We start from the raw sequence: 231683 nt of genomic DNA, 5'->3' as shown, positions 1-231683 counted from the left end.
ACTCCCACTCCAACTCCCGATTCCGATTCCGTTGCTGTTTCTGCTGTTGCCGAACATAAATCAGTTGCCCATATTAACCTCCTCGCCGGCAACCAAGAGACTGAGGCGACGAGGAAGGAAGCCAGGACACTCCACTCCATTGGGGATGTGCTCGTGCTCACTAGTCGTTTTCCATAATTGGTGGTGATAAAAACTGGAACGGGAGTTGAACTAAAAATGTTACCAGGTCATACATTAATATTTTTGCTCTACTCTATACTTGCAAACTTTTGTTTATGGGGGCAATACAAATATAAATTAGTTCGGTCAAATTAAGAGTTTTAAATATATATATCAAACAATATATTGTTTGATACTTAATAATAGAAAGGCATCGATTAAAACTTGAGATGGATTCTACTGATATTGCTATCTATTGCTATCTACTTATAACTATAAGTTTACAAAACAATAGAATGTACAATTAATAAGTTGGTGTAAAAAGCACTAAAGCACTTAAAAGCATTTAAGACTTAAATATTCGATGCAGTATTTTATAACATTTTATTTATTTAGTTTTTCTGAATTCAATTATATAGCTTAATACTAGATAGATCATTTAATTTCTTTAACAGTCTTCCCTTTTAAAATAGTTAAAGGGCTGATAAAATCGGTTTAGATCGAAACACTTAGTTTTATGATAGCTTTTGGCTAAATCTTCAATTTTCTTTCATTTACGAGATTTCTATTGCCATCTCTAGAGCTGCGGCCACTATCTATTCGCAGTTTTAGCCGCGTTCGCGTTTGTTTTCCCATTCGCGTTCTCTTATGGACCGGCGTGACCAATTAAAGTCGATGTTGTGCGTTTTATTTATGTCTTCTTGTGGCCAGGATGTGCAGTAGTAGGGCGGGAAGGTCCTGCAGGAGCACCGCATTCGCTACGCCTTCCATTTCCTCATTATTCGCACATTCGTTTGGGAGCGGGCACATATTTCTCGCAGTCAGCTTATCTCGCAGGCGCTGACAGGCGGGAATGCGGGGCTAAAGGACCTCCCCTCACACACACACACACACACACACACACGCACACAGACGAGGCACGCAAGGACATCGCAGCCAAAATAAATTATGTGTCCGTCGCGTCCAGCTGAAAACGTAAACAAAATTGTAAGGAAGCAGGAGCGAAAGTTGCGAACTTCGCATGCTACGTCTGCTCCGCTGTTGACCATGGTCAGGATTTGCGGGCAGGTTAACCTTGAGGCACTGGGCAGCGCGTGGTATACTTGATTTGATTATCCCCACCCGTGTTTGCCTTGGGCAGCTGCAATTGACGCCATTAAATCCTAAATCCAAACACTCGAACAGAAGGCTAAGCAAATACGTGCTGACCATATAAATTTCAATAAATCTATTTATGCCCTTCCCGCAATCTGCGGCTGCAAAATGTCCAGACACTCGAAACTAATTTGCGGTTGACTGGGCGAGTGACTGTGAGCGCTGTGCACACATAAATCCACTATATATGTGCATAGATATCGTGTCAATGGGTCACTGAGCTCACCGGCTCTGACATTCACCAACGAAAAACGAAGGCCAGATCTCAACCAACTTCACTGAACTTTTGCAGCTTAAGTTTTTTGGCGCTGCCAGCGCAGCCATAATCATGAGGTGGTGATGATGGCCGCCATCGCACGTCTGCCGGCACATGCATGCCCCAATCCGTGCCCCAATCTGTGCTCCAATCCGAATGCGAACCTGTTACGCCTGCGATGTGTTTCTGCTTCGCTGGGTTTTTCAATCAAATTGCTGCCCAGCCAGAGATCACAGACTCTGGGATGCCATGCGGAAGCGGGAAAGTCGCTATTCGCTTAGATGATGGCTTGGCCATGCACTGAAACAAACCATTAATATATAAATTGAGACTAATTTTTACAAATTAAATGTTCATCTATATTTTCTTCGTTTGGAAATGCCTCAGTGCTAATACTCTTGATAATTGAAATAATTTTTTTTTTATTAAAATCGCATAAAATTGAAAAATTAACAATCTCAATTTCCATACATTTTTGTGGGCACTATTTGTAATAGATTTATTACCATTATCAATAAGGTAACTGTAACTTTTACTTTAATCTTAAAAAAATTTAGTTGAATAACACCAATCGATGAATTTTTTTTAACCCAAACATAGTAATCAAATTTTTTCGGATTTTAATAAAAAAAAATCCGTTTTCTCTTTTTTTTAAAACAAAATTGAAAGGTTATTGACTTAAAATTAAAAAAAAAAACGGAAGTTATTTTTGTCACCGCATTCAAAGCTTAAAATGTATTTTATTGATTTCTTTTAAAAATCTTTAGGTGCATCTTTGAATTTAGAGCCCAGATGATTTTTGCAGTGTACCCACTCCTCGAGCTCTTTGGCCAAGCAGTGCCAATGGCAGCATATTTGAAAAGTTTCTAAATCACGCCTGAAAAGCCAGATTCTGAAAGGCAGAAGGCGACTGCAAATATTTCTCCAATGAAAATGTGTGGCAGCCAGAGACAAGCACAAACATGGCTTAATAACTCATCCGTGAGTGAGTGTGTGCGAGTGTGTGCGTGTCCCCAATTCGCCAATAAAGCAGTCAATGGCAGTAGCAGCCCCAGCCAACTATTTACCATCGTTGACCCTCCCTCGAACCCTCCCTCGAACCCTCGATGGATGCCAGAGATTGCGGTGCAAAGTGTCAGTTTGAAGTTGAGCTGTTGACTCGTACTCATTAAATAAAAGATTGCATGTTTCCAGCCCTTTGTTCAGCAGCTCAACAGTTCGGCAGTTTGGCAGAAGGACACAAGCTAATCCTGGCCCCCATTTGCGCAACCCTTCTCCGTGCGTGATTTTAGGCAAATATATCACATGTCACTGGGCCAGCCAGCCTGTCTGTCTGTCTGTCCTCCTCTGCAGCTTGGCAGTTAAAGTCGAGTTAAGTTCCGGGGCCAATGTCGTTTCCAAATAACTTTTGGTATCGAATATTCAACTGAAAACTTCTCGGCATCGTCTGCGGTGCAGGCAGAGTGGGGGGATGGTCCACCCTCCTCCCTTTTTTGGCCTTCATTTCTGCTTCAATTAACACTGACTTGTCGGATGTGCAACTTTCAGCAGTAGCATCAAAATTAACTGAAAATAATTCATTGTTTGCACCGGTGGCTTACATATTTTTACCTCTATCTAAACCATAATGGCCAGCTACATAAACAAATGTGTGCAACATATTACGAGTAAGTTCTGAACTCTGGTCACTGCGGTTGCTGTAGGAGGAAACGTATCCTGTTTGATTTAGAAAATAAGAAGCTTATTCGGTTCGTTAGGGCTATAAAATAACACATTTTTAAACATTTGCTATATAATTATTGTTTAAGTCTATTTTTTTTGGGAATTATGCATTAAGCTTGTTCTTATGGGAATTATTGATTTAACTTATAGTTTTTGGAAAAAAAAACTTGTAAATTAAAAAAAAAATCTCTTTTAAAGGTGTCTTAAAATATTTAATAAAAAAGTTACCTTCGTCTTTTGTCTTTTAGATTTTAAGTACATTCTTGCATACTTTTACACATCCTTTTAACTACCGATTTCTGTGGAATCTCTTAAAGTAATTCATTTTCCCTATAATATTGGCATTTAACTTTTCAAATTTTAATACATTAACATTGATAAATTTCATATATGACTTAATGACTACTTCAAAATAGTTAAATAATAATAATAATTTATAAATATATATATATATATGTATTTAATAGCAGTGAATAAAAAAACTCAATGATTTGTGTTGAAAAATATTTTCCTTTTAATAGGCCAATATGCATTTGGAATACCCCAACGGTTAGAGTATTCTTTTGTAATTGTGGCTGCGCTGATTGAGTGTAAGTATGTTTGGTGGGTGTGTGTGGCAAAAACATATGTTGCAGTTGGCCAGCGTTGTCTAAGAACCGTAAAAACTTTATAATGTGCCACAAGATGCATGAAGCCAGAAAGGAAAACACACCTTAATATTCATTTCAATTCGCCAGCACATTAGGTTTGGCTTCCCTTTTTCGGCTGCAGCCTGTTAATTATGCATGCCAGCTGCTGCACATGCAAATGTCTTTCAGGGCACGTTAATTTCGAGTGCTTTAATTTGTACAACGCCGGAGAAATGCCCTCCGGCTGATGTCAGTGGGTTTCGGCACACGAGATGTGTGTACTCATTGTGTATATTTTCACTGGCCCAACACCTCTGTCGGGATGCAGGATAATATCTGTCGGCTGTGGGCCGCCGCCTACACTGGTGGGATTTTGATTTTTGGTAATCACATTGCGATACATACATGTGTGTATCGCTTAGACTGGTTTACCTTTCGCCCCGGCCGGCGATTGTTTGACTAGACAGCCGCACACTCTCTCTAATTTCCATGTGTTGTCTCATTAATATTCATGGAAATCGCTCACGCCAGACTGGGCCGGAGAAAAAGCATCGTCGGAAAATTTGCATAAATTCGGTTCAGTTCCCAGCCATTCTGCTACTTTACAGCCAAATGAGTCCGCTCTTGAAAAACTGCTCTTAAAAGTCAGCATAAAAAGTTGATAGACGCATTCAAATAACATTCGCAAAAAATTGATGGCCACCAATTGACAACCGCAGAGATGCAGCGCACGTAATGCGGAGCAGGCCAGACAGCCGGCGGAAACAATAATCAATTATTGGTTGAAATCAACTCAACGGGATTATTGAGTTATAAATGATTCATAAAATATTCTGCGGCACCTGTCCCCTTTCAGTGCGCTCGCCACTTTGGCTTTTGCGGTTGCCACTGACAAATGCCGCGAATAAACCAGGTCCATCTGCGTTCATTTGAGCCCGAAACCCTCGTCGGTGAAGGAATTCGAGTCGAGATATTGACGCTGGGGCACTTGTAATTAAATTTTGTGACACTGCCACAAAATTAACCATAAATAGGTGGAAATGCGGTCCGTTCGGACATTGTAATCAAATGTTGAAATGCCAGCATACAACTAAAAATAATGCACTAATAAAAATTGGCATAAATTCAGGCACTTTTCTTTTGGAACAGAGTGTTTTCTATTAGTCAAAAGTCATACACTAAGCTGAACAAATTTTAAATGAACTTTAGGTATAGGTTTGCTTTTTATTTTACAAAGTTAAGGGTTGATTTAATTGTGTGTACATTTTTGGGGGAAACACAATTTGGCAAAGGGTTGAATAAATGAATGCCCTACCATGGCAAAGATCAAATCGGAGGCAGCAATTAAAATGTCATGAGGCTGCTACTTTAACATTTCAGATATCACTCGTTACGCATACGCCCTGTGTGCGGTTGCCGGGCAAACGGAGGGAAATAATTGTCAGCTGTCGCTCTTTCGTCGTTCAACATTCGTCGTTCGTCGTTCGTCGTCCGTCGTCCGTCGTCCGTTGGCCCTTCGTCCGTCGACTCTTTCCCATTCGGTTTTCGGGTCACTGAACAGACGGAAAATAAATAAAAGACGCAATTAAAAAAGAAAGTAGCAACAGCAACAGCAACCGAAACGAACCGCCTCCCGCCCGACTCAACTCAATTTGTTCATTTAACTGCTTTTATTTTTATTATATTTACATTTGCTTCACGCTCGCTACACGCTCAAGAGATAATTACGACAATAATAAGGACACATTGTCCCTGTTGCCTGTCAGCGCTGTTGCCCGGGCATTCCTGCACACGAGCGGACACACAGCCAGCAGACAGGCAGACAGAAGACAGGACACATCCTTGGTGTCCTTGTATCTCCAGCGTCCCCACGTTTTTCTCTTTTTGCTGCCGGTCAGGCCAGCGTGCGATGCCAAATTCGCAGCAAATTGCACAACAAATTGCTGCTGGTCAATGCTGGCGAAAGCCGCCAATTGGTGGGTGGAGAAGGGAAGCAGTCAGGAGCAGCCGAGGTCACCCCTTAAAGCCGGTGGCAAAGGGTGAGCTGTGGAGGGGGAGGGGGGATAAAGTTATTCAAAAGGTTGCCGCTGCCTTAAGCGAGAGAGACAGAGGAAAAAAACGCGCCAAAGTTTGCCAACTACGTGGAGGCAGGCTGGTTGCAAAAGGGGGCAAAGGGCGCACTCAAATCTCCTGTGAGCACACATTACACACACTTTGTTTATACCGCTCGGGAAATGGAGCTCGACCTTGACATTACCCAGCTAAGGACTGACAGATAACTGATTCAGTAAATTCAATTCCCCCCAGCAGGGCCATCCATTTACCAACCTTACCAACCTTACCCACTTTCCACATTGACACCCGGCAAGTTTGCAAGCATTACGAATTTAAGGGGAAACGTATACGCCCCGTGTGTGTTCGGTTGGCACACGGGAGTGGTGTGAGCCAAAAACTTTACAACTTTTTCGCATGTGAAATAAAGCAAATTTGTAGCATATTCTTCATATTATTATTCCTCGCCTGCAACTGCAGGCAAGCGCTATGCATTCCGTTCCATAAATTTCATTGTCTGCCGAGGAAAGTTCTTTCTGCATTGTGCATAAGTAATGGGCACCAATATACGATATGCTATAAGGTAATATACAAATTGAAATTTGCGCAAACAAGACGTGCGACTCCATCGTGGCAAGCACATATGAGTAGATATATCGCAGGACTTCCCTGCTTCATTTTGATGACTTTCCGCGGGGATGGTGTCTGCGAGTTGAGAGTTGAAGCGATTTATTGATCATAAAATTGGTTTCGCAGGATATGCGTGTACACCTAAGGGTTATTAGCTGCTTGAATTGTTTTACTCGTTACTTTTATAGTGATTGCAAATCACAGCGGAAATCTTATTTGAATATCTTCCTGGCTATGTGTACGTAGTAAGGAGTTTTAAATAAACGTATCTTATATATTATCAGATACAAAAGTCTAGTCAACTACTGATTATAAATACTCAACGGGAATATTAATGATATATTTTTTAACTATTGCCTTCTATATCAATATTTACCTTTAATAGTATTTTTTGCATTTTTTGTGTTTTATAAAAGATATTTATTCCATCATTTTTTATAGTAGACCATTACACCATAATTTCATAGGAGGGTTATTGACAAAGAATGTAAAGGGGAATGACACAATAATAACCAGGATTTGAGAAACTTAAAAAAGTGTCTAAAAATATGCAATTAAAAACCAAGGTCGTTTGAAGGAATCAATAACACTCAATTTCGGACTCAAAATATATTGTTTAATACTCTAAAACACCTTTTTAAGTAATTTCAAAACCCCAGTGATATTTTGGAAAACACTTGACACCATCAGGAGCTAATTAAACTTGTTTTAAAACTTAAAAAAGTTTCTAAAAATATGCAATTAAAAGCCAAGGTCTTTTGAAGGAATCAATAACACTCAATTTCGGACTCAAAATATATTGTTTAATACTCTAAAACACCTTTTTAAGTAATGTCAAAACCCCAGTGATATTTTGGAAAACACTTGGCACCATCAGGAGCTAATTAAACTTGTTTTAAAAAAAGTAAAACTTATTTAAAGAATCTCTGAACATTTCAAATAGGCAGACACCCCTGCAGATTGTTTCGACTTATCAGAAACTTGAACTCTCAACTTTTGAATTCCCTTTGTAGTTCTCGTATCTTTTTCATCTCCGCACGCCCCACATGACACAATTAATATGTTGGATGCTGGGATACCTGGTGGCCCACCTTCGCCCACACCCCTGCCACTGTCATTACACCGTTTGCTATTTGTCGTCGCCGAGCGCTTTGTTGTTGTGTCAAAACGCGCTGTCAAAACAAATGCTCAACAATTTTTCAGCGCCTGGCGGACACAATTGTTTGCCTTCCGTCCCATAGTTGTTCTACCCAAAGTTGTTGCTACCGCTGACAGTTGACAGTTGTCAGGTTTGTTTCTTAAAGGCTGAGGCTTCTTTGCCAGGGGAGATGCCGATGTTAATGTTCATTTGGGCGCGGGCTGTCCATCAACATCGATGCACTCGCGGCGGCAGAAGGGCTCAAACCCACTTGATAAATGGCTAACGACAGGCGAATTGTTTTGTTCAAACAAATTAGTTGATTGCCGGGCGTTGTGAGTTATAAATGTGACTGATTTATGGCAGTCCTTTCAGATGATTTTCAAACTGTTCAGTTTATCTGAGAGTTAACTCTGTTTGCGCGTGCTTGGCCATGGCCTAAGTGAAGTGTGCAGCGTATAATGGCACAGGCATGCACTATCCAACTGCACATAAAATAATATTTTAGTCATATCCTTAATATATTCACTAATGAACACTTCTTTTCAGGTCAAAATTTATAATTTGGCCAGCATTCCAAAAGAAATTGAAACAATTCCGATTAAGATTTTTTATTTATTTTTTAAGGTATAGTGTATGAGTTTAAAGTGATATGAATGGAAATATACATTTAGAAAACAAAATTGCCTTAATATTAGGAATAATTGGCATAAATTTGAGGCTTCCACAAAAACTTACGAAAACATGAACTTAAACGACACATGAAGGCAATAATTGTCTTGGGTTTTGTTTCAGGTTCTGTCTTTCTAAATTTTTAAGAAAGGCTTAAAATTTAAGTCAATAATTTCTTTAATTAAGGCAATTTTTTTTTTTAAATAAAGGAATTTTGTTTTCTGAGTGTGTTACAACTTTTCTTAAGAGGAAAAATTAAATAGCCAATTTTAGACGACATTACATTGGTATGTTTAAATTAAAAAACAAAAATCTAGAAAAATAAAAAAATGACTTCTAGATTTTATTTGTTTTCTTTTACTTGCATATCTAGTGTCTGCGCTCAAGTTGTCTTTCTATTTATGAAAGTTTTCAATATGCTTTTGATATGTAAAAGAAAATTACTTTGACCTGTTAATGGCTTTACGTTTTTTGTTTCTGTGTGCCATCGCGACCGCTCCGGAGGGCATCCCTCTTAATGCCGAGGCATGCGCGGCTTATCCCCCCACGAAACCCACGAGGCAATTAGCAGAATCATGAAGCTGTCTTGGATATCAACACAAGGCTCACACACACTCGGCTGCTAGAAGCGCTTTTCAGCAACTGACACCCCTTAACCCTTGCCACCCCTTCCTCTTCCCCTTCCCTTTTCACATTTCCCATTCCACTTTCCACTCTCCACTTTCTCCATTCTGGGGCCCATTCACACGCACAGCTTAATCGTCTGGCAGCTGGTTAGCCGAGCCGAGCTCCTTTTTCCCTTTTCCCTTTAGCCCAGGCTGCCAGGCCGCATATTTATGAACTTATTTGCTTTAAAATAAATATTGTCGCCTTTCTTCTCGCACATTCTCCAACCCGGGGGTCGAGGTCGGACTTAAGGGATTTGGTCTTAAAAAGGGGTTTTTCTGCTTATAAATTGATATGGGAGGCGGAAAGATGCCGCTGCGACACTTGCCATTGCCAGCACTTTCTCCGCTTTCGCAGCTATCTTGTTTTTGCGTCCGTGCATTTCCTAAGCAGCTTACAGTTTATGAGCCGCTTTGCCAACACCCCCAACATCCAGGGCCAAAAGCAGCACTCGGTGGTCATGTCGAATGCCGCACATCTCTTGAAACAATGGCGATGGCAATGGCGATGACGATGGCGATGGCAATGGCGATGACAGGTGAAACTGGGAGTTGGCGATGGTAAATGCCTGAAATGTGTCATCACTTGTTGTTGGCTGCCGAACAACTTGCGCAATGTGCAACCTGCAGCTTGGAAAAGCATTGAAAAGTTTCTCCTCACAATGTGTGGAAGGCGGCACCTATAGGAAATAAGAGACTTACCACCCAAAAACCCTACATTCGTAGATACAAAATGCTCTTTTGTGGCAGCTTCAGCAACAGCAACAGCAAAATGGAAAAGTAAGCAAGTTGGCAACGAAAGTAAGTTGGAGCAAGAAACAAACTCATCGGCGCACGTTTCATGCATTTTCACTTTGTAAAACATTTTTGATGCGTACGTGCTGCACCCGAAATTCTATTTAAAGTTTGATTAGCCGCACAAACATTCCTCCGCCCACATGTATACACAAATAATTAAGCAGACACACAAGTTTGTGCTGCTCATGTCGGAAGATAATTTTCCCAAGCGGCCCAACTGGCGTATGAGCAATGCCGAACGGTAGGGCACCTGGGTGCGAGGGCGGGAGCCAGGAATGGGTCGTGGCAGGTGGCCCGGGGCTGAGCAGGTGTAATTAATTTTGGGTTGTTTGCAATTAATTGCCACAATGCAATTATGAGCAATGCTTTCAGCCACAAAAGCTGGGCTCCGTTGACCTTGTTGGCGAAATTATTCTCAGTGTTCTTTCAGTTGTACGAAAATTCGGTAGAATAATTTTCCAGAACGGCACCCAAAAACAAGGTTGATATTTTCACTTCCAAATATTCCGCAAAGTGCATAACGTTGTTTTTTTGTTTGTTAAAGTACAGAGAATTTATTCCAAAAATAAAAAGGACAACGATTTTTAGGGGTACATTGCAAAGCACGAGGATTTTAATGAAATACACTTACTAATATGAAAAACACCGTCGTTTCACTTATTTCTAACTTTGAGGTAAAGAACCTTTACGAAATACGAAATAAAATTCAACTTTAATTCAATAATAGCAATCTGTACTAGGATATATTTCATAACGGATATATTTTTTTGATATACAATTTTATATTTCTCATAACGGATATATTTTTTTGATGTACATCTTTGGATATAATATTAATTTAAATGGCAACATGCATAACTCCTAATAATATCAGTTTTTAATATCAATTGAAAAGGACTTCCCGTTTTTTAGTGCCCTGTTTACATCTACGAAGCCAAACATGTGTGTCAGTGGCCAACTGTGCCAAGAAATGTCTGCATAATGTCGGGCTGCCCTCCTGTGGCGAGGCGACATGGAGGCAAAACCAAAGATGTAAGCCACAAAAATACTTGACAATTTGTTTGCAATACATTTTCCGCTTCAAACCTCGCTCTCTTGAGCACTCTCCCCCCTCTCATCCCCTACCCTCCCCCGTACTAACTTGCAGCATCAGCATTTTCTCTGCTCGATAATTTTTTATTTCTGGAGTGAAACTATTATGGCTGCAAGACCTCATCGACAATCTGGCCAAGATAAAAGAGAGAGCGGCGAGAAGAGCAATAAGTTCATAAAACAATTGGCTCCATTTGCTCCGATTTTCATTGCCTGCCATTTTGTGTGACCTGCGATGACCAGCCAGAGTTCGAGGGTCATGTGGCTGGGAGGGGTTGTGTGTGGGGGGGGGGGGTCATGACCCTAAGTGACACATGGGAATCCGGCTGGCACTGCCATTGCCGGTCTGTGATTGAAACTCGCCTGCTGGCCGACACTTCAGTCCTAATTGGTTTGTTTATATTGGCGCCCCCGGATAGATGCAATTGCACACAATGACGCCAATTACTCCCCCAGCCGGCGGTGCCTGCCACGCCCCCTGTCTATGCCACCACCACCCCCCAAAACACTCACATATAATTAATAATTTTTGCCTTTTATGCTGGGTAATTGCTTTGGCATTCGTAGGCAATTTACTATTTACCAAATGATAACGAGACACAGCAACAACATCAAGAACTACACTCTGGAGTGCACTCCAACCATCACCACACCAATACGTATAGCGACCCACTACCCAACCACCCACCAGGACCCACAACCACCCACTTCGAGTCCACACCGCATCAGAATGTACCGACATTTTCTGGCTTCAGCCTCATTGCATATTCAGTTGGCTGTGTAGGTGCACAGAAAGAAATGACTCCAGTTTTTAAATATATTTTAAGGAAATACTTTACATTTTAATCGGAAATTTTAAATATTAGGGAAAGTGACCTGAATTGGTTGGCTTTATTTTTATTGATCAAACGAAAATATCAGCATTCGATAATACTTTTAAATATAACTTATTATTAAAAACTTAATAATGTAAATAAAATTATAGTAACAATGCAAAAATTAAGAAAAAGAAAACAATTTTAACTAACAAAGCTTACTTTACTTTACTTTTACATTTATTTATAGTTTATTTTTAACATTTAACAAAGCCAAAATTATTTTAAAATTCGTAAGTAAATGTTTTTTGAAAATCAACGTATTATTTTCTTTGGTTTTTTTATTTTAACAAAAATCCTAGACATTAAAATAAGGTCAAACAAATAATTTAAATTAAAGGTATATCAGGTAAAAATAAATTAAAATGAACTTCTAGCTTTAAAACGCATCCTTAAGTTTATATGCCTATTTGTTTTATATATGTTTCATCTCAAAATAAACCTTATTTTTGATCCTCGATGAGTATTTTCTCACAGTGTGGCCAGGGAAAGCTAGGCGAAATGCTGCAACTACTTGATTTCTCAATACCTACGTGTATGAGAAAGTGTCTGCATGTGTGGATGTGCCGATTGCAATCCGGCATTACAACTGCAGGTGCACCAGAGACAGGACAGGTGGTAATGACTGCTGGCGGGGATTGGGGGATTGGGGAGGATACTTAGATGCTCGCTGTAATTAGCAGGGAATTCCGCTGAAGCCAAGCTTCAACTCGGAGCTGAAAGCGATGCATTAAGCTCAAGTGGCCAGGCAATCACGGCAATAGAGCAGAAAGCGAGAGCACTAAATGCGAGTAATTAATAATTGCCAGCTGAACGGTGGCGAAAGCTTGATGTTTGTTCGCTCCCCAAGACAATTTGGCCGGGTGATTTGTCCACGCGCTTATATCCGCCAAATGAGCTGTTTATGCAAATGTGTATATCAAATTAAAGGCCATAAAGCCGAGGACACGAAAGACCGCAGTCCGTTCGAGTTTTTATGGCATGACTTCATTGCCCTCGACTTGAGGACATCAAAAAGTCCAGAACTGAATTTGACGGCCATGCATAAATCTTTTCTAATTGCAAGGACACGGAGTTGCTTCTCTCGTGACCACTCGTGCCCACTGTCCATCAGCCACTTCATATTTTTCGAGAGTTTGTCGAAGCCACTAATTGAGCAACAGATTAAGTTTGACTGGGCACTAGAAGGCACAGCCAGAACCGCCTCTCATTCGCTTGAATCAATGCCCGAATGAATCACTGATTCCCAGATTTTCGAGATTTTCGAGATTCCACATGGACATGGATGGCCGCGGGCTGAAACGTAACAGGTTTTTATGCACTACGTGACCATACAAAGTTGGCGAAACTGTTTCTGGGTCGGGGCTGGTCATATAAAATAACAATCCGCCCAGTCCGCCTGTCGGCCTATATCAAATAATTACCGGAACTTGAGCGTATAACCAACAGTTTCCGTCGCCGTGGGCTATGAAGGTGAGTCAGAGCCTGAAATATGGGACAACGACAGCGCACATACGCGGAAAAGCCTGGACATGCACATGTCCGTTTATAATAATTCACATGCAATGAATATGTCAATAATTGTTGCTCCAGCCACGAAGGCAGGGTGAAATTTATTGAATTACATTTAAAGCCTCGTTTCCGAGCCATTGCAAAAGTTTTGCTTTTTTCCCATAGATTTATTTATATGAAATATATATGTGTGGTGTGTGTTTGGGAATACTCGGGGCAAATTATGCAAATGTCTTGGCCATTAGCATAAAGTGATTTTGATGAGGCACCAAAAGTGGACTTTATGCTTGGCCAACTCTGGACACTGATTAGGGTTATGGTCTAGGACGGATTCGCAATCGCAATCGCATTCGCAATCCCCGCTGCCTGTTTGTTTTTCAGTTTTAGGCAAACAGTTTTCACGGTCAGCCAAGATTTCTCTTCGTCCTTTCGTCCTTTCGCCGCTCTTTTACTCTGCGGTGTATTCAGCAAAGGGCGTATAAGAGAGTGCTGGCCAAGATAACGCTCTCTTAGGGTTCTGGTTCAGTTTTTATGTGTTGTGGTCGGACGGCTGTCAACCGGGTAATCCTTCTGGAACCCCTGACGTCACACTGCTCCTTGGTCGAAGGGGATAACATGACAAACTAGTTACGTGCATAAATTATATTTGTGCCTGCCCACCTGCCCAGCTGCCCACCTGTCCTGTAGCTCTACGTGTGTGCGTGACCCACTCCTTTTGATGGATGAATATTTTCTGGTGGATGTGGCAGTCATCGGATGATGATGATGTTATGCATAAATATGACCAGAGAGGGAGGAGCTTTGGGGGCGGCAGGCGGAACGAGTGAACTGAAAATGCAATAAGTTAATGCTATCAACACGGAACACCGGGAATATCCCTGGTACTCTGGCACCCCCCATTACCGGAGAACCTAATCCCGGCTAAGTGTTCGTGGGCGGGGGGGACACAGACTAATGAACGCTGCTAAAGAAATTATGCAGCACTAAAAGCTCGCTGGACACTGTGGCTACACACAAGGACTCCAACTCGACACGAGTGTCCTGCACATCCTTGTTACAACTCGGTCTGTTTTTGACAATAATTGTTTGCACTCGTTCAATGCCATTTTTTATTTGCCCCATTTCTCTGCACATTTGTTTTTGTCCCGCTGGTCAAACAAGATTTAAATGCATCACAAGCAGTCGGGACAAAAAACAATTTCAATTTTCAATATGCTGCAAAAAATTGCCTTGGTTTTGTGTGCAAATTAAATGAAATGTCCTTGCCACTCAGCGATAAAAAAAAAGATACAAAAAAAAAGGGAATCGATCATTTCCCCTTCGTACAATTAGGCCCTGACTAATTTTCGCTTTACCCCTGTTGTGTAAATTTTGTCATTGCCGCCGAATGCAGCACGTGACATCCATACATCACGGGTGTGACATGGAAGTCGGTGGCAATAGGCGCACGACACACGCTAATTGCATTTCGATGGACTCCGCCACCTCTGCCAGCGGTTCGATCCGAAGTCCAGATAATGGACTAAAATTGGGGAATAATTAACTACGGAAAATGCGGAAACGAGCACGGCAGACGGACTGGGACTGGGACTGCGATTGCGATTGCGACACGGCAAATGGTAAATGGCAAATGGCAAATGGCAAGCCCAAATGTCACATCTGTTTTCGGAAATGGGGCGGTGCACAGGTGGAACCTGTCAAGGCCGCACGCAAAATTCTATTCCGCTACACTACGCGCAAAGTAAATGGTGTTTTTGTAAAAGACAGTCACTGGGCATTTGTTTCTTTTGATAAAACAAATTTATACGAAGTTTGGGAAAAGAGTAAATTTAATTTATGGCCTTACAATTAAGCTAAAAGCTAATTTTGCCATAAAAATCAGTTAAAACTACTCTCGTCTGTTAGATTTTTCTTTTAAGATCTGTTTTTTCTAATCTTACCGCACCTGCGAGGCTATAATTCCTAATTGGTTCTAACGGTGGTAAGCATTTAGTAACTTAAAAGCGACTATATTTACAAAAAAAATTGTAATTAAATTCGTATCGATTATCCCGCTTAAATATTCGAGTTTCCTACTCCGACTTCGCGGTGTATACGTCGCGCACAAGTTAGGAAAACGCAACTTGACAGGTGACATATGACGTAGATAGGTCGCTCCGCCCAATCACCTATCTAGCCGCAAGGTGAGACCAGAAGCTGAAGCCAGGATCCAGGCGCCATCAGCCGAAGGACGCGGCTCGGGGACATCAATTTGTATGCATCTCAACTCCGTCAATACGGCAAAAGCGACAAAGAAAGGGCTAAGACAAGCAGAAAGGGAAACGATAAATGTGCAAGACAGGTAAAAAAGAAAAATATAAAGAAAGGGCCCAGAACTTGAATGCAAATTGCCGGCACTTTCGTATGCAATTTGTAGTACTTACACTTGAACGCAAAACTGCAGACGGTCATGTACACAACTTCACGAAGAGGGTTAGAAAAAAAACATTACTTCTAAGCCAAACTGCAAAGGCAACTTTCATGTGAACAAAAACGAATTTAATCACTTCCAGTTTTTCTCTTTTTGGGTGCGACAAAGCCTTGAGTTGGACCCAGATAAGTCCAGGAGCAGAAATAGAATGCCAGGTCCGGACAATGCGGCGTATGTGCAATATTTATGGCCAAACAATGCTTGGCCAAGTGGCAGGTGGCCGGTGGCCGGTGGCATCGTGCCACCTGTGTGGGTTCTTCTAATTACCACACAGAATTTTAGCGAGCGAGTTGGTGAGCTGCAGAAAATAAATTACAGTTTATGGCAGCAGGGAGACCACAAAGAAAAAGCAGCAAGAGTCAACAAATTAAATCCGCAGAACGGAATCGAAATTGTCTGGGATATGAAGTCCGTACGCTCCACCCAATGGGATAGAAATAAATTTCACCGCAGAATAAACAAATAAATATTTACAGCATTCAATATGGTGGGCGTGGCAGGGAGAGCAAGTAAGCTGGAAAATCAGAAGCAGAAACTTGAATTTAAAAATAAACCGAGTGATTGGTTTTTCCTCACTATCGCATTGAATATCCTTCACTAAAATAGTAGGTGGCGTTTGCGTGTGTATTTGTGTGTGTGCGTGTGTGTTTGGAAAATGCTTGCAAATTATTCGTGTAGAAAAGTGGCAACATATTTGAAAAGTTTTCCAATCAATGCCAGGGCTATTAATAATTTATTGGCTTCTTTAAACTCTCACACATTTGCTTGGTCTGGCCAATGAGGTGAGCTGTGGGTGTTGGTGTTGGTGTGTGTGTGGGTGTGGGTGTGTGCCTGTTTTAGTGTTTGGCCATAACGTCGATCAGAACTTTGGTAATTTCAATATAAATTAGGTTTATGTATTTGGCTTAGGTGCGGAGGTCGGTAAAAAATTCAAATAAAAAGCGATTGAGTAAAATCAATGAATTTAAGATACTGCCAAGACAAGAAATATCAATAATGTATCTTTCTTAAGGCCAATTGAGTGTGCAAAATTATATTGACTCTTATTCCATTTAAGGGGCTTATTTTACATTTAAAATATTCCCAGGATACGTAAAAGAAAAAAGTTTGTGACTACAATTGGTCAATCTCGTTCAGTTTCATCGATTGGGTTAGGGTTTGCTTGATTATATTCGTTCTGATGTGCGAATAAAATAGTTTTGAACGAAAATGTTATTTTTCCGATGAATTGAGCCAAATCCAATGAATCTCCTCGAGGATAAAACAGCGCAGCGAATATTCTATATAATCTATTTGCGTGCTGTAGTGCTGAAAATACCATCAAGGACAGTAGGAGTGCCACAGGCAGCTGTATTGCAGTTATTCAATTAAAAAAACACGCCAACAACTTCGACGGAAAAAAAAGAGACGTAAACAAAAAATGCAAATTCTATTAGGACACAAGGCCCCAAGGCTGAAGGGGTTTTTTGCTGGCCGGGCTCTACATTGAGTGAGGCAGCCGGACGTTGTGTGTTTTAGATCAACGGACACACCAGCATAGTTAGTGTGCTTCCTCCCCCACTATTTTTGTTGTCAAATTTGTAGGCTTAACTTTGCTGGCAAATTAAAGTTTGGTTCATAAAAAAACAAGTATAATCGAAGGGTAACGGTGTGCCATGTTAAGGATATGTTTTTTCATCTCCTAAAAAGTATAGTCATTTCAAGGGCTTATTTTACGCATACTTTAATACTTGGGCTCACCCCATTTTTTATTTTTTTTTGAAAGGCTAACGAATTACTATTTTAATTTCCATATTACACTTTTTAACAGTGCGTTCTATAAGGGTACATTTTTTCGTGACATATAAATTAATTTAAAAAGCCTATTTCAAAAATAATGGGTTTGTTTTACTTGTTCCACTTACAACTTAGCAATTAATGTCATTTATTATTCTTAAGTATGATAAGTATTTTAAAATCTTACTAAATGTTATTTGAATTGTTTCCCTCTCCGCATCTTTGATTAAATAATAAAACATTGATTTGACTTGATTTAAATGCGAGTCCTAAAACTCACCTATTTCAATATTGAATTTATCTAAATTTCCATATTCTCCGAGCATCTTCGCACTTAATATTTTGTCTATAGTACCATGCAATTTCATCTCAGAAAGTGGTGCCTGAAACATTCTGTTTATATGATTAACCTCCTGTAATATATTCAGTTTGCAAAGTGCAGTTTATTATGCTGCAATCTGTTCTACAAATTTGCTCGATCTTGCGTAATAACTCGAAATTATTGCACCCAGTGCACTGGCTCACTCGGACCTTGTGTCCGCTTCAGTTCGTCCTGGAGTGGAGTGCATATACGGTGGAGCGGAGTGGCTTTAGTTGGCCAGGGGGGATCCGAGGACGGAGGACGGAGGACGGAGGACCAACAAAAGCCGGTTGTCAACGTCGGGCGGCTCTATCTGTTGTGCTCCCAATCTTTGCTTGTTGCTGGTTCTAGTCCAGCGATTATGCTGCTTAAGATTTTAATGCAGCGTCTTGGCAGAAGCGGCCACGCCCCCTCCGGCACATGTGCATCCATCCACTTGGAGTCCTGGTCCTGGCGATATCCTGCCCTGCAAATCCATGGCTCCGTCCTCATCATCAGCCCGCTGCACTGTTACTGTTGCCAATTGTTGCCATTTCCCGTATCCAATACATTGAAGCGTCCGTTTGCAACGTTTGCCGGAAGTTTGCTCCGCTTGGCTGGGATTACATTTTCCTGCTTCTTGCGCCGTCTTCTGCCTTCTGTTTTCTCCAGCAATATATACACACAGATAGGAGGGCATTGGGGGGCATTGGGGGGTGGGGATTTGCCCTCACTTCCTCCTGCCGGTGTTATGTAAATGCATTTTCATGTTCTTGCCTTGGCTTATCCTTAAAGTCTATAAATATCTCGTATTGAGCAGCAAAATGAGGAATATCTTTTATTTTATTTCGTTGCGAGGAAAACAATTCCGAAAATTCGTAGTCCCATTGTTGCCCGGCTGTGTGAGTTAGCATATTGAGCAAGTGCTAATAAAAATATACAAATTTGTACATAAAATTTGTTCAATTTTATGACCTAAAAATACAAGACAAGCAATTTCACATAGCAAGCCAGTGGGGGATGAACGAATCGCTTTTCAATGCCAGGAAATCGACCATTAAAGCTTGTTCATTAAAACGCTGAGCCCACATGCCTCGGAAGTGGCAAATGAAATTATTTTTAATGCGTTTGCGAATGCACTCAAACGCAGGGCAACCATTCAACTCTCCACACACACACACACACACACACGTACAGTCGCCCACCCACGGACACAATCATAAATTGTTAATTAATGCGTGAACAGTTTTCCCAGCTAAGCGGCCACGCCCCCTCGGCATCCATATTCATGCCATCCAACCGCCGCCCTTCCCGCTTTTCCCCACCGGTTACAACAGCCATAAGCTGCTGCAAAGTAAGCGTCAACTGCGGATTGAACCGCTCGCCGTGGGAGCCTGAAAATGGAGATGGAAATGGACATGGACATGGACATGGAAGGTCAAATTGACGCCATCCAGGGTTGTGAAATGAGGGAAGGGGGGAATCCCTTTTTGCGGACAGCATTAGGGGATTGAGCGCCTCAGACGCAAATGGAAGGCAAACACTTAAAGCCGCAAAAGGACAGGCGGGTTGGAAATGAAAACGAGGTTGGGTGCTAGTGCTACTTCTACTGCTACTGCTACTTCTACTGCTCGTGCTCGTGCTCTGATGTATGCCAAAGTTTTCCACGTTGAAAATCCTCATTTAGCAGTGGTGCAGCAACCGCAGCAGCAGCAGCAGAAAGGGGCAGAAAAAAAAGCTCCATTTTGCAAACACATTTTAACCTAATTTACAGTTAAACATTTAATATGTAAAGCACGTCAGTTTCTGTGTGAACGCGTTTTCTGCCCCTCGCTTTTCCCGTTGCCCGCTTTCCTTTTGCCTTTTTCACAATCTCCGTGTGTCTCTGTCGTCCTGGTAAAAAGGGTTTGCCGCTGGCACACTCCTGTGTGTGAAAAAGTTACCTTATTAAATTGCCAATCGAACCATGTAACTGTAAATTTGCATTGTGATGGTAACAGAAGAGCATATATAAGACCACCTACATATGTATATGTGGCATAGCAAAAGGCAAATGTTGCTTAGGCAGCACAGCCGCATATCCTGAAACCCATTACCCATACGCACTGTTGCACACACACACTGAATGGGGGGTGGGGGTCCTAATCGAAATTACATATGCAAAAAGTTAACAATCACGTTCGAGGCTAATCAATTATTGCCCTCGCAACTCGCTCTCAACTTTTCCACCCTTCAGGCTGGCTCAGCCACGCCCTAATGCATATGTGCCGTTTCGGGCCTCTTCGTACATGTATATACAATATTTATGATCTGTTTTGTCTCTCAGCTGGTCATGGGGCACACTTTGGCTCCCACTCTGCCGGCAATTAGCAGGAATCATCTGCCTAGGCTTCGAAATCGTGCCGAATTGAATTAACCCAAAGTCTGGTCAAAGGAGCCAGCATGGCTTGGGCTGTAATTGAAGGTGCTTTCATTCTACGTTCCCAGTTCTGGTCTTGCAGAAGCCGTGTACTGGGAAAAAACACAGGAAAAAAAAATTACGTTAACATGTAGCTATTTATGAACAAAAAATATTCTATTATTGAGAAAAGAAAATGACTTCACCTGCTTAGGCCTAAAGTGAAAGTGTTAATGCTGCATAAATGACTGATATTAAAACATAGTTTCACGGTTAAGTTAAAATTGCATATTTAACAAAGGCCAGGAATAACAGGAATAGCTTTATTTCAAGTTAACTTACCATAAAACGCCTTAATTTATCAATTGTTGCTCATCATATTTCAGTTGTATGCTTAAAATATCTAGTTACCTACTCCCAAGTAAAGTAAATACAATAGTTTGGGGCTTATACTGGTCAGCTTCTTTGTCAGATGTGTGAGCCTGACTTGTTTCTGCCTCAAATAATAAAAGTGCCAATGCGGAAAGCCAATGATGGGGAGCAAGTGAGGCAGTTTTATTGAATTTCATGGTTGGACTTGCTTCGCTGGCCTGTCCCGAAAGATGCACATAAATATGAAACACGACCGGAGCGCTGGGGACATCGAGTTGGTCACCTTGGCGTCCTGAACAAGATTTACGCGTATTTGCGTAGTGGGAGTACGCATTACGCCCGAATGATGAAGTGGCACCAGTGTGCCGCCCATCCACCTGGCCAACAACCACCCAACGCCCATCACGCACCACCCACCTGCCAACTGTCGTAAGTACGCCTTAACTTGCAGGCGACTCACCCCCTTCCGTAGTCAACTTAGGCACTCAAGTGCAACTTTAAAAGTTTCCAAAAAATAACACAAAGGAAATGTATCGCTCTTGAGTTTGGTATGCCATCTAGCAACCAACCAACCTTCGATCAACCACCCACCCACCCCTTATTGGGGGCGGAGTGGGCGTGTTCAAGGCTGAGGCGTCACCGTCGTGCGTAGCACATTTTCCGCATCAATGCGCGTTTATTTTACTGCTAAAGCCTTTACGAATGAATGAATGAGTGCTTCGAAAAAAGGCAGTAACTGCCAGCTCCTCGCCTGCTTTTCCCCCTGAACGCTCTAAACTTTCAAGTAGCTTACGCCTCCAGCTGCCCGCTTTTCTTTTTTTTTTTTTTTTTTTTGGTTATTTTGTGATGTTTTTGTTTTAGTTGAAAAGGAAATAGGGGACAGGGGACATGGACAGAAGACAGAGGACTGAGAGCTGAGGACAAGGAAAGAAAAGGCAAGATGCACATTTCCTCAATGGGAAAATCCCTTCCGAAAGAAAAAAAAAAAAAAACAATAAGGAGTGAGCGGGACGTCAAAGGTAATATTATGAAGCAAATGTTTTTTGCTGAGTCTCGCCTGAACATTTTCATTGATTTCCGCTACCAGTTCCGCTACCTTCTTTTTGCCATTTTCTGTCCAGCGAATTGAATGTGTAATTAAAAATAGAACTCAAGGCTTTATACTGCATAGCTAATGTGCTAACTGTCAGTCTACATTGCTATAATTAATTATTTGTTCTCCACTTGAAGCCTTGCCCATTGATTACTTTAAATCAGAGGTATCTCACTCAATGGGGGAGAAGCTTTACACTAAACAATAGACTTGTATTTGAATAGGAGGAAAATCAGACAATGAAGACTTCTCTCCTGTGAAACAGTAAAGTAATCGCCTTTTGAGGTATTGTTGCGTTCGAAGGGATGTGGCTAGTAAATTGTATATATTACATATTATTTACAAGAGTGTAATAGTATTATTAAATGGTAATCGATAGTCAAAATCATGATTTTAGCACAGGAAATATGAGCTTTAACGGTTAACCAAGCTCAAAGACCGTAAGTCAGAAATTTTCGTTCGCTCATTACAAAATCTTAACTACATTTTGAACATTTCCAGATAATATTTCAGGAATTAGCTTACAAATCGAATTAAATAAGCGACTGAGCAGCGGCAGAAACTCAAGATGCCAAGCAACTAAACAACCAAACAACCAACAACACGACCTACTTCTGCGTTTTTCCACTTGACTGCACCGCAGCAACAACAACAAGGGTAACGCACAACAACAACAACATCATTCGCAAGAACAATAAATTTATGGCTTTTAAAAATGTTTAACTCAAAGTTCCCACACCCCAACAAGTAAAATGTTAGCCATGTTTGCTGTGGTTGCTTTTGCTTTTGTGTCGCAGATTTATGGCCGCCAAAAGTGCTGGAATTTTGCTAGGGCCAAGGAAAAACTTCACAGGGGCAGTGGAAAGTAGCAAATAAACTTTACGATTTTCTAGGTAGTCAAATTGAATAAATGTTAAGACAATTGCCGACTGTACCCGCGGCATTTGCTTGACTCCGGTCCATCTTTATACCATTCCGGGGGATCCGTATGCAAAGGATTGCCTTTCACCTTTCACTTTGCACCACACCTTTCACCCTTCGGAGCCCGTTTGCGGGGCTAACAATCAAACATGAGACCCAACTCCAAACTTCCGGCTGACGCAATCCCCCTTACCTTTTTCGTGTGCCATCAAATGTCGGTGCGAATTTCATTAAAATAAACTTTTTCTACAAAACTCTTGCGCGCTCAGCGAGTACATTTTCATTTTATTTGCCGGGGCAAACGACACCGAGAAAAAAAACGAAATCACGGCCTGGCACTTTTGGCCCTACCATGCCACACCCTGCCCTACTCTGCCCTCCATCACCGCCCACCCATCCAATTGGCTGGGTTTTTATGGACGTCGGCACTTTTTACGGCCACCAGGAGCAGGACCAGTGGCATTTGCCTCATTTCACTCCTGAGCGAGATCTCTCTAATTTGAATACCTATACCTGGCTGAGGACGAGAATCTGTTCGGTAATTTCTGCTCTGCCGGCGCTACGCCGCGAGTTTCGCCGATAACATTTGCATCGCTCTTTATTGCTTTTAAATGTTTGCCGGCCGCCCCCGCGAAAGCCTTTCGCCATACAAACTAGACGAGGGGCAAGAAGGGGCATTGAAATTTTGATATACGAATTGTTTTTACTGCCGGTGGAAAACTTTTGGCCCACATTCCGCCCACTGAACGTCCCGCGGCAGAAACGCCCCCTCCCCAATTACTTATCGGTATCACCGAGTGTAGTCATCGTCATCCTCTGCAGTGGAGTGGAGTGCACCTGACCCGCCAGCGGATGATGAACTGGTGGTGGACAGGAGGGCGGGAGGCCAGAGTACAGAGTGCCAGTGCCAGTGCCGGTGCCAAGAGCTAAGTGCCGCTTCCGGTGGTCGCTGGTCCACAAAAAAGCTGCAGGTCCGAGCCATAAATTTGCAGGCAAAAAGCTGAAAGACTTACGGTGCGCCCGCCATTACCCAAGCTCCGGCTGAAATTTACTCCAAGTGCAGTGAAAAAAATGCTTGATTTTGGGAACAATGTTTCCAGAACGTAAACAGCGAGATTTTTGAGGTAATACTTAAATCACACAGTTTTCAAAATCTCTTTTAAAGTCGCCTACAAGTATGCAATATACATTACACAGTATATTTTTAATTCGAAAGTCCTATAGAATTATTACCAACGGCGCCGCTTCTATTTCTCATTGCATACTTATAGACACCTTTTTAAATCAATTTTAAAGGCCTAGTGATTTCTGTAGTAACCCTCTATGTACCTATGTATATTAATTAAAAAACTACAAGTTATAACTAAAAAATATATTTAAGGCCTAATAACGAAATTCCAAGTTATATATGGAGTTACCTAAAGTCGTTCACAAATTACTTTGGAAATATTCAAATATTAAATAAAATAAAAAACAAAAGAACAATATTAAGTCTAATAATATTAAACGATTTATAAATATTTAATATGTAGACTTTTAACTTTGATAAATTTTAGAGTTCTAACGATTTTAAATAAGTTTTATTGTAACTGTTTTAAGTTTATTCAAAATTAAATCATTTATGATTCCTTTGCCATGAAAAGTATTTATGTTGTTTGCTTTTAAAAATGGGTCTAACTTTAGAAGGTGCAATGAAGACAACAATTTTCGCTAAGTGCAGTGGTGTCCCTGCCCCCGTAAAAGCGGCGAGCCTTCGTCGCCTGGGCCTCAGTTATTGTTGCAATTAATAAGGACGTCGCCAGCGGCAAAAAGCGACCGGCGTCTGCCGTGCGTTGCCACTTGGATGCTGGATTGCGGATGGGTGGTGGCCACTCATCAGCGGATGCAGGAGGCTGACCCCTGGACACACCCGTAGCCACCTCCGCCCCCTGACCCCGCTGCTGAGAGGGAATATTTACGGGCGAATGGAAAGGGACATGGAGCGGGATGAGCAACTGCAGCAGCCGAGTAAAATGTCCTTTGCACATTACATTTGCATTGCAGTTACAAGCATTTCGCATTTATCGCGACGAACACGGAACGCAGAAGGATGGAAGATGGGGGAAGGAGCATCCTGCTCCGGATTCGGGGAAGGATGGAGGCGGAGCCTAACAATGGACAGGCAGAAATCTCGTCGCCAGTGTCGCTAACAACTCGTAGCATTGCAGCTGCCAGATGTGGTAAGAATAGAGATGTGATGCTGAGTGGGTTGATGGGTGGTTGGGTGCTTAGGTGGTTGGTTGGTTGGGTGGTTGGGTGGTTGGGTGGTGGCTATGCAGGGGCAGGTCGAGAGCAACATTTATTGTTTGCAAAGCCTTGTTTATTATTTTACGTGCATTTCTCTTGCCAGCTTCAGCTTCAGCTACGTATTCAGCCTCAGCTTTAGCTTCATTCCAGTTTCAGCCTGAGCAAGGACTCTTTATGATTCACTCGGTCGCTCCTTTTTGGTCGAGGACATTTTGTAAATAGCAATGCAGTGGCCCGGCCGCCTGACTTGGCCTACGATTTGCCCCATACCCCCCCCTGTCACGTTGAGGCTGCGATTTTATTCACTCGCCGCTGTTTATGTGACCCGGATCATCCAGGCTCCCGGGCGGGTGCACCTCGTCTTGGTCTTGGTTTTGGTCCTAGGTCCTTGCTCCTCGCTCCTTGGCTCTTGGTCCTTGGCCCTCGATGCGGTTTCTTTATGTTTTTAATGCCGTGCGCCAAAAGTCCTTTTGTTTGTACACTTGTACTTTATGTACCGAGCGAAATTTATGCGCCGCTAAGTGGATTCGTGGATTCTTGGATTCTTGGAATCGCGGATCCGTGGACTTCGCCCCGCTCCAACGGCTCTTGGTTCTCCCGCTTCCGGTTCCTGCTTTGTTGCCTGCCAAACAGGAAATGCAATCCTCGCCATCCATAAAACTTGTCCAAAATCTGGCGAGCTACCCTCCCCTTCTCCCCATCTCCCCATCTACCCTCTCCCCCCTGAAAACTCTCAGACTTAAGATGGGAGGGCATTACAATTATCCTGCGCGTGTCCGAGTCCTTGACTGCCTCCTTATCCGCCCATTTATTGCGCCATCGAAAGAAACGAAAAAGAATTTGCGTTTCAACCAAATTAAAGTCGGCCCTTTTATCCCACCTCAATGGACATAAAGTCGTAGCAAGTGCAAATCCTCAATTAACACAAGAACAAATCTGGGGGGGGAAAAAGGTGATTTCTGCTGCTAATTGGAAATCGAGGGGAGCGAACGACCGGATGAGATAGACACTGACCCGCCCAAGAAGACCCCGAGAAAACGTCACAAATGTTTGTTCTTTTGCAGGAAATTAAGGCGAAATGTAACAATCGCATTAGGCCGACTTGGGTGACAAAGTTCGGCCCTTTCGACCCGATTCGAAGCGATGGCAAACGCTGCCACGTTCCACGTTGGCATTTAAATGGCCCCAAAACAAGCGTTTGACCTTCAGTGTCGGGTGCCCAAACTTCAAATTGATTTTTCATATTCATTGGCATCGGGCTCAATGCGTGAGTGGGGGAGTGGGAGTGATATTGGAAGCACCGGAAGAGGACCAGCAATTCTCATAAATTAAACATGCTCCACATAAACTAAAGTGAAAAATGCGAGGGCAGTGCAAAAAATGGCAAATGCGAGAAGGGGGGAGGGGGCGGCAGTAGCATTTAACTGTGTATTTGAAATATTTTAAATATAAATTTCAATATTTAACTGCGCCCGCCGACAGGAAACGGTTGCCGGCCAGCTCGGCAACCCGGACTCGGTCCCGGTCCCGGAATATGGCAGCGGAAAAGGGAACCCGAGCCAAAGAGCCAAAGAGCCAAAGGGACAGCAGTCAGGAGAGCGGAAATGATCCATCGACCCTCGTGCCGTCTGTCGTCCCAAAACGGCTATGGCCGAAAAAACGAAATACGAAAAACGAGAGAAAAAAAAAGGTTTCCTCTCTGCCGCAGTTCGGTCCAGACCACAAAAACGGTGAAAATATTTGTGTTTCCACTTATTTGCATTAATGCCACGAACCGATTTACTGTCTGTCCATCTGTGGGTAGGCGGTTTTGTGGGCTCAGCACCCCCAAAACACACACAACACACACAGAACAACGAGGACCGAATGGCGAACATGGGGTCAGGCCAATGAATAAGTGTGACTTTTGCCCTGAATCTTGTCCCCTTTCATTTCAACTTCTATCTACACATTTCTGTGGAACTTTTTTTTTGATTTTATCAACAACAAAAATTAAGACCAGACCCATTTCGAACATCAAAACATAAACCAAATTGAGTGTTAGCAAACGCAAAATGGCATATTCGAGATCTTCGAAAGGATGCAACTGGCCGGGCATCCTGGACTCTAGTCATGCGCTGCGGAAGTACTTTCCTAGCCAGGCCACCAGCTCGCAAAACCACGACAGACTGCCGACCTTTGACCCGCCGAACTTTGTGGGAGCTGAGCCCAAGCCGCAACCCCGGGTAAATGCCGCCTGGCAACTGGCCAGTGATCCATCCGATTTCGCGAGCATCCGCGGGCCCAAAAGGCCGAAGGGTTTGAGGGATCGCGAGCGAAAGCGAGTGGAACGCAAGATTTGGGCCAGGCCGGCGAAAATCGATGTGGCGAAAAGAGCCGCAAGAAGTCCGGACAAGCCCGAAAGACTAGAGAAGGCTGAAGTAGCGACGAAGCCTCCAATTCGGCCTGGAATTCAGAGGAAGAAGGTAAGGGCTTCGAGTCCTACCGACCAAAAGCGGCCGAGCCTATCGTTCCGCTCGCCACGGCGAAGGAAAATCCTGGTGGTGGACGCCAAGAGGACTCCGCGGGTTAGCCATCAGGCCCAGCTGGCTGGCGGAGCGGAGGGTCAGCCTCCGACGAGCTCTGCATCTGGACGGAAATGGGAGGGCCAGCATCCAAAGCTCAGGATGCGCGGTCGCTCGAAGAAGACGTACGGCGTGCCCTTGTGTAGTCGACCCACCGAGATCATGGCCATGGCCATGGGCAGGGGCAGTGGCGTTCCCTACTCCCGGCAGATGCAGATGCGGCAGGAGCAGCTCTACCAGCAGCCGGAGTACCAAGACCAGTACATGAGAATGCTCCACGAGCAGCAGCGCCAGCAGCAGGAGCAGCAGCAGAAGGACTGCGCCCTGATGGCCCAGCATCCGTACTCCATCCTGCCGGGCGTCCTGTCCGAGGAGGAGCAGATCCAGTCCCAACACCAGCCACACGTATACTCCGTGCCTTCCAAGTCGCCGCTCAAGCGCCTGAGGAACGGCAAACGCATGTGCGGCAACTTTTACTACGACTAGAATAGCAGCATAATCAATAAAAAAGTGCCACAAGACTTTCTACAGTGGGGCATTCTATTGGGGATCGAACGGTTTTAGTTTAGTTTAGTAAAATAAGAGAAAAATACTCTTAGAATAGCGGACAAAGACTGCCGGTATGGCCGCTATATGCTAACTTTTAACTATTAAGTGTTAAGTACTAAAATACCGCTTCGTTTGGTAAATCGTATGCTTTTGGTTGAAAAAAAAGAAGAACTTCTCGAAAAAAAACGAAGCTGATAAAGGTTACATATTGGCCTTGCGATCGGATAATTTAAGCGCTAAAAATGGCTTTTTAAACTTTTTTGTTCTGAGTTTTTCAGATTTTTAAGAAGTATCAATAATTTTAATTTAAAATTTTTTCTAAAAAAAAACGTTGGAAACGAAAAAGGAGTGGTTTTGTTTACCAAACTAGCTAACTCATTTAATACAAGTTTTCTTGAAATTTACGAAACGAACATTTGTTTGCCAGTCCGGATTTCTATACATTAATTCAAAGACATTAAGCTTTGGCCACCGTAGAAAGCTGACGTGCAGTCGAAACTTACTACTATCATAGCCGGGTTCACTCCCCATTAAGTGCATGAGTGGTGAAAGTTAAGAACGTTGTGCTATAGAAACATCACAAGCAACGATTAATATCCTAACCAAGATAAATAAGTGTGTGCAAATATAATTAGGTGTTCCCCAAATTTATAATTTCATTTGAAGAGATACTTCTGCTGAACCCTTTTTTATAGCATAGTTCATTACCAATCTTCTATGGGAAACTCGATTGATATTAATTTTTCAGTTTTTTTAATGGTAAACAAGGTTAAACGTTTTTGTCCTTATGCAAATATAATATTAATTAAAGTATACTTTATAACAATATTTAAATATATTTATTAAATTTAAAATTAAAGTGATTTAACTAGTCGCACTAGCGGTAACATTTATTGATCTACTTTAAATTATGCTTCTGTAGTAAACGCGTTTATTGTTTCATCTCACTTAATCTTCGGAAGTTTTAATCTGGCTATCAAGTTGCATCGTTTGAGGCGAAATATTATCCTTGAATTTGTATCCTGCACGCACTTTCCGGACCACTTTCACCTGTTTATCCACGGCTTGCTTGCTGTTTCCCATGGCCGCTTGCCCTTCAGTGACCTGAGAACTTTCCGGTATTTAATATACTCGCAAGTACTTGGGGGCGATGGGGTGTGGTGATGGGGGTGTATGCTATGGATGTGGGTGAATGGCGTGTGGGTGAGTGGGTGGTGGTGGCCTCTGCACGCAGATACAATTAAAATCGAAACGAGCCAACAATGCAAACTGGCAAACAAGCAGGCAAACAGCGAAACACAGCAATGGAAACGAGCAAATAATGAAGTGGATAAAGTTTGCTGAAACACTGAGTTTTCGAACCGAGTCCCAAATACGAAATTGAACCAGACCGAGGGGCAGGAGCTGGAATGAGGATGCGATTCGGATTGGGAACGGGAATGGGAATGGGAATAGGAATGGGAATGGGAGGGAAACCTATTTTGTGTATAATTCAAGGTATCAAGGCATCGAAAGAGGGTCGAAGAGGGGTGAAAGCGTGGCAAAACAACATGGGAAAACTTTTGTAATTACAATAAAATTTTCACAAATAACTTGCAATTGTTTGTGTTGGGCGAAGTTGGGTGAAAATGCGAGAGGACGGAGTGGGGGGCATGGGAGTGGGAGTGGCAGTGGCAGTGGCAGTAGCTCCTTGGATCACAACGAATGTGTTAATTTTGTTGTGTATACCAGTTAGATGGTCGCGCACACAAACTAAGAGATGCAAAAGTGCCAAAAGAAAATGAAAAGAAAACACCGCAAAAATGTCTCCTTGAGTTTTATACACCCTCCACGCCCCACCCCGTTCCGCTCCGAAATAAATTAAAATATAATTAAAAAAAGAGAGAGCAAACATAAAGTGAACTGTGAAACGTGGACCGGAATCGAAATCCATCCGCCTGGCAGAGCTCCTCAGAACCGGAGATTGCGTGCCTGGCCAATCCCGAATTGTATATATGGAACATTGTTTGCAAATTAATCTTCGAAAATGTCTGAGCTATGTGGGTGGAATCGGGACTTGGGAGTTGCCCAAGTATTTGGCTCAGTTTCACTGTTCTATCTCAAAAATATTTATAAACAATAAGCGGATAGCTCATTTTTCAAACAAACATTTATGCTTCACTTGTACGGAATGCGAGCGAAAATATTTGCTTTTCATTTTTGTTAAAGTGCCCACTGCCAGAGCAGGAGTATTTAGGTGTTACGTGTGCGGCAGGGAATTAAAGAATAAATACGGAATGCATTCTGCAGTTAATCCAGTTACTGCTGACAGGGAAATTGAGGTGTGGAAATGCAAAGCTTACGAATAAGAACACCGGTACGGCAAAGAGAATCAACAGCAGTGGGCAAATATTGGCAGCAACAATGAGGAAAATCTAGTTAAACCAGCCGGCCTCAGCCTTGTGAGGAAAACCCAGACCGCGCCCCCAAACTGATGGAAAACAAGGTGGGCTGTGGGGCTTTCAAAGAAACTGGAGGGTCTCATCGAGGTGGGGCAGGCAAAAGAAACTGAAGATTACGAATGTCTGCTGTTTCGGGGCCCCATCTCCAAAAATAAGAATAACGCAGTACACAAGCAGGAAAAACAACTGAAGTACAGAGATGAAGCACACTCGGAGAAATCTTTACCCACATCAATGTTCATAAAAAACATGAGTATATGCGGAGTTGTATTAAAAAGATCTTTAATAGTTTGCATAGTTTTGTAAAATTTTTTTAGTTTTCTATTCTTTTCTTTTATACAAAAAATTGCATTACAATGTTCGTTTATTTTTAAAAATTGTATAATTTATTTAGACATATGCACAACTAAATTTTTTATAATATTTAATAGATAATATCTAATTTAATATTTGCAATTAACATTTAACAAATAACAATTTAAATTTTGGGAAGAAAATATAATTGTATTTTTTGAGCCTGCTCATGAAAAAGTTTATAATAATGATTTGAAATTCCCATATTATGAAGACAGTGTTAAACTAATATCTATGATTTTAAAATCAATCCATTTTTAATTTGGAGAGAATTATTAAAGAGGAAAAAAGTATCTAGGATTTTAAAAACAATCAATTTATTAATGTTAGAGCCCGAACTTTATTAGCTGAAAGAGAAGTTTGAGATGTATTAACATCTTTACTAAGTAAGAACTTGCTTTATTTTTCTCAGTGTGTAAAAAGGGAAATGCCCCGGGACAGGGGAAAGTGAGGTGTGTGTGCGGCTCTCGATTCACGATTGATGTGGCGGATCCTGGCAGCAAACGGAATGCGAGGAGCCGAGGGTATTCAAGTCTTGATGGATGGGATGGAGGCTTAGCTTAGGAGCGATGTAGCTTAAGCTCGACGCTCCCAATTGCAGCTTGTAGAGGAAGGGGCTGAGCTGGGGCTGGGGCTGGGGCAGGGGCAGGGGATTCAATGCCTTGGGTACATAACTCTCGTTGTTGTTATTGATTTGTTTTGGCCCCAGCCAGCAGCCCAAGGCGGGTGATACATAGCCCAAAAAGGGAGATTCGCCGAAGGTGCCGACTAGCAAGGACTCCCCCTCATCCGTTGCATCTGGCGAATGCGGAAAAACAAGGAGATTCGAGGACACCGAATGACGTGCAGAATGATGAGCAAAACGAATTCATCGCAACTTTGGTTGGCCCATTCTGGCTTATGTCTCTGTCTGTTGTTCTATTTCTCCTTTGCTCAAGGACACCCTCTGCTAAACACTTTCTTTGCTTTCGGCTTTAAAAGACCGCTGCAAAACTTATTAAAACTACAATTGAACAATTTAAGCCGCTTATACTGATAAAAAGGTTTTTTTTGTTGATAAATTTATTCATTTTTATACACCCAGAGAATCCTCATGGTGAATCCGAATATTTTGACTTTCAATTAAATATTTTCGCTACAAATTAAGACCCGAAGGGTGTTGTATTTAAATCAAAGAATGTTCCACTTTAAAATATAAAATTTTTCACTTTAAAATTAAAAAAAATTTAAACCCACAATTTGTTTGGTTAACCAATTAAATATTTTAATAATTACATTATCTCGATTTGAGTTAATTTTAAGATCGTTTGTATATTGAAAAACAAAGTTACATTTAAATATTTTAATGTTAAATTTTAATATGGGGTTTTTCTCTGGGTACCCTTATGATAATTAAAGTCCAGAGAAAATGGAATATTTCCGACTCTATGAAGTTTGTTTATACTTGTGTATTAATTTATTACTCATCTTGTTCATAAATTTTTAACTTCAAATAGCATTAATGTAACAATAGTTTAGTTTTATGACAATTTTTTTGGTGTGTCTAGTATTTCAGAAGACCTATATTTTTATTAAAACCGGAAGAATCGAATAATTCAGCGAAATATCAGCATATACACATAAGAATCCAAATAAAGTTGTTTTTAATAATGTTTACTTTTTGCAATAACTGTAATAGTTTGTAAACTTCGAAAGCTTGCTTTTTTTTATCATTATTTTGTGCATATTGTATAGCAAATAATTTGAAAAATTATTTAGTATTTCTTAAACATCGTAGAAAAAAAATGTATTTTAATATTCTTATTTGTTGATTTCCGAGTAACTCGATTGCGTTTCCGGGAAAAAAATCCTGTGCTTAAGATTGTTTTCGTTTAGACAACACTTTCGAGTGCTCAAGAGATAAGCGGGCACTTTGCAAATTAAAGAAACAGGAAAATTGGGCAGGATTATTGAGTTGTTCCCTTGCCCCCGCGAATTCTCACGAATATTGCGACGGAATATATTTAATTTGGGTTTTATTGTGGCTCCTTGTTTTTGCCCTCATTATTTCTATTATAACAGGCTGCCCCTCCTCAGTTTAGACCAAAAGCCGACATACAATTTCGTAATTTTGAACAAAAAATTCTTTGAAATTCTCATCTTTTGCTGCCAAATAGCATTCAGCGCGGAAAATTGCAAGGGAAGCGATCCCAGGGGACTTTGAGCGTTGCGTGTAACAAGTGTTTGGAGGCTCGCGTTCCACTCATATGGTTATGGTTAAGTGCGAGTATACTATGTATGTATATAAGGTGATTCCCGTGCAAATGATATGAAAATTGCTGTCGTAAAGGGCAGGGGCGTGGCATGGGGGCTGGTGCACGCGAAGGAAACACAGGTTAAAACTTCGAGTAGGTATGACGAAACACAATTGCCTAGAACCAGACATATTTTGCAATTAGGGAATATCCCCCGAAGCCCAAAAACAAAAAAACAACTCAAAAGGCAAACAAAACAAAAACAAAACAAAAACAAATCACTCGAGCCTCGAACATTTAACCAGAGTGCGAGAAGTTGCTTCAAACTTCTACAGCATACTCGCTTATACGGCCTGTGTATAACAGTTTATGCATTGTGGTTTTCTTATACAAGCTGACGGCGTAGTAGCTTTATACCAATTCCAGCTTAAGGCCTTTTGGGCTTATACTTATACTATTTCAGCTTGTATGCTAGTTTGCAATGTGTTATTTTCTTATATAAATTGACTGCTTAGTAGCCTGTATACCTTTAGGCTTATACTTATATTTCAGTTGGTATGCTTGGTTGCAATGTGTTCTTTTCTTATACAAATTGATGGCGTAGAAGTCTTTATACCAAATTCGGCTAAAGGCCTCATATAACTTATAATTGTACTATAGCTGGCCACTTATACAGGTCTCTATGTGATTTCGTTACTTATACTTTCTTTACCCCAGAAGGCATTTGAATTCAAGTATAAGTTGCTTATACTTTATGCGACTTTTACTTATAATTATACCAAAATAGCATTGAAATTAAGAACGATGGTTAACTTATACAACCCGCTTATAAGCTGTCGTAAACATTAAACACTAAACAAAGTTTGTATATATGTTCTACAAAAAAGTATTTTTTTTATATTAAATAATAAAATAAAATAAAATAAAATTATTATTATTTACTTTCTCATACTCATATTTTTTATATACCAATATTTTCTTATGTTTGGCGGTCTTGCAATCGTTTACAGATAAATGGCATATAGTAAGCAGCTTGAATTGACATAAATAAAAATAAGTTGATAAATTAAACATTTATGAAATATTATATTATATTATATTATACTTATGCCGCTCAACTAAAGCTATTTAGTAGTAGTAGAAATGGTCTCAAGAACAACTGAAAACAAAAATAGAAGACCGAAGCTGGAATCTTATACCCTCCAGAAGACTTCTATATTATTTGTGCTCTAAGACCAACTTATACTTGTGCGACTTCCACCCCCGGAAACGCAGTATAAGCGTATGGGCTGTGGGCATAACCGGCTTGGCTTCGCGCGGCGGCAACAGCAACAGCAACACACTTGCAACTCGCACACTCGGACAACAACAAACAACAACGTGCTCGAGTGGAGTGTTTACAGACGGCTCCGCGACTCTCTCTTATACTCACATATCTATATCTGGGTACATATCGCTCTCTGTGTACGACTCTCTCAGTGGACTCCTGCTGCACGCAGCCGATTCGGAGATAAATGTATTTCACAGATACTCGGATTCGAGCTCGTTCTTTGGCGGTCGTCGCGGCGCGAGCTTCGAGGTTTTAGTTCGGTTTTAGCTCTGATTCCGTGAGGACGCTCGCCAGGCGAACCGCTCCGCGTTCCGTTCCGTTATTCGACTGCCTCGCAAGGAGCCTACCGCTCACCCACACTCCTGCAAAAGCACACACACACAAACACACACACACTCGACTCGCACAGCACTCGTGCCGCGATAACAACGCCAAATTATCGAGTCTGCGCTGCGCCAACATCCAGCGGATGGCAAGTGCGAATCTTAAAGTGGCCCAGCGGCAGTTTCAGTGGCAGTGGCAGTGGCAGTCCTAGACCAGGCCAAGAACCCCAGCCGAAGCGCCCCCTTTTTCGCCCCCATTTCCGGCGGCTGCGGTCATGTGAATAGCCGCCACAATGCGGCCCTAATCCAATACCGGTTGAAAACGCGACAGCCTCGCGGGTGTTTCAAAAATCAGACAAAAAGTGATCCCAGCTCAAAAGCTACCAGTGCTCCCCAAACAAATGTGTCGCAGCAACAGCCGGAGAGGCAGCAACGGTAACTGCTGCGCTTTATAGTGCATCATCGGGTTTTTTTTTTGCCTTGGCTCAACAGAACAGTCCGCTAATAGCCAACAAAGCGAGCATAACGGCCAGAAAAATGGCTTTGCAGCAGCACCATCAGCAACACCAGCAGCAACATCAGCAACAGCAGCAGCAACACATCAAATGGCAGCAACATGCAACAAAGCGACGACGCTGCCGTCAACATTGGATTAAACATCTTCAGCTTCTTGGCCTGGGTAAGTTGACAACTTGACCAGGACGGATGATGGGTATTGGCAGTGCAACAGCTGTTGCTCATTAGCAGGCATTGCATGTTGCAGGTTGCCTTTGGCTTTGCCTTTATCCTTTTAATGGACCTGGCTGCGGTTCGCTTGAGAAGGAAGCCAAAGGGATTCACTCTGTTCGCAGCCATTAAAGTAGGGAGTAGCCATTGGGGGGCGTGGCCATGCCCCCGTGGGCTGGGACGAATGCTAGACTAATTAATAATTACACATTATGCAAGGCAAGAAGCAAGAAGCACCGGACACACGTACCACAACAGCGCTCCACTTCCGCTGCAATCAAACGCATTATCGACGAACAGGTTGAGGCGCTTGGAATAAATGGGAGTTGAGCTTGGATTGGAGCTGGAAACTGGTAGCTGGCAACCGGTACTTGTGTGTCATGCACTTGCGGTCTTATCGAGTTTCCGCCCCTCAATCCCAGAGCAGCTTTATCCCCCCCCGCTCCCTCGGCCCCCTGAAAAAAGAAACAAAGACAAGCAAACAATCGAATATAATTTACAAAATATTGTGTCGACGCCCACAGTTTGGTTTTGGGTTTTTTGGTTCGCTTTGGGAGCAGATTTGTTGTTGGTTTGTTTTGTTGTTTTTTTTCTCAGGCCATGGCTTTGCATGACATTTGTGGGCGTGTGTGGGGCTTGGAGTCGGTATGGAAGTGGATTTACAAAGTACGCCCATCATTAAAAGCCTAATAAACTAGGGATAGCAAGTGGCAGAGCCAGGCCAATTAGTAGCGAAGCACCTGACCACGCCCCCTTGGAAACGAGACAAAAAGGAGAGAGCAAAAATCAAAAACAATTTCAGGTATCAGAATCAGAAACAGAATCAAAAACAGAATCCGATTCAGAATCAAAATCAAAATCAGAGTGGAGTCAAGTCGGAGTCTATCTAAATGTAGGCCTGTCCATGGCTACCCTATAGCTACATATAAAAGGAAAAGCATGTATTTGTCAGCACAAAATAATCAAGGATCATAATATGTCAACAAACAGACAGGCCAGGCTAAGGCGACCAAAAAAACAAGCACAAGGACACACGAACGCAGAAAAGTTGCGTCTGTCTGTCTGTCTGTCTGTCAACTGCGTACATGTGTGCGTAGTGTGCATGTGTGCGTAGTGCCGCCTGTCCGTGTGTGGGTACAGAAATGTGTGCCACCAGGAGAGCTAGAAAAGTGTAGGGCAAACACGCCGTAATAGATATACAGTGGGCATGTGTTGGTGCAGCCAGAAAAGCCAGAAAAGCGGGAAAGTCGAGTGAAAAGGGGGGCTGCGAGTGCGGAAAAGTCGTCGCGACTTGCCGTTTTTGTCTCTGACAGTTGGCAAATGTAGTGGAGTGCATTGACAATACCACGAACCAAGTACAGCTTGACCGAAGCGCCATCAATGGTGGGCGGAGCTGGCGGAGGAGGCGGTGGACGCCACTTGGGGAGCTTCAGCTTCCTTCAGCTTCCTTCAGCATCCTTCAGCATCCTTCTGCTCAAAGGGGACAGAGTGTTAAGCACACAGAGTGGGGGTGCGGGTTCGGGTACGGGTTCGGGTGCGGGTTCGGGTGCGGGTTCAAGCATATAGATTATCTTCGTCCTGGCTCTTAGCTATCTGCTATCTGCTATCTCCAGGAAGCATCGCCACTGCAACTGACTTGTGTGCGGCTGTCATTTTCGAGCTGGTTCAAAGTTAATTGCGCTGCCCTCTCCAAAAAAAAAAAAAAAGAAAGAAGCGAATCTCTGCCCAGATTGCGGACGAAAGTGTGGGCAGCTGAGCAAAAATGGGGGGAAAAAAACTGGAAAACGCCCATGTTTGGCCCAGACTCAGCTACTTGGCTTAACGAGCAGCCAAAGTCCACCGGACAGTTGATATTTCTCGCCCCAGCAGCACCTTGAGTCCACTAACCAGTTCAATATTGACTCAGGTCGCCCACATGCCCCCGAAAACCACCGACTGAAGCCAGGGTCCGAGCTCAAAATGCGGCAGCGTGGGCTAAACCAACTTACGTAATTGTAAATCAAATGTGGTCTCCCCCGTTTCCCAAAACCCCCGATTATCCCAGCATGGAAAAGAAAAATGTCATCGGTATTAATCAGCAATCTCAAGCGAAATTAAAAGTGTTGCGAGACAAGAAATTGAAAATAGATATGTTTTTATAAATTTTAACTTGACAAAATCAGTTCAATATGCTTTGATTTGAGTCTTTACTCATTTGTTCATCAATTCTCTATATTACTATATGCCTTACTAATGTGCAATTTGCTTTATTTTTATGTTTGGTCCAGATAATTGATAATGGTTTTATTTATTGCCTGCTGTGCCTTAGATCAGTAGTAATTGTGTTGGCGAGTTTGATTCACAGTCCCAATGGCAATTTAAGTTAATGGGCAATCTTGAGATAAATTTAAAGCGTTGATAGACAAGGAGAAAATTACTCTAATTAAATTTACTTTGATTAGGAACTTGCAAACATTTTTTAATAATATACTTTTTTAAATAGGAATGGAATGCGTTTAAATATAACCAGCTAGGCAGCAATTTGATAACTGATAAAGCTATATTTATTGTCTGCTTTGATTTAGACCAGCAGTAAATTAGGCTATATTTATGTTAATGCTATCGCAATCGCAAATGCATCTGAAACTATTGGGCTGTTTTCAGGAATATTAATGTATAAACTAATGTGTAAAATGGTTTTAGACTGGAAGCCTGTCTCTTTGTGACTTACACTTTAATATTTGCCTAATCCCAGATATGTTTAGAAATGTTGTAGTAACAAAGTAATTGTTTTTTTATTTTTTTATTTAATGAGAAGCCGATTGTTGTTTTGTTTATGCACAGAGTGCTTGTCCCTCAGCCAGCTAAATTTAACCCAGACGGAAATAGACATTGCATTGGCCATATTCCGACTGCTCGTTGACAGAAAGATGAAACTAAATTAAAACCCACACATATGTGAGCGAGTACACAAATAAATCGACGGCATGTGGCAAGGTGGAAAGTTGGAGTGCGGGAGTTGGACATGTCAAATGAAAACGAAAACGAAAACAATCATAAAATGCCAGAGCTCTTGAAGTCGCCACTGAGAGTGAACTCCCGCTGCGCCGCTCGAACGTGGCATGTGGTAATTGCCCCGGGTCTCGGATATACATATGTGCATCCATATCTATAATAGTGCTACCTAGCCGGGATTTATGGGCCTCCACAGCACATGATGTGAAGATGTGACGAAGTGAGGAGGCGACCCCTTGCCATGGTTCAACGAATTTTGATGGAGTTTCTCGTCTAAGCGCAAATTGAAATTTCGTAGGTTTAAACAGGAACAGGGACGAGTAAGCCAGCGCGATTTTCTGGCTTTGGCAGATTGAGAATGAATTTCAATTAGTAGGATGCCCCATATATGTGACGCACAAAGGGACTGGCAAAAGTGGGGCTGCGGCAGGATATTAGCAATGTGCAGCCTGGCGTGCTTCCTACGCAGAATATTCCCACTGAAGGATGCGGCTGTTGGATGGATGGTTGAATGGATGGATGGATGGTTGAATGGATGGATGGATGGCATAGATGATTGCCACGCCCCCATCGCTCCGCTCCGCTCCAATCCGCCCCCCTAACCGATGACTGACTTTGATGGGTTTGCTCGATATTGATGCGAATTGATTTGGTTAGTCAGCTGTCGGACAGCCGGATGCCCAGCATCTCCTGCTGTTGCTTTTGCGCCGCAAACAGACAGTTGAATGAATAAATAAAAACGGCAAATCAAGCAAGATGCCAAATGAGGCTCGTCATAGACAGGAAAATGAGGTCTCGAGTCCTCGAGATGGAATACATTTAATGGCCCTCGGCGCACACAGTTTGCAGCTCTCAGTTCTCAGTTCGGCTCGATGGAGTAATTGAAAAACGATTTCAAGGTGAGGCCGGCAAACTAGACGAAGGCGATGGCTTCATCGGTATCATCCAGCCACTGGCTGCTAATTTAAATTTATGAATTTTTGGAAAACATCTCAATGCGGGCTTTTCAGGGGGCCTTTCAAGGAGGTTTCTTCCTTCCACGCACTTTCACTTTCCTTGAGTATTTAATCAAGTGTGAATAATTGCATCATTCTGCTCAAAGGGAGTCGATATCCTTTGTGTTTGTGCGCCGCCAGATACGAGCCCCCAGCCAGTCAGTGTGTGTGTGTGTGTGTGCGTGGAAGGACCTGCTATCGATATGTGGGCCAAGAAACCACACACATACTCACCCACCCACTCACTCACCCACCAAACCACTTTCCTCGAGACGGCAGTGAAATGAAATTCAAAAAGAGCCGTCAGAGTTTTCACTTTATTGTGGCGGCAACTTGTATATTTTTAACCTGCTGTTAAAATTGCTATATTGAAAAATGAATATTTTATAAGCTCGGGCAAATATTCAGGGACATACATCTTTCGCTTAATTGAAGTGGCAGCTGCTGCGGCGCAACTGGAAGTGCAACATCCACGATCTCGAGACGCGGCATCTGCCTAATTTCGCTCATTTTCGAGACGCGTGTTGAACCGGTTGGCCATTAGCTCGTGACAGCTTTAAGATTCCAGATCCAGCAGCTTGGATCGACAGCTGCAAGTGCCACTAGTCGCAGTGGCAGCAGAACTTCTGTCTTTTGAGCAACAGTCACATCGCCGCAGGTTGCATTTCCGAATGCACAGCAAAAAAGGGGTTTGGGTGATTGGAATATAATTTGATAAAACTCGGATGTTAACGCATACTTTAATAACCAATATGAGTCCTGAGCTTTAAGCATTTAAATCAGATTATATAAAATGTAACTTAACTTATAATTTACACTTATTAACACTTATTAACATTGTTATAAGACTTTGTTAAACTGACCTTTAAAAAATTCGTATTTGAATTTGAACTCAATAAATGTAGTTACCCTTATTAAAATTTAATTTACATCAAAATCCCTTTATTACAACAATTACTACAAATTTTTAAATTTAAATTAATTGTGCACTGAAAAAAACACAAACGTAATGTATGACTATTGATTGGAAATAAATAATAAACTCATTTTTTTATATTATGAGATTATAATTTTCTTATTTAAAGTCTAGATAGTCTAGAATATTAAATCGAATCAATCATAATTTTGTTAACTATACCTAGAAAGCTTAGCATAAACTTTTTTTTTAATTTAGATTATGTTTGCTCTCTTCTTAATGATAAATGCATATCCCACAATTAAAATTAATAAAGCCATATAGTCTTGATCCGATTTTCTGCGAGTGGCTTCCCCAGTTCTATATCTGCACCGTGTGAACCGCTGGCGGTCGGTCCACTTCCACGTCCGTGTCCATGTCCATGTCCACTGCACGCTTCAGCAATCCGCCATGTGGAGAGTCACCTTTGCACACACCTTCGGCTTGGTTTGGTTTGGTTTGGATGCGAGTTGGAGATGGAGTTGAAGATGGGCGTCCAGTTGGCCGGTTGACGTGTGGTTCCGCTCCGGCGATTTTCCCGCCCTCTCGCTTCTTGGCGCGCCGGGAAATCTGTGACGCGGCATTTGGCCGCTGCTGGGAAAAACTTTAACTTTAACGACTTCACTCGGTTTAATTGCGACAGGGAAAAAAATTCGTTTTCCTTTGCAACAATTTCGCTGGGAACCGAAGGGTTGTGCCTCCCCGCCTCCTTGCAAATATCGGGTTTCATGCGCAGACATGCTTCATTGGACCATCTATCCACCAAGCCCCTTATCAATTACCAGTTAGCAGTTAGCAGTTACCAGTCGCCAGTGCTTTGTCATTCGATTGCGCAAACATTATTTGTGGAGCGAGAAAGCATTTGCATTCCTCATCCCCGGTACTGGTAATTCGAGTGTTTTGCTTAACCCCAGCATACCAGCAGCAGGGTATTGGTATTGTTGTGCCAGCAGGGCGGTTGTGTAGCTGTCTTGGCCAAACAATGCGAGTGGTGCGAACGGAGGTGCATGTGCCAGTGCTGCAATCGCAGTGCGACACACGCGTCCGCAGTTCAAACGGCAATTAAGCCAAACAATAAGCCGGCAAACACTCGGCTGCCAAAGTGGATGAAGATCCAGCAGGCAGCTCCTGGTGGTCCCTGTCTCAGCTTCTAATTTGCCCGCTCATGTCTGCTGCTCAGCCGGAGCCCTCTGCCGCACCACCCTGCACCACTTAGCCACTCATCGCATCCAATAAAATCCAATCCCATCCCCGTCCGAAGCACAACAATGAAAGAATCTCCAACCGGAAATCGGGAAGTGCAAATACCCTTTCATTGCCTTAACGTCTAGTGACATCTAAATTGTGGACTGTTCTAAGAGACTCTTAAAATAGGAGTTATTTTAAAAACATTTTAGGCAAAAACTTATCACGTTTTTTACATACTCGAACTATGTATATGCATTATAGACGCATTTTTCTGTTGACTTCCTAAATGTAATCATTTATTTTTGAAGTATAAAAAACATATAAAAATAATTTTTGTTTGAAGGGATTGCAAACTAGGGTTACTTTTAACACAGTTTTTTGGGCTTAAACGCTTTTAGTTTTGTTTCAAACGTTTACACTGTCGGCACAATTTTAACATTTTTTTTAAAGGCAACATATCGCAACTAGCAAATTAACTCTATTTAAGCAAAATTGTATTTGCAGAAAAAAACAAAACGTACTTATTCGGATTTATTATTTGCGCTTATGGTGTTGTCGCTATCACATTAATTTGTACATTTTAAAATAATGCAATTTTTCACTGGCATTTTATAACAGCTCATACTTAGCAAGTTTTTGATTTATGCCTTCCTTTTGCAATAAAATTGTTGATGTATTAATTTAATATCCGGCTAGAAAAAAAATGCCATGCGGCACAGTTGGTAAACTTGGTAAAATGCTGGGAAATCCTTTTAATGAAATTTCCTTACCCTATTTTCCCATTTCTGAGGGAAAGGCAGCAATTTTTGCTGGGAAATCAAAAACAATTCCAAGGCTTGCTTAAAGTAAGGTCGATAAATCCGAGTCGAACTGCATTTAAAGTTGAAATGCGCCAACTTTGCATTTATTTCTGCCCATAACTTCTGGGTCTGGACTGAAATGGGGCTGCGTAGAGACTCTCCAGGAATAGTTTTGCCATCTGTAATGAAGCAACTGTCGCATACTCGACTTCAAAAATATCAAAAGGGGGAAAAAATGTGCAAAGTTGGGGGAAAGATGGGGAAGGAATGGCCGGGGGAGTGTGCAATAGTTGAAGAAAATGTATGAATATTCGAGAATGAAATTTGCTTCCGAGAATGCTGCCCAGATGGAGGGGATGTCGAAACATTCTTCTTGAGTGGCCAATGGCTCACAGAGATAGCATTCGAGTGGTGTGGGCGGTGGGAGCGGTACAGTACTGCCGCACCACGCACCACTTTCACTCCGGCCGGAAATTTGCTGCATCAGCGTATAGGAATTTTTGGTTTATGTCTGCACAGGCACACAGAGACAGACAAACAGGACACTCCTGAAGCAGGATGTTTCGTAGGTTTGACCCACCTCAAGGCTGGAAGTGTCCACCCACACACACACACACTTAAGGCCCAGCCCCCCTCTCAACTTGTATTAGCCATGTGAGTTTATTTGGGCAACGGATATTTCGGTCTGGCCGAAATGTGTGTCTGTGCGGGGCTTTCAAATATGAAATTTATTCAAGTCACTCTGGTTTAATGTTTGGAAATGGACAGCAAATAACTTTGCAAGCGTTTACAATGGCAACTGGGGAATTGTCTCACCCAGGTCCCTAATTCGCCTCAGTTTCATAACGATCCTGGTGGCCGGGCCATGATGATGATGGCCATTTCACTGTGAGAATATCCTCCCATTACCACCCTTACCTTCAGCCCCCCCCCCAGAATACCCCCAGCACACACACATTATCCGTAAAAGGGAATCCTTTTTTGGTTCGCCTGCTATTTTCACTTCAATTTCGATTCTTACCGAAATGATTTTTTAAAGATAATATTACGAAAAACCCATCAAAGTAAGGCAAAATCCTGAAAGCCTTCTGACAGTCTTCTCGTCTCTCCGCCACCGCTTCCAATTATCCGTTTTCCAATATCTAACCCACTTGGGTCCGCCGCCCAGGAGACATTGGCGCATAAATTGATTGGATGATGTCGCTTTTTATGTCGTTTGTGCCCTTCGCTCCCCTGATCCGGCCAAAAAATCCAAAAAAAAAAAAAAAACGTTGTTGCCATTGGCTTCTTGTGATTTTGCGAATTCCATAAGTTGATGCGATGCGTAGCATGTGTTATAAATAAATCAAGCATACTGGGTGGCAATCTCTTAGAGTCTGCCATTTTTCCACTTCGGTTTATGTTTTTTTTTCTCCAGTTGTCATTTAATTCGAATGGTGCTTTGAATTGATTGGACAACTTCGCGTTCCCTGGATACCAAACACTTTTGGGGTAGGGATGTGTGCTGCGTACTTAGTAAGTCGCAGCTATATTGCACTATGCATTCATGTCGCAACCAGTGGGGGGTCAATCCGCAAACAATGGGCTAAAAGTTCCCACCGCAAGTCAAGAGAGCGAAATAGTTGAAACCAAAGTCACACCCCCTTACCCCATCCACGGGTTAATTGGGGCTACTCACCTACGCAACAGCCATTGCGTGTGTTTTGGACCTGGGAATCGGTCCGGCCAACAACAATTAGGGCCCGGAGCAACGACCAACTGGCAACAGGTAATGCTGACCAAACACTTGGCCCTGCAACACAACCACCACCTACGTTCACGTTCACCACACTTCACTCGTCAACAACTTTTGCAGCTTCGCAGTTCTCACAGCATTTCAATTGCAGCAGTGCCCAAAAATCCAAGCAAAAGTTCGCACTTGTCACGGCACAAATTCCCCACCAACAACCAAACAACCCAACCACCCATAAACACCGCACCACCCAGCACAACCCAGCACCAAACACCACCTAGTCCCACTCAAAAAAAAAAAAAAAAAGTAATCAACGAATTCGCTGGAAAAGCCCCATTGTTGAATACTTGCTGTTTGTCGGTCGAATGTCAGGAGTGACATCAAAATAGAATAAATGGGTTGCAAATATGGGTTAGTTGCAGTGCACTTCATCAGTTCTCCTGTTTGAGTTCACTATTTGTGTTTGACTTTGCAAGTTTGGAATTATGAATTCATACAGCAAGCGTAAAATTGAACACAGGACATAAAGCTAAAATTTTTAAATTATATTGAAAATAATACCTTTATTTGAGTTATTGATCTAATATACTATCAAGTTTTAGAGGTAAATTAATGAAAGTAATTTATTAAAAAAACATTTTTTTTGTTTTCACATATAAGCCAAAACATATTTTTTTGTAATGATATTAAAAGGACAAGTGTATTATTTCTGTCTGTAATTTTGGTAAGCATCATTTAATTTAAATTGTTGTAACTGACTAAATTTATTGTTTCTATTAATGACACAATGTATATAGGGCGAAATTTAGTTAAGTGTACTTTTTGAAAGCATAAATCGCAAGAGTGCAGTAAAATTAGTCTAATAGATTATAAAGCTCTGTGTCACTTTTATCTATTAAAATTTAAATCCGAATTATAGCCTCAGCTGGTAAACGAATTCTGATTAATAAATGGCTCTGTATTTCAATTATACAATTTTAAACCATTGCCACCTTAATTTGCTGAACTTAACCAATTTCAACTTGCCACAAATACTTGCCGCAAAAGACGACTGAATAAATTTGCGACTTAATTACAGTTTTACACTCACCGCGGCCTCTCAAACTGCATGCATCTCCATAAATGCGAATTTGTTGCACTATTAACAAGAATTTATTCACTACGCAAGCTGCAAATTATCTAGTCCTTGGTGTTTTTTTTCTTCATTTTGGGTTTCACGAACTTGGTCCTGCGGCGGGGCAAACTGGTCGTCCTTCGGCCGGCAGGTGGCGCTAGTCGAGTTGCCATGCCGGCCAGCAGGTGGCGCAAGGGACTTTTACTCGGTTTTAATAACGCTCGCCTTGATGATGTTAATAATGCTGCGCTGGGTGATTACCATTTACGGCTGTTGTTGTTATTATTGCTGTTGGTCCTACCGCTGTCTCCATGGCTTCCATGCAGCTCCAGGTCCAGGTCCTGCCACATTGTTAATGGAGATACGATGAGCAGGAGTTGAGGCCGACGGGCGACTGCCTGCGGTGCCGCAAAGTGTTGCAAGTAATTGCAATTTGTAGCCCCTGCTGCAGCAATCTAAGTTGGATTCTCATTAGAGACCACGTTGCATGGCGTTGCCCAAACTGTTAGATTTTCGGTGAGTCCTTTCCAATCGAAGTCCTGTCAATCGGATTCAGGTCCGCACACAAAACCGCCATAAAGCGAAGCGCTTGCGACTTGCAAATTCAATTAGTTAATCCTCCGAACGGGACAAAGGCGCTGATAGGGAGGAGCACGTAGCCACTGCAGGATAACTTGGCATGTGGCATGCGTCATGCAGCATGCACTATGCACTATGCACTATGCACTATGCACTATGCACCATTAGAATGACAGCTTCGCTCCGACTATTGTTATATCGTATTTGAACAAGCCAACTGCCAACTGCAGCACCTCCCCGAAAATCGTTATAAAACATTTGCCTTCGACTTCGACAGCTAGTACTCCTTGCCATGCAAATGCCAGGCACGTTGCCGACAAGGGGGCGTGGCAGCAGGCTGCAGGCTGCAGGCTGCTGGAAGCAGACCAGGCCCGTAGCCAAAAAGGATGTGCCGGCGAAAGGTGCCACGGATGTTCGATTGATGGTGGCAGCTCCCAGTTTTCCGTTTTTCAGTGTTCAGTTTTCAGCTCCCAAAGATCCGAGATGGAGTCGCTGGAGCGGATGCGCTGCGACAATATGCTGAGGCAGCGCTAATTTTTTCTTATTTTTCTGGCAGCTTACGTGCCAGCCACGCCCATCGAAAAAGTAGGAGGCACCATAAGTAATACACGTAGAGAAAATGAAGGTGCAAAAAAGAAGTATCCCCAAGTCACTCAAAGTGTACTTTTTATGACCAATAAATGTGCCCAAAAACTTGACCTAAATTGCAAATTTTAAGCCTCATCTGTTAGTGGAACAGTTTTATAACCTTAAATGACAAATTAAAATAAACATTAAAATATTATAGTTATATTTTCTATTCTATTTTCTATTTCTTTTATTAACAAAAATGTATTAGAAAGTCTTATAGCTTCTAACTTTTTGCACATGCTAGTACTGCCTCTATAATTTATCTTTTCTATAAATTTTGACAACACAGCTACAAATTCTTGTGTTAATAATTTAAGAACATTTTTCATCCAATTTCCAACCCCATATGCTGAGACTTAGTTGGATTTTAGATTTTCTTCGGTGTACAATAACCATAAAGCAAAGCTAAAGCTGCTTGTGTGTGAGCGGAAATAATAATCGTCAAATTAATACGCGTCGGGAATTTTGCAAGGCTCCAAAACGCCGCTTGGCAACCCTGGAGGCCTTCGTCTGACCCACCAAATCCCGAATACGTGCCAGCATTTAAAGCAAAAACAAATAAAACTTAAGTGCTGCATGTGTGAAAAGGTTGGTGATGGGGAGAGGGGGGCTCTTGTTCTGTTTGGGTCTCTGGGAATTGGATGCGACCCACTCAGGTGTCTCGTTCGCCAGCCAGCCTCTGGTTAATCCGATACCCGGCTGCTTAATCAGCGCCGGCTGCCTGTTGGTAGCCAAAGATAGCCGGGCGGAGCGAATCTTGAAATGTGGGACAGCAGGAGCCGCACAGGACGCACATACATCACTTGGCCAGAAGAACGAACGGGGCCATCAAATTTCAGTCATAACAATAACACTGATAGTCCCCCGCTCGTAAAACAAGACCCGGCCAACCCTTTTTCGGAAAGCTGGCCGGGATTTGTTGCCCGTCTCATGTGTTGTTGTTTCAGCCCCGGCCTGGAAAACAATCAAGAGAACGCGACACTAAAAACCACGCACGTTTTGGTCCTCATCCTTGAATCCTCGAGCGGAGACACAGAAATTCGACAATGGCACTTGACGTTTCCGGGACTCCAAAGAGGGAGTCATATTCAGACAGAGGTTGGATGGCGATGGCGGGCGATGGAGGGCGGGTGCAGGTCAAAAGGCGACGCCTAAAGCATTTAAATCCTTTTCGCACTTTCAGCTGTCAGTCGCTGCTCGTCCTCTTGTCCTCTTGTCTCCCTGCTCCGCCATTAGCTTGTTGCGTGTGAATTTCCATTTTCATTTCGTCTATTTCCGGGGACCACACTGCGTATGACGTATGGAATGGAGAGGATTTCGGCGAAAGTGCCACCGGGAGTTGGGGCGTCACGCTTAATTTTTAGCCTCGTCGTTTTTAGTGGGGCCGTAAGGACGTAAAATAGGAATTTGCTTTATTAAAATTTTTCGCTTGAAAAATATGAGACAAGACGGTAGGGGAAGGGGGGCGGGGCACAGCGATGAAAACAGCGAAAATGCGTAGATAGACAGGCTGGGGAGATCAGGCTCCATCGCCTTCCGAACGAGGTAAAAATTTACTCAACTATGAACTCCCCAGGCCAACATGTGTGTGCTTTTGCTTGTGCGTGCGGTGAAATAGGCAAAAATTTGCGACAGGCCGAAGGTTATGTTGATCCTTGTCTGCTTCTATGGCTGTTCCTGGCAAGGGTTCTGGTTCTGGCTCTGGTTCTGGGTCTGGTTTTCATAGCTAGCTCTCGTCTGGGACTGACAGATGCCAACCCCTACACAGAACCCCCTCGTGTAACAGCGAAATTTATATAAATTGCCCGTAATGCTGCTGGCTGTTCGACAACAACAACAACAACAACAACAACAACAACAACATCAATCCAGAGAGCATGAAGGGATGGGCAAATTGTTGTTGATTCCCAGCTTGTTCCCTTCACATTCTTTTGCCAAACAAATTATGTACGAAAAAGGGCAAAATAATGAAATCGTAAAGAGTTTGGCATCGAATGAGTTCCTAACCCGGCTGCTCTGTGATATTTTTCTTATTTAAAATTCATTTCTTCTTACCGCCCTCTCCTACCCCCTCTAACCCATCACTTTTACACCCCACCCCAGCTCAGCCCAGCCCAGCCAACCCATTCCCATCCTAACCAATCCCACTCAGCCATGATGCGTATGCAAATTGCTGGCCATATTAATCATTGCCAGTTGGTAGAGCCAGAGCTAAGTTTTATTTTATTTCCATTTTTTTGTTCTTCTCCCCCTTGCCAGAGGGAAAGGGGGTGGGGGGAGGGAAAGTGGGTTGCACAGATTTAAAACTGCATTTCGTTGCTTATAAATAAACAGAGCCCGCCCGGGCACAAGAAATAGTCTCTGCTGGGAAATTTATGAAAGCGCGAATAAAATGCTCGTTTCACGGGGCGGCGGCAGTGGGTGGAAAATGCTTTTTTGGGTTGGATTTTAGGACACCAAAAACAAGTGCAGCTGCCTCGACTGACGACCGTCGCGTTAAATGCTTTTGTTGATTTTAGATGCGCCACTGCCGCGGGCAAAGCCACCACCACCACCACTACCATCATCACCACCACCACCATTGCCCACCAACTCGCACAATTTAATAGTTTCGGCGGCAAGAAATGAACTCCACAACTGCAGCAGTCTGCAATGTGTCTTGGCAAACAGACACGGACAGAGGACTACGGACAACGGACTGTGGACAACGGACTGCGGACACGGATACGGACCACACCCACAATTGGCTTTTGTGGCACGGCAAACGCGCTTTTTCGTTTCGGGTCCGGGAAATGTGTTTGTTTTTCATTAAAAAAGAACGGAACGGAGCGTTTCTGGCCAAGTTTTTGCGCAGTTCGTTTTTTATAAGGCAGCTGGAAACGGTCAAAGTTCGTCGACAGAGCCGGGGGCACCGACGGAAAGAGCTTTGCGGAATGTCCTGTTTTATTGCGGTCGGGATTCGCTTTGACTGGGCTGCGGGCCATGGGCACTGGGCACTGGGCACTGGGCACTGGGATCGCGGACTTTTGAGTAAACACATATTTCATAATTCATCATACGGCGCTGCGATAGAAAGTCACGTTTTTAATAGAGGACGAAAACCCAACGGACGCACAGACCGGAGACAACAAATGGCCGCGAGGACAATTAATTAAGTGCATCACTAATGAATCACTCTAACTCTCACTCTCTCTTTTTTTCTGTCCCTTTTTAGCTGTCATCGTGCTGGCCAGCGGCCCCGCCCCCAGCCACGCCCAGCAGCAGAAGTTCCGGACCACGCCGCACGACCTGCAGGTCCTGGAAGGAGCCGAGGCCATGATGCGCTGCGAGGTGGCCAACGTGGCCGGGGCGGTCCAGTGGACCAAGGACGGCTTCGCGCTGGGCTTCTCGGCGGTGATCCCCGGCTACCCGCGCTACTCGGTCCTCGGCGACCGCAAGCAGGGCATCTACAACCTGCGCATCTCGAACGCCTCGATCAACGACGACGCCGACTACCAGTGCCAGGTGGGACCGGCGCGGCTCAACAGCGCGATCCGAGCCAATGCCAAGCTGACCGTCATATGTGAGTACCACATGTCCCATTAAGTAATGCCCAGATTGGAGGAGAGGTTTTTCAAATGTTCTTTAAGTTTCCTAAAATAAAAAACACGAAAGGTTTGTAATCCGGCAGAGAAAGTTAAAACCAAGTTAAACTTGTGCACAATATCAAGGAAAGGTTTTCAGAAAAATATATAAGTTTTCTTAAATGTCAAACCAAACCGACGGATACGATTGATTTCTGAATGATGTAAAGGTTATTTTTTGTAATCTAACTTAATTTTTTTGAAAATTCAGATTTGCTTTCTCAAAGTGATGTTAATTTCTATAACGACAAGCCTAGGAAGCCAAGGAATTCTGACTGCCAACCCTTAAACAGAAAACAAGGCGAACTTTCCTTTGTCATTTACCGACCAACCAATTTTAACAAGAATATTGCCTTTCGCTAAGACTTTTAAGTTATTTAAGCTGTTAAATCGTTTTAAGAAAGAATAAGTTTTAAAAACAGCAATCGAACTCAATATCAAAACACAACATCAAATAGTGAAATCATCCCTTAACGAGATATGAAGTCGCACCTCCCACATCTAATTTTTCGGATATCAAATTTTTTTAAATTAATATACATAACTTCGTAAACACAAATGTTGAACCTATAACATAACAAAACATTCAGCAGGCTGCATCAAAGTGCTTTCGCTTCTTACCTATACACACATATCTAAATTTCATTGCTAAATAATTTTATAGATAATTTAACATTCATATGTTGAATAACTGTCTCAAATATTTAATTATTATACCTTTAGTTTCTACATTTTTGTGTTTGCCAAGCTAAAAGTTTTAGACATTACTTTAAATTGTCTGCTATGAACGTCTTTGCTTTTAGTCATGTTTCGTTTTTCAATAAACATACTTAATACTATATATATTACTAAAGAAACCGAATTTAGACTTAACCAAATTTTAATTTGAGTTAATGAACATTTTGACTTTTACAAACAATTTAGTTTCAAGGAAATATCCGACTATTTCAACAAGCTGACTCCAAGCAAGCTGACTTCCAGATAGCTATCTAGTATACCAAGTAGTTTTGTCGGAAACCCCTTTCGAGATCGCCCAAATGCCTTTGGCTTTAGGCCACCCACTCAATTGAATTTACCCTTTTGTTCGGGTTCGCCTTTTTCTGGGGGCTGCAATTAATTTAAGTAATAAATACAAATGAATTTGTCACCGGGGGCGCCCCACACACGAGCACACGTACAGTGGCACACATTCCTGCTGTTTCCAGCTCATTGCACCTATGGAATTCTACTAGTGAAATTTAAATGCGGGCTGCCTCACTCCCAACACCCGTCCCACTCCCACATCTGCCGTCCTTGTCGGTGCTGTCGTCCCTGTCGCTGCCAACATTTATTGTCAGCAATTTGCAAAACAACAGCAGCAACAGCAACGCCAACAGGAGCTACGGCATCACGGAGCTGAGCTGAGCTGAATTTAGCGCAGTTTATTGCTCCAAGGAGCCAAAGTGGGCGGCAAGCCAGGGGATGCTGGGCGTGGTGCAAAACGGGGCTGTATCTCCACTGCAGGCTAAAGCGATGCGAAATGAATTCCATTTTGTTTTGGCCCCTTTTTTTTGACTCGTTTTCGGCTGTTGCATTGTCGTCTAGCAATCACTTTGAATGTGCTGCTTCTGCTGCTGTTGCTGTAATTGTAATCACTCAAGGAATTGCGCAACATTTGATGACAGCGATACTCATTTGGCCCGCTTCGTTTGGTCCTTCCAAGAAATTTTGCGAGACATCAAGAGACTCCTTAGCTACCACTCACCAAACGTATAGCGTACATTCCGGGGCCCAAGGACCACGCACTCGCCCACACGCACACTCGCACACTCTCGCATACACTCGCCTAATGACGTTTGTTTAGTTAATTACGCGCCATGAGCTGTGACAAAGGCGATGTGTGTGTGTTCGAGGCCTTGGGCGGGGAGAAAAAATGAAAAAAACGAGAAAAAGCACCCAGACTGAGTGATACCCAGGACACATCATCAGACTTTTAGGCGGTTCCTTGGGTGAAATCACATACCAAATGCCATACGTCCGCAAATAGTTTCAATAGTAACAATAATACTATACCTACATATATATTGTATATATAAAAAACATTAGATTCTAATCATTTTGTGAAATTTAATGCAAGAAGACAACAGACAATTTTTCGAAATCCTATACCTGAAATTTAAAAATATACATAAGATATTTTGTTTTTTTTGGTAAATCGATTATTAAGCCGAACATAGTTTTTTTTTACTTTCTCAATTTGGTTAAAGACAAAATAACGGTCTGATGAATATAGTAAACAATTATATATTTTTTAAAATACCGGCAAACCTTATAAAAGTATTTGAAAAAAGTGGTTTTGCCCTTTTGAGCTGTGTAACTATTTCTATTACCTGCAAATGCAATACATATGTAGTTCGAATATACCCTTAATTTTTATGAACACCGTGTATAAAAATAAAATAACATGAAATAGGGAAAAAAGCCAGCATACATAGCTGGGGATGCTGAGGGGGGAGGAGGAGGAGTCTCGGATGCTAGACCGAGCTTGTTAGTGCCTGCGAGTTGTTGTTGGAGCGGCGAAAGGTCGACCGTCACATGGCATGTTTGTCATAATTGTAGATACTTGTGTGAGAGCTGTTCTCCACAACACCCACTCCAAGTGGGTGGCTCAACCACCCGACAGCCAACAGTCAACAGCCAACACCCAGCCATTGTTTTGTAATGGAATCTTCGTCTTGGCTTTCAGAGCAAATGACATGTGTCTATGGCCCCAGTCCCAGTCCGAGGTATTTGGTCATTTGGACATTTGGGGATGTGGGCATGCCAGGCGAAGGTGTGTGTGTGAGTGGGAGGCACGTGCGACATTATTGCTGCAATTAGCCAAAGGGAAATGTGGACAAATGCCCAATAATTCAATTAAGTTCGAATTATATTTATTTGATTTATTCCGAACACATATTTGTCGCCATTTATCTCCTGTTTGCATTCATGAAATATAAAGCTATTTGTTTAAGTATATTCGCTTGGCGAAAATGAGCTCAATAAACAAAGTACTGTTACTGTCCTTGGGCAAAACATTATAACTAACAACAAACACAAGGAGACACGATAAAATTTAATGTCAAATAAAAATCCATTTGATTGAAAAATAAATTGCATTTAAATTTTGCAAAAAAGCGCAAAGGGCGTATATATCAAAGATTTTTTTCATAAGTAATTCATTTGGTAAAAGGCACTAGTATTCTCTTAATGCAATCTCTACTTGAAAGATATGATTTAATTAAAACTTTGTGCAGATAGTCTATTAAATATTAATGGCACTCACCTTTTGTCCTGCTCAAATTAAATTTTCAGACTCCGTTGCAAAGTTTCTGCAGCAATTTGGGTGTTACACAGCCGTGCTTATGTTAAAGTTCCAAAAATTATTCCGCACTCCCACCGACATACAAAATATACATACGTAGTATATATGGGGAAAAATAAACGTGAGGGCGCAATTAGATTATAAGTTTGGCAAAGCAAAGAACTTTTGCACACAAAAGTCCACGTGGAAATTTATGGAAATTCCCAGAAAATTTTCGCATGCCATTAATTTGGAATACATACAAAAAAACCAAAAACAAAAAAAAAAAAAAATAGAGCAAAAAAACAATGAAGCCAAAAACACATATGCCGCAAGGCAACTGCAAGGTCCATGTCCATGTCGGGGTCCGAATCCAAGAGCCAAAACTTTTTGCCCGGGTGGCGGACAATGGCAACCGGCAAACGGCAAATGCTAAATGGAATGGTTATGTGGTGAAATGGCCAGGAGAATGGAGAGCACTTGCAGCAGCCACCTTGGAGCGTTTATAAATTTTTGACTACAATGCAGCCCGAATTTAAGTGGGATTTCCTTCCCGGCCAATAGACGCACTTCATTGATTTTCAAATGTCCGCACATTTTTCAAAAACACACCCACCCCAGCCACCACTTTCGGTTGTAATTGAAGTGCAAATGAGGAAAGTTTTCATCTGCGCCGGCATTCCCGGGAAATATCGCCTCGCATTTGTTATGTGAGGCTGACCTTAAAGTCAGCCCCAAACGCCTTGGGTCACACTCCGGGTGTGACTGGGCCTGATGGCTCAACTTACATCACAGCCAGGCAGCCAGGCAGCCAGTCAGCCAGTCAGCCAGCTCCCTTGGCCCAAAACGAAAAAAAAAAGTGGCCAATTCTTGCCATCGCCTTGGATTGAGATTGGGCTGCAGTGGGTGGTGTGTGGGCCGCATGGCAAAAGGGCTGAAAAAGTATTCGGGCGCATAAAACTTTTATGAGGCGTACTATTAGTGGGTTAGCCGGGGTGTCGTGGCCCAAAGGGGCGACTGCAAAAAGAGGGCAGGGGCAGGGGCGGGAACGGGTCCAGTGTTCATGGCAAATTGCACTTTGTGTACTCTCGCTTGCCAGGAATCCGGCAACTGGAGCTAGATGGAGCTCCAGCTCAAGCTCTGCCGCTGCCAGTGCCGTTATTGCAGCCATTGTTGCATAAATTATTTGATGCCAGCCAACGGTGCACTCAAAGAATAGCGCTGCACCACCCACCCACCATGAAAGTTCCACCCACTTCCCACCACTGTCATGTGGGGGCGCGGCTTGAGCATAAAACGTAATCAACATTTAACCTTAGCACAGCCAGCACAGTCGCCGGATTTTTACCTGGTATGGCCCGAAACTAAGCCAGGACATACAAAATAAGTTTGAATTATTAACTGCAGATTGCTATCTACAGTTTTCTATACACAATTTTTGTAATAGTCTGCCAAAGACAACATAATCACATTGATATTGTTAGACAGAACATCTTCTAAACACCACTTAAATATGCTTGCGCTTATACTTACACAAATTTATTTTTTATTTTTTTGTGACTTCAACAGAAGTTTAAGGATTTTACTTTTGCTTTACTAAGATTTGCTAAGAAAGTGCTGCAATCAAAATCCTATTGAGAGTCGGATCAATATTGAAAACTATTTTACTCATGTTACTCAACTGCACTATGATTTTATTAATATTTACATAAAAGCCCTTGCAGATAGTCTACCAAGACGGAAAATCAGTTTTTTTTCCTTTGACTACATTTAAATATTTTGTTGACTTTCTCTAGTAAACACGTGTATGTTTAATATGGTTGAGTAAAATTCGTTGCCTAGCTGTTTGAGACCACTGGGCCCCCTTGTTGTTGCCTTTAAAATGGTTCCTCTTGCTCCTTTGTCAATAATCAAATACAATATGCATAGCAATCAGGAATGCACATACCCACGTTCCAATCCACAGGCACATACCTACATATATATAGATATAGATATGTCGGCGCAGGATGGCAGGCCACGCTTTGGCATAAATTGAGTTGCATTTGCCAGGACTTGGCGCAAGAAAAATCATAAAATGTGCATATATTTCGGATTTTAACTATGCAGCACGCGCAGTGCCACGCCCTTCCACGGTGCGCCTCCCCCCTTAAAAGCCCTGCCACGGTGTGCCAAATATTATGAATGTTCAATGCACGTAACGCCCCCTCAAAGCCCCCGAAACGAAAGTCCACGGACAATCTGTATAGCCGGCGGGGCCATGGCGACACCAATTTCGACACACAAAGCCTTTAGTCAAGGTTGATGCTGGGTGCAGGATGATCTAGGGCTGCCATTCGCGTTTCCCCAGGCAGAGAGTTTTACTTTTTTCCCGGCACAACAAGCAGCGCATCTGTAGCCTTGTAAAATATAGATCAAATATTGCGAAAACCTATATAGTCAATGGTTATAGTTTGTCTGCTGCAAGCATTTTTACTTGTTTAATTACTGATAAATACAAGCAATTGTTCTTTCTCATTTACTCAAGTAATCGGGCGTTTAAAAAGGTTAACTAGTAATTAAGCTTATGTGCAGCTTAATTTGTTCAATATATAAATAGAAAACACCATTAATTGCATAACTCTAATAGCAAAGGTATGTCTTAAAAGAAAACTACTTCAAGAATTTACATGCCATAAATATTTTCTTCTTTAAAAACATTTTTTTATTCAATTTAAATGACCTAAATAACTACAATGGCATTTGTTGAAGAGCAAACCAGGTACTATTTACAAAAGTCATCTCACCCCAGGATACGTTTATTAATAAACCGGAAAATCAATGCCGTTGAGGAAAAGGCGAACATTGAGCGAACGAAAGTTAATATCGGAATTCCTGATTTGGAAATTACATTCATGTATTTGATTTGATGCATAATAATTTGCGCAGCTGGCGGCGATGTTAAACAAAACTTAATCAAAGGGAGAGGGGCATCGCCCGTGTGGTGTTGATTTCATTTGTGTCCCAACAAAAGCAATTACCTCAACGCAGAATAATATCGCAGTCGCGTCCTCTCCTCAGAGCCCCTCCACCATGAAAGCCATCCAAATGCCACCCGAAAGCCACCCAAAAGCCCTCCTTGGAAGCGAGGAGGGACTCCTTGTGCGACATTAAGCATTCATTTTGCATGCAACAACTTCTGGAGTAGTTCGCGGAGCAGACGGCAACATATGTTGCATGTCAAATGCAGGACTCCCTAAGCCAACTCCCTTGAAAGTGTAGGCTCCTGCTAGAGCTCCTGCTCTTATTCCTGCTCCCTTTTTCGCTTAGTGCATGGCAATGGCAGCCAAACTCCTTCAGGTGGCATTAAAATAATGCACACGTGCACTTAACTTTATCCACGTTTCTCGTTGTATGTTTCGCTGCACGCTCGTACTTTCGTTGCTTCGTTGCTTGTTTCTGCATCTGCTGCACTCATGCACCACCCAACATGCACTTGCACCACCCACTTGGCACCACTCGGCACCTCCCGGCGTCACTCAGCCATTGTTTCGCCGGTGGCTCGTGTATATTTCAACAGTTTGCCAAGGCATACCGGCCCAGGCATGCTCAACATGCCCCACCGCCCCAATCCGCTCGCACCCCTCCACCTCATATATGTCCTCTTGAGCGCAAATATTGAAACTCATATTTGAGCACATTAACGTGGAAACTGCCTACACGGAGCAAAAAAAATCAGCACTAGTAAAATTAAAAATTTTAACCTTACTAAGGAGCAATGTTTTTAAAATACAGAGGACCAATTTTAAGCAATTACTTTTTATTTCAGATTCATACGTTTGAAAGAATATACATAATCTTTTAGTTGGTTAAGCCCTAAATAAATATTTGATTAATTTACAGTAGACTATAGATAGTTTCTGGTGGGTACAATTAAACACAGAGCAAATACGTTCTGTAAAATAAATTATCAGGACTAAAAATTGTAAGATTGTAATGTTAAGTTTTGACATTGATTTAAAATGCTGTTGTGGAAAAATGTTCTTTCTTAATATCATTTATGAATTTATCTGAAAGTAATTTTTTATGTATTAATTTAACTAACAGCAAATTTTAAAAAACAGAATATGAAACTTTAATATTTAAAAGTATACAAATACGCAGAACAATTAATATCACGAATCAAAATGAAATATTTTAAAAATACATCAATTTAAATAGCAGAATTGATAATTTTCTTTTGAGTGCATTCGTAGATGGGGCCGGTGAAGTGGGTGGTTAACAAGGACGAAATGCTGCGTTCTTGGTGCATTCTTGCCTCGGTTCCAACTCCCCCTCTACCCTCCCCCTTCCTGTTCCCCATTACAATTCCAACTGCTGTTTCTGTTTCTGCATCGGCGGCCATTCAACCTGGGCCTTCAACAACAATGTCGTCTGTCGTCGCATACACACAATGCATTAGGCAGTGCCACGCCAACGACGCCCACAAAACGTTCTGTAATGCCATTGTGGCCCATAATGAGCAAAGCTTCCCTGGCAGCCATTAGCTTTTGTTTCGGCCTTAGCCCACCATCTACCACCTACCATTTTCCACCGACTACCTACAACCCACCGCCCCGCGAACTTTCTTTGTGGACCAGCCCCTAATCGTTGCAAAATGCTTCTCTTCCAGCTCCGCCAGCCTCGATCGAGATCAAAGGTTACAGCCACAATTCCAAGGTTGAGGTGCGCGAGAACCAGGACCTGCAGCTCAAGTGCATCGTGGCCAATGCTAAGCCGGCGGCTCAAATCGTCTGGTATCGCGGCAATGTGGAATACAAACCAGGTTAGTACCAGTTGCAGTTGATGCCTCCCACTTAGTCATTACATTTAATGTTCATCCATGTGCCATCAACCGCGGCCAAAATGGCTTTTATCACGCACCTGTCACTAAGGTGAAATTTTACTTCTCAGAGAAAGCTTTAACTTTAAGCTCTGACCTAGCAAAAAAACAAATAATAAATAGTTGTAAATAATTTTACAGCAATCACACAAAGGCTTGATTTTATTTCGATTTCAATTTAATTAAAACTAGAACACAAACATTCTTATAAATATAACTGAAACAATCAATCGATTTGTGGACTATACATATTACACATTTAATTAAAATTCTATTTATTCTTGACCAATTATCGATTTACATAAAGTCAGAAAAATTATGTACAATTTAAATAATATTTAGGTAATCAAAGATTTCGTTATCAAAGGTATCGAGATAAACAGCTTTTAACTACATAGTAGTAATTAAATTTTAAAATATACAAATATAGGCTCTAATAAAACTCAAACAATAAAACAATTTAAAGACCCAGATAAACTAAAGGAGGAGTAAACCAAACTTAGTAAATGTAATAAAAAATAGTAATAATATTTTATAACACATCCTCTCTATATTCCAAGACTGCGTTGCGATATCCAAGCTATATTAAACTGCCTAAAACAACATAGGTTATGCGAACATAACAATATACATTTTCTCTGGGAAGGCATTATGCAGAATACAAAAAGTGTAAATGGGTTTTGGCCAGGCCCTTTTTAGCCGGGATGAGCTGGGGCCCGCTGAAGATGGGGAACCACGAGGGCCGTGCAGATGGAGATGGGCAAAGTGACGCCTGTCAACCGTTTGGCCATCGCACATGTGATATGATGGAAGAGGGTGGGCGGCAGGATGCGGGGGCGACAGGGAAATGGACGTCGACTTTCGGCCTGATGACGGTGCTTAAATAATAATTTTATACTCCAACAAAGCGCCGACTGTCGATGTTCAGCCCTTATCTGCTGTGTGGTTCGCTGTCCTGTCCTGTCCTGTCCAGAGTCCAGTGTCCTGAGTCCTGGATCCAGGATCCTGTGTTTGTGCCTTGTCACTTAGCCGCTGCTGGGCAGTCAGCAAATTGGAAAACAGAGCTGCTGGAAAATATGGAAAAATGCAAATGTCAATGGGGAAATGGGCAAATGGGCTAAGCGGAAAGGGGGGAGGCGCTTCACGACTTTTAATTTTCATAATGATTATGGCCCCTACAACCGACCCACCGACCAACCGACCAACCGACCAACCGACCGACCGAACATGTGGGTGGACAAGGGTGTTCAGTTGTTGCCCCTTTTCGCGTAGCGGATTTTCCGCTCTTTTCCTGCCATTTGGCCAGTAACGAAATCATTTTAGCACAACTGGCGCGTTAAAAATGCTTAAAATGTGAAACGCACGGCGACGGCGACGGCGACGATGATGATGGAAATTTTTCGGGTAAACATATAAAATAACAAAAAAAAAAAAAAAAGGAAAACAACACAGGCCAGGAAGAGAGAAGAAAATACGCAAAGCGGCGTTAAAATGTAGGAAAATCCGCAAGGAAATGTGGACAGCGGAAGGAAGCTGCATGATGAATTATGTTTATGACGCAATATGTTGCGGCAGGGACTCTCTGGTCGCCTCCGGACCCCAAACCATAGATCCCTCGGTCCGGGGTTTACGAGAATGGCCAGTTTCGGTCTGGCGCTTGTATCATTTGCAAGCTGTCAGGGGAGTGTGTGTGTGTGTGGTGTGTGTGTGGTGTGAGTGTGATGGGAACGCGTAAATGGCGGTTAATGTGGGCAGACGGCCATCTTGGTGATTACCCCTCGGCAAAATGATGGTGCTGCTCCACCACGATAGTTGTGCGGGTGGGGCATATTTTTTAGGCCTCACTTTTTGGCGCAGATGAGGCTCGTTCAAAATTTATAACTGAAAATGATGTCACAATGTTCCACTGCTGGTGTGGAATTGATGGGAGTTGAGAAATACTCGTATCTCAAGGCATTAAACTTTAACGCTTGTCAAATGCAGTAAATATTAATTGGTTTGGGGGTATTTGAAAATAAAATATTTTTATTATTTGTTGTCCATACAGATGAATTTCTTATTCCATTTTCATAATGAATAGAGAATGACTAGCCTACAAGTTACAGAATTGTACTAAATAACAATTGGATGTCAAACATATATTTAAAAGGTGTCTAAAGGTATGCAATTATGTATTTTGAGTTTAAAAGTTTGTGTCATTCTTTCCTAAAGACGACTTTTTTGTTGCATACTTTTATACACCTCATTAAGTCATTTTAAAATCTTCATAAAAAAATACAGGATCCCACAAATTTAAACCGTAGCAAATAGTTAGTCAGTTCATAAAGCTTTTTAAAATCAAAGTCAACCGTCATATACACATCTATAAGTTTATGCAAACACTTGTTTTTTGACGAATATGATTGCTGTTCTTGCAGAAAAACGAGAGGACATCGTGGAGGAGTCGACGGCCAAGCGGTTCACAACCACCTCGAGCCTTAAACTGAAGCCGGGACCCGACGACGACTACACGGAGTACACGTGCCAGGCGAAGCACAAGGCCTTGTCCCCGGACATGCCCATGCGGGCCACCGTTCAACTGTCCGTGTTGTGTGAGTAGCTTCTCAGCCTCTAGACCTTTCCTCTTCCCCCGCCATCTGTTGGGGTGGACCAAAAAAGTTGTGGGTGACCTCATTAGCCGGCTCAATTTGCGATACAATTGAACGTGCGTGCTGGGGGTTTGTGTATGTGGGGTGTGTCCCCAAAGAGGCACAGGCTCCTACATTTCACTGAAAATAATCATCATTTATAGCCCATTGTGAATCAGTTGATTCTGTATTTTCTAAAATTAAAAATTTTTTTTTTCAAATTTTTAAAAATATTTGTATAAAATGACATATATTTTGTACTCGTTTTTTACTTCTCTCCTTAAACATAGTTGTTAAATTGGCAATGGGAATGATAATCCTAATAATATTCCAAAAGTATTCTCATTATCAGTTAAATACAAATTTTAATTTTAAACTCTCTAATTCTCTAAAAAACTAAAAGTCATGTCGGATATTTATTTATATATATTTTTCTTTGTCTTCCGTCATTTGTATGCGCATTTTAAATAAGCAACATGAAGTTTTGAATTTAAAGCTGACCAAATTGTCCATTTGTGGAGTTTGCTAAATGTTAAAACAAATAACAGAAAAATGAGCCATAATTTTTTGCCAGTGCAAGCAATGAATTTTTTGTGCCCTACTCCATCGCGGTGGATGCCCGATGCGGATGCCATTTGCCATCACGGCCGCTAATTGCGCGATTCGGGCGCGTATTAATTAGTTTTTAAATTCTAATGTGCTGTGCAGCTGCCACTGCCAATGTGGACGCGAATTGCGAACTGCGATGCTACACGGAAGCGCGAGCCAGAGCCATTACGAATGGCAAAAGTCCTCTTATTGATTGTTGCCGTCGGCAGTGGTGGCAGAATTGGCCCTGGTGGTGCCGATGGAGCCGGTGGTTGCCTCCAGGCACCTGCATTTGCTGGGAGCCATTGCTATGGCTACTGCTCCACCTGCACGCACATTCAAATTAATTATGTTTGTTATTTATGCATAGGCAGCTGGCAAATGGTGGCCCCAACTGCCACAGGTCGTTGGCCATTTCCAGTGCTTGTCGCGATGTAATTGGCAAAAAAAAAAAAAAAAAACGAAAATGGCGAAAAATCGAGTTACGCTATCTGCGCAGGGAACGCGACCGGAATATATCCCCTTTCATTTTCCCTTCCTGTGGGGGTTTAATTATGGCGCTATTATTGCATCCTCACTGCCTCATCTCGTAGCCGGTCGTACAATATTTCAAGTGATTTTAATTTAATTTTGCGTTGCATGCCTACGGGGAAAGTGTGTGGGCACATCACGTGTGTGTGTGTGTGTGTGTGTATATGCATATAAAGAGTGTGCGTGGGCTTGGCAGCTTTTATGGCTCACCTGATTGCTGCTGTTGATTCAATCCAGTTGACCGCCTGTCAAGTTGTGATAAAGAAAACATATTACTGGCACACAGCAGCCGGATAAGAGTTAATGTTTTTGCCCAATTTCCCCCCATGGAATATCGATAGCTGGCTGGTTTCGCCCTTTTTCTAGTTGCTACCAATTATATTTCACCGGCTGATAATTTTCAAATGTATTTAACACGCTCTGTCGATGCTTTTTCCACTGCTTTGCGGTGGTTTACACTATTATTAATCGTCCAGTGCGACGCCCACAACAACTGAAATTACCGACACCCCGGATCGGGGGTTAAAAAAAGGCGAAATCGGAAAATAATGCATATGACCGCATAAACGATTTGCATGCAAACACTTCAATTAAAAACTGTACGAATTTCAGTTGAATATATGTATGTATATGCACACATATGTGCTTCCCGCACTATACTTTAGTGTAAATTGAATTTATTTGCGGACAGCAGTTGCAATTAAATATGCGAACTGTAAACACAGCAAACTCCCGGCATTCAGAGGAGTTTTTATTCAAAACGGACTCCTTTCTAAACCCACAGATCCGCCGGGACCGCCATATATCGAGGGCTATTCGCCGGGTGAAACTCTACGGCGTGGACAGACCGTGGAGCTCATGTGCCGGAGTCGAGGTGGCAATCCCCCTGCCCAGCTCATCTGGTACAAGAACGGCTCCCAGATACGCATGGCATACAGGTAAGAAGGGCACTAAAGGGATCTTTCATAACACTTTATACTTAACAAACTGAATTTTGAACACCTTTTATGAAAAGCCCAATTACGGTTTATATTTTGCACTGTTTCAAAGTAATTCGATTTTAGAAGTCTGTTTAATTTGTTTAGCTTTTCAAAGTCCACTGACAAATATGCAAGAAACCAAATTTGATCCAAGCCCCTGAATAAATTTATGTGAAATTATTTTTTATTATTTAAATAATTGTATTGATCGGGATTAACGTTTCCAAAATTAGTCACACAATCAAAAACATTTGTTAATTATATGCATTTAAAATCAAATTATATGATGTAGGCAAATAATTTTTAGAAAACTATTAAATTTAGTGAACTAGTTACCAAACTAGGACAAAAAAGCATTTAATTTATGCCCATGAAAAATTTCTTTAAATTCATATTTCATAAATAAGTACAACATAGGAATATTGTTTTTAAAACTATTTTCAATTAAATTTGCTAATTTATTGGAATTTGATAGCAAATTATGACATGACTTTGGTATATAAGAACAGCTTTCAATAATTATTGTTTAATTGTGGGTATATGTTTCTGTTATATCAACAGGACCTCTGGCCGATTGTCCGAGAACATCTATACCTTTACCGCCGAGGCTGGGGACAACAGGGCGCGATTTCGCTGCGAGGCGAGCAACGTGATGTCGCAGAATCCGCTGAAGGCGGAAGTGGAGCTGGCTGTGCTGTGTAAGTGGAGTTCCAATGGAACCATCGATGCCCTGCCTCCAATTTGCGCCGCCTAATTGTGTGTTGTTCATATCTATATCTATGCAGCCCGGGCTGAGCAGCGTATCAGGTTCAATGGGTGTCTAGATGCGGGCTGCGGGCTGCGGGCTGCACGATGGCGGCCAAGGGGATCGTTAGTTAAGAGCAAGCACTCGCTGATGTGGGGACTGGATTGTGTCAACAGCCAGGCCTGGCTGCGACATCTTCCAAATTCCACAGAGCCGGCAGCACTTGGCAACCGACTCACACACACATAGAGAAGTTAGAGGATGGGAGGATGGGAGGACTGGAGGCCTGTAGGTTGGGGTACCCCTGAAATAAGCCTGGCAACTCGCTCGGCTGGCTGATGCTTTCTTTTGCAATTAAGCTTAAGTTTGCACTTTGAAAGCCTCTCCAGTCTGCGTCCCACTTGGCTTTGTCAAATCAAGCAATGCAAATTCTTTTCAAGTGCCAAATAGCGCAGATTCCCGCTCCCCGTCCGCTTAGCCCCTTGGCTCAGACGTTGCAGCTTGTTAGAGTTACAACAATTGCAATCAGGCACACAAAGCCGACGGGCGGAACGACGCGGTGCCAAAGTCGTTAGCGACACTTGGACGGACGAAGGAGACCAGCAAACATTTGCATGCCACGCCCCCAACCCACCGCCGCCTCTCACTTACTTACACTTACACTTACACTTATGTGCCTCACATGCAAATGGATGAGGCGGCCGTTAAACGCGGCGTATGCGCGATATTTAAATTTCAAGTACTCGGCAGTCCGCTGAAATTGGCATCTTTTACCTGAAGCGGGCTTTAAGTGCGTGGCGGGTTAGGGTTACTCCGCCCGCTAGTAAGGCAAAGACTCGTTTAGCTGGCAGCTTCCAGTTTATGCGCATACCAATCAAAGCGCCATACAGGTCAGGCCTTCTGCCCACTCGGCCCCATCTTGCCCCAATAAGTATGCCACATTGAGTGGCCAGCACAAACGAATACACGAACAGTCGCTCACAAACACTGCACTGAAGGAAAACATTTTTTTTAAATATTTTATTTTTATAATTTAGATAACATTTAGATAAATAATTATATACATTTTAAATATATATATTATTAATCTTAAAAATACATTTTTGGTCCTATACCCTTAGTTTTTATGTGTGTTATGATAAAAATATTTTAGGTAAGTTTAAATAGCTCAGGGGCGAATGTTCTATAGTTTCTCACTTTTAGGAGGGATTTATTCAAACCTACAAATCCCCCTTTTCGATCCCCTTCTGATTTAGCTACTGGGAGATAATATATTGATATGCCACAGATATTCTCACTTTTGGGTATATTAAGACAACCTTGATTCCCTTTATAGCGGACAGTTTCGTCCTGTGTAGCAGATAGATAGCAGATGTGGCCTCATCTGGCGGCCCGGGCTCTTAGCACACGCATTATTTATGTATAACGAATGTGGAACAACAAAACTGAAGACGTAGCAGGAATACATTCAGCATCAGCATTCTTTTGCCCCTTACGAGTGTGCCAGTGAGTGTGCCCGTGAGTGTGCCACTGGGTGTGCCAGTGAGTGTGCCTGGGCGTGTGCCCGGAATGAAGATGTATGGCTAAGACGGACCGACGAAAGATGCGAGAAGTTAAGAATTCATAATGTTTATTTATATGCGAAACATATCGAGTCGAAAGTTTTGTATTCCCTGCGCGCCAAACCCATACCCGTACCCATACTCACACTCACACCCACACTCGATGCCCTAGCGCAAGACAACGCTGCGTATGCGTAATGTATGCACTTATCCATCAAGGCAGCGGCAGCTGCAGCTGCTACTGCCACTCCGCTTCGATGGCATTAGGTAATAGCCCCGCAGACGGACGGGCTGTCAGTCACTCAGTCATCATTTGCATGGAGGCGGCACCAGGAGCCGACATTCCTCCCCAAGGCTATTAGATGGGAACATGGGAAACAAGGGGGTTCGGTTTCAGGCCGGAAGCTAGGATAGCAGATACTCTTGTGTGTGCCTGCCAGGAGCATGCCGCAAGTGAGCTCACCACAGACCTATTACATATTTATGCCTCCTTCATTATGCGACTCCCGGTAACTGGAATCAACTCAAACTCAAACCCGAACCCGAACTCAAACCCAAACCCACTCGCATTCTTCATCCCCAGTTGCACCCACCCACGTCACCGTAATGGGACCCACCGAGGCGCGCGTCGGTGATATTGTGCCGCTGACATGCACCACCGCGCCATCCAATCCGCCAGCCGAGATCAAGTGGATGGTGGGTGGGCGCCAGGTGCGCAACGCTACCTCAAAGACGATTGTCAGTCCCGAGGGTAAGTTGCCACTGCCGGAGTGTCATAGTCACAGTCCCACGCCTAATCCATTTCCATCTCTGTCTGTCATCGCAGGCGGTTGGACGACCACCTCGAACATCACTGCCACCGTGGAGCCCAACAAGCGCTCACTGGTCGTCATCTGTCACGGACTCAACATGCAGCTGACCGAGAACGTCGTCTCCACCCACACGATCAATGTCCTGTGTAAGTATTTCCAAAACCAGTGTACCCCTTTCCCTTTATACATTGATTTGCCAAGCTGGGGAAATGGATTTCATAGTTAACAAGTTAAAATAAAATAGACCTTTGTATTTATTATTCTTTGTATCAAAAGTGACTTAAAGCCTTTTAAATAATGGTTAAAGACATGTATCTCTGCTACAGTAAAAGCCTTTTACCTTTTGACTATTTTAAGTTTAAGTAAAATATGTATACATGTTTTTTAAAATAAGCTCGAACCTACTTTCTGCCTCAGGTGGAATATGAGTATTAAAAGACTACTGCATTCAAAAAATGGATGTCTTATTTTAAAATTAAAGAATTCCCCATCTGTTTTTCCGACTTTTCCAAGCAAGAGTTCATAATATAAGCTGCAGATTGAGTAAAATGAATTTAATATTTTTAAATTAAAAAGGGCTTTGTTAGTTCTATTTCTTAATATTAGTTTTTCCGACTTTTGCAAAGGAGTTTTTCAAAATTAGATCAAAGGAAATCTTAATTCAAGATATAGGTACCTGACTTTAAAAAATGTTTAGTTATCCTGGATATTACTTTTGTAAATACGGTCTGGCGTTCCTGGTTATTTCAGTTTTAGCCACGTAACATTTTGGTTGATAGCTTCCAGTGAAAATTTCTCGATTCAGGTGATATTAGTTTCTTGATATTAGTTTTTTCGACCTTCGCCATGACTGAGTTTCCGACCTGTGTGTCCCCGTCGGCCTGCGAGTTGGCGCGCCTCACGGAGGAGGAGCGCCTGACGGCCCAGCTGGAGGTGAAGGAGCGCAGGAAGATGGCCAAGGCCAAGGCCAAGCCCACGAAGATCTTGGGCGGTCTTTCGATGGTGAACCGCATGAAGATGTGGCGCCAGCACCGCGAACGTGTGAAGGAGGCGATCAGCAAGGTGGACGCGGAGGCGCCCAGTTTCCAGGCGGCTCGCACCACCGGCGTGAACAATCTGCGCGACGAGGCGCAGGTGTTTATGAAGCGGACCAAGGCCAACATCCAGCTGCTGGTTGAGATCTCGCGCACTATGCGCACCCACGGGGCCATCAATCCGTTCCGCTACGAGGTTGTCCACGCCGTGTCCACCATTCCCAACGCCCTGCTCAATCTGGAGCAGCTGGAGCGCGACAATCGGGACCTCGGCCGACGCATCCTGGAGGTGAACAGCGAGGTGGACTCGGGCCTCTCGGAAAAGCGGATGCCGGTGGGCAGGAGCACGGCCTCGGCGGCACCGCTGGAACTGCCGCCCCAGGCAATGGCCAAGTACGAGGCCTTCAACATTCCGCTCCCCCAATCGGATGACGAACTGCGGCGCCTCTTCCGTCCGCGTATCTACTTTGAAATATATCTGAAGGATGCTCGTCCGCTGGGGAGGATTGTGGTCCAGCTGTACACAGAGGCAGCACCCCTGGTGGTCCTACAGCTGATCAAGTCCTGCATGTGCGACCAGCACTCCAAGTTCCTGGTCAAACGGCTCTTTCCAAACCTCTGGCTGGAAACGGATTTGCTGCTGACGCCGGAATCACTGCTCCACCAGCCACTGGAGTACGACGCCAAGGTGATTGACCACGGAGCCTCCAGCTACGTACTTTCCTTCAGCAAGGCTCATGTCAAAGGATTCGGCGACCATTTGTCTTTCGCCATCTCGTTCAAGCCGCTCACCGTGGTCAATGGATCCCGGGTGGGATTCGGCCGCATTGTGAAGGGCAGCAAGATATGCGAGTGCATCCAGAGCTACGGCACCAAGAATGGAAAGCTCAGCCGGGGTCTGCAGTTCACCAGCTGCGGATTGCTATAGTTTCGAGGTCGTTCCGTATAAATTGTGTGTGAGAAATCCCTTCTTGATGATCCAAATCAATGTCAAACTTTGTATAAGAAATAATAATTAGAAATGGCTAGGTGTTAAAGCCTACTCTTAAGGAAATTCTTTTTCGTTTCAAAAAATCGCTTAACGAACTTAATAGACAATATAAGATAGTCACGATATACATATTAGTTTTTCTGCACTTAATGTATATTTACAAATATGAAATAATCTTAAATTATTAGTATACTTAATATTAACCAATTCCACCGTAAAACTAGAAAAATACCTATCAAACATTCTTGTTTTTTAAATATTTATTTATTTTCCTAATCGTAGTGCTAAAAATTATAAAGTTATTTTAACCCACTAGTCACAATATGGTCAATTAGAAAGTATTATAAAATAGTAAATATCAATTTCAGTTAAATCCGTATACATCCATATGTGGTGTGCAAAGATTAGTATACCAACTTTTCTTAACCCCCACTTTTTCGTGCTCAATAAAGGTCCGATTGGATGTAGGCATCCAGGACCTCCACACCACCGCCTCTTGTCGCCACAGAATGACACTTCTCCGCCAAGCGACAACTGCAAGTGTCTCAAACTCCATTATCCGATGTTCGGTGTCACTCTTCATTTGCCTCAATTATAAGCGGAGGCAGTGACAAAAACACGCAGGAAAAAATAGCAGGGATTGGGGCATAAGGTTACCAGGATTTCTAGGAAAGATGAAAGGACTGACAGGCAAAATGACTCGATAACAGGTTGAGTGGGGTTGCTTTGGCGGCGGGTCTTATTAATAATTGCGATTTCTAGTTTCGGTTTATCCAGCCAGGGCACTCATGGACACGCCCCCTCCCCCTCCGGTCCTGTGGAGGATGTCCTTTGTGAGCGCCCTCCTGCAGCGCTAATTAATTTTTCTGACCAACATCACAGAGCGAGCGGAGAGCAGAAAGCAGAAAGAAGAAAGCAGCGTGGGGAGGCGGCCAGAGATTTACATTTATTACCCATACCATGAGCACTGAAAATGACTAACAGACCCCCAAGGTAATGAGCCATCCCAGCCACCAGCCACCACCCACTGACCAATCAAGGACGAAGCGATGGTATGTGCATGGTCATGCCTTGAGGATGCGGACGCCCTGCGGATATTTTACTTTATGCGCGGCAAATTAAATAATTTTAATTTTTATTGTTCGGCCGCTCTTGGCAGCCGCGCTCACGGAGGACGAGGACTCAGCGGTGGGTCCTAGTCCTGGCTGGTCCTTTTTGTGTTATTGTTGTAGGCCATAATTTGCTGGCTCGTGGCTAAGTTTTTGGTGCCACAATTCGTTGGCCCATTTCCCCTTATGCTTGGCGCTCTTTTGTTTGTCTTTTAATTTTTTTTTGTTTTGGTTGCTTCCCCTGAACCGTTTTTCTTATCCCGACTGTTTTCCTCCACAGATCCGCCCGCGCCGCCATTAATTTCTGGCTATATGGAGGGACAAATTATCCCAGCTGGCTCGGTGCAAAAACTGCTTTGCGTTTCATCAGGCGGCAATCCGTTGGCAACGCTAACATGGTACAAAAACGACAAACGGGTGAGTGCAGAAATTTCCCTATTTTTTTTTTGGCCGCCCTTTGTTTGCATTTTCCGCAGAAAACTCACACACACACATCGCCCAGACACACACACACACACACACACACATATAGCAAACAGAGTGCGAGTGAGAGGCAGCATACTATCAACGGCAGGCAGCAAACATCCGCAAAACAATAATGGCGCTTTTGTTGACCATTTCCGCTTCCGCTTTATGGGCTTAAAGTGCTAATGAGCCACTGCAGCCGTTCGCTTTTGATGCCAGAACGATTTCGGTTTTCACACCTTCCACCTACCAATAATCGAGTGCAAAACTATCGTTAGAACTTTGAACAAAAGGTGGTAAATACGGTGCAAAAAGAACCCAAGTCACCCACAACCGCAGCTCATCAGCCCACACTTTTATATTGCGGAGGGATGAGGGATAAATGATGGGTGGCGGGTGGTGGGTGTTGGGTGGCAGGTGCACCAGCAGTTTCAGGTGCTGCTTCCTGTTTTACCGTTTCCCATTTGTTGCGGTGTCAGAGTTTTCATCTCTGGCCCACGGGGGACTCATCTGGGTGCCGTGTTTGCTTGCTTGCTTGCCTTCCACCTGGCTCGCTCGCTTAGATTAGGCGACGTTTTATCAGCGAAATTAAAATGCATCCGGCAGCTGTGTGCTGTTTGGAGATGTTCTCAAGCCAACAAAAAAATAAGTATTCATTCCCCTCTGCAGATAAACTCGGTCATACGGGCCGCGGACAAATCGGTGTCGGCCGAAATCACCGTTCTGGCCAACGTGTCCGACAACCAGGCCCAGTACCGATGTGAGGCCTCCAACAGCGCCACCGAAATCCCGCTCTTCCAGTCCACCACACTCAGTGTCCACTGTGAGTATACTTAGAAAATATACATAGTCAGTAAAGCTTTGCTTGCCTAACGCAAATTAAAAAAAAACCCTCAGATAAGTACCCTATGTTTTAGAATTGTTTTTAGTTTGACAAAGGTTTTAATACACTTTTTTAGAATTGCAAATATTCTTAAAGTTCTTAAATGATATCCCAATTTGGAACTTTAAATTTATTGTAAGCTGTTACAACATTTTTAATTCAGCGTAATACATTATAAAATATTATTTCAACATAGATTAAAGGAATAAGTGCATATCAGCTCAATAAGTACCATTTTATTAACCAAAAAGTCACAAAAAGGTTTTTCATAAATTCTTCATATATCTTAAAAGGAAAATCTTAAAAAAGCAATAAATTAAATAGTCCCAAAATTCAAAAGCAATATGTAAAGCATTTGCAAAGAATTAAATTATTAAATTAATATAACTTAACAATATTTATGGGTTTGTTTCCATAGTTGTATAAAACATATACAAAATTCAAAAATATATTTATTTATTGAGGTTTTAAAACAACCCAAAAATGTAATAAGTGTCTAAAAAGTAAAAATAATAGTTCCAACGATCAAGGACCCTTAAATTTTAAGATTTTTTATAAATTGTTCGTCGAGTGTAGTACTTGCGTTTTAAATCCTTGGGCTGGGAGATCCGCCGGCTCCTGAATCCTTTCTTATTATCCACTGGTGTGTGTGCTCTTTCAGTTGCCCCGGAGACGGTCAAAATACGCATTGAACCGGAAGAGCTGCGACCTGGCATGGAGGCAACCATCATCTGCGACTCCAGCTCCAGCAATCCGCCGGCAAAGCTGTCCTGGTGGAAGGACGGCATTCCCATCGAAGGTACGTATTCGTATACGTATGCGAACCATACCGTACCGTATGGCTTGGCCTGGCCAAGCGATTTGGCAATTGGAAGCTTGCCCATCGCCATTCGCCATTTGCCATTCGCCATTTGCCATTCGCTATGGACTTGCCGGCGCCGTCAGTGCATTTTGTTGGTGCGAGGCGTTTCCACGACAACATCCGGTTCGCTTGCCTTGCCAGTCACTAAAATTACGCCCATTTCTTCTCCGCTCCGCTCTGTTCTGTTCTGCTCCCATTCCCATTTTTATTCCCATTGCCCACGCCCTGCCCAATCCGGATCCTGTCCGCCCACCGGAACCCCGAAATCCCGTTACCCCCTGCATCCTCCAAAACCCAACCCACAGGCATTAATAACACGTCCAAGCCGGGTCTCTGGGGCGGCACGGTCTCCACGCTGGAGTTCAGGGTAAACATCACACAGGAAATGAACGGCCAGGTCTACACCTGCCAGAGCGCCAACGAAGCTCTCCAGCGGAGCGTCCACGAGGCGGTCAGCCTGGATGTCCTGTGTAAGTATGACCCAACTAATGGCTCAATTAGACGGGATCTGCCATCGCCAGTCGAATCTATAAATGATGTCACACAAGTCCGCCAGTTGCAAACGCCTCTCTTTGTAACAGTTTGAGTGGAACTTCGGTATAAAGTTCCTTTAGAATTGCAATTGCCGGAAAGTACCCATTATCGAGCATAGAGATTAGTTTTAAATCAATCTAAGAAAGAGTGTTGAAAAAAGTGGAATTAAATCATGATATTTTACCACCAGTTGAATTTATAAAATTAATACAGTTTCAATGAAATTTAAATTTATTTTTTATTGCCTTAAAGTCAACAGTATCAAGGATAGAGATCAGTTTTAAAAAGAACGAAATTAAATTAAATTTCTTCAGTAGAATTTAAAAAATGACTACATTACTGGCAGGAGTTTAAATTGAGTGCCTCTGAATGATAGAAGAGTACTACAGTGTCTCATAAGAAATATTTAAACTGAAATTGAAGCTTCTTCTTAAGATTTAGTAAGCCCTTAAGCTTGTTAGGCGTATAACATTGATAAAAAAAAAAGGTCAGTCCAAAGGGATTTCTGTGACATCAGCCAACCATACTTCCACCTTTTACCTCCAGATCGACCCAAGTTCGTGCCGCCACCCTCGTCGACGGTGGTGGGTGCAGAGGGTGAATCGGTGCAGGTATCGCTACAAACCAAGGCCAATCCCACCCCAGTGGAGTACAAGTGGACCAAGGATGGGGTCACCATTCCGCAGGACGGCGGCCATCGTATCTTCGCCGATGGTGGCAGCCTGAATTTCACCCGCCTGCACCGCGATGACTCGGGGATCTACTCCTGCAGCGCCTCCAACTCGCAGGGCAAGGCCAGCCTGAACATCACGCTGATGGTGGAATGTGAGTACGCCACTCTGTGCGATTTCCCCAAACGGACTAATTGTGGTCTCGCTCTGCAGATGGAACTACCATCAAGTCGGTGTCGGAGAACATTGTCGTCAATCCCGGCGAGGACGCAATGCTCTCGTGCAGCGTGGAGGGCAAGCCGCTGACCGAGGAGCATGTGAAGTGGGAGCGGTTGGGCTACGACATGACCGTGAAGACCTCGACCACCTTCGCCAATGGCACCTCCTACCTGCACATCAAGGATGCCCAGCGCGAGGATGTGGGTAACTTTCGGTGCGTGGCCGACAATCGTGTGGCCAATCCTACAAACCGCGATATCCTGCTTATTGTCAAGTGTAAGTACTCTGAACAGTAGTAGTAGTCTGAACAGTAATGAAAAAGGCAAAAGAAATGTTCACGATCTAGTTGCCCATTTTGTTTAATGTTTCGGTGATTCTGAGTAAAAGTCCCTTGCAAACTGTTGTTTTCATAACCCATAAGGTTCCGTTGCGTAGCTAATAACACCATAAATCCCATAGGTCATATTAAATAAACTTTACGTTCTTGCCATAATAAACTGCCAATGCACCACAGTATAATAAATAAATTTGGAATATGATGCCAAAGTTCTCTTATTTTTCAACATTAAAATCCGGTCTTTAGAACACAATTTAAAAATTTTATCCGACTTTTTATAGCATAAATACAATATTTTAATTTATGTTTTAATGTTATGGTGTGCTGAATGTGTACAAATAGTTCCTGTAATTTTTTCGTTGGTGCCTGTAATAATGCCTTCTTAACACATCTTTATCCTCCTCCTCCAGTTGCACCTGAGATTGCCAAGGCTCCAACGCTTTTGCGAGCTGCCAGCGGGACAGGAGAGCGGGGTCGACTGCCTTGCCGGGCACAGGGTGCACCCAAGCCGCAGTTCATCTGGCGACAGGACAAGAAGGACCTGCCCATCAATCGCACGTACAAGTACGAAGTGGAGGAGCGCAAGATAGACTCCCTGACCTACGAATCCTCTCTCATCGTGGACAAAGTGGCGCCGGCGGACTACGGCGCCTATGAATGCGTGGCCCGAAACGATCTTGGCGAGGCGGTGGAGACGGTGCGTCTGGAAATCACCTCGCCGCCGGATCCACCCATCAGCCTGAATATCCTAAACATCACCCACGACACCGTCACGGTGGCCTGGACTCCGGGCTTCGATGGTGGCCTCAAGGCCTCCTATCGAGTGCGCTATAGGTAAGTGATATTGCGACTTGTTACATATACACAACGAGCAAAAAAGCAATTTTAGCTAGGTTTTGAAATCACAAAGTAATAACATCGAATAAGTACTAAGTTTTTCAATCTAAAGGATATGAATTGCGTTTATTTCTATAACAAAACGCCTAAGTTGAGAATTTTTATGTTTTGATGGTAGGGAAAGAATTTGAAGTGACTTTGACATGTTCCTATTAAAAACCCAATCTAGCTTCCACCAGTGATTAAAAAAAATCTTTAAATAACAATTTAAATATAAAAAAACATTAATAACATTTTTTTTTCTTTAATGGTAAGATAAATTTAGGTCTAATATGTCAGATAATAGATTTTATAAAATATTTTTCTTCCTTACGATAAGCTAAAAATAGTGTTTTCAGTTTAAAACTTACTTTAAGCTCTTCTTAAAACTGAAGATTTTGCACAATTTTTCTGCGTGCAACTGTCAAGGGTCCTGGCACTAATGAAATTGCACTCTGGCCTCTCATTTGCAGGATGGCCGACCGCGAACAGTACAAATACATCGATGGGCTGCCCAATAGCCACAAGCTGACCATCGGCGGGTTGCGCATGAACACGCTCTATCTGTTTTCGGTGATGTCCAAGAACGAGCTGGGCCAGAGCTCCTATCTGCCCGATTTGGCACGGGCCGAGACCAAAGGTAAGTCCGTGCGCCCCTGAGAGCGGCATGCAAATTGCAAATTGGGCGCGAGTGCCGCACTCGACCAGCGATGCCGACATTGATTTATGCCAGTCCGCCATTTGGCTTTTATGGCCTTTCATGGCATCGGCATTGGTAACTAAGAGGGCGCTTGGTGGTGCCGGACCAGTTGTCGGGCAGCGATTCGGCAGATTTGTGGAATTAATTAGCTAGCCAGTAAGATAAGTAAATATCGGTCCAATTAGAAGCACGCGTGGAATGAGTCAACCGAAATAATTGATGAACTGAAATTGGCCCAGACACTGAACTTGGTTAGTCCCCCTGCAAGGTCCAATGTCGTGCATACAAAGATTCAAATAAATCAGAGAAATCAAATTAGCTTTGGAGTATTTATTCAGCAAAACACATTAGCTTAGGCCTAATTAAAACTTTACGAATTAAAAACTAAAATTAATTCCACTAGATTAACAAAGGTAATAGTGGCTAAAAATATAAATATTAATTAAAAACTTCAAAGAGTCTTTATATTGGCAAGACAAAAAAAAAGTCATATCAATTAAAATATGTTGATAAATAAATTACGTGTTGTTGGCAATTTAAAATTATATTTGTTGTGGTTGCAATTCGAATGGCTAATATGTCATTTTAAGCTTGACAAGTTTTTGTACTCTAATGAAATAAAGGTAGGAAATCGAAGTATTTTATAATCTCTTTAAAAAATTTCGTTTGCTATATAAAAAACGGAAATAATAACATTAATATCTGAAATATTTTATTTAAATTAAAACCAACATTTTTCACATTAATTGAAATATTAGAATATTAAATAATGCAATTTAATATGAGCTGTAAATTATTTGGTATTAGAATATTATACTTAATTTTAATTAAAAATATTAAATATTCGATTAAAAAGCCAGATATCAGTATACATTATTCATATATTCATATTCATAGAAGAAAGTTTATAGAAAGCTGCCCTAAACCGGAAACAATATCCATTAAATTGTTAGAACGCATTAAAGTGGTAATTTTAAAGAGTCCTTTAACTGCATCCGGCACCACCGCCATTGACTTGCGATTCAAACAGATTATGAAGCGTAAGAAATGGCCCATAAACAGACATGGCCATGGGGGCATGGGCATATAATGCCGCCAGGCTCCGATTTGTTGTCTCACTCAATGATCTCGTCCCGACCCTTGCTGCTCTTAATTGGAACTGCATTACGGCCATCAACAACGTCAATGACACCGACGACACCGACGATGCGCCACCGCAAATGCCCTTCCGTCCGCGTCCAGCAGAAGCCCCGCCCCCCTCGCATCCGGCTTCGTCACTGGGAGGCGGACCGCCGACCACCAGCCAGACACCGCTGGGCGGCACTTCGGGCATGCTCCTGGTGGGCGTGGGCGCCGGCATAGTCGTTGTCCTGCTCAACGTGTTTGTCATCGGCTGCTGTCTGCACAAACGGAACGAGAAGCGCCTGAAGCGAGGTGAGGGGATCCGCAGTAAATCCGGCGGTTGCTGCTGCTGCCACACAGGGAAAAATACACAAGAACCAGCCTCTATTTTCCAAGAAATCCCATATATACCTAATCTAACAAAATATTTTTTCAATACTTCAGCCAATTTATGTCCTTAGCATATTAAAGCCATGCAATATGATTCAGTCAGGCACTTAAAATGCAATCATTTTTATAAAAACTACCAAACGGAAACAAAAACGTTAAGACAACTATTTGATCAGTTTTGAAAAGTTACATGTGGCATATATAGTATTAAATTTCGTTAAATTTCATACTTAGTTTGTCTATTAAAATTTAAAAATTGTTGTTGCTTAAAAACACTAAAAGAGTTGAAAATGTTCTTAATTTTTGCTTAAACTTAGCTGATTTAACTCAAATCGTTAAAACATTCGAACTTAATTGCTTAGACTACAATCTCAGTGTGCTGGCATGGTTGCCATTAACCAAGATGGGGTTCAATGGGAAGCAATAGTTGGAGCTGCAGAGCTCCATGGCTGGAATCCGTGGGCATTTGAATTTCTAATTCCCTCAACTCGGCCCGCCGTCGCCTCCGTTATTTTCTTTTAATTTGTGGGCGGTGTCATCGCACGTGCCCGGTGGTCAGCAATTGCGGATGGCAATGGAAATGGAAATGGCAGTGGGATTGAGAACGGAATCGCGATGGGAATCGTTGTGGAATGGCGATGGCGTCGCTAATTTCATTTGCCATCACATGTTCCGGCTCCGCTTCGCAGCCTCTACGTGATTTGCGTCACTCGCCGGTCGCAAGTCGGTCTCTTTATTTGATTTCGCTGCGTGTGCTCGCCATGCCAACCGAATTCGACCCTTGACCCCTCGTCTCTATAGCCGGAATGGAATGCCTGGCGGGGTCCGAGTCCGAAAGCGCTTCGTATTCGGATTCGGATTCGGACCCAACTGAAAACTGGGACAACAGCGCGTTCATTGCTATGCTCTGCGCCAATTTATATTTTTATTCCTCATGATATTATTCCTTTTTTATTACAATTTCTCATTTCATTTCGCATTTATTTATTGTTTTATTTCTGCAACCATGTTTTCTTGTGTTTTTGTACGTTTTCCATGGTTCCATGGCTCGCTCTGTGAAGGACTTGAATTGATGCCAGCCGAGTTAACCGAGGACTCCAGCAACACACCGAATCTGGTCATAATTGGCATCTCCCTGGCGGCATTTGGCTTTCTCCTGGTCAACGCTTCGCTGGTTGCCTGGTTCTTTGTGCACCAGCGCCGCAAGAAAGGTTATTATTATTGTTATTTATTATTTATTATTATTATTATTATGACTATTATTTTGGCTGATTTGCTGAGGCTCTTTCTTGGGGTACGTCTTTGATTGAGGTTGTTTCGGCAAGGGGTTGGTATTGCGAGCAGACAATTGCAACGACTGCCATGTTGCAGCCGGCACCACTTCCGCGACACCACCGGATGCGGAAGCGAGCGCGTTGTGCAGCATCCGCTGCTCCTGTCCACCAAGGACCTAGGACCTCGGAATGCAGCCTCACTTTATGAAGCTCACTAAACAATTTCCTGCATACGCAGGACCCACTACACTCCACTCCATTCCACTCCACTCGGATCACTTCTTGTAATTTCCGCAAGCCAACCAATGCCAAGCGTGGCCATGGCTAGGATGCGGCAGTCGAGGCAAGAAGTCGCCGGCTGGAGTATAATGATGACAGAAAATAATGATGCATCCTGGGCAAGACGGCAGCAGCCAAGAGAGCTGCTGTTTATTGAACGAACAAGAGACCCGGACAGCCGGCAAGACAAATGTGCATCGTTTTCTTAGCTGAATGCACAATCCTCCGGAAATCAGATTGCTTTCACGGCTCACGGACGCCGGGGGTCGCAGGTCGCAGGTCGCAGGTCGCAGGTTCGGAGGTCGGAGGTCGGGCAGCACGTGTCGACAAGTGTAGAACATGTTGGCTGAGGGTTGTCTATTAAATCGAAATTATTTTTCACCACTCTCTGGTGGTGCCAACTTTAAAATGAAAATCCTGACGCCATCAGTACAATTGTTACCATTTTCTCCGGCTGGCTTTCCTTAGCAATCCCATCGCATTCTGACTGGCAAATTTGAGACGTGGCGCGCACTCGGCGTATACGCAATGTGGCAACACGGAATCGCTATTACGTGCAGCCAGTCGTCATGCAACACGCAGCGTGGTTGCCGGCTAACCAAATTATTTCCGTTGAGCCGGGCAACAAAAAAATAGAGCTACATCGTGAACTCAATACGGCGGTCGAAGCGCTCAAAAAAGTCTGAATAATAGTCACACAATTTATGCAAACACAGAGTTCGTTTTTCATAACTAGGCATTGAAAATTTCATTCTTCAGTCTTTTGGTTACCAAAACTAGGGTTTTGTATATATAGGTACATAAAATAGAATGAGGATCATTTTATAGCGGATATTAAACCGAATATTTAGAATCACAGGCTGTGTTTCTTTTAGCCCCAGCTATTAAAAAAAGGTTCAGCTGCACTTTTTTTTACGTTTTTTTTTTAAATTTAGTATATAAATTTGATACAATCTTAACTTTGCCAAACAAACGAACAAAGAGTTATGTTATTTTATTTTTTTTTTATTACGTTGCCTGTTCCGACTTCACAAAATTAGTTGGAATGGATTAAATGAATTTTCAAATCATGTATCCTAAAATAATATTATAATTGCATGTTGCATTAATATGTACGTGGTATTTGATAATATCAACAATTTCTATTTTACTCTACTTTTTGTTTTTGGTGAGGGACCCATGCTAAATGCCTTTTGTTTAGCCAGGGTGTTGGCACCATATGAGGACGACTTCGAGTTATATTTGCTGCTGTTATATGTGCGCTGTCAGACTGTTTGCGTAAACATTTGACTTATGAGTTGATTTACATCTCTTTCTCTTTCAGTGAAAAGTTTTGATTCATTAAGCGAACGGAAAAGGGGACGACACGCCCCGAAACTAAACTAAACTGACTTAATCGGGGAAGCACAAAATGTGGGCCAGTTATTTTTTGACATTTTCAAACGGGTAGCACGAGTAGCATGAACTACAGCCGCAGGACATAAATAAGAAATTTCCCTAAGAATCCCAGGCCGGGCCAGACTCCATTATTTCTGTCTTTCGTTTCGTTTCCAGTGCGGCACAGTTGAACAAATGGCGAGTGCCGGGATATGAATGCAGTCCCGCTTCACACAAAAGAAAATTCATATTTCAGTCTTGTTGCAAACAAACACAGCAAAAACCCTCCTGGAAGGAACAACATTTTTATGACAATGTACGGAGAGTGGTTTTGGTAGCCCCATCCGCATCCCCTTATCCCTGTCAAAAGCCGATAACTGACAATGCCCAAAAGGATTTTTACTTTTCCCGTTTTCAGTGCTCACAATTTTTCCATCCATTTCGCTTTTTTCTCATATTTTTTTTATTTATTTTTTTTTTTGAAGTTGTCAGAGAAACTGGTGCGTTGGCCAGCCGGCGGTGGGGGCGGCTTTTGGGTGTGGGAGTAGGCGTGGCAGGAAGTTGGAGTTGGAGGACCCTGTCGGGGGATATCTCTCTGCATATTTCAATGTTTTCGCCGGCGAAACTTGACTTGTGTTTTTGTTGCAGCCCTTCGGATATGCATTTTTAATGTGCATTTGTGCCTTTGTGTCAAAATGCCGCATGGCGCACAGAAAGGAAATCCATCCCGCCGCCCAGCACCAAATCTCATCTCAGTCCCAACCATGCCAAATCCAAATCCCAACCCAGACCCAACTCTTCGGCAAACCAAAAGCCCAACCGCACTGGATGCCGCCTAAGAAGCCTTTCGCTGTAGTTGTCGCTGTCCGATAAACTATGCCAAAAGTCTGCGGTTGGCAGCTGGTCCAGTGGTTCAGCTCCGTCGCCGACTGCTGGTCGTCCGTCGGTCCGACGGTCCGACGGTCCGTTGGTCTTGCTCATTCTCATTCCATTGCCGGTCGGTCATCGACCACACAGTCGCCATGGACAAGAGAGCGCTAGTGACCATCGCATCGCATTGCATCGCCACAGCCACAGTCAATGCCTAGTGCCTAGTGTCCAATGCCCAGTGCCACATATATCATTCCCGTATGAGCTGGGCCTGAGCCGGAACATCCAGAATAGCGCCATCTCCACTGTTTATTGCCTTTCGCCTGGCCTCGCAAGCTGAAAGGGCAGAGCGTCCATACACTATGAGCCATAGAGTTCTCCTAACTTGGTTTTCAAAGTTCTGGTTTAAGAAAATTTTCAGAACATTTTAAGAGCTACAAGACACAAATAATGGTAGTCTATGTAAAGACCCAGAAAACATCTTTATTTTAGAAAAACCAAAAAGAAACGCTTTAGACGACTTTTAGATACCCGTTTCTCAGCCAACCAATTTCAAAATAATAAATAAATAAATTGCTGCATGAATTTCTCAAGGTTTAATACCTTTAGTTTAAAAAAGGCCTTAGAGAACAGTTTAAGACTCTTCGGTATAGAAATTAAATAACAAAAAGTATAGGGGTTTATTATATATTATTGAATTAATACTTATACTTTAATACTGTCTGTAGTTCATTTTCAAGGCACACTTATTAAAACTATACTTTTATTATATTTTGGGTGTATAGAAATACCTCACCTTAACTTGATATATCACCTTAACTTGACCTTAACTATAGGCCCACCATATAGATTATTAAGGAAGAAATGACCCAATTCAAGAAATTTTGCTTTTCTGGATGTAGCTATGGAAGGTATAAGGGTGGAACCTAACGATAATGTACTTTTTTACTATAAGACCAAAAAAGCGTAATTTCCTTAAATCTGTGTTCATCAAAAAGTGATTCAGAATTCTCTTAAATAAACTAGTCAACTAGCACAAGCTTTATCTGCTCTGGTTTTGAATAATAAATGAGTGTAACATCAATATAAGCTTTACTTTGCCTAGATCTGATTTTTTCAATTGCCTTGAAGAAAAAAAAAGTTTTTTACGTGCCCTTGCACTCTACAACCCACTTAAGAGGCCAAAGAGCAGTTGCATCAAACAATTGCTGCACAGCATTCGCGAGTGGTTAACGAAGTTAGGGCATGGGCATAGGCCCATATGGCAATAGATTTTTTAGCACAAACAAAAAATGTGCCAACTTAAGCTAGAGCCCAAAAAGAGCCCCAAAAATAGAGAGCACCCATCAACACCGAGGGTGTATTATCTTTTGGCCAGGAGGAAAAACTTTAGAACGAGTGCCGGCGCAAAAGTGAAATGGCCCGCAACCCGATCTCGGGGATATAGTTGAGTGCGACACTTTTACGACTTGGCGGGGCGAAACTTTTATGCCAACGTTGCCACCAGCGATAAGACCACCCCAACCATCCCACCATCCCCAAGCACTTTGTAGGACGTACCACTACCACTCCACTCATCCTACATCCCATCCCGATGGCTGCTCCACTGGCGAGCACTTGACTTTGACACTCTTTAAACAATTGACGGGGTCCCAGGGAGACGGTGGCCAGGGCACTGGGTACTGGGCACAGGGCTTTTTGGCGTGCGTGCAAGAGCTGCGACATCGAATGCGAAGAGATAAGCGCACAGTCTGTGGTGGTCAGGAGAATCGGGGAAATCGGGGAAATCGGTGGAAATCGGGGGCAGTTTCGGGGGCAGCCAGAGGGCTGGCTCAGCAATGTCGAAAAGTTTGCTGCTTAGGCAACTGGCCATGACAGGCCGAGGGAGAGTGGCGGATCCATTTGCGGCATGGAATGGGAGTTCATAAATTCGCCAATGCCGCACCCTGAAACAATGCCTTGAAATAGCTCAGCAGTCGGTCCGTCCATTCAAATGACCAAAGAGCAAATGGCACAAAAGCGGACAGATCCACTACGGCGCACCGCAAGTCCGGCCAGCGAATAATTGAGAGCTGTTGCCAGGACAGGCGGCTTACCAGAAAAGACCTTCAAAACAGACGTCGCCGTCATTAACGTGCCCAGATGACCGCAGAGTCTGTCTAAGCCGCGTCCCACATATACGTATATACGTATAACCACAAACGTATATAGAAAGGGATATGGACGGGGCTTGCCGAGCATAAGTGCAAAATTTGTAATCTCCGGGCGGCGTGGCGGAGCCGTAAAGTGCAACGGCAACAGGAAAAACAGCTAGTACCGAATGCGAGCACGGATTATTTGACATTTGTGTAGACGGGGAACACCGCAATGTGTCCACCACGGTCACGAGGACGACTAAGAGTGATAAGCCCGCCCACCGGCCGTTAATACCCTACCGTTTGGTCACACATCCTGCCTTCCGTCTGTCTGCGGCCTGAAGATTTCCCGGCAAATCGCGCTTAGGATTTATGGTTTTTTTTTTCGTAAGTGGAAACCAAAAAAAAATAGAGCATAAGCAACTAACTCAGGCTTTTATATATCATGAAATATTCATGATAAACACAAACTAATCTAGGCATTTCCAAGAAGCAGGCTTGCACTGAGGGAAAAAATATTGCTTTTCCTTACGGAAAATATGCAGTTTTTCTCTAATTTTTCTTAAATATTGTATATGGTAAGCCTATCACTTAGGTCAAGTTTAGGTCCTTGTTCTTTAAAAAAAAGTATGTCTCAGTAAAAATCTATCCTAGCAATCTAGCCTATAATTTCACAGAAATGTAAAAAGATAATTTTTTATCGATTGCCTTAAAACAATTTTAAAAATTAATTTTGATTAAAATGTTTATCATTTACGTAACATTTAAAAATACAACTATTTAGACCAGACCAATTTAAGAAAGAGAATTCAAAAGTGAAGTTAACATTCGTCCGTTTTTCCACATTAAAGTAAAGTGTTAGCAGAGCTAAACATTAGCGAAATATTTAAATAAATTGTATTGTCTTAACATTTTAATTACTATTTAGTTTAAGAACAGAATACCAGGGCAAACCCGATTCGATCACTCTCTTTTCTGTGCTCGCTCTAAGCATTTGTTTGATAAATACATTTAAGAGGACTCTGGCTCTCTATTCGCTTAAATGCACTCGTGTGGGTAAGCGGTCATGTTTTTAATTGCCTTAATTGATTAAAGCCAGGTCTATTATTTTAAATGGCCCCCACCACCCATCACCCAGGCGCCTTTCTGCCTACCACTCGTTTGTCGTCGTTTGTCGTCATAAATAAAACAACTGACAAATGCCGAAAATGTTTTTAACTCGCTAAGCCATAAAATCAGTGAGCTTTTGCCGGATACACATGTGAACATATACATATACAGGGCGCTGTCATCGGCAGACCTGGTACACAGATATCTGAGCCGTTCAGAACTGCGGCGCAACATTTAAATGCATTTTCAATTTTTAATTTTTTACCTATGAGAGCCCACACAAAAGTGTATAGATTCCGATTCGTGTGTGCGTATGTTTAATGAATTAAAATACAACACTGGCAAATGTTGGTCAATCATAAAAAATGCAAATTGAAGCAACGGCAGCACAAACAAATAACAGAAATACAGAAATACACACGAAATGGAGACAGAACAAAGCAATTTGGTTTCGAACATTCGGCTGCAATTGGTTAAATATTCATTATACATCGGCCAACATGGGCACCGGCATACAAAACGTAAGCGTGTATAAAGTAATTTTGATAACTCCCAAACATTCAATGTTCTTTGTGCAAATTAACAGAAAACGCCAATTCTATCGACTAATAGTCCCCGCATGTCACGTAACTGGAGGACGTGCCGCACAGCTACCCTATATATCCACTTATATATCCTTGGAAATATATTATTAAGAAACCAGTGGGCCATTATATCTTTGCATAGCTTGAGGAGGCTGATGATGGCAATGGTGGCGATAGCAGCTGAGTGGCAGGGCAATGTCCATTTGCCATTACCCATTTACCTATCGCCATCAGGAGGAACCTGGGATAAATGGGGGCCACATGGAGACACACGTGTCTATGGCTTTTTGCTTTTCTGCTGACTCCGCTCAGGCCGAAATCATTGTAAATTCTGTGTCAGCCTGGAAAAAACGCTTAAGAATAACAACAGCCTTGATTGCACACAAAAAGGTTATCGGTAAATGGAAAAATTGTATAAAAAAAGGCATTTGCTTATGTTATTTACAACATAACTATTATTTTACTGATCATTTTGTTGCCTTAAGTTTATTTAAATTGGGTCATTCGGTCATATTTGACATACTTGTTTTCATTTTTTTATACCGAATCAGTAAACACCGGAATTCTTTCAAAAACATTGTGGCTTTATTCGACTATTTAACTTTGTATAAGTTGGCATTTATGTTTTTGAATAGGGTTAAAGCCGTTTTCCAAATGCAGCAGCAGCAACAGCCAGGCTTTTGATACACCTTTAAAATATATCCTATAACCATAATTATTTTTATATACTTTCCATACTCCATCAACTCGCAAACTGGACTGTGCTTCAAAATGGACTACACTCTGCGGCAAACACGTGTTAACCTTTGCGGAAAATGTATCATAAATCATTTAATTGCATTTTTACCTTTGGCCGGCTGTCAACTCATTTATATTTCCCGATGTGCACTACTTTGTGTCCGACACGGCATCGAAATGCACATCAACGAATGCTGCGACAAATGTGAATAATTAACACAATGCCGACGACCCGTGTAAACAACCGAATCCACCCCCTCTTGAAAAACACCCATTGAACAACCACCACCCACCCACCCAACCAATATCCAAACCACTCCTGTTTCTGGCACTTTGACAATCTTGACTATTTGCATTTGATTTGCATTGCCCAAAACCTGCAACTACAACACAATTGGCCACCTCGAATCCACCTTCTGCCGCACTGCATCAACTCCCGATCGGAAAAAAAAAACACCACTACCCCACACCACTACCCCACACCACTACCCCACACCACACCATCATCTGGCACCGCTGCGAATCATCAATTTTCGGGATGTCACTGCCAATTACACCTTTTCAATATTTGTGCACATACCTTGCCGCTGCTGGTGGCGTCGGAATTTTTTATGCGCCGGCATTGGAATACAGTGGCGGAAACTACAAATCAACCTGCAAAAACGGCCACAATCGAGATGTACGCGCCCAGTTCGTATAATGACACCGTCACCGGCGAGACGTTGTCCAGCGTTTCGGAGAAGAGCGAGTCGTACTCCAATGAGGGCAGCAGCCAGCCGGAATATATTGTGAGTATATACGGATCTATCTACCTACGAACCGACTATTTTCTGGTTCTGGTTCTGGTTCTGGTTCTGGTTCTGGTTCTGTTTCTGCTACCATTTTTTCCAATTTTTTCCCCGTTTCTGTGCTTTTTTTATGGATGAGCATGAATATGCAATTTGTGAATGGGCACAAAAACGAACAGAACCGTGGGGAAGGAAAAGCGCCGGCAGTGGAAAATCGTCTGGCATTTTAGGCATTTTCCATTGCTAAATAGATGTCCTGCAGGCGCAGAGGCGTCACGTGGCATTTTCACCGCCAGAGCCTGGAGTGATTTCCCCGAAGTCGTTCAATTTAAATATTGCTTTCTCCCTAATCTTCCTGCTGTATCCACCAGCACGATTTCAAATTCACTATTAGGGAGTATCAAAAGTTTGCAATTTTATAAAGATTGTTAACTTGGTTTTACTTTAATTTGCGTGCTATAGAAATCAATTATCGAAGGAAAATATGCTGAATTAAACATGTTTTGTTGCATCAATTAAAAAAAAAGAGATTAGGAATGTCAATCTATAGTTTTGTAAAATTTTTGATTCGTTTTTTCTAAAATTAGTAATGTTCAAATTTTTAACTAATTTTTTAACCCAGACAACGAAATTATTAAAAAATCAAAGAAACATTTGAACAATTTCAAGATACAAGATTTTGTTGTCTTTGTAATGAAAACCTGTTACACAAGTTTACAATTAAAACCCATTAGATGTAATGCCAGAAAATTAGTTAGAAGCCACCAAAATAGCTTCAGGTTAATTCCAGAGATGAAACAAATATTCTAAAGATGGCCTCAATATAGCCACAACAAAGCATTTAGTAAGCCACAAAACAAATTAAAGGCATGATAGGGCTTCGAGTCGAATGCAGGCAGTCTGACTAACTCCAAATGTTGAGGGTAGTCACAACAGAAATCCCCCTGGCCTGCGGCCCTGGGTTTTCAATTATGGCCAATGCTCGAAATGAGGGCCTGTCGAGTGAATGGCAGGAAGTGCCAGACCAGGGCCAGACCGAGATGAAGCCCAAGAACGGGTCCAGACCAGCGGAGCGGAAACGGAAGCGGAATGCCGACGTCGTCGCTAAGACGTCGTGATTAATTACGCGACGCTGATGATAATAATGATGAGCCTGCGAGTGGGCTAAAGCGGAGAATAAAACAGGAACTGGCTCTGCTACCAAATCTGGATCTGAGACAGAGACTGAGACTGGGGAGTTGCTTCAAACAAATCGTTTCAAATTATTAAAATCATTTATTATGGCGGTAATCTTGCAGCGGCAGGCAAACCGCAGCAACTGCCTAACCCGCAGAAGCTGAAGTAAAAGTATGTAAAGTGCGTAAACTGCGACCGCGCGTGTTATAAATCAGTCCCCGATCCGATCCCTGTTGTCCTTGCTTTTTGTCCTTGCTGTCCTGGATGTCCTGGTTGTCCTGGTTGTCCGTGTGTCGCCGCTGTCATTGTGGCTGTCAATTACGCGCCAACGACTTTCAACGCCTTTGCCAAAGTATGCCAAAAAGCAAAGTGTGCAGTAATTACGGGGCATTACTCAGATGGGAATGAGACTATAAATTGATATATACCCGACCATGTCGCATCTGCCGTTCCTCACTCAGCTATTTTATCCTTCTTTATTCGCAGGATGAGGCGCGCAAAAAGGCGGCTTCCACGTATTTGGTGGAGGGCTCGGATATGCCGCCGCCCAGATACCAAAAGGATGGCACCCTGCCAGTCATATACCCAAATAATATTGGTAAGTACATAGCGCAAAAACGATCTACACCTTTTAAATAACCCGAAAACTTTAGAAAAAAAAACCCTTTGAAGAGCCAATAAATCATTTACTACTTAGTTTTTTAGTTTTCGTAGAATTTTATTGAATACTTAAGCAAATTGTTTTAGGTTGGGAAAGCTATATTAAAATTAAATATATTTTAAAAACCCTTTGGAAAAAATTAATATTTAATATTGCGGACAAAAAAAGAATTCAATAAAATTAACTGAAATAATAACGTATTATTTGTTTGTTGTTGCTAAAGTACTTTAAATATTATCTATATTTAATTTTTACATTTTGTATACATTTTCCCGTGTTTCTGAGAAAAAATCAGAATGTTTTAAAAACGATTTATTTTTCCGAGTACCAGACAATGGAGCCAAAAATACGTTTTAGATAATTAACTTTCGGGCAAAACAAAGTTGGGACTTTGCACGCGCTGTCAGAACGTCAGCAAACCGACCGACCCCCCTCTTAACCCTCTAGTGCCCCAACTGCCAACGGTTGCACTCGTTTTGGTTTGATTTTTATGCCATGATTGCAGCGCAATCAAAGCAAATGTTGAAAAAAGGGAAGCGAAAATAGCAAAAGGACGAATGGGATGGTCAGGAGAAGGAAATAAATATACAGAGAGCGAAATCGAAGCATTTGGGGCGTAAGGAGGGAAGTGTGTGAGCTGAAAATTCAATTCCAGCACAACATCTCCATCTTAATTGTAATTGAGGAGCAAAGTTTTTGTCAGTCTTGATTTTCAATTGACGTACGTAAGGATGTGTGCGGATATCCTCCCATAGATTTCACATGTATGTACCTCAAGGCAGAATCCAAATCACGTGCGGTCTGCGCTAATTTAAGAAAAAAACTCAAGCCTCGAACAGTCGAATTTAAGCAAGAAAAACTGGGATTGGAAATGGAAGAATAACAGCCGAGGACAAGGACTTCGGCTCGGACTCAATTGAGACTCAGATTGAGACTGAGGCCCAGCAAAAGACACCGTGGCAGTCTATCAAAGCATCAAAGCTGTAAGAACAACAGGAGTTCTATAATAACAATCCGTCCGTCCGGTTGGAACAAAAGCAGAAAATGCATTTTAAATGCAAAAGCGTAGAAATAATAAAAATACATTAGCTGCAGAACTTATCCCCGGAAGCAAAAGTGCCGGAGACTCTGGCATAAAAAATACAATTACCTTGTGTCAACGGCAAAAAATTTGGAAAGCGCTATCCCTCTTCTTATTTTCCTCTCCCTCTGAGCGTCAAATAAATATGCTGGGGCATTTTTCCAGTCTTCATAGATAAACTAGAGGTGCCTTCGTGAGAATGTTTGATTTTCAGGTACTATTGACGATATAATTCGATAGATTCTCCTACTTCAAAAGTTACTATCGCTTAAGAATTTCGCTTTATTGATGACCGAAGTACGCCTTGCTCAGGAAATTTTTTACTTTCAATCATTTTTTGATCATTTTATAATGCAAATTATGGAAACATTTTGATTGTGATGCAAAATTTTGAAAATCTATAATATTAAGATCTATATTATTGCAGAAAAAAGGATGCTAGTACTGAAAAATAGATAAATTATGATATTCATATGGCTGGCAAATAAAAATGTGCTAATATTTTTAGTCGTATTACAATATATGTGACATTAATTATAATTTAAGCAGGCAAACCCATTTTTTTTTCCCAAAACCACTTTGTGACAAACAACACGGGCTCATCTCTAGGATAAGCCGATGACAAGGTCTTGCCCCCACCTTTCCCCCCAAAAGCCCCCACCGCCACCCACATTTCCACTACGAGGTTTCTGCGGCGACACGCATAATTACGTATGTATGTACTACTCGGGTGTTCGTGAGTACCGCCATTTTCTTTATGCCCGAAACAACAACAAGAGCACAGCAGAACGAGCTGAAAAGAAAACACGCCGTGGGAGAAGAACAACAAAGACAAAAGCAGCGAAGAAAGGCAGAAAAGAAAGCAAAAAGGAAAGAAAGGAAAGGACGAAGGCAAGAATGAAGCGCCGGAGAGGAAAGTGCAAAAGAATCCCCCACGTGGCACAAAAAATTAAAATGCTTGCCGGAAGCTGAATCTCAAACAAGCGAGCCCAAGGCTGTTGTTCCAAGCGGACGGAAAAGCGGGTGCTGGTGCACTACCACTACCCCCACCCCCTTAACCTTCCCCTTCCCCTTCATCCAACAGGAAAAGCTGGGGGGCGGCATGCACATGAGCTTAACGGGCGGGGCAAACGGAAATTGTTTTTGTTAGTTGGCGTCACATTTTTTATCAGAGTTTTTTGTTGAATTTAAATTTGGTAGTGAGTGATGGGTGGTAGTCAGTGAAATTACAAAAAAAAAAAGGAACACGGCCAACAGCCGAAGGGGTTTTCCATTTCCCCCTCGCCCCCCACCACCAACAGTTGCAATTTCGTTTACCATTTATGCAGTAATACGACGAAAGCGGGAAAGCCGCGCTTTTAATGAGACGCTTTTTCACACGTTGCCATTTTAATGAGCAGGCAAAAAGCAACAAGTCCGTAGCTCTGACCCAGTTTTTGACCTTGAATAAGTGCAAAAGCCTTTAAGCCAAAACCTTCTTAAAACCTCTAGAAACTCCCTTGGTTAACGGATATTCCCTGACTATAGCTCATAGCTGGACCCCCATTTTTCAGCATATACGTGAAACATTTCTTGCCTCAACTCCGGCCCAATGTTATTAATATCAGATGAGCTGGCAACTGGGAACTGGCAGCTCCAGCTCCAGCTAGTGCTCCTGACCCGGGCAACAATTATGCAACTACCACAGTCCCAAATTGGAACAAAAATACACTTCTTTGTTCGAGTTTTCTTTCCGGCACAACAATGTGACGCTGATCGAAAAATCAATAATTCATGAGTGACTGTCTTTTGAGGAAACACGCCCACATATGCGGAAGTAAACAAGCCACAAGATGAACAAGGACCAAACTCAGGTCTACCACATGGTTTCCTTCGATTTGTCGTTGTCAGGCAGCCGCAGACTCGCAACTTTGTCCGGAAAATTATTGTTGCGAGGGCTGAGGGTCCCAACCCTCAGAAATTCAGCGATGTCACAGTCTATTTGACAAAATTACAAATTTGTTACGTTTGCGGCATTCACGCCTCTGCAGCTGACACACGCTTGCTTTTTCACGGAACGTGTCAGTATGTGGGGCCAATTTGTAACGCCCCAAGCAGGTTTCCTTATGGCCAACTGAAGACTCCATTGACATTTGCATATTTATTGGACGAGCTTATCAGCAATGTCGCAAGCATTGCAATTAATGGCCATCGTTTTCTTTTGCTTTCCAAACGTTTGCACATGAAATCGGCCAGAACCAAACAGCAAATTGTTGCACGCTACGTGCGCTGCCCATATGGGCACAGGTGTGTTCTCATTTTCAACAAATTTTGTTGGGCGAAAACCTTAACAAAATTCACGAGAATAATGTTTATTTTAAATAGACAGTAAATATGTTATCTCAGTTAAATAATTTAGGTAACTATTCAAATGTCAGTCCACCCGGGGGCGCCAAGTAATACTTTAATTGATCTTCTTAGGACTATAAAATCTATTAAATCTATTAAATTCCTGTGGGAAAATTTTTTTTGTCTAGAACAAATATCATTCCAAGTTTATAACGTTTCATAATACTAGCCTCTTAATAATGCCCACATATTTTCGCAAGTATAAAAGTTACAAGCATGTTTTAAATTGGCTCAAAATTAGCTGGTAAACAGAATACGTAAACGGGAACCGAGTAATAGGATGCATATATGTGCTTATTTTTCGAATATACAACCTATCGTTTGCAGTTTAAAAATGAAAATTGAATGCGTTTTGCATTTCTCCATTTGCGGCTGGCCAGGCAAACGGCGTGCTCCGCTTATGGCAGCAATCGAAGCTTAAGCCATAGCAACGGCCATATATATATGGGAAAAAATATAGGAAAATAATCAGTTGAGCGCAGCACGTACCCGACAAAAAAAAAAGTGGAAAGGAATCGGGGGGTATTGGTAAGCCATTAAAATCAACCCAGAGCAGGCTAAAGTGGGCTTAATGGCCACAAAAAAATAGCATCAATGCATATAAAACCGAGCTCACTTTGACTTAAGCACATATTAACTGTATACCGTTTTTCCATCTCGATATTTTTTGCAGTGAACGCCTGTACACTGCCGCACCCGAGGCACAATAATGGCAGCGCCGCCATCCACATGACCCGGGATGATCAGATGCTTATAAGCAAGGGCGTCTATATTCCGTCCCCGTCGCCGGCGCCCCCGCCAGATGGCTCCTACTACAACATGAACAGCGACCGATACTTGTCCTATCCGCCAATGGTGAGTGAGATCAATGAACCAGCCTTCTCGGGGGGATTCCAGGCGGGGATTTGGCTGAGAGCCAGGCTTAATTGCCCGCATCTGCAGTTACCTTCTTTGATCCGACGCCCCAGCCATTGTCGCCTGGATTACTGCGCTCAATTAACCAAAGTTTGCAAAGGACACTTGGCACTTTGCATCCCGCCATGCGAACGGGGCGGGTCCATAAATCCATGTATCGATCTGGGCGAGGAGGGAGCATAGGGAGTTTGCTGATGCCGGAGCATCCCCTCCCCGCTGGCACTTAACGCGCTTCGACTTTTATAATCCGCTACACTGTAGAGACAAATGACAAACTTAAAAGCATTATAAGTAAGCCCCCCCGAAGTACACTGCACTGCTGCACGTTGTTGCACTGCTCGCAGAGTAAACACTATTTTCCCCAGACAACAATTTAATATCACGCATACGTCGCGTACGCCAGATGGCTATGTGGCATTGTGGCTTTTACGACGAAGAAGGAACGCCCACAGATGCGACAAAGTTTTTGGCCGCGCTTCACTCATAAAGCGGCAGCGGGAATGCCGGGGCCAAAATGTGTCCCCGATTTGGGGCTCCACCTCCGAAAAGCATCGCAGCCAGTCAAGGACATGTGATGTCCGCTCCATTCCCCACCATTTCAAGGCGGATGCCACACATTCGAAGCTTGTCGCATTGCCTGCCAATATAAATTCCGCAAATTTCACAATAAACATGGGGAAATCAATTTTCGGAATTTATGTTTCCGACGCTTCTTTTAGGGCACGAATGTCCGCTTTCTCGGACCTGATGACTCCTGGCACTAAAGGGGTGCCAATGCGACAGCATAAGACGACATCCGATGTGGGATGACAGTCAGCCCGTTTATGTGTCGTCTCAACTTGGCTGACGCTCAATAATTGTATAAATTAGGTGGCGGGGAATCGAAACTGCAACAGCAGCAGCAGCAGCAGCTGGATAGCAATATCCCAGCATCTGGCTGCACAGCTAATATAATAATATTTATGCTTAGCAGTTGACCATGTTTATGGCCTTTATACGATTTGTTAAATTATTCAATTGTGTCCCGCTCCCAGAGAGTACACAGTTAAATGATGTGGATGTGGTTGGCGGTATCAAGTGTCCACTGCCCACTGAATCCCAGCATCCCAGCAGTTCAGTATCGCAGTATCCCAGTGGCCAGTGCTCCGTCATCGTTCTTTGCCATCGTTCGACATGGGACTAAACCTTTTGTTTGCGGTTTTTAGTCAACGAGGGAGAAAAATTCAATTTCGGTTTAGTTGGTCAACAATGACATCTCATATGTGTATGTGTTTGTGTATGTGTATGTGGATATATGTGGCTCTCCACACCCCACACATCACTTGTGGCCCATGGAGCAGCCACTCCTTCCGCTTTGTGCGGGAAAAGTCCGGGGCCTTTTGCCATTCCACACATAAGAAATGTTTTGTGTGGATGCCAAATTGAATTATTTGATAAACATCATTAGAAAAATTACAAAATATACAGAGCTGAGCTGAACTGAGCTGAGCTGAGCGTCGCTCCAGTCCCATCGCTGTGCGGCTTCCCGAAAACATTTGGCCAGCTCTAAATTACTTTTCGAAGAGCATCTGTCTCCGTTTCAGCTTCAGTCAGCGCCACGTATCCGAATGGACAGTAAATGAATAAGGACAATTTATAACAGTAAATCAAATTAAATTTCAATTGGAAAACTTGACAACAACAAACGAAAAACTAAACAAAAAAAAAACCGAGGGCACACAGAGCTAAATAAATAAAACAAAACAAAATGGCCATCTAACAAAGTTAGAGCATCGTTTTGCACATTAGTCCCCGAGGAGGGGATGGGCGCATAGAGCTCAGCTGCCCATCGGGCTACTGTAATTGCCCATCACAACTGAATCTGGCCATAGACACAGATACGGATTCGATTCAGCCTGACCAGTTTATCACAAAGCGCTGAAAAGTGATTGAACAGCTTCTTAATCAATTTATGCTGTTGGCTGTTCAGCTGCCATTTATGGTGGCTTCCTCTGTTTGATTTATTTCAGCAACTCCATTAAGTTCACTTATCTCTTTTTATTAAGTTGAGATTGAAATATTTTAAATGAATTACAAGTTAGTTGGACAGCAAGTCAAACTATTCGTTTTGATTCTCAAACAAAGAACTAAATTATTAATCGTCTTAAACTTCACTCAACAGTTTTCTGTAAATTTATTTTTCCTGAAAAGTAATTGTTTGCTTGTACATTTATCATTAAGTAAGGGTCCATCGAAAAGTATTATATTAAATTTAATACTTTGAAATACATTTACTTGCATTTGAGTCGAGGAAGAAACTCAATGATAAATATTGCTCTCATGCACCAAAACGACTAATTGTTGACATTGCACTTGCCATCAAAGAAATGTTTTCTAGAACGTTCATTTTCCGACGCCTTCATTAAGCTTGAAATTGAATTACCACCTTAATTGATTGATTTTCTAAGCACACTCAAAACTTAAAAATCTCAAGAAGTCAAGAATTGATAAGAATTGAAGATAATAGGTACTCGTGAATTTGAATTTATGGCGACTTATGCCATTATTAAATCCATGGTTACTTAAATTTTTCATTTATTGAAATGTGGACGCTTAGATGTTTTTTTTTTATGTGCCCAAACACGTTTATTTCTTTTTCACTCTTTTTATACATATTTAATTATTTATACACATTTAAAGATAAATTAACAATTCACATTTAAGTTTGTCACATGATTTGGGCAGTACCTTGTTTAATTATTTATTTCTGCAGTTGTTATTATTGGAGGATAAAAAACCAATTGTCTTGATTGATTTATTAGGCAAATTCACATGAGATATAATGTTTATGAATTTAATTCTGAAATCATTATAGTGATTTGAACACCTATACAAATTGAATTTATTTCTGAAAATACATTTATTGAATCGATGGAGACTGTGTTTTCTCCATTAAAAAGGGAAACCACCACTGTTAGCTGATTGATTTACGCTTCCGGAGCAACAGGATGTCCCAGGGTCAGCGCCTCAAGGACTTTAGCTGCCGCTGCTTTAGCCGTATCCACATCCGTTCATTGGCACGCAAAGTGGCCCAAAGTAAATGCAATTTAAAACAAGTTGTGGCCACACCCAGGCAAAGCCAGAACGAGAGAATGCCAGCCCACCCACTCATCCATCCGTTGCGGTGTTTTTTGTCCAACCAGCTTGTAACTATTTAAGCGGCAATTTGTATTTTATTGCCAACTTTGGATGGCTTCCAAGGCACCCAGAACACCCAGTGCCACCCAGTGCCACCCAGTGCCACCCATATCAGCCCGAAAATGCTCGAGTTTCATTTGGCTGGCGTTGATAAGTTAAATGCTGACTGCCGGACGCCGTTGGAATCCCTATGTGTATGTGGACTACGTGCATATGTGGCTCCAGAGCAGCGGAGGAGCCAGAGCAACCAGAGCGGAGCAGCCTGAGGGCAGGGACTTGACTTCAGTCGGACAACTTAACTACGGTTCACTTTGTTAACTTGCGTTCTGCACAGTTTTAAATTCAATTAGTTTTCGTGCGGGCGAACTCTGTATCTAGTCATTGTCCGACTGCCAGCTGCAAAAAAGGAGCTGAAAGCTGGGAAAGCGAAGGGGGGAGAAGTATCCGTCAGATACTTTACGCACTGGAGCGCTGTGGCTGTCATCAAAGCGAGCGATACACGAGAGTGTTTTGTTTTAAAATTCATGGTGCGGTCGCGAGTACGCAGCTGAAGCGGATTGCCGATTAAATAAATAAGGGGATCCGCTCCTAGTGGGCCATAATTTAATTTTCACTCCGCGAGCGACTGAATTGGATTCATAGACTTGGCCCGCCGGCGCCGCTTGGCTGGCCTTAATGTGGAAAGTTTCCTACTTTATGGCCAGTGTGGAGATGCCAATTGGTTATTCTATTTACCCGGAATGAAGTTCCAACTCCGACCCAGTAACAACAATAATGAGCTGCGGCCGAGAATTAGCGAGGCGCGGCACACAAAAGCCTTTAAGTGGCCAAAAGTTTGCAGGCGGCAGCAAACCCTTTACGCGACCAGGACACCCTGGCACATCCTGAGCTCTGAGCCCCCAAATCGTCGTGGCTTAGCTCTGGAGCGCTGGAGCGCTAGAGCTCTGCAAGCCCCAAGTTTTCGTTGAAGACAATTTAACTTTGTAAACTGATACAAAATGTCCGCCCAGGTCTACTTAAGAACACTTCCCTGTCCCGCCGCAGCCTTGTTAATCAGTGTCGAGTGTTGTGTCCCTAATGTGTTGCTAGATGTCCTGGCCGTCCCATGTTAATCCCCGAGAGTTTTCAATCCTGCAATAGTGGCCACTCGATTCCCCTTAATATTCCAATTAGGTAGGTGCACGGGCCAAGTTTGAAACTCGAAAGTTGTACGTGCTGCAAACTTGGACTCGGACTCGAAATTCTGTCCTTCTGTACTTCTGGTCTTCTGGCATGCGGAACAGCTTCCTCAACTGGCACAAAGTGTCATGTCAATTGAACTACGAATCCACTCGCAGACAGTTCGCTTTTTTTTTATTCCCTTGCCCAGTTGAGAAGTTGTCAAGAAGTTGTATTGTACTATATACGAGCGCTGGCAGAAGGCGCTGTCATAATTACGGCATCGTTAGTGCCAATCTTCGCTTTAATGCCGTCTTTTCAGGACAAAAAAGTAGCCAACGGATTCAGAGTCCAGGGTATTTGAGCCTCGGCTTAGAGCGGACTTTTGTTTGCGCTTCTCATTGTTTCATATCTCAGGCGACAGTTTAATGGGAAAACTTTTCCCGCTGAGCCGTCGGAGGAGAGCGCTCCTATTCCGCCGAGGAGCTGCGATGAAGCCGCTTAGCTAAGCCTACGCCATCTTAATCCACACTGGAAAACCGAAATTTCACTCTGAAAGTTGATTCTATTTAAAGGCCTTTGGTGAAGACACACTTCTTTTTTGTTTCATTATTAAGCGAAAATAACAAACACTTATTGGTTTCTGTTTTCCAAACAAGCGCAAAATAAAGAAGATTTTGAAAAACTAAACAAAATTCCCTTTGGTTTTTCTTTCAAAGGCCTAAGCCTGTTTCATATTAATTTTTATTTAATTTTAATTTCACCAGTTATTATAATTGATTATGATAAATATTAAATTTATTTTGTGATCAGCTTAAGATAGTGGATCAAATATGTTTCTTATTTTAATAACACTCATGTTTGGAAGCATATGGGCTTCTAACTCGAGATATAATTTTAGATGATTTGAATACAATCGCAATTTCCTTTCCAAATATTATATAAATAGAAATACATAGTATTAGATTTTTGTATAAGAAGCCAGTAAACAACATGAAATGGTTGGCGAATAATAATAATAATTTGAGGAATTTTGTTAACATTCTCTAGCCAATTTTAATGCCTGTTTTCTGATGTTTTTTTTTGTTCGATTCCAGGAGTACCCGGGCGCTATGGACTTTACCGCCCAGCCGATGCCGCTGGCGCACCTGCAGCCCATCACGGTGACCTCGCTGGCCACCAACGGTGGGGCCACGCTCATCGGCAACGGATCGGTGGCAGCGGTGGCCGGCGGATCGGGCACCCTGCGGCGAGGCATTCTGCGCGGAGTGGTGGGCGTGCCGCAGCCGGATGTCACCCACCACACCTCAGCCGTGGGCGGTAGTCCGATGCAGATGATGCACGACCTGCACCCGGTCAACCTGAGCGCCTCCACGCTCACCACCAGCACCACCCTGAACGGCAGTCTTCCCACGGCCACGGCCACGCTGCCCCGCCAGCCACATGGCATCCTGAAGGATCCGAATCGGAACAAGCAGCAGCAGCATCAGCAGCAGCAGTTGCTCAACTCTAGTTTGGTGGGTGTGGGCATGAACGTGGGGAGTTCCCGTCTCGGCGCCCATGGGCAGCCTGCAGATCCTGAACCTGCCGCCGGCGGGCGTGGGACTGGGTAACAACCTGCTGATGACCACCAGCGGAGCCTTCGACCCCACGGCGGTGGGCATGAGCAGCTTCGGCGGAGTGGGCCAGACCGGCGGCATCCCGGTGGCCTACACCGATGCGGACGGACACCTTGTATAGCTGTAGGCGGGAACTGGGGCCATCAGCAGCAGCAGCGGCAGCAGCTGCAGCAGCAGCACCACCACCACCGTGCGGATCATCTCCGGCAGTGAGCCCCGGTTCTGAGCAGCCATCACCACGTCAGCACACACATCCTATCCAGCATACCCGTACCCGTATCCGTACTCACACTGTATCCCAGATAGTTTAGGAGCTTTCCATTTCGGCATCTGGGTCCCCTGTCGCTAGTGTCCCCTGTCCGGCAGCCACATCCGCATCCACTCGCCATTACCTTATTCAAATCAGCCAGCGAATTAGTTTATGTAAATTTCCACCCAATTCTCAAGGCTTCACCCACGTCAATGTGGGTGTTTATTTAGATAAGGATTCTGAGGGGGATGGGGGTTGGGGCTTGGGCTCAAGTCACTCTAGGGGAGTGAGCATAATTTCGCAGAGAGTTTTACTAATTAGCCGGCAGCAGCAGCAGCAGGAGAAGCAGGAAGCAGGCGAAAATAATTTGAAATTTCCTTGGGTGGAAAACGCGAAACGGTCCAGAACCGTTTGACAGCTCCCGGGGGAGTGCTTCGGCTCAAGTCGACTGGGCACGTGATTGCCCTGGACGGCGCCATCGGCCATGGTCGCCATAGCCGAAAGTTGAAGGTTGACAGCCGCTAGCCGCTCGGCGACCCCCAATCCCAGATGCGAGTGCTAGATTTGCCACCTCCCCTTTAATGGGGCAGCTGAAAAATCTGGGAATGGGCCATCATTCTGGCAAAAACCCACACAGTGGAGCCTACCAAGCTCAAACTTGAACATTTAATGTAGAAACGGGTAATTTTAGAAGGCAAATGGGTTTTTAAAGATATTTTTCAAAAGACTTAAGTCCATCTGCTTAAAAAGTAAACCTCAAGACCCGTTTAATTATTCAACTGAGCAAACAGACATTTTTCCTTCCAAAAAATTCTATATTTATGTGCAGACATTGAAAACTTTTATTTTCTCTTCAAAAGAAAAACCGTATGAGTGTATTTTTAAGTAGAAAAAATGTTTTAAGATTTCTTTTCAAATTGTCTAAACTTGTCTGAACGATCAGATAAAAAATTCTAAAGAAATTCGTAATTTTTTCTTCTTCAAACTATAGTTTTTGTTTTTTACACAACTTAATATAAAAATTGTTCAAGTTAGGGTGGCATCTCTGAAGCGTAACAGAATGAAAAGAACGTCACTGGGAATTAGCTAATCTAAGTTAAAGGCTTTAAAAGAAAAGCTATAGAATCAGTGTTTTTATGGAAACTTTCCTACTATTCTTAGGGAATGTAAATTACTGAAAATCAAGGCTACTTCCAGACTACGCCCTGGAATTTAAGTTCGCCAGCTCCTCGTCGAGTTGCCCAACTCAATCTCGTGCATGGAAGTGCGCATATCGCAGATATGAAGGGGTGAAGGGGCGGCCACGCCCCCGCAGCCATTATATGCAGAAGCTGGCTGTATCTTTATCTATCCGGGTGCCATTCGAGTGTCGCTGCCGCACATAAACAGTTTTCATTTGCCACTCGTCGCAGCTCAGCGAGCGTGACATGCCAATCCTGGCCTGCGTTGCCATTAGCTCTTCCTTTTTCAGTTCAAGACCAGAAGAATCCGGGAATCCCAAGGACCACTCAACCTATCTCATTCCGGTCCCTCTCTGCCTCCGCCAGCACATACCCATACTCCCAATATCCGTATCTTTGACTTTGTAGCCAAGTTCTTTGGATCCTCGAGCGTCGTGCATAATTGCCAGCAGCACTGTGTGGATTTTAATATTCATTTGGCTGTAATTGCTGGATCCGGGTCTGGATCGGGGGAGTGCACTAGTGTAGCTAGTGCTAGTCCTTAGTGGATTATCGCAAATGAATAAATGCCCTGATTTCGGGCATAGATGGCGGCGGATTTGCGGAGGTGGGGCTGCACAAACATCGAGTGTGTAATTAAAAGTGAAATTATCTTTGAAATTAACGCACGCGTAGACACAGACAAAGAGAAAGAGAAAGGATGACGGGGAAAATGAAGAAAAATTCGCGGAAAACTGAGAAGGATATTAAGAACGAAGATGAAGCAACAGCAACAGCAACTTTGTGTGTCGGCACACATATGGGTGTACTTTTGCGCTGTGGGAATTTCGCTATTGAATAATGGCCATGGCAGATGACCAGATAAAAGTTAAATGAGCGGGAAAATAAGGAGCGCTGTGATTGGACACCAGTCGAAACCTGTTGGGTTTTTGTGGGGGAAAAGTGGCCAAAGGACACGGGACAGCAGGGACCCACTCTATACCAGATATGTGAATGTATAGCTTGTACTCAACTCAACTCGACGAGTAGTGCTGCCAAATTGCATTAATAATTAGCATTTAACTGGATCCGTAGCCCTAAGTAGCTAAGCCAACACAATTTCGAACCACTACTCAATCAGCAAGCCAAACTCTTTCAAATTGTACAATACCACTGGGCAGAAGGCGAAACGCAAGGAATACCGATTAGCGATAAATAATTAACGATTAAAAGGACAAATGCAGGTATATCGATACACACGGAGAGTCATTGCAATTCATAGATGTAAAACGTAGCATACAATTTCGCATCTCGTAACTCTTAGGTCCTCTCCCCACATACCCTCTAAAAGTTTGGAGCTTGGCAGGGAATTCCCGACATATTCATAGGAATAACCGAACTCGCTGTTTTCTTAGGGATAACTATTTGATTGCACTCGAACTTATTACTCCACGAAACGTATTGAAACGTGTCCTTTACTGCAAATGCATCTGCATCTGCATCTGCATCTGCATATTCACAAATCTTGTATGTCTTCCCCAGCTTGTCCTGACGATTTTTGATTGTCTTTAGTTTAATCCAGAATACGTATTTATACTTACACATACGAATTAGTTTAAACCTAACACACTTGTCGGGGGAAATAAATAAGACTTATTGTAGATAATTATGTTTAAAACAATTAACAAACACGAAATCAAGTTGTTCAATTTGTATTTTTGCCAAAGAGATATTTGTTAAACAAAGAAACGATAACTTGCAGCTAGACTATGTATGTGCTTGTTTCACTCTCGCTGTATTTGCTGTATTTGTTTGTTGTGTACAATTAAATTAGAACCTCTATATATATAAATGATTTTGGAAATCCCCTCGTTCGACGTTAACGTAGCATAATTGAAGCAGCAGCTGAAGGCGATGACACACAAGACTTGAATACCGAACCTAGGTTAATGTTAAATGTTAATGGAAATCGAAACCGAAATCGAAATCGAAACTTAATGCAACTAAGTGTGCGTGTGTATAAAGCGGATTATTTACCAATGGATGTGAATGTTTTTATGACACTAATTGAGTTATGTATTTTATGTAGTCTGTATTCGTATATCTATAACTATAATTAACTGAAAGCATTGTACAGTAGTCGAGAGGAAAAACAATAATTAACATGGCGTAAGTTCATTCGAAAAAAAAAGAAAATAAATTAAACGCATAGTTCATAAACTCAAAGCATAAGCCGCCACTCAGAAAACTGTATAAAACAAAAAGAGATAAGAACGAATTCTTACAAAAAAAAAACCTTATTGAACAACTATGAAAATTAATGCATATGAAACCTACTGCATTTTTAAAAAAAAGATCTGTTAACAAATGAATAATAAAAACCATAAAAAGGATGAATACCAAAGCCGAAGTGCATTTCCATTGCTGAACAAAGGGCCAACCGATTACGGCACAAAGGACAATTTAATGGCAAAACTTTCGAATCAATTTTCAGCGGCAGAACTCAAACAAAGGGCGATGGCTTTCCAGCCCCAGAGATGAGACACTTTTCCCGGCGAGCCAAAGTTTTCCGAGGGCAGGACGGCTATCCGTCTTGCCGGGTGTGGTGCAAAAAATTGAATTCCTTGTAAAACTTACGAGCTGGCATTAATTTTAACAGCATCTCGGTGGGCGGTGGGAGGTGGGCCGTGGGCGATGGGTTGGCGTGTTTGGATGCCTCAAATTACGTATACGGCCCATTGAACGCTCTGCCGAACACGGACATGTGAATGTTAGTGTGTGTACACTCCGGGTCGGGCCATTATTCTCCCCTGACTGACTTTATGACGCTCATTCGATGGGCACAAATCGCAGCTCGTTTTTCATTTAAATGGAAGTTAATTAGTTCCGCCAAAAAACAAAGGCGAAAGAATATATATAGTATGTACGTACAGCGAGGAACAACAATGAGAGAACGACGCAAATAAAGGGCAAATAAAATTTTGCCAGAACTGGGCGTGGCCGAAAGCATTCCTTGCTGCAATTGATTGATTTATTCCCGTTCCCATTGCCATTCCCATTCCCATTCCACACCCACTCTAACAACCTACCCCAATCTACTTCTTGCTTTGGCTTCGACAACCACTTCGGCTTCGTCAGTTTTTGCCGCAAATTGATTCAACAAACGGCAAACAAGTGAAGCCTGGCCATGATGGGCCTTCAATTAATAGCCGGATGGGGCAAGTAAGTACGGGCGGAGCTGCCAGGGCACGAAACTTTCTCGCCCCTTAACTCGGCAACTGTCAGTCGGCTGAACACTCGATTTTCCCTAACGAGCTACAGGTGAAGAATGGATCTAAAATAATAAAAGAGTTCTCCGTACAAAGGTTAGAAATATGTCAGCAGAGGAGAACTGAAGGTTAAAGTCCAATTTGATTTTATATTGAAAACTGTCTCACAGAATGAAGAAAATTTATTGTTGCCCCACAGGAGATCATAGGGGAAAATATTTATATTTCCTGCTGTATTGCAACATTTCAAAGGCAGAATTTTAGTAAATGCGAATAAAATCATCTCTTTTTTATGTTTAATGTATACAAAAAAAATTCTTTTAAACTCATTTTCAATTACGTTTTTAAAACATTTTAATGTGTATTGAAAGCAGTATCTCTTTAACGAAGTTTTGTTGAGGTTTAATTTAGTTTTTAGCAAGATCAAATAATGGTTTTCATAAAAAAAAATTTTTTTGAAACTTATTAGTTATTATTAGAGAAAATTACTTCTTTTTTTAAGTACTAATGTTGTTTTGGGGATAACATACATTTCATACATTTCATTCGTTTCTTATTTGATTATTATGGGTAAATTGGGGAAAAACACGTTTCATAATTATTGCAGCAAAAAAATAATTATATTAAATTAATAAGGGATTTTTTTATAAGGGTTTATTAAGTGGCACGGATGGTCCCTGCTCTCATGTATGTTAAGAGGTTTTAAATATCCAAAAACTACGGTTAGCGATCCCTTAGTTTGAGAAATATTCCCTTTTGAGAGAAGTCTAATGCTAATAGAACTTATTAAATACGATACGATTTTCAATGAGAAAAAGCTTCCAAACAAAACAAAATTTAACATAAATTGAGCATTAAGCTATTAAATAGGAAAAATTAATCAGAGAAATAAAGATACCTGGGAGGAGGGTATCCACTTTCAGTTCTGCCATCGAAGCATTTTCCGCCGGCTGTTTTCTTTGTAATGCAGGTGACATGCCGCTCCGCATCCCAGCCCCGCATTCGTGCCTTTTTTGTCTACGGACTTTTGGCCGGCGACCGGAGCCGTTAAAAGGAACAAACCTCAGTGGCGACAGCGTGGAAATGCACGTCACAAGTACTCGCACAGTTCATCTGGCCGAGTAAATGGAAAAGTTTTGTTTGGTAAACTTTTTGGGCTGAAAAGAAAGCGCTAAGGCGGGCTGAGTGCTGCAAGTGCGGAGTTGGGTCCGAGGTACACAAAGTCACTAAGGAAACAATGACGACCGAAAAGTTTCTCGTTGGCATAATCATTGTCATGGCCATTGACGCAGGGATTTGCAAATTATCAGGGACGAAACTTGACCGGGCCCGTGTGCAACATGAGCCTCTCTAGCGAGGACTGTGAAATTCCATCATTAAATTTAGCAGTTTCCAGGAGGCGATGGGAGATGGGAACCGACAGGACACAGCTGTCGAGACCGCAATAAAGAGCATAGATAGCAATTATGCCTTTGGCAAAATTGCCGGCTGACAATCAAAGGGGCCGCACGCATAAACAAACCGGGAACCGCAACCCCCCAATCCTCTTTCAGTAATGAATTGTGGCCGACCCACACACAACACAAACAGATAGAGAACGGAGCCGATTATAAGTTTGGGTACTGGCACTTCTTCTTTTCCGCCTGCCTGCACAACGCTCTGGATCTTGCCGACATTAGCTTTCGGCCAGGAGGTCCTGGCACGCATATGCAGCCCGGAATCAACAACATCCACATACACATCCACATCCCATCCGCTGCAGCCGCAGTGAGTTCAGGGGACCAGAAAGACCCGATTTCTCGGCCGGGACTCATTGTTTTGCGCAAAATTCATTTCGAAGCAATGAAGTTTATCGCTACCCTGCAGCCCCACAATGCAGCATCTCGCACTCGGCTAATTTGTGTGGAAAAATAATATCCACATAAAGAGCCAGTCGCATGCACAGAAAAATATAATTTTATTTATAACGATTTATTAACGATTTGCTTCTTAATCATACAAATTTCCAGTGATCGGTTATTATATTTCAGAGTCAATACGATTTACTGTTTAAAAAATTATGGAGTTAAAAATGTTTGACATAAGAATATTCAGTTGTAAAAATACATAATCACTTCAGAAAACATGAAACTTATGTGGTTTAAAAGTAAGGCGTTAGGATACAGTTTAAGATTAAGTATTGAATTAATACTTAGACACACTTATTAAAACTTAACTTTTTTTTGGTGCTTATTACATTTTATTAAAAAAGAGGTTGTTTATTAATAAAATCTCTTAATGGATGATTAAAGCTCTGAAGACTCAATTTGATGAGGCAAATAAAGTTATGCTGAGTTAAATCAAAATTCAATCAGCTTCCTTTAATGTCAATACTAAATAAATTAATTTAATTTTAATTCAAATTGAAGATAATTATCTGAAAGGTCTTATTTGCTGACTAATTCTGACAAATTTACATTCCGATTTAAATGACCGATTGTCAAGCTGTCACTGACTATTAAAAACTTGTGATTTTATGTTGCTGTGTACTGCATGTTTATTTTGCAGGCAGGCCGCTCGTAAGGAATCGCTCTGAAATGCGCATTAATTCAAATTACGCATACGCCGCATGGTACGAATGGTACGAAACCCTCAACATCCCATCCTCCCGCCGCCATTCATCCTTCGACCCATTCACAGCCCGTCTAAATAGAAAATATCTCAAGTTGTTCCGCCTGAACGCATCGCATCCAAGCCAATGAGGCTGAGTCAGTTAGCAAGAAGAAAGCCAATGAAAAGCGCCAACGGATGCGACTGCAAAATATGATTTCATTCATTAAAAACCCGACAAGTTCAAGTTGAATGAATAGATATATTTGGTCGCCTGTCCGTGCCACATATGATTTATTTTTACCACGTCTATTACAGCATCATAATGAGGAAATGTCGCGGCGTCTTGGCAGGCACTCAAAAAATCAACCAACAAACAAAATGCCCGCCGACACACAAGCGTTGGCAATTATACAAGAAATATCGAAAGCCTTTTAAGATTCGCGAATGAAATGTTTTATTTGTTTTCCCCGTGTGCCCCAGACTCATGTTCTCGGCATTTCCCGAACCGCATTGCCAAACAGCTGATTTAAATAGCCAGGCCCAAAGAGAAGCAATCAGAGCGAGAAGGCAAAGGAAGTCGGCCAAACAAGCAACAAGCGGCGGGGCGAAAAATGTAGGCGAACACGGCAAGCCGGCGAGAAATCGCCTCGGGCAAGAGTCGCCGCACAGTGTCCTCCAAATCTTAAATACCCTTATAAATTTATAAAATAAATATACCAGACATATAAGCCTCTAACTGCTTGAGGGAGGTTTCTACCTTGTTGTCACCAAAACCTGCTGTTTTTTCTGGAATTTATTTCTTGGAAACTAAGATAAGTATGAGAAAATTTTCAAAATTTTAGCCAGTATTCCTTTATTCCAGTTTCTTGGTACTTGTACTGTTACTAAAATAAAAAAAAACAAGAAAGAAAGCAAACTTCGGCAAGCCGAAGTTCATATACCCTTGCAGCTATCGCAAGAATTAAATATTTTTGAAAACATTAAAATTATGATTTACTTGCGTATATGTTTAAAAACATTGAAGCTATGACGATTTGCAGCTTAATTATTTGATTGTTCTTTTATATTTTTTTTTATTTGTATGGGAGCTATATGATATAGTCGTCCGATTTTGATGAAATTTAAACCATAATTCTGAAATATTTAACCATTACTATATGTCGAAGAACTAAACAAAAAATTAAAAAACAGCAAAGTTATAATTTTTTTTCAATTATTTTTCCGATTGTTCCTATGGGAGCTATATGCTATAGTCGTCCGATCCGGCTTGTTCCGACTTATATACTACCTGCAATAGAAAGACAACTTTTGGGAAAGTTTCATGCAGATAGCTTTAAAACTGAGAGACTAGTTTGCATATAAACGGACGGACAGACGGACAGACGGACAGACGGACGGACAGACGGACAGACGGACATGGCTAGATCGACTCTACTAGTGATGCTGATCAAGAATATATATACTTTATAGGGTCGGAAACGTCTCCTGCACTGCGTTGCAAACTTCTGACTGAAATTATAATACCCTCTGCAAGGGTATAAAAATGAAAAATGGAAAAATTATGAGGTATTGAAAAAAAAACAGTTTTCTTTGTAAAAAGTAAAATCTTATTTTCCCATTTTCCGACCCACTATGCCGGCTGCTGCGTATTGCGTGCCGCAGTGCTTGTGCTCGCTCTGAACAGCGATTCTCGCTGCTCGCCGCCCATCGCCCATCGCACATCGCTCATCATTCTGCACTCGTAGTCGCCGCCGACGGGCTCGTCGTCAGTCTAGAGAGTAATATCGACACGAAAAGTAAGTTCGCCGTGCTTCTGCTGGCCCACCAGCATCGAGTATAGAATCTATATGTGCGGCGGAGCTGTTAAACGGGTGGAAAACGTGGAAAATCCATGGCAGACCTAGCCATTTCCACGCGTCCTCGTCGAGCACGTGGCGGAGCTGGGCTCCAGGGCGTAAATCGCAGTGGTGTGCGCGTTGCATAAGATTTGCAATTATAATTCAGGCGATTCGAATAAGTAAAATATGAAAATTTGATGAAAAATTCGGAAAGTGCTCTAGTTTTGTGCGCTGCCCAGGCCTTTGCGTGTGATATTTTTGGACATGTGTGCGCCTTCGGCAACGGCTCCGCATCTTCGGGTTTTCTTCGGGCTGCGGCGGAGACCAAAAATAAACACACGACACCGCTGAAAGCCAACGAATTGTTCAAATTGTGTTCAAAAACTAAAATCATCCGTTCGGTTCGACAAAAAACGAAAAACGAAAAACAAAAAAACAACGAAAAAACACCTCTCTAATGAACAATCCCCTGTGGTATGCCGGGTGTACTACTTATATGTACCATAAGTTCGGGGAATTGTGCCTTTTTGTGCGGGTGCTGCCGGTCCAACGAACAAAGTGGTGGAAGTTGGCGGACGACAGTGCGTGCCATCGGACCCTTGGATTACCGATGGCCGCCTTATCCCCAAATCTCTTGCCAAGCAGACAAATGGCCGCCAGTGAAATCAGTGAAAAATTGGAAATGGGAAAAGTCCTTGCCCAAGGAGAAACGGTTCCCACGCACCGTCGGCCAATTAATTAGAACTCGTCGTTGTCGGGACTCTCGGGAAATCGCTATAAACGAATGGCAACATGTTGCATATAAATCCACAAATATACGGACTAAATATAAGTGCGACCACTAAATATATAGCGTGTGTTTGCAAAGTGTTTGTCGAGCACGCCATGTCGACAAAGTAACATTGGCACTTGCCCAGAAACATACTAGACACCCAATGAAAACACCACGCTAGAAAGCGGAAATTAAAGATACATTTGATTAGCCGAATCCAAAGCACTTTATTAACTTGATTGCCCGTGAAAACGAGGAATATATATTTCCCAGGATTCAGTTTTTTTTTTTTGGATCAATTCGTACTCTCCTGATTTCAGAATTGGCACCTAGTTAGAGTAATGCATTCTTTGTAATATAAATACCCCGTACTCAAAAAAATAAATAGCATATTTTGTTCATTGACGAGTATGTAACAGGTAGAAGGAAGCGTTTCCAACGCCATAAAGTATTTGTATTCTCAGGATCAAAAGGCGAGTGGATCCAGCCATGACTGTCTGTAACACCCACAAATTGCGAAAATATGACTGTAAAACCCACAAATTGCGAAAGTCTGTCATTTAACTCTTAAAGATGGGAGACGCAATCTATTAAGCTTTATATATATTTTTGATTAATAACCATCGACTCATAACAAAAATCTTTGAAATCAAACTATTATTTATGGTAGATGGCACCATTTATTCATTTAAATTGGTTGGCTGAGGGTATCTAATAATCGGGAACTTAACTATATCGTTCCTTCTTCTTTTATTCCTGTAAACATGAATATTCCGAAGCAACAGGGTTCCTCTTTAGGTTAATGGAATTATTTCGAAGTTTCCGGCAGAGATTTCAGTATATTTAAGCATATTTTCCTTTAATGCGTTTTTAGATAAATTTATTTTCAACATAACATAACATAAATTTTAGGAATCACATGTTATATTGCTTATTTTCTTGTAAATTTTAACTTTTAACTTTTACAGAATATGTTCATAAATATACACATTTAGATATCCTTAGCTTTTTTTCCGACTTAGGGATATTTGAAAGCCCAAACATATTGTAACATATCTATAATGCCTAATAGTTAGGGTATGCCTTTTAATGTCCAACTTATATTTTATTGAAGCATTAATTGGGGACTCGTATTCATTTTACGAAGTAGATATATTTATTTGGCCTTTTGCCTGGTAGTAACATATGTACATTAATACAAGCCACATATCTACATAAATTCCTGAATAATTACAAGTGTAAAAAAGCAAGAGAAAAGTCGCGGCGAAATTGGCAAGTGAAACAAAAAATGCGGCGAGTAGAGCAAAAGCGAAAATAACCGCAGAACCGAGTGAATCAGCTGTTCGCACAACGAAAGCAAAACAAAAAGCCGAACGAGAGAAAGAGAGAGAGAGGAGAGAGGAGAGAGGAGAAAGTTCTCTCTCCACTCGCCGTTGGTCCGCGTGTGTGTGTGAGTGTCTGTGTTTATGTTGGCTGAGAGAAGCGGAAGGGGGGCTCCCAAAATATAAACAAAAGTTCGTTCCACTCGAATTCTGTCCGCCCATTAAGAAACCCTCGCCAAGAATCATTCCCACCCGTGACGAGTGTAAACAACCAAATTCTAACCGTAAACGTATTCCCAATCTTTCGAAGGAAAACAAACCGATTCGGGTGACCGAGGGAAATCCCAGAACAATTGAAATCCAAACGCTGCTGCGATATAAATTCCGATTTGGAGGCGCTGCGGTCGTTGCGTTAACCAAACGAAATGGCTGAGGCGGAGGGAGGCTCCGAGCAGGATGATGTTTCATTCCTGAGAACGGTAAGTACACCGGATATCATAAGCCCCAACACGCGAAATAAAAAGCTGGTTATTTCTTTAAACAAAAAAAAAACAAAATCAACTTTAAAAAGAATTGAAATTGCCATTTCTTTTTTTTTTTCCCAAAGACCAAAAGCATATGCTCAAAACTTTTTAATGAATCTGCAGGTTTTAAATTCGTTTTTACCATTTGTTTAATTTTGTAAATTATTGAAATTGAAAACAAATATTAAAATTAAAAAGTATTTTTTTTAATGATTTAACGATGCCGCCAAGAAAGCCAATTTTAGTACATATGTTTATTTAAAGACAACAATAAGGGACAATTAAAAACAGACCTTTGAATTGTCTGAATTTGAGCAAAGCCATATAATATTTGAAATAAAATAAATTGTTAAGCTTATTCTGAGTACAGAACTGCTGCCGAAATTAAATATATTTGCCAATAAATCAATTTTATGGGAATTCACTCTCTAATGCTTTAAAGTTTCGAATTGTTCTGACATTAGTTCAAAAAAACATGCAAATGTTTTCCATAGGGATTAAGATTAAGGCCATTTTCAAGTTGAAAGAAGAATTTTTTATTATGAGTGTATCCTGCAGCCAGTGACAACGCCAGATCATCTAAAATCAATTACGTCCACTCAATAAAATCCATGGGGGACTTTTCACAATTGGTGTCATAAAATATCCGGCAATCCATAAGAGATGTCCTGCCCCGTTTCCCGCTGTATATGTAATGCATATTTATAGGCGCCCCTAACTTTTGTTTATGGCACACAATAAATACAAAGCTCGAGTCACAAATTCAATCACGGCCACCAGGGGCTTTAGCTTTTCGTCTGATTCCACTTTACATAGCCAGTTGTTGGGGAGGGAAGATAAAGGAAATGGAGGCATTCCTCGATGAACACATCGTCAGCTGACAAATGCCGCCATATATCAATGCCCACAGCTGGTGCGCCAAATGACAGCCATTATGGGGTATAAGTAAATAGTGTTGCTTCCTTTTGCCCACGCCCACGTGCCACACCTCCCCACCCAAAAGGGCCCAACCCCCTCTGGGGGTCAGCGAGGTCAGCGGCAACGACACCTTGCCGCAATAAATAAACACGTTTGAGGGCAAAAGTTGAGTTTACCCATCGAACCCACACGGCCATCCTGTATCTCTTTTAGAGCCCGCAGGCCCTTTTCCCACTCACCGCAACAGAAATTCAATAAATATAGAAGACCCAGCAGAGACATTGGGATCCAGGTCCCCGGGGAAGTCCCTTTGCCGCCCTTCAAGTGATGTCAAATTACGCTTATTTGCTCGCATTTCTCCATGCTCTCACTGAAAACTTTTGCAGTTCACAGACGAGCGACCCGAAAAGTGCAAGTTTGCAAAAACATTTATCGAAATGAAGTCAAATGCAAATTGAGTCATTGAGCAGTGCAGTTTTTGGACACCAAAACCCGTATGTGGTCGGGCTTAAATTTTAAATAGATGGTTCCAGAGCAGAGACAATGATGCTGCTGTGTCAGGATTCGGCACTTCATTCGCATTTAAATTATGCAAATTGCTCGATTCGAAATCCATTACCGTTCATTTAACTTTGACTACACACAACATCACCAGCCGAAAATCACATCGCTCTGCCCTGTAAAAGGGGTGGGATGGGGGCGAGTGACTGTGGACAACCAAACACCACCACCCACCACACACCACCCACCACCATCCGCCCACCGGCCATTCATTTGCACATTTAGTACCTTGTAACAATTCCCTCAATTTGCGTGTGCATCGCCATGCTTTGATGCTCTAGGCCCGAAAGGATGCCGATGGGGCTGGGAGTCGAATGTGTTGGCAAATGGCAATTGGTATTGCGGTGGATTGCCGGTCGGAATTGTTGCCAAAGTCTCATTAAAATTGCAGCACAACTTTGGGCCCCTCAACGACTTAATTGTTGCTAAATTCTTCTCCCGTTCCTTAACCCACTGCTTACACTCAACGCACAGTAAGAAATAAGATCAACGATCAATCGCCTAGGGTTTGGAACAGACTGTTGAGATTCAATTTAAACTATGAGGCTTTTATAATTTTAGAAAACTACTTGTCCTATCCTCGAAATAAAGGGTACCTAAATATAAAGTTTCCTTAGCTCAATAAGTTTTTGCAAAACAATTTGTTATATCACAAAAATCAAGCTTGTTCGATTTTTACGCAATAAGAAAGATTATTGAAAGCTCGTGGTATATATATAACAAAGGTATACTCTTCAGATCTCATACATTCTCTGAACTTTCTGATTATATATTGTAATAGCTACCAACGATCCTACAAACAAGATCATCAAAGTCGGAATGTGTACCATCCTAGTCAGTTTATAAACCAAACGAAGAATACATAAGAGGGTATGATTTTTTTTCAATAGATAGCAATAGCCCACGTATTAGATAATCAAATGGCAGTAAATTGAACAAAATAAACGTTATTTTATAATAACTTTGCATTTATATGTATCATTTAAAATACCCTTTTTATTAAACTAAATAATATTGAACTGTGTCTAACATCTTATTTCTCCGTGTGCCATTGTAGGAGGACATGGTCACGCTCTCCTGCACGGCGACGGGGGAGCGTGTGTGCTTGGCCGCCGAGGGATTTGGCAACCGGCACTGCTTCCTCGAGAACATTGCCGATAAGAACGTACCGCCGGATTTGTCGCAGTGTGTCTTCGTCATCGAGCAGGCGCTGTCCGTGCGAGCTCTGCAGGAGCTGGTGACTGCGGCGGGATCCGAGACTGTAAGTATGCCCACTCGGAGTCGAGTCCGGACACCACGGATATACGTCTGTTTCATTTCAAACCAAGGGAATCCCGAGCATTCATACCGTTTCGTAATCTGTCCCGCCCCTTTTATGTTGTGATTGTGATCCATGTCGCTTCGATGTCCCAGGAACACTATGATTCTATAGTTTCCCAGTTACTTAGGTCTCTGCATGCCATCTACTCTGCTCTTCCCGTTTCACTTCTCTTCTACACATTTGTAACCAATAAATTTTTTGTTATTTTTCAAAATTTTTCTAAATACCCACAAAACAGGATAGTCGACTTGTAAGTATAAAGTTCAAATCTTTTTCTTTTCTCGTATCGCGCTTCTCTTTTTTCTCTCTCTTACTTTCTATCTGTCTCACTCTGTCTGTGTAAAGTAGCGCTCGTTCTATCTCGCTCTGCTATTGCTTTCTTTATCACAACTCTGTGGGAGTAATCCCGAAAAAAAGAGCTTTCAGCTCTGTAACCTTTTCCAACAGAGATTTGAATCTTTGAAGCTCTTAACTCAGCTGTGATTAAAATTAAGTACACTTGGTCTATGGACTTAAGGGCTACCTTTCCATTCAGAGAAGAAATTAAAGCCCTTTTAAATTTTAAATTACAAAATAAATTAGTTAGAGTTTCTAACTAATAAAAAGCCTAGTAACTGTATGTACATATATACAAATAGTTTCAACCTTTCAATACAGAAAGATACAAATGCTTATGGTACTTGCTTAGTAAAAGATGATATAATTATTTATTGGCTTAGATTTCTTCTCCGTTTAGATGTACTCTATAGATCTAACCATCAGCAACCTCAAACATTATGCATCCTAACTCCGTAAATACGTAACTTTTTCCACTGTTATGCAATAGTAAGTAGATTGTAGTCTTACCAAATCCTAGAGCTTTAGCTTCCTGCATATAGGGCTAGCAATTTTTAATGACTTACCGACAATTCCTAGGGCAAAGGCACTGGATCGGGACATAGGACATTGCTGTACGGCAATGCCATTTTGCTCCGACATCACAACAGTGATATGGTGAGTGTTGGATCGTTTCGATTTGCTTGGCTGCGACAAATCTAATAAACCTGATCTCTTCCAGTACTTGGCCTGCTTGTCCACCTCATCGTCGAACGACAAGCTGTCCTTCGATGTGGGTCTGCAGGAGCACAGCCAGGGTGAGGCCTGTTGGTGGACGGTCCACCCGGCCAGCAAACAGCGTTCCGAGGGCGAGAAGGTGCGAGTCGGAGACGACCTCATCCTGGTGTCGGTGGCCACCGAACGGTATTTGCATACCACCAAGGAGAACGAGCAGTCGATTGTGAACGCCAGTTTCCATGTGACCCACTGGTCCGTGCAGCCCTACGGCACGGGAATCTCGAGGATGAAGTACGTGGGCTATGTATTTGGCGGCGATGTGCTGCGCTTCTTCCACGGCGGCGACGAGTGCCTGACCATACCCAGCACCTGGGGTCGTGAGGCGGGACAAAAGTGAGTGAATCATTTGGAGAGGAAAACCTTATTGCAGTCAACATACATACTATTGCGATCCCTCTGCAGCATTGTTATTTACGAGGGCGGCGTGGTCATGGCCCAGGCGCGATCCCTGTGGCGCCTGGAACTCGCTCGCACCAAGTGGACGGGTGGCTTCATCAACTGGTACCATCCGATGCGCATCCGTCACATAACCACCGGGCGCTACTTGGGCGTCAACGACAGCAACGAGCTGATTCTGGTGAAGAAGGAGGAGGCCTCGATTGCCACGACGACTTTCTGCCTGCGGCAGGAAAAGGACGACGAGAAGAAGGTGCTGGAGGACAAGGATCTGGAGGTGATCGGCTCACCGATCATCAAGTACGGCGACACCACCGTCATCGTGCAGCACTGCGAGACGAGCTTGTGGCTCAGCTACAAGAGCTACGAGACGAAAAAGAAGGGCGTGGGCAAGGTGGAGGAGAAGCAGGCCATTCTGCACGAGGAGGGCAAGATGGACGATTGCCTTGACTTCTCGCGCTCCCAGGAGGAGGAGTCCAAGACGGCGCGTGTCATCCGCAAGTGCAGCAGCCTCTTCACCCAGTTTATCACGTATGTATTCTTTTGACTCACTTTGGAGAACCCCTTCTCATCTTAAACTGCTTTCAGGGCCTTGGAAACTCTGCAGTCCAATCGCCGACACTCCATTTTCTTCCAGAAGGTCAACCTCAACGAGATGGTCATGTGCCTGGAGGACTTGATCAACTACTTCTCGCAACCCGAAGACGATATGGGTAGGCCAAATACTATGCAGATCTGGCTTTGATCTTAACAAAGATATTTTTGATTTCCAGAACACGAGGAGAAACAGAACCGCTTCCGGGCGCTGCGCAACCGACAGGATCTCTTCCAGGAGGAGGGCGTGCTCAACCTGATCCTGGAAGCCATCGACAAGATCAACATAATCACCTCGCAGGGCTTCTTGGCCAGCTTCCTGGCCGGCGACGAGACCGGTCAGAGTTGGGACCTCATCTCGACCTACCTGTACCAACTGCTGGCCGCCATCATCAAGGGCAACCACACGAACTGCGCCCAGTTCGCCAACAGCAACCGCCTCAACTGGCTGTTCTCGCGCCTGGGATCACAGGCCTCCAGCGAGGGCTCCGGCATGCTGGACGTGCTCCACTGCGTGCTGATCGATTCGCCCGAGGCGCTGAACATGATGCGGGATGAGCACATCAAGGTGATCATCTCGCTGCTGGAGAAGCACGGCCGCGACCCCAAAGTCCTCGACGTTCTCTGCTCCCTGTGCGTGGGTAACGGCGTGGCGGTGCGCTCCTCGCAGAACAACATCTGCGACTTCCTGCTGCCCGGCAAGAATCTGCTGCTGCAGACGCTCCTGGTCGACCATGTGGCCAGCATCCGACCAAACATCTTCGTGGGCCGCGTGGACGGCTCGTCCATGTACCAGAAGTGGTACTTCGAGGTGACCATGGACCACATCGAGCAGACGACGCACATGATGCCCCATCTACGCATCGGCTGGGCCAACACCTCCGGCTATGTCCCGTATCCGGGCGGCGGAAAGAAGTGGGGTGGCAACGGCGTGGGCGACGATCTGTATTCCTTCGGCTTCGATGGAGCCTACTTTTGGACCGGAGGGCGCAAGACCCCAGTGGTGGATGCGCTGCCCGAGGAGCCCTTCATCCGCAAGGGCGACGTCATTGGCGTGGCCATCGATCTTTCGGTGCCCATCATTACGTTTACCTTCAACGGGGTGAAAGTGCGTGGAAGCTTCCGGGACTTCAATCTGGATGGAATGTTCTTCCCCGTGATGAGTTGCTCCTCGAAGCTGAGCTGCCGCTTCCTCTTCGGCGGAGATCACGGTCGCCTGAAGTTCGCCCCGCCCATGGGCTTCTCGGCCCTGGTGCAGTGCCTCATGCCGCAGCAGATCCTCAGCCTGGATCCCTGCTTCTACTTCGGCAATCTCAGCAAGAACGTTCTGGCCGGACCGTGGCTCATCGAGGATGACAATGCCTTTGTGCCAAAACCCGTGGACACGACGGGTGTATCACTGCCGAGCTCTGTGGACCAAATCAAGGAGAAGCTGGCGGAGAATATCCACGAGATGTGGGCTCTCAACAAGATCGAGGCGGGATGGTCGTGGGGCGAGCACCGCGACGACTACCATCGCATCCATCCCTGCCTCACCCACTTCGAGAAGCTGCCGGCGGCGGAGAAGCGATACGACAATCAATTGGCTGTGCAAACGCTTAAGTAAGTGGGCTGTCTTTCTATTATAGCATGTAAATTTAAAATATATATGTATATTTATCAATAATACATCAAAAAAATTTTAAGTCGATCCAAAAAAATGTTTGAGGATAAGAGCTTTTCAGGAAAGGAATCGACGAATCAAAGCTAGTGTTCTTACTCACTCAGTGTAATTTTAATTCTTTATTTCTTTTCTTCTAAAAAAATTGTTTTTTATAGCTAAAAACTTGCCTGTTTTAAGTGAAAATTTAACAAACAAAACATTTTAAATGTTATACATTTAAGCAAAAATATATTTTAAAAATTTTGGTTTTTTTTTAGATATATTAGAAAAAGACATACAAAAAAAACAAGACCATAATTATTAAAATGTTTTTAAATTATAATATAATTAATTAGTAATCGTTTCTAATTTGCAGGACAATCATTTCGCTGGGCTACTACATAACCATGGACAAACCACCAGCACGCATACGTCCCGTGCGCCTGCCCAACGAGATCTTCATGCAGGGCAATGGTTACAAGCCGGCTCCTCTTGACCTGAGTGCCGTGACACTCTCTCCGAAATTGGAGGAGCTGGTGGACCAGCTGGCCGAGAATACGCACAATCTGTGGGCAAGGGAGCGCATCCAGCAGGGTTGGACATACGGCCTGAATGAGGACAGCGAGAATCACCGGAGCCCGCACTTGGTGCCCTATGCCAAGGTGGACGAGGCCATCAAGAAGGCCAACAGGGACACGGCCTCGGAGACGGTGCGAACCCTGCTGGTCTACGGCTACGTGCTGGATCCGCCAACGGGCGAAGGAACGGAGGCACTCCTGGCGGAGGCGCAACGGCTCAAGTTCGCCGGATTCCGGACGTACAGGGTGGAGCGCAACTACGCCGTGACTTCGGGCAAGTGGTACTTCGAGTTCGAGGTGCTCACGTCCGGACCCATGCGAGTGGGCTGGGCCCGGGCCGATTGCTATCCGGGAGCCATGCTGGGCAGCGAGGACACCAGCTGGGCCTTCGATGGCCACAATGTGAGTATATGGTGGGGAGGGGTCCGAGCCCAGGGGTCGTCCATTCGATGTAGGCTAGGGAGGGTCAACAGAAAGAGACTGTGTGCGAGATCGACTCAAATCATACCCACAACCCCGTGATTATAGGTGACCAAAATGCACGCCGGATCCATTGAGCACTTCGGAGTGCGGTATGAGGCTGGCGATGTCATTGGTTGTTTCATCGATGTCAAGGAGCTAACGATCAGTAAGGACCTAGACGCTTTAGCAGCGTGCATCAACGTTGATTTTATTTATTTTGATCGAACGCATTTTGTTTAACTCAACTTTTCAACTTAATCGAAGATTTCGTTCTCTTTTAATTTGTTAATTTAGCGACACTCTCTCATATCCGATCATTAACAAACAACCAAAACCGTGTAAAGACTCACATAACATTCGAGTAGGGCGGTACTACGATACGATACGTAACGATCGATCGAACGCGACTAAATCTTGTCCACTTGCAATTCAACTTTTTAGGAAGAGAAAGTCTATGGTGGCGTCAGTGAATCCTTCGGTAAACAATGCGGACCCGGGGACATAGTCGGCGTCTTTCTAGACCTGGCCGACCACACAATTAGTAAGAACTGCTCGTCTCCTTGTTGTATTGTAAAATCCTCCAAGCACCCCCTCAAGGAATGTCAACCTCCGTGCTTTTGATATCTACTAAATGTGAACCAGAGCCACCGGAGAGCCGAATGCCGCAGGTCCAGCGATGCGAAGGACATGCGGTACCCACGCATTCACCTATCAATAGATACCCTGCAAAAGCCAGCCCCCAAATTCAGCTTGGTTCATAGTTCACTTTGGATTGAATTTAGTGATTTGGAATTGATGAAACTTAACTTGTTTGAGGAGCAAACTTATAATGGCCAAACTCTAAAATCAAAAATATTTATTCATCTTATTCTTCTCTCAAAAAGTCAGATTAAACTTACATTTTTTCCAAATATATCAATATTGAGCTTCAGAAAGTTGATAACAAACAAGTATTAAAAATTGTAAGTTAAAATGATTTAGTTTCGATACAAAGTTCTTTATTTTTATCTAGTTTTATGCTTCTTTCAAAAAGCCAGATATCTTAATTGGAAAATTAAGAAATATTTAAATCTTGATATTTAGAAGGCTGAAAAATTGCTATTATTAAAACTTTCCAGTCAAAATCATTAAGTTTAGTGTGATATTAAATTCTATATTTTATTTTGGAAAATCCCTGGTTATCCCTTTCTCAGAAGGTGTCCTTATTATAAAATTGTTAATAATTTTAACATTCTTAAAATACAGGATTATCTTTTATTATAACTTAATTTAAAATATGTATAGTCACTCTTATAAGAATAAGAAAAAAGTTATTTTTTATCAGTTTCAAAGTGAGCAAACTTTGTCTAATTTGAACTATGCAACCCGGCCGATAATCCAGCAATCGAAACAAGTAGATCAGCCATCTTCGACCCGACGGACATCGAACCGAGCCCACTCATAGAATCGTCCGACCAACGCATAAGTCCATCAATGCCAGCTTCTGTAGACTCTCACTTTCGATCCACTTTATCCAATTCCCATGCTCTAATGTCCAACTATTGTTACTTTGAACACCCTGAACGCCTAACAAGGAGCGTGGCGCCTGATTAGCAAGCAACATGGGTGCCTGAGGAGCAGGTGACACATCAGCTCATTCCCAAGCTTTTTACTCTCTCGTAACTGCCTGTAATTACTAACGACACGTACTTATCCAATATCAATTCAATTCAATTGTACAATATTTAGCATGAGAGCTAACACAAAGTACTTAATAGCTTGCTTGACTTTATAATCCTAGCTTTGCCAACTAAATCGAAACCCAACCAGTTAAACACTACTCTAGACCAGACATAACCATAATAACAATATAATGCAAGTATGCTGCAAGGCGAACTCAACAGCCAATTAATACGCACGCATTTCCTAGACGAATTTAAATTGCTTAATGGATTCCGGACGAACGAAACAAATCGGATACGGATACGGCTCTGAGAGCCAGGCCCGTTCGGAATTCATTGAGAAGCTGCTTGGTTCTTGGTTTCAATATACTCATCATTAGCAAATGTCCAGTCACCCCCCTGCCCCGACCCCATTAACCATAATCAATCGTTGTGCAGGCTTCTCGTTGAACGGAGAACTCCTGATGGACGCCCTGGGCGGCGAGACGACCTTTGCCGACGTAACCGCCGAGGGGGTCGGCTTCGTGCCCGCCTGCACCCTGGGAGTGGGCCAGAAGGCGCGCCTCATCTACGGCCAGGACGTGGACTCCCTCAAGTTCTTCACCACCTGCGGCTTGCAAGAAGGCTACGAGCCCTTTTGCGTGTAAGTATAGTAGTTATATTATATATTCATCTGCAATGGGAACAAAAAAGTGTAACAGAAAAGTGAGCGATTTCAATGCCGATGATTTAGATTGGCTGTTTGTCAATAATAACTTCTCTTTACCAAGTAGAAAACTATATTTATTATATTATTGCTCTTTAGGAACATGCGTCGTCCGGTGACCCACTGGTACACCAAGGACCAGCCAATTTTCGAGAACACCGAGGAGATGCCCGACTGTCGCATTGATGTGACGAGGATTCCCGGTGGTGCCGACACCCCGCCACACCTGAAGATCTCGCACAACACCTTCGAGACCATGGAGAAGGCCAACTGGGAGTTCCTGCGGCTCTCTCTGCCCGTCACCTGCATGGGTGAGTTTATCAGCGAGCAGGAGAAGGCTCGGCGCTGGGATGAGATCAAGAACCGGCAGTACCGGCTGATGCGCGAGGCGGAGGCCGCCGCCCAGATGCAGGTGCAGACCCAGGCCGCCCACATGGACCACATGCTCAAGGGCGGCTTCAACATGAACGACATCAAGGGTCTGACCCGGAACTTCGACGAGCACGCGGACGCCGAGGCGGATCACATGATGCGGGGACCACATCGCCCGCCGCGCAAGGGATCCCTCACCCGCAACATCACCTTCGAGACGGACATGTCCGCCGCCCTGGACGAGATGCAGCGATCCTCGTCCGTACTGGACATGAACGGACTGGGCGAAGAGCTGGACGACAAGAAGAAGCGCGGCCGCAGTCCCTTCAAGTTCTTCTCAAAGAAGTCGCGTGACCAGAGCCGCGAGAAGATGGGTGCCCGCACGGCGGACACTTCGCTGGAGCGCCGTAATACGGTGGCCCATGGCCGGAACGTGGTTAACCAGCAGATGATTACGCGAGCTCCCACGCTGCGACTGAACAATGTAGGTTCTTGGTTACTTTTATAGAATATAAGAATGGAAACATACTTCGGTAATCCGGAGTTTATATACTCTTTAAGTTGAAGAATACATCCGTCCAACTACACCTTTTTACAAGACACTTAATTAACTACGGCATGTTTATAAATGTGTTAAATACTCTTTTCGGTTTCCTACAAGCTAACAAATTTGGTCCCACAACAAATGAATTTTATATAAAAATATTTACTTTTCTTTACTTTACTTTACTTTTTTATTTTACTAACATAGTAAATGTCAGTTAATTAATATAGTTGACTGATCTGATATAGAAAAAAGTCATTTGGCAACGTTATATTAAACTAGTTTCCAAACTGAGGTTTTAAGTTTGCGTAGAAAACAACAGATGTTCATGGCTATTTAAGCTCATTTAGTGATGCTACTTTTTTTTTTAAATAGGAAATGTCTTAGTCTCTGAATGAAATAAAATTTAAAAAAATATAACAATAATGATAACTGGATTTTAAACCCTTCCCCAGGCCGAAATCCCGCCCAGTCCCGTGGCCCAGGGTCCCAAGCAGTTGAGTTCCTCGAATCTGGGCCAACAGCCGGTGGAAACTTCCGGCGATGAGATGTTCGACGCCGAGTGCCTTAAGCTGATCAACGAGTACTTCTACGGAGTGAGAATCTTTCCCGGCCAGGATCCCACGCATGTGTACGTCGGTTGGGTGACCACCCAATACCACCTGCACAGTCGCGAGTTCAACAAGAACAAGGTGCGCCGTGGGTCAGTGTACATCGAGGACGACTACGAGATGGCCATCGAGCGGATCGACCGCCAGAGCTGTTACGTGGTGCGGGCGGACGAACTGTTCAACGAGGTGACCCAGGATGCCTCCGGCAAGGGAGCCTCGCAGGGCATGTTCGTCGGTTGCTTCGTGGACACGGCCACCGGCATCATCCGATTCACGTGCGAGGGCAAGGACACCTCGCATCGCTGGATGATGGAGCCGGACACCAAGCTCTTCCCGGCCATTTTCGTGGAGGCCACCAGCAAGGAGATCCTGCAGATCGAACTGGGACGCACACCCACCACTCTGCCCCTTTCGGCGGCTGTTCTGCCCACCAGTGACAAGCACATCAACCCGCAGTCGCCGCCGCGCCTGAAGGTCCAGTGCCTGCGTCCGCATCAGTGGGCCCGAGTTCCGAACACCTCGCTCCAGGTGCACGCCCTCAAACTGTCCGATGTGCGGGGCTGGTCCATGCTGTGTGAGGATCCGGTGTCCATGCTGGCCCTGCACATCCCCGAGGAGGATCGCTGTATAGACATCTTGGAGCTGATCGAGATGGAGAAGCTGCTGTCCTTCCACGCGCACAGTTTGACGCTCTATGCGGCCCTTTGTTACCAGTCCAACTACAGAGCGGCCCACGCCCTGTGCCAGCATGTGGACCAGAAGCAGCTGCTCTACGCCATCCGGTCGGAGTACATGAGTGGACCCCTGCGGCAGGGCTTCTACGACTTGCTGATCGCCCTGCATCTGGAGTCGCATGCCACCACGATGGAGGTGTGCAAGAATGAGTACATCACTCCGTTGGGTGCCGAACTGAAAGAGCTCTACGCCGAGGAGGAGATGCAGCACTCGCTGCGGTCCCTGGTCACGGAGTCAGTGCGTCCGCAGCTGCGCATGACGGAGATCACGTGAGTTATCGCTTTTCGCTCAACCCCTCAAGTGCACAGATTACTCGAAAGCATTGCATTGCATTGCGCATTCCGCGACTATCCGTTCGGTTTTGTTCACTCACCCCATTCTGTTTCGAATCTCCCGGTCCTGCATCTCTGATCCTGAACACAACACCTGTTCCATCGAACCTCCTGCCACCATCGACACAACAACTACAACTACACCCGTCCAGACCCCCTGTGATTGCAACATCTAGTATGCCAAGTGTTTCCAGCGAACCGATCCCCGACATCGACCAATTGTACTCCCCGAAGTTCCCCCTAGAGGTAGTCAGGCAGTTCGTAATGGAGGCGCTGAAGGATGCCGTCGAGATCAATCAGGTGCACAACCGCGATCCCATCGGTTGGACCAACGAGAACCTCTTCCTGTGAGTAGCCGCTGTTCCCCGTCAGCTCCATAGCCATAGATCCATAGTGATAGTCCCATCCCCACGTTCTGCCACTTGTAGCCCTCTAATCAAGCTGACAGACCGCCTGCTCTTGGTCGGCGTTCTGACCGACGAAGATGTGCAGCGGCTGTTGGTCATGATCGACCCGGAGACCTGGGATGCAGCCTTCGAGAGGGGTGAGTAAAAAGGGCGGGTTAAAGCTTCAGTCGGTTGTCAGTCGGTTAAATATTGTCATTTTGGATAGCCCATAAACAAATTACTTTTGTGATGTGGAAACAAATTATGATAACAAAACAGGATTATTACTATTTAGTATGATAGCATTGCTCATTTCAGGGTTAGCACAATGTGGATCTCAATATCATCTCTATTTCGATAAAGAAAAAAATATTTTTATAGAAATAAATATAATAGGTCCATGTTATTTTTTCATATCAAAAATATAAAAATGTATTTTAGTAAAATGTTTTTACATTAAAAACATTTACATAAACAAGTTTAAAAAGATTTAAATACTTGATTAGTTTCTAATGCATAGACATTTTAACTAAACTCTGAAAGGTATCAGGTAGTTGTGTTTGAATTCTAAGCCAATTTTTAAAATAAAACCATCGAGTTATTGATAAAAGCATGATATTGATTTTAATTATTTTCCATTTATGTTAAGTAGCTTTGGTACCTTGAATAACTAAGCTGTTGCTTTTCCATGTTATATACGACTAAAGTCTCTATAGAGATATCTTATAGGTAGACATGTTTAAAATTTGAACCTGGTTGCTTAAACGGTTCGTGTCTATTGAGCATAAAAACAGACATTCTTAACACTGTACTTGCATAGAAATGCCACATTTGATGTTTTTTTTTGGCTCAAAAATGAAGGGACGTACTAATGCATAGGGAATAGTAATGCATTGTGCAAGAGTTTGACAATATTTTACTTTCTGACTTCACCCATAAGTCCTTAAGGCCGAGCCCCACCTCTAATCCATCAACGTTCGCTTTCAGAGGGCAAGGATGAGCACCGCAAGGGTCTGCTGACCATGAAGATGGCCGAGGGCGCCAAGCTGCAGATGTGCTACCTGCTGCACCATCTGTACGACACCCAGTTGCGGCATCGCGTGGAGAGCATCATTGCCTTCTCGCACGACTTCGTGGGCGACCTGCAGACCGATCAGTTGCGACGTTATATCGAGATCAAGCAATCCGATCTGCCCAGTGCTGTGGCGGCCAAAAAGACTAAAGAGTTCCGCTGTCCGCCGCGGGAGCAGATGAACCAGATTCTCTGCTTCAAGAACCTCGAGGCCGATGACCAGGACAACTGCACCTGTGGCCTTGAGTTGCGCAGTCGCCTGGGCGACTTCCACGACAGCCTCATGCAGAAGGTGTCGCTGAACGCTTTAATGGAGCCCGACGGCGTCGAGGGCGCAGCGATCGAGGAGGTCAAAACGGGACCCATCACCAAGATATACAATTTCATCAACACCGTCAAGGAGCTGGAGGAGGGGCCCAAGGAGGTGGAGGAGCCGGAGAAGAAGACGCCCGAAGAGGTGTTCCGCAAGGTGCTCATCAAGCAGATCGTCAGCTGGGCCGAGGAGTCGCAGATCGAGAATCCCAAGCTGGTGCGCGAAATGTTCAGCCTGCTCCTTCGCCAATATGACACGGTGGGCGAACTGGTCCGGGCCCTGGAGAAGACGTACGTGATCAATACGCGGGCCCGCGACGACGTGGCCGAGATGTGGGTGGGCCTCAGCCAGATACGCGCCCTGCTGCCCGTCCAGATGAGCCAGGAGGAGGAGGAGCTGATGCGCAAGCGCCTGTGGAAGCTGGTGAACAACGCCACCTTCTTCCAGCACCCGGACCTCATACGCATCCTGCGTGTCCACGAGAACGTGATGGCCGTCATGATGAACACACTGGGACGGCGGGCGCAGGCGCAGAGCGATGCGCCCACCCAGACGGAGGGGGCCGAGGGGGCTCCCTCCAAGGAGAAGGACACCTCGCACGAGATGGTGGTAGCCTGCTGCCGGTTCCTCTGCTACTTCTGCCGCACCGGCCGCCAGAATCAGAAGGCCATGTTCGACCACTTCGACTTTCTGCTGGACAACGCCAACATCCTGCTGGCACGGCCCAGCTTGCGCGGATCCACGCCGCTGGACGTGGCATACTCGAGTCTGATGGAGAACACAGAATTGGCTCTGGCCCTGAGGGAACACTATCTGGAGAAGATCGCCGTCTATCTGTCCAGGTGCGGCCTGCAGAGCAACTCGGAGCTCGTGGAGAAGGGCTATCCGGATCTGGGCTGGGATCCGGTCGAGGGGGAGCGGTACCTGGACTTCCTGCGCTACTGCGTTTGGGTCAACGGCGAGAGCGTGGAGGAGAACGCTAACCTTGTCATTCGACTTCTTATCCGTCGTCCGGAATGCTTGGGACCGGCTCTAAGAGGCGAGGGAGAAGGTCTGTTCCGCGCCATTGTCGAGGCCAATCGCATGTCGGAGCGCATCTCGGACCGCTGCAAGATGCAGGACGAGGCCGAGGGCACCATTGCCGGCCTGAACTTCACCCATCCGCTGCCGGAGGGCGAGGAGGACGAGGACTACATCGATACCGGCGCCGCCATACTGAACTTCTACTGCACCCTGGTCGATCTGCTGGGCCGCTGTGCCCCGGACGCCTCGGTCATCGAGCAGGGCAAGAACGAGTCCCTGAGGGCTAGAGCTATTCTGAGATCTCTGGTGCCACTGGAGGACCTGCAGGGGGTGCTCAGCCTCAAGTTCACCCTCTCGCAGACGGCGCCCGGCGAGGAGAAGCCCAAGTCGGACATGCCGTCCGGCCTGCTGCCCAACAACAAGCAGAGCATCGTGCTCTTCCTGGAGCGCGTGTACGGCATCGAGGCGCAAGATCTCTTCTATCGCCTGCTGGAGGACGCCTTTCTGCCCGACTTGCGCACCGCCACCATTCTGGACAAGAGCGACGGGTCGGAGAGCGACATGGCCCTGGCCATGAACCGCTACATCGGCAACTCCATCCTGCCGCTGCTCATCAAGCACTCCAAGTTCTACAACGAGGCCGAGAACTACGCGAGCCTCTTGGATGCCACCCTGCACACGGTCTACCGGCTGTCCAAGAACCGTATGCTCACCAAGGGGCAGCGCGAGGCCGTCTCCGACTTCCTGGTGGCCCTCACATCCCAAATGCAACCTGCCATGCTGCTCAAGCTGCTGCGCAAGTTGACTGTCGATGTGTCAAAGCTGTCTGAATACACCACCGTGGCTCTTCGGGTAAGCACTCAATTTGGTTTTTCTTCTTTCTAAAAGATCTTTAAGATGGTAGTTTCCATTTTAATTTTACTTGCTTTCTATATTGATCAAATATCTTATTAAATATATATATAAAATTAAATTTTATTTCAAGCTATAATTAAGTTAAGCCATTTACTTTACGAAATTTAAATTGTTCTGATTTAATTTGTTCAATGCAAGTTCTTAACATATTTAATTTGAATTGTGACAATGAGACAAATTATAGTACTCATTAATTTTATTTTGCATACACTTCAGAAGGCATTTTTTGCCTCTTACTTATTAATTCGAAATATTTGTTATTGACATTAAGCTAACTCTTATTACATGGTTTCAATTTTAATTTTTTTAAAGCAAACCAATTTCGTTTATTTATCTTGCCTTTGTGTTTTTTAATATAAATTAATCGTTATTTAATTTATAAAATTTTAATCGTCTTAAATTAATTGGTGCCATGCCAGTTTTTATCAAATCGCTTTAATTGGGACATTGAGACAGAATGCAATTTCCAATATTTTTCATTAGCCATTTCGTCGCTCTTAAAAACGTAAAATTTTTAATTATTGTATTTTGTTTTTTTTTACCAGTATTCCTTTGTTACTTACAAAATTATAAAATTTTAACTGATCAGCTAATTTATGTATAAGAATTTTTACCAATGTTTCTGTAACTGGTCATCTAATTTAAAATGTATAGACAAACTTTGTGCACACATTACTAAGAATTTAATATTAATAACATTCGAATAACAGCAAGCTATTTTAATAACATAAACCATAGGACTTGTATTCCACAATACTAAACACATTTCTCTTCACCTCCGATAGCTTCTCACCCTGCACTTCGATCGCTGCGCCAAGTATTACGGCTCAACTCAAGGCCAGGGCTCCTATGGAGCCTCATCGGACGAGGAGAAGCGCCTGACGATGCTGCTGTTCTCGAACATTTTTGACTCGCTCAGCAATATGGACTATGACCCGGAACTGTTCGGTAAAGCACTGCCCTGCCTGATCGCCATCGGCTGCGCCCTGCCCCCGGACTACAGTCTGTCCAAGAACACGGACGAGGACTACTACGGGCGCCAGATGGGCGCCCCGGATCAGCCGCAGTACATGCCCAATCCCATTGACACCAACAACGTGCATCTGGACAATGACCTCAACTCGCTGGTCCAGAAGTTCAGTGAGCACTACCACGATGCCTGGGCCAGTCGTCGTTTGGAAGGCAGCTGGACCTACGGCGAAATCCGCTCCGACAATGATCGCAAGCATCCCCGGTTGAAGCCTTACAATATGCTCAGTGAATATGTACGTAGACCACTCAGCTGGTCACCTGTTTCAAATCCATTCATCATTAACCATTTGTTCTGTTTTGATTTTCTAGCATTCACTAAACCACATAATTGTTTAACTACAATTTCTAATTAATGATTTTTTATTTTCCATTCCTAACAGTGATTTTTTAATAACATATCTTTTAGGACAATTTGGTGTCACAGAATAGGTTTTTAGATTAGTTCTAATAGTTTTAGCTACTTAACTTAAAACAAATATATTAGTGAAACCTTTATATTTAAACCCTTGTTGGTTTGTATAAGCATTTAGAATGCTTATATTTTATTAAAGTACTTAAACCCGATTTCCGTGGCACAAAAATTAAATAACATATAATTAATGTCACCTAATTTTATTAATTATTTTAAGGTTATTTTCTTTTTTAGTTTTTATTGATTTCAAGTCCGTTTACAAAGGTTTTATTTTATTAAAAGACTTAAAACCAATTTCCGTGGCACCAAACTTTAAATGTATTTCATTATATTTATTTCATTTATAACAAGTATTATTTCTCTAATTAATATTTATAAATTAATTCACCAGCTAACACCAAATCGTTTGATCGACATCAAAAGTAATACTGGACCAATAAGACTTTCTGATAGTAAGAGAACTCATACAGAACCTTATATTTAATTGACAGGAACGCGAGCGATATAGGGATCCGGTGAGGGAGTGCCTTAAGGGTCTCCTGGCCATCGGCTGGACCGTGGAGCACTCCGAGGTGGAGGTGCCGCTCAACCATCGCGGATCGACGCGTCGCCAGTCCAAGCCCCAGATTGTATGTAGCACTCTAAAGACGTTAACTAACCTTTTTCCAAACACCCTCTAACCATCTTTCCAAATTGTATATCTATTTTCGAATTGGCTTTTGTGTCTTTCTGCCCACGCCCTCGCCCACTTCACTATGCCGCCCCCCTAACACCATAGCACGAATTCCAGAACGAGGGCAGCCCGTTCAACTACAATCCGCACCCGGTGGACATGAGCAACCTGACCCTCAGCAGGGAGATGCAGAACATGGCCGAGCGTCTGGCGGAGAACTCCCACGACATCTGGGCCAAGAAGAAGAACGAGGAGCTGAACGGATGCGGGGGCGTTATCCACCCACAACTGGTGCCGTACGATCTCTTGACCGACAAGGAGAAGAAAAAGGATCGCGAGCGATCGCAGGAGTTCCTAAAGTACATGCAGTATCAGGGATACAAGCTGCACAAGTAAGTAATAAATATACACAAAAAAAAGATAAAGTGAAACCGCCCTGATCTGAAACAAAAAAGTAGTCGCCACGAAAATATAAGTTGTTGCCATAAAATGATTAGGAACACAGAAAAATTGTCACATAAGATTGTAATTAAATAGTGGATTATTTTTTGCACAATTTATTTTGTTTATTTAAATTATATTTTTATTATTTTTGTTGTACTCAGTTCTATGAAAGTTGTATTTAGGCAAGTACTTTTCATAATTATTAAAACTATTCTCTTCAATTCAAAAGAAAATAAAAATATTGGGACTATTACGATTTGAATTGTGATTAACTTTCCCTAGAAACAATTAACAAAATACGTGATAAACATTATTAACAACTTGTGCAAGAAATAGAGTAAAAAATAATATCATAAAAATAAATAAAAATGATGTAAAAATTATGTTATCCCTATTTCAGGCCATCAAAGGGAGGAGCCGTGGAGGAAGGTGGCGCCACCCAGGCTGCCGTTGAGCTGCGTTTCTCATATTCGCTGCTGGAGAAGCTCATCCAGTATCTGGACCGAGCCACCATCAACATGAAGCTGCTGAAGCCATCGACCACGTTCAGTCGCCGCTCGTCCTTCAAGACGGCCACCCGGGACATTAAGTTCTTCTCGAAGGTGGTGCTACCGCTGATGGAGAAGTACTTCTCCACGCACAGGAACTACTTCATTGCCATTGCCACGGCAACGAACAACATTGGAGCGGCCTCGCTGAAGGAGAAGGAAATGGTGGCCTCGATCTTCTGCAAGCTGGCCGCCTTGCTGCGCAACCGACTGAGTGCCTTCGGACCGGATGTCCGCATCACTGTGCGGTGCCTCCAGGTCCTGGTCAAGGGCATCGATGCCCGTACCCTGACCAAGAACTGTCCCGAGTTTATTCGCACCTCCATGCTGACCTTCTTCAACCAGACATCCGATGACCTGGGCAACACGATCCTTAACTTGCAGGACGGCAAGTACAGTCACCTGAGGGGAACCCACCTGAAGACCTCCACATCGTTGGGCTATGTCAACCAGGTGGTATTGCCCGTCCTAACGGCCATGTTTGATCACCTGGCAGCCTGCGACTACGGCAGCGATTTGCTGCTCGACGAGATTCAGGTGGCCTCGTACAAGATCCTGGCTGCCCTGTACCACCTGGGCACAGATGGCACACTGACGCACGATAGGAAGTACCTGAAGACGGAGATTGAGCGGCATAGACCAGCTCTGGGATCGTGTCTGGGCGCATACAGCTCCTGCTTCCCGGTGGCCTACTTGGAGCCACATCTCAACAAGCACAACCAGTACTCGCTGCTTAACCGCATTGCGGATCACTCGCTGGAGGCGCAGGACATCATGGTCAAGATGGAGAGCTGTATGCCAAATCTGGAGACCATTCTGGCCGAGGTGGACCAATTCGTGGAGTCGGACAAGACGTACAACGATGCGCCGCACATCATCGACGTGATCCTGCCGCTGCTCTGCTCCTATCTGCCATTCTGGTGGTCTCAGGGTCCGGACAATGTGAGTCCCACCAGCGGCAACCACGTGACCATGGTGACCGCCGACCACATGAATCCGCTGCTGCGCAACGTGCTCAAGATGATCAAGAAGAACATTGGCAACGATAACGCGCCCTGGATGACCCGGATTGCCGCTTACACGCAGCAGATCATCATCAATACGTCGGAGGAGCTGCTCAAGGATCCGTTCCTGCCGCTGGCGGAGCGGGTGAAGAAGCGCACGGAGAACATGCTGCACAAGGAGGACAGCATGCGGGGCTTCATCAAGTCGGCCACGGACGACACCTCGCAGGTGGAGACGCAGCTGCAGGAGGACTGGAATCTCCTGGTGCGCGACATTTACTCGTTCTATCCGCTGCTCATCAAGTATGTGGATCTGCAGCGCAACCACTGGCTAAAGGACAACATCCCCGAAGCGGAGGAGCTGTACAACCATGTGGCGGAGATCTTTAACATTTGGTCCAAGAGCCAGTACTTCCTCAAGGAGGAGCAGAACTTCATCTCGGCGAACGAGATCGACAACATGGCGCTGATCATGCCAACGGCCACGAGGAGATCGGCCATCTCGGAAGGTGCTCCTGCCGTGGGTGGCAAGGTCAAGAAGAAGAAGAAGAACCGGGACAAGAAGCGCGACAAGGACAAGGAGGTGCAGGCCAGTCTGATGGTGGCCTGTCTGAAGCGTCTCCTGCCCGTGGGTTTGAATCTGTTTGCGGGCCGGGAGCAGGAGCTGGTGCAGCACTGCAAGGATCGGTATCTGAAGAAGATGACCGAGTACGATGTGATCGAGTTCGCCCGCAACCAGTTGACCCTGCCCGACAAGCTGGACCCCTCCGACGAGATGTCCTGGCAGCACTACCTCTACTCGAAGCTGGGCAAGACGGAGGAGCCGGTGGACGAGCAAGCACTGGAGAAGGCCAACGTGAACTCCAACGAGAAGGGCAAGGACAAGACCACCGAAACGGTGGATCGCATCGTGGCCATGGCCAAGGTTCTGTTTGGCCTGCATATGGTAAGTGCCGGTTCCACTCAGTCTAGCCGGATATATTCCAATCTCTGTCTAGCTCTGTCACACAACTCTGATGCCATCAGTTCGAGTAACTCATCTCTATTGAAATCTTGTATCCAAGAGAACTCTAATCTTTCAACTTTAATCTGTTAATCACTCGATCTTTCTTTTCCTCTCGAAACATCATGATCAACACCAAAACACCAACATCGACATGCACCCACTCTCCATCCAACCCGACCATTGTTGACTGAAATGCTGACCGTCCCGTGAACGAAACATTTACAGATCGACCATCCACAACAGCAGAGCAAGAATGTCTACCGGAGCGTTGTGTCGATCCAAAGGAAGCGTGCCGTAATCGCATGCTTCCGTCAGACATCGCTACATTCTCTACCCAGGTTATTACCGTTTGTCGATTCTAGCTAACGATTGAGGAATCTAACTAACCGTACTTGCGAGCTATGTGTTTGTCTGTCCTAATACCCATCTTCTTCTCATCTTCAATGGCATCAAACTAATCTCTACTTTTTGATACTGAATCCCCACTAATAGCTAATGCTAATGTTCTAAACGCCATTTGTATTATTGTATATTTTTATGGACTTGCCGCACGCTTGCTTGACACTTGCAAATCCGAATTCGAATCCGATTCCGAATCCGAATCCTTTAGGCAGCCAGCTCCAAGAACAGAACCAAACGCTGGAGTTCAAAGATATCCGTGGCGCGTCGCCAGGCAGTCATTTCAAGCTTACGCGCCAAGCATCTTTATCGCATGAGCAGGTGGTACTCGTACTCGTTGTCGCATCGATTGGTTCATCGTCTCCTAAGTTTCCTTAATTTCCCACCCGAGGATCAGCATCACTTCTTATTTCTCTCTCTTGTGTTGCTATCTAATTTGATTAACCAAAGGCATGCCAATCTGTTTGACTTAACTGTATAGCTGTATGTACCATATAACTAATTGATATATGTACACAATCCTATGCAGACATCGGGCCTGCAACATTTTTGCCCGTTCCTATTATGAGCAATGGCTCCAGGAGGAGAACGTGGGCCAGGAGGTGATGGTCGAGGATCTGACGCAGACGTTCGAGGACTCGGAGAAGTCCAAGAAGGAGGGTGAGGAGACGGACAGCAAGCCGGATCCGCTCACCCAGCTGGTCACCACCTTCTGTCGCGGCGCCATGACGGAGCGCAGCGGAGCCCTCCAGGAGGATCTGCTCTACATGTCCTATGCCCAGATCGCGGCCAAGTCCACGGGCAAGGAGGAGGAGGAGGGCGGCGATGAGGAGGGCGGTGAGGGAGGCGAGGAGGGCGAAGGCACCAGCATCCATGTAAGTCGATCCCAACTAACTCAGGTCCACTAACAACAGCAAAAATATCCCTAAACCCGACATGTCTGACTCAGTGTCGGATGAGGCAACTAATGGTAACTATTCATTCAGCTGAGATTACTAATAAACCGCTTTAATTTTGCACCCTTGCAGGGATTACTATAATTTTGAATCCCCAAACACAGCTTTAAAAACTAGTATAACCCCAGTTTTAACCATTTGTTAATGCCTTCACAGGAACAAGAGATGGAAAAGCAGAAACTGCTCTTCCATCAGGCACGTCTCTCCAATCGTGGCGTTGCCGAAATGGTGCTGTTGCACATTTCCGCCTCCAAAGGTATACCTTCGGAGATGGTAATGACGACACTCAATCTCGGCATCGCCATCCTCCGCGGAGGCAACATCGACATCCAAATGGGCATGCTCAATCACCTGAAGGAGAAGAAGGACGTCGGCTTCTTTACCTCGATCGCCGGACTGATGAACTCCTGCAGTGTACTGGACCTGGACGCCTTCGAGCGCAACACCAAAGCAGAGGGTAAGTTCATTCGCCCCGTGATCCCAACCAACCGAAAGTCCGCCCGCCTTCCGATCTCCTCCAGCTTTCAGTTGCCGTGCTTGTTAACTTTGGCTCGCACTCTTCTAAGTTCGATTACTTTATTGATTTGTGTCTACTTCCTTCCAAACTGATTTCCCATGCCTCGCATGCCATTACCACCAACCACCAACCAACCAACCCACAAATCCCGTGTACGTGATTCCCGCTATCGTTGTACCAATACCAATCCACCCAAAATTGCCACACGAACAAAGAGTATATTCCGAGTGCGGGTGCAGGTCTTGGTGTAGGTTCCGAGGGCGCCGCTGGCGAGAAGAACATGCACGATGCGGAGTTCACCTGTGCTCTGTTCCGGTTCATCCAGCTGACCTGTGAGGGCCACAATTTGGGTGAGTTCAATCAATGGGTGTAGAGAAACGTAATCCCTAACCACATAAATCCCTTCAGAATGGCAAAACTATTTGAGGACCCAGGCCGGAAACACCACCACCGTAAATGTGGTCATCTGCACTGTGGATTACCTGCTCCGCCTGCAGGAGTCCATCATGGACTTTTACTGGCACTACTCGAGCAAGGAGATCATCGATCCCGCCGGCAAGGCCAACTTCTTCAAGGCCATCGAAGTGGCTAGCCAAGTGTTCAACACCCTAACTGAGGTCATCCAGGGTCCGTGTACCCTCAATCAGCAGGCCCTGGCCCACTCGAGGTTGTGGGATGCCGTTGGCGGCTTCCTCTTCCTGTTCTCCCACATGCAGGACAAGCTGTCCAAGCACTCCAGCCAGGTGGATCTGCTCAAGGAGCTGCTCAATCTGCAAAAGGACATGATCACCATGATGCTGTCTATGCTGGAAGGAAATGTTGTTAACGGTAAGAGGATTTGCTTGACAACCTTGGATAACCACTAACGATGCTCGTCATCTCCATGTTCACCAGGCACCATTGGCAAACAGATGGTTGACACGCTGGTGGAATCCGCCAGCAATGTGGAACTGATTCTCAAGTACTTCGACATGTTCCTAAAACTAGCCGACCTCATCGAATCGCCCAGCTTCCACGAGGTGGACATGAAGAACGAGGGTTGGGTGACACCCAAAGACTTTAGGGAAAAGATGGAGCAGTCCAAGAACTACACACTGTAAGTATACCAAAGACGAGATCAATCTTAGGAAGACTTTAATCCAGAGTGTTACAGGGAAGAAATGGATTTCCTTTTGGCCTGTTGCGAGCGCAACCACGAGGGCAAGATCGACTACCGGGCCTTCGTGGAGCACTTCCACGAACCATCAAAGGAGATCGGTTTCAACCTGGCCGTGCTGCTGACCAACCTCAGCGAGCACATGCCAAACGAACCACGCCTGGCGCGCTTCCTGGAGACCGCCGGCTCGGTGCTGAACTACTTCGAGCCCTTCCTGGGCCGCATCGAGATTCTGGGCAGCTCCAAGCGCATCGAGCGCGTGTACTTCGAGATCAAGGACTCCAACATCGAGCAGTGGGAGAAGCCGCAGATCCGCGAGTCCAAGCGTGCCTTCTTCTATTCCATCGTCACCGAGGGTGGTGACAAGGAGAAACTGGAGGCCTTTGTCAACTTCTGCGAGGATGCCATCTTTGAGATGACCCACGCCTCCGGACTAATGGCCACCGATGATGGTGGCGGCAACGTAAAGCGGGACACTGCCTACAGTTCGTACATGAGCGAGGAGGAGGAGGAGCGGGCAGCTAGGGATCCCATCCGGCGCACCATCACCGCCGTCAAGGAGGGACTCAAGTTCGGAGTGCATATGCTCAGTCCGGCGAACATCAAGCACCAGATCGGCGTGATGCAGACCAAATCCATTCCCGAACTCATCGTGGGCTTCTTCAAGATCATCTTCTACATCTTCTACTACACCGGCTATGCGCACTTCTGTGTGGTGCGCTACATATTCGGCATCCTGCTGAACCTGATGCGAGGACCAGCCCCGGAGCAGGAGGAGGAGCCGGTGGTGGAGGAGGAGACGTTCGGCAGAGCACTGCCGCCGCTGCCGCTGGAGGAACCGCCCGGAACGGTGCAAGCCTTTGGCCTGGACATCAACAAGGAGGACAACGGCATGTACAAGGTGGTGGTGCACGAGTCCCCGGCCAATTCCTCGATGGAGGAGGGCGGAGAGTCCAGCCCGGAGGATGGCGCAGCTGCCAGCGGCGAAATGCTTGAGGGTGGTGAACCGCACCAGGAACCCATCTCCATTGTGGATCTGCTCGGAGGTGAGGCCGCCAAGAAGGCGGCTCAGGAGCGACAGGAGGCGCAGAAGGCCCAGGAGGCGGCCATGGCCTCCATCGAGGCGGAGGCCAAGAAGTCATCGTCGGCGCCGCAGGAGACGCCCGCCGTTCACCAAATCGACTTCTCGCAGTACACCCATCGGGCCGTCAGCTTCCTGGCCAGGAACTTCTACAACCTCAAGTACGTGGCCCTGGTGCTGGCCTTCAGCATCAACTTTATGCTGCTCTTCTACAAGGTCACCTCGTTCACCGAGGAATCGGACAGCTCGGGCGAGGAGGAGCTCATCCTGGGCTCCGGCTCGGGAGCAGGTGCGGACATCACGGGCTCTGGATTTGGCGGATCGGGCGATGGGGGATCGGGCGATGGCGAGGTGGAGGACGAAATACCGGAACTGGTGCACGTGGACGAGGACTTCTTCTACATGGAGCACGTCCTTCGCATTGCGGCCTGTCTGCACTCCCTGGTCTCGCTGGCCATGCTGATAGCCTACTACCATCTGAAGGTGCCGCTGGCTATCTTCAAGCGCGAAAAGGAGATTGCCCGCCGCCTGGAGTTCGAGGGTTTGTTCATTGCGGAGCAGCCGGAGGATGATGACTTCAAGTCGCACTGGGACAAACTGGTGATCTCGGCCAAGAGCTTCCCGGTGAACTACTGGGACAAGTTCGTCAAGAAGAAGGTGCGCCAGAAGTACAGCGAGACCTATGACTTCGACTCCATCTCCAATCTGCTGGGCATGGAGAAGAGCACCTTTGCGGCGCAGGAGAGCGAGGAGACGGGCATCTTCAAGTACATCATGAACATCGACTGGCGCTACCAGGTGTGGAAGGCGGGCGTGACCTTCACGGACAACGCCTTCCTCTACTCCCTGTGGTACTTCAGCTTCTCGGTGATGGGCAACTTCAACAACTTCTTCTTTGCCGCCCATCTGCTCGACGTGGCCGTGGGATTCAAGACGCTGCGCACCATCCTGCAGTCCGTGACGCACAATGGCAAGCAACTGGTCCTCACCGTAATGCTGCTGACCATCATAGTGTACATCTACACGGTGATTGCGTTCAACTTCTTCCGCAAGTTCTACATCCAGGAGGAGGACGAGGAGGTGGACAAGAAGTGCCACGACATGCTCACCTGCTTCGTGTTCCACCTGTACAAGGGCGTGAGGGCGGGCGGCGGCATTGGCGACGAGATCGGCGATCCGGACGGAGACGACTACGAGGTCTACCGCATCATCTTCGACATCACGTTCTTCTTCTTTGTCATCATTATCCTGCTGGCCATCATCCAGGGTCTGATCATCGACGCCTTCGGCGAGCTGCGTGACCAGCTGGAGTCGGTGAAGGACAACATGGAGTCCAATTGCTTCATCTGCGGAATGGGCAAGGACTTCTTCGACATAGTGCCGCACGGCTTCGACACGCACGTCCAGAAGGAGCACAATTTAGCCAACTATATGTTCTTCCTGATGCATTTGATTAACAAGCCGGACACGGAGTACACCGGCCAGGAGACGTACGTGTGGAACATGTACCAGCAGCGCAGCTGGGACTTCTTCCCGGTGGGTGACTGCTTCCGCAAACAGTACGAGGATGAGCTATCCGGCGGAGGTGGCGGCGGTTAATCGGTGAATCGATTAATCTGCTGACGTCTGCTTTCTGGGCACAATCACACTGACACTGGACGGTCCAAGGACTCCAAGAGATCCACTTTTGTATCGGTACTTTGACAACATCTGGAATTTTTACCTAGTCAACTTTAGCAATGTATTTTAAGCAATATCCTACACAAGCGTTTTTATGTACGTAGGAGGACGACCCGGTTCCAAAATGATATATTGATGACGATTCTAGCACGTATAACAACAAATGTTCATAACTCATTTTAAAATAAATCTATTCATTTTGAACGAACATTGTATGTGTGGCATCGACCTTTTATTTATTCCCGTTTGTATGGACAATTAGAAAAAAACCCTATCGATTTAACATCAAATTTTATTTATTAAACATTAAGCCTCAAAAACAATGCCGGTTAGTATAATTATTTACAAAAAGAGAGCCAAAGGTGTAAAAACAGTCAATTGCTTATATAATAATTCATTTTTAGACCATATGCCATGACGCATATATGTCAAATATAAATTTTACTATTTACTAGACACTTATTAAATTTGTTTAGTTATTTTCAACTTACTTTTCTAAACACTATTACGCATTTGTGTTCTTAACTAGATTTATAAAATTATATATTGAAATTGTGTTGTTTTTAACGATTTAATCGATTAAAGCTTATACAGCGTGTCAGTTATTTGTAAAGTAGTTAACTATATCAACAATAATTCATTTATTTCTGGGCTTTTTACTTAAACCGAATTAACGTATTCTCTACTATAAACGAATCAACTCAATTCCAACGCTCAACAATAACAAAAACAATTAAATTTAGCCAACTGATCACATAATTTACAATCATGTACACTTATCACACGAGCCGTGAGCCGTACCTTACAAAAAATCACAGTTGAATGAGGACAAACATTACGTATGAATTTATAATTGAATTACCATAGACACTTGTAATTTTCCTAATCTAAATGTGTGCGGTAAGTGTAAATACATCTATATCTGCCGTATATATATGTATATTTATCTAAAGCTTTCACAACTATTGCCCAGCTGCTGAGGGCAGTCTGATAAAAATAAATACATGTGCGCTGCTTCGGCGACTGGGGCGATTGACTAGCGGAAGTTGTACAGCTGAAAGTAGTACAAAATCAGGACAATGAAGATGGCGGCAAAATATCAGTAATCGAGTCGCTTCTTCAGGCGGAAAAACTCGGCGTTGTCGATGCTCGTCAGATTGTCCATGTTGAGGTTGCGCAACGTCTTTACGCCGGACAGCCGCTCCTCCAGGTCTGTGTACATGCTGCGGCAGCGGTAGATGGACAGCGTCTGCAGACAATTGCAGTTGTTGATGATGGCGTCCAGCGTGTGCTCCGTCAGCTGGCTGCAGCCGCTGATGTGCAAGGCGCGCAGGCGGTGCAACTTGGCTGTGACAACCTGGATGGTCTTGTCCGTGATGTTGTAGCAATCGGAGAGGTCGAGCTCCTCAATTGAGGGACAACTGCTGGCCATTGCCTCCATGCCCAACAGCGAAATCTGCTGGCAATTGGACAGCATTAGTCGCCGTAACTCAACGTGCTTCAGACCGTACTTCAAGGATACATCGCTGATTTTGTTGCAGCCGCGCAGGTTCAACGACCGCAATCCGCGCAACTGCTGGATGTTGTGGCCCTCGAAGTCATCCTCGCGTATCAGGTTCATTTCGTAGGCGGCCAGCATGGCTTGCTTCCGCCTGGCATCCCGCACAATTTCATCCTCGGCCTTGCTTCTCAGCGAAATCTTAATCGACTGCAGCGATCCTGCCAGACTGTCGCGTTCTGCCAGCGTGGTGCTATACGTTGGGTAGAAATTGTCCATCGAGGAGACCTGCGAGCCCGACTGCTTTCGACTCAGCTCCAGCTTAGATATGTTGATGCCCGTGAGAGCTGCATCTGTTAGCTAAATGTAAATGGAAAGGAATTACTACAGGCGGTTTTTACCCATTGCATTTTTCGGCTTACCGCACTGCAGTGCTCCAAAGAGAGCTCGCGCAACCAACGCAGCTGGCCGATGACCGACTGAATAGCTTCGTCGGTGGCACCATTGACGCAGTGATTCAGGTGCAGCGATCGCAGGCAGCGCAGATTACTGGCAATGGCCTTGATGCACTCCTCGCAGATCTGCAGATATGACACGTTCAGCTCCTCCATCACGTGGTTCTCCTCGCTGGCCACGCCCTCGATGATGCCACTGCTGGTCAAGCTGTCGCAGTTGGAGATGTCCAGGCTTTTGAGACGCTTCAGCTTGGCCAGGTGGATGGCGCCAACGCTCGTGATGCTCAGGCAGCCGCTGACTTTTAAGTGCTCCAGTTGCGGATTAGTTTGCACCAGGGCGGCCAGGTTCTCATCATTCACACACATCGTGGCCGACAAATCCAGCGCACTTAACTGCGGCTGAGTGGCCAAAAAAGTGCGGATTGTGGCGCAGTTAAGCTGCCTGCATCCGGCCAAATAGAGGCGCTGCAGCTGGAGATGAAGGTCACAGAGGGCCAGCAAGGCCTGGCCAATCAGTGTGTGGCTAAAGTCCAGAACCCGCAGAGTGCGCTTCTGCAGGTTCAGAATGGTCAGGATGAACTTGAAGGTCAGCACAGATTCGCTGGGCAGGACGTGATCCGAGGAGCTGTTGGCCGGGTAAAATCTCCGATGGATGGCGTTGTGAAAGGCTATGTGGCAGCCGGACATGTTGATCGCCTCCAGGCTGGGCATGAACGAGGTGAGCCGCATCAGTATGGCGTCGGTGAGGTACTGATTCTCGCACAGCGTCAACTCCCTGATCCCGGCCAGGTTGCTGGCCAGGTCGTTCAGGTCGGGACAGGAGTTGTTGTAGGAGTCGAGGAACGAGCCGGACATGAAAAGCGGCAGGCAGCGCTTCAGCGACAGCGAGTGCAGGTGGGGCAGCACGCCCAGCATCCCGTAGAACTGCTTGTCGTTCAGGTCCACATTGTCCAGGGCCAGGGAGTGGGCAGTCCTGCCCATGAACCGCATCAGCTCCTTCACCTGGCCCAGCGTCACGTCCTCGAACAGGAAGTGCCTGAAGCGGCGCTCGCAGCGCATAAGGTCCACCCCAGGGCTCAGTTGATCCGAAAGCACCACCTTGGAGAAACAGACACGCGTGCGCATGTTGAACTCCGTCTGGTCCAGTGCAGCATGCCATCTCTGGCAGGTGGATCCGGCCGCCTGCAGATCCGAGTAGCCCAGGTAGCTGAAAATCTTCAAAACAATCTGGGGGCGGAACAGGAAAAAACACAATCAGCTGACTGCCTAACAGGTATACGATAAATATAGATACGCATAAAATGATGGATTGGTCACGGGACTGCTCGCTAGCATTTACTCACCTCCAGCGGCAGGTCGTCGTACCTGTGCGATCCGTACTCCAAACCAGACATTATTATTTTGCTCTTGGATGTGAAATTTGCAATTTTAGTCCAACCAACTAGCAGCTCCCACCGCCCACACACTGCGCCCACAAACTACCCCAAAACTACAGTGTTGGATAACCTAGTACCTGCGCTAGGTACAGTATGACCGTGCGACGTAGCTATGCAAACTGTGCTATTAATTGGTAGGTCAGAATGTACCTTTACCGGGAATACCCAACTTTCATTATTTTACTCACTAATTGATAAACATGTTCATTTTGGCAAATCAAAATTAAATAACCTTTTTACTTAGGACTTTTTTCTTCTTCAACTAACTTTAGACTTTTAACTAACTATTGCACTAAAGCAAATTTAATGGATAACCATGCAACCGATATTAAAGTTACCTTTTCCAATTGTACGCTCTATCTTAAGTTCCAATATAAACCATAAATCAAGTCTTTTATTATCATAATTTCTATGCCCAGCTTAGCCGTTACAATCTATAACGGTTTTTAAACTTTTTTGTTCCCTCTCAAAAAATACCAACTCTGATTAAAGACCAGCAAGGGTATTTGTCTTTCGACTGCATACGGTCACATTTTATATGACATCAGTTTGCTTATTGCAAAAAGAAAACGATTTTGGCAAGGCTAAAAAAATAACTATTTCGTCGCTCAAGGATCCCGGACAACGCCGTCGACGTGCCCACAGTAATGGCCGATCCCAAGTTCCAGAACCTGCCGGGAATAGTAAGTGGGAACTCCTCGCCATAACAGTGACGTGCGAGCTTTCGTTTTTGGGTTTCGTTTGGCTTATTGTGTGCGTTTTAGGCTTATGACCAGCCGGACGTGTTCGAGACTCCCGATGACCCGGAACCGGACACATCCGACTACTACGAGGAGGAGCCGGAGAATGAGGCAATTGAGCGACTGCACATCTCGCCCAGCGTCGCTCACAAGCGATTCAGCGGCGCAACTCTCGAGGGGAGTGTGGACTTCACCGATCGCATTGGGCGCCGGGTGTGCCGTGGGTATGATGCCCGCGGATCCGAGGACTACGAGCTGGTCGGCCAGGGCGAGAAGGAGACACCTGTGCAGAAGTGCCAGCGCCTGCAGATCGAGATGAACGAACTGCTGAACGAGGTGGCCGCGCTGCAAGTGGACCGCAAGATTGCCGACGAGGAGAAGAAGTCGTACGACGCGGTGGCCACGGTCATCAGCACGGCCCGGAAGGTATTGGAGTCGCTGAAGCTGGAACAGGTGCTGGGCAAGGAGCAGGCGCCCGGCAGCAAGCAGGTGAAGGCGCTCATCAGCCAGGTGGAGGAGTTCAAGCAGTCGGGCGTTCTCACGGCCATACCCACGCCCGGCACCGATCTGGCGGCCACCGCACGAGTGGCCAGCCTGGAGCAGCGCCTCTCGCAGCTGGAGAAGGTGGTGGGCGCCCAGCCGGACAAGCTGAGTCGCCTGACCGCCGCCACCAACACCACCAATGTGCTGGAGGCCGTGCGTCATCTCAGCACCAAGGCGGCCCTGCTGCAGCCGGACAAACTGGACACCATCGAGCAGCGCCTTACCTCGCTGGCCGGCAAGATGGACGCCATCGCCGAAAAGTCCAGTGGCAGTGCCCAGGACGCAAAGCGAGACCAGAAGATCACGGAACTCTACGACATTGCCAAGCGCACGGAGCCCGTTGTGGAAATACTGCCGCACGTAATCGAACGTATGCAAGCCCTCGAGTCGCTCCATAAATATGGTAAACATTGTTTGCTGGCCTTGTTTTGCTTTAACTAACCTATTGATACACCCTTCAGCAAACAATTTCGCCAAGATCATCGCTGAGATTGAACAGAAGCAGGGCACCATTACCACCAGCCTGGTGAACAACAAGGAACTGCTGCACTCCGTACAGGAGACTTTTGCCCAGAATCTTGAGACCATCAACGCAAAGGTGGCCAAAGTGGAGCAGCGCGTCACGGCCATATCCTCGGCTAAATGAGTGAATGCACAACATGCGTATTATATATAGCTAATATTTATGAAAAATATAATAAAGCGATCTACATTCGAGTCTTTTTTAAAAAGTAAATAGTGGTTGTACTGAAAATCTTGTGTTAAGTCGAACTAAATATTAGTTTTTGAATGTAATTGGGATGCAGAACAGCGTAGGGAATTTAAAAAATATATCTACATATTTATAACTTTGCATCGTGAAGAAGTTTTTTTTTTTTTAATTTTTTAAAACCAGTAAAAATTTGAACCGTTAAATTGACAGTATTTTTTTAGCAAAGATTTTTTTAGTATATTTATCCGAGACTCGTGGTATATTGCGTGGATAAGACTGCGGTCACTCTGACCGTTCCTACGGTTCTTAAAAATATTAATATTTCCAGTTAAGCTTAAGCTCAAAAATTCTCGTTGCAGCGCAAGCGAGTGTAAATTCCGTTCACAATTAAGTGTAAGTGGCGCAATTAGCATAATTGAGTGTAAATACACCAAAAGAGACTAAACGGGGACACATATGCAGTGGGGAAGCCAATGGGAAAAAGTGATGACGGGGCTTACTCCAATTGGACGTGACACAATTTCGTTCTTATGTTGCAACACCAATAATATTTACATTTAATCGCTTTAATTAACCTTACAGCACCGAAACCGTTTGCGAGATGAAGATCAAGGAACTGCAAAAGACGGTGAACATCGCCTGGTCGCCGGCGCAGCAGCAGCAGATTCTCCTGGCCGCCGGCACCGCCGCCCAGCAATTCGACTCGAATGCGAATTCCACTCTGGAGTTGTACTCGCCGAATTTCAGCGATGCTACCTACGATCTGGAGCTTAGGGCCAGCGTGGCTAGCCAGTACAAGTGGGTTTTCAAACTTCCATAAGATCGCATGAGGTACTCACTAAACCGGCTTCTTATCCGGCAGGTTCCAAAAACTCATCTGGAGCCCCGTGGGCCCACATCCCAGTGGCCTGATTGTGGGCGGCTGCGAGGCGGGGCAGATCAACATATACTCAGCCGACAAGCTGCTCGCCGGCCAGGAGGAGCCGCTCCTGAAGCGGCAGGACAAGCACACGGGTGCCGTCAGTGGGCTGGACTTCAATCCCTTCCAGAACAACTTGCTTGCCTCGTGCGCGTCCGAGTCGGAAATCTTGATATGGGACCTCAACAACCCGGAAACCAGCATGAGTCCCGGCGCCAAGACCCAGCCGCTAGAGGACGTGAAGAACGTGGCCTGGAACCGGCAGGTCCAGCACATCCTGGCCTCCGTGTTCAGCACACGCTGCGTGATCTGGGATCTGCGCAAAAGCCAGCAGATCATCAAGCTCTCGGACTCTCAGTCGCGTGTGCGGTGGCACGCCATCGAGTGGCATCCGGAGGCGGCAACGCAGGTCTGGCTGGCCTCCGAGGACGATCAGGCACCGGTGGTGCAGCTTTGGGATCTACGATATGCCACTGCTCCAGCGAAAACATACCAGATTCACGAGCGCGGAGTGCTGGGAATGTCATGGTGCCTGCAGGACAACGACCTGATGGTTTCGTGTGGCAAAGACAACCGAATTTACTGCTGGAACCCCAATACCAAGATTCCCGAGGGGGAAATCCTGTCTGAAGTTGCGACCACAGCTTCGTGGTACTCCGATGTTCAGTTCTGCCCGCGGAATCCGGCTCTGATTGCCAGCGCCAGCTTGGAGGGCGCGGTTTCCATCTACTCCCTGCATGGAGGCACCCATCACCTGGTGCAGACCGCCAACAAGATTGCAGATTCGTTTCCGGGCATGGATCAGTTCGCCCAGGAGCCGATACCCCAGCAGGCCACGCAAGTAGTCTACCATGACCTGGCACACGCTCCCAAGTGGATGAAGCGACCCTGTGGCGTTGCCTTCGGGGTGAGTTGGCCTTTAACTATTCTCCAAACGCTTTTGTAACACCATTTTCTTGCTTTAGTTTGGAGGCAAGCTGGTAAGCTTCGATGGAACCTCCAAAACGGTAAAAGTCCAGCAGCTAACCACCGAAACAGCTTTGGTCGAGCGGGCCAATGCTTTGGAACGTTCTCTGGTCGATGCCAACTACTCGGAATACTGCCGTCAGCGGGCTGACGACACACCGGATCAGCATGGACGCTACATCTGGTACTTTATCAAGGCGAACTTTGAGCTTAATCCCAAGGAGGAAATGCTCAATCTCTTGGGTAGGTCAGATCTAGGCGCAATCAGAGGTCATAAACTAAGATTTCTTATTTTGAATAGGCTACAACAAAGACGACACCGATAGCAAGTTCAACAAGTTTATCAAGGAAACCGAGGGAAACTCGCAATCGGATGTGGATACGCTTACAACCCGCATCTCGACACTGACCCATGTAAGTACTCGTGCGAGCGCTCTTATCAGTCCCAAAAAATGGCAGCATTCGGTGCACTATCAACCACGTATGCTCATCTTGCTCTGTATATTTCTATCCGATAACATACTCCATGCCATGCCATTACCGTAGAGCGACTCTTCGGAGGTTGAGTGCGATCAGAGTACAAATTATAGCACCGATACTTCGGTAAGAGCTAAGATTCAAGACTCGAAATCGAAACCATAACACTTAACAGAAGTTTTTGGAAACTATTTAAACCGTAAACACATAATATAGCTAAATTTTGTATTTTCCATAAACAGCAGACGCAAGATAACAAGTTTGATGGAAATGCAATCGACTCACAAACTCAAAACGACTTTGCCGCTCCTCCGAGGCCGCAATTCAAGGTTCCCAGTGGAGATCGTAAGTTGAACTAGTTATATCTGTAACAGATAACATATACTAACTACAAAGGCACTTATTTTAATTACTTTTACTCTCCAAAGTTAAAAATGCCTATCTGCATCAGTATAATCATAATACTATTCTTATCACAATACAACACAATTCTAAATGATTGAATTTCGCTGTTTTTTGCAGACTGTGATAGCTTGATTGCCGAGGCCATACTCACGGGCAATGTGGAGGCTGCCGTGGAGCTCTGCCTGGAGGCCCAGCGCATTCCGGAGGCCCTGATTATTGCCTCCACGGCCGGAATTGAGACCTTGACCCGCACCCAAACCCGCTACCTGCTGCAGCAGAAGAGTGAGCTGTCGCACGTGATTTCCGCATTGGTATCCCGTGACTGGCTGGACTTTGTCAACCGCTGCACCGTGGACTCGTGGAAGGAGGCCCTGGTGGCCGCCCTGAAGCACAGCGAGCGCAAGGTGGTCGACATCTGTGAGCGTTTGGGCGATCGTTTGTTGAGCGAGTGCGCCTCCAGCGCCGAGTTCACGCGTAATGCCATGCTCTGCTACATTTGCGCCGGCAGTATCGACAAGTTGGTGACCGCATGGTACCAACTAAAGCGGCTGGAGCAGCAGAATCCCGGCTACAAGCCCAACACCACAGAGCTGCAGGACTTGGCCGAGGTGGTGATGCTGATGTGCAAGTCCCTAGAACAGCAGGGCATATCCGTGGACCTAGCGGGACGATTTGCTGGCTTTTTGACTGAGTACGGAGGTCTTCTGGCCTCCCAGGGAGCTCTAACTGCAGCCTTGCAGTACATTACCACGCTGGGTGGCGGAGCTGCCAACGAGAACGAGGTGCTGCAGAGCCTGCGAGATCGGATCAACAACGCTGTCAGCCTGGACTACTCGCAGCCACAAGCGCCGGTTGCCGCAGCTCCGCTTGGCTACCAACAGCAGCGAGGTCGGGGATCTTTCTCGCAGCCACAGCCATTGGTACCGCAGCCATACGGCCAGCCAGCAAATCAGTATGCTCAGTCCAGCTGGCCTACGCCAGTGCCTCCACTACAGACCAACTATCCAGGAGCCCAACCGACGCAGCCGCCACCCCAGATCTTCAATCCGCAGCCCATAAAGCCGGAGCCTTTGGCCCACCCACCACGACCCCTTAGCAACGCCAGCTCATCGGGTGGTCCTCCGCCGGCAGGAGGAGCATCGGGCTCGGGCGGATCTGGACTTTCTGGGCGCTCAAAGTACGTGCTTGATCCATCTGTGGCAGCTCCAACCAGTTCCTATGGCATGCCATACAATCCCGTGCCCGCCCCCGGGCCACTGCCATCGGCAGTTCCCTTCAGCGGCGGAGGAGCACCTGGACCGGTACCACAACCGGCGAACGTGCCAACCTTCAATAGCAATGCATTCAACACGAACCCCATTGCGCCTGCCCAACCATACAACCCATCGCCATTCATGGGAGCTCCGCAGAATCAGTTCTTGCCCGGCGTCAATCCCATTGAGACGATGCCACCGCAAGCTGTGCCACCGGTCATCCAGAATGTGCAACGCAATCCCACACCACCGCCAGGCTGGAATGATCCTCCTGCGTTGAAATCATCGCGTGCCGTAAGTGTTTGTCAGGCTATATAGCCTAGAACATTGATATTTAAAATGTGTGTTGTTCTTCAGCCCAAGTCGAAGCCCGTGGTTGAACCAAGCGCTGCCATCTTCCATCCCCTGTTCCCAGTCGATCCCAATCAAAATCAAAACGGCTACGTGGACCCCGCTCAATATCAGGTAATTTATTTGAGTGTTTCTTCTTAAAACGTGTCTACACAGTGAGTGTTTTTCTTCTAGAATGCACCACCCCCTGGAGGAATACCGAATGCTTACTACAACCCGGCTGCCTTTAACAACAATCCCCAGCAACAGCCTCAGCAATCGTACCTCCAGCCCCAGCAGCAGTTCCAGCAATCGGGGCTTTCGAATCAGGGAGGACCTCAACAGCAGAACTGGCAGGGACAGCAGCAAACCATTGGCTACACAGAGCAGCCAGCTCCCATACAGCAGCAGCGCCAACCGGAGCCTCCCAAGGAGAAGCCCCCACTTCCCGAGGAATACATCTACTTACAGACGGTGCTGGAGGAGCTTAAGAACCGCTGCCTAAGCGCAACAAATGATCCGGTGAGCATTGGACTCTTTAATTTCTTATTAAAATTGATAAACATTTTAAGTAAGATTAGCCTTACTTTATAAATGAGCTAAAATAGTGTGCTAACCCCTAAAAATCGCAAAATCAGGTCGAAGAACGGATAACAAAAACCGTATTGATATTTATAGCAAAACACTTTGTACATTTGTTAGTAATTGCCGTCCGCAGAATCTAATTTGTTTGCGATAATAAGGGGCGATCACCGCGGCCCAGAGTATTATCCTAAAATTTGTATTGCTTTTCTTTGGTAGCGCACAAAACGCAAGTTTGTTGATGTTGTTAAGAGGCTCGAAAACCTCTACGACTGCCTGAGGGAAGGCAAGGTAAGTCTGAATTACAAATTACGATTCGAGTCCAAATATTTTTGCTTATATTAAATTGTTATCTTCCAGCTTACTCCCACAACGGTGCAATATCTGAATCAAATAATACAGTACATTCAAATATCCGATTATGCCAATGCTCTGGAGATCCACACGCGCATCGCCTTCGGCACGGACTTTGCGCAGTGCGCGGGCTTTATGCAGGGATTGAAGGTGCTCCTACAATCCGCATCCGAGCTGCACTTGGTCCTTCGCTAGAGCCTTGATTTCGAACGCTCCAAGCTAAGCTCACTAAACGTATATACTTATTGTGTCTTCAAATATGAATGTCTATTGTGTTTTGTAAACAAAGTGTGGTCCTTTGTTAGTGTAGGCTGCCAGATGAGTGTCAACGTTATTCCGTGTATTGAAATATATTTCCACTTAAATCGCAAATAGACATATGCATAAATAACAAAACAAAAATGATCTTTGCTTTCACAACAGCTTCGGCTGGTTCCTGATGTTCTCCAAGTCGAGTTGCATTCGCGGTGAGGAGGCATCCCCCACGGTTGGAGACTGAGGGCACACCTGCTCCAGTTGCTCCTCGGGCAGCAGGCGGTACTTCTTGAGATACTTGTACGAAGCATTTGAAATGTCGTTGGGACTCTGCGAGTGGGCGAGATTGTCAATCGGACGCAGGGGTTCAGGATTAGCGGACTTTGGCGACGCGCCCAGGCGCATCTCCTTCATGAGCTCGTCGACGGGCTGGCGCAAGTACTTTAGGGCCAGTTCGTTCATCACCATGCTCTTCTCGGTGTTTGGCTTGGCCAACTGGGGAATTCGTTTGCCCTGCGGCGTATTGGCCCGATAGCCTGTAGATTGAGCTATGGGCGCAGTGGGTCGTGGAGATTGAAACTGGGGAATCACTCGAGCTTGCGGCGAAGGCACTGGCTCCTCCTCCTCCTCTGCTATGTAATCCTGTATAATCGGAGATATTCGCCTGCCTGCAAAACAAACAGATTCAAAGAGTCTTGCACACTTTATTGATTTACCCACCATTACTGGTAGTCAAAATATCACACTGGCTGGCTGTTGTCCTACAGGGTTTCGAGTTGGCTTCGGGTTTCGCCCGCTGGTGTTGCTCCAAGAGCATCATGCACAGATTCTTAAGCTGCTGCTGCTCCTGGCGCATGGACTCCATAAGGGAAACCAGTTCCGCCAGGTCACTCTTGTTGGCCAGGCTGCTGACATCGATGTCGGAGTAAACCACCGAGGGCAGTGAATTTCGTGGGGGCGTTGGGTTGAAGGAATCGGTTTGTGTGCCAGCACAAATTGTTAGAACATCGGCGTTGGATGAACTGGACAAACGCCGCGACTGATAAATCTGCTGCTTGGGCTCGGCATTGTACCCTCCGCAATTGCTGCTGCCCAGGTGATTGTCACTCAGTGACGCATCCTTTGTGTAGTTGCGATCCCTTGGCGTCATTATGTACTCCTTGGGGGAGCAGGGATTACTGTTGCTTGGAGCAGTTCGTGGTCCCAGTTCCGTGGCCAGGATGGGCGAGAAGTTGACCCGGGGCAGCATCTGCTTCTTCCAGGAGGCAAAAGTGGGTGCCGCCCGAGGAGAAGGCTCCTGTAGTTGAGGTTGCTGCTGCTGCTGATGCTGCATCTGCATCTGCTGATCCTGCGGCGCCTGACCAAACAAAATTGACACCTCCGGCACAGTGGGCCGTATGATTTCGTTGGTGTGGCCCATAGGCACTGCTGCACTTGGTCTGGGCGCCATTCTGGGCAGCATATCCTCCGTTTCTGGCACGAACATTTGAAATGTATTTACTAATTTTCTGGTTAAATTAAATTCGAGCGGGAGAATCGGTCTGATTGGAGCTGGGTCGACTTAGGGATGGCACTAGGGCTGACGTAAAATGCGAATTCATCGATAACAGTTGAAGAAAAAATGTTTAAATGTTCACTTCGAAATTAGGTGACAACTCTGTTTTTAGTGAGGGTAGTAAAAGAGTTGTTTAATTTTCAAACATCGCAAGCCATCCGATAGTTGCTATCAAGTAGTGTGTCATAGAGAAAACTGAAACCTTCGGGTAGTCGGAAGATAAATGCAAAATATGCCTGTTTTGGAGAACGTTAATGCTATGGCTGAAACACCGAATCCAGCTGGAAATATCACGGCTCCGGCAGACGCAGATGTTCCGGCCCAACCTGCTCGGGAACTCACGCAGACGGATCACCTGAACAGACGCCTCCTCAAATCGCTCCTGGACAATATGCAGGCCGCCGAAGGAGTGGCGCCGGGCCAGAACGAAAACGGCTCTAACGAGGAGTCGGGCAACGAATTCGAAGAATAAATCCTTTTATTAATGTACAGTAAAGCTAGTGAACTAAAACGTTTCATAACAATCGTCCATTCGAGTGGTTAGCACCTAGATGCGTCGGCGCTTGTTGCTCTGCACCGGCGGCGGAGTAGTAGAGGGACTAATGGATTCATTGGACATCGATCCGCGGGTGCGCTTGGCCGGACGTTTGGGCAGTTCCTGGGGCTTGGATACGGCCTTCTTGTCGGAATCTTTAGCAGAATTTGCCGGAAGTGGGGCTTTTGCAGCAGGTGGCGCTGAAAAAAAAGACACTGAAGGAGGCATTCTAATAATAATCATGTGACTCACCTTTGCCATTGCTGTCAGGGGCTGGAGCACTATTTCCTGCTGGCTGTGCTTCTCCAGCCTCCTCGCTGGCGTTCACCTCCACCGTCTTTTTGGTTTGCAGCGTTCCGTAATCCTGCTCCGGGAGGCTGAACTCGCGCTCCTCGTTGGGGAAGGGCAGGGACTCGAGATCGTCCAGTTCTTTTAGCTTGTACATGGTGCCCAGGTGGCGCCAGATCAGCTCGCTGGGCATCTCGCGGTTCAGGGACTTGGACAAACGCTGGGCGATGCAGGACATATAGAAGTGCTTGTTGATTCCGACCGGGCGCAGGCCCTCCATCGCGTGAAACAGTTGCAGCTCCTCCTCGGCGGACCACTCGTGGTCGACGGTGGCCGGCAACGGAGCCGCTGCTCCGGCTACAACCGGGCCCTTGTCCTTGGCCATCATTTTGCAGAACGCATGGAATTAAAAGTGGACTGAATGTTTTTTTGCAGCAGATATTAGAGATGACAGCCGGCGGCCCTCACGCGTCTGAACTATCGCAGAAAGGTACATCCCTAGTTTGGGTGTGTATCCACTTTTTATTCGTCAACTTTTGCTCGATTTTGGCCTGTAGCGTTCGAGAACAAAAATATTCATAAATCGGAGCTGGTAATTAATAAATAGTGTGCAAATATAGTTTTGTGTTGTGTGTGCATCCGTCGAAATCTTTACCTTCCCAATTTAATTATTTTGTTAAGCATACGGCGCATATGTTCCCGTATGTTTGTGTGTGTGCTCCTCTATTCATAAAAAAAAAATATAATTTTGGGTGTTTCCAAACAGTGGAAGAGTGTTCCCCGTACATAACATGACTTTTCCATGTGCACTGACAAGGGTGACCACCGCCCACATCCTCTTTTCCGCAGTAAATAACCTTGCACTTGTTCTGTGTCAAGGTTTCCAGTTAGCCTGGAAAGTTAATCAGCAATGCGATCGATTAAGCTAATGCCTGCGCTCACATGTGCCACTGTTTAAGTCCAAAAATGTGTGTAATGGTGACTCACCAGCTATCCTAACTTTCCGCCTAATACTAAACACTAAACTAAACCTTTCTACCAACTATCTATATCCTAGAATCGGCCATATATAAATAATATACATATGTATATAGAAATTAGCCTTGTGTCACTGTCGCCTGTTCAATGTTGTACCCGTGTGGGAAAGAGTGTTTAAAAGAAACAGATTTCTAAACTATAACCAAACTTGTTATTTCCAGCCAGCCATTAAGATCCATCCAAACCATCCAGTATACCCAGAAACATACGATAAGATAAGCCCAAGAACAAGATCAAGCCATAAGGCGAAGCCACACAAGCACAAGCACACACCCACCATCCTGTAATTGCATTTCCCAGTATCCGTATCACTGAGAACCTTTTCAACCATAGGCCTATCCGAGACAGCCATCATGGACGTAATGTCATCATCCCTGCAGCAGCAGCGCGTCGTGGTGGAGCAGCTGCGTCGCGAGGCGGCCATCGACCGCCAGACCATCTCGGAGTCGTGTGCCAAGATGATGAAGTACATCACGGAGCACGAACAGGAGGACTACCTGCTGACCGGGTTCACCAGCCAGAAGGTTAATCCGTTCCGCGAGAAGTCGTCGTGCACCGTCCTCTAAAGAGGAGGTTGTCCCCAGGATAGTGGGAGGTCCGCTGGTGTGTTGGTAGAGTCGAGGATCGAGGATCACCGGCGGACGTTTAGTTTATTTTTAGTTTAGCAAGATGGATTAAGAGGCGAATGTGTGTGAAGTACGACGTTACCAGTACCAGTCAACGCCACCTGGATCAATATATCTTTGTGTAAAAGCCACAATAACTACGATTGTCATAAGCAATATAGTTACAAGAAGTTTGAATTCCAGTTACAAGGAATATATATAATATGTAAACGATATATCAATGTGTACCATTCACGTTAACAAGTAATTTCCGAAAACTCAAAAACCCAAATTCGAATCCAAATCTAAATCCAAACGAAGCATTTGTTCCAAAGATATCAAAGTTGTTTCCTTCCCAATTAGTAACGCTGTAAATGTACACGAATATCCCAACTATAACGACAATTAAAGCGCTGACTATAGCCTCTACAACTACTACCTAAGCCGAAACACATAAATATACAAAGCTATCAACGTAATCCGACATACAAATTTATCAATAAACGTAAACTCAACCGAAACAGAAATACATATATTTTGCCTTCTTATTTCAAGAAAAATCTGTTATATTTGTTAAAAATGAGATGAGAAAATGAAGAAAGAGAAGAAGTTGTATTGAAAATGTATGTATTTTGAAGCTTATTAACCACCAGCGGGTGGATTGAGCCACTAACGACAAATATACGCAAATATCTTATTGAATTACTTTAAAAGCTTTAAACACGAAGCAGAAATGCTACCCACAACAACAAGCTAGTTGAACTTATCGCAATATTTAGTGCGTTTATTATCCAGTTTTTCTTAGTCAAATTATATATTGAATCGTTGCAGTAACGCAGCAAGAGCATACAATACCAAAGAAATGGAAAACTATAATCAAATATTTATCTCTTTAGCGTAGTTTTTCCCCTTTTAAATCAATACGGCGCATTCAAGCCAATATCAAAGAAAACCGATCATTTATTTCAGTCCACTGTTCTCGCTATGTGAACCACACCACTCAAAAATCCGACGAATCCGAAAATTGTCATTTTCTCCAAATTTAGCGAAAATGTCCGAAAGAATGTGTGATTTTTCCCACTTTAAAGAAAGACATCCTTCTATCCTACACTTCCAAAACACTCCACTTTCACACAAATATTCACACATATAAGTTGAGCGCAATGAAATAAATTGTTATTGGCATGAAAGAAAAGTTACAACCAAAAAGCAAGTTATTTTTGTACAAGCTAACATGGTATAGGGCATATTTGTACGGTATTGGAATGAGAAGTAATGATTATCCTGTACGGAAAGCACGATGACATCATCACACACAGTCGCACACACATTTTGCATTCAAAAATTTTGATTTTCATCGGGACAGATGTCGAATTCACACCAGAAACGTAAAATCTGTGTTGATGGAAATAATGAACGTATAATTTAAATAATCGGTTCTTCCAATGTTGCATTTAACTAGTAATTTTAAATTGGCGGTGATTTTAGTTCATAATGTTGCAAAATTTAGACCGAGTGTATTAAGAATCACACATTTTTGCAGAGGTATATTTTCTTTTTCGAATATGTATACAAGGTTTTGAACTACAGTTTGCTGTCGTGAGCAAACAGCAAAATGTGGCCCAAAACTGAAAATTCAAAAGGTTTTATTGGGGCACCACAAATCGAAACTGCAGTTGGTTTGGACACCCATGTTCCGGCTTAAACATTCCGTTTAGTGCAATTTTCGATTTAACGGACACTTCACGTGGAGACTTTTGAGTTATCAACCGGAGTTTGCCTGGGAACAGCCGGGCCATCCATAGAGCACGGATGTCTCGATCCTGTCCCCAGATGAGAAATTGTTTTAACTATATCTAGAGGGTAGATTATATTAGAAATGAAGAACATCAGCAGCACACGTACTCAAAATCATGGTCATCGAACACACTTTAACACGTTTTATTCACTTCAAATAAAAAGCGACAACGAGATCGTATTTTTTTCGAAAATTAATACAAATCTTTTGCGACGCATACGGGGACGAGTCCTCACAAATATTATTGAAATGTATCTGCGAATAAGCATTTGAAATATGTATTGTACTCAACAAAATGAATAATCGTTTGCTTAAATTTCAAAAATAAAAGGCGATAACTAACTTAGATTTGTTATCTAGCGGTGGCACCGGGTTCGGTGCGAAAAAAATCGTTGTTTTATTAAAAAAAAAAAAAAAAAAACCCCTAGAGAAATAAGCGTTTGTTCAGTTTTCGTAAGTTAAGTTTATTAATACAAGAAACTGTGTGCATGGCTGCGTATGTGGGGTGAGTGTGAGAGTGGTTAATGAAATTTATAATTTCCATGGGAGTAGTTTATGAAAATACAATGCACTCTTCGTGGGAGCAGGAGAAACTAGTTATAGTAGGGCGTACGAATCACATAGGAACCGCTTAACTCTCGTCATCGCTGCCGGCAGCCTGTCGCGGCTTGGGGCCTCCGGCGCGCTTGGCCATGATGATCTGGTCCACCTTCAAGATGGTTGTGGCCGCGCCCACGGCGTACTTGAGTCCCCAGAACTTGGCCTGGTACAGATCGAAGAGCTTCGCCTTCGAAGTGTCGATGGTGCTGGCCTTCTCGGCCTCAATATCGAAGCCAATTGTCTTGCCGGCCTCGGAGTTGTGTGCCAGGTACAGCTGGTTCACGATATCCGTGCCATTGATGCCGGAATTCTCGGCCAGAGCCTTGGGGAATACTTCCAGAGCGTTGGCGAACTTACGCACGGCGTACTGGTCCAGTCCCGGCAGAGTATCAGCATAGGCGGACAGCTGAGTGGCTAGTTCGATCTCGGTGGCACCAGCTCCGGGCAGATAGCGGCCATCCCGGGTCAGGCACTTGAAGTTGTTAACAGCGTCGTCCAGGGCGCGCTCAATATCATCCATGAAGTTGTCGGTGGCTCCACGGATAACAACGGTGGCAATGCGCGAGTCCTTACCCTCATTTCTGCAAGCGATTTAAGATCAACTTTAACTGAGTTTTGCCTTAGTTAATATCTAGATCAACCCACCTGAAGGCCACGATTGTGGTGTCGCCCAGTTCCTCGATGCAGACCTTGTCGCAGTAGCCCAACTCCTCCTGGCTGGGCGTGGTGATGCGCGGCAGGACGGTGGCGTTCACGGAGCGGCTCAAACGACGCAGGTCGAACTTGGAGTTCAGACGCACGGCCATCAGACCGTATTTGTTGAGGAAGTGCAGGGCCATGTCCCCGACCTTTCCGCCGGACACAACCACCTTGACACCGGCGTCGGCAATCGCCTTGATCTGGCTCTCCAGCAGACTCTCTTCGCCGGAGGAGAAGGTCATCAGCTCATCGGCCGACTTGATCAGCACCGTGCCCTTGGTCTCCGTCTGGATGATGTCGACGGGGCAAGAGAAGATCACGATTTTGGCCTTCTCGGCGAAGGTAATATCGCCCTCCACGAAGCGCTTGAACACCATGCCGCGAACCACTTCCGACTTGGTCAGTCCGCTGCCCAAGATCTTGCAGATGCGAATGTTGTCCACGTTGAAGGTGCCCTCGTCCGGCAGGATGGAGACACAGGCCTTGCTGACCAGGTCGTTGAGGAAGTCCTCCTGGCCGTACTGCTTCGACATGATTGAGGTGCGCAGCACCTCCTTGACCTTCTCCACGTTGCGGAAGTCCTCGACCTTGTGGTTCACCAGGGTGGGCAGGATCTCGAGGGCCTTCTCCAAGGCCTTCTCATAGCCGTCGGAGATCTCGGCGGTGGTGATGCCCAGACGCAGCAGCTCCTCCGCGGACTCGAGCAGAGCGCCGGCCAGCACCACCACGAAGTTGGTGCCATCGCCCACCTCGGCGTCCTGCATCTGGCTGGCCATGACGATCAGCTTGGCGGCCGGGTGCTCCACATCCAGCTCCCGCATGATGGTGCCGGCGTCGCTGGTCACGAACTGCTTCTCGATGTGGTTGATGATCATCTTGTTCATGCCATTTGGCCCGTAGGCGGAGCGCATGGTCTGTGCGAACTCCTTGCAGGCGCTGATGTTGCGGTACACCGCCTCCTCCAGCCCACTGTACATCTAAGGACACAGAGAAATCCATCATGTTAGTCATTTTTCAAACATTTAAGGGGCTCTATTCCATGAGGATGACTAATCACGCGCCTCTGCGAGACGGCATGTTTTTATTTTCGGCCGAAACTCAATGAAACCAATGCCCGCAAGGCTTTTGGCATTGTTTTTCCCCCCTGTTGCACTCACCCGGGCGCCATCCTTGAGCATCTGCGACACTCCGGGAGCTTTGGGAACGGATAAAGCCATTTTTGTACACAGATTTCAATTTCACACGGAGTCAGTCGGTAAATTCCAGCTAGAGTTATAACCTCAAAGTGGCCGCGAACATTCTGGATGGGATAGGGATGGGAGTGGTTTATCGATTAATTCAAACTGTGACTGTTACTTTTTATAAATATATTTTTTTAAGGCTCTCAAAATTAATTTTACTGTTATGCTTTTTTAAGAGATAACAACAATTACAAAGATTTAAATATTTATGCTATAGGACGGTAAAAAAAATATAATAGAATAGTTACTTCCTAATTTGATTTAAAATTAATGTTTTTGAAGGTTGTACTAATGGTAACTTACAAGGTCAAATTACGATCTGCTGAAAAAAAGTTATTTATCTTGCCTAGCTTGATTTCAAACTTTGCATTCACTTGTCGACTATTCTCTACTAAAAATTTTGAATTTTTTTTCAATGTTTTGGATAATTTAACTGATGTTACCCCTCGCTAAACCTAAGAAAATTTCCAAGGATATTGATGTTTAATGTTTTTTCAATTCGCATTAATCTTTATGGTTATAATTTTTTTTTTCAATTATTATTAGATTATTTTTCTAGAAATATAATGTTATATGGAGTGGTGTACAATGATAGTTGATAGAGTTCGACAAAATTTGAACATTTGCTAAGCTTTAAGATATACAACCATAATTAAAAAAGCGTATAGAAAATCCGAAAATCTTTTTATCACTTTGTTTTCAAGATGGAACAATAAATTTGTTAACCAGTAAAGTCGTTAATAGCTTTCAAAGATAAATATTTATTTCTTGGTATTTAAGCGATTTGGGTCTCAAATTAAAGCTTTCAGTTCCAGCTTTTCCGATCCGATCCGGCCACACTGAGTGGGTGCAGTAGCTATAGTCGGTCATTAAGTTTTCAACCCAAGAACCAAAAGGTCGATCCGCTTAAAGTATCTCAACTATATAAACAAAAGGTAGAACGGTAACAATTTTGTAAGTCAACTATGATGAGTTATCAGGACAACTTATGCAAAACCATAGATATATGCAAAAGTAAGTATATAGCCATCCCGGAGTGGGAGAAAGAGAGGTATGGTAAGCATTTCGAGGCATTGCATTCCACAATTTTTGGAATACTGAGATCAGAGAATGCCCAGCTGGACAACCTCATCGTGGAGTATAGTTTGGAAGGTATGTTCTGGTAACTATGTATTACAGTGGATCCTCCTCCTGATTGATAATGAAATGGTTGTTCCTCAGCCGTAAATCCCATTCCAATTTCCTCCGTGAGTCAGAGTACTTGTAACCGCGATAACAAGTGCATTTCGGTCGTAAAGATAAATCTATATTTGCACTATCAGTGTTCGGTCGTATTCTTGTACCCCCGGTTCCTCGTATCCTTGCCCCTCCCGTTCCGTCTTTATCGTTCCGTCGCGTCGCGTTATTCGATCGTTTCTAAACGCGTAGTTTCCGATTAAATTTCACAGGGAGCACGGGAGATATGTTAAAAGTCGCGAAACCGAACGAATTCGATTTGGTTTTTAAGTTGCAAATTCCGTATTACGAGAGCATCGTGGTGACGCGAGATTCGAATGTTCCGGGCAACGTACTACTCGATATGACGCGTGTATTAGAATTCCTTAAAGGCGATCCCCGCGAGGATTGCCAAAGCATCCGGCAACTGCTTCAAAATCAACTCGTCGACGCGCACAACTTCCTCGTCGTGGACAAGCTGCGCTCCTGGCTCCAGAGTCTCTTTAGCCAAGCGCTTAATCGGATCGCGGATCGCGTGGAGGTGGATGGCATCGTGTCCCAGCTGAAATATAGGACCTGTGGGCCGGCCCACACCATCGTCGTGGATGGAGAGCTGGAGTACTCGGTCGATTTCGTACCCGCCATCCGCCTGGGGGCCGAACAGAACGTATTGGGCGAGGATCAGTTGACGTATTTTGAACGCGCGAACCTATCTTACTGGGAGGCGATCCCAAAGCCCCTAAAAATCCAAACTAAGACCAGCAGCATCTCGTTTAGATCCTCTTTTTATGCGGCCGAAAAGGCGATGCTTCCCGATAACTGCCGGGATGCAATTAAGCTTATGAAGAAATTTCGCGATGTCAAGACCAACTTAAGTAACCTTAAGAGCTACTTCATTAAAACTTTGTTTCTTTGGAAGATTAGGAAAGAACCGGAGTCCTACTGGCAGAAGCCGCTCACAGTCATTTTGCCTGATGTAAGCAACAAGGGCCATAAAGGGGGACCAGGGTTTAAATCTTATTTATTCGTCAATGTAATTGCTCCTAAATTAAGCCACAACATCTCAAGAATCATAAGTCTAAATTTAAAGTAAATTTTGAGCAAAATAAACGTCAAAACTATGGCTAATATATTTTTAATTTAACAACAACAAAAGCACTAATTTTAATTATTATTAAAATTTTTTTTCTTCAAAGGTTCCCAAAAATATATATATGTATATAATTTTTTTTTAACTTCGGATGATCCATCACCGGCTTATAAAAGGCTCCGCAACTTAAATTTTTTCAGAGAGCCTTAACAATTAAAAAAGTTGGCCTTTTTTAACATATATAAACCCAACTCCCTCTTAAGTTAATTGAACTAGAGTCATAATAAACTCAACCCTAAAATCTTAATAGATGTTTGAAGAGCTGACGAAGTGCTTACGGCAGGGAAAACTTCCTTTCTTCTGGGACCCTGAACTGAATATGATCGATGTTTTGACGCCAGAACAAGTGATGGATATGTACCTATGCGTTAGAAGAATTCCAGGCGCGCTGAGGAGGGCCGCCCGAGAAAAGAGTTTCTCTCGATTGTTTGTTCTTCGGACTTTTAGTAAGTAATTGAGTCATAAGTTTGAGCCAAATGCCTTAAATTCTTGTTGTTTTCTTAGGCAGCAAGGAAGAAAGAGATCTGCATCTGGGATGCAGTTTAAAGCGAAGTGGCCAACCAAATCACTTTGTCATCAAGAGGATCAAATAGGAAAACTACCTTAATGAGGTGCAGTGGAAGCCTGAAGAAAAGAATCCCGGGAAAGAGCTGCCTCAAGCTTAACTCAAGTTTGGCCAAAATCGTCGATGCCCCTTAAAGGACCGGAGTCATGAATGTCTAAGGGGTCGTCCGTATATTACTATATCAAAAAATTGGTAATTTTGTGGGTCAAATTAATTTGGTTTGCCCAACACATTTTTAAAATGTTTTAATATATGGGCAGCCCCTATATGAAACTAAATTTGCAAAATGCAATGCACTCATTTAACAAAGCATATAAAATTGGCAAGTCATTGTGAAATTGTTAATAATTTGTGAGAGCTTTATTGGAAATATCCGATTGGGTCAAATATGGCACATTCACATCGTAAAATTGTTTGTTATCATTATTGAAAAAATTGTCAGAAACTAAATTATTGTTATATGAATTTTAAACTATTGGGAATGAAACATTTTCCAATAAGTTGAGTATTAAATTAACACCACGAAAGTATCAATATAAAACTTATGTGGCTTAAAAGGGGTTATATTATTATTATTATTGCTACACCCAAAAGAAAACGAAAATATAGTTTTAATTAGTGTGTTTGAAATATCATATGTATGTGTTTAAATTTTGTATACGAAAGTGGGAACAATATTTAAAACTATTTATTTATTCAAAATATAACAAGAATACAAAAATCCCCATGTGTGTACTTAAAATTTTAAATAGATTATAAAACAAATGATTGTTATTTAATGAAGTAAAAAAATAATGTCGAAACTTATGTTTGTGTCGTTATTGAAAAAAATAAATTTTAATCAACAAAACATTACAGAAATAAAATAAAATAGGCACTGATAAACATTATTTGTTTTCTTGTAAGCTAAGAAAAGCTCACTCAGGAAGGGAAAATTTAAAGAACTGAAGAAGAACTTAATTATTTTGTTGTTAAGGCGCGTCACAACATGTTTATTTCTAATAAAATAAGCTACCGATGAACATAATTGACCCGACGGGAATCTTCAACCACTTAAAGAGTAAGGAGCTGCTTACATTTCTGGTCTCTCCTAAAATTGTAAAGATAAATTAACTATATATAAAATTAGTTTGTTTAAAACTATGCGTCATTACTTCCTGGCCAAAGCCATAAAACCTTAATTAATGACAGTATTGCCGTTTTTAGCTGACTTATCTGTAACCAAATTACCTGCGCAATATAACCATAAAAATAAATCTTATCTGCAAAACAACCAGAAAGCCAAAAAAAAAAACCCTTGCAGTATATTTGTTTAACGATGGAGTGATGAAGTAACGAAACCGTCAATAAAATAAATCTTAAATGTAGTGAAGTCAGCATATCTCAAACGGGACGCCCGATAAAGTCAATTGACCATTGTAATGACCGATTGAAATAAATCTAATATGCCTGCAATACATTTTTGAAAATAAAATTACAAAAAAGTTGTCAATATTATTAATTTTTTTTCCAAATATTGTTAAAGAACATTTTTTAAATAGAAAATACCTCACAAAGAAGTAGTTTTGAACTGAAAATTAATGTAGAACAATTTAGGGTGACCCGTTAGAATATTTCTGATTCAGTGTCGCAAGCCTTTAAGTGAATACCCTTATGTATTCATCGTTAGTCGTGCGTGACACACAATCACTCGTGAGAAGGGAAGCGTGCGTGAGCGAGGGAAAAGACTCACGCGCGCATCTCCAATACAAAACAAAAGACCATGTCGCTGGGCAAGAAGCACGTGTTGGGGTTTTCGCCCAATGGTGGCCATCTATTTGCCTCGGTTGACGAGCAGGGCATCCTGCGGATATGGGACACGGAGACGAATACGCTGAAGCAGGAGTTTACGCCCAATCTCCAAGTATCCGGACCGTGCACAGCGCTCACGTGGCTTTCGGTGGCCAGTCCACGGCCCAAGAAGTCGCGAAAGAGCCTGCCGGCGCAGGATGCAGCCAGCGAACAGCTTCACATTGCTCTGGGCACGCTGAAGGGGTCAGTGGTCATATATTCTCTGTCCGAGGGAAAGGTGAGTTCCAACTATGGCCTCGAAAACGAAGACAGCCCAATGAATCGTTATCAATCCTTGCAGATTGTACGGACGCTCAGTGGGGACAGCCATGATGGGGCAATCACCTCGATTGTCGACGACAACGCTGGTCACCTTTACACCGTGGGCGCCGATTGCCGGGCGGTGGTTTGGTCCTTGTCGGAGGAGCGCTCCATCGCCGAATGGCAGGTGGGGCCGGAAAAGCCCCAGAACATAGCCTACCTGCAGAAGAGCCGCACCCTGGCCGTGGGTTCCCGCCAGCTGAAGGTGTACGACGTCAAGACCAAGGAACTGGTGGAAACCTTCACCGGCCACTCGGGCGAGATAAACACCATCAGCAGCGTGAGCGGCCCAGATGGCACCGAATTCGTGCTGACCACCGCCAAGATGGAGCGCGTCATCTGCTTCTGGAAGGTCGACAAGAAGGGCAAAAACAAGCCATCCGCCTGCACGCTGCTCATGGAGGATTTGGCCTACTGTCTGACCAGTGAAGTGCGCGACGACGGACAGCTGCGAGTGGCCAGTGTTACCCGCAATGGCAATATACACATTTACCTGCTGAACGTTAACAGGTAAGGGTAGTATTTATAAAGCTTTACTAGTTTAACAAGCAATAACTTTGACAGTTTATCCGCCGAGAAGTTCGTAAAGCCCAAGGTGTCGCTGCAAATTGTGTCCGATGGCGCTGAGACCGTGGAGCCCATATTTGCTGTGGCGGCTCACTTTGTGACGGACTCAAATCGATCGCACGAAATCCTCTTTGGCTATGGCAATCGACAGCAGCTGCAGTTCGAACGTTTCACCCCCAACTATGGCGAGAAACTGAACGTAATCGTCCGCGCCGATCCAAAGAAGCTGTACGCAAAGAAGAAGGGCAAGGAGCAGCTGGGTTTTCAGGCGGCGACCAAAGTTCAGAAGCCCATAGTGAACCAAAAGTCCGTGGAGTACAACAGCGCCCTGCCCATCTTCCAGAAGAAGGTGCAGAACGATGTGCCCATGGAGGCTCGCCTGCAGCACCTAAAGATCCATGGTACCAAACTGAGCGGCGGCAAGTTGCTCACGCAGAGCAAAACTCAACTGCTTATGCAGGCACTACACAGCAAGGATCAGACGTAAGGGTTCTACCCTTAACAACAGCCAAAGATGGTTAATAAAACGTTTATGTTTATAGGATGATTCAAGCGGTGCTAAGCACGCAGGATACAGAGACGATACAGCTGACATTGGATCGACTGCCCCTCGAATACGTCAGTCCGCTGGTTCACGAACTTTCCATCCTGCTGCAAGGAAAGCACGCCAAGTGAGTGTCCTTTGAAAAAGCTAGAGGTAACACTTGTATTTACTCGTTCCCCCTTTATTTTTCAGTGTCAGCTCAGCCCTGCGCTGGCTGCGCGTGCTGGCCTCCACCCACACGAGTGTCCTGATGTCCGAGGACAAGGAGGCGTTGCGCGAGAAACTGGGCGTTTGTCTGGGCGTGGCGGAGCAGCGCATGCACTGTCTGTCGGAAGCATTACAGTGAGTACACTTGGTGGGACATTGAAAGACGAAACAGGGCTTTAATGGTGAATGATTAAGCAATCAATTACTGGGCTTCTTGGCATTTTTCGACTTGACATTGTGCTTGGGCTTGTCGACGGTGCCGTGACGGCTCTCACAGATTGCAGCGAAGAAGGTCAGCTTGGTGTGCAAAATGGTGTCGATGTAGAAGCGTTGGAAGATAAACGAGTTGAGGCAGCGTTCGCCCAAGCCGTAGTAGAGTGTATTGTAGCCCTCAAAGCGGTAGGTGATCATCACCGGATAGTGGGCCAGCAGCAGCTTGGACACGGTGATGATGAATCGCACCTTGGCAACGGCCAGCGGATTGGGACACCGGGCCGTCGGCCGGGAGAAGTGGGCATCCACAAAGAGAATGGTTCCCTTGATGGGCACCTCGTGCCGAATCGGATTGCTGATCACCACACACTTGGTGTCGGGCGACAGCTCCCAGTGGCTGATGAAATCCCTTATGTCGGCAATGGCATTCGAGTACTCGAAGTCCCCGATGGTCAGCGGCTTGCGCGCCAGGCCACTGGACACCGAGTCCGCCGAAGCGCCGAGCATACCCGTGTAATTCGTTGGATTCTTAATCGAGTCGTCCTCCTCTCCGTTGGCCACCACAATGTCGGTTAGGGCTGAGGACACCAAGCTGACGGACGACATTTTCTGTCGTTTCGGGAATTTGTAGACGAATAGACCGCGCGGATCGGACTTGATGATGGTCTGCGCTTCGCAGATTGTGGCATTGACCAGATCAACGATGCACTGTAGGTCCGCATCATCGCAGATCGGCTTGCTGCACTCGTTGATAAAACTGGAAATGCTGGGTACATCGGCTATGGGCAGGGCACTGCCGGCTCCGATTCCCGGAACGCCTATCTCTTGTGTCGATGTTTGGTTTAAATGCAAGCTATTGGAGGGATCATCGGCGCACAAAAGGTCCATTTTATAACAACGAATTTCAGCAGGGATTTTTCTTAGTCTCTGTTATATGTTTATGTTTTCAGATATGTTTGTGTTTATTTATGAAGTCAACTTTTCAATGCCTTCTTTTTAGAATTACGGGGCGAGTGAACCTGATAATCAGCCAGATGAAGCGCAATGCGGACAACCACCTGAACGATAGCAACGCCTTAATTCTGGACGAGGACCCAGGTGAGATTCCAATGGGAAACGGTGCAAGATCCATAGAATCAAATCATTTGCTTGCAGATGAGCCAACCGAAGCCCTCGAAGACAGCCTGTTGGCTGAAAATAACTGGAGCGACCTGGAGGATCAGCAGGGCAGCGAAAAAGGTATTTCGGACGATGATGAACTGGTGGCAGACGACGACCTGGCGACCGACGATGTTAACGCAGACACAGACTCTGATGAATCCATGGATTAGAATGCCCCTCCTTACATTAAGTTAATATGCAATTCCTTGGTTTGTCGTGCCGCAAGAAATTAAACAACTATTGTTTTCTAAACACAGTTTTCTACACCGATTTCATCAATTTTTATTGTGGTTTTGAACTACGTGCAACAACGAATAGGGTGAGCCAATTATTGTTGGTCTAATTCCGACATGAGATTTTATCATCGATACGCAAGCAAACAAACATTTCCAATTTATAAATACAGTTGAATAATGTGCCAATAACAGAGGTTTGTAGCTCGAGTAATACATAAGCAGCGGCTACTCAATAACGGCTCAGAAACTACTAACAATTAGAGCGTTTGTGTAAACATTTTAATTTGCAACAACAAACAGCCGCACACGATTACTTCCAATTGGCTTTGATGAAGTTAATTAAACCGTTCGTAGAACTGTCGTGCGTGGAGACCTCGTTGCAGTGGTCCAGCTCCGGCTCAATGGCCTTGGCCAGCTGCTTGCCCAGCTCGACGCCCCACTGGTCGAACGAGTTGATGTCCCAAATGATGCCCTGTACGAAGATCTTATGCTCGTAGAGCGCTGCAAAAGCAATTGAAATTAATATGTGCTCGTGGAACTCGTGGATCAATAAGACGTACCAATCAACGCGCCCAGGGTGAAAGGTGAGACCTTCTTCACCACAATCGAGTTTGTGGGCCGGTTGCCAACGAAGACCTTGTGGGGCAGCAAGTTATCCAGCTCGTTGCCGCACAGTCCAGCCTTGGAGAGCTCGGCCCGAGCCTCGTCAACCGTCTTTCCGGCCATTAGTGCCTCCGTTTGGGCAAGGAAGTTCGACAGCAGGATCTTGTGGTGCTTGCCGCCGGCAATGGGATTGTGCGTCTGGGCGGGGGCGATAAAATCGCAGGGGATTAGGCGGGTGCCCTGGTGGATGAGCTGGTAGAAGGCATGCTGGCCATTGGTGCCCGGCTCGCCCCACACAATCGGACCGGTGCTGTACTGGACCGCCTTGCCCGCTTTGCTCACAAACTTGCCGTTGCTCTCCATGTCGCCTTGCTGGAAATAGGCAGCGAACCGGTGCAGGTACTGATCGTAGGGCAGAAGGGCGTGCGTTTCCGCCTTGAAGAAGTTGGAGTACCAAACGCCGAGCAAGGCCAGGACAACGGGAGCCTAACAAACATTTGAAATTGTTAACTTTAAGCTTGTCACTTGAGCCTTAAATCTTACATTTTTCTCGAATGGCGTCGATCGGAAATGATTATCCATGTAGTGAGCGCCATCCAGAAGCTGCTCAAAGTTCTCGAATCCAATGGACAGGCAAATGGACAGTCCAATGGCCGACCACAGGGAGTAACGTCCACCAACCCAGTCCCAAAAGCCAAACATGTTGGCGCTGTCAATGCCGAACTCGGTAACCTTTTCCTTGTTGGTCGAAAGGGCAACAAAATGCTTGGCCACGGATTCAGGCTGAAAAGATAAATCCGGATTTAAGTGTAGATTTTATGTTATATAACGTTTACCTATTAAAATCATCAAGATTAAATTGTACTTATCCAAAGCGAAATGATATAAAACATTTTTTACTCAATACAGCTACAACTTATAATATTAAGTATAAAATAATAATTTGAAATACATAATAGTAGAAATGTTAAATAAATATTTGAAACTTTGTTGTGTAAACCATGAACAGATTTGTAGGCTAAAATGCTATCATTGAAATAAGGTTTAAAGAATAATAAAATTACAAATATTTTGTTAACAAATTTCAACTAAAAAAAAATACATTTGTAACCTATTAAATTGAATAATTGTGGGATTTGTTGATTAAGTGCCTGACTCTTACCTCCTTGGAATGCTCCAGAAGCCATGTCTTGGCGGAGGTGGCGTTCGTGATGGTCTCCTGGGTGGTGAAGGTCTTCGAGGCGACAATGAAGAGGGTCGTCTCGTAGTTGACCTTCTTGAGCACCTCAGCCAGGTGGGTGCCGTCGATGTTGGAGACAAAGTGCGAGTGCAACCCCTTGCCATACGGCTTCAGTGCCTCGGTGACCATCAGTGGGCCCAGGTCGGAGCCACCAATGCCGATGTTGACCACATCGGTGATCTGTTTGCCGGTGCTGCCGCGCCAAACACCCGAGATGACCTTGTTGGTGAACTCCTTCATGTGGGTCAATTCCGCCCGGACATCGGGCATCACATCCTTGTCGTCCACCAGGACTGGATCCGTGCCGCGGTTGCGCAGTGCCGTGTGCAGGACGGCGCGGTTCTCCGTGATGTTGATGTGCTGGCCGGAGAACATGGCGTCCCGGGCGGCGTCCACGCGGCGCACCTTGGCCAAAGCGAGGAGCAGGTCCCACACCTCGTCGTTGATGCGATTCTTCGAGTAGTCCAGCAGTATCTCCCCATCGTTCTGGGTGTGCAGGCGAAGGCTGATAAACAAACGAAAATCATTTGACCTCAGAACAAGTACGAGACGGAGGTCGTTGCTGTGACCTTACGCAAGGACAAATCGAGCGGCGACGACGACGTCGACACTCGAGAGCCGATGGCGTTGGTGAAAGTGAGAGTGGGCGAAAAACCCAATGAATAAACGATGAAGCGATGGGAGATACACAAACGACTGTATGTATGTGGGCGCTACATACGTAACTTTAACCCTCGAGGGCGAAATTCTGTTGGTTGGTAAACCCACCTGTATTTGGAGAACCTCTTGGGGTCCTTCACGAACAGGTCCTTAATGTTCAGGTCCTTGCCTTTGGTATCGTAGTATGCCTGCAGCTTCTGGAAGGCTTCCTCCTGGTTGAGTGGAGGTAGTGCACCGGCCATTTTACTTTAGTTTTCCAGAGGACGGAAAGGGGGCGAAGTAGATGCGGAGTAGAAGGTGGTGGGGAAGGACTCGTTAGAAGCTCGAGGAGAAGCGTAAAGCGAACGGAAAAGAGAGCGCAGGTGAACTGTTTCAGACACTCGCGACACTTTACTTATAACCGCAAGCCCGGCTGATAATTCTTCGGTTCGTTTGGTTTATCTGGCTCCGACAAATCTCCAGAGCACTGCGCCACAACTTCGCCGTGTTTGCTATTGATAGGTACTGAGCGGACCCTCCGATTTTCCAACGTCCTTTCTGGAATTCGATTCGCGAGTACCTCAATGTCAAATGAAAAACAAGCGAGTGTTGCCACGTCGGCCGCGCTCTTGTTTTGACGCGCCGGTCGACTCGGAGCGACTGAAAATTTACTGTGTGAACTGGGTTGGTTTGAATTAAGAGCTCGCTGCTCCTAGATGATATCTACAGATCGACAAAAGGACTTAAATTGGAAATTTGGAACAAAAATAACCGCCGCTATGTGCCATATTTTTCCGCCGATGTGGCAAGGTTGTGCAATTAGGGCTGTCAGCTACAAACAACTATCGTATATTTTTTATTGAAATAAAATTTTTTTTTAAATCTATTGTTAAATACTTTTTCACATTTCAATTCAATTCAAAAATATGTATTTATTTATTTATTTCTTTTTTATATAGGTACATTGGCAAAATAAGAAACTTTTTGAACATATGTGGCTCTAAGAATTGGAAGAAATAAAGTCATTTAATGGTTTCCATACTGCTAAGAACATTTTTCCCTACCGTCATGGTTAAGTTAAAGTTTGTTTTAAGCTGAAAAGACGTATAGAAAAAGTATTTTAATTTTTTAATACGTACGAATAAAATAATAGCAGAGACTCAACCCATGGTAAGAAGCTTGGATACACGTTTAGGGCGACAGCGCCAAAGCAATAAACTGTTTGGCAACGCCGCGCGAGTAAGGTTACCAGGTCGCTGAAATTCGCTAAAAGATGGCGACGCGCACTTAATTTTTTGTTTTTTCCAACATAATAAAGTACAAAAAAAGCAAAATAAAAGCATCGTCTATGCACAAATCAGAGACTGTTAAATCGCGAAAATAATAGTCCAAAACAAAAAGCACCGCGGGGCTCCAAAACGAAGCGCGAGTGGAGTGAAACTAATACAAACATTGACATGTCGCTGGCCAGAAGAGAGCAACAAGTGTGTGAAAATCGAATTGTGGTCGTTTAAAATGTTTGGAGGAGCAGTCAGTGCTCCTGGCGGCAGGTAGAGCGCCATTATCCGCTCCAGAGTATCGCATTTTATCAAAGGAACCACAGAATATCGCACCAAGAAGCCAGGCAGAAGCGTCTGCACACGTAACCTTGTGTGCGCGTAGCACGGAAGCTGCTTGTCCGAATCGGGTTTGTAGGTATGTGGCTGCGAACCGCCGCTTAGATTCGCTGCTTACTCGGATATTTCGCTTGGATTTCAGTTGGTCCTGGCCACGGGCCATTCCCAGATTCCCAGGACGTCGGGTACGTCACCGAGGAGGATGGACACCACATCCGCAGCTGGATCTGGAGCCGGAACGGGCGACGTCTGTCCCTGCTCCACGGTAGCCGCCTCCACCGCTTCCAATGAGCAGCCGCAGACCAAGCGCCAGAAGATCGATCAGCAGATCAAGGTGGGCTCCAAGGCCCTGCCGCCTCCGCCGCCGGACATACTGGACCTGGACGCCAACAGCAACAGCCACCTGTGCTCCTCCCTCTCCTCGTCCTCCTCGCGCTCGCTGTCCACGCCCAGCAGTGCCAACAACTCGCCCACCACCACGCCCTGTAGCTCGCGGGCGGCGTCCTACGCCCAATTGCTGCACAACATCTTGCCACAAAATGGGGACACGGAGACACACAGCCAATCGGAGTCCGCCCAGGACGAGGTGGATCGGGTGGCAAAACTGCCCGATCTTCTCACCCTCAGCACGGCCAACAGCAGTAGTAGCCACCTGAGCAGCAGAAACAACTGCATCCCCACGACGGCGGCAACAACCATCGACGATATGCTGGAGTTCGAGCAGTCGTTGACCCGCCAGTGCCTTTGCGGGGTCTCAGAGCGAACGCTACGCAAGCCCTTTCAGTCCCATTACTCACAGGACACCAACGGCCAGAAGCGGATAGCCTATCTGCGCGAGTGGCCCACCAACAAGCTGCTACAGTTCCTGTCCAACCTGCAGCTGCTGTTCGACATCTACCTGAAGCAGAACGCCAAAGGCTTTATATGCACGCGGATAATGGACGTCTGCGACGCACTGATCCGCAACGACCACAAGCTCATCGACGAGATCATCGTTCTGGCCGGCTACGACAACTCGTACGTACAATTCCTGGCGGGTCGTGTGCTCGCCGCATTCCTGGTGATTGCCAAACAGGAGCTGAACGACGAGTGGCTGCAGAAAATCGTCGATCAGCTGTTTAACTTTGAGCAACTCGATCAGGCGGCTGTACAGAAGATCCACTTCAGTCTGGACATCATTAAGCGCATTGTCGAATGGAAGGACATGGAGATCCATCCGCTGGACGACGACTGGATGGGGGCGGCGAATAGCTCAAGCGCTGCCTCAGCGGTTGTTCCTCTGCCGACGGAGGCGTCCGTGAGCTACATGCACTTTCCTGTGCAGGAGCAGCCGCTGGCCACCAACTACTTTGCGTTGCAGTTTCGCGAAGATACGGAGGGTGAGCGGGAGACGGATCGGGAATCGCCAGAAAACCGCGACCGGCACCGGCGGCACTTTGGCGAGGAGATGAACGTCGCCTACGAACCGCATTCCGCTCCCCAGTCCACGACAATGCCCAGCGGATGCCATGTGGTCACGCTCACAGACTCGGAAAGTTTCGACACGACTCACCTGAAGTGCATTACCATTCAAAAGCTGGAGCACAAGTGGCCGACGCTGGTGAAGAACATGTCGGAGCTGATGGCGCCGACGCACCAGGATGCGGCTGAGCACTGCGTGTTAAACTTTCTCCAACTGTGGGAGAACATCATCTCGGTGAAGGCAAATCTGTCCATCGACGAGACGCGGCCCTACTACGCCCAACTGGACAAGTTTGAGCTGCTGCTTAGCCACAGCCTCTCCTGCACCGTGTACAAGCAGATGCTGTGCCTCTTCAACGAGGCATTGTGCTATGGCTCCACGCTGGCGCTGCAGGACATGCTGCCCGAGGAGACGTGCAAGCTGGCGCATCAAATTGTCTGCCACGTAAGGGGCTTCCGCATCCTGGAGTCGTTGCCGCGTCGCCAGCCGGACAACATGGTCAGCCTGATCGGATACAATGGCAGGCCGCTGGTGTACGGCAATGGCACTATTACCCTGGCACATGCGGCGCAATCAGTGGATGGCGGGCAGGATGGCGATAGGGAGAGTGGAGTGGCGCCACTGGACCTCATCGAAATGGACAAGACACTGCTGCAGAAGATGGTCCTCCTGGTACTTAAGTCGATCGCGGTGACAGTGAAAGAGATACGCAGCGATTCCTCCGACTCCTCCATCGATTCCAGCGACTATGATGCCTTCCAGGACATGATGCTCATTGAGCGCTCGATCCGCGATGTTCTGAGCAAGCTGGAGACGTTCATCAAGCAGACGCTCGAGTTCCATCCGGAGTGCCATTTCAGCAAGATCCTGATCCACCTGTTCGACGATCAGGACGACCATCTGATCGAGGCCATGGTCTGCACGCTGGACGTCACTTCGGGCATCTCGTTCCGTAACAACGCCTTTCCCGAGCTGGTGGCCATGCTGAATCCGGTATACACATTCCTGGAGTTCCTCAAGATGACGTCGAACAGCTCGGACCTGCTGCTGGACCTGCTGGTGAGCAACGAGACCTGTTTCCTGCTCTACCTGCTGCGCCTGCTCAAGTACATCCGCATGAACTGGACGATGTTTGTGCACAGCTGTCACACTTTCGGCATGGGCAGCGCCATGCTGGACGAGGCGATGGGCGTCCTAATTCGACTGCGCCTGCAGATATCCCGCCTGGTGTCGCGCCAGCTCTATCCGTATGACATATCGCCGGTGCTGCGCCTGCTGGAGAGCTGCGAGAGTCTCTACGAGGGCAACGAACTGAGCTGAATGCGGCGCAGGCCTGAACTTCCAACCACATGCAATTAAAATACGTAATTTATTTTAAAGTTTAATGGAATAGGAGAAACTAGCGCAAAATTCGATGAAGACGGGAGCCTTGTAGAGTACGTGTATTAGCCGTAGTTACCGCTCCGACCATATCTCCGCACCCCGATCCAATACCGGGATAACCGTAGTTAAGTTCTTGCACCTTTTCATCATCCGCTTCGCAGGCCCTTCAACATAGATACATAACTGTATGTAATTGTCATTGTAATGAGCATCACAAGTTCGTAGTTAGTTCGTAGTTAATGGTAATATCATAGGTACTGAATTCCAAACTAAAAACTACGCTAGCCTAAGATTTTTTTAATCTTGCCTTAAGTAGAATAATGTACAATAGAATGGCTAAATGGCAAACGTTGGCCCGCTGTCCGCGGAAAGTGGGCGTGAATTCGGAGTCTTCGAAGAGAATATTCTTTGTACGTTTTTAAAAACACTTGAATAATATAACTTAATTAACTGATTAAAAGAAACGCATTAAGAACTACAAAGTGTGATATTTAAAGTTATTGTGTTCAAATACTGTAGTCTCTGCAGTTTCTGCAGGTGTGAGCCTGGCTAATTGTCTAACTTTAATGGCGATTGATCATGCGGACGCGACGTTTTGGATCGACAGTTCCACTTGGCATGGCACTGACATCCGGGATCTGACCAGTGAGGCTTATCACCGAGCCGCGTCTTGCCAATTCGGGTGGATATGGACTTGATACGTGAACCGTTTGATAGTTAATGCTGATCGGAACCGAAGAGCGTCGATTTAGGCGGGGCTCTAAAGGAGAAATTAGTGTTTCTTATGGGACGTGGCACAATTAGGTGGACTTTACCCAAACGCATGTCTCCCGAAACTGGTCTAAATGGATGATGTTGACTTGGCCGGCTGACCAGGGGAGATATGACCCTGTGATGGTATTCCTGAACCTTCGGAGCAGACTTTGTAAAGCCTCCTTCCTCGTTCTGCGTGTACTTGTATCGATCCACCGACACGGAGCGTTCGTCGCCGAGAATATGCCGCCGCCGGAAGATCGGGGACTCCTCAACTTTGACATGCATATGGGGAAATGGAGACGGGTCAGTTTCAGGTGAGAGATCGCAGAGATTTGCAGGAAAGCCCATTCAAACAGAAGAAATGAAACGCAAGCTAACACGGCTACGTAAATTGATCACAGGAAAGCACATAGTAATTGATTTATTTTACGTTTACACACATATGTATATAGGACAGTAATGTTTATACTCGAGTATGTACAACCTTACATTCAGTACAGTTTCACAAAGACGTGAAGGGGAGGTAAACAGTGGAGGTCGTTCAAAAACATAGATAGTAAACATTATACAATAGCATTATCGAACCCGAAAAAGTGCGGTAGTAGGATAGATGTATAGGGAGATTAAAAGGAGACACTATAGATACATAATATACAGTACATTTTCCGAAAAAGTCAGAGTTTTGGCTCCCATTTACGATACAGAAAATTGGCTATAACTCAGTACACAGTAGTAGATACATTTAGAATTTATACGATAACAATTCACTTGATCCCTCGTTAACATGGTGTGTAACACCCTGGCCCAGCGAGTTAAAATTTTGGCAAAGATTTGGGTGAAATACCTTTTGATGACCGCCGATCTTGCTTGTGGATTTGGGCATAGGATTGCAAGGAGCAGCGGCGCAGTCGTTTGTCCCCTTTGTTCTGCTGTCGAATAATAGATATTTACAGACTTATAAAAAATAATATGTCGGTGGTCTTACCGATTTGTAATGCTGGTTAATGTCGGAGGCGGCCTTCAGCAGCAGATAGATGAATACAAGGGCGAATAGGTAGATTATTGGCTCAGCCGTATTGCTCTTCTTGGTCGCATCCTTTTTTCTGTTGACCTCCAGGGATTTGCCCAATCGGGGTTGCTTGCTGACCCCATTTCCAGTGGCAATTTTGGCTCGCTTTCTAGATTTACTTTGGGGCCTCCTGGAAACTTGGTTTTCCGGTAGATTGCGATCAGAATCCTTGCCAAATACATCAATCTTCTGACAGGATGGCTTGCGAGTCTCAGTTCCCGACTCCTCGTCCATGCCTTCCGGCTGGGAGTCAACCGCTTCGAGATTGTTCAGGTCAAGGGCAGCCACGCCCGGCTTGAAATAGTACCTGTAATTGCGCTGCACACCGGCCACCATGAGGTACACAGTGCAGAGCACTACGAGGATGCCTAGCGGCACCACATGGTGGTTGTTTGTGTCCTTGTCCCTGCTCACGCCACTCGATTTTCTGTTTCTGGGAGTTGGAGGCGCCTTGGATTCATCAGACATAGCAATCTTATCACCAGTGGCCGTTTTCATTGCCCAGTGTTCACTATTGCCAAGCAATGACTGTGTGTATCTGTTGACTGCGAGTCCTGGTTTGTGTTTGCGACGAAAAATCGATACGGATTACCTTTACAGCCTCACATTTTGGGTATGCAGTGAATGTCCGCGAGTCCTTTAAAGGTCAAACGACCACCGTGGATGCGCCGACAAGTTTGCTTGATTTTGTATATTTTATTGAACTTAATGGTCTACTTTTGCAACAGTCTGAACTGTTTCGGATACAACACTCTGCGCCACCAGAAAACCACACATGTTTGTGTGTATGTCTAACCTGACCTATGACAATTCTAGTGGCGACAAACGTTAAGTTTGACTTCTTGAATCACGAGTCTTAAATTATATCAAAATAAAAAATTATGTACAAATAGTGAAAACGCTTCAGCATTCAAAGTATCCATTGGACATTCCTGTGAGTTGGTCAAGTATATCTGAAACAAATACAAATTTTGTTTGTAAATCTCTGTAATTACAGCACGTAATCTACAACAAATTACCTGTAATTTGCAAATCTGCAGACTGATTGCTGATCGTGGTGTAAAGTTTTCTGCTTTCAGCTATATTTTGGCGCTTGAACATGACAGTGCGTAAACTTTCTCCTGAAAATGACATGAAACATGTAAAAAATACTATATAGTATCCAACCTTAAATTATCTTTATGAAAAAGTGTATTTTTTTTAATACCTATCCACTTACTTCTCAGCACATTTCCATTCGGTTTTGTTTTAAAAGATTTAATATCCAACGCATTTGTGGTTATTTTATTGTCCTTAGCTCTATTTACTCTGCTCCTACGCTCTGTGTCGTAGAGAATACTGCCGCCGAGGCCGGTTGTAAAGCCCGAGAACTGGGTGAGATCTTCATCAACCCCTTTTGTAGCATACGTCTCATCCAATAAAAGGGGTCCCAAGGGATTAGGTAGTCCATCTTCGTGTTTCCCTGCTCCCAGGCAACCGTGCAGCTTGCGCAAGATCGTACGCAGGATCTTGAATCGCTTAAGAATTCGCTGCGGCTCCACCTGGGATGCGCACATCAGAATGGCCTTGCACTCGCGCAAAATCCTGACGAATTGATGATAGTACTCTTCTCCCACCTGGTTCTTCGTTTCGGCCAGCACCTTTCGGTTGACCTCCAGCTGAAAGTGCTCTACTAACAGCAAGGCCATTTGTGCCAAGTCCTCCAATCGCTGCTTGTCATAGAGCTTTTCGGCGGCACTAATGCCTGAGCTCAGAATCTCCAAGCAGCAACCTAAAAGGGCGCGACTGTCGATGATCTCCTGAAGAGCCGCCTTGAACTTGGACGCTTCCTCGTTGAAGTGCTGCTCTAGGATGGCCGAGTGCAAGTCGGAACCATGGGCCTGTAGAGAAGGTATCAGAGTGGTATCCAGCGACTCAAAGGAGGCCAGACAGCTGCGCATCATCGTTTTCACTGATGGAGGAATTGGACTTCAGTTAAAGGATATCTTATGCGTTATTAAGTTACTCATTACTTTTTAAGTTCGGAGCAAAGGAAATGGCAAATATACCGATCTGAGTGGCACGATCGATGTTCACATCAAAGTCGGCTATGAATTCATCGGCCAATGCATCATCATCGGAACTGTTCCTCAACAGAGTTCTTATTTTGTCCACCGAAAACTTCTCAAAATCCAGGAAGCAGGTGAATACGAGACGCAGCAGGGCATCGTTTATGAAGTCCTCCAATTGAAAGAGCGCCTGCTCAATGGTCATGGCCCTCAGCTTGAGATTGGCTTGGTAGGAGACACTGGGCACCTGACACTCATTTTGAAAGGCATTGCACTCGCGGATTACCTGGAGGAAGAGCTGGGTATTAAAGGGTATCGTAATGGTTTGGCATACCCACCTTCTGGCACAAGGCACTGAGAGCCGTTTTATCCTGTGACAAGGCCACATTGGCGAATCCCAGGGATTGTCCCAGGATCAAGTCTATATTGGCACGAATATTTTGGCTGAGCGAGAGAACTTCCTGGGGTGATTTGGGAAAGTTCGAGGGGTCAGTGTTTTCCTCATTGTGGGATGTGAACAGAGCCAAAGTGTCCAGTGTGGCATCCACCAGTTTTAGGAAGGAGCACTCCGGACCAACTTTATCTGCTCTCGAGCCCTCGCTGTACAGATGTAAAAGGCGCTTAAGACACCATTGAATACGCTCTAGGAAGTACTGATGACTGACCTGATTTGAATAAACTATATTATAACATTATGCCATATTGATTATAGGTAAATAACTCACCGAAACTGAAGTGCCGCATGCCAGTTTCATAGCGTTTTCCACCTGGCGAATGCAGATCATTATCTGGCTCAGGCAAAGGCAAACCAATTCCGAGGCTTCGCTCTGATTTTGGGTGCACAAGGAGCTGTGGACCAGGGTGGAAAATTCCAATAGCGCGGCACACAAGTCCTGCAAAACAAAGCAACAAGTGAGTATCTTTTCCTGCAGAAACAAATCCCTTTTCGGCGCACATTTAACCAGTTTACATCCCCTCTGTTACTCCTGTTTAATATCAGCAAACAGAGCTCCAGTTTTTTTTTTAGAACTTCCATAATAAATGGTTAATTGGAGTTTAACTGATTTAGCAAAAAAGTAAACAACTTTTTTGAAAAGATGGCTTGTGTTTTGTGTGAATGGCAAAAATATATTTTTGGTCAAATTTCTACGCATTAGTGCGTTTTACTTGCCCGGTATTTTTACCTTTTGGTCATTTGGCTCAAAGCTGCATGAAAGCGATAGGCGAATTTAATGCTAATGCTGAAAAATATCAGTAAGTTGCAGTCTTGGGAAAGGTATGAGTTTTTTTGGATCTAGGTATGGTAAAAGACAAAATTTTGAGAAGTATCTAGGAAAGATACAAGGTAGAAAACAAGGTTAAATAGTAATATTATTATTAAATATGATATTATTATATATCTATATATTCTATTTATATATTACATATTTATATAAAGTTGAAATTAAAATATGAATCACTCATATTTGTGATTTTTAATTCATTTCGTTTGAATTTGAGACATTTCAAAAGTAAACAGTTCCAGATCAGATGTTTTTGGCATTCAAATGTCGAAGCAGTATTATTAGAGCTGGGAAAACATCGATATTTATTAAAAGCTATACTTGAAAATATTCCATATATCGATATCGTGGTGGTTTTTTGTTTTAAAGAAAATATTCGATAAGTCGTGAGTGGATAGTCCAGCTCTATTACTTTTTCGGTAGCAAAAACTTGTAGAAAATTGTCAATTCGCTGGTAGTTGTATATCCATGTGAAGCATAGATAAGTTCAAAACTCTTCCCGTCGCCCACGCCACGTCGCACAGTCGCGCACCGCCAGAAATATCAAAAGCAGGCCAAAGAGACCGAGAGAATTACGGAAAATGAGCTCCTCAAATGCGGGACAGCGCACCAAGCTGATTCAGGAGAAATGCCAAACCCTTTTGACGCAGATGCTCCGCGACGAGGATAACAAATACTGCGTGGACTGCGATGCTAAGGGTATGTAGATAAGCCAGTCTTCATATCCGGACGAGAGATACGCCTCTTGGTGACGCACGAATCTGCATATACACACCACACATGCAGCTGCACTGCGAGAAAAGCACTTGTCTCGGGATTAGCCATTTAATTACCCCCCTTGTCGTCCACAGGTCCCCGCTGGGCCTCCTGGAACCTAGGCATGTTCCTCTGCATCCGCTGCGCCGGCATCCATCGCAACTTGGGTGTGCACATATCGCGCGTCAAGTCTGTCAACCTGGACACCTGGACTCCGGAACAGGTCATCTCGCTACAGCAGATGGGAAACTCTCGGGCACGCGCCGTCTACGAGGCGCAGCTACCGGACGGATTCCGCCGTCCACAGACGGACACGGCGCTGGAGAACTTCATCCGGGCCAAGTACGAGCACAAGAAGTACCTGGCCCGTGAGTGGGTGCCGCCCTCGCCGCCCAAAGTGGACTGGGCCAAGGAGATCGACGAGGAGCTGGAGCGGCAGAAGCGCAAGAAGAAGTCGAGCCAGGCTCAGGCCACCTTGGGCCTCGGCGGAGTGTCCAGTGGCAGCGGGGACAAACGCTTAGCCGGCGCCTTGAAGAACGCCCCCCTGCCTGCACCGCTGCCCAAGCCAAAGCCGAATCAGGTGGGTGGCTGCAGCCCCAAGACGACGCAGCGCGTCCAACTGAACAGCAGCGGCGCCAGCAGTGCCGGCGAAAGCGACCTCTTGGGCCTGTCCTCGCCCACCAAACCCATTGCCGCGACCAGTGCCAGCCAAGACCTGCAAAACGAAAGTTTCACCAGCTTTCTCAGCGCCGAATCGATTGCCGGACAGCCGGATAAGCCGAACGGCAGCAATGGTGACGCCACCAATTTGATGGCCTCTAAGCCCAACTCGCTGGCCCAGGAGGAGCAGGACTTCTTTAACCAGGGCTCACTGGGCGCCTCGGGCAGCGAGAAGGACCAGTCCGGCAAGATGTCCAAGGACAGCATCCTGGCGCTGTACGGCAATGCGCCGGCCGCCCACAATCCACAGATCAACTTTGGCGGCTTCACGGGCATGGCCCCAGGCGGATACATGCATCAGCAGCAGCAACAGCAGATCCCCCATCAGTTCATGACGCCACCGAATTCGGTCAGCATGTACAATTCGCCAGTGATGGCTGCACCCAATGCGTTCAGCAACGCCCCCATCAGCAGTGCCACTGCCATGAGCATGGGTGGCGGTAGCCACGGCTTTGCCGGTGCCCAGTTCCCCAGCACCGGCGGCAGTCCTTATGCTGCTGGCGGACAGGGAGCTGCGACGAATCTTATGCAAACGAACCAGAGCATTCTCAGTGGGATGCCGCTGTTTGGAGCGGTGCCTCAGCAGCAGCAACAGCAACAGCATCACCAGCAGCTGGGCGGACTCTCCATAAACTTGATGCAGCCCCTGCCCAGTGGACTTAACATGGGACAGCAACAGGGATCGGGCGGATTTGCCGCCACCGGGCCCACCACCTCCTCAGTACCATCAAATCTGAATCAACAATTTGGCAACCTTAATATCGGTAATGTCTGGCAATAAATACGATGTGTATTTATGTAGTTGTATTCCTTTAATTAATTTTAAGACACGAGTGCTTGTCTCAGTGTTGCAACATGTGTGCGAGACGATGATGCTTGTTTATATGCATTCGATTTGTACAACAACTTGCCAATTTAGTTAGTTGTCCTGAGAGGATTCGGAGCGAAACTATACGTATTTATAGAAGAATTCACTGTCAAGCAAGCCACTGTATTAAACGATGTTCATGTCCACCAACGATCACGTCTGCTCGTTCAAATCTATTCCAATTATTCCATAATACATACGTACACGTGTAAAACCCAACTAATTAAAATTCAACTTTGACACTTAATGAATGCACTTCCCAATCAAATGTACATGTTTTTTGAAACATTAGCTAGGTATTTGATACACACGCCTAAACCAATCGTCCACGCCAGGGTGTGAATGTAAAGTATAGAGATTTGGCAATGTACTTTTTAAATGCCTGATATCCCTAAGAACACATTCACGCCTGTTTGTCAATGTGAGTCTTAAATATCATGGCTGGGGAGTCGACGGATTTATTGTATTCGATTTTTAAGTTGCTATGTCTAAGGAACAAATCAAACCCCTTCGAACTGTGTAATAATAAAATAATCAGACCATTGTATGTGTTTTGTTTCATGCATTTATATGATTTGGAGAAACTAACTTTTCGAGTTCATATTGGACATATATGTATAAAAACAGTCTACCTTCTGAGAATTCCAGCGAAAATGAATTGCCATAACTTGTCAAGTTCATTGAATTTATTTATATACTGCTTGGGGTAAAAATAAATAAGGTCTGCCGAAAAATATGGCATTTCGTTGACTTATCAAAAATTGAGATGATTTCATCAGTTTGAATTTTTGCAGTCCTTCCCGCCGATTTGCCATTCGGCGGAAATCGAAAACATTCGGCCATTCACACCGAAACGCCGGCACAACCCGCCTCCTCAATACACGTCAACTTGGAAAATAAATAAAGCAAAGAAAAATATAAATATTCAGCCTATCGAGAGTTGGAAAAATGAGTGACAAAGTCGAAGAGCCGGGGCAGAAGGCCCAGGAAAAGTCCACAAAGGAGGCATACTTCATCAGCCTTGCGGAGTGGACAAAACAGGCTACGATTGCACATAATGCGATGCTTATGTTTCCGTACTATTTGATGGCCAACTATCCGCAGTTGTTTCAGGGACAGGTGGCTCCTGTTCGTGGCCTCCAATCAGCTACCTTGGGTCAGCCTCATCCGTCTGCTGTTCCCCCTCTCCCGGCTCCGGTTGCAGGAGGTGCTGCTTCGCCGGGTGCACCAGTTGCAGTTGCTGCTCCACCACCGCAAAACTTCAGTCGCCTGCGAGTCCTGGACGAGGCACAGCAACTGGAGACCATTCAGCGACTGGGCGGTTACGAGTACGTCGTAGCGCCCTTCTGGAAGCGCGCCGTGGCCGAGACCATCGATGTTTTGATCCTCTTCGTCCTGAAAATTATCATCACATTCGGGGTGGTGAACCTGTTCGACATTGAATTCGATAAGGACGTCATGCGTCGCACGTTGGACGAGGAAGACCTGTTCGTAAACTTCTTCGACATCTCGCTAGACTTCATAACGATGTCCACAGACCTTCTGCTAATCGAGCTGCTCACAAAGCTGACAGTCTGCTGTTACGAGGCGCTTTGGACATTCTTCTACAATGGAGCCACGCCCGGCAAATCACTAATGAAGATCCGCATCCACTACGTGGAGGCTGTGATGCCGCTACAGGCGCCCGCCCTGCCGCAATTCGTGCTCCAGCCGCAGCGGGAGCCCATGAGGGCCCTGCTCTACCCGGCTCAGACGCCCACACTGATGCGCTCCTTCGCACGCTCCCTGGCCAAGAACCTGGTGATGACCCTGCTCCTCCCAATCTGCGTAGTGATGATCTTTTTCAAGAACAACCGCACCGCTTACGACATCATGACGAAGACGATAGTGGTAGAGACTAATTCCAACGCCGTGTTCCGCACCCAAGTGCCACCGCAGCGCAACCGCTGAGAACGGGAGCTGATCCAGTCAAAGTGTATGGGAATTGTGCGCTCCTTCCTATGCATATTTAATTAGACTTTATTGTTAAAGCTAAATTTAATGTCGTTACGTACTGCTGTCCTGTGAAATATAAAATTAAATCTCAAACACATTGCATTATCCTACGGCTTGTAGCAGTGCTTGAAAACGTATCCTAAATGGTTTCCAAATCCATTAAACTAGGAACCGTTAGTCTTGTGAAAGATTATAAGGAGAATACTCTGACCAAATCCTTTTTTAACTCATGCAGGACCCTAGTTTGTAGAAAGCTTTTGCAGGCGGTGATGTTTCTTTTATTTGGCTCACTTCACATTGACGTTCTTGAGGGTTTGGGCCAACACGTTCCCCTTGCCGGGAACATGAAGAGCGGCGCCTTTGTAGCAGGCGACCAGATCGCCGTTGGTCATCAGGTCCGGGGCACACGCCTCGAAGATCTTCTTCTTGGGGTTGAGCTGGGCGTCCGGCTGGCGGGGATAGCCCTCGCAGTGCACCAGATCGCCGGGCACGGCTCCGACGGGCGGACTAAGCACCTCAACCTTGTCCGGCGTAGAGGCACACATGACCATCGCCTCCGAAGTGACGCCGCGCATCTTGGCTGGCTTCAGGTTGCACATTACCACCACCAGGCGGTTCTGCATCTCCTCCAGGGGCACAAACTTCACCAGGCCGGACACCACGGTGCGTGGAGCCACCTCGCCGCAGTCGATCTTCTCCAGATACAGGCTGTCGGCGTCGGGATGACGACCCACCTCCACTATCTTGCCCACGCGAAAGTCCAGGCGGCCCACGTCTACGGGAGCCTCTGGAGCTGCGGCTGGCTTCTCGGCGGCCGGTTTCTTCTCCTTGACCTTCTTCTCCTTGGGCTCTTTGGCTGCCTTGACGGCCTCAGCAGCGGGAGCAGGTGGAGCCGCGGCCGACGGAGCTTCTGGCGCACTGGTGCAGAATCCTCGGGATCCTGGCACCGGAATTTGTTTCTTGCCATTCCTCAGCTCCAGCTGCACCAGTTGGGCCAGTGCGGCCTCCACCTCCTTGGCCAGTTTTGCGTTCTCCTTGATCAGCTCCTGCTTCTGGCGCTCCACAAGTTGTTGCTGGATGCCGGAAATCTGGTGGGCAGGAGGTTATCAAAGGTGTGGCGGAGGATAGCCAGCGAAAATACTTGCCTCGGCTTCGATGGAGTTGATTAGCGCCTCGGCGCGCTCGTTGTTGTTGGCAATTAGCTGCAGGTCAGCCATGGTTCTCCGGTTTTTCTCGAATTTAGTGAAATACTTTTTACATGCGGATCCCACAGTCGTGGCAGTTTTACGCAGCATTGCATTGCTTCTTCTTACAGCTAACAGTCGCGTCGACTCACATCGAACAGGTTGCCTTTTTAATATGGTATTATATCAGCAGTCAGACAGGGTCACACTGATCAGTGCAAACGCAAAATCGGCTGGCAGTTTTGAGCAAAATTAAAAATAAACAATAAACAAAAGGAGGCCATCACCGAGCCGCCGATGGATTACGTTTATTGTGGCGCCGACCCGATCGGCGCTTCCGAGGACATATTAAGTGGGTCAGGGGGTCACTTTTCGGCCCAACGCTCACCACACACCACGCACGCACACACATGCAAACCAGCTAAGCTTTCTCCTTTGTTTTCTTTTTCTGTTTACTTTTTGCAAAAGGTGTTTATGATGCGGGATCTGCGCGCGGAACCGGGCACTTCTCGCCCAGCTTTAATGGCTTCAACATCGGCACCACGGACCCCGACTACGTGGAGCTGGTACCCGTGCTCGCCGACGGCGGGGAGCACTTTGGCGTCTCCAGCGTGGCGTTCGACGACTACGAGGAGCTTCTCTGGATGGGTAACCAGGGAGTGAGTATCATTTACGCCCTCGCTGACTTCCACTGCTAATCAGCAATCTCCTTCTCTTCCCGCAGGGCCATGTAACCTCTTACTACACCAGCTCCATGCAGAAGTACACCTCCTTCCAGGTTCACGCCAGCGACATTGTCCGCCAGATCACCACCCTGGACTCCGGAGTGCTGGTGCTCACGCAGACCTCGCTGCGCCACCAAATCCGCCGGGGTCTGCCCAAGTTCACCCATAAGTATGACACCTAGTCGCCCCAAGCTGCCTCCAAATCATTCGTTTAATTCGTCTTGCAGGTCCAACAACATGACAGAAATGGTGAGCATGCTGCAGCTGTCGCCACACCGCCTGGTCATGGCTGGGCTGCAGGAGGAGCTCATCGACTTTGACATGCGCACGCTCAAGGAAACCAGGCTGGAGCATGTGGGCGCTGCCGGCTGCACAGTGCTGCGCAAAAACTCTCGCTTTCTGTTCGCCGGCGACCAGCTGGGCACGGTCACGTTGCGCGACCTGAACAGCCTGAGTGTCCAGCATACAATCAAGACGCACACCAACGTACTCTCGGACTTCAGTGTCCAGGGTAATCTGCTCATTTCCTGCGGATACAGCGGACGGCAGAATAACCTTGCCATCGACCGCTTCCTCATGGTCTACGATCTGCGTATGCTGCGCCTGATCTCGCCGATTCAAGTGATGATTGACCCGCAAATGTTGAAGTTCCTGCCGTCACTTACATCCCGCTTGGCTGTCGTGTCCAGCTACGGCCAGGTTCAGCTGGTTGACACCGTGGAGCTGAGCGAGCCGCGTGTCTCCATGTATCAGATCAACACCAACGGCAGCCAGTGCCTTAGCTTTGACATAAGCTCCTCCTCTCAGGCCATGGCATTTGGCGATCAGTCGGGCCACATCAATATGATTGCCGCGGTGCAAACGCCCCAGCCGCAGTTCAATCCCTTCTCGCGAAACACAGAGTTCGCGGACGTGGTGCCACAGCTGCCGATGGTCTCTATCACGGACACCAACTTCCCACTGTCGTCGGTTATGCTGCCCCACTTGACGACGGGCACGCAATGGTTCTCTGACTGGCCGGAGGAGCTGCTGCGCTATCGCTATCACAGACCCAAGACCATCGATCCCGATGTGCTGAGCAACATGAAGATGCAGGGACCCATTGGGTACTCGCCAAACCCGCGCACCGCTCGCCGAAATCAAATTCCGTATGTGATTGAACAGGGAGGCATATGCAGCACAAATGGGAACGGAACTGCAGCGGTAACCAAGGCTGAAAACGGAGTCAAAATCATTCCAAGACGGTATCGCAAAGTGGAGCTGAAGTACACAAAGCTGGGCACCCAGGACTTTGACTTTGAGCAGCATAATCAGACGTGTTTCGCTGGACTGGAGGCAACTCTGCCCAACTCCTACTGCAATGCCATGCTGCAGGTTCGAATTTCTTGACTTAGGGTGTCATACAGATTAATCAACTGGTCATCTTTCGTCTAGATACTGTATTTCACAGAACCTCTGCGTGCGAAGCTGATTGAGCATTCCTGCACCAAGGAGTTTTGTCTATCCTGCGAACTGGGTTTTCTTTTCAACATGCTGGATAAAAGTACTGGTTAGTTAGTTGACCTCTAAAATCTTGCTGCTGCTCAGAAAAGAATGTTTTCTTTGCGTTTTTTTTTTTTTAGCTTCATCACCATGCCAAGCTAGCAATTTCCTGCGCTCTTTTCGCACTGTACCGGAGGCCTCGGCATTGGGCTTGATTCTCACGGATCGCTCTTCTAATGTTAATCTTATCACTCTCATACAGGCAAGTAAAGCCATTGATTTATAACCAAATATTTAATATATGCACGCCCTCAGAACTGGAACCGATTCATTCTGCATCAAATGCATTACGAAATCTTCGATTCCAGCAAGAACGCCTCTGTTTCGAGCGGATCTGTGCAAACATCTACAAACGGTAATGAAAACAAATATCTTTGATAACAATTGTGCATGCATTAAATACGTGTTTTGATTGTAGCCGAAAACACGAGTCCGTCAGAAACGAGTGGCTCTTCGGACTTGTATGATTCCATATGTGGTGAGTCGTTAATATCATTTTCAATTTAAACTTATGTCTTATTTTTTAATTTTATCCACATTTTAACAGATGAGAATTCTAAAGAGGAAGACCGGGAACGCAGTAAGATTAACGCAGAAACGGAAATCAGTAAAATCTTTGGGACCAAACAAATTTGTATAAACCGCTGCATAAAATGCCAAGTGGAGAAGTCGAAGGAGAACATTTTACTTGCCTGCAACATGTCGTACCCTACCCACATCAAAGATAGTGAACAGTATTTCAGCTTTGGCACCATTTTAAAGCGTTCTCTCAGCTCCGAAAAGAGCATTCAGGCCTTCTGCGAGAACTGTAAAAAGTTCTCCCCAACTAATCAGAGCGTGAAGGTCAGAATCCAAGTATATGAAACCAATCCTGCAAAAGGAAATTTAAATTCTTCAGTAGAATAGATTGTATAATTGAAATCTGTTAAATTTTAACCGTCCATACTCACCAATCCAAATCGACTTTAATTATACTCTTAACAAACCTTAGCCATTAGAAACCTAATTGCTGACCAACATTACATTTTCAACAGGTCAATTCCCTTCCCCAAATGCTGGCCATTAACTGCGGTCTCAACAACGACAAAGACATAAGCTTTCTAAAGCGGCAACTTAATCGCTGCAACGAAAAACCATCTGCCGATGCAACCGCTTCTTTGAGCACTAGTAAACCTTGCCGCTATGGAGCCAACTGTTCGCGGAGCGACTGCCATTTCATGCACCCGGATCGGTAGGTTATCCTATGTCGGATCTGAATTCTCTCCTCATTTCAAATTCTTTCCTAAATTGCAGGAAGTCGCCATCGCACACAAATCAAGCTAATAATGTCAATAGTTCTCCAAATGGTCGACAAAAGTCATGGTTTCCGCTCACTTTCATTATGGGCATTAATGACCAAAATGAGCTGCAGGTGCAAACTCAATTGGATGCAGGCGCTGGAAAATCTGAGCAGGAGGAGGAGGGTGAGAAGCCACAAACAAAGATTGGGGACAACAATCGGACGTACGCCCTGCATGCTGTGGTCTGCCAAGTCGATGATGGCACCCAGAAGAACTTGGTGTCCCTGATAAATGTGCAGCGGCAATATCACACCATGAAACTGGCGGAATCCCCAGAGGACCCTCAAAATCAATGGTATATTTTCAACGACTTCAGGTAAGTTTTAGTCCTTAATATAATTGATATTTGCCAAATAACATTGCTACTTTTATTGCTAGCATTTCTCCCGTATCGCCACAAGAATCGGTATGGTTTACTCTGGATTGGAAAGTGCCCTGTGTACTGTTTTACAGGAGCGTGGACGATGATTCCGAATCTGCCAGCACTACGAGCTCCACGGTCACAGAAAGCGATGAAACCGTTCCGTCTGAGAGCAGCAGCGATTCACCCTCAAACTTATCCAACCCCTTTTTAGAGGTGCACACCCAAAAGCATTCGTTTCCTTGCATAGAGTACTAATCTTTTTTACAAGCAGGACATGGTTAATCCTATACCAGGCAACCTGAGCACGGACGCCACACTGAAGCCGTTGGAATCGGACGAGATGCCGCAGTCCGGTGACCTGGTCGCAATGGATGCCGAGTTCGTCACCCTAAATCCGGAGGAAAACGAGATTCGCCCAGATGGAAAGACGGCGACCATTAAGCCATGCCACATGAGCGTGGCCCGCATTTCCTGTATTCGGGGGTAATTTTATGGTCCAACCTAATGACTTCTCCAGTTAAACATGGAATTAATAACCTTTTTAGACAAGGATCAAATGAAGGAGTTCCATTCATGGATGATTATATCTCCACTCAGGAGAAGGTAGTGGATTACCTAACACAATTCTCGGGCATCAAACCAGGTGACTTGGACGCCAACTTCAGCAAAAAACGACTCACTGCCCTCAAGTACTCATATCAGAAACTAAAATATTTGGTCGATGTCGGCGTAATATTTGTTGGACATGGTCTGAAAAATGATTTTAGGTGCGGACATCATTTACATAAGCTTGCCAAGGTATTTCTAATCATTCTTGATGTTTAGGGTCATCAACATTTACGTGCCGTCCGAGCAAATAATTGACACGGTACACCTGTTCCATCTGCCTCACCATCGAATGGTTTCCTTGAGGTTTCTGGCCTGGCATTTCTTGGGTATGTTCGTGCTACATTTCAGCATCGTTCTGTTTGTGAATCGAATCTTGAACTCCACAGGTACAAAGATACAATCCGAGACGCACGACTCCATCGAGGATGCGCGGACCACTCTAGAGCTTTACAAACACTATTTGAAACTGCAGGCTGACAAAAAGTTCGCCAACGCCCTCAAAAACCTCTACGATCGCGGAAAGCTGCTTCAGTGGAAGGTGCCGGAGGACTGAATCTGTTCCCAACCCGTTGCCAACCCGACGAAATGCATAATCAAAGTAATCGTCAGTACAAATGCTTCTCCGATCTGAAAACCCCGGCTTTTCTTTATATTATTATGTTTGTCTTCGTTTATTTTTGCTAATGAGCTTTTGGTATTTAATTTTGTATTTGTCTATCTTTATAACGAAATCAAAGAAAAAACATAAAAATTGTATATCTTATCAGTAATCAATTGTTTGTTGTTATTGTGCGCCATCCCTCTAAGTCAAAAGATCATCAATTTGTTTACAAAATGCACAATCAGGTTGTGGTAGACAAAGTGTTAATGCCTTCACTGATTGACAATTCGTGTAGGTCAATTCGTTGAATGCGTTCTGAAATTCCCACTCGGGCTCCCTTATCATCATCGACATTCGGGAATTTTTCAGAGGCTGTCGCTGTCGCTAATTCGATGAGTACCTGATTTTGGTCTACTGCGCAGCTACTTATAAATACGACGAGCAAGTCAAGCCAGTTAGTTAAATCTCACCAGTCCGCCACAGAACACAGATCGAAATGCGCTTTCTTGGACTACTCGTGCCGATCGTTTGCGGTCTTTTGTGCGTCGGTGAGCAACCCCAACTCCATGGCCGCACCCAACTGCGATTAATGGGCATTTAATTACTCCCGTAGCTGCCGATCCGCAACAAATATACGACGGACGCAATGGGCCGCACGTTTACGGAACTCCCGGCCATCAAGTCTACATTCGGGGGCAAAACGATGGAGTATACAAGGTGCCAGGAGTAGGTGGCCAGTTCCAGCACTCATCATCGCCGGCGGAACACGTCTACACGGACGAGCAGGGAAACACTTATGTTCACCGAAAGAAGGCTGGTGGACCAGGTAGACAAGGATCTTGCTTAAAGGCTTTGTTGAAATCCAATCAAATATTTTAATTTAAAGGTACTCATAGTATAAGAGGACCCGGTCCAGTCGTCGCACAGCCCATATATCCCGCAGTCCAGGACTCACGTTATGGACCTGCGGCTTCAGGCCATCGCATTTCTCGTAGTCCCCAGTTCCATGTGGAGCGTCCTGGACGCACTGTGGATGTGGGTAACGGAGGATTTGTTGTCCAAAGAAGTCGCCGCAGTCCCCAATTTCATGTGGAGCGTCCTGGACGCACTGTGGATGTGGGTAACGGAGGATTTGTTGTCCAAAGAAGTCGCCGCAGTCCCCAATTTCATGTGGAGCGTCCTGGACGCACTGTGGATGTGGGACCGGGAGGATTTGTAATTCAGAGGAGCAGCCGCAGTGTCAATGATGGACGCGTCCAGGGCGAAAATTTTGTGGCTCGTGACGATCAGGCTGGCGTGTGGGACGAAAGTGTTTCGGTGTGGAGGCGTCCAGATGGGCGGACTGTTACCGTGGGCGCCGATGGAAGCACCATTATTTCTGGTCATGGAAAAACACAGCACGTGAGTAGCACAAATCCACAATCTTATTTCAGCCTAAAATATTATTTTTTGCAGTACTGAAAAGATAATGTCTTTATACCTCTAGAAAAACAGGAAGGAGTAAACAAAACTTATAACGACTTTAAAGTTTATTTTAATAATTTACTAATAAAGAGAATGTTTTTTAATTAAAATTAAAAGCAATAAACTTTGGCTGAATATATATAAAGATACAAATAACTGGTTTGCTTAGTGAGCAATCTTATAAAGTAAAAATAACCCAAAAGAGCATTTCGCTTTCTGGGCACTAGCATTATTATGGGTGGAACAGAAATGTGGTAATGGTAGGAAGACAGGTAGCCAAGGATTGTAATGTTATTTAAAATATTATTAAACACTTATAATCCAAGCTTAATACGTGGGCCACAGATCTAAAAGAGATATAACTCCAATGCGAGGTTAAAACATCCAAGGCGAAAAGCTGTTAGGGATATTTGCTAACAATGGCAAGACAAGTAACAATTAATTTTTTAAATTGTTGCCTTTAACATCGAAATTGGAAAAGTCGTCTTAATTGACAATTTCGAACTATTTGAAGATTGCGATCGAACCGTTAAATTTGTTAAATATTTATTGAATAATAAGATGTTCTCGTCACCAGAAAGACTTTATTTAATTTATTAAATAATCAGCGGCAAAAAGTATGTTAAGTTTTTTTTAGCTAGGAATTGTATTTTGGTAAATAATATGGAAGAATAATATTCATAAAAAATATTAATTTCAACGTTATCTATCCTTTCCTCAGCGGCAAAAAGTATGTTAAGTTTTTTTTAGCTAGGAATTGTGTTTTGGTAAATAATATGGAAGAATAATATTCATAAAAAATATTAATTTCAACGTTATCTATCCTTTGATCGGCTTGAAAGGTATAACTTCTTTCTTTTGTTCTTTTACAACAAAATGTCCTTACCCAACATTTTACTTAATTTATGATAAACATCGAACTCATTTCTTTGAAGCACGTTGAAGACCCACTCTACGACTGGGTTGAGTTTTTTTATTCGCAACGGGCTCCTCTGGCTTGCGAACCTCTTTTGTTGGTTTCTTCGTTTGCTTATCCACTTCCACATCTGATTTTTTAGCGGTTTTACTTTCATCTGATGCGCGAGCCCGCTTCTTGGGCTGCGTTTTTGAATCTTTTTTAGTTCGCAGCGGTTTTGAAGTGGCTTCAGGTTGCTCTTCAGTGGATTCCTCTGTATCATTACACTGAGGATCGACTGGCGGCTTCACCGCAGCCTTGCGGCCTCTTTTTCGCTTCGGTTGAGAGTCCTGCGCTTCACTGCTAGTAGCACGTTTCCTCCGTTGTCCCTTCTTCTCTACAACTACGGTTACAGCTTCCTCCTCCTCGATTTCCTCAGGATATGTTGTGGACTGAGCGTCTTCCTCTTCATCTTCATCTCGATCTGGATCGGGATCCCCAACAGTGCTGTCCTCTGTGGATATATTGCGGCCTCTTTTTCGCTTCGGTTGAGAGTCCTCCGCTTCACTGCTAGTAGCACGTTTCCTCCGTTGTCCCTTCTTCTCTACAACTACGGTTACAGCTTCCTCCTCCTCGATTTCCTCAGGATATGTTGTGGACTGAGCGTCTTCCTCTTCATCTTCATCTCGATCTGGATCGGGATCCCCAACAGTGCTGTCCTCTGTGGATATATTGCGACCGTCCGATATACTGCGCTCTATAGCCGCTCTAAGATCTGTCGACTTGATGTCAAAGTCACGCATCGTTCCCAAGTGTAGGTAATCCGTAAGCCTATTTTGGCTTTTGGTTTTTTTCGACAGCAGGATAATGTGCTTGTTGAAGTCCTCGATTACCATTATCACCTTGGGAATTAGACGGGTCTCTCTCAGAACTTTGGCACGCTCTGCCTCAACCTTTCGCTTTTTCAAATGCTGCTGCGCCTCCTCATCAAGGGTATTCGCTTCTATGTACGTAATTAGCTCGTAGATATTAGCCGGAAGCTGTTTGCCCACATCACGAAGTAGTAGCTCAAATCTGGTGTGGATTGAAATGAAGTTGTGGTTCAATAACATTGTAAAATTCGATTAGATGGACATACTTAGTGCTTCGAATGTTTTCAATGCTTGCATCAGATGAGTAGCTCGCTATATAGTGTTTGGTCAGGTTCTTCATACAAGTGAAGTGCTGGATTAACAATTTCATAAGTCCATCCATAGAAGAGCCCAGGGGAATGCAAACGTTGGTGAGAACAAGCAAAGTGCGAGATATGTGGATTATTTGTGTGCAAATAGAACGATCCATGGCATCCAAGTTACCCCGCCAATATACTTGATCAATTTCTGGAACTACTTGGCATTTGTAGTTCAGATTATTGGCCTTGGTCACAAAATAGTCCACATCGGTCAGCTGCTTCTGGACAGCTGTATAGAGATGCTGCAAACAACTCTCGGCGGTCACTGTGCTAATGGACTTAAGATTCAGTTCCACGGAATCCGATGGTTTGTCTTCATTTTGGACCCCGAGGACGAGACCCAATTGCCTGGCCACGCCGTCAAAAAAGGGACCCAAATGGGTCTTCTGCCGCTGCACAAATAGCATTCTGTGCACCATACCCATTTCGCTATTGAGAATTTCGTTCTTGCAGCAAAAGTTAAGGAGCCAAGTGAACGATTCCGTGGCCGCACGTTCTCCGTAGTCAATGTGATCCAACAGAATCTCCAGAGATTCTAAAAGGCAAATGGGCACTTTGGCAATAAATTCATCTTTGTGAATTGATTCGTCACTGCCATATTCCGTCATAAACTCGTCCAAGACATCCTGTACAATATAAATGGCTTCCTTGTTCCTGCTTCCCTTTATAGATGCCATATCTGAAATACAAAAACTTTCTTTTGGTTTGATTTTAATTTAATTGTTAGCTTGGCTTACCAAATGTCTTGACAAAATCTTGGAACTTCTTGGGATAGGTTTCATGGGCTGTTCGTAGGCACTCAGCAAAACACTGAGCAGCTAGGGCGGAGCTTTGCATATCGAAGTTTCTCCAAAACTCGGGCAGACGTTGAATGCAGCGCTCATATATGATCTTGGTTATGTCTGTCAACTGTTTGAAAGTGCGCTTGCTGTAAGCCAGTTGCTTATAATCGGGCTCTTGGCGTATAGTTTCCACCCTGTTGGCTGTTACCGATAGAACATAGCGAACAAGAGGCTCGTTGGACCGCAATAGACCTGTCTTTTGAGAAGCAGCAAATGCAACAACGTCACTATAAAATATTAAAATAAGATTATAAAAGAAGCAACGATAAAGACCAAAAAGAACTCACTCGAGCAGCAGATGCAGCAGCTTGTCCAGAATAGCCAGATCCCAAATGTTCTCCGGTTGGGTACACATACTTTTTACAGGAACACCATTCAAAGTCAGATTGACGGCTGAAGTACTATTATTCTTGGCCGTTTGTTTCAATTGTTTGTGGGCCTTCTTAGATGAGTCAGCCAATGACTTGAGAGTCTCCAAAAGCTTGCAATGCTGGTTGAACAGCGGCAAAATTTGGGAAACGGCATCGTTTTGTGGCTTCGAGCTAAGCAGTAAGTGACTTATTATCCCCTCAATAATGTTTAGTTGTTGCAATACGAGGGCGCATTTCAGATGTGTGGCTGGTGGTGACTAAAATCGAATTAAATTAGTTTCTTTTTTAGGATTCTAACTTTACTTACAATGTCCTCTAATGGCAATCTGTTGGCCACCATGCGGTCCACACAAAAACTCAATAACCGATTCATCTCTCTAGTGTCGTAGCCCGATGGAGCTCGTTCGAAGATTACCAAACAGTTGGCTACGAACTGAATCAATCGACCCAGGTTATCCTTAAGCTGAAGCTCCATATGTTGGTCATCGCTGGAGCTAACCAACTGATCGTAGCGAATGCGAAAAACTGTGTCCAAATCGTCACCAGCATCTTCTGCAGAGGGGGTTTCAAAAAAGCTGCGAAAATGCCAATCTATTACTTGCAGCACATGGGGCACTAGTTTAGCATTAAGCTCTACGGCCCTCTGAAGATCTGTGTAAAATAGATTTTAAAAGTATTTAGTTTGAATTTTGAGAGGAATTATTTATGGTTTAATTTACTCTCGTAGAGGGTGCAACGTATCTCAAACTGCTGCTGCAAGCAATTTCGCAGCATGCCAATAATTTCCAGTGTAAGCATGTCGAAGTTTCGCTGCGGATTGCTGCGACTTCCTAGTGTATTCTGCGTCAGTATAGAGTATCCAGAGATGCTGTGCTGAGTGCAGAAGCTAGTGGCACTTGAGGACTGGCGCACCGCATTACTGTTGTTAAGCTGTTTGAGGATCATACAGAACCCATAAATGGCCATACGCCGTTTTTGGATTCCACTAAAAGCATTGTAAATAAGTGTAATACTGATAAATAAATAGTGAGACTCACCTGGAGCTCATTGCCTTGCAAAGCACATCGATCAGCGCATCTCGAACGCGATTGGAAATCTTCAATAGGGGTAGAATAAAGTTCATCATGCGCATGGATTGCTCGCCAGACAGCTAAATTTCATGTTGAAAGTAAAACTTATTACTGCAAAAATCAACAAAACTTACCCACTGCATGTGCTCCATAACAGATTGAATGGTCTTTATACATTCGGAGACGGTGTACGTATCAGCAACACTTAAAAGCGTGAGGCATTCTAGAAGTAATAATCCTTAGTGATAATTATTTATATCCAAATGTTTTTCCTACCCGAGAACTGATTCTGATCCTGATACACGATCATCCACTCCGAAATTAGTTTTACAATGCCCTGGCCGAAGATGAAACGTTTACGTATAAACTTGGTTAGGAACGTTATGGCCAATGCATGCATCTTAGGGGTGTGGGATTTTAGCAGGTAAAATACCAGCTGCACAAGTCCTGGAGTTATCACGTCCTTGCCCTCTTTGTTCTGATCTATAAGCACAGCGAACACCTGCTGCAAATCAACTTGTTTGCGCTGCAAAGTATCGCGATACCATACGGAGTACTCCGCCAACGTTCGCTCCTCTTCATTGTTTTTGATCACATTACGCAGGAAAGGTAGCAAAATGGAGTGGGAGATCCTTGCAGACTCTGGGTCCCGGTTAATGCTGGTCATGGAAATAATGGCGCTAAGCATAAACGGCGTTAGGATCACATCGGGCATGTGCACGAAATTCTGAAAAGCGTGATAGTTAATAAGTCTTCTTAATTTTCAACAGCAAATATCTGATTACCCTTAGCATTATGGCCAAATGTTTTTCAGTTAGCTTGTACATGGTACAGTAGTTTAAATGATGAAGGATGGTCTCCTCCGCCTCCCTTAGCTCCTTGTCCGAATATGAGTCTAAAAAGCGACAGATACAGATTTCAGGCTATAATTCAGGCGTAATTCAAGCTAACCAATGCTATCCAAGTTGGTGGAGTTGCTGCACATGTCTGAGAAGAGGCGTTTGTAGAAATTGCGATGAAAATACTTCTCCAGGGCCAGCAAAGGAATAATTAGCTGTGAGGCAGTGCTGCACATCGAGAAAAGCTGGAAGCACAGGGCGGGCAGTTCCATGGGCGACAGCTCCTGCAGGGCGCCAGAGAACTTGTTGAGCACCGTCAAGATCTCTGCACTGCTGAGATTCATGGACCTAAACAAAAACCACTGGTTAGGTAAATAAAACAGGGGAAACAACTCAAGCTTGGTCACCCACTTGAACATGTCTGCAATCGGAGTGAGAATGGTGGCAGGCCACTGCATGGTGGCCATACTTCTCACAGTGCTATCCCTGAACTCAGTTCCTTCCATGAAGATGCCGTGCCGAAGAAACCGCGGCCTGGCCAAAAGTAGCGATAGTGCACTTGGCAACAAATCCTTCCAGCCCACGCACTTGGCGTCCCCCTGGCGCATCCCGTCCATGCAGTGCTCCACGATCCAGGCCAGCTGGTCGGAGGGGAAGGTGACCAGATCCTGAGACAGGCGCGTGATCAGATCGAAGGTCTGCTTGTAGCTGAGTTCCATGCTGCCCAGTCCGTCCATGAAGCTGCGCACGCACTCGAATCGCTTCGCCACAGCATCCTCGTTGTCCGGATTGAAGCCCAGGAGCAGGTAGTTCCAAAAGGTTATCCCTTCGCTGCGCGACATCGTGGTCTTCAGCGTGTTCTTCAACTGGTAAACAAAAAACATTGATCAACATAATTGCGATGCCTTGTACTGCAGGAAGTACTACCTCTTCAATTGGCGTGTTTTGAATTAACAATTCTAGTTCATTTTGGCGGCCCTTCTCGCCCAGGTTTCGCATCCATGTCAAAATTGAATCTCGGGCCATTTCGAAGCTCTTTTAGCGAAGTAAATTACAATTTAAACAAAATCGCGCCAGATGTAGCCAAGTACCCAAATTAGAGATGGCAAACTTACGATAAGACTTTCCATGGCTTCATGGTCTGAAATCGATAACATCACAAAATGGCGGGACTTTTAAAGTAATAACAACCACCGAAAACTTAAATATTACTTAAAACAATGGTTCCCCCGAAAAATTGTTCACGATTGACAGTTTTTTCCAATTAAAGACGATTTTTCATAACTAGAAACAAAACTAAAGAATATAGGTATATTTAACAATTCTTTTAAGTTGAATTGCTCAAATTGCTTAAATATCAATTTCAAATCTTATTTATCATATCATATCATATCATAAATGAATCTCATGTATTTCGAAAATCTTTAAAATCACGCGACTTTGTCAAGTTACAAACTGTTCCAACTCTTTTGAAGAGAAACTTAAGAGCGTTGAAGTCGGTTCGAAAGCTCTACTTGAGTACTACTCTACTTGTGGCTCTTAAATGGAAGTATGCATATCCAACCGTTTCCCATTCCTTTGCCCCCTTTGGACTACGATTTGCCATATAAAACCAAAAGCTAGGCTGCAGCGCCAACAGTTGCGTGAAGCCAATCGCCAGGTGAACAAGTGAAAATAATAAGTAGAAGAACATAAATTAAATACACAAAATGCGCGGACAATTGAAAGCTCTGGGAGTGGGAAGTGTGGTTCTGGCAGTGGTGCTCCTGTTTCTGGCGCGGAGTGGCGAGGCAAAGCCCATGGACCTGTACGACGACGTGAGCGACTTCTTCGACGCCATCTCGCTGGACGATGTGGCCAACACCGGGCGCAACACTCATCCGGAGCAGTTCTGCCTGATGCCGGCGCGCAAGGGAGTCTGCCGAGCTCTAATCCCCCGCTGGCGCTACGACCCGGAGCAGAAGAAGTGCGTGGAGTTCAAGTTCGGCGGCTGCGACGGCAACGAGAACAATTTCTCCAGCTACAAGGACTGCATGTCCACCTGTGAGGGCATGTAGGGTCCTGCGGATCGGGATCGGGATCAGGATCGGCCTTCCACGGTCGAGGTGTTGCCAAAGGCGCCTGCTTTTACTTCGAACTCTGCAACGTAGCGAACCAAAGGCAGCATAAGCATACTCTACTCTAACACTCACGCACATCACAATCCATGCGATTAACCGTCTCTTCTACCTAATATTTATGTAGTTTCTATCATTGATCCATTTATTTTGTACTTTTTTTTGGGTATCCGACACCCGCCACCCAAATAGAGCTTAAGTTATTGTGATAAAATATTTTTATGGAATAAAGAATTTTATAAAACACCAAATTTGCAATGGTTTTTTCTAAAAGGTAAAGGTGTAAAGTAGATCTAAATGGAGAAAAATCTATAAAAGTTGGAGGTGCTTTTCTAAAATGCGAAAAAACTGAGTAAGAGTGAGTTTTTCAAAAAAACTAAACAAGGTAATCTCTGGTAAAATTAAGGTTTTAAGAATTTAGTCATTAAAGATAGCTATTGTTTTTTTTTTAATAAAAATAATTTCACAAATGTCGAAAACGTAATTTCTAGATTATTCTATAATTTATAAAGATATCATTTGTTTCCCTAGAATTACAAAATAGTACAATACTTTACTCCCAAAAAATTAAAAGTTAATTCATTACCAACTCTAAGAATTCAATAATTAATACACGGTAATTTTGTAAAATGTATTTTTAAGAAACAGAATGTCGAAAACTCATCAGAATCATATCCAATGCCCAAAAATATATAGTTTCTAGATTATTCTCGCAGCTTCAAATGTTTGTTGATAACCAAAATAAATCAAAATATGCTAAAGATAGACAACTGGTTTTGTGAATATTTATAAACATGCATAGTTTTGAACTACCGATTGTGTTGCCCAAGCTAAACAAAATCGCGAAAACAATATTCAACGGCCTCAAAAAGTATGAGAGATCGTTTGGCGCAATTGCCAGAGGCAAATATCAGGCGAGGCAGCTTAACTTTCATAGATTTCACTTGGAAATGGTCCAAACCGAGCTCAAAGCTCTCAATGCAAAACTGGCCCATTCATGGGACCGGTGATGAATCGATCGATCACCACAGACATGGCAATAGCAAACAAGATCACGCAAAGGTCAAATACGGACTGATGACTGGACCACAAACACATCAATGGGTGCTAGTTGGGTCTAGGCAAACCACTACGTCAGCGGTAAAAATACGCACGGATACGGTACGGACTTGGACAGATGGACAAGCAAACCGGTGAGATACCGATACCGAATCCGAATCCGAATCCAAAACCAAACGCGAATCCGAGCCAAAGTCACAGTAAGTAAACATAAACAATTAAAAGGTGCGAATTTATGCTAAGCCGTTTGGCAATAAGCCAGACAAAATATAGAAAGAGACAAGACGAGATCGAATTCAGTCAATATGCATAATTGGAATTCGAAGACGGAGTCGCCGGAGCGAAACGCCGACGAGGGCAAATGACCGATTTGGGTTCGGACTACGCTCTCGATCCAGATCGAATGGGAGTGGGCCTGGCCTGGGACTGGGCAAATTTCCAAGATTATTCTGCGGGCCTGCACTCGTTCGTATAAATAGTAAATAGTAAATGGGTTCGCTGGCAAACAACAAAATCGTTGGATCAATGACCTGAAGTCGCTGGCCAAAACAAAATGCGAAAATGCGGGCCCAGTCGTGGAGTTGCAACATCCCTAGCGGCGACGCCACTACGACCACAAAGACCAACTGTTGCTCCAGCTCCATCAATGTCTTCGATACCCCTTTGCAGAGAGAGCCTGGACAGTGGTCAATTCAAATCCAAGCCATTGGAGTTATATCATTCCACCTAAATTAACAAAACGGGAAAAGGAGGAATTTAATGAAACTTGTCTTAGGTGGAATATATGTAAATGTATTTTACTTGGAACCAGTTGCCAAAAATTTAAATTTCTTTCAAGTTCAAGCCATTGAAGTACCTAATATAATTCCCCAAAATAGTGCTTTATTTTAAAATTTTCAGAAAAGTTAGTTGCCAACATATGACATAATGTTAATAAAGTTATTTATTTTGATACTTTATTTTTTCTCAAAGGATTTAAGGACAATTTAACGTAAGATGACACAAAAACAATATGCCAGATACAAGAGAACAATTATGTATAATTCATAATAAAGAATAAAGAAAATATAAAATATTTTCACTAAATCGAACTTAAAAAGTCAGCCTTTTAAATAAAACTGCAGATAAGTTGAATAAGTTTCTCATTGAAGAGTGTTTAATCACACGGCCTTCCCGCGTTTTTCTTAAACTCTTTCCCACCCAATCTCAACCGATGTCATAATTAACATAGTTAGCTTTACTAATTTACAATGAAATTTGCACAACAATTCACAATTGCAGAGGGGAGTGATATAGATATGTACATATAGCAAGTGGAGCGGCGATCGAGCTTCAATCAAGTTTGCGCATGCGCAACGCTTTTCGAGTTTTCTTTGCCACTTATTGAAGATTTTCGCAATGGCAACAGGCAGGTTGCGAACTTTGCTAGGCTTCTGGCAAATTCTCGCCTATTTTGCAATAAAGCCAATACAAATGGCTAACAAAATGCAGTTGGAGAAGTCAATAAACCTTTTTAACCTGCATATCCACGGTAGCAGCTGCAGCAGCAGCAGCAGCAGCAACCACAACAATTACAACAAAGGCAGCCATGGAAAAAACAATAGCAAAATGCTGGGCAAAGAAATTTGAAAAATTTTCGCCGTTTGTTGTGGGCTAAAAATAATTAAAATGCAGCACGCCATGAAAAACTCACAATAACAAATTTTCCGCCTTTCAGCGGCAACAAAACAAATGCAATTTTTATCGCAATTGTTAACTGTGCGTATTTTCCTGTCACTCTGTCACCCGAACTTATTTATTTAAGACACGTACATATGTACGTAGTGACAAAAGTGCAGCACCAACAACAAACCTTCAGCGGACTGAACTCCCAACCCTCCAAGTACCGCCCCTTTGCCACCCAACTGGCCAAGTCGATGAACCTAAGTGCGAGTAGCCAGTAAAAGTCGATTCTTCGTTTTTCCCGCTGTTTTTTTGTTTTACCGGTGAAGCTGGCGGTGGGAAATATACGTAGTAATAGTAATAAACAAGACAAGCCCATCATTGTTGTTGCTGCCGCTGATAGTGTAAATATGCATAATGAAGCGCAAACAGCGAAGCCCCCATGCGAAATGGAAGTTATAAACTGAAAACAGGGAGCACAAGTTTTAGGTTGTTTGCGGGGCGTATACGTAATATTGGTTTTTCCTGAGAGGAAATCATTTGGTGTGAGCTTACGTTTTTATGACTCAAAGGATTTTACGAGGTGAAATTAAATTCAATACAAATCAAGATCAACATTTTAACACTTTTAATGATATTTTGCAGATAAAAACTAAACGTAAAAAAAATTCAAAATATTTTAAATTCCACTGACTTAACTTGTCATTCATAAAACTTGTTATCTTTTCTAATGGAGGAAATTAATGTTTGCTTCCGTTTTGTGAAGTTAATTCAGGGCTAGCTAGAGATATACCTTTATCACTTATTTGTTTTGATAAGACCCAAAAGCCATAATAAAAAATTGTGCTTTTTAAAGATAAGATTAACTATTGTCACAATTAAAATGTTTAAAACTTATCTTATCCAAGGAAGAGCCAATAAGACAGGCTAGAAAAAATCACACAATAAAGAACTTGAGTTAATATATAATTTATCGACTTTTTCAATTGCTAAATACAATAATATATAATTATCATAGACTAAAGTACACAATGTAAATATATTTTTGCATATATATTCTGATTCTTTAATATGTATATATACTATTTATTGGATTCGCTTCATCCCGTTGATAAGAACTATCGGTCGATAGGCGTATGGAGCTTAACTTTCCTTTATATATGCTCTCTGTTGTTAGCGTAGCAAAATATGATCATGTTTCAAGGATTATGCTATGTTTTAACTTGAACAATTACAAACTGAATCGCGTGTAAACATTCACAATAGTATTAGCGTAACTAGATCTAAGTATTATCGTTAGTTCTCTCGTTTTGCTTTGTTTCAATTTATCGTCAACGTTCGAGATGCTTATGCCTCTTGTTTAGCGCAACATTTCGCTTGCTTTGCTTTCGCTATCGATTTATCATTCGACATTTTGGCTTGACTCAGACAGATGGGGCGTGGTAAGTGGCTTAAACGGTAGCATAAAGATCGGATAACCCAGCACAGAACACAAACGGAGAAGCATCGCAAGGTGGGGGAAAATAAAAGCGGAGCCGAGTGTGTGCGCGTGTGAGGAAGGAAGCGAGTAGTAAATATTAGCAGGCTATTTCCGTGGTAACGCTCTTGATGCTCTCGGAGCTGAAGTGCACGCAACCGTACTTGCAGACCAGCGTCCACACATATGGAATGAAGAACTCCTCGGGAGCGTCCTCCTCGACGTACTTAAACTTAAGATCCGGGAACTTCTGCAGGGTAGATAAGTGATAAGTAAGAAATTTGTTAAATTTTAATAAAAAAATGGGAGTATGACTTACTCTTAGCCGATCGCTGGACCACTGACTAGCGCCCTTTGATATAACCTCAAGCACCTCGTTGACGCCCAGCTCACCTCGCTGCTCCTGCACGCGCTGCAGACGCGAGGAAAAGAAACCAACAACCTGGCAAAGAAAATAGTGTAAGTCATTCGAAACGCCATCGAATCCCCAAAACTCACCATGTCAATGTTCTGGATGACATCCTGGAAGGCGTGATGACTGCGGAAGCCCTCGAAGACGCTGCGCTTGTACAGAAGCGTGTAAACCAAGTTGGGACAGTAAACCAGCTGGTTTGTGAGGCAGGAGTTAAGGATTTCCAGTACCATGCGCAGCACCTCCTCCAGAACGCTCAAGTCCTGCAGCATGTCCTCCGGCGTCGTCGATACGTTGACAAACACCGCGCTGTCGGCCGGCTCCTTTAGTTGCGCATCCAGGCGCGTGTGCTTCCGGGCCAGCGTTTCGAACAGCGAGACCAGTCGCTGTGCCACGTACGGATGCAGGGCGCGGAAGTGGCCGGACATGTTGGCCAGTGCCGCCAGGCAATTGGTGTGCAAGTACTTGTCGCGCATCTTCAGCATGTTGTACTGTATGGTGCGGATGACGATCAGGATGAGGATGCCGCCGAGCGATATCTCCGATATGGTGCGCTCCGTATACCAGGTGATGTTCTTCAGCACCTGTGGGAATCGGTAAATGTTAATGTTGGGTACACATAAAGTGGGCACAGTTGACTCACTATGGTGTGCACGTTCTTGTTGAAGCCCTCGTCCTCACTCAAAATGAGCAGGACGATCAGCGACATGTAGATGTGGTGTGAGTTGCTATCCGGGGCATTGTACAGTGTCTGCAGGATGGGTATCACCAGCTGCTCCAGGTCCTGTTGCTGCATGACGAACCGGTAGAAGCGCTCGTTGCGATGGAGCAGCAGGTAGAGCAGCAGCGTAGCCTGGTCGATGGTGACGATGAGGCACAACGTCTCGTACACCGCCGAAAAGTCGATCTGGAAGGAGACAGCGCCCTGTTTCGGCGAGTCCTTGGAATCGGCGCAGCCAAAAAGGCTGGCCCGGTAAGCGTTCTCCTGCGCTGTGCAGTGGTTCGTCAGGATCAGGATGAGCAGCAGGCTCTGGTTGGCCAGTGGATAGTGCGTGCGGAATCGCTGCGAGAGCTCACCGCCGCCGGAGCCTTGACCCGACTTAAGCACATCCGGCTGTTTGCGGAACGTGAAGATAGAGAGCAGGGACTCTGCGATGCCAAAGACGAACGATCCGGCCGAGCTGGAGCCGAACATGGTGTGCGGCACCTCCACCATCCGCGCCACAAAGTGCAGCAGCGCCGACATCAGCACATTGGCGTGTTGGCACTTGAAGACCGTGCGGAACACGATCGACTTGTCCGTGGGCTGCTGGGCGAACAGGTGCACCGATAGCAGGGTAATCAGCATGTTCACCGCCTCCAGGTGCAGGTGGTAGGTGAACTCCTTGACGGGGATCACCACAATCAGGTTGACCAGCGCGTCAATGAAGGTCTCGAATTTGGATCCGTCAACAATCACCGGCAACGCAGTCGCTGCCGAATGCTCGGTGGCCTCCATGGCAATGGTGGCGCTCTCGGCCGGCGTCTCCAGCTGCTGGTCCAAGGCCGCCTGGAGCAACTCGGCACTGGGCATCGCCTCGAAGTGCTGCAGCAGCTGGAACTCGGAGCCCGTCTCGTTGATGTACTTGACCAGGGTGCGGATGATGAAGAGCGCGTTGAAGGTCTGCCAGACGTGCATGTTGCTCTCCTGGTCGGACAGCGATAGCAGTTCGCTGGTCTTCTCCAGGAACACCGTCACCAACGAGCCAAAATTGCCCGTTTTCAGGTTGTTGCCGATGAAGGACTGGCACAGCGCCTCCAGCCGGCTGTCCAGATTCAACTGGTCCTGGCTGAAAGACGGAAATCCCAATCCCGGATTAACCCTGCTGCTGACGTTGCCGCACCACTCCTCCACTCACCTGTTTTCCGGCAGCACAATGTTGTAGTTGAGCAGCCCGCTCCAGAAGGCCTCGTCATCGTGGGCGATGTGCTGGCGGCCCACGAAGCGCTGGAGCCACTGGTTGGACCCCAGGTCGGCCGTCCTGCTGACGTTGATGCCCATTCCGCAGTCCAAAAGAGTGCTGTTGGCCGGCCAATGATTATATTGGTGGCACGTCACTTGATCATTGGGCGGGGGGGGGGGGGGTGTGATGAATTTCCAGGGGCCGGTGTGACCCTCTCGCGGCGCTGCAGAAATCCACATCTACCTAGTGAGACCGTGCTGCCACACTCACTTATCGCCTATCGGCGCTAAAATTAAATTAACTTTGCAAAACAAATATTGCAAACAAGTAAAGCTGAGAAAGAAATATTTTATCAGTTTTATAGCACACATTTTGAGCAAGCCAAAAAATTAATAAATATAAATTGCTGAAAGCATACACAGAAAACTTTCCAAAAAAATTGTCAGGTGCATACATAAATTATTCATTAAAACAACAACCAAAACAATTTTGAGATCGTATTCGCCCATTTACCTCAAACAACTTTTGTATTTAAACAAATGAATTAAAATTTCCACTCCAAATAAATTCGACAAGTTTTCATAGGTAATTTATTTATTTTGTCCCTTAATTTGACTCGAACGAGCAGATATAGGAAAATAGCATAGACTGGTTATTTTATAATTCCAAGTGAAGGCTTGCTCTTAGGTTATTGCTTATTTAAAATGGCAAACAGAAATAAGAAATCATACGTTTCCAATTGAATGTAATGCATTTATTTGAATACGAAACTAAAACTAGTTTGTTTCTTGGATACTGATGCAACCTGCTCGGCGATCTGCTATCCAACGATGTCATTATGGTTTCTATCCCTTCTTATTTAGTCGTTTCTCTGGGTTTTAACTTGTAAATAAATATACGTATATGATAGACTTGTTTACACATAAAATATATAAAACTAAAAGGACAACAAAAAGGTCTAGGATAATTTTGGGATTTCCATAAATTTAGCAAATCTCTCTCTCTATCGTTCAGTTTGTTTGCTGATTGGCTACACTCGTACACGATTTATCACAAATTTATTCCTTTTAGTTGGCGCTGCATGGTGTGCATGTGTAAACAAGAAAATATATCTACATATATATGCGCATAGAACTGTATCGTCCATGGTTTCATTTAACGAGAATATGACAAAACAAGCCTCCATGTCCGAGTTCCGGTTGTGTCTGTGGTGAGTGGATGACTTAACTTAGGCAAATATACACGATGATGGCGGTTGATGAACTAATCAAATGTGTGACCTCAGGACATGGCGCTTTGGCTCCTCATTGCTCCTTCTGCCGCTGGTGTTTTGGCATTGCTTCAATCTTCGTTCTACTCCTTGGCTGGATCCCCTTCTTAGAGCTTGCGTAGGCCCTGGTGCTTCTGCTTCTTGGCCAGCAGCTGCTTGAGGCTGAACGAGGAGAGCGCGATCCCAAACAGCGCCAGCATGGTGGCCGAGCGGGTCACCACACGGTTGGGCGACGACGAGCTGGTGGTATAGCCATGGCTGCAGTGCGTCGTAGCCTGTGCAGACAACGGCGGCGCCTGCGGGAGATAAGATAGGAGAACCGATTTAGGTTTCTGGTATTTATAGCTAGCCAAACAAATAATAAACTTGGCCCAGTGCCCGACGGCCCCCGTCCGCTAAGGCAAATTGCGCAGCAAAAACATTTTACGCTGGCCGTTGGCAACCAGGTTCAAAAGCTCCGGCCACACGAAAGCGATTACCCCACACGTTCCCACGTTCATTGAACTGATTATAAAGGGTCGATGTAATGCCTGATTAGTTAGTCCGCCTCCTGCTGTCAGTTTCCTTGCGATAGGGCCCCGATGACGACTATCTACCTTATCAGTTTCATTTAGCTCTTGAAGTCTCAGCTTCAAACAGCTCTCCGCATGACGCACTTCCCGCGACCTCCTTTCCAAAGTTCGCCACTACTGATAGGTTTTCTTCTCTTCGACAGCGCTATCTTTTCGGGCCACTTGAACATGCTCTAGACGCGTGCCGCTTATTAATAATCCGCAACTTGCGTTGCCAAAATAAAAAAAAAAAAAAAGCGGAATTGTTTATAAATAAACGAACTTGAATTCTCGTCCGGTGAATGCGTGCATAATTTCATATGCAAATTTATTTCAAATACTTGAATAAGGTAAAATGCCATCTGATTATGGAGGAGGTGCCAAGCGCTTTGCATCCGCAGTGGTTTCCAACCGTTCTATCAAGTGCATCACCGCCTGGGTCCGAATGCCTCTGCCGGTGGTTTCTCTGGCCAGGCGCTTAGGGCGTCTTCCTCCTCCACGCAACGAAGGTTTTGAGCCCGTGGAATGGCGTTTGATGGCGTCCAGGAAGGGCACGGCGGGATTAAGCTCGGGAATACTGATAATGATGTTTACAGCCGGCGGTGTTTCCAGATGAATGGGAGGCTGCGTTTGCGGCTGAGTTGATGCTTTCTTCAGCGGAGTGCTGAAGGGGTCTCCCTTGGGTTTAGTCCTGGGTAGAGTCTTCAGACTTGCTGGAAGCAATGGTATTTCCAGTTTGCTCTGGAAATTGGGCACCTTGGAAATATTGAGGGGAGTCACTTCTTGCTTAACTTGGGAGCTTGGAATCTTGAGAACAGGCCCTTCTTCCTTAATGTTTATGCTTTTTGGAGTTTTAAACTTTTGCGGAGACTTTAATTTTGCAGGCAGGAGAGGTATTTCCTGTTTGGTTATCACAGCTTTTAGTGGTTCCTTATGTTCGGGTATGTTTTCCTCTAAGAAACTCAAGTCTGGTAGCTCCAGTTGTGGACCAGACGTCACTTCTGTAGGCTCCAGAGAGAGAAGATCCACCACTGAGCTGAGACTCATATTCGATTCAGGATGAGATTCAACTGAGTCCGTTTCTGTGCCAGGAGTCAGTTGCTGAAGTAATTGTAGTATAAATTCGTCGTCATCATCTGGAGGAGGATCGGCCAAGGCAACAGCGCAGGGTGGAGGAGGATCGGCCAATGGAACAGCGCACGGTGGAGGACGATCGGCCAACGGAGCTGCACCAGAAAAGGGAGGATTTTCCGCAACATCAGCAGCTGGCAGTGGATCACTACAAGGATCCCCAGCATTTAAGTCCAGCTCCTCATCCGAGGAGACCTCGTCGTTGTGTGGCCAAAGGCAATTCCGCGACTCGCACTTAAGCAGCTGCTCCTCAAGATTTATGTAGAAGAAGCGAAGCTTGTGATTCCTGCCCAAGCCCAGGCACTCCAGGCATGCGTCTCCCGGCTGCAGTTGCTCCATTTTGTGCGGCGATTGTGGGTGCGTGTTGGTGCTCGCCAGGCCGGAGAACTTAGTGGTTGCCCCCGAAATGCGCATGCTGCTTCCTGCTTTTGTGGTTTAATGTTCGAGTGCTCACCTGACCGAAGGTTAAACGGAAAGCGTACAGGCCGAGATTGGTTGTTTTCATGGTCCGTTCCAAATCCAGCAATTCGGGACCTGAAATCAACAACACGGTATCCGGTTATTCGAGCTTACATAACCCGAATTGATTTTTCACCCGAGTTTCTGTTTCTCTGCTCATTGTTTGCGAGCGACAGCAAAAAAAAGGCCTTTCTTATCACTTACGTTTCGGGTAGCAAGTGAAAACTGATCGGCGCTCTCTAAATATCCGGGCGGTTCAGCCGATTAAACCAGCAACGTTGCTACAATTTGGCGAGCAAATGAAAATCAAGAAAATAAAACGATCTAGAACGCATGTGAGCAGCAGAGCGAGAGCGAAAAGGATAGGAGACTAGAGCTGGGATTGTGAGTGGTGACGAAGCTATCGAATAGAGGCCATTAATGTAATCGATAGTAATCGAATATATTTGGTTCTCGCTCAGCTGTTAAAAGGCCTGACCTTCCAATTTTTGTTATTAATAAAATTTAAAATTCGTTGAATATATTTGATTTAAGTGATATATTGAATTTATTCAAAAACCCTAAAATTTTAAATATTATATTAAATCGAAATCGACTAAAATTTAAGCTAGATAACCGCTCCAAATTAAATTTATTTTCATAAGAACCTTTAATAATTTTTATTTTGAACTTCCAATAAATCTTTCATAAAAATAAAGTATCGAAAATTGGAACAGTTCTAGTGAAAGACCGAAAGGGACAAGAGACATGCTGCAGTGCGACCACCTCAAAAACATATGAAATTCTTTTGCTTGTCCGCCAGAGTTACCACACCAATTTAAAACTGTCAGACTTCATTTCTCTAATTTCTTAAATTTTCCCATTAGTTTAGGCCCTAGCAAGCTGCGAAAGAGCTTTCCTGAACTTAATAAAGAAAAGGCAAACATTTTATTTTAAATAATTTCAGTCAGCTGTTTCCCTCTCAAAAAAGAGCCGGTTTCCAACACTAGCTTTTCAGTCGGTGCATTGGTTTTCATTTCATAATTCGCCAAGCGGAATAAATTAAATAATTACACGAAATGGAGCTATCCGAGGGAGTCAAGGAGCGACTGGGTGTTGTTGTGGATGCCGTGCAGACTGGATTTCATTGGGGTTTCGTTCCTCTTGTCCTGTATTTGGGTGAGTTTGTGTCATGTTTTTTGCCCTTCCACACGCGGCTGGGAAGAAGAAGCAGTTAGGGAATTCTTTTAGCAAACATTGATTTAATTCGAATTTTATTTTCGCAGGCTTCATGAAGGGAGCCGAGCCCGGAATGCCGCCCCTAAACGTTTTCAGCTTGTTGTGGCAATAAAAACTACCAACCGACAAAGACGTGGCCTGCCTGCATTTTGGTTCTGATTGGATTTCTTGGCACATGTGCAGTACCTGCAGTTATTGGAAATAAATTTCTGTTACTAAAAATCCAAATCGTGCCATGTATTTAAAGATAAAATAACTATCCATATAAAAACAACTAGTAAAAGCTTATTTTGAGAATAGCTCACAACTGCTTCGCTAGTACGTTTTTTCTAATGGCTTTAAAAGTTAGTTTTTGCATCGTCGTTTTCTGAAGATAACAGTTATCCTTTTAATGTCGGAAAAGCTTCAGGGATTTATGGTTAGTACTTACTAATTTGTTTAAATTTAGTGGTATACTAGACCACAATTTTTAAAGTAAAAATAATTGATATCGAAACACCGATAGAAAACATTTTCTGGCAGTATCGATAGTATCGAATAAACACCAATTAAAGTTCCAGCTCTAATTCACACACACAGCACCGCGGTTTTTTCGCTGCACAAAATTGTATTTTTAACGCAAAATAGCAGCAATTAATAATATCAAACGGTTGGACTATCCATCTAAAAGTGCCGACTATCTCGCGTAATAGGAAGTTTCTCAATTTCCAAGCTGCGCTGCCCCTGATCACGTGATGAAAATCCGCCTGAAAAGTCGCCTTCTTCCGTGAAATGTGAAGCAGTTTTTTCAACCAAATTGGGCGGAGTGTGGAGTTCGAGTGTGTAGTGCGAATTTCGTTGCTCGTTGCTCGTTAAGCAAACTATATATATTTCTATATCCTCGACAATGCCCCCGCAAAATGTGAACCTCCGCGGGTGCGGGTCCTACGCGATAAATGCGCAATTCGGGGCCAATTAGTGGCTGTCTGCGGTGTCCTTTGGCCGCGCCTCCCGCGACTCCTTCCACAAAAACAAAAACAACCTCATTTGCAGGCCACAGACTTTGAACTTGCGACGCGCGTGTGCGTGCGATCGTGGAAAACAAAAGAAAAGCCCCCAGGCAGCAAACAATAACATTAGCTCCCAGTCGCACACTATCGATGCGAATACAAAACATGTTATCTGCGCCCCAGCTAATCTTCCTGGGCGCTCTGCTCGGCGCCTCCGTTTGCGGTGAGTTCTCCCAGGGGCTCGGTTGGCTCGGGTCAGGTGCGAAACTAACCTAAAATCTCCCCTCCCCGTGCAGCCTCACCCGTTGAGTTCGTGATGGACACCAGTCCGAATGGCTCCCGATCTGATCCTGCCGTCCGCTCTGGTAAATGGCCGACTACGACCAGGGCGCCGCCGAATGGAACAGCTGGCGAGGCTTATCAATTGCAATCGCCGTCTCTGTCCGCTGATAAGGGGAGCAGCGACAACAACAGCAACAACAACAACAACGGCAGCGCCGTGGCCATGCTTTTGCCGCAAGACGGCGACGGATCCAGAGCAGTTGCCCCGGCCGCAGCCCCTCAGCTGCCAACATACGTTGCTGCAGTGCCCAGCACCAAGAAGCCAGAAAGTAAGTCCCGGAACGCTCCATAAATGAAGAGCACACTGAGAGAATTGGTTAGAGTAACAAAAAGTTGAAGTTATTTGTACAACAGTTGTAGGAAATTCAATCGCTAGATACTGCCACAGTTCTGTTTAAGCTATAGATTTTTATGAAAGTTTATATCTTATAAACAAACAAGTTAATAGACATAAACACTGTTCCGGTTTCCAATTTCTAATGAAAAACTCGAATTCTATTGTCAGTAAATAGTTATACTTTTTTTTTATTTACTTTGTGACATGAGATATGTTAAAGTTGATGAAAACTTTCAAATGATGTTATAACCACGTTCAAATGTCAGAACTCGGACCTTATTAAATTTTAACAAACTTCCCGAAAGTGAAAAGCGAAACAGTATGTTTGGCATCTTTAATTTGGTGTGCTTGTATTTTTTAAAAAGGCTTTTTAAAGGCTCAGTTTGTTTGATAATACCTTATATGAAGTTAGTGTTCTTGATAATGTTCATTTTTTAAGTCTCAAATTTAAGAATATGCGGTTTATTGTAAGCCATTAATTAGGCATGTAGTGTTACAAGTTGTAACTTACAACACAATTTAAGTCAATAACTAAAACTATTTGAAACCGAAGAGGAAACAGTTGTTAAATTCTTAACTACAGTATATTTGTTTTAACTATATATTTTGTGTTCTTAGTTTTGGAGTTTATATTTTTATACCCTTGCAGAGGGTATTATAATTTCAGTCAGAAGTTTGCAACGCAGTGAAGGAGACGTTTCCGACCCTATAAAGTATATATATTCTTGATCAGCATCACTAGTAGAGTCGATCTAGCCATGTCCGTCTGTCCGTCCGTCTGTCCGTCCGTTTATATGCAAACTAGTCTCTCAGTTTTAAAGCTATCTGCATGAAACTTTCCCAAAAGTTGTCTTTCTATTGCAGGTAGTATATAAGTCGGAACGATCCGGATCGGACGACTATAGCATATAGCTCCCATAGGAACAATCGGTAAAATAATTGAAAAAAAATTATAACTTTGCTGTTTTTTAATTTTTTGTTTAGTTCTTCGACATATAGCAATGGTTAAATAATTCAGAATTATGGTTTAAATTTCATCAAAATTGGACGACTATAGCATATAGCTCCCATAGGAACAATCGGAAAAATAATTGAAAAAAAATTATAACTTTGCTGTTTTTTAATTTTTTGTTTAGTTCTTCGACATATAGCAATGGTTAAATATTTCAGAATTATGGTTAAAATTTCATCAAAATCGGACGACTATAGCATATAGCTCCCATAGGAACAATCGGAAAAATAATTGAAAAAAATTATAACTTTGCTGTTTTTTAATTTTTTGTTTAGTTCTTCGACATATAGCAATGGTTAAATATTTCAGAATTATGGTTAAAATTTCATCAAAATCGGACGACTATAGCATATATCTCCCATACAAATAATAAAAATATATAAAAGAACAATCAAATAATTAAGCTGCAAATGTTTTTAAACATATACGCAAGTAAATCATAATTTTAATGTTTTTAAAAATATTTAATTCTTGCGATAGCTGCAAGGGTATATGAACTTCGGCTTGCCGAAGTTTGCTTTCTTTCTTGTTAAATTTTAAAATCATACTTTTAGATTAGATTCAAATAGACTCTAACATTCAATGTTAAAGATAAATTTGGAATCGGTTTTATGGATAGATTTCTGGTATATTTTTCGAGTGTATATCGCGTGACTGTAACACCTCAAAGACTCTGAATGCATTCCTAAAAGGCCTCTTCTTCGACTAGCTTCTTCGCCTGTGGCTCCGAATCCGTCTCATATTGTGACGTCAGCACGGTGTGGTGTCAATGAGCTGAGCCAGACAGCTCTCATGGCCCACTCCAACGCTGCCTGGCAGCAGACACCCCCACGTCTGGATGCATTTGCTCGTTGCACTCGGGCACTTGCAACTGCAGTCGGCACAAAAAAAAAAAAAAAAAAAAAGACTCAGGCCTAAACACTGGATTCTCGCAGTCGGGGGAAGGAAAACTGGTCGCATTGTCTGGCCCTCCACTTTGCACTTGTCTTCTCCGCGTCTGCTTTGTTAATGCTAAATGCATTTGTTTTTGTTTCATCACGCTCTCGGCGGAGTCGGTGAACGTGGATGTCTGTCTGGGCGAGCATGTGCCCGAACAGGTGCCCCGGGGGCTTGATTATGGCAAATCCCAACTTGTGGTCAGTGCCGAAGGAGATGCCAAACAGCGATCGGTTTATTAATGGATTGCTTCGTTCTCTAATTAGTTAATTTCTGACAGCACCTTTAATTGATTGATTTGATTCAATCGGAGTCTGTGCGTTTTCTCAATCCAAGGAGTTGGAAATTGGAAAATAGAGCTTGATAAGAATAGTTCAAATAATAAATCCTATTAATAGTCTATCAAAAGTACTGGCTATTTATAAAGCTACCAGGGGAGAAGCTGTGCTGCATTTTTTTTAAGAAAGATTGACCAGCGAGTGTCATTGATTCCATAATATTTTTGGACTCTATTATATACTTTTTTGTTATTTGTTCTTAGCATTTCATTTTTAAGGAATGGCTTATTTTTTTTAATTTTCAGTATTAACAGCTCTGCTTTACGTGCTTATTGAGTTATTATAAATGACATTCTGCTTACTTGGCTTAATTTTTTAATTAAGATATGCTGATTTGCCAATATAAACTGCATTAGTTTGTAAACACACCTGTGTTTTATCAGCAATAACAATTTGTTTTATTTCGTTACTTTGAATGTCTCAAAGAATTGTACCTACAAGTTTATTTAATCAAGGCATCTACAATTAAGACTTTTCTTTGATTTTAAAGTTTGCTTAATGATCTGATCTAACAGTTCCTTATTATTTTTTAACTTATAGAAAAGATCAAGTGCCATTGCGACACCTGCAAGGATGCAAACCACATTTGCGAGACGGATGGCTTTTGCTTTACTTCCGTGGAGAAGAACTCCGATGACACCATCACCTTCAGCTACAGGTGAGTCCCGTGGGCCGGGGGACAGGCCGTGGAGTAGGTTAGCACTTGCCTCTCAGAGCCCAGTCAGTGGATATATGTATTTGATCTGTGTGATCTGCGGTGCAGATGCCTGAACATGTCGCAGAGTTTTCCGCCAGGCCGTTTTATCTGGTGCAACGATGGATTGCACGGCGGACCCACGGCCCGTCCGGTTGGTCGAAGAGGAGCCCACGCCTGCTGCAACGACGGCGACTTCTGCAATCTGTTTCTGAGGCCCAAGGCGAGGGACCAGCCGTCTAATCCTTTGGAGGGTCAGCGGGGGTCGTCGGTCGCCGTCGAAGGTGCGTGCGTTCTGCACGTGCTTAGCTCCTAATCCTTTCCTTTCTGACTGCTCCCCCTTTTCCTGTTTTCTCGCACGCCGTTCAACAACAAGTTGCCCCGTTTTGACCGTTCTTTGGACTGTTTTCCCACACTTATGCTCGTTAAGTTGCAGTTTTTTGAATTACCCATAACCCGAAATGCTGAGCGCTACTAATGATGACCTTCTGAAAGACCAGTGCGGCATTTTACACATTGTTTTAAATATTATTATAATACTCTTACTGCTACTAACCAGACTGAAATTTCAATTAGCAACAAGCCGAAGGCAGCAACGACTACAGCAGAAGCAGCCGCAAGCCATCAACCAATGCAAAGCAATACTAATTTCGTTTAAATGTTATATTTTCTCTATCTCCCTAAATTCCGATCTCCGCTCCCTTTGGCCTCCACTCGAATATATCGAATAAATCGAATAAATCCCCGCTCGTTTACATAATCGTGAACCGTGCTGTACGGTGACGTAGGTGCTTGCCTGTGAAATACAATATGCAGCGGAATAAGCCCCTCGAATGCCTCACTAGTAACGAAAAGTATAATACGTTTAGGATTGAGTGCTGTGACACTGATTTCTGCAATAAGAATGAGATTATGAACAGGATATTTGAAACAGGTACAGCCACATTCAAGTAACAACAACCACACAACCTTACAACAACAATACAATTTCTCTCTTTAGTTTGCACTTTTTCTCTAATTCACTCTGCCTAATTAAGCACTGCATTATAATAATTAAAGTAATAACAATACAATTATCTGTAATAACAATTTTAGTTTATTTTACTTTGACTCCTTCGGGTGTGCACAACGCCAAAGTTTTTGCTCCTATATTTATTATTTGCCTTAACTATTTTCACTGTTTTTTTTCGTTTTTCGGGCTCCCTTTCTATTTTTCCTTTTCTTTTGACTGTTTTTTCTCTATTTGCTTTCCTCTGTGGCACAAACACACACTATAAATCTTACACGGAATCCAGCTTACACCTTATCCTAATGAATTACACGTAACTTTATGCATGCCAAAGTATCTTTTCAAATTCAAATCGTGTTTGTAGTTTGTAGATATCTGACTTTCTACTTAGGGGGCGAATTTGTTTTGCCCTAAGGTCGTTACTTATTCGCTTTTAGCGGTGAATCTTCGGTATTTAAGCATTTTTTGTATTTTCTGTCTCGACTATCGATGTTTTTTTTTTTGTGTTTTTTCTACCATGACTCCAGATGGATCTGATTTTGAAACCAACCTGAATGCTTTTCCTACACTGTTCCGTGGTCTTTTGTTTTTGAAAATACATACAAATAAAGGACCAATAAATCCCTTCCAAATTTTGAAACAAAATGGTTCAAAATTCAGTTCTAATTCCTCGAAAAAGAAACACGGAACTGATTTGACAACCTGGTATAGGAGTTAACCCCTCCCCACATTTGGCAAACGTTTCCCCCCATTTCCCCGGTATTTGATGGCCGACAGACTCAGCTTATTGCCTTTGCACCCAAAAACACAGTTGAATCCACGTGCTGCAGCTGAAAAAAATCCCAAACTGTAAACCCCTTCCAAAAATTAAATAAACAACAAAAGCTGCTTCGCAACTGCACACCGCAACAACTACAACAAGAACAACTATAAGTGCTAATCTCTTACTACCCAAAAACCTAGAAAGTAATTTAGTTGTAGTACTAATATACACCAGCTTAAGCCACATAGTAAAAACAAACAAAATATTATGTATGTAGATGCATAACAGACCAGTTGCCACCCGAAGATCCGACCTCGTGCAAATTAAATTCGGAGGCAGGCTCCTCACAGTGCTGTGCCGAAGATTATTGCAATACACGTCAGAATTACAGTGGTGTCCTACCAGGTGAGATCAGCAATGCACCGCCAACACCCGCACCTCCACCACCGTCACAACCCAGCAATCCAACCACCATCGAAGCAGCCACGCCCATGCCATTTTACCACCTCATTTGCGTAGTTTTTTTTTTTGGTATACTCAAATTTGTAACACATTGAATTCAAACAAGAAAAACTTACACGCATCAGCATACCTGGCTAACACACACACACACGGATTCGCACACCCACGCAGTTAGCGACCACCCACAACCCACCCCAGTCTACGTCCTTGTTCGTCCTCCGAGGGCAGAATAGGTATAGTAAGCACCGAACATGTTCCCAATTTCATTCTCTTTAAGCATACAATTTCTAAAGTTTTTACATGTTAACTAATTTAAAAACTAATTTAAAAATTAATGACAAAAAATTCTTTGTTTAATCACTGATAGAACGATATTTATTTGATTTGGTTGTTTACTTTACAAGCATAGCTTATATAAAAAGAGTAAACAATTTTCAAGAATTAAACTCTCAGTTAAAATTATTTTAAATGCAATTGGAAACATGTTATCATTTATTTCGCTCGTTTCAATCCGTTGTATCGTAAGTTTGTTTATTCGTTGACTTTCGTTGTCACATCTTATGTGAATTATACACACCACATTGTTACCTTGTCTATTTCCTCGTCTACTAGACCACCACCCCACCACCCCACTACCCCACCCTACTTTACTTGGGCCGCAACCTTTCAACTAAGTTTCTGCCGCACCGTTTGGCGGGTTTTGTCTGCTAACCTGACCTCTTGCGTCATCATCGTATTGACTTATTAAAAACGCATTTTGGGAGGAAGTTAGCGAGGCAGGCATTCAGGGACAGCAACAAACCCGTCTCAAGGGCCGACCAGCCTGCCACACAACCACCCAACAGAAGGCGGAGGAGGAGGAGGAGGTGTTTCAAGAAGCCCTTGCAGACGGTGGCCTTGTTTGCCCCCTCTCGAACTCCCTCCCCTTGCCGCCCACTCCCCCGAAATGTCTGTGGCGGTGTGTATCTGTGTGTCTGCCCTTTTTCTGTTTGTGCAGTTCGCCCATTCATTCATGTGCAATGCCGCTTTCAGAGCTGCAGTTGCAACTGCAAGTCGCAGTCAACGTTCTCTCATTTCATTCATTAATGGCCGCATTTTTGCCCAGCAGTCTTCCGCTTTTTCATACTTATATACCCTATCAGAAGTTCCATTAGCCCACTCTAAAGGTTTTGAGTTTAAATAATATATTTGTAATTGAGGAGTGCCGATATAATCCCTACGTTAAACTAAATCTCTACTGAAATCTCCTTATCAGGTTTTAAAATATCTAAAGATTTGCATAAGCTACTTTAACATTAATGTTTCCGTAATTGTTTTTAAGGAAATTAAAAAAAAAAATTTTAATTGGTTTAAATTTAATAACGTTAGTGATCCAAGTGGGGCTCCATAAATATAGCCCAGTTGACTTTGTTGTATTATAATTTTGAGTTTTTTGATTAACTCAAGGTGTAACTTCTGGTAGGGCATTTAAGCATCGGTGCTGTAAAGTATTTCATATTGTTTTTAGTAGTTGTTCGCTCATTTCCATTGCACTTTTGTGTTTATTCAGTGGGAGGTTGGTATGTGTGTATGAGTAAGTTCGTCTGAGGAATATCTCGGTTGGGATTTGGGCTTGGGTTTGGATTTGGGACGTTTTCTTTTCTTGTAAACAGCCAAAAAATACGTCTTTTTTTGTTCTATAAGTTTTCTTCATCATGTAGTAGTTTTGAAGTAGTTTTTAAGCTCGTTGCTGTTTTGCATACCAAAAAAGGTTTGTAAATAACTCAAATTATTCATGTGCAGGTCAGTGATGTTTTGTGTAAATAAATTACTACATTTAAGAGCTACTAATCGCTAACAGTGTTTGGAATGAGCTTTTTGGGTTTGGATTTGTTTCGTTTCGTTTTGCACCCTGTTTTGTTTCTGTTATCACGCACATTTGCCTGTTAACGGCTTCCTGCATGCCACTATCAATTGATTGAATAACATTCTGCATTCTCTTTGTATTTATTTTCCATTAATTCAATCACACTCACATGGAGTACATTATGCCTGCCCTTAATAATAAAAGTCTCCTTGAATTGTGTCCAGACAATGTGCCCCATCGTTTGACCAGCTGGGAGTTTGTGGCCATCATCCTAGGCGCCACCCTCTTAATTTGCGTCACGGGCACAGGTACATGGTACTACTGCCAACGCCGAAAGCGCTTGGCCAGCGGCAGGCCGTTTGCCAAGGAGGATTCTGTGTACGATCCCATACTGAATGGTAATACTACCATACACGACATCATTGAAATGACCACCTCCGGTTCGGGTTCGGGTGAGTTCCATGGGGGGAGGATGGATCCACCTGCATATTTGACCAGCTCTGTACTCTTCGTTTCAGCTGGTCTGCCCCTGCTGGTGCAGCGTTCCATTGCCCGCCAGGTGCAACTATGCCAGGTCATCGGCAAGGGACGTTTCGGGGAGGTCTGGCGTGGACGATGGCGCGGCGAGAACGTGGCGGTCAAGATCTTCTCCAGTCGCGAGGAGTGCTCCTGGTTCCGTGAGGCGGAAATCTATCAGACGGTAATGCTTCGGCACGAGAACATTCTTGGCTTTATAGCTGCGGACAACAAGGGTGAGCTTATCAGCCCAGCTCTCATTCTCTGGTGGCTAACTCTTTTGGAACTCTTTTTCTCACAGACAACGGAACTTGGACCCAGTTGTGGCTGGTTACCGACTACCATGAGAACGGATCTCTGTTTGACTATCTAACCACGCACACGGTCGACACCAACACCATGCTGAACATGTCGTTGAGCATTGCCACTGGACTGGCCCATCTGCACATGGATATTGTGGGCACTCGCGGCAAGCCGGCCATCGCTCACCGCGATCTCAAGTCCAAGAACATACTGGTCAAGTCAAACCTGAGCTGTGCCATTGGGGATCTGGGTCTGGCCGTGCGTCACGTGGAGAAAAATGACTCGGTGGACATACCCTCGACGCACCGCGTCGGCACCAAGCGCTACATGGCGCCCGAGGTGCTGGACGAGAGCATGAACGACCAGCACTTTGACTCCTACAAGCGAGCGGATGTGTACGCCTTTGGCCTGATTCTCTGGGAGATTGCACGTCGCTGCAACATGGGCATGATCTACGATGAGTACCAGTTGCCCTACTACGACGCCGTGCAGCCAGATCCCAGCATTGAGGAGATGAAAAAGGCAAGTCTTTGACCGTATGCACTGTATGCAAAGGAACGAGTAGTCTAATGTTTTGTATCTCCTTTCAGGTGGTTTGCATTGAGAAGAGCCGACCAAACATTCCAAACCGCTGGCACGCCTCCGATGTGCTTCACAACATGGCCAAAGTAATGAAGGAGTGCTGGTATCCCAATCCCGTGGCCCGTTTGACAGCGCTGCGCATCAAAAAGACACTTGCTAGCATCAGTGTGGAGGACAAGGTCAAGAACTGATTGTGGCTCTAGTTCGAGGAGACGCCCCCGTGACCACCCATGGATCGGGATCGGGGGGAGACATACATTAGTAACCTGTAACCTGGCCCCGTGTTACCTTAAATGTCCTGGCAGCGCCTGCGAAGCAGTTCCAGAAACCCGTTAAGAAATGAATTACAAAGAAAATTGTAAATATTAAGTGCTAACTCATCATCCTTAACGTTTTCAATGCTTTGCTTTGTTTCCATACAGAACGAGCTCGTTATTAGTTTTGTGTTAACACCATCCTAAACTATTGTACATAAACTTTGTTGACATTTACGCTGAGATTTGCTTGTTTCCGGGCAGCGTGAGCAAAGCGGCGCCCCAAACGAATCTGCCGCACTGCCATTAGAGCTACCAGATGGGGCCTAGTTATATATACCAACAAACAAACACCTTTATATACACAATATATATTTTTTATAAATCCTGTTTGCAAGCGAGAGAATCCAGCTAACAAAACGATAAATACAAAACGATAAATACAAAACGAAAAATACAGTAAGACTTTGTCAAGACTGAGCAGCAGTAGAAAGCAGTGAGAAAACCGATTCAAATCACTGACAATTTGTTGCCTGCAAAATAGAAAAACAAAAAACAAAAACAGATACAGATCATCAGCAGAGAAGATAACTTTAGGCATAATCCAACAGATATAAAGTTGACAAACTCAGGAAATCGTAACGTAAAAATAAAATTAAAAGAATTAAACAATTTGGTGCGCCGCCTGCTCACGCACAGCTTGCCATGCCCACGTCGCTATTGCTGCTGCTGTGCCTCCTAAGCTTAACCTAAGCCAAGCCCTTCTCCCATAAGTGTATTTCCATATCGATTAAAGAACTTCTATTTGTAATCCTAAGTTAAAACTATTTTAAAATGTCTATATCAAAACTCTCGACTCTGGCAATCGACCAAAATTGGTTGCAGGTTCATCCTCACGCATACTTATTTTTTTTGTTATCTTATCTATCCATTTGTCGCATGTCCATTATTCCTTTTATTATTTCTGTTTCTTGTCCTCTTATAACCAAAGCTTGTTCTTCCTATTTTACTGTAGCCATACAAAATACATCAAAGTAAAAAAAAAAAACTATAAAATATTAAAAAGATTTATGGTATATTTATATATGAATTGTATACTATATTTGCTTCTATTGTAAATTCAAAGGAACTCAATGTTTCGTGAACAAAGCTAAACCACTAGTTTAAGTATGTGAACACACAGTTTGGTGTGCTAATTTCGGGTCATACAATAAGTTTAACATCGTAAAATAATTAATTTTTCACATCAAATGCCATAAAGCTTAATGAGTCCGTTATCAACATATACCTGTACACACACAAAACCATTATCGAAATGCAATAGTAGTTTCAACACAAACCATGTTCCCACAACCCATAAACACACGCCAGCTGAGAGATTAAAGTAAACATTAATTAACATTTTAATCATTTGGATGTAAGCTACAAGTAAGCAGTGCATGCAAGATTGTAATTAGGGTTATGATTATATAATGCATATTGTTATTTTTCGGCCTGCGAAATTTAATTTCCTATTTTATTTTAAGCCTTCCGAAGTTAATCATTTCCTGTACGAACACAATCGATTTCTTTGGGAAAAACAAATCTAAGCAAAATATTTTAAGCTGTATTTGCATACATATATTTAGTTTCTGAAACTATTCCTGTAATTGTAAAATCTGTAAATAGTCTGTGCGAGTCAAACACAAAAAAGAAACAAATTTCAATGAAGTGCGTTTATTGATAATTGTTTGCCAGTGTTCCAAACTAAGTTTAAGCAGAAAGTTGTTTCTAAGACAAACCCCAAAACAACCTACAATGTGGAGCATTTCCTAAAACCCACGACCTTAGTCCCTGATCCAAACCAAAAACAACTTACATTGAACTGAGTTTAAGATTCAATTAAAACCGAAGAACACAAATTCAACAGAAGACTTTAACAATGCGCAAAAACATATAAAAATTAATTTTACAAAAAAGATCCTATTTTGCTGCAAAATATAATTTTGGTTCAACATTTCAAAGATTTAAAGAACTAAAACGAAAAACTTTGTGCGAATTATGTTAGGCTCAAGTAAGCAAAATGTGTCTCAGCCATAAAGGAAATAGGCGAAAGATTTGTAATGTGTATTAATCGTAAATGGATTGGATCATGAGAGATATATAGAAAGGCAAAGAGAGAGATAGAGAAACGAGGAATGATTTACTTGGGTGTAATGTTCAAAACAAAAGCGTTGAAAGTGTAAACAGAGTCTAACTTTTAGCTTTAAGCTGCGTTTTTACTGGCACTTTAAATAAAAATACATACATAAAAGCAACCGAAAATATTTGTAAAAGAACTTACTTCGTTTGTTGTTAATTTTCTCTATTCCAGGCGTAAACCTAATTAATTAGTTATGGTGTGGGTTATGTGAAGTATATGAAGTTTAATTTATGTGTTTTGTTTTGCCCACTCAATCTCATAAATATTTCTGTGCCTTAAGCTTTTGGTTTTAAAGTGTTTTTCAATTGCGGTGGTTCTGTGAAATGAAATTATAAATTATTTTTTGTGCTAATTAGGTCAGCATTGACCGCTCACTTCCGATCCGACCATGTCCACGCAGTCAAAGGCATCACGGAAGTAGCCACAGCTCAGCTTAATGGCTGCACGGTGGTGCAACCGCTGGTGCTGGCAGCACATGCCACTGAAAAATGTAGTATTTATACCTTTTTTCAAGAAATCGACTTTCCCATACCATACTTACTTGATCACCTGGCAGTCGCTGCTGCTGCTGCACTCGCTGCCTAGTGGCTGCCTCTGCCTCAGTCCGAATATGTCCCTCAGGAGCGAGGTGGAACCTCCCGACTCCGGATCAGACTCGCACCGCCAGACGCCCTCCTGGGCGACCAGCATGCAGGCGCTGCCCGGTGGGCAGTCCGCATGCCGCTGGCACACGTCCCGCTGTCCGAACATATAAACGCATTTGCCTTCTGCAAAACATATTTTACACTCAACGAAATAAATGATGGGTCTTTGCTTCTTATTTTATAAGAACATCACAATATATCATTTTCAATTGGAATAATTACGCTGCATTTTGATGTGGAAAACAATTAAGTCACTAAACATTTCTTGCTTTAATAAAATTTGTGAAAATGGTTAATTTATGAATTTAAGAGTCATTCATATTTATTTTAAAAGCCATTTATTACACTTCATTTTGATATTAAACTATTTCCTAGCATTTCCTTGATAAATTTTAAGTTACAACGAAAGGACTCTTTCGTGTTTTATTTTTTTACAAGTCTCCTAAAACCTAAAAAAAACACCTAAAAAATCAGTTTTTCTATCAAAACGCTGAAAGTAATAGTCAAATGATGGAATGTCATACATCGCTGAATTCGTCATTAAATTGCCTATCAAATGGCATTCGCATTAAATATTTTTTCAGATTTTCAAATTTTTGAAAAAAATGATGACCCCCACCCTTATCAAAAATGCAAAAACTGGCCCAAAAATTAATTTCTTCAAAAAATCGATTTTTAAAAATCTGTTTTTGCACCAAAACAAAATTAATTTTTCTAAACCGATTGTGGATGGATAGTGTAGGTCGCAAACTATACAAAACAGTCACTCTTATGGCTATACGTCTAATTTTGCCAAAGTTACAACGAAATTAGTCTTTCGTATTTTATCTTTTTACAAGACTACAAAAACCTAAAATAAACACCTAAAAAATCAGTTTTCTATCAAAACGCTGAAAGTAATAGTCAAATGATGGAATGTCATACATCGCTGAATTCGTCATTAAATTACCTATCAAATGGCGTTCGCAGTAAATATTTTTTCAGATTTTCAAATTTTTGAAAAAAATGATGACCCCCACCCTTATCAAAAATGCAAAAATTGGTCGTAAAATTAATTTCTTCAAAAAATCGATTTTTAAAAATCTGTTATTGCACCAAAACAAAATTCATTTTTCTAAACCGATTGTGGATGGATAGTGTAGGTCGCAAACTATACAAAACAGCCACTCCTATGGCTATACGTCTAATTTTGTCCAAGTTACAACGAAAGGACTCTTTCGGATTTTGTATTTTGACATATCTCCAAAAACCGAAAAAAAACACCTAAAAAATCAGTTTTTCTATCAAAACGCTGAGAAGTAATAGTCAAATGATGGAATGTCATACATCGCTGAGTTCGTCATTAAATTGCCTATGAAATGGCATTCGGAGTTAAAAATTTTTCAGATTTTCAAAATTTTGAAAAAATTGATGACCCCCACCCTTATCAAAAATGCAAAAATTGGTCATCAAATGAATTTCTTCAAAAAATCGATTTTTAAAAATCTATTTTTGCAACAAAACTTAATTTATTTTTCTAAACCGATTGTGGTTGGGTAGTATAGGTCGCCAACTATACAAAACAGTCACTCCTATGGCTATACGTCTAATTTTGTCCAATTTACAACGAAAGGACTCTTTCGGATTTTGTTTTTTAACAAGTCTCCAAAAACCTAAAAAAAACCCCTAAAAAATCAGTTTTTCTATCAAAACGCTGAGAAGTAATAGTCAAATGATGGAATGTCATACATCACTGAATTCGTCATTAAATTGCCTATCAAATGGCATTCGCAGGAAAAAATGTCAGATTTTCAAAATGTTGAAAAAAATAAAACCCCCACCCTTATCAAAAATGCAAAAATTGGTCATCAAATGAATTTCTTCAAAAAATCGATTTTTAAAAATCTTTTTTTGCAACAAAACTTAATTTAATTTTCTAAACCGATTGTGGTTGGGTAGTATAGGTCGCCAACTATACAAAACAGTCACTCCTATGGCTATACGTCTAATTTTGTCCAATTTACGACGAAAGGACTCTTTCGGATTTTGTATTTTGACATATCTCCAAAAACCGAAAAAAACACCTACAAAATCAGTTTTTCTATCAAAACGCTGAGAAGTAATAGTCAAATGATTCGTCATTAAATTGCCTATCAAATGGCATTCGCAGTTAAAAATTTTCAGATTTTCAAATTTTTGAAAAAAATAATGACCCCCACCCTTATCAAAAATGCAAAAATTGGTCATCAAATGAATTTCTTAAAAAAATCGATTTATAAAAATCTTTTTTTGCAACAAAACTTAATTTAATTTTCTAAACCGATTGTGGTTGGGTAGTATAGGTCGCCAACTATACAAAACAGTCACTCCTATGGCTATACGTCTAATTTTGTCCAATTTACAACGAAAGGACTCTTTCGGATTTTGTATTTTAACAAGTCTCCAAAAACCTAAAAAAAACCCCTAAAAAATCAGTTTTTCTATCAAAACGCTGAGAAGTAATAGTCAAATGTTGGAATGTCATACATCGCTGAATTCGCCATTATATTGCCTATCAAATGGCATTCGCAGGAAAAAATGTCAGATTTTCAAAATTTTGAAAAAAATAATGACCCCCACCCTTATCAAAAATGCAAAAATTGGTCATCAAATGAATTTCTTCAAAAAATCGATTTTTAAAAATCTTTTTTTGCAACAAAACTTAATTTATTTTTCTAAACCGATTGTGGTTGGGTAGTATAGGTCGCCAACTATACAAAACAGTCACTCCTATGGCTGTACGTCTAATTTTGTCCAAGTTACAACGAAAAGACTCTTTCGGATTCTGTTTTTTGACAAGTCTCCAAAAACCTAAAAAAAACCCCTAAAAAATCAGTTTTTCTATCAAAACGCTGAGAAGTAATAGTCAAATGTTGGAATGTCATACATCGCTGAATTCGTCATTAAATTGCCTATCAAATGGCATTCGCAGTTAAAAATTTTTCAGATTTTCAAAATTTTGAAAAAAATAATGACCCCCACCCTTATCAAAAATGCAAAAATTGGTCATCAAATGAATTTCTTCAAAAAATCGATTTTTAAAAATCTTTTTTTGCAACAAAACTTAATTTATTTTTCTAAACCGATTGTGGTTGGGTAGTATAGGTCGCCAACTATACAAAACAGTCACTCCTATGGCTGTACGTCTAATTTTGTCCAAGTTACAACGAAAAGACTCTTTCGGATTCTGTTTTTTGACAAGTTTCCAAAAACCTAAAAAAACCCCCTAAAAAATCAGTTTTTCTATCAAAACGCTGAGAAGTAATAGTCAAATGTTGGAATGTCATACATTGCTGAATTCGTCATTAAATTGCCTATCAAATGGCATTCGCAGGAAAAAATGTTCAGATTTTCAAAATTTTGAAAAAATTGATGACCCCCACCCTTATCAAAAATGCAAAAATTGGTCATCAAATGAATTTCTTCAAAAAATCGATTTTTAAAAATCTTTTTTTGCAACAAAACTTAATTTATTTTTCTAAACCGATTGTGGTTGGGTAGTATAGGTCGCCAACTATACAAAACAGTCACTCCTATGGCTGTACGTCTAATTTTGTCCAAGTTACAACGAAAAGACTCTTTCGGATTTTGTTTTTTAACAAGTCTCCAAAAACCTAAAAAAACCCCTAAAAAATCAGTTTTTCTATCAAAACGCTGAGAAGTAATAGTCAAATGTTGGAATGTCATACATCGCTGAATTCGTCATTAAATTGCCTATCAAATGGCATTCGCAGTTAAAAATTTTTCAGATTTTCAAAATTTTGAAAAAAATTGATGACCCCCACCCTTATCAAAAATGCAAAAATTGGTCATCAAATGAATTTCTTCAAAAAATCGATTTTTAAAAATCTTTTTTGCAACAAAACTTAATTTGTTTTTCTAAACCGATTGTGGTTGGGTAGTATAGGTCGCCAACTATACAAAACAGTCACTCCTATGGCTGTACGTCTAATTTTGTCCAAGTTACAACGAAAAGACTCTTTCGGATTTTGTTTTTCTATCAAAGCGCTGAGAAGTAATAGTCAAATGTTGGAATGTCATACATCGCTGAATTCGTCATTAAATTGCCTAATTGGCATTCGCAGTTAAAAATTTTCAGATTTTCAAAATTTTGAAAAAATTGATGACCCCCACCCTTATCAAAAATGCAAAAATTGGTCATCAAATGAATTTCTCCAAAAAATCGATTTTTAAAAATCTTTTTTTGCAACAAAACTTAATTTATTTTTCTAAACCGATTGTGGTTGGGTAGTATAGGTCGCCAACTATACAAAACAGTCACTCCTATGGCTGTACGTCTAATTTTGTCCAAGTTACAACGAAAAGACTCTTTCGGATTTTGTTTTTTGACAAGTCTCCAAAAACCTAAAAAAACCCCTAAAAAATCAGTTTTTCTATAAAAACGCTGAGAAGTAATAGTCAAATGTTGGAATGTCATACATCGCTGAATTCGTCATTAAATTGCCTATGAAATGGCATTCGCAGTTAAAAATTTTTCAGATTTTCAAAATTTTGAAAAAATTGATGACCCCCACCCTTATCAAAAATGCAAAAATTGGTCATCAAATGAATTTCTTCAAAAAATCGATTTTTAAAAATCTGTTTTTGCAACAAAACTTAATTTATTTTTCTAAACCGATTGTGGTTGGGTAGTATAGGTCGCCAACTATACAAAACAGTCACTCCTATGGCTGTACGTCTAATTTTGTCCAAGTTACAACGAAAGGACTCTTGCGGATTTTGTTTTTTAACAAGTCTCCAAAAACCTAAAAAAAACCCCTAAAAAATCAGTTTTTCTATCAAAACGCTGAGAAGTAATAGTCAAATGTTGGAATGTCATACATACATCGCTGAATTCGTCATTAAATTGCCTATGAAATGGCATTCGCAGTTAAAAATTTTTCAGATTTTCAAAATTTTGAAAAATTTGATGATCCCCACCCTTATCAAAAATGCAAAAATTGGTCATCAAATGAATTTCTTCAAAAAATCGATTTTTAAAAATCTGTTTTTGCAACAAAACTTAATTTATTTTTCTAAACCGATTGTGGTTAAGTAGTATAGGTCGCCAACTATACAAAACAGTCACTCCTATGGCTGTACGTCTAATTTTGTCCAAGTTACAACGAAAAGACTCTTTCGGATTTTGTTTTTTGACAAGTCTCCAAAAACCTAAAAAAACCCCTAAAAAATCAGTTTTTCTATAAAAACGCTGAGAAGTAATAGTCAAATGTTGGAATGTCATACATCGCTGAATTCGTCATTAAATTGCCTATGAAATGGCATTCGCAGTTAAAAATTTTTCAGATTTTCAAAATTTTGAAAAATTTGATGATCCCCACCCTTATCAAAAATGCAAAAATTGGTCATCAAATGAATTTCTTCAAAAAATCGATTTTTAAAAATCTTTTTTTGCAACAAAACTTAATTTATTTTTCTAAACCGATTGTGGTTGGGTAGTATAGGTCGCCAACTATACAAAACAGTCACTCCTATGGCTGTACGTCTAATTTTGTCCAAGTTACAACGAAAGGACTCTTTCGGATTTTGTTTTTTAACAAGTCTCCAAAAACCTAAAAAAAACCCTAAAAAATCAGTTTTTCTATCAAAACGCTGAGAAGTAATAGTCAAATGTTGGAATGTCATACATCGCTGAATTCGTCATTAAATTGCCTATCAAATGGCATTCGCAGTTAAAAATTTTCAGATTTTCAAAATTTTGAAAAAAATTGATGACCCCCACCCTTATCAAAAATGCAAAAATTGGTCATCAAATGAATTTCTTCAAAAAATCGATTTTTAAAAATCTTTTTTTGCAACAAAACTTAATTTATTTTTCTAAACCGATTGTGGTTGGGTAGTATAGGTCGCCAACTATACAAAACAGTCACTCCTATGGCTGTACGTCTAATTTTGTCCAAGTTACAACGAAAGGACTCTTTCGGATTTTGTTTTTTAACAAGTCTCCAAAAACCTAAAAAAAACCCCTAAAAAATCAGTTTTTCTATCAAAACGCTGAGAAGTAATAGTCAAATGTTGGAATGTCATACATCGCTGAATTCGTCATTAAATTGCCTATCAAATGGCATTCGCAGTTAAAAATTTTTCAGATTTTCAAAATTTTGAAAAAAATTGATGACCCCCACCCTTATCAAAAATGCAAAAATTGGTCATCAAATGAATTTCTTCAAAAAATCGATTTTTAAAAATCTTTTTTTGCAACAAAACTTAATTTATTTTTCTAAACCGATTGTGGTTGGGTAGTATAGGTCGCCAACTATACAAAACAGTCACTCCTATGGCTGTACGTCTAATTTTGTCCAAGTTACAACGAAAAGACTCTTTCGGATTTTGTTTTTTGACAAGTCTCCAAAAACCTAAAAAAACCCCTAAAAAATCAGTTTTTCTATCAAAACGCTGAGAAGTAATAGTCAAATGTTGGAATGTCATACATCGCTGAATTCGTCATTAAATTGCCTATGAAATGGCATTCGCAGTTAAAAATTTTTCAGATTTTCAAAATTTTGAAAAAATTGATGACCCCCACCCTTATCAAAAATGCAAAAATTGGTCATCAAATGAATTTCTTCAAAAAATCGATTTTTAAAAATCTTTTTTTGCAACAAAACTTAATTTATTTTTCTAAACCGATTGTGGTTGGGTAGTATAGGTCGCCAACTATACAAAACAGTCACTCCTATGGCTGTACGTCTAATTTTGTCCAAGTTACAACGAAAAGACTCTTTCGGATTTTGTTTTTTGACAAGTCTCCAAAAACCTAAAAAAAACCCTAAAAAATCAGTTTTTCTATAAAAACGCTGAGAAGTAATAGTCAAATGTTGGAATGTCATACATCGCTGAATTCGTCATTAAATTGCCTATCAAATGGCATTCGCAGTTAAAAATTTTTCAGATTTTCAAAATTTTGAAAAAATTGATGACCCCCACCCTTATCAAAAATGCAAAAATTGGTCATCAAATGAATTTCTTCAAAAAATCGATTTTTAAAAATCTTTTTTTGCAACAAAACTTAATTTATTTTTCTAAACCGATTGTGGTTGGGTAGTATAGGTCGCCAACTATACAAAACAGTCACTCCTATGGCTGTACGTCTAATTTTGTCCAAGTTACAACGAAAGGACTCTTTCGGATTTTGTTTTTTAACAAGTCTCCAAAAACCTAAAAAAACCCCTAAAAAATCAGTTTTTCTATCAAAACGCTGAGAAGTAATAGTCAAATGTTGGAATGTCATACATCGCTGAATTCGTCATTAAATTGCCTATCAAATGGCATTCGCAGTTAAAAATTTTTCAGATTTTCAAAATTTTGAAAAAATTGATGACCCCCACCCTTATCAAAAATGCAAAAATTGGTCATCAAATGAATTTCTTCAAAAAATCGATTTTTAAAAATCTTTTTTTGCAACAAAACTTAATTTATTTTTCTAAACCGATTGTGGTTGGGTAGTATAGGTCGCCAACTATACAAAACAGTCACTCCTATGGCTATACGTCTAATTTTGTCCAAGTTACAACGAAAGGACTCTTTCGGATTTTGTTTTTTAACAAGTCTCCAAAAACCTAAAAAAACCCCTAAAAAATCAGTTTTTCTATCAAAACGCTGAGAAGTAATAGTCAAATGTTGGAATGTCATACATCGCTGAATTCGTCATTAAATTGCCTATCAAATGGCATTCGCAGTTAAAAATTTTTCAGATTTTCAAAATTTTGAAAAAATTGATGACCCCCACCCTTATCAAAAATGCAAAAATTGGTCATCAAATGAATTTCTTCAAAAAATCGATTTTTAAAAATCTTTTTTTGCAACAAAACTTAATTTATTTTTCTAAACCGATTGTGGTTGGGTAGTATAGGTCGCCAACTATACAAAACAGTCACTCCTATGGCTGTACGTCTAATTTTGTCCAAGTTACAACGAAAAGACTCTTTCGGATTTTGTTTTTTGACAAGTCTCCAAAAACCTAAAAAAACCCCTAAAAAATCAGTTTTTCTATCAAAACGCTGAGAAGTAATAGTCAAATGTTGGAATGTCATACATCGCTGAATTCGTCATTAAATTGCCTATGAAATGGCATTCGCAGTTAAAAATTTTTCAGATTTTCAAAATTTTGAAAAAATTGATGACCCCCACCCTTATCAAAAATGCAAAAATTGGTCATCAAATGAATTTCTTCAAAAAATCGATTTTTAAAAATCTTTTTTTGCAACAAAACTTAATTTATTTTTCTAAACCGATTGTGGTTGGGTAGTATAGGTCGCCAACTATACAAAACAGTCACTCCTATGGCTGTACGTCTAATTTTGTCCAAGTTACAACGAAAGGACTCTTTCGGATTTGTTTTTTGACAAGTCTCCAAAAACCTAAAAAAACCCCTAAAAAATCAGTTTTTCTATAAAAACGCTGAATTCGTCATTAAATTGCCTATCAAATGGCATTCGCAGTTACAAATTTTTCAGATTTTCAAAATTTTGAAAAAATTGATGACCCCCACCCTTATCAAAAATGCAAAAACTGGTCATCAAATGAATTTCTTCAAAAAATCGATTTTTAAAAATCTTTTTTTGCAACAAAACTTAATTTATTTTTCTAAACCGATTGTGGTTGGGTAGTATAGGTCGCCAACTATACAAAACAGTCACTCCTATGGCTGTACGTCTAATTTTGTCCAAGTTACAACGAAAGGACTCTTTCGGATTTGTTTTTTAACAAGTCTCCAAAAACCTAAAAAAAATCCCTAAAAAATCAGTTTTTCTATTAAAACGCTGAGAAGTAATAGTCAAATGATGGAATGTCATACATCACTGAATTCGTCATTAAATTGCCTATCAAATGGCATTCGCAGTTAAAAATTTTTCAAAATTTTGAAAAAATTGATGACCCCCACCCTATCAAAAATGCAAAAATTGGTCATCAAATGAATTTCTTCAAAAAATCGAATTTTAAAAATCTTTTTTTGCAACAAAACTTAATTTATTTTTCTAAACCGATTGTGGTTGGGTAGTATAGGTCGCCAACTATACAAAACAGTCACTCCTATGGCTGTACGTCTAATTTTGTCCAAGTTACAACGAAAGGACTCTTTCGGATTTTGTTTTTTAACAAGTCTCCAAAAACCTAAAAAAAACCCCTAAAAAATCAGTTTTTCTATCAAAACGCTGAGAAGTAATAGTCAAATGTTGGAATGTCATACATCACTGAATTCGTCATTAAATTGCCTATCAAATGGCATTCGCAGTTAAAAATTTTTCAAAATTTTGAAAAAATTGATGACCCCCCAATCCTATCAAAAATGCAAAAATTGGTCATCAAATGAATTTCTTCAAAAAATCGATTTTTAAAAATCTTTTTTTGCAACAAAACTTAATTTATTTTTCTAAACCGATTGTGGTTGGATAGTATAGGTCGCCAACTATACAAAACAGTCACTCCTATGGCTGTACGTCTAATTTTGTCCAAGTTACAACGAAAAGACTCTTTCGGATTTTGTTTTTTGACAAGTCTCCAAAAACCTAAAAAAACCCCCTAAAAAATCAGTTTTTCTATCAAAACGCTGAGAAGTAATAGTCAAATGTTGGAATGTCATACATCACTGAATTCGTCATTAAATTGCCTATCAAATGGCATTCGCAGTTAAAAATTTTTCAGATTTTCAAAATTTTGAAAAAATTGATGACCCCCACCCTTATCAAAAATGCAAAAATTGGTCATCAAATGAATTTCTTCAAAAAATCGATTTTTAAAAATCTTTTTTGCAACAAAACTTAATTTATTTTTCTAAACCGATTGTGGTTGGGTAGTATAGGTCGCCAACTATACAAAACAGTCACTCCTATGGCTGTACGTCTAATTTTGTCCAAGTTACAACGAAAAGACTCTTTCGGATTTTGTTTTTTGACAAGTCTCCAAAAACCTAAAAAAACCCCTAAAAAATCAGTTTTTCTATAAAAACGCTGAGAAGTAATAGTCAAATGTTGGAATGTCATACATCGCTGAATTCGTCATTAAATTGCCTATGAAATGGCATTCGCAGTTAAAAATTTTTCAGATTTTCAAAATTTTGAAAAAATTGATGACCCCCACCCTTATCAAAAATGCAAAAATTGGTCATCAAATGAATTTCTTCAAAAAATCGATTTTTAAAAATCTGTTTTTGCAACAAAACTTAATTTATTTTTCTAAACCGATTGTGGTTGGGTAGTATAGGTCGCCAACTATACAAAACAGTCACTCCTATGGCTGTACGTCTAATTTTGTCCAAGTTACAACGAAAGGACTCTTTCGGATTTTGTTTTTTAACAAGTCTCCAAAAACCTAAAAAAAACCCCTAAAAAATCAGTTTTTCTATCAAAACGCTGAGAAGTAATAGTCAAATGTTGGAATGTCATACATCGCTGAATTCGTCATTAAATTGCCTATCAAATGGCATTCGCAGTTAAAAATTTTTCAGATTTTCAAAATTTTGAAAAAATTGATGACCCCCACCCTTATCAAAAATGCAAAAATTGGTCATCAAATGAATTTCTTCAAAAAATCGATTTTTAAAAATCTTTTTTTGCAACAAAACTTAATTTATTTTTCTAAACCGATTGTGGTTGGGTAGTATAGGTCGCCAACTATACAAAACAGTCACTCCTATGGCTGTACGTCTAATTTTGTCCAAGTTACAACGAAAAGACTCTTTCGGATTTTGTTTTTTGACAAGTCTCCAAAAACCTAAAAAAACCCCCTAAAAAATCAGTTTTTCTATCAAAACGCTGAGAAGTAATAGTCAAATGTTGGAATGTCATACATCGCTGAATTCGTCATTAAATTGCCTATCAAATGGCATTCGCAGTTAAAAATTTTTCAGATTTTCAAAATTTTGAAAAAATTGATGACCCCCACCCTTATCAAAAATGCAAAAATTGGTCATCAAATGAATTTCTTCAAAAAATCGATTTTTAAAAATCTTTTTTTGCAACAAAACTTAATTTATTTTTCTAAACCGATTGTGGTTGGGTAGTATAGGTCGCCAACTATACAAAACAGTCACTCCTATGGCTGTACGTCTAATTTTGTCCAAGTTACAACGAAAAGACTCTTTCGGATTTTGTTTTTTGACAAGTCTCCAAAAACCTAAAAAAACCCCTAAAAAATCAGTTTTTCTATAAAAACGCTGAGAAGTAATAGTCAAATGTTGGAATGTCATACATCGCTGAATTCGTCATTAAATTGCCTATGAAATGGCATTCGCAGTTAAAAATTTTTCAGATTTTCAAAATTTTGAAAAAATTGATGACCCCCACCCTTATCAAAAATGCAAAAATTGGTCATCAAATGAATTTCTTCAAAAAATCGATTTTTAAAAATCTGTTTTTGCAACAAAACTTAATTTATTTTTCTAAACCGATTGTGGTTGGGTAGTATAGGTCGCCAACTATACAAAACAGTCACTCCTATGGCTGTACGTCTAATTTTGTCCAAGTTACAACGAAAGGACTCTTTCGGATTTTGTTTTTTAACAAGTCTCCAAAAACCTAAAAAAACCCCTAAAAAATCAGTTTTTCTATCAAAACGCTGAGAAGTAATAGTCAAATGTTGGAATGTCATACATCGCTGAATTCGTCATTAAATTGCCTATGAAATGGCATTCGCAGTTAAAAATTTTTCAGATTTTCAAAATTTTGAAAAAATTGATGACCCCCACCCTTATCAAAAATGCAAAAATTGGTCATCAAATGAATTTCTTCAAAAAATCGATTTTTA

At 43.7% G+C, this 231683-nt stretch overlaps 32 protein-coding genes across 53 annotated transcripts; 18 read left to right on the top strand and 14 right to left on the bottom strand.

Moving 5' to 3' along the window:
- Window positions 1–26939: 26939 nt before the first annotated feature.
- LOC108149681 (mushroom body large-type Kenyon cell-specific protein 1) lies at window positions 26940–28096 on the top strand. The gene has a single exon (XM_017277432.2). The coding sequence runs from the start codon at window positions 27066–27068 to the stop codon at window positions 28059–28061; it is 996 nt and encodes a 331-aa protein (XP_017132921.1). The 5' UTR covers window positions 26940–27065; the 3' UTR covers window positions 28062–28096.
- Window positions 28097–34729: 6633 nt separating this feature from the next.
- On the top strand, window positions 34730–99874 carry LOC108149743 (nephrin). The gene is given in 22 exon segments (XM_017277528.2): window positions 34730–35485; window positions 49734–50081; window positions 58116–58268; window positions 60743–60916; window positions 62856–63009; window positions 63613–63749; window positions 65942–66109; window positions 66185–66316; window positions 69585–69721; window positions 70439–70592; window positions 71314–71451; window positions 71820–71984; window positions 72595–72873; window positions 72933–73214; window positions 73686–74109; window positions 74625–74791; window positions 76097–76285; window positions 85364–85518; window positions 87181–87292; window positions 91498–91679; window positions 97172–97612; window positions 97614–99874. Coding segments are annotated over 22 exon segments (4434 nt in total). The 5' UTR covers window positions 34730–35343; the 3' UTR covers window positions 97815–99874.
- On the top strand, window positions 66875–68258 carry LOC108149753. The gene has a single exon (XM_017277561.2). The coding sequence runs from the start codon at window positions 67017–67019 to the stop codon at window positions 68130–68132; it is 1116 nt and encodes a 371-aa protein (XP_017133050.1). The 5' UTR covers window positions 66875–67016; the 3' UTR covers window positions 68133–68258.
- A 6823-nt stretch (window positions 99875–106697) lies between the features above and the next one.
- On the top strand, window positions 106698–136791 carry LOC108149701 (ryanodine receptor). 12 transcript variants are annotated; one of them, XM_041709814.1, is made up of 28 exons: window positions 106698–106760; window positions 109207–109375; window positions 111957–112160; window positions 112459–112470; window positions 113136–113213; window positions 113278–113666; window positions 113736–114260; window positions 114318–114442; window positions 114503–115925; window positions 116342–116945; window positions 117072–117171; window positions 119105–119309; window positions 119472–120228; window positions 120744–121903; window positions 122161–122313; window positions 122395–122510; window positions 123340–125612; window positions 126461–126940; window positions 127611–127748; window positions 127910–128184; window positions 128637–130734; window positions 131020–131132; window positions 131723–132068; window positions 132306–132606; window positions 132906–133016; window positions 133075–133494; window positions 133561–133762; window positions 133820–136791. In XM_041709814.1, the coding sequence occupies exons 2-28, from the start codon at window positions 109322–109324 to the stop codon at window positions 136500–136502; spliced, it is 15345 nt and encodes a 5114-aa protein (XP_041565748.1). In that variant the 5' UTR covers window positions 106698–106760; window positions 109207–109321; the 3' UTR covers window positions 136503–136791. The 12 variants fall into 12 exon arrangements, with proteins under 12 accessions (XP_041565748.1, XP_041565746.1, XP_041565743.1 ...); XM_041709812.1 differs by lacking the exons at window positions 106698–106760; window positions 117072–117171 and adding exons at window positions 107258–107276; window positions 117447–117546; XM_041709809.1 differs by lacking the exons at window positions 106698–106760; window positions 117072–117171 and adding exons at window positions 107258–107276; window positions 117447–117546 and having other exon boundaries at window positions 127898–128184.
- Window positions 136792–136861: 70 nt separating this feature from the next.
- On the bottom strand, window positions 136862–140033 carry LOC108149690 (F-box/LRR-repeat protein 2). The gene is made up of 3 exons (XM_017277460.2): window positions 139880–140033; window positions 138504–139763; window positions 136862–138441 (listed from the first exon to the last, which is right to left on the bottom strand). Exons 1-3 carry the CDS (start codon window positions 139928–139930, stop codon window positions 137683–137685), a joined length of 2070 nt encoding a protein of 689 aa, XP_017132949.1. The 5' UTR covers window positions 139931–140033; the 3' UTR covers window positions 136862–137682.
- A 458-nt stretch (window positions 140034–140491) lies between these two features.
- Window positions 140492–141991, top strand: LOC108149893 (dynactin subunit 2). Its single transcript, XM_017277790.2, has 3 exons — window positions 140492–140655; window positions 140737–141658; window positions 141717–141991. Exons 1-3 carry the CDS (start codon window positions 140620–140622, stop codon window positions 141899–141901), a joined length of 1143 nt encoding a protein of 380 aa, XP_017133279.1. The 5' UTR covers window positions 140492–140619; the 3' UTR covers window positions 141902–141991.
- Window positions 141992–142237: 246 nt separating this feature from the next.
- On the top strand, window positions 142238–147625 carry LOC108149871 (protein transport protein Sec31A). Of its 2 annotated transcripts, XM_017277760.2 has the most exons (12): window positions 142238–142360; window positions 142550–142765; window positions 142830–143793; window positions 143852–144095; window positions 144154–144266; window positions 144399–144455; window positions 144572–144674; window positions 144852–146281; window positions 146345–146452; window positions 146513–146839; window positions 147119–147190; window positions 147260–147625. In XM_017277760.2, the coding sequence occupies exons 2-12, from the start codon at window positions 142569–142571 to the stop codon at window positions 147446–147448; spliced, it is 3804 nt and encodes a 1267-aa protein (XP_017133249.1). In that variant the 5' UTR covers window positions 142238–142360; window positions 142550–142568; the 3' UTR covers window positions 147449–147625. The 2 variants fall into 2 exon arrangements, with proteins under 2 accessions (XP_017133249.1, XP_017133259.1); XM_017277770.2 differs by lacking the exon at window positions 144399–144455.
- A 35-nt stretch (window positions 147626–147660) lies between these two features.
- LOC108149883 lies at window positions 147661–149072 on the bottom strand. Of its 2 annotated transcripts, none has more exons than XM_017277778.2 (2): window positions 148229–149072; window positions 147661–148176 (listed from the first exon to the last, which is right to left on the bottom strand). In XM_017277778.2, the coding sequence occupies exons 1-2, from the start codon at window positions 148992–148994 to the stop codon at window positions 147668–147670; spliced, it is 1275 nt and encodes a 424-aa protein (XP_017133267.1). In that variant the 5' UTR covers window positions 148995–149072; the 3' UTR covers window positions 147661–147667. The 2 variants fall into 2 exon arrangements, with proteins under 2 accessions (XP_017133267.1, XP_041565775.1); XM_041709841.1 differs by having other exon boundaries at window positions 148235–149072.
- Window positions 149073–149199: 127 nt separating this feature from the next.
- LOC108149808 lies at window positions 149200–149559 on the top strand. The gene has a single exon (XM_017277679.2). The coding sequence runs from the start codon at window positions 149287–149289 to the stop codon at window positions 149533–149535; it is 249 nt and encodes an 82-aa protein (XP_017133168.1). The 5' UTR covers window positions 149200–149286; the 3' UTR covers window positions 149536–149559.
- On the bottom strand, window positions 149524–150274 carry LOC108149798 (MRG/MORF4L-binding protein). The gene is made up of 2 exons (XM_017277667.2): window positions 149851–150274; window positions 149524–149798 (listed from the first exon to the last, which is right to left on the bottom strand). Exons 1-2 carry the CDS (start codon window positions 150272–150274, stop codon window positions 149611–149613), a joined length of 612 nt encoding a protein of 203 aa, XP_017133156.1. The 3' UTR covers window positions 149524–149610.
- A 97-nt stretch (window positions 150275–150371) lies between these two features.
- Window positions 150372–152056, top strand: LOC108149817 (guanine nucleotide-binding protein subunit gamma-1). 2 transcript variants are annotated; one of them, XM_017277691.2, is made up of 2 exons: window positions 150372–150478; window positions 151258–152056. In XM_017277691.2, exon 2 carries the CDS (start codon window positions 151278–151280, stop codon window positions 151488–151490), a length of 213 nt encoding a protein of 70 aa, XP_017133180.1. In that variant the 5' UTR covers window positions 150372–150478; window positions 151258–151277; the 3' UTR covers window positions 151491–152056. The 2 variants fall into 2 exon arrangements, with proteins under 2 accessions (XP_017133180.1, XP_017133188.1); XM_017277699.2 differs by having other exon boundaries at window positions 150384–150478; window positions 151086–152056.
- Window positions 152057–153770: 1714 nt separating this feature from the next.
- Window positions 153771–155928, bottom strand: LOC108149790 (T-complex protein 1 subunit theta). Its single transcript, XM_017277655.2, has 3 exons — window positions 155784–155928; window positions 154573–155603; window positions 153771–154508 (listed from the first exon to the last, which is right to left on the bottom strand). The coding sequence occupies exons 1-3, from the start codon at window positions 155841–155843 to the stop codon at window positions 153959–153961; spliced, it is 1641 nt and encodes a 546-aa protein (XP_017133144.1). The 5' UTR covers window positions 155844–155928; the 3' UTR covers window positions 153771–153958.
- A 796-nt stretch (window positions 155929–156724) lies between these two features.
- On the top strand, window positions 156725–159432 carry LOC108149891 (cyclic GMP-AMP synthase). Its single transcript, XM_017277788.2, has 3 exons — window positions 156725–158058; window positions 158483–158678; window positions 158737–159432. Exons 1-3 carry the CDS (start codon window positions 157330–157332, stop codon window positions 158823–158825), a joined length of 1014 nt encoding a protein of 337 aa, XP_017133277.1. The 5' UTR covers window positions 156725–157329; the 3' UTR covers window positions 158826–159432.
- A 1094-nt stretch (window positions 159433–160526) lies between these two features.
- LOC108149712 (WD repeat-containing protein 43) lies at window positions 160527–163896 on the top strand. Its single transcript, XM_017277481.2, has 7 exons — window positions 160527–160865; window positions 160929–161458; window positions 161513–161998; window positions 162058–162186; window positions 162252–162401; window positions 163480–163577; window positions 163635–163896. The coding sequence occupies exons 1-7, from the start codon at window positions 160560–160562 to the stop codon at window positions 163808–163810; spliced, it is 1875 nt and encodes a 624-aa protein (XP_017132970.1). The 5' UTR covers window positions 160527–160559; the 3' UTR covers window positions 163811–163896.
- LOC108149736 lies at window positions 162423–163473 on the bottom strand. Its single transcript, XM_017277515.1, has one exon. It carries the CDS (start codon window positions 163365–163367, stop codon window positions 162465–162467), a length of 903 nt encoding a protein of 300 aa, XP_017133004.1. The 5' UTR covers window positions 163368–163473; the 3' UTR covers window positions 162423–162464.
- On the bottom strand, window positions 163884–167010 carry LOC108149723 (glucose-6-phosphate isomerase). 2 transcript variants are annotated; one of them, XM_017277501.2, is made up of 6 exons: window positions 166774–167010; window positions 166488–166625; window positions 165642–166224; window positions 165023–165262; window positions 164437–164965; window positions 163884–164377 (listed from the first exon to the last, which is right to left on the bottom strand). In XM_017277501.2, exons 2-6 carry the CDS (start codon window positions 166619–166621, stop codon window positions 164187–164189), a joined length of 1677 nt encoding a protein of 558 aa, XP_017132990.1. In that variant the 5' UTR covers window positions 166622–166625; window positions 166774–167010; the 3' UTR covers window positions 163884–164186. The 2 variants fall into 2 exon arrangements, with proteins under 2 accessions (XP_017132990.1, XP_017132982.1); XM_017277493.2 differs by having other exon boundaries at window positions 166488–167009.
- A 583-nt stretch (window positions 167011–167593) lies between these two features.
- LOC108149833 (protein lines) lies at window positions 167594–171301 on the top strand. Its single transcript, XM_017277710.2, has 2 exons — window positions 167594–168053; window positions 168117–171301. Exon 2 carries the CDS (start codon window positions 168177–168179, stop codon window positions 170754–170756), a length of 2580 nt encoding a protein of 859 aa, XP_017133199.1. The 5' UTR covers window positions 167594–168053; window positions 168117–168176; the 3' UTR covers window positions 170757–171301.
- Window positions 171302–171370: 69 nt separating this feature from the next.
- On the bottom strand, window positions 171371–173147 carry LOC108149856. 2 transcript variants are annotated; one of them, XM_017277739.2, is made up of 4 exons: window positions 172561–173147; window positions 172420–172504; window positions 171635–171847; window positions 171371–171579 (listed from the first exon to the last, which is right to left on the bottom strand). In XM_017277739.2, exons 1-4 carry the CDS (start codon window positions 173140–173142, stop codon window positions 171383–171385), a joined length of 1077 nt encoding a protein of 358 aa, XP_017133228.1. In that variant the 5' UTR covers window positions 173143–173147; the 3' UTR covers window positions 171371–171382. The 2 variants fall into 2 exon arrangements, with proteins under 2 accessions (XP_017133228.1, XP_017133236.1); XM_017277747.2 differs by having other exon boundaries at window positions 172420–172501.
- A 178-nt stretch (window positions 173148–173325) lies between these two features.
- LOC108149848 (serendipity locus protein alpha) lies at window positions 173326–175798 on the bottom strand. Its single transcript, XM_017277728.2, has 7 exons — window positions 175648–175798; window positions 175418–175585; window positions 175031–175357; window positions 174657–174978; window positions 173864–174595; window positions 173664–173765; window positions 173326–173597 (listed from the first exon to the last, which is right to left on the bottom strand). The coding sequence occupies exons 1-7, from the start codon at window positions 175726–175728 to the stop codon at window positions 173548–173550; spliced, it is 1782 nt and encodes a 593-aa protein (XP_017133217.1). The 5' UTR covers window positions 175729–175798; the 3' UTR covers window positions 173326–173547.
- Window positions 175799–176357: 559 nt separating this feature from the next.
- LOC108149890 (stromal membrane-associated protein 1) lies at window positions 176358–178866 on the top strand. Its single transcript, XM_017277787.2, has 2 exons — window positions 176358–176674; window positions 176827–178866. Exons 1-2 carry the CDS (start codon window positions 176557–176559, stop codon window positions 178230–178232), a joined length of 1524 nt encoding a protein of 507 aa, XP_017133276.1. The 5' UTR covers window positions 176358–176556; the 3' UTR covers window positions 178233–178866.
- Window positions 178867–179165: 299 nt separating this feature from the next.
- On the top strand, window positions 179166–180407 carry LOC108149885 (protein FAM8A1). The gene has a single exon (XM_017277781.2). The coding sequence runs from the start codon at window positions 179268–179270 to the stop codon at window positions 180267–180269; it is 1002 nt and encodes a 333-aa protein (XP_017133270.1). The 5' UTR covers window positions 179166–179267; the 3' UTR covers window positions 180270–180407.
- A 162-nt stretch (window positions 180408–180569) lies between these two features.
- On the bottom strand, window positions 180570–181629 carry LOC108149886 (aminoacyl tRNA synthase complex-interacting multifunctional protein 1). Its single transcript, XM_017277782.2, has 2 exons — window positions 181460–181629; window positions 180570–181402 (listed from the first exon to the last, which is right to left on the bottom strand). The coding sequence occupies exons 1-2, from the start codon at window positions 181607–181609 to the stop codon at window positions 180602–180604; spliced, it is 951 nt and encodes a 316-aa protein (XP_017133271.1). The 5' UTR covers window positions 181610–181629; the 3' UTR covers window positions 180570–180601.
- A 58-nt stretch (window positions 181630–181687) lies between these two features.
- LOC108149884 (PAN2-PAN3 deadenylation complex catalytic subunit PAN2) lies at window positions 181688–186791 on the top strand. The gene is made up of 16 exons (XM_017277780.2): window positions 181688–181850; window positions 181967–182157; window positions 182223–182392; window positions 182451–183597; window positions 183658–183772; window positions 183846–183967; window positions 184021–184120; window positions 184184–184243; window positions 184313–184608; window positions 184800–184996; window positions 185059–185421; window positions 185484–185682; window positions 185741–185952; window positions 186015–186236; window positions 186295–186404; window positions 186465–186791. Exons 1-16 carry the CDS (start codon window positions 181796–181798, stop codon window positions 186629–186631), a joined length of 3726 nt encoding a protein of 1241 aa, XP_017133269.1. The 5' UTR covers window positions 181688–181795; the 3' UTR covers window positions 186632–186791.
- A 309-nt stretch (window positions 186792–187100) lies between these two features.
- LOC108149888 (immune-induced peptides) lies at window positions 187101–188253 on the top strand. 2 transcript variants are annotated; one of them, XM_041709962.1, is made up of 4 exons: window positions 187101–187227; window positions 187293–187505; window positions 187566–188080; window positions 188157–188253. In XM_041709962.1, exons 1-4 carry the CDS (start codon window positions 187176–187178, stop codon window positions 188163–188165), a joined length of 789 nt encoding a protein of 262 aa, XP_041565896.1. In that variant the 5' UTR covers window positions 187101–187175; the 3' UTR covers window positions 188166–188253. The 2 variants fall into 2 exon arrangements, with proteins under 2 accessions (XP_041565896.1, XP_017133273.1); XM_017277784.2 differs by having other exon boundaries at window positions 188135–188253.
- Window positions 188254–188361: 108 nt separating this feature from the next.
- On the bottom strand, window positions 188362–194450 carry LOC108149887 (Fanconi anemia group I protein). The gene is made up of 13 exons (XM_017277783.2): window positions 194319–194450; window positions 193803–194257; window positions 193504–193739; window positions 193338–193447; window positions 192829–193279; window positions 192687–192775; window positions 192520–192632; window positions 192202–192467; window positions 191790–192133; window positions 191399–191739; window positions 191007–191338; window positions 190177–190948; window positions 188362–190112 (listed from the first exon to the last, which is right to left on the bottom strand). The coding sequence occupies exons 1-13, from the start codon at window positions 194415–194417 to the stop codon at window positions 189065–189067; spliced, it is 4656 nt and encodes a 1551-aa protein (XP_017133272.1). The 5' UTR covers window positions 194418–194450; the 3' UTR covers window positions 188362–189064.
- A 591-nt stretch (window positions 194451–195041) lies between these two features.
- On the top strand, window positions 195042–195759 carry LOC108149683 (kunitz-type serine protease inhibitor nigrescinin-2). The gene has a single exon (XM_017277448.2). The coding sequence runs from the start codon at window positions 195101–195103 to the stop codon at window positions 195446–195448; it is 348 nt and encodes a 115-aa protein (XP_017132937.1). The 5' UTR covers window positions 195042–195100; the 3' UTR covers window positions 195449–195759.
- A 3526-nt stretch (window positions 195760–199285) lies between these two features.
- Window positions 199286–202239, bottom strand: LOC108149889 (dymeclin). Its single transcript, XM_017277785.2, has 5 exons — window positions 202017–202239; window positions 200762–201947; window positions 200205–200702; window positions 200026–200148; window positions 199286–199956 (listed from the first exon to the last, which is right to left on the bottom strand). Exons 1-5 carry the CDS (start codon window positions 202157–202159, stop codon window positions 199807–199809), a joined length of 2100 nt encoding a protein of 699 aa, XP_017133274.1. The 5' UTR covers window positions 202160–202239; the 3' UTR covers window positions 199286–199806.
- A 554-nt stretch (window positions 202240–202793) lies between these two features.
- LOC121466736 lies at window positions 202794–205541 on the bottom strand. Its single transcript, XM_017277629.2, has 2 exons — window positions 205468–205541; window positions 202794–203627 (listed from the first exon to the last, which is right to left on the bottom strand). Exons 1-2 carry the CDS (start codon window positions 205516–205518, stop codon window positions 203439–203441), a joined length of 240 nt encoding a protein of 79 aa, XP_017133118.1. The 5' UTR covers window positions 205519–205541; the 3' UTR covers window positions 202794–203438.
- LOC108149771 (proline-rich receptor-like protein kinase PERK14) lies at window positions 204149–205474 on the bottom strand. Its single transcript, XM_017277620.2, has one exon. It carries the CDS (start codon window positions 205425–205427, stop codon window positions 204249–204251), a length of 1179 nt encoding a protein of 392 aa, XP_017133109.1. The 5' UTR covers window positions 205428–205474; the 3' UTR covers window positions 204149–204248.
- An 845-nt stretch (window positions 205542–206386) lies between the features above and the next one.
- On the top strand, window positions 206387–206912 carry LOC108149783 (mitochondrial import receptor subunit TOM7 homolog). Its single transcript, XM_017277641.2, has 2 exons — window positions 206387–206630; window positions 206738–206912. Exons 1-2 carry the CDS (start codon window positions 206531–206533, stop codon window positions 206800–206802), a joined length of 165 nt encoding a protein of 54 aa, XP_017133130.1. The 5' UTR covers window positions 206387–206530; the 3' UTR covers window positions 206803–206912.
- A 322-nt stretch (window positions 206913–207234) lies between these two features.
- LOC108149757 (TGF-beta receptor type-1) lies at window positions 207235–219377 on the top strand. Of its 5 annotated transcripts, XR_001774644.2 has the most exons (9): window positions 207235–207902; window positions 207976–208290; window positions 211185–211302; window positions 211408–211622; window positions 215643–215870; window positions 215937–216170; window positions 216236–216759; window positions 216828–217177; window positions 217242–219377. XR_001774644.2 is itself a non-coding variant. In XM_017277597.2 (8 exons), exons 1-8 carry the CDS (start codon window positions 207830–207832, stop codon window positions 217008–217010), a joined length of 1803 nt encoding a protein of 600 aa, XP_017133086.2. In that variant the 5' UTR covers window positions 207235–207829; the 3' UTR covers window positions 217011–219377. The 5 variants fall into 5 exon arrangements, 4 of the variants coding, with proteins under 4 accessions (XP_017133086.2, XP_017133077.2, XP_017133063.2 ...); XM_017277597.2 differs by lacking the exon at window positions 211408–211622 and adding an exon at window positions 213388–213515 and having other exon boundaries at window positions 216828–219377; XM_017277588.2 differs by lacking the exon at window positions 211408–211622 and adding an exon at window positions 212127–212272 and having other exon boundaries at window positions 216828–219377.
- Window positions 219378–219556: 179 nt separating this feature from the next.
- LOC108149670 (ITG-like peptide) lies at window positions 219557–220017 on the bottom strand. Its single transcript, XM_017277420.2, has 3 exons — window positions 219797–220017; window positions 219631–219736; window positions 219557–219571 (listed from the first exon to the last, which is right to left on the bottom strand). The coding sequence occupies exons 1-3, from the start codon at window positions 220003–220005 to the stop codon at window positions 219557–219559; spliced, it is 330 nt and encodes a 109-aa protein (XP_017132909.2). The 5' UTR covers window positions 220006–220017.
- Window positions 220018–231683: the final 11666 nt, after the last annotated feature.

Source organism: Drosophila elegans, unplaced genomic scaffold (assembly GCF_018152505.1).
Source record: "Drosophila elegans isolate 14027-0461.03 unplaced genomic scaffold, ASM1815250v1 contig_520, whole genome shotgun sequence".
Classification (NCBI taxonomy): domain Eukaryota; kingdom Metazoa; phylum Arthropoda; class Insecta; order Diptera; family Drosophilidae; genus Drosophila; species Drosophila elegans.
This window is presented reverse-complemented; position numbering and strand designations above follow the sequence as displayed.

What these genes read in the sequence shown, in the direction of transcription:
- LOC108149681 (XM_017277432.2), top strand. Translation starts at nt 27,066, where the DNA reads ATGGCATATTCGAGATCTTCGAAAGGATGCAACTGGCCGGGCATCCTG.
- LOC108149753 (XM_017277561.2), top strand. Translation starts at nt 67,017, where the DNA reads ATGACTGAGTTTCCGACCTGTGTGTCCCCGTCGGCCTGCGAGTTGGCG.
- LOC108149701 (XM_041709803.1), top strand. Translation starts at nt 109,322, where the DNA reads ATGGCTGAGGCGGAGGGAGGCTCCGAGCAGGATGATGTTTCATTCCTG. An exon ending in TTGGCTGTGCAAACGCTTAA is followed by an intron (nt 115,926 to 116,341) that starts GTAAGTGGGCTG and finishes TCTAATTTGCAG; the next exon opens with GACAATCATTTCGCTGGGCT. An exon ending in GCGAAGGCACCAGCATCCAT is followed by an intron (nt 132,069 to 132,142) that starts GTAAGTCGATCC and finishes TGTCTGACTCAG; the next exon opens with TGTCGGATGAGGCAACTAAT.
- LOC108149690 (XM_017277460.2), bottom strand. Translation starts at nt 139,930, where the DNA reads ATGTCTGGTTTGGAGTACGGATCGCACAGGTACGACGACCTGCCGCTG. An exon ending in ACGACGACCTGCCGCTGGAG is followed by an intron (nt 139,764 to 139,879) that starts GTGAGTAAATGC and finishes TTCCGCCCCCAG; the next exon opens with ATTGTTTTGAAGATTTTCAG. An exon ending in CTTTGGAGCACTGCAGTGCG is followed by an intron (nt 138,442 to 138,503) that starts GTAAGCCGAAAA and finishes ATTTACATTTAG; the next exon opens with CTAACAGATGCAGCTCTCAC.
- LOC108149893 (XM_017277790.2), top strand. Translation starts at nt 140,620, where the DNA reads ATGGCCGATCCCAAGTTCCAGAACCTGCCGGGAATA. An exon ending in TCCAGAACCTGCCGGGAATA is followed by an intron (nt 140,656 to 140,736) that starts GTAAGTGGGAAC and finishes TGTGCGTTTTAG; the next exon opens with GCTTATGACCAGCCGGACGT. An exon ending in CGAGTCGCTCCATAAATATG is followed by an intron (nt 141,659 to 141,716) that starts GTAAACATTGTT and finishes TACACCCTTCAG; the next exon opens with CAAACAATTTCGCCAAGATC.
- LOC108149871 (XM_017277760.2), top strand. Translation starts at nt 142,569, where the DNA reads ATGAAGATCAAGGAACTGCAAAAGACGGTGAACATCGCCTGGTCGCCG. An exon ending in CCTGTGGCGTTGCCTTCGGG is followed by an intron (nt 143,794 to 143,851) that starts GTGAGTTGGCCT and finishes TTCTTGCTTTAG; the next exon opens with TTTGGAGGCAAGCTGGTAAG. An exon ending in GCATCTCGACACTGACCCAT is followed by an intron (nt 144,267 to 144,398) that starts GTAAGTACTCGT and finishes CCATTACCGTAG; the next exon opens with AGCGACTCTTCGGAGGTTGA.
- LOC108149883 (XM_017277778.2), bottom strand. Translation starts at nt 148,994, where the DNA reads ATGTTCGTGCCAGAAACGGAGGATATGCTGCCCAGAATGGCGCCCAGA. An exon ending in TATTTTGACTACCAGTAATG is followed by an intron (nt 148,177 to 148,228) that starts GTGGGTAAATCA and finishes TTTGTTTTGCAG; the next exon opens with GCAGGCGAATATCTCCGATT.
- LOC108149808 (XM_017277679.2), top strand. Translation starts at nt 149,287, where the DNA reads ATGCAAAATATGCCTGTTTTGGAGAACGTTAATGCTATGGCTGAAACA.
- LOC108149798 (XM_017277667.2), bottom strand. Translation starts at nt 150,274, where the DNA reads ATGATGGCCAAGGACAAGGGCCCGGTTGTAGCCGGAGCAGCGGCTCCG. An exon ending in CCCTGACAGCAATGGCAAAG is followed by an intron (nt 149,799 to 149,850) that starts GTGAGTCACATG and finishes CTTTTTTTTCAG; the next exon opens with CGCCACCTGCTGCAAAAGCC.
- LOC108149817 (XM_017277691.2), top strand. Translation starts at nt 151,278, where the DNA reads ATGGACGTAATGTCATCATCCCTGCAGCAGCAGCGCGTCGTGGTGGAG.
- LOC108149790 (XM_017277655.2), bottom strand. Translation starts at nt 155,843, where the DNA reads ATGGCTTTATCCGTTCCCAAAGCTCCCGGAGTGTCGCAGATGCTCAAG. An exon ending in TGCTCAAGGATGGCGCCCGG is followed by an intron (nt 155,604 to 155,783) that starts GTGAGTGCAACA and finishes CTGTGTCCTTAG; the next exon opens with ATGTACAGTGGGCTGGAGGA. An exon ending in ACCACAATCGTGGCCTTCAG is followed by an intron (nt 154,509 to 154,572) that starts GTGGGTTGATCT and finishes AATCGCTTGCAG; the next exon opens with AAATGAGGGTAAGGACTCGC.
- LOC108149891 (XM_017277788.2), top strand. Translation starts at nt 157,330, where the DNA reads ATGTTAAAAGTCGCGAAACCGAACGAATTCGATTTGGTTTTTAAGTTG. An exon ending in TCACAGTCATTTTGCCTGAT is followed by an intron (nt 158,059 to 158,482) that starts GTAAGCAACAAG and finishes AAATCTTAATAG; the next exon opens with ATGTTTGAAGAGCTGACGAA. An exon ending in GTTTGTTCTTCGGACTTTTA is followed by an intron (nt 158,679 to 158,736) that starts GTAAGTAATTGA and finishes TTGTTTTCTTAG; the next exon opens with GCAGCAAGGAAGAAAGAGAT.
- LOC108149712 (XM_017277481.2), top strand. Translation starts at nt 160,560, where the DNA reads ATGTCGCTGGGCAAGAAGCACGTGTTGGGGTTTTCGCCCAATGGTGGC. An exon ending in CTACACAGCAAGGATCAGAC is followed by an intron (nt 161,999 to 162,057) that starts GTAAGGGTTCTA and finishes TTATGTTTATAG; the next exon opens with GATGATTCAAGCGGTGCTAA. An exon ending in CTGCAAGGAAAGCACGCCAA is followed by an intron (nt 162,187 to 162,251) that starts GTGAGTGTCCTT and finishes TTTATTTTTCAG; the next exon opens with TGTCAGCTCAGCCCTGCGCT.
- LOC108149736 (XM_017277515.1), bottom strand. Translation starts at nt 163,367, where the DNA reads ATGGACCTTTTGTGCGCCGATGATCCCTCCAATAGCTTGCATTTAAAC.
- LOC108149723 (XM_017277501.2), bottom strand. Translation starts at nt 166,621, where the DNA reads ATGGCCGGTGCACTACCTCCACTCAACCAGGAGGAAGCCTTCCAGAAG. An exon ending in TTCTGGAGCATTCCAAGGAG is followed by an intron (nt 165,263 to 165,641) that starts GTAAGAGTCAGG and finishes TTATCTTTTCAG; the next exon opens with CCTGAATCCGTGGCCAAGCA. An exon ending in CACCCTGGGCGCGTTGATTG is followed by an intron (nt 164,378 to 164,436) that starts GTACGTCTTATT and finishes TTGCTTTTGCAG; the next exon opens with CGCTCTACGAGCATAAGATC.
- LOC108149833 (XM_017277710.2), top strand. Translation starts at nt 168,177, where the DNA reads ATGGACACCACATCCGCAGCTGGATCTGGAGCCGGAACGGGCGACGTC.
- LOC108149856 (XM_017277739.2), bottom strand. Translation starts at nt 173,142, where the DNA reads ATGAAAACGGCCACTGGTGATAAGATTGCTATGTCTGATGAATCCAAG. An exon ending in TTAACCAGCATTACAAATCG is followed by an intron (nt 172,505 to 172,560) that starts GTAAGACCACCG and finishes ATTATTCGACAG; the next exon opens with CAGAACAAAGGGGACAAACG. An exon ending in AGATCGGCGGTCATCAAAAG is followed by an intron (nt 171,848 to 172,419) that starts GTATTTCACCCA and finishes TGCATGTCAAAG; the next exon opens with TTGAGGAGTCCCCGATCTTC.
- LOC108149848 (XM_017277728.2), bottom strand. Translation starts at nt 175,728, where the DNA reads ATGGAAGTTCTAAAAAAAAAACTGGAGCTCTGTTTGCTGATATTAAAC. An exon ending in CATGCGGCACTTCAGTTTCG is followed by an intron (nt 175,358 to 175,417) that starts GTGAGTTATTTA and finishes TATTCAAATCAG; the next exon opens with GTCAGTCATCAGTACTTCCT. An exon ending in TCAGTGCCTTGTGCCAGAAG is followed by an intron (nt 174,979 to 175,030) that starts GTGGGTATGCCA and finishes CTCTTCCTCCAG; the next exon opens with GTAATCCGCGAGTGCAATGC.
- LOC108149890 (XM_017277787.2), top strand. Translation starts at nt 176,557, where the DNA reads ATGAGCTCCTCAAATGCGGGACAGCGCACCAAGCTGATTCAGGAGAAA. An exon ending in CGTGGACTGCGATGCTAAGG is followed by an intron (nt 176,675 to 176,826) that starts GTATGTAGATAA and finishes TGTCGTCCACAG; the next exon opens with GTCCCCGCTGGGCCTCCTGG.
- LOC108149885 (XM_017277781.2), top strand. Translation starts at nt 179,268, where the DNA reads ATGAGTGACAAAGTCGAAGAGCCGGGGCAGAAGGCCCAGGAAAAGTCC.
- LOC108149886 (XM_017277782.2), bottom strand. Translation starts at nt 181,609, where the DNA reads ATGCTGCGTAAAACTGCCACGACTGTGGGATCCGCATGTAAAAAGTAT. An exon ending in TCAACTCCATCGAAGCCGAG is followed by an intron (nt 181,403 to 181,459) that starts GCAAGTATTTTC and finishes CCTGCCCACCAG; the next exon opens with ATTTCCGGCATCCAGCAACA.
- LOC108149884 (XM_017277780.2), top strand. Translation starts at nt 181,796, where the DNA reads ATGGATTACGTTTATTGTGGCGCCGACCCGATCGGCGCTTCCGAGGAC. An exon ending in TCTGGATGGGTAACCAGGGA is followed by an intron (nt 182,158 to 182,222) that starts GTGAGTATCATT and finishes CTCTTCCCGCAG; the next exon opens with GGCCATGTAACCTCTTACTA. An exon ending in ACTGCAATGCCATGCTGCAG is followed by an intron (nt 183,598 to 183,657) that starts GTTCGAATTTCT and finishes TCTTTCGTCTAG; the next exon opens with ATACTGTATTTCACAGAACC.
- LOC108149888 (XM_041709962.1), top strand. Translation starts at nt 187,176, where the DNA reads ATGCGCTTTCTTGGACTACTCGTGCCGATCGTTTGCGGTCTTTTGTGC. An exon ending in TTGCGGTCTTTTGTGCGTCG is followed by an intron (nt 187,228 to 187,292) that starts GTGAGCAACCCC and finishes TTACTCCCGTAG; the next exon opens with CTGCCGATCCGCAACAAATA. An exon ending in AAAGAAGGCTGGTGGACCAG is followed by an intron (nt 187,506 to 187,565) that starts GTAGACAAGGAT and finishes TTTAATTTAAAG; the next exon opens with GTACTCATAGTATAAGAGGA.
- LOC108149887 (XM_017277783.2), bottom strand. Translation starts at nt 194,417, where the DNA reads ATGGCCCGAGATTCAATTTTGACATGGATGCGAAACCTGGGCGAGAAG. An exon ending in TGCAAGGCAATGAGCTCCAG is followed by an intron (nt 192,468 to 192,519) that starts GTGAGTCTCACT and finishes CAATGCTTTTAG; the next exon opens with TGGAATCCAAAAACGGCGTA. An exon ending in ACGTTGCACCCTCTACGAGA is followed by an intron (nt 192,134 to 192,201) that starts GTAAATTAAACC and finishes TATTTTACACAG; the next exon opens with ATCTTCAGAGGGCCGTAGAG.
- LOC108149683 (XM_017277448.2), top strand. Translation starts at nt 195,101, where the DNA reads ATGCGCGGACAATTGAAAGCTCTGGGAGTGGGAAGTGTGGTTCTGGCA.
- LOC108149889 (XM_017277785.2), bottom strand. Translation starts at nt 202,159, where the DNA reads ATGGGCATCAACGTCAGCAGGACGGCCGACCTGGGGTCCAACCAGTGG. An exon ending in ATTGTGCTGCCGGAAAACAG is followed by an intron (nt 201,948 to 202,016) that starts GTGAGTGGAGGA and finishes TCCGTCTTTCAG; the next exon opens with CCAGGACCAGTTGAATCTGG. An exon ending in TCATCCAGAACATTGACATG is followed by an intron (nt 200,149 to 200,204) that starts GTGAGTTTTGGG and finishes TTTCTTTGCCAG; the next exon opens with GTTGTTGGTTTCTTTTCCTC.
- LOC108149771 (XM_017277620.2), bottom strand. Translation starts at nt 205,427, where the DNA reads ATGCGCATTTCGGGGGCAACCACTAAGTTCTCCGGCCTGGCGAGCACC.
- LOC121466736 (XM_017277629.2), bottom strand. Translation starts at nt 205,518, where the DNA reads ATGAAAACAACCAATCTCGGCCTGTACGCTTTCCGTTTAACCTTCGGT. An exon ending in TCCGTTTAACCTTCGGTCAG is followed by an intron (nt 203,628 to 205,467) that starts GTGAGCACTCGA and finishes TATCTCCCGCAG; the next exon opens with GCGCCGCCGTTGTCTGCACA.
- LOC108149783 (XM_017277641.2), top strand. Translation starts at nt 206,531, where the DNA reads ATGGAGCTATCCGAGGGAGTCAAGGAGCGACTGGGTGTTGTTGTGGAT. An exon ending in TCCTCTTGTCCTGTATTTGG is followed by an intron (nt 206,631 to 206,737) that starts GTGAGTTTGTGT and finishes TTATTTTCGCAG; the next exon opens with GCTTCATGAAGGGAGCCGAG.
- LOC108149757 (XM_017277574.2), top strand. Translation starts at nt 207,830, where the DNA reads ATGCGAATACAAAACATGTTATCTGCGCCCCAGCTAATCTTCCTGGGC. An exon ending in ACCATCACCTTCAGCTACAG is followed by an intron (nt 211,303 to 211,407) that starts GTGAGTCCCGTG and finishes TCTGCGGTGCAG; the next exon opens with ATGCCTGAACATGTCGCAGA. An exon ending in CACCTCCGGTTCGGGTTCGG is followed by an intron (nt 215,871 to 215,936) that starts GTGAGTTCCATG and finishes TCTTCGTTTCAG; the next exon opens with CTGGTCTGCCCCTGCTGGTG.
- LOC108149670 (XM_017277420.2), bottom strand. Translation starts at nt 220,005, where the DNA reads ATGTTCGGACAGCGGGACGTGTGCCAGCGGCATGCGGACTGCCCACCG. An exon ending in AGCGACTGCCAGGTGATCAA is followed by an intron (nt 219,737 to 219,796) that starts GTAAGTATGGTA and finishes TACATTTTTCAG; the next exon opens with TGGCATGTGCTGCCAGCACC.